Below are 257,383 nucleotides of genomic sequence, written 5' to 3'. Positions count from 1 at the left end.
GTTTAAAAGAAAGCATAGGAATTAGCCGTTAGGCTGATCTCCTTGTTTTGGTACCCCTTTTATCAAAGGAACAGGCTACAGACTGAGAAGTTTAAAATATATAGTTTACTCACAGTCAAGCATTCCTCCTGAGCAGCAACAGCAGTAACAACTATTGCTGGTAAAATACTTGCATCTACAGCAAAAACAGCTGCAGGCAAGCAGACAGATGTCCACTGCCATGGCTAGTTGAAGAGAGAGAGAGAGATACAGACAGACAGACAGACAGACAGACAGAGGGAACAGGAAATACTTAATTGCTTCTTTCCTCCCAGGAGAGGAGGGGAAATGACATCACACAAAGCTTTCTCTACCAATTACATTTCTATGGTCTGAGTCTGCCTATCAGCAATACAGTTGTATGGTCTTAACCCCTTTACGTGCTAACTAGCAAGAATATACATTGTTAGATTTGACTGCATATCTCCCATGGTTCCACACAGGGGCCTGGAAATTACAGTTCTCAGATTGCACTGGTTCTTTTTAAATACAGGGTTCACAACATGGGCTAAAATCTACAGGTCCCATGGGTGCTGGTGGAAGAAACAGTGATAGCTTAAGTTTAAGACTGTAAGGTTCATAATGTAGCCTTGCCCAGCCTTTTTATTATTTATAAAGATGCATTCCTAGTGTAACAATCAGGGAGAAAAGCCAACAAACTGGAAAAACTGCAATTGGAGAAGAAATCTATATTAACCATGCACACCAGTGGCCATAGTTCTAAGATGTACACTATGACACAATCAATGGGAGAAGTCCTGTCATTTTAGGAGTATTGCCACCTTTGTTGCAGTTCAAATACCAAAATTTCAGATATTCCGTTGAAAATCCCATTACACAGACATTTTAACTGAGGATTGCTAAGGTGTAGAAAGTTAATTAAGTGTGACCCTGATTCTCTTGACATAGTATTAATTTATTCCAAGAAGCACAGTAAAAGGTAAAGGTAAAGGGACCCCTGACCATTAGGTCCAGTCATAGCTGACTTGGGGGTTGCGGCGCTTATCTCGCTTTATTGGCCAAGGGAGCCGGCGTACAGCTTCCGGGTCATGTGGCCAGCATGACTAAGCCGCTTCTGGCGAACCAGAGCAGCACACGGAAACGCCGTTCACCTTCCCGCCAGAGCGGTACCTATTTATCTACTTGCACTTTGACATGCTTTTGAACTGCTAGGTTGGCAGGAGCAGGGACTGAGCAATGGGAGCTCACCCCGTCACAGGGATTCGAACCACTGACTTTCTGATCGCCAAGTCCTAGGCTCTGTGGTTTAACCCACAGCGCCACCTGCGTCCCTTCAAGAAGCACAGTAGGTCACTTTTAAAAGATGTTGCCTTCCATTTGCATCTTATTTTATTCTGAGCCACATAAAACTGACTAGAATACTATTTTTCTGTTTTTATTTTATAACTATGGCTATACCCCAGACAACAGATGGAGCTCAGAAGGCTCTTGATTGTCCCCTGGGATGCAGGATAATTTCTCCCAGCAAACAATCTGCTAAGCTTTTCCTGTGCACCTCTTTCAAAAAGTACAGAGAGTAGCAGCTTTCTCCAAGTTGTTTAAAGAGCTGCATCAGGAGCCCCTGAAATGTTCGCAACCCATATGGTTGCAACCTGACTGCAGTGCTTCAGTTTTGCACATTTCTGCATTTGTGATGCACATAAATTTGCCCATAAATAGCTCAGTACAAAATTAAGCCCCAAGTGCAGAGCAGCTTAAATAAAAGCATGGCCTGACATATACAGAGATTATGTTGAGCCTGCCAGGTTTCATTCTGGCTCAGTTGACAACTCAGGAATTAATCCAAGAAGTTTCAGTTTCAAAACGAATCCCCTCTTGAGCAACTTCAAATATTTTGAACCTACATAAGCAGCGAGAAGAGCTGTTTGATCTAAAAAACCTTTTCTACCCGTTAACTTCTGTAATAAGCAAGAGCAGGCTGCCTGAATTCATAAGTCACAACATCTATCTTGGCTGCGCCAGAGGTCCCAGAAGCATAATTTAGCATTTAGATATATTCCTGGTTATGTAACACTTGGTGGATGAAACCAGTAAGGATACTTCCTCAGTGAGTACCATCTTCCATCTGTGCAAAGTAAAACAACATATGAAATCATAAAATATCTCAAAATGTCTGCTGATGGGAAATATATAAAGAACTTCCTCAATACTTTTTTGAAAGATGCCAAGATAGTCCAGAGAAGGCCTGGGCATCTTTGGCAGATGAGCCCCAATTAAGAAAGCTCTGCTAGCCTCCAGACTTGGTGAATGGACAATAAAACACCAAAAGGAATTTGATATAAACAAGTGTAAAGTGATCCACATTGGGGCAACAAAATCTTGGTTTCACATATGTGCTAATAGAGTCTGAACTGGCAGTGACTGAATGCGAATGAGAACTTGAGGCCATAGTGCACAATGATGGACCAGTGTCCAGCAGCTGTTCTTGTTTTGTTTTTTAAGACAAATTCCATGCTAGGAATCATTAGGAAAGGGTTTGAAAATGTATGGTGTGGCCATGCTTGGAATACCATGTATGCTTCTGGTTGCCTCACCTCAAAATGAATGTCGTAGAGCTGGAAAAGTTTTAGAACAGGGCAACTGAAATTATCATAGTGCTGGAACAACTCTCTTATAAGGCAATATTACAATATTTGGGGCTTTTGTGAGTAAAAGGGGACGTGATAGAAGCGTATAAAATTATGCATGGGGTGAAGAAAGCTTTTCTCCCTCTCTTAATGCTAGAACTTGAAGCCATCCAGTTAAACTTTTTGGATGGAATTTCTTCAAGAGAGTTAAGATAGGCACATTCAAGAGAGAGAGCACTTTTCCAAGATGGCATGTAATTATCCTTTCTCCATGTCTCATGTTGGAATAGGCTATATTTACACTTTTTCATGTCTGTGTTGAATTTTTAAAGTCTTCCCATTCTGGTGCATTTCCATGGAATAAAAAGTTAAAAGAGAAAGAAAACAATACAAATTAAAAAAAAGCCTTCTGTTGTCCCTGAGGACATTCCGGGGAATTGGATGTGTTGGACCTCCCATTCTGAGGGTGGAGAGAGAGGTCTGACCTCAGAGGACCTCTCTATGCCACTGAGCAGTGTCAGTAGGGGCTGACATGGAGCATGACAGGGGCCGATCGGGGCATGATAGAGCTGGTTGTGGGGAAGGCATGCTTCTGAAAGATCTATAGTCTACCTATTCCCCTGACATGCCTTTGAAATGACGGAAAACATACACCAGCCCCAGACGTTTACCTACCTGCTTAAAGAAATGTTGAATGTTTTGATTTTAAAATGAAGTGCTTCTGAAATTCTACAGTTATTCTAGGGTTAAAAAAACAGGGAAGATATCCTGAAAAAGCAAAGGCCAAGAATAAAACCCTTCAGCTTGCCATCTTTGATGTGACCTGAATGTGTTCTAACAAGTAAATTCTAAAAAATTGCCTGTCTAAAGAGATGCGATGGCACAGCACATGTAGGAACCTTATTGCGGCGCTGAATAATAGCTAGAAAGGAAGCTGCAATCGCAACCAAGGACTACTGGCAAGCACAAAGGTTACAATTCAGCATGCATTTAAACACTGCATTGAATTGCAAGCACGGCTCCTTTCAGAGTGAGATCAGATGTTAACTGGAAATTACATATATAAATTATGCATGGTGTGAAGAAAGCTAGCAGAGCAATTTTTTTCCCTCCCTCCTAACACCAGGACTTAGGGGCATCTGACACACAGTCAAAGGATGGACCTCGCTCCCGCAAAAGGCAGTGACGGCTTCCAACCAGGATGGCTTTAAAAGAGGATTAGACCAATCTGTGGCTGAGAGGGCTATTGATGGCTACTAGCCATGATGGTGAGGGTCTGCCGCCACAAGGAAGCGGCAGTCTTGCTTCTGAATCCCAGTTGCTAGAGGGGAGGGGGCTCTTGGGCTTGACTGCTGCTTGTGGGTTCCCCACAGACATCAGCTTGGCCACTGTTGAGAACAGAATGACAGACTAGATGAATCAGGATGGCCTGATCTAGCAGGTTTTCCTTACGTTGTTATGTTCTGATTATTTCCAGTACAGTGGTACCTCGGGTTACATACGCTTCAGGTTACATACACTTCAGGTTACACACTCTGCTAACCCAGAAATAGTGCTTCAGGTTAAGAACTTTGCTTCAGGATAAGAACAGAAATAGGGCTCCGGTGGTGCGGCGGCAGCAGGAGGCCCCGTTAGCTAAAGTGGTGCTTCAGGTTAAGAACAGTTTCAGGTTAAGAAGGGACCTCCGGAACGAATAATGTACTTAACCCGAGGTACCACTGTAAATTCTCCAAAGTCCTGCTGGGAAGGGCAAGCTGTATCTTAGAAGAGCAATTTGCAACACACGTTGCAAGAATTAGGATTAAAATGCTGGTAGAAATCAGCCACGATTTTGCTCGGGTCTTTGCTGCCCAGTAAAAGCAAAATGGTAACTGTTTGGGAAAAATTAGTATGGTACTTCAATACAGTGGTTCCTCGGGTTACAGACACTTCAGGTTACAGACGCTTCAGGTTACAGACTCCGCTAACCCAGAAATAGTACCTTGGGTTAAGAACTTTGCTTCAGGATAAGAAGAGAAATCACGCGGCGGCGGCGTGGCGGCAGCAGGAGGCCCCATTAGCTAAAGTGCTGCTTCAGGTTAAGAACAGTTTCAGGTTAAGAACAGACCTCCGGAAGAAATAAAGTTCTTAACCTGAGGTACCACTGTAGTACAAGGCTCCTCCGACTACCAACAAGGACTTTTTATTTCACGGGAGCAGGGAGCTCCGCACACACATCCTTTATCCTCCTGCTGAATAAAATGGGAAACTGCAGGCACAAGAGAGCTATATGAACATCAGAGCACAAACATGGTGCTGGAATGGAGCAGCTCTGAACGCTGCTGTCCTCGTCTCTCTCCTGAGTTCAATGGGGGCCTGCATTATTACAAATATGTTCAGGATTGCAGACTAGGCCAATATTTGATGCACTAGGTTGTATCCAACCAAGTCAGGATTCACCAGAATTCTTGGACCAGTGGGCACGCTTTGAATTTTGAGAGAGTGCTGTGAGTGTCGGTCACAAAATGGCTGCCATGGGAGTGTGGCCTAACACAAAATGGCCACCATGGGGGACCGTGCCATAATACAACATGGCTGTCATGGTGGAACATGACATAACACAAAGTTAGGTAAAGGTAAAGGGACCACTGACCGTTAGGTCCAGTCGCGGACAACTCTGGGGTTGCAGCACTCATCTCGCTTTACTGGCCGAGGGAGCCAGCATTTGTCCGCAGACAGCTTCCGGGTCATGTGGCCAACATGACTAAGCCACTTCTAGCGAACCAGAGCAGCACATGGAAACGCCGTTTACCTTCCCACCGGAGTGGTACCTATTTATCTACTTGCACTTTGACATGCTTTCGAACTGCTAGGTTGTCAGGAGCAGGGACAGAGCAACAGGAGCTCACCCCATCATGGGGATTCGAACTGCCGACCTTCAAAAACAAAGTTAACAAAGTTAGAGGGAGTATAATCATTCCTGCTTTTCTCTCCTCTGCCCCTGCCTCAGTCCGGACAACCACATGCTTACACAGTGCAACCATCTTTTCATCTCCAAAGCACTTGGGTGCTGCCCAAGTTGTTGCTATGCTACCTGCCAGTTGCTATTCCATATTAGGGTTGTGCCAAACAGCTGGCTCTGTTTTGGCAAAAAATTGCAAGGATAATTTACAGCTCCGCCATCAGCATAAACCCTTTCTAAGCAACCAATCCATGGACATTAAAAATAAGAGAATCAATAAGAGCAAAATAGGATCTATTGAAATAACAGAAACGCCTAACACATTAAAAGTTATGCTTTGGGTGTGGGAGACTTGGGTCATCTCCTGCAAGAGGTACTCTGACAACCAAAAACTATCTTGGGATTTGTCTACATTTGTTTATAGAAGTTTTGGGTTTTTTTAAGGCAGAGCAAGTTTGTAAGGATCAAAACCTGGTTTTCTGAACTCATTACTAGATTAACATATGATCTATTTTATTCTGTCCATGGCCTACATTTCAGAATTAAGGCTTGCTTTCTTTTTTACAGCTCTATCTATGAACAGGCTAATATGACCTATTTAGACTTTACCTCATAGGTTGACTGAGGTGAGTGGGACAGCCATTCTGATCTCCAGACACTTTCTCTGTTCCCTCCAGTGTTTGTGGTAGAAATTCTATATTTTAATGTTCAAACAATAAAGAATAAAATGTCTTAAGTAAAGGGGTACATGGATTACAGATGTATATAGGGTTGCCATATTTCAGAAAATAAATTTCCTGATACCAGCAAAGTTGTTGAGGTTTTTGAGGAAACCTCCCCCCCAAAATAGTGATTTTTAAGCTTTTGGAGCTATTTCTGCAGCTTTCTCCATTGTGTACATCTGGGTTTTCCATGATGTTTTGCCACTTCGGCAAAATTCACCCCGACGCCATTTTTATACCCGAAAACCAGGACATGTCAGGAATTTTCCTGATGTATAGCAAGCCTAGCTATATATAGACTCATTATAGGTAGGAGAAGCCATTCATGCATATTTTCTAGGCATTTTTCTGAACAGAGGGAAAGTTGCATCAAAAAATGTCACAATACAGCAAATCATGGGAGCCACCTACTGTTCAAAGAAAACATAGCACCTCAAAATTAACCACCTGTGGCTATCAGTGTTCAGATGTCAGTGTTCAGTGTCTAGAACATCTAGAAGCCCAAATAAAGGTTATATTTTATTTGTGGCTGTTGAAGTGGCTCTGTGGAATTTCAAAATGGAGAGGGCAGATTTTAAACTAGTTTTCTTTTCATATTAAGAAGTATGAGGTCTTATTTATGACACATTGCCTTTTTTTCATAATCCCTCAACTCTTTTAACAGAAGCAAGAATTAAATTCTAAAACGAAAGGTGTCATGATGCTCCAGATCTTCTTGAAATCTTGCATCCAGACTGTTATGTACTGAAGTTCTCACCCTGGGCCAGGAGGGGGACACTGTAGATAGTTTTCACTCAGGTCCACGTCAGTTATTTTAGGCGGGAAACCCTGGGTTGTTGTTGCTACAATGTTGACAGCCGGCTGCCTATAAAAGCAGGCCGGCTGAGCTGTTTGCTGCTTAGTTCTGTTCCAGCTTACAAAATAAAGAGCTGCTTTGGAGAAATCGCTGTGTCGTCTGCCATGTCTACCCACTATTCAACACAGACCATCTTCCTAGATGGGTGGAAAAGGAAGAGCTGTGCTTACTCAGTGAAGTAAATGTTCTCTGAACATGCCCAACTATACCCTTTTTTAAATAGTTGGATATTTCAGGGCTAAGCCCTGGGACTGAAAAGAGATTCTGAAATAAATGGCTTGAATGGTGTTAACTGCTGAAGCACAGTAAGTGAAACTATATATCTATATTTATATCCATACCTATATTTATTTACATGGGCTTTATACTGTGACTTTAGGACAAGGTTTTTCTGTGACAAGGTGTTTGTGTGAACACGCAACACTTGAGAAAATCAACAGTTACTAAAACATTTGCTCTGGCATGCTGAGTGTTGATTGTTCCAGGTGGGGGATATTTCGCACTTAACACCTCACCACATGAAGGCAGTGTGGTAAAGTTACCACATGAGATTTTTACTGCATCATAAAACAAGAAATTCAGTCCTTAGATCTCAGCTAAAAAAACACCTTCTTTCAAACACCATACGGAGCCCCACTTTGGTTCCCCCTTGAAATGGCACAAATGACATTGCAGAATGCAGGTCACACACACACACACACACATACACACACCGTGTCACAACCACCGAGTTAAAGGGCATTTCAGTGAATATAAAACTTAACTCATACTACTCAGTTCTGCTTTCAGACCTGAGCCTCTGTGCTGACAGACTGTCAATGCAAACACATTTGATTACGCTTTCATCTGAAGCAAATAGCACTGCCAAATCTTGCCGGTAGATGTCCTCTTCTATAAATTTGGAATTAAATAGCCATGATTAAGATGAAGCAAAACAAGATCTACAATTAACTTCAGTGGGAACTCTTGCTAAGTAAGTTCTAGTGCAGATGTTGCTGCACTGCATCTTTCCTGGCCATTGTTCCACAACATCTGGAGGGCCAGAGGTTCTCTGCTCCTGTGACACTAATCATAGTTCCACCCTTATGTAGCCAAAACAGCACTAACCATGCACAAAAGGGTGGTGTCCACAAATTTGGAGGATCACTTTGTATGCAGGTGTGCAATAAAATATTAGGGGGGACCCTCAGTGTGGAAGGCCAGCCCCTGCAAACAAAAACACACAGCTCAGTGGGAATGAAATGCACAGAATGCTGACTGGCTTCTAGAGGTGGTGCTGGAGGAATGGGGGGAGAATACAAAACTGGAGGGGGAATGGAATGGAATGTCCAGCAAAAGGGCAAAGTCCCAGCCAGCCAAGATGCCAGTCAGCCATCGATACTCCACAGCTGCAACTTTTTCTTACAGTCCCCATTTATTTTATTTCATGAACGTTGTGAATCACCCAACTCTTGCTGCCCTACAGTAGATATATTCTCAGGGAAGGTCACGTCAACGAAACAAAACTGAAACTGAAACACATTGTGCCCTCATCTACACCAGATCACAAGGCTTGGTGTGAAGACACATGATGCTGTGACCTTGAGGGAACTGGGCAGGCACGGGTCTTGCCAGTTTGTGCTCGATGGGAGGTCACATCTGAACTCTGTGTGCTGTCTTCATACACAGGCAGAATGGGAGTGTGGTTCAATCAATAAAATAGCATTTAAAGTCTGTGCTGAGTCTATAGAGAATGGCTAACCTGTTTGTTTCTGGTACCATTCTGTCCAACGTTGCTTTCGTCCAAGGAAGGCTACATCCAAGTTACCATTTACTCTGACTCCAATGCATTCCCATCAATGGTGCTTGAAGGCGTTTGCAGACGGCGTTAGCCACAATCCATATCTATCCTGCATTTTTTTCAAGAAATCTTCACGTTTGATGCATTTCCCCTCAAACCGGCTTTCATCCCATTTGAAGACACAAGATGCACTTAAGCTGATTTGTGTACAGTTCAGACAGCTGTTGCATCAGTGCAGAAGACACCTTCCTTGAATTGGTGTTTGGAGAGTTACAGGTGCACTCTCTGTTTCCTCTGCGGTATGTACAGCAAGTGCAAATGAGACTTGGAAGTCAGTGGGGTGAAATGACCTTGCTGTGTTTTATGTAGCTAATGTGTACATACCCCTGAGTTAAGCAAGGGAGTGCTAGAAGTTAAAATACCATTACATTCCACCCCTCCAAAAGGTTGGGTTCAAGCACTTACCCAAAGTTCAATTTTTTGGAATGAAGGTCAGCTGAGATTGCAGTGTCTTTAAGATATGTGGTTTTATTTACTCATATGTACAACCTGAGCCTAGGATGGAGAGGCTCACAGCATGAACATCCCCAAAGAACTCGCTCCTCCACTAGTCACAGTTTTAGGTTCAGCACAGAGCATAGAAGCATAGAATCAGTGGCGTAGCGTTGGGGGTGCAGGGGGGGGCCGGCCGCACCGGGCGCAACATCTGGGGGTTAGGGTTAGGGGGCACAAATCCACGGGTTAGGGGGCGCAAATCCACGGGCTAGGGGGCACAAATTACTTGCCTTGCTGGCAACCCACGCTACGCCACTGCATAGAATCATAAGATGTATCTCTCCACCTGCAGCTTCTCATGTTCAGCTTTTCAGCTCACATGCACAACAACTGTTTAGTCCAGCCCTCCCCTCACTCCCTGTCCTTTGGGCTATTGTTTTCCATCACTTTGCTGTAGCTGTGGCAACCTAGCTCATTATTGCTGATGAGGGCACTGAAGTGGCCAGCTAATTGTTTCACAAAGAAACTTGTCTGAGCAGTTCAGCAACCTTCTCTACTAGATTCTAACCCGCCACTGGATATACGATCCCAATAATTGGAAGGGACTTGGGGCATCATCCAAACTACCCCCCCCAAAAAAAAAAGTACCACTGTTGATCAGAAAGAGGAAGGGTTGCTAAACTTGTTGAGTGATATGTCAAGGAGAAATGTGAACTGCGGTTTCCAATACTTGAAATAGGTACAAATGCTACCATATAGGAATAGAAAAGAACAGAAGTACATACCAAATTTGATTTTGAATAGTACTCTGAGGGGGAGGTTGTACCCAAGGATATTCTCCAGCTCCCATATATTTGCACAAATATGAGTGATGTTCTTATTCCAGAGCAGATAACCTGACATATGAACAGTCTTGTGTTAATGCTAGAAAAGTTTTTAAACCATGATTTTTAAAAATATATTTTTTCCTGTGTTCTTTTACACTGGCCATGTTATTTTGAAATGTTAGCATCTATTGCCACGACGTTTTCAAGATTATGTGTACTTTGTGAGAGCTACAAACATAATTGTGACAGCAACAAGCATTAACTCCATAAAAGGCTGCACAAAATCTCTTTCAGCCTAGGGAAAATCTGCTGCTTGTCTGTTTTCTAAGCTACTTTTATAGAGAAAAAGGGGGAGAAAAGCACAAACATTAAATTTAATTTCATATTCATTTTGATAAAAACATGTTCTGTAATGTAATGGTTATTTCTAAGTTCTAAACCTATATGAGTTGCCCGGTATTTCCCCCCCCCCCCCACACACACATTTGCAGTGCTTTTCTTTGTTTTAGAATTTGCAAGCATGCTCTTTGGCAGCTAAATAATATGTCTCGCTGTAAAGTTAATACTACTTATTAAAAACCACCGACATGGTGGTTTCAGATTTCGAACTCCAGACTTTTTTCTTTTACTGTGTGAGAAATTCCTACACTGTGCAATGGGCACGTATCAGGCACTGAGAAAGCCCAGCTGGAGATTTACTCACAGATTTTCTTGTTCTCCATGGTTAGTGTAAATGACTCCATAGGTACGGCATTCTTTTTCCACTCGCTTGCAATATTTAATCATGTTGTATTCATTTTTCATTGAAGAGTCCCTTCTATAGACTTGATTGCCATTTCACAATGACCCGGCATTAATAGTACAGTACCTATTTTTTGGCACCTGCTAAAAACAGTTTTGTTTAGGCAAGCCTGTCTGGACATGTAGAATGCTGACATGTGTTTTAATATAGTTTTTAACTTATTGTTGATTTTAATTATTTTCTGAATGTTTTAAATAGTGTTTTTAACTTTTTCTTTTCTTATAGTTTTACTGTTTTATCCTTTTATGTACACACACAGAGAGAGAAAGAGCTTTATTGCAGTCCATAGAACCAAAATACACGGTATAGCAATGGTATATGTATCAACAGTTACTGAGGTGTAAGAGCGGCCTTGCTAGTCAACAAAGGAGTTTTAGCCCATACATATTGGTTTTAAGTAAGGTTTTATTACAATGCAACAGTATATAACCTCGCAAAATAAACAAATAAAATTATTTCCCCAGGTAGAACCACTACTCGGGTTTTAAAAAGGAGGCCGTATCGCCAGTTTTAGTTTTAGAATTTCTACAGAACATTGCTTGCCAGGTTCAGACCTTGAGATGAGTTCCTTTATTTTTAAGGCTGCAATCCTACACACTTATACTGTGGAGCAGAGCCAACTCACCAATGAAGTGGGGCAATGCCCCCAGCTCAGGCAGCAGAAGCAGAAAATACGGCACCTCATCCACCCCACTGCCACCAGAACACGACCCTCTCACCCTTGAGAAGCAGGCGTTCCAGCACACAGCATTGCCGCTCATCTTCTGGGGTGGAGAAGATGTGAAGCAATGCCTTGACTCTCTGCAAGTTTGATGAGAGGTGGGGGCATCCTGCTGGTGGCTGAAGTGGAATGGATAGGGCACAGCAGGGCAGGGAGCTGCACATTCCTGTTGCGCCTCAGGTGGCAAAATAGGATAGACCACCCCTTCTTGGGAGTAAGAGCCATTTAACTCAGTGGGACTTTCTTCTTAGGCAGATGGGCATAAGTTTAGGTTGTAAGAACTGTAGGCATTTCATGGGTCAAGACACAGCTGATGAAATTCTGCCTTCTGTGCAAGTCCTAAAGAAGGCTAATGGAATTCTTTCTCCTGTGAATCTTAAAATCTGCTACAAAAGCAGACAGGTGAATCTAAGAGCCCATCTGCACAGCAATTTATTTTCAGCAAATGGATAGATGCCAAAGTAGTGCAACAATTCCCCAGAGTCCAAACAGACATGCTGGAGGTCAGAGCCTTGGGTAGTCCCTGTCAGCTGTGTAGCTGATAGAAGCAGAGGGCTATTGGTCTATTTAGTGCAGTATTGCTGATACTGATTGGCCCACTGACGGGCACCCTAGAGTTTCAGGCAAGGATCTTGCCCAACCCTGCCTGGAGCAAATACTGTACCACTGAGCTACGATGGACCTTCCCTTATGGACCAGCGCAATGCATATTACAGCACAATTTATATTATTGTGTTCTGGGTGTCCACATAAGGTGTGCTCAAGGGAAGTTACATAACTCACTTCTCTCATTGTGCTTTGATTTGGCACTTAAAGCCCTGTAGATACAGCTCAGATGTGTCCTCCTGAGTACACTCCCCCAGATAGAAAAGTTCCCACAATAAAGGCTTTTGAAGTCATGGATAGTTTTACAACATATGCAAAAATCCAACATCCCGGTTCCTTCTGCTGTTGGAAATGCTCTTCAGCTTGATATTCAAGCTTGGTATACAGCTGTTTCGGGATAGTAAGTCATGAACGGCAGGACTCTCTGTTTGAAAACATTTGCCAGCCAAAAAGAGAGCCATTGACCTTGCTTGCGACTCTTGAAAATGCCAGCTAGCCAGAAAGAGGCGTATATTATATTACGGGCATGTGATTTGTCAGGGTTACACTGCATGCCTTGCAGAAGGTCATTTGCAAGGTCATTATGGCACAAACTGAAACGGAGGATTCCATACAGCTTCTCTGGTGTGTAGTGGGCCACCATTCATTGGAGCCGAAGATACTTTCCATAGTTGCTATGTTTTATTACAGTGGATTTTTGCACTTTGCTTGTGGCGCTGATGATATAAAATAACCTACATGGAACACACCAAAAGAACAGCACATGCACATACACACCAGTTATACTGTGGTCTGTGCTGAATAGTATGGAAAACACCACCAGTATAACCCTAAAGAAGCAAATCCCGTTGAGTTCAATTCTACCGACTACTGGGTAGACCTGGGTAGGGTTGTGTTGTAAAGGTGGGTAATTACTGTCGCAGACGGTTTACAAAATTTACAGTTTATAGAGGCAGTAGAAGCATTGAAAAGGATCAGATTGGAACTTCTATGCTGGCCTCACCATATTATCCCCTGCCCACCCCGATGTCCAAGGCAGGGGGGAAATAACAGGGTTACATTACATATAAATTGAGAAGTTTTCCATTGTGATATTTTGCACACTACAAACTATCTAGCTTTTAGTACTGGCTAGCTCAGCTGGTCTCTGAAGAATTGCTAACCACCATAAACCTTAATGTGCTTTGCCCTTTGCAGAACTCTTTCCTTTCATAAAACTGCATGATTGAGTTCCATGGAGATCAAAAGTGCTTTTAAATGTTACGCTTGAGCCTTTCTGCTTTTTTTTTTTAAGTACATCATATTGAAGAGCTGCTCCATAATCCAAAACTGTACCAAGACTCACTTTTACATACAATGAACTGCAACAGGGATTTCTTCCCTAACCCCCCCCCCACCCAAAAAAAAAAAAAATAATCCCACAAGGCTTTTTTATTACCATTGAAAGCATGGCTATATAAAAATAAAACCAGAATTGGATTTGCATTCCAGTTTTTCAAGCACCGATTTAGTTTGAAGAAAGCCCACCAAAACATTTAAGTGCTCCTCTCCATTGGAGGGGCCTCTTGAATGGAAATAGTAAAATAGAGCATCAAACACTGTTTTGGGGGTGCTATTTGATTTCTAAAGGCTTCTGTGTAAAATGATACCGCCATGGCAGTAAAGACAGAGGCAGTGCAAAACCCTAGAGGCAGGAACATCAGTGTCCAGTAGCTCCCCTAGTGGCCAAAATATAATGACAATTTGCTCCTTTCAGAGGCAAACAGCCTCACCCTACCTGGTTAAGGCTGTTTACTTGCTATAAAAAGCAGGGGTGTGTGAAAATTGCCTCTCAAAATTCTCCACTTTATTTGTGGACAGAAAAACGGGAGTGCTGTTTCAGCAAAATTTCTGTGAGGGAGGACAAATTATCCAAAATTTTCTTAGGAATAGAGCTGAGCATTAGCCATGGAAATATCTTCATTCCTTTTCTCTAAAGTTTCTCTCCATCCTCTCCCCCTGCTACAAATGAAAGCAGTCGGCAATTCATTGAAAGCCTGGCCACCATTCTAAATCCATCCTCCACACAGACCTGAAGTTGTTCCAGGTCATCGAAGAGGGGGAAATGATGGCTGCCACACACAAAAATGGTAGAACATATTCAAATAAAATGCTGCAAAGTGGCCATCTTTCTCTCATCCCACAAGAAAAGGATAACCTCAGAACCTGCCTCAGAAAAATGTCTTCTAAGAATTTTCAGCTCATCTCATAAAAACAGCATGTCGGTGTTGTTTTTCCCCTCAGTTGGGAAAAATACACGTATGAAAATATAACTTAAATTCTATCTGTCATTTTGGGCATCTCAAAACATGAAATGTTTTTATGCGTGAGCTAGCTCTGCCTGCATGTCCACTCTTGACAATAACTAGGGTTTTAACGTGGCACAGTTTAAAAACCCAACATAGAATTATATAATATTAAAATATAGATGTCTTGGTTAAATACAATGTCATTCCCCTTGTAGAAAGGGAGACGGGGCAAATATATTCACAAATGTACACATTTTAAAGTGACGTCTCCTCTATATACATATTTTTGGTCCAGTGGAATTCCAAGGGCCTCGAATTTCAATGGAGAGCCTCCTTCTCGTTGCTATTGGGAGTTCTCAGCAATGTCCGAACGTGGCCGGAGCTGGTTTCAAATCTCAGGCAGCTCATAGTACATGATAGATGAGCTTGGGATGAGGGGTCTCTGGAGTGCCTGGCTGTGACTCAGGGCTGGCACCGGGAGAATCCTGCAGCAAAGTGGAGTCCTGCAGAGAGAGGCCCGCCTGGTCGGAGGAAGATATTCTATCCACTATGCTGGATAAACAATCCAGACTGGAGAGGGCTGTGCTCACTTCAGACGGATAGACTGGGGCGGGGGAAGAAACAAAGGACATTCAATGGAAAGTAAGACATTAGACTTGGCATTAGATGTGCAGACTTAAGGCCTGTGGGATCTCTCTCTCTTTTTAGGTAAAACCAGTGCTTTTTCCCCAGGGGTACTCAATGGTACACAGTACCAGCACCTCTTTTTGTTGTTGTTTAAGAGTGTGGCACTTACTGTAACAACTTCACGGTGAGTACCGATATCTCTTTTTCTAGAAAAAAAGCACTGGGTAAAAATACCACCGAGATCCACTAATCAGAGCTAGATCCAAAATAGAAAATGGTGTTGGGGTAGAGTCAGAGGCAAAATGGCGGTTCAGGGACAGAGCCAATTACCTCCTGCTTTGAGATGATTTGCCTCTACAAATCTACATCTGAGGCTGCAAACATAACACACATTCACAGGGGATTTCCCCCCTCAAAGAATTCTGGGCACTGTAGTTTATTAAGGGATGCTGGGGACTGTAATTCTGTGAGGTGTAAACTGCATTGGCCAAAATTATTTGAGGGGGGAAATGGGCTTTAGATGGGCTTTAAAAGTATAGTCTGTAGGAAGCTTGAGTTCCTTTATTCAGCATAATCTTCACATGGGGCAAAAGCCTCCTTTGCTGTTGCTATTATTAAACAACTGAGAACCAAACACCCTTGCTGATCTACTGAAAAGCACCCAGAAATCTACCAGAAGACCTCAATCTACCTCCTGCCAACTCCTGATCACTATGGTTTATTGCTTTGTATATTAATTTTTTTTATCCCAGCTTGAGCATTTTTAATGAATAGGCAGTTGGCAGAGAATATTATTATTATTATTTTAATTTTTTTTGGAAGCCGCCCAGAGTGGCTGGGGAAGCCCAGCCAGATGGGCGGGGTATAAATTATTATTATTATTATTATTATTATTATTATTATTATTATTATATAATTGAAATGCAACTAAAGCTGCCCTCTCCAAAGCCTTTTGCTGATCTTCCATCAGAGAGAGCACCTCTCTGGTCTTGATTTTATCAGCACTTCCTTGGAGTGGGAAAAGGACGCTGAGCCTTACCATTTTGGAGATCAGAGCAATAGACGTTGTCATGAGCGACGTTTCTTCTGGACCACATCGGGATGTTGCATTCAGCCTGAAAGAGGAGAGAAGAAATGAGTCTCGTAGCAATTTCTGCAATGGCTACTACTTCTGCTGCACTGGTGTTGGGCATCAAAGAAGGAGCACCCCAGAATAAGATAGGAAGCTATGGCAATATGGAGGTTAGGTTCCACCTCCACTGACAGGCAGTAGGCCTTTGAATACCAGTTGCTGGAAACTGCAGGTCGGTAGAATGCTGTTGTGCTCAGGACATGCCTGGGGGCTTCCCAAGGGTGTCTGGTTGGCCACTGTGAGAATAGGATGTTGGACTAGATGGGTCACTGGCCTGATCTAGCAGGCTCTTCTTATGTTCAACATGGGAAGCTGCTTTGGTCTATCTAGCTCAGCATTGTGAGTTGCCAGGGACTGAACCTGAGGCTGTTTTCATGCAAAAGCATGCAAAAAGCATGAGAGCCAGTGTGGTGTAGTGGTTAAGAGCAGTAGTCTCGTAATCTGGGGAACCGGGTTCGCGTCTCCGCTCCTCCACATGCAGCTGCTGGGTGACCTTGGGCCAGTCACACTTCTCTGAAGTCTCTCAGCCCCACTCACCTCACAGCGTGTTTGTTGTGGGGGAGGAAGGGAAAGGAGATTGTTAGCCGCTTTGAGACTCCTTAGGGTAGTGATAAAGCAGGATATCAAATCCAAACTCTTCTTCTTCTCTCCTGCTAAGCTACAACCATTCCCATAAGTGAACCCCCTCAATAAAGGTTTTCTTTCACAAAGAAACTTTATGGATGGACTTTACTCATAGTCTGACGAACAGATTTTCTCCCAGGTTAGGGTGGCTAGCAATGACCCTGTGACTGTGGATGTGTGGGTGCTTGGTTTTGTGTTATCTCAAACCAGGTGCCTTGTTTGAAACGGGTTCTGCCTATTTGCTTTGCTGCTGTCCTTTTCCGCCGAAGCAGCTTCCTTCTTCCGTAGTCCAAAAGATTCTGGGTCCTGCATGGTAGTGTTTGCAGAATGCTGCCCATGGAAGCTCCTCATGCTTAGCTTCCAAAACAAGAGATTTGGGCCTGTGCGGTTTATGGAGCCACCTGCCTTGAAAGCCCTGCTCCCAACAAACCCTGGTGTATGGTTACTCAGTGGAATGTTTACGTACTCAGAGACTTTCTATACCATGCCACATGTTCAAGGTCTGAGACCTGGCATTAAAAGAAGGAGCCCTGGTGAGCTGTGCTTCACTTTGAAGTCTTGATCTTGCCTACCTTTCAAGAGGAAGTTGGTTGGAAGACCTTCCCAACTACCGGTATGTGACATAGAATACCGGTATGTGATTATAGAATCATATAGTATTGCTGCTGCTGCAGAAAAGCAACAGAGTAGCAGCTTAAAATCTATGCGGTGCAAAAAAGAATTGGCTGCATGAGTTTTTGTTCTCCGCAACAACTCTGTAATCACCGTTTCATTTCTGAAATGTGCTTCATTTCTATCCAACCCCACTTCTCTCCATCCCTGCTCCCCCACCTCCCAGCGAACTACATATGTAAATATATATATCCTTGCCTATTCAGATTACACTTCATGGATCTGATGGACTCCAGCCTACAAAAGTTTACTAATGAACCAAAGGAGGAGGCCTCTCAATAAAACATGCAGAACAGCAAAACCACAAAGAAGAGAAGAAGAGTTTGGATTTGATATCCCGCCTTTCACTCCCCTTCAGGAGTCTCAAAGCGACTAACATTCTCCTTTCCCTTCCTCCCCCACAACAAACACTCTGTGAGGTGAGTGGGGCTGAGAGACTTCAAAGAAGTGTGACTGGCCCAAGGTCACCCAGTAGCTGCATGTGGAGGAGCGGAGACGCGAACCCGGTTCCCCAGATTATGAGACTACCACTCTTAACTACTACACCACACTGGCTCACCCATGCGTGATAAGACTCTTTGTTACAATATTGCTACAAATAGAAGTAATCACATGGGCAGATCAGCTACTGAGATTGCTTCCAGACGGGAGATTTTTGCTGTGCGTCCACATGCAAGTTTTGGTTTTTGCAGCATCCACACCCCCATAACATCATCGGGCTGCAAGCCCATATTTGGGGGGGATTATATTTAATCTAGATTTAATTTGACAGCTGAACATCCCAAAAGTTTTTTTTTTTTTAAAAAAAATATCTGTTAGACATCTGCACTCGATGCTAGAGTGGAAGCTCATTAGTGTCATTTGCGGGGGGTGGGATTGTCACATGTGTGGTGGTGACCTTTTCGTGGGTGGTCTCTATCACTCCCTCTGCTACTTCTGTTTGCTGCTTACCCAAGCACAACTAGCCATTTTGTTCTGGGTGCCCAAGCAATGCAAGCATACATATTCCCACCAATTGTAGCCTACTGAAAACATGGCCAGATTTCAACAGCCCAGTTAGAAGGAGCTGTTTTCTCAGGGACTCTGCTGGGTGGGAGCACCTTGCAGACTAATACGTGCATTGCAGGGGGTTGGACTAGATGACCCTTGGGTCCCTACCAATTCTAGAATCATAGAATCATAGAGTTGATAATGTGCTGTGCACTTTTAAAAACACATCATTGCAGAGGTCTTGTGCAACACCTCTATATCTCCCGTGCAAGCCTTAATCCAGTAAATATCAGCTCTTGCACAAGACCTTGATTTAAAAATTTAAAAAATTGTGGAAATTTATTTTGTTTAGTGCAAGCTTCCATTTTCTGATTGTGAAACAAAATAATTGATGCTTTTGCACATTTCCTGGTTTGTTTATTTTTCAAGAAGATGTGCACACACACACACACACAAATAGCTGTGCACATGCCCAGAACAGAAAATGGCACTGGAGAGGAGGGATGGTTGAGAGGAGGGACTATACTATCTCTCAATACACTCCATCAACTTCCACCCTCTGGTGTGGATGGGAAGCAATGGAATAGCAACGAAAATCCATGACTGGGAGAGGGGGAGAGGACAGGAATGTGTGTAAGCTGATGTTCCAGACAGATGGTGCCAGACAAATAATGTACACAGAAAAATAGGATCTGAGTGGCCCATTTGCGATTTAAGCACTTCCCCACAGTGGTGTAGCGTGGGTTGTCAGCACCCGGGGCAAAGCAAGTAATTTGCGCCCCCTAACCCGTGGATTTGCTCCCCCTAACCTGTGGATTTGCGCTCCCTAACCCTAACCCCCAGATGTTGCGCCCGGTGCGGCCGGCCCCCCCTGCACCCCCCCCCACGCTACGCCACTGCTTCCCCACAATCTGGCAGGAGCACCCTGAATTGCCACAGCTGGTAGTAGTAACGGTAGCATTTCTTATGCATTTGGTTAAATCGGATGGGAGCCTGGCCCTTGCCTGAACAGAGTGTACTTTTCTGCTTTCTGGAGGAGGGAAGAAACCATTGAGAAGGCAGCCAGCCAGCCCAGGCGCAGTTTTAGGAGTTCCCTTTGACTTCCTATATTTCCTCAACGCTGTGCTCCGAGGAAGAAGGGGAACGAAGGCCAAGCAACCTGGGGCAACTCCAATCTGTGTGAGCTGCACTGACCATGGAGAATGGATTGGAGCAAGGGAAAACCGCAGCCAGCCAGGACAGGACCCTTTCCCAAGCGCATCAAAGCTTGGCACATCCGGAGCCAAATGCCTGGTGAAAAGAATGTGGTTTCAACAACAACAACAACAACAACAACAACAACAACAACAGTCCCATAACACAATGTGGGAGGGAGGCCGTTCTCTCCATCAGCAGGGAAGAAAAACTGGAAGAAAACAAGCGTCATCTCAGAGGGAACTGCTGTTTCCATCATTATCTTGTCCATCGTTAAATCTTTTGATCAAATAAACATACAGTGGTACCTCGGGTTACATACGCTTCAGGTTACAGACTCTGCTAACCCAGAAATAGTGCTTCAGGTTAACAACTTTGCTTCAGGATAAGAACAGAAATCGTGCTCCGGCGGCGCAGCGGCAGCAGCGGGAGGCCCCATTAGCTAAAGTGGTGCTTCAGGTTAAGAACAGTTTCAGATTAAGTACGGAGCTCCGGAACGTAAACAACCTGAGGTACCACTGTACAGTGGAAAACTCTGACAGTGCAATACTTGATCAGAAGTAAGTTAGTTCAATAGGGCTAAATCCAAGGTAATTTACACACCGATTTCCCAGGATCTTCCTCCTAAAGAAACGTGCTTAATAGGACCCCAGTCGACGGCTCCTTCAGCACGCCCAGAGAACTGGATTACGGTAGTTAGAATTTAAGGACTTTTCACTTGCCTGTCGATTTCAAACGGCTTTTCAAGATCTGGGCGTCTGGCTAATTGCTTTCATTAAGAGTGATCTACGACTAACACCACAAATCACAAACATGTTTACATTACTTCCATAATAGGGAACACGCTGAGTTTAACGGTAGCTTGCTTCCAAGAAAACACGCACCGGGTCACAGCCGGAAGCTCATTGCCTCGCTTGGAATTTCCTGGCCACGCGCGTTACAAAGAACCGTGCGCAAGATCGCAGCGCAAAGTGAGCGCAAGTTTTGCCTTTACTCCTTTGCTGACCCTGCCGCGGCGGCAAAACGCGCGACTTTCTCACGCAACTGTGCTGTCCCATGCGAGGCATAGTTAGTAAAACGGACGTGCCTCCTAGCAAAAAATCGGCTTATTATGCTCCCAAATTATTTGGCCTAAAACTGCAGCCTTCCAGTTATTTAAGTATTTTGCATTATGTCACCTTACTTTGAAGGATATGCTCCTACCTTAGATCGACTTGGTAAAAGTTGCTAGCTTCTGAACAACGCAAGGCACTTCCTCAGAAGCAAACAATTTGGCCAATGACGCAACAAGTTTACGAAATCACCCAAAATACATTTTGTTCTGACGTAAGCCAATTCGTTTCAGTGTTCAGCATTAAAATATATCATACGCTCACATTTCTCACTCTCTGCAGACACGCGCGCGCGCGCAGGGACACGCAAATGGCTCCCGTATTATTGCATTTGACCATCTCCCCCAGCAGAGAGGTCTTTCGAAATGGGAGGACTGGGTTCAAGCGCGTGCTCAGCGAGGAGAATTTGCACTGCAATACTTCACCAACTTACTTGGGAGTATTGAACTCAATACTTTGTTTTCCATCTGTCAGATGAGATGGATAACGACCGACCTCGCAGGATTGTTGGGGATGAGGAAAGCCTTTCCAAAGCACATAGCAAATTCTCTAAAGACGACTAGCAGTCTATCACAATTCCTTGCTCTGGGTGTGCGCGCACGCGCAACTAGCGAGATGCTCCATCCTCGCATCAGCTTAGTGTGCGCACGTACCTTGCTCACTGAGGTTCAAAAGATTCTCCACTCTTGCCGTTTCCCCTCTGTTAGCCTTTACCTTCCCATAGGCTGCTTTGTGTTTGTTTTTCTAATCTGTCTTTTTATATATATATAGGGGTGCGCGATCGGTATTTATTGGGATCGCGCATAGGCAAGCCGCCTCGACTGAGGCGTTAAGCGTCAGAAAGCGGGAGCGGAAACCATATCAGGACAAACCTAGACATAAAATGAACGTCCGAGGCAGCGTCTTCCAAGATCGCTATGCCCTTCTGCTCCGCAGGAAGCCCGGGCGCAATGCGTAACCTTGAAGCGCCTTTTGTTTCCAGGCGGCTTAAGGAAGCGCCTGCCTTTCCCCTCGCGGCGCTCCGAAGCTCCCCGCGCGCTTCACCCCCGCCACGACCCCCGACGTGGCCCCCGCGCAGCCGCTTCCTCTGGGAGAGCGCGAAGAGGTCCCCTTTCCCTCCCTGGCCCGGTCCACTAGCCTCGGGTGAGGTCCCTCCAAAGTCCTTACCAGGCCGTCGGAGCAGCTGGAAGTGGGGCTGTTGGGCTCGGAGCAACTTTGTCCGCCGGGCAAGCGGTAGTAGTGGTGCACTTGCTCCCTCAGCAGCTCCTGGAGGCTCTCGATGTAACGGATGGCGTTCCTCAGGATCTCCACCTTGGGCAGCCGCTGGCTGGGGTTGGCCGTGGTGCACCTCTTGAGAGCCTCGAAGGCTTGGTTGACTTTCTTCAGCCTCCGCCTCTCCCGCAGGGTGGCCGCCTTCCTCCGGTCCACCGTGCTCGACTTCTTCTTGCAGGCTTTGCAAGCCCACAGCAGGCAGTGGCCGGCTTGGTGGTGGCCCGTGGGCGCCCGGACGTGCTCCTCGCCGTCGGATCCCCCGGGCAGATCTGCCGGGTGCGCTCCGAAGGAAGAAGACGAGGACGACGAGGAGGAGGAAGCTGCCATCCGCTGCGCGAAGTCCTCTTCCACCAGTTCCTCCTCGGGGGAAGGGATGCAGGAAGAGCTGTCGTAGAAGAAGACGGCTGAGGATGGAGAGAACTGGCAGCCGTCCATCAACTCGTCCATCCTTGGAGCTGAGGGCGCGCCAGGCGCCTGGGATCTGGGAGCCGGGCAGGCCAGGCCGGGGCTCTTTATACCCGCAGGACAGGCTAGGCTGCCCACCCAGGGGCTGCCTACTTGCTCAGAGCATCATCGCCACGACCCCTACTTGGGGATGGGATTGGACGGGGGGACGTCTGTGTAGAGCTTCCCCCTCCTCTCTCCCAAGGGGACAACAGTCTCTTTCCCAGCTCCTTTTGGCTGCTGCCTTTTAAAGGCGCGGATCCGGGAGGCTCAATTAGTAACACTTTGGAGATCAGAGCAGAAGGAAGAGAGACAAGCAGGAGCAACCAGGAAGGGGGGGGGGAGAGGCAGGCCGCCTTTCAAAAACGCGACGGCTCAGTTAAGTGTCAGGTCAGTTCCCGCCTTCAGGAAGCCGATGGCTCCATCCTAGGCCTTCTGTTTAGAAGGAAATCCCACAGGGAAAGTCCTCTTTCCAAGGAAGGGTGCATTCCTAACTCCACTTTCCTGGGAGTTTAGGACTTCCTTCTGAGTAGACGTGGCTAGGAATGCAGCTTTCGAACGGGCTGACCTTTGTTCTTAAGAAGAGAACAAAGTTGGACAATCGTCGAAGATTTCAGGTAGCCGCGCTTGTCCATGGAAGCAGAGGTGCCAAACGGAACACGAAGGGCAATTGAAAGAACCAGCTTAAAAGCCGTTAGGCAATGCGGCAGGCACATTCGGAAAAGACCTTCCTGCTGTTCCTATGAGTTAAAATTACTATGTGTGTCCGTCCGCTCCCCCCACCCCGGTTTCATAGGGACGATCGCAGCCCTAGAGTCTCTATCCTAGAATCATCGAATTGTAGAGTTGGAAGAGACGCTAGGGTCATCTAGTCCAACTGCCTGCAATGCAATCTTTCACCCAACGTGGGGCTCGAACCCACAACCCTGAGATTAAGAGTCTCTTGAGCTACCTATGGACAGTACAGTGGTACCTCGGGTTACATAAGCTTCAGGTTACAGACTCCACTAACCCAGAAATAGTACCTCGGGTTAAGAACTTTGCTTCAGGGTGAAAACAGAAATCGTGCTCTGGCGGCGAGGCAGCAGCAGGAGGCCCCATTGGCTAAAGTGGTGCTTCAGGTTAAGAACAGTTTCAGGTTAAGAACAGACCTCCGGAACGAATTAAGTACTTAACCTGGGGTACCACTGTATTGTAATAGTAATAATACCAGAACACACACACGCTCCTTTCTAATGACTGGTCAAAGTTTTCAGAACTCCTGGCTTCCCAGTGCGGCGGGTTTGGAGAATGCTACCCAATGTTCTACCAGAAATTGGGAATTTTCTGATGGGCAGGAGGAGGAAAATTTTCACATAATTCTCCTTCCACCCCACCCTCTCAAAGGCTGACACTTTCTTAAACCGAACGGTTAAGATCACTGGGCAAGCAAGGAGCCAACATTTAAAGCCCCGTTGACTGTTAGACCTGTGGAATGCCCTCCCATCAGATGTTAAGGAAATAAACAACTATCTGACTTTTAGAAGACATCTGAAAGCAGCCCTGCTTAGGGAAGTTTTTAATGTTTGATCTTTTATCGTGTTTTTAATATTCTATTGGGAACCGCCCAGATGGGCAGGGTATAAAATTATTATTATTATTATTATTATTATTATTATTATTATTATTATTATTATTATTATTACTACTACTACTACTACTACTACTACAGCAGGGAGAGATAAGGATTTGTGGAGTGGGGCGCATGGGGTGTTAAAATCTTGACTTGGTTCCCCCCCCCCAGCCCCTGCTTCTGCAGAGTCACCGGAAGCCACTGCTCTTTCTGATTTCCCAGCCCAAAGACAGGCTGCTTTAGCCCAAGCAACTCTTGCCCTGCCGCCTTTTCTCCTCGCTCTCTTATTTTCCCCCTTGCTGCGGTTTCATTTTGACAGAGGCTGCGCCGGCGGGAGGCGGCTCCAATCCTGTCTCTGCACCGTTACAGATGCGTTCCAGCTGCCACCGCCCGCCCCGCCCCTCCTCTCAGGGTAAAGTTTCGAGTCTCACAGATCCTGAGTAGCTTGACGCGAGGCGGTGGGAACAGCCTCCCCGAGGTCCCAGCAATTAAGAAGTGCAGCAGGGCAGGCGGAGGGAGGGGGAGCCTCAAGGTGGGCTAGGAAAAGGCCTTCGCCAAGGCCCCAGCATGCTTTCCCCAGTTCGCAACCTGCACTTTTTAAGCGCTACTTTTCCTATGGAAAGAGGTCGGTATTAAACGTGCGCATAGGAAGGGAGAGGGCAGTTTCGATCCGTGTTCCTGAGTCCAGATGCAGAGAAAGCTCTTGCCTTCTGGCAAGGCTTCTTGCTGGCCTGGATGCGAGAAAGCGGGGTGGAAGAAGTTCGTCTAGGAAGGCAAATTTCGTTGCTCCGCCCACATTTGCTTCTGGACCCGCCCGCCACTGGAATGTGGCCCCGGGAACATTGTCTAGAAAGGAATGCGGCCCTCCACCTGTTGAAAAAGGTTTCCTATCTATGATGTAGTGTAGGCGAACGAATCCGAAAAGGAAGTTAAATCATTGGCTTCAGTGGACTAATACTGATTTTGTGCGGGTCTTGGGTTCATTTTGTAACTTATTTGTTACTTTTTTAAAATAAAAAAAAAAACACTTTATTTTCAGCGTTGAAACGCATCGAAAGAGAAGTAGTAATAAGTAAGTCAAAAGGTATTTGAAGGGACGTACACAAATACAGACCCAAAGTAAATGTCTTGTATGAACAATTAACAGATGAATTGCTGAGTCCCTTCTTCGCTGCTCGAAGGAGAGCCGTGATCAGGGCTATGTCTACACTTCACCCCCCCCCCCCAAAAAAAAAAGAAACCTGGAAATTTTACTGAGAATTGGCGATCACGTCCATCTTCACTGGGGTGGATCGATCATCAATAATAATTGATGATGGACTACTTTACAATAAATAAAAGCGAAAGGTAACAGAGGTGCCTTCAATTAATATTTTAAGGAAAGGTGAATGCTGCATATATATATATATATATATATATATATATATATATATATATATATATTATTCACATTTCCTTAATATATCTATATATCTATATATAATTTTTAATAAGTTAATACATAATATAAAGCTTTCATTTTAGCGAAGGCGATTTCTGCCTATTATAAAGCACAGGCGTGTCTGTCTCTCACACACGCTTTGAATATATTCCCCACTTGATACAGGTAAATGGAGTCATCTCTCTCCCCTAATAACTTCCCAGCCACCATAACGTTGGCTAGGGCTGATGGGGGTTGTCGCGAGCACCAGGTTGGCGAACGCTGCTCTAAAGCAGTTTGCAAAGGGAGAGACGCTGGTAGAAAATAAACTTCTGGACAACCGACGGAACCGTTCCTCTGGTTTCGGGGAGGAATCGCCCACCAAGCAAAGAAAGAGGTATCTGGTGAGCTGTAACTCGAGGACGGGCTCCGATGGAGGTTTTGAGCTCGCGGATTCCCCAGGGGCGAAAATTAACCCGTTTACCGATTTATCCTCCGAAGAACACAAATAAACTTGATCTTTTGCAAGCGCCAGCCGCCTTTTCCAGGGCGCTTGCTCTGCAAATCAGCTCGGTGGCTGAGAGGGCCTCGCAGCGGGGCTAATAATACAGTTTGATTCCTATCAGGAGGACCAGAAGCGCTGCGCGTCGCTCGCCTTGTTGCTTCGTGACCTCAGGGGGCATCAAATACTCGAGCAGATGCGCAAAGGGATGGGAAGCATGGCTGGTGCAGTCGAAAAGAAATCGTTAAGAAGGCGAGAACTAGCTTGGATGAAGGGTACACCACTAGCTCATAGAGAGCTGATTCTTGTCGGCTGAAAGGAGAATGTGCAGAGACGCCAGTTATTGTGCACATTCGCCAGGCGTTGCTCAGAAAGCGCTTAGTAGCTTTTGCATATTCCGCGCCAATGTGCTGTTTAAAAAGCTCGCTTATGGCGAATGTGCACATTTTCAAGTCAACAGCCTCGAAGCTCCAATCATTACTTGACAGCTAATCATGCTTCTATCAGGGAGTTTCTGAACGTCTGAAAGTACAGAGGGGAAAGTGTCTTTGCAGGAATGCTGTCAAAATACATGGGAATAAAAGATTTCTTCAGATTTTGGAAGAACTCGGGTTTTTCCCCCGGAGAAGGAGAGAGATTGAGTCTTTTTCGTAGTTTATTTGGAGTTTAGATGCACCCTCACAGAGAAACAAAAAATGAGCCATTGAATCAACAATACTATCAATTTTTGATGAGCACGTTTGAAGCACACCGCCCCCAAAACCATGGAAACTGTAGTTTACCCCTCACAGAGCTTAACAACAGACTGAACAAACTACAGTTTCCCATGATTCTTTCCTGGAAGCTATGTGCTTTAAATTTATGGTGTGTACGCAGCCCAGTCCTTCTTCCTTTCTCTTGAGTAAGAAGCGATCCCTCCAGCCTTCGTTGTGATGATTATTGAAGGGATATTTGCGCTTACAGCACGTCAGCTCTCGTCTCCTTTGTCCAGAGCTTTTGGGAAAGTCCTCGGCTGCTTTCTCCTGCTAAAAGGAGCGCTGGTCTGTGTGTGTCGTCACTCCAGCAAAAGTGCATTTGGTATCTCTCCGAGGAGCCGGCTCCCTTTTTGTAAGCCGATCTCAAAACAAATTTGCAAACGTCCAGCCGGAGAGAGGAACCAGAGAAGCAGGGAGTGGGGGAGCAAAGGAGCCCCCACCCCCGGAGGAGGCACTTGTGGGAACCGGGCACCGACTGAGTGAGTGAGAGGCTGCACGTGGAGGGGAGAGAGCCGGCAAGAAGTTGACCCGTTCCCTCTCCGACATTTTCAGAGGCCTCTACAGAGCTGTGAAAATTTTTACGCAGGGCTTAAGAGAGGCTGGCTAGAGATTGAACCTGCTTTCAATTCCAGGTCCAGCCAGGATTCGAGTCAATGGGAAGTCAAGGGAGAACTAAACTCTCATTGCCAGAATAAGTTGCCAAAACTACCGAAGGACAGGGAGTCTGGCCTGCTCCCATACTTTTGCGTATGTTTCTGCTGCACAGGATCTATTCCCCATCCCATGGAGATTCCAATCCAGAATACAGTGGTACCTCGGGTTACATACGCTTCAGGTTACATACGCTTCAGGTTACAGACTCCGCTAACCCAGAAATAGTACCTCGGGTTAAGAACTTTGCTTCAGGATGAGAACAGAAATCGTGCAGCAGCGGCGCAACGGCAGCAGGTGGCCCCATTAGCTAAAGTGGTGCTTCAGGTTAAGAACAGTTTCAGGTTAAGAACGGACCTCCGGAACGAATTAAGTACTTAACCCGAGGTACCACTGTACTTACTTTTTTGCTACAGTGTGGGGAAGGAGTCTGCAAAATCTTTGCATTTATCAAACGCAATGTTGTTTGATGTATATAGCAAAGTTTCGCACGATGTAAATAAGTAACGGAAGAAAGATAGGCGGTCTTAAGATTGATAACATGGCAACCGTTTTAACTGAGTTTAATACGGGGGGCGGGGAATTCACATTGTTGTAACTGGCCCTGGGATCTCATGGTGAAAGGCGGGTAGCAAATGTTGCCGTCGCTTCCTCCTTTGTCAGGAATGCCGGTGGCTCTGTAGCCATGCGCCTTCAGCCAAAGTGTTCTGGGGACAGAGAAACTTCTTAGGACGGCGTGACAGCCGCGATTGATTTGGAAGAGAAGGCTGGGGGGGGGGACCACGGGGCAACATTCAGGTAAAAGAAAGAGAGAGATTTTATGCAAAGACCAGCTCAGATGGAGATGGCTGAGTTGGCAACGCGGGACAAGGAAAAACCTCGAGCTCCAGACGCTGGTCCTCAAGGAAATGATTTCCTCCTTAGAAAGCTCAGTTTTTCACCATTCAACATATGCGGGGTGGGGTGGGGGGCTGGTACCTTCAAGGGGTCCCCAAAGACTCCCCTGCCGCTGGCAGATCCCCCCCCCCCAACCTCTACTGGGCTGCGGGGCCCGTCTGCGCCCGAGAGCGCACCTATGTCAACACAGCCGTACCTGGCCCAGCCGCGGGAAGGCTCCGGCCCAGCTGCAGAAGCCATTGGCCTGGCCTGGCCGAGATCAAAAGCGACCTGCGGGAGGCAACGTGAGCATCAGGCCAGGGGCAAGAGGCCCGGGACTCCTTTGGGCCCTCGGGTGCGCTGTCCCGGGTTCCCTGTTCCAGAGGCGCTGGCTGCGTTTCTCTCCAGACAGCTGATTCTCAGATTGGCAAACTGATGACTATGTACGTATGTATTAAATTTGTATACCGCAGTTCACCCGTAGATCTCACAACACGGCATTCTGAAACAATCTGGCGACTTCAGCTCCTTCCACCACCAGCAGCCAGCCCGCCCCATCTAAACAAGGCAGCAGTTTCAACAGCTAGAAATGATTCAACAGATGCTCATTAAAGCAAGCAATTCGAGCATGGGACCTAGTTGAGGGTCGGGCGGCGGGGTGAGGTGGGGAAGCTTGTTGGTTCTCACTGGAAGGATGAATGACCAAGTGGGATCCGGGTTCAGATGATACACTGCTGGGTTTCAAGCCACTAGAGTTCCCCCGAAACTGCGTGCAGTTGAGGGTGGAGGAGATGGAACGCTGTTCAGATTCACGATGCATTCTAGTTATTTTGTATGAGTCTATGCAGGGGGGGGGGGAAGCATCGGATTGGCTCCATGCTCAGGATTCTGTTACTAGAACCACAAGTGTTCAGCAAACAGATGAAGTGGATTTATTTTTTCAGCAAAGGGCCATGACCATCTTGTTGACATGACAAAGGGTGCTTTGGGGCGGGGTGTGTGCGTGGAATACTTCAAACAGGTCATTGATATATTGCAAAGGGGTCAATGACAACGTTTTTTTAAAAAAATGTATCAGATATCACCTACAGAGGGTAAATTGGATTATTATTATTATTATCATTATTGGGTGCAGTATGGACTGGCAATTTGACAGAGCCAGGTAAATATATTTTGGCACCTCATGTGCCCCCCCGCCACACCTGGCCTCATGGGGGGGGGGGGCTGACCCCGCATTTTCATGACAACGGCATCACATGGACACTGAAAACAAGCAAACTAGTGGAACTAGCATGTGGAACTCCAATTTTCATTTTTATAAATACCGTACTAGGTTAAGGTCTAGTTAACAACAATAACCATTTTTTTAATGTATACAATTTTTCTCCCCCTCCTCGTTCTCTTTTGTTTTCTGCATGGGTTCTATTTCTTTCCCTCCCCCCCCCCCTTCTTTTCCCCATCTTATCTTACTCTGTGCACTTGTAATTTTTTTATCTTTAATTAGAGAAGACACCCACCCACCCACCCACCCACACACACACACAGAGAGTGGTACCTCGGGTTAAGAACTTAATTCGTTCTGGAGGTCTGTTCTTAACCTGAAACTGTTCTTAACCTGAAGCACCACTTTAGCTAATGGGGCCTCCTGCTGCTGCACGATTTCTGTTCTCATCCTGAAGCAAAGTTCTTAACCCGAGGTAATATTTCTGGGTTAACAGAGTCTGTAACCTGAAGCGTATGTAATCCGAGGTACCACTGTATATTTATTCCAACCCCAACATTAACGCCCACCTGAAAGCTCTCAAAATTCTAGTGGATCAAAACCATCAGAATCCAGCAGGTTAAACCATGTGCCCTAGCTTAGAGGCTTGTCCTGAAGACTGCCGTGAAGCGCTTTGAGCTCTCAGAAGCTCCATATTGGTTACGGCAGGCTTCCTCAACCTCGACCCTCCATTTGTTTTGAGACTACAATTCCCATCATCCCTGACCACTGGTCCTGTTAGCTAGGGATCATGGGAGTTGTAGGCCAAAAAAACATCTGGAGGGCCGAGGTTGAGGAAGCCTGGGTTATGGTATGGTGAGAGAGGGTGCATGAGGCCATCTGCTTGCTGAAACTCTGCAAGTCTGGGACTGGACAGTGCCTGAATGGGAGACTGAGAACCATGTTGGGAGAAATGGCAGGAAATATACAACAACAACAACAACAACACGACAAAGCAATCTATTACAGTGGTACCTCGGGTTACATACGCTTCAGGTTACATACGCTTCAGGTTACACACTCCGCTAACCCAGAAATAGTGCTTCAGGTTAAGAACTTTGCTTCAGGATGAGAGCAGAAATCGTGCTCCGGCGGCAGCGGGAGGCCCCATTAGCTAAAGTGGTGCTTCAGGTTAAGAACAGTTTCAGGTTAAGAACAGACCTCCGGAACGAATTAAGTACTTAACCTGAGGTACCACTGTATTGGCTTGTTGCCTATAGACGCTCTGCAGTAACAGACACATTGCCTCTGCGACCACCCCATTGTCTTCTCCCTGCAAAGATCTGCCAAGCACAGTCCTCCCCCTTAGTTTGTTAAGCGTGCTGGGAATTGTGGTTCCATGTGGGTTAAAGTATTGTCCCCAAGATTTTTTTGAGAAAACCGGGCGCTTTAACTGTCTGGTGCGGATGTGAGGCTAGGGGCAGCAGCGGGATGGTCTCCTATTCTCTGAGGTCCATCAGATGAATCAAGGATGTAGGAAGTCCAACCTGCAGGTAAAGCTGACCTTGTTTCAATCAGCCCCAAGACGAATAAATCTCTTTCCTTCGTTCTCCAGCTGCTCCTTTTGCAGACCACCTTCTCCCTAGTGGGTGGGCTTGGGGGAGCAAATAAAGGGGGTGGGTGGAGAGACCTCTCACTAGATCCAGACACAAAACCTGCTTATCTTTCTCCAGAGTTGTGCTTCCAACGGCCGCGTTTGCTTTGGCTTTAGAGTTAGGTAAAGATTATCATTCTTAATATCAAATCCAAACAGTGTAATTGCAAACACACCCGGGGTCTCTTTGGCTGCAGCCACCGAGGTCGCATTGGGCTGGGGGGGGGGCAGGTCCGGGGAGAGAGACTATTTTCTTTCTTTAATGAGAAACCTTCTTGGAAGTCCCGTTTACTCCAAACAATTTCTCACGTTACTGCGCTTTGCAGGGAGAAGACAAGGACGGAAGGGGAACCCAACACCGTTTGGTAAGGCTAAAATATCACAAGGAGGAGCTGGGACTAGGCGGGGACGCACAGACATTGGCGGGCGGGGGGGATAGTTTTCGTTCCTGGCTGCTGTTTCCTTCGGATGGTTTGGGGCTCCTAAAAACTTTCCCGCTTTCGAGATCAACAGAGTCGCGCCAGGGACAGTTTGGTCTCTCAAGGCAGAGGGACTCTTCCCTGCAGACCCTTTCAACTTAAAAGCACGGACAGCTTTTAAGTTTCTAGGCCTTAAGACACAAAGACTCTACAGGTAATAAAAGAGAAGCGTCGGTCAGCATCTAGGTTCGCGAAGGGCTGCTCTTCATACACACAGATTTGCTAAATCCAATTGCTCTAAGGATAATAAACCAGGGTTTTCTCTATATAATGTAGTAGAACGCTTTTGGACTCAGTGGGACTTTGATGTAAAGTCGCTAAGAAGACTGTGACGTGACCCTGCATTGATGACAGTCGCAATATATATGAAATCGTGCAGATAACATTACAGGTTTGGAGTGGCTGAGTGTGTAAAAAGGACTATTCTCTGAACATAATCGTCTTCCAGAGTTTGGAATGGTAGGCGACCTTCAAAATATCGGAGTAAAATTCTCCTCTTGTAACTAAGATGCCAGACTGGAGTCCTCTGCGCACTTACTCGGGAATAAATCCTACTGAAAAGAATAGGACAAAATGTTGAGGTCAGGCGAAATTATATAACACGTGGAACTGAATCGACACCGTGAATCTATCCCTCTTTACTCGGAAGTAAGTCCTAGGGCCTTACTTCCGCGTAAGCAGGCCCAGATACTGCCCTTCTAGAAGGCGACACGATGCAAGATTGCTTTAAAAATCATGATTATTCTAACAGCTCAGGACTGAGCTATTCTCTGTTGAGGATGGAGCGTGATAAAAAAATAATAATCGGGCAGGCGCAATTTTGCCTGTGAATCACACACGCACACAGAGTCCATGTTTACTCAGAAGAAAGTCGCACGGATTTCCATGTGCCTTACTCCCAAGTAAGTGAACGCAGGATCGAGACTTTAGGAAGATGCAAAGAATGATGTTCACAGCCACAGCCCGTTAAGATAGGAAGGCAAGGGAAAATCTCCAGATCAGCAGTCTCTGAATGAGAGGCTGAGAGATCTGCCACCCTCGAGATTATTATTATTATTATTATTATTATTATTAACAACAACAATAATAATAATTACCCGCCCTTTACCTTAAGGTCCCAGGGCGACTTGCAGCATTAAACCACAATATTAAAAACAATTTAAACAAGTTGCAACCATAAATATCATGAGAGTCTCAGAACATAATTAAGTAGCAGCACCAAACCACCAAATACGCAGAACCGGGACAAACCCATAAAGCGCCTTGCAGAGAATTGGACATGTTTCCTCTCGCTCTGCATGGTGAGGCTGGCGGGGACGCAGGAGGAGGGCAGGGAAGAGAGACGTGGGGGGAGGGTTGTGGATTCTTGGTGGTCGTCCCTTCTTGGGATGATAAACAACTCTGGTTACAACTAAGGGCTGTTCTCCCTGGGAGGAAGAGGCTCGCCTTGCCAGCCTCAGAAGCGGATTGTTTTCCTCCAGAGGTGCGCGCTTGGCCCCTTCCTCTCAGCCACTTAACCCCTTCATCACGTGAGACGCCCCTTCTCCACATCTCAAGGGACTGGGCAGCCTCCTGTCGGAGCCTCTGGATCTCACGCCCATCCATTCTGCTTTAAACAAGGCTGGAGTGCAACCCAGGCGCACAACCCGCCAATGGGGGGAGGGGAGGGGGAATAGATCCTGGCAATATGCGGAGATCGGATGCAAAAGGCACACCCGGAGGAGTGATCTCTGGAAAGCCGGCAAAAGAACAAGAAAAGCGTGGATTCGCGGCAGTAGATGCTCTTTGAATGCATGAGGCCTAGCGACTTGAGAATACAGAATGGGAGGTTGTTGGGTAAAAGCGACAAGCGAAGAAGGCAAGCCACAAATAATGAAAGTGCTCTCTCTCGCTCTTTCTGTTCCTAAGCCATTTACTCTGCTGTTGTCCCATTCATTTTATGACTTCACAGGAGGCACTCGTACTATTTCAGTAGAACAAATGGCCAGAGCTCATCTTAAAATAATCCCACGCACGAGGAAATGCCATCCGTTTCAATAACCGCTAGTACGTTTCTGAAAAAGCGGTCCCGATTGTTCCTTTTTGGGGGTCGGGGTTAGAGAAAGAGAAGAACCCATATCATTTATCTCTCCCCCGCCAGCTTAGAGTCTTCAGTTGAATCACACAAACGCCAAAAGGCTAAAAATATTCAAGCACAGCTTCTTCTTTTTTACACAAAGAGATTTATTTTACAACCTTGGAAACTTTATCTAGCTTTTCTTATATACAGGATCACTTTCCACATTTTAAATAGATAATCATTTTTTTGTCTTTGTTAAAAAAGGGAATAAGAGATAAAGAAAAGTACTAACATTATATACAAAAACAAAACCCACGCAAACACAAACCCTAAATCTCAGGAACTTTAAAAAAAAGAGAGAGAAGAGAATACAAGGCAACCAGGGACTTCCTTCAAACAGGAATGAACTGTGTTACCCAAAGAAAAGACCCTCAGTAAACCACAAGGCAATATATTAATTATAAAAGGAGAGGGTTGGGGTGGTCGAGGCAACGTTCGGTAAAATAAAAATACCTCTGAAAATTGGTTTTGCGGGGAGGGGGGCGCACTTTTGTCGGAGGGCAAAACTTCCTTTTAAGAAGATGCGTTTATTATTTGTTCAGCTGTGTGTTCTTTTCCACAACGCCGCCCTCCACCCCATCTAGGATTTCCAGAAGATTAAATTAATTGTGATTTAGTCCAAAGGGCGAAGTGGAGGGGGAGGGGCGGGGAGGGAGGGAGGGAGAGAGACCGTCCCTTGCGGGGCTGCTGCATGTTTCCAAAAATACTACCAGGCCGGCTACTTCTCCACGACTTCCTCCCCGCTGGGTACTTTGCGGTCTTCCGACGAGATGCTGTCCACGATAGAGGAGAGGCAACGGAGGCTGCTCGACGCGGACGAGTCGCCAAGGGGATTCCCTGGGTTTGGAAGGGGGGAAAGGCAGTTTAGCGCACGCGGGATCGGGGCCCCATCCTCCTCACGAGCCACTTGTGTTTCTGAACCGAAAAGCACCCACAGAATACCACGGCAGGAGCCCCTGAAAGACCCACACACTGATCACGGAAGGGGCGGACAGGCGCGTCAGATCTGTTTTGTTGCAAAAAAGGTGGAATCCCAAGATCTACCAACCCCAAGTCAGGTGCAAAAGGCAGGCAGTTTAGAATAAAATCGTGGTGGTGGAGATTCTGAATCCGGCCATTTATTGTCAGCACGGGGCTGACACTTCTGGTTACCACCCATATATATTCGTTTCTTCCGCCGAATTCAAGGAGTTGGGGTCTCATCGTTAAAAGAATTGGCAGCCGGAATCCCTTGCAGATCTATTCCAAATGACGAAGAGATCGATCACCCAGGGGACCCCTCCGTGTGTTATCACCTTTCTGGGACACACGCCACTTAGACAGATGCAACAGACTGACATTGTTAGCCCCCCCCCCCCGGGAGTTATTTAGAAACGTGAATCCCATTCATTTCCAGCGAGAATTTTACTCACAAGCCCAAAACATCCAAAGTAAACAAGCACAATTTTCTAGTTGTGGGGGGATTTGTGCCTCTCAGAGGACGTGTTTTTAGGATCACAGGCTGAGGAGGACCCTATTGCGAAATCGCCGCTGAAAGAATCGGGTCCGCTTCCAAGTCAGTGAGCTCAGGACGGAATGGGGGTGCAGTGTAGTGCGATCCTGCAGGCAACTCTCGAGGCAATTCACCCTCCTGAGCCATCCAACGGGAGCTCTCCAGAAAGCAAACGCATTGGGAAGATTACCCAGGTTTGGCCTGATAAAGGAGCGGAACAGGTGCAACTCGCAGCTGGTGTTGAAAGGAAACGTCGGGATTCCTTCTGTGCGCTTCTCCTTAGGACAGAGACCGCGCTTGCAAACTTAAGTACCCGCGCTGTAGAGAGGAGGTGCTGCTTAGCTCAGTGCTTAGGATCGCGCTGCGCCTGATTTATTAGGGCAGAAACTTTCAAAGGCGTCTGTGAGCCGCCCCCTCCCCTCCCCTTCCAAACCAGCCGCCATCTCTCGGGGAAAGAGTCCCTTGGGAAGCAGGGCTGCTCCAGGGGACCCGTCGGCGCCAGAAATGTGGGACTTCGCGTGTGCGCGCGCGCGCGCAAATGTGAGTAGGCGAACCAGGCGAATCCTGCGAAGTGAAAGCATTTGGGCTGCGCGTGGGGGAAGAGAGGGCGTAGTAGGGGGCACAACAATCCCGAGTCTCCCAGCCAGATGAAACACCCCACCCCACCCCCCAGTCTCCTTGTCAGTGTGGAGCTTTACCTTCCTTGGCACCGATGGGCAGCGCCCTGGAATGCTCCGAGCCGCTGGGCCAGTCGGCGCTGCAGGGGCTCAAGAAGTCGGGCGGGGGCACCTGAGGAAGGAAGGAAGGAGAGAAAGAGAGAGAGTTGGGGGCGGGAGTGGGGCAGGGGGAGAGGGAGAGGGAGGGGGCTGGCACGAAAGGGGAGTGCCGATCGGCGGCAGCAACAGCAGCAGCAGCAGATCCGCCGCTGGCCCGGCTGCGCCCCCCTCGCCAACTCGGAGCGGGGCTAGGGGAGGCGACCGCGCCTTTTGCGCGCGGCAGTGGCGCTTACATGGCCCTGCTTGGCGCTGCCGGCGAAGGCGTCTCCGACGGCGCCCCCGTTGGCGGGCAGCAGGAGCTGCTGGTGGCTCTTGTCCTGCTGGTCGAGGCGGTGAAGGAGATCCTGGAGCCTCTCGATGTAGCTGATGGCGCTGCGCAGGATCTCCACCTTGGGCAGGCGCTGGTTGGGGTTGGCCACCGTGCGCCTCTTGAGCGCCTCGAAGGCCTCGTTGATCTTCTTCAGGCGCCTCCTCTCGCGCAGCGTGGCCGCCTTGCGCCGGTCGGTGGGCGCCGATTTCCGCTTGCACGTCTTGCAAGCCCACATGAGGCACTGGCCCGGGCAGTGGGGCGCCTGCAGGCCCGGCGGCGCCAGCACGTGCTGCTCCTCGTCGGCCCCGATGCTGCTGCTGCCGCTGCTGCTGTCGCCCCCGCCGCCCCCTCCGGCCTCCGGGGCCAGCTGATCGGGGCACGAGCTGGGCGACAAGGGGCCCTCGCTGCCCGGGTACAGCGGCGACCCCTCGTCGGCCATGTCCAGGGCCTGCAGGCCTCCATGGTCGACGGCGTCCAAGTAGAAGAAATAGGAGCCGGGCTCGAAAAGGTCCATCATCATGGCTCTCCCGCCGCCTCTGCGCGCCTCTCTCGGAGGGGCTCCCGACCGAGAAGCCCCCGCAGAGAAGCCGCCCGGCCCGGCGGAATTTAATTAGCGCGCTGACATCAGGGCCCCCGGCTGCTTTATATATAGAGTCGCCGCTGAAACCCTATCCCCGGTTTAGCTGTCGCGGCGCATCACCCTCGGCGAGCCCGGCCAACACGACGCTCCTTCTGGGTGCTGCTGCTCCTGGCCGGACAGAGCGACAGCCAGAGACCATCGTAGCCTAGTAGAGGAAGAAGAGGCCTTGGGGAGAGATTCCCCTTCTCCCCAAAGCCCGCTCCCAGCTTTCTGAACCTGAGACCCGTCCAGCATAGCCAGAGTGACAAAGTTGGACACATGGGAATCGCTTGCTGGCATGGGCGTGAGTGAAATGCGGCAGGTTGGTTTCAGGCCAAAGAGCTTCAAACGAAAATCCCCTCTCCCTTCCCAGCCTTGGTCTAAATATAGAACTCTGGCTAGGCGCTAATGATTATACTTGCAAATAGGCCAGCTAATAACTTTGTGGGGTTGTGCTTTAAAAACAGCAACAATAGAATAATGAATCAATCAATTAATTAATTAATTAGTACCCCGCCCATCTGGGCAACAACATGTCACTCCTAAGGCCTAAATGCCTTAGGACCAGCTCAAGGTCACAAAGCAAGGATGGGGATCTTGTGGTCCTCTGGATGTTGCTGGAGCACATCTCCCATCAACCTTGACAGCTGGTTGTGCTAGCAGCAGGGGCTGGTGGAAGTTGGAGTCCACAAGTTTTCAATCCCTATGATAAAGTGAAAGTAGCCTGGGACTTGCTACTGGTAGTGCTTGGGCTTCTTGAAGAGGAATTGGGAAACTTCTAGCATCCTCCAGGTGTTGTAGGACAACTCTTGTCACCATTGACCACACTGCCTGGGACTGATGGAGGTTGGAGCCTGACAATGCCAGGAGGGTGACACAAGTTCCCGATCCCTGCTCCAAGGGGATGCTGCCAGGAAGAAGAGCCCCAGCCTCTGATGCTACTGGTGGTGATGGTGGAGTGTCTCTGGGCTCTGTCCCTGGAATCTCCCAAACCACGTTCTGTCTAATGAGACTTCAAGTTAAATTGCTGGATTAAGGGCAAGATAGAAATAATTTAACCAATCACAAAACCAGGCTGGTTCTTGCCGCTGTGCACTGAGTGGGCCTGTCCCATGTCCAGCCCACCTCAAATTGTTCAGTTTGCAATTCAGCCAATATTCAAAACGAAAGTCTTACAGATGTTAATGGTAAGCCCAGAACAAGCCATGGTGGAAACTTGTAGTTTGTTTTGGAACAGACCATGAGCTTTGGTTCAGATGTAACGCTAAGCCAAACCACGGCTTCACCTTGGGTAGTGCAGTGGCAGCAGAACCAGGGGTGTAGCGCAGTGGCCCCAGTTTCTAGCATGCTTGCACATTTATGCTTAGCCACAATTTAGTGTTATGCACAGACTGAACCACTGTGATGCTGCAGATACAAAGTGATGAATGGAGGTGAGCCAGCCATTCCTCTGGGTGTGCATGAAAAAACAACTAATCTGTGGTGAGACAATTGGATAGCTAGGTCAAACCTACTTGGCAAAACAATTTTTATTATGTCACCACTTCTCTGGATATACAATCTGGATACAGTAGATGCTCTGCTTGTATCTATGGCCGTAGGCTTTCAGTTAGTTTAGGGATTAAATTGCGGAGAAAGATACATTTTTATGAATGCCAAGAAGATGTCTTTCAATGTGTCAGAGGTGACTAATCTGTGACCCTCCAGCCCTAGCCTGCATGACCAATGGTTAGGTCAGCAACATGAGGAAAGACACAGGTTAGCCACCCTCACTATATGTGACTAGGAACACAGCACAGCTGAGTTTAAGAGGCAGGCCTGTTTTTCTGCCAGTTCTCCCATTCCTGTGTTGCAATTTATTCCTGGGCCTTTTTTGTTTTTGTAAAAATCTGATACCAATTAAACTATTTTGATTTTTCCACTGATATCAGAATCAGCGGGCTTTAGTTTTTAATGAGTAGATACTGGGGGATTAGACACCAGACCTCTCTAACTCTGACATGAGATTGGCTCATCCATAATGAAAAGGAGGGGAAGGAAGGGTTAAACTTAATATGTCCACTTTTCCTTTTCCTTTTTCTTCTAGGAGCACCATAGTTACCCTGCAAATGTCCTTCTCCATTTGCAATGACTAATATGCCATTACCTCACCCTTTTCCACCCTTCTGTAAGATTTTTACTGTTTTAATTATCTTTTTTATTATTTTATAGTCAAAAATCAGAAACTTAACCAGAAGTGGTGCAAATTTCATATTTCAGACATGAAAAAAGTTCTAATCTGTCCTTTTCAGAAAGCTGCTTTGCAGCTGAAAAAAGCATAATAGTGTGGTCAATATTTCATTTTTTTGTAAAATCCCTAATTTTGAAAAAATCGCGCTGAGTCATGATTTTTCAATATGAAGCCACACGTTTATCTCATTAAGTGACAAACTTTTTCTGTGATAGCTGATTTCCTACTTGTGCAAAACAGCTTCTACTTGGAGAAGTGGGTGGGGCAACACAAAAATGTGACCACATCAGGGAAAATGCGTGAAAATTACGATTTTCTGTACATGACCACTTTTCAGTTTTTCGCATGGGGCTGTTTCACGCATATGGATTCCCACATGAAAATAAAGCTATTGGGAGAACTTCACACTTCAGAAATAGACTTGTTAATTGGCCTTGGGACCGAAATTCCAAATTCTTGTTATAATGCAAAGAATGTGCTGCACGGAGTACAATTTTATGATGAAATTACGGGCAAAGAACTCCATCTTTAGCTGGGATCCAAAATGCAAAAGATACTGATAGATACAGATGCACAGACAATGGTTTGTACTAAAAAAACCCGATTGTGGCAATTTATACAAGACAAATGAGATAAGTCTGTGAATCTCTGGTATTGATAATAACCTCACTTTCTGCGCCCTCCCCACTTCATAACCCTTCACCAACCCCTTTGAAGGGATTGAGGACTGCTGCTGTCCAGGTGCTGGGAGTATGTCCAGCTCCAAGTGATGGATTGAGGATATAAGCTGACTTCCTGCAGTGCTGATGCTGGGACCCTAATGTTCAGTCCTTAAGACCCTAGACTGCATCACTAACTCCCCAGCCATTGTGGACCATAGGAAAGAGCTGTAAATCTTCAATAAGAGTGCTTGCTCTCATTTTGAAATTTCTTCATTCTGAAACAAATACCGTAATTCCTTAAATGTGAAGCCAGTTCACACATGCATATATTGTGCATTGCTCAATCTTTTAAAATGTCATTACTTCGGACTTCAACACTTGCAGATGAGTATGTAAGTAGACTGTACAGTATTTAAAGTGTTGTGGGAATGCACATGACTCACACTGCACATTTAATGAAGATGTATACGGGAGACAGTCATATACATCTCTGATCTTCTGTTTGAGGGGAAAGGATGCGTGTGTAACAGTTGATCTGCTATTTCACACATTCAGTGTGCTATTTGATGGTGCAGTTATTTATATATGGCACTTATCAGCATATATAAATGACAAAATGTCACATTTATCAAGTGAAATAACTCTGGATAAGATATGTTTGGATCTAGGGCACCTCTGACTATGAATTTGTGGGATCTAGTTGAAGACGAATCATGTAGAATTGCCTTCCTTGACTGGCACAATCATTATTATTAGGTGCTGGTTGGAAGCCTCATCATTCAAGCCATTGGAGGAAGCAGTTAGGAGGACAAATTTTCCCTCCTTAGGCCGCAGCCCGACTTGAGCCTGCAGCTGCAAGGTGGCAATGGGCAGGGATTTCTGCATATGCTCTCCTGCTTGTTACAAGCTAGTTCAGAGACAGCAGCAAGAGGGCTAAGTAGTTAGTGTTTGGTGTGCAGAGTTTGCCTCCTGAGGCTTTTTAAACACACTTGCTACAATAAAGCAGTACTTAACTTCGGGATAGCTCAGTGCATGGTGCTGATAGCACCAAGGTTACAGTTTCAATGCCCATTTGGGACAGCTACTTATTCCTGCATTTCAGGGGCTTGGACTAGATCAGGGGTCTGCAACCTTTAAGACAAAAAGAGCCACTTGGACCCGTTTCTGAAGAAAAAACAACAACTGGGAGCCGCAAAACCATTGCGACATTTAAAACAAATATATCTCCAGAGCCACGATCTGACAGCGGGCGGGAAGGTGATGTCGGGATGGTGCGTGACTAACGCACGCACTGCCCCCATGCGACGTCACAGCCAGTACAGCGCCCGCCACAGTGAGGAGTGTCAGGGCGCACAATGCGCCTCCTCCCCTCGCTAGTATCCACCCCGGAGCCGCAGCAAAGATGTAAAAGAGCCACATGCGGCTCCGGAGCCGCGGGTTGCAGACCCCTGGACTAGATGATTCTCAGGGTCCCTTCCAACTCTATGATTCTGTGATTATTAATAACATCACCATCCATCTTTCACACCATTTATGTATGAAAATAAAATTATTTACTCACACCCCACCATCAATATTTGACCTGTATTGTAGTCAAAGGGCAAATATTTGTTTGATGTGTGTTTATTGTCGGAATTCACATCCCATGCTCCTGATAGACCGTTAGGGTAGTTTATAATGTAAATAATAAAAAATACACTCAAATGCATTTAAAAGCACCAAGGCGCAATGGATGAAAAGTGGCAGGATCTGAAATCTAAACACGACCATGTAAGAACCTCACAGTGACAAAACAGTTTTTGTGCAAAGGTTAGCAGAGTGGGGGCAGAGGCACCGCAAAAAGGTGGCATCAGTGTAGATGTCAGGCAAGCATCCTTGGGGAAGGCATTCCACAACCGGTGTGATGTTACGGACAAGACCCTCTCCCTCTTACCTGACACACACTAGATGGGGAGAGGATAGGAATAAGCAAAGGTTGAGACAGGCTTCAGATGCTGTGATCCCAAGCCATGAAGGTTTATAAAGGTCAAAATCAGCACTTTAATTTGGACCCATTCCACTGTAAAGTACAGTGTAATACGATCATATCTAATCCTGATTTGTAATCTTGCAGCTGTATTTTGAACAAACTGCAGTTTCTAAGCATGTGGAGAAATTCATATTTCAAAGCAACTGAAAGAATAATCATGTACCTAGGTATGTTTTAATAATTTAAGCACACACAATCCTATTGAAACATACTATATGTTAAACGTTAGCTCTTGTACACATATCTTTGAAATGTAGACAGTTATTTTTTCCAATTAATACTTGCTAATATCGCTTAGCTCTAGAATAATAAAATGTTTGTGGACATATATGAATAAAGGTGAGACTCAATCAGAAAATCTATTTGGATGGCCGATTTTCTGTTTGATCTTTTTGTTTCTGTTCTTGGTAGAGGCGTCTTACTTTGCTGAGATCTTGGCTGGGCAAGTGTTACTAATTATTATTGTTGCCCTTTGAACAGAAATGGACTTTTGTGTTCAGATCAGTTACAAGTCCTTCTCGTCGTCTCGAGGTGCAACCTTGCTAACTAAACAGACGCTTCTACTTTAAAATAGGAAGGCAGTGTTTTATTACCATTCTCACATTGGGTGGTTATGATGCATAGTTCTAAGTGGCAGATGCCTTCATGCCTGTGTCATGGTCTGCAGTGACAAATCACCACCACTGCATAAACACATTTATTCTATAGCAAGATATCCCCATTCGTAATGGTGGCAGCAGGGATTTCACAGTCCAAGGATGGTCACTGAGCGCTGTTCAAGAGCCAACTTGCACAATTATTAAAGGTCAATTTATTTGAAATGTTGTGATAACAGAGACACAGGGGACTTAATGATGCTTTTATTCCTGAAATTACATGCAGCACTCACTACATTTTCATGAAAAAATGTAGCACTTAGCCTATAATTGGGATAATCAATGCAATCAAATTTTAAAACCAATAGATCTTGTCATTGCACATTTTCTCCGTGTATTTGTGGTTTGGAAAGTGCCTAACAACCCTCTTGATCACCTTCTCAGACAGATACCGAAAACAAGATTTAAATCACCCCGATTGTGACTATAATATGCCAGTTAAAATGGGTTAAGACTTAGTTATTCCACCTTAAGAGGAAATTTTGGAGAACAGTTGCAGCATACAACAGTGAATGGTATTCATACAAGGAACTTTCTGTAGTATAGAAGGCACCATAGAGATACTGAGCAAGGAAGTTTCTTGTTCAACCTGTTCCTGTCATTTCCTGGCACCCATTCCGTTTGGAATGGGCACCAGAGGCCATTTATTGTGGCTCAAACAGCTGGATCTGAACTAGGGGCATTGGAGCATCTACTTTTGATAACTAACAAAGCGTCCCAATTTGGCCACTCATCTCTGGCCTTTATAAAAAAGGAACCCATTGGAAATTTGCAATATTGCCATGCCTCAGTACTTTGTGACCCTTGTCACCTACAGCTTTGGCTGTATTTCTGTTCGGAATGAATATTGGTAGTTACAATCATATGAAGTTACCTAGAGCATTACAGCATTCTGTGTTGTGTGAGAGGGATGAAGAATAAGTAGCTTATAGGCAAGTAGGCTGAAGGCTCTAATATGATTATTCCTATGTTTAGGTTTTCGTGGACTTGCAGGCATGATCACAACAGCCAGGACTTCCTCCTGTTTTGCACAAAAGACCTTGGTAAATATCCCTTCAAAAATCCAAAAGACACAAGGGACTGTTTGGTCTTCCAGCTCACTTCCTATTTGCATTAGCTCGGCTTCTCCTGCAAAGAAATTATACCACATGCCCACAGCAGCCATTTTGTGGCTGGTGCCCACGGTACTTTCTCAATGTACCAGATATGTCCACTGCCCTGAGCCATGTGGACCCCTTCTATGGATCTTCTCCATCTAGAAAGAGAGAAAGGAGCAGTACAGAGAAAGAGTGTATAAAGGTCAACATAATAAATAGGTCCCAAAGTTGGGGTTTGGTTTGGCTTGGACTGTTCACATTTGCAAATATTTTTAAAGGATTTTACCACATGATCCTCAGTCCAGTCCAATATGTTTGGGTATGCATGTAAAAGTTGTAAAAATCCTCATCTTGAGATAATGGCACAGATTTGAGATCCTTGGATCTATGCAAGTCTCACATGACTATAAACAGATTCTGCTTTGAGCCCCTACCAAGAATGGAACAGAAAGTAAGTGCACCTTCCTAATCTTCTCTACTTAAATTGGTTTTCACACCTCATACTTTGCAGAAGACTCCTTTCAAGCCTGTTGTTAGCACAGAAAGACATAGGAAAGCTTTCTACAAATGGCTTCTGAGGGGAAATTGGTTCTTTATGGAGAAGCAGAGACAACCTTGGGTGTGACCTCTATTATCACACATAGTGTCAGAACTCCTTGCACAGCTGCAAAGCTGGCAGAGTATCCATAATACTGTACTCCCAACTGTACTCTCTGTAACTATGGATACAAGCTAAGGCAACTAGAGTCAAATCGTTCTAAGAAATGCTATGGCCTCTCTCAGCACGGGGTCTCCCTTTCGGCTGCACACAAGGCCTTTGCAGTAACGTTTGGACTTCTTGGTCACCCTGAAACATTCTAGGTCACAAATCTTGCTTCTGATGCCTTCTCATCTTACCTAGCTTCAAATTGGTTGCAGCTAGTCTCCATGCTACAGGCTATCTTAAGGACTGCCTTCACCCCTCTGAACCTGCCCTGTCTTTAAGTTCAGCACTGAAAGGTCCAGGTCTTCACCCCATCATTAGCAAACATTTCATGGGTGGGGAATGGGACCACTTTTCAGGGGTGATATTGTAGCTATGACTGCCAACATTCTATGGCTACTTCTTCCTCAACAGCACTTAGAACAACTGTGAATACAAACATCATTGGAGACAATGAGGTGATGGCATGGAGATTGTTGACAGTGAAAAGGCAGGCACATAATTTTTATTCGCTTATATTGTTTGATTTGATATCAAACAGTGAAGTTAGTAGCTACATGTTATCTCATATATAGAGAGAGATAAAGAGAGCAACTATTATCCAAGCAAATAGATGAAGCTTTGATTGTATTTCCCATGCTTTGCAAAATGCAAAGGAACTGTCTTTCATTTGCTGGAAGGCCTATGCAATGTGTCTAGAGATCTGCCGGTCATGGCCACATATGCCTGAAGTTAAAGGCAAGAGCAACATTAGCTGTAAATGATTCCCAAAGCCACAGGGGTTGCCTGGTTGGCTGTTGAAGATGCAAAGGCTTCAGTGTTCCAGGGTTCTTCTTACCAGCTATGGTGATCTTCCAAGAAAAGCACATTCCTAGAAGGGTTGACACAGCTCCCACAGTCATTGGGTGAAATAGCAAGGGATTGCAATGCCACTCCTTCCTTCTTATTGGAACAGAAAGAGGAGAACATGTCAAACAACTGCTACACAGGAAAGTAGTAGAAAAGGATGGATGGAGGGAGGGAGAAGAGGCACACCAGCCTAGGCACCAGCCTAGGCAGAGGAGCACTCTGGAAATCTAAAGGTTTTACAAATGGAATGAAGGAACACAGGAAGCAGCCATGTATTAAATCAAACCATAGGTCCATTTTACTCAGTATTTTCTACACGTTCTGGCAGCAGCTTTCCAGGGTTCCAGACTCTATGTGCATTTCCAGCCCTGCCTGGGAATTGAACCTGGCATCTTCTGCATGCAAAGCACTGAGCTACGGCCTCCCAAATCACCAGACAAGACCCAGAATTAGCATTTTGGGATACCACACGTGGCACTCAAATAGGCACCCCCATGACTAGCTAGAATTTCTTATCAAACTTTCTGTATAGTGTAGTAGGCCAACAGCCCTTCTGGGTTGCTGAATTAAAAAAAGAACCAACAGCTGCTCATGTAGTTGAAGCAATAAAGGTCTAAAATAAGAGCAACAGATTCTTAATCATTGTTACATGCCCCTGTCAATTCGAAGTTCCTCTTGTAAAAATAAGTATTTCCCTCCTTCTTTCTGGAAAAGAATATACCACCAGGCTGAACAAGGCAATTGTAGTGAACAGAGTAGATGCTAACAGTTTTAGTTTAGTATTTTAGGTGATTAGAATTTCACGTTACTACATCCTACCCACCTTCTGTACGTTCAAATTTCTGCCTATCTATCATCTATCTATCTATCTATCTATCTATCATCTATCTATCTATCTATCATCTATCTATCTATCTATCATCTATCTATCTATCTATCTTTCTATCTATCTATCTATCTATCTATCTATCTATCTATCTATCATCTATCTATCATCTATTTTGCTAAGTAGCTATTTGCTGAGGATATTGATAACATAGCTGCCTATGTTAACTGGCAAATAGAGTTCAGAAGACTAAAAATTATTGATGGATTCATGGTCTTTGCAGTTCTACAGTCCCTGGGAGGGTGTTGTATGGGCGATAGGAAGCATCGAATGTTTGTCTCTAAAAACAGGAACACCAACCATCAGAAAGAGAGATCCAGTGTTGAATATTTCCTTCCTCTCATGACAGAAACATCAGTTGACCTTGCTCTGCTGATACTGAAAGCAGGTTGGTTGGTTGGTTGGTTGGTTGGCATCCGTCTTTCTTGGGAGACAATGGAGAATTGTTGGAAGATTACAGTACCTACTGTGGCTGTAGAGACCAATATGGGAGAGAGATGTTTTCTTGCAGCTGGGGCAGACCAGGGGAAGGCACCCCAAACTAGGGGGGAAACTAGGAACATAGGAAGCTGCCTTATACCAAGTCTGATCATTGGGTCCATTTAGCTCAATCTTGTCTACACAGACTGTCCATGGCAAGATTTTAGGCATGAGACATTCACAGTCCTTGGAGAAACCAGAATTTTCTGCAGACAAGATGCTCTGCCACAGAGCTGAAGCATTTCTCTAAACTGCTGCTGGAACTGGCATAGTAAATTTGTCTTCCATTGTTCTCAATGGGAGGAGCAAACCAAAAACCTGGAAAAGAACAGAGAAGTGCAAGATGGTGTCATCCCCCTTACTTACTTCCATCCCACCAATGAGAGCTCAGCGAAACATTAAACAAGTGGTTCAATTGCCTTTTCCAATTGCCACTCCACTACAAGCCCCAAATCTCCAAATTTTCAGGTTCTTCCAGGGGAGTGTAAAATGAGGGGCAGGGGAGAAATTCCATTCAGTTCACATTTACAGGTGAACCTACCTAACTCCAGTGCCAGATTTATGTATAGGCTAAGTAGGCTGAAGCCTAGGGCCTCTAAATCTAGGGGGCCTCGCCAGCCCTCCCATTCCCCAGTGGGCAGTCTCCCCTCTCCCAAAATTGCAAACCCAAGACTTCATGCAAGGGCAGGGCAACTCAGGCCCAGCAACTATGAGACTCAGGGCTAGCCAGTGGGGCCCAATTTGAAGCAGTGGGGCGCAACTTGACTTTTTCCCCCCTTGCAGGGCCCCAGTTCACAGCCAAAGCCTGCAAAATCTTATAGATATAAAATCCATCTAGATTGCCCTGGTGCAGGGGCCCCCTTAGGAGCAGCCCGTGGGGCCCGATTTGGCCCAATTGCTCCAGTTGCCTTAAGGTCAGCCCTGATGAGACTGTGCAGGAGTTGGACTGACAAGCCCTGTGCCTTCTAGGTCCCTGGTGTCACCATTCAGAGTACAGACTCAAGGACTTGTTATGGAAATAAGGGGATGCACTTATTGGAAATCAGTTTTGTCACCTCTTCACCCCCAAAACCCCAAGACAATGAGCCCAGCCACCTTTTATTCACAGTCACATAAGCACTACACTACAGCATGGCCATAAACTTGTACATTCAACCGCTGAAGTATAAACCCAATATGTAGCAATGGAGATTTATGTTACTGCTGTACTTTGTGAATTATCTAAGAGCCACCAATAGGGAGCTCTAGAATCTGACAGCTAGCCAATTGGGTACTACCAAACAGCGACCCCTATTGCTGAAAGCAGGTAACCAGCAGGGAATGCTTCAGCTCAGCCTTTGCACTGTTGACCGAACACCCCTTGCTGTGCAGATAATGGAGAAAGCTCGTAAATTGTATCTCTTTTGGCATTCTGGCTAACTCTATTACGCTGGGGTAAACCCTGGTGCACCAGAAGCCCAGAACAGCAGCAAAAAAAATCTGCTCATATGTCAGCAACTGCTAAGACTTGTCAACCAGTTCTTCCAATTTATTGGAATTAAATTACAAAGCTCCAAAATACAGGCCAAAAGAGATTAGGTCTGGGAAGAGTGAGGCATACAATGGGCACCACCACAAATGAAAAGGCCCTGCTCCATGTAACTCCTGCCCTGTCATTTGATAGAGTTCCCACTTAGAATCATAGAATCATAGAATCATAGAGTTGGAATAGACCACAAGGGCCATCGAGTCCAACCCCCTGCCAAGCAGGAAACACCATCAGAGCACTCCTGACATATGGTTGTCAAGCCTCTGCTTAAAGACCTCCAAAGTAGGAGACTCCACCACACTCCTTGGCAGCAAATTCCACTGTCGAACAGCTCTTACTATCAGGAAGTTCTTCCTAATGTTTAGGTGTAATCTTCTTTCTTGTAGTTTGGATCCATTGCTCCGTGTCCGCTTCTTTGGAGCAGCAGAAAACAACCTTTCTCCCTCCTCTATATGACATCCTTTTATATATTTGAACATGGCTATCATATCACCCCTTAACCTCCTCTTCTCCAGGCTAAACATGCCCAGCTCCCTTAGCCGTTCCTCATAAGGCATCGTTTCCAGGCCTTTGACCATTTTGGTTGCCCTCCTCTGGACACGTTCCAGTTTGTCAGTGTCCTTCTTGAACTGTGGTGCCCAGAACTGGACACAGTACTCCAGGTGAGGTCTGACCAGAGCAGAATACAGTGGCACTATTACTTCCCTTGATCTAGATGCTATACTCCTATTGATGCAGCCCAGAATTGCATTGGCTTTTTTAGCTGCCGCATCACACTGTTGGCTCCTGTCAAGTTTGTGGTCAACCAAGACTCTTAGATCCTTTTCACATGTACTGCTCTCAAGCCAGGTGTCCCCCATCTTGTATTTGTGCCTCTCATTTTTTTTGCCCATGTGCAATACTTTACATTTCTCCCTGTTAAAGTTCATCTTGTTTGTTTTGGCCCAGTTCTCTAATCTGTCAAGGTCGTTTTGACCTCCTTCTTGACATGGAATGCTCTCTATTGGAGTCTCCAGGTCCAGTACAAAGACCACAAGAAGGGAGAGCAGGGATCTTGAAGTTCCCAACAGCTGTTAAGCAAGCAAGCACACATGTCATCTTTGTCACAGCCAGGTTGCCTATGTCCTGGCCAGCCCTGCACCCATTCTTGTTTTTGTACAATCTTTTTTGTCCTCAGTAACAAAAAATATATTCTCAGCAGAAAAGTTGTTTTCCTTCATTTGCAAGGAATCGTACAAAACAAAGTGGCACTAATAAAGAAAAGTTCCAGGGTGGCAACAGAAAGCAAGCTAAAAATGCTTTTGCAGTTCATCAAAACTATACAGCAATATCAAGTTATAGGAAAACTGGTGCTTCTAGTTGGTTAATTGGTTCGGCAACTTCAGCTAATTATTTCCCCCAAGAGTTAAATGATAACTATTCAGAGGCAGCTACAGGAGAGCTATGAGATTCAGGTGAGGGTCAGATGCCTTGTCAATCCCAGCAGGTATATAAGAGGACAACCCGGCCTGCCCTTCTTCTAGTTTTGAGGGTGGGGGATGGGGAGGGGCCTCACAAATGGAGTAGCCTAGGGCTTCTCTTCATCTAAATCCGGCCCTGCCTAACGCTTACTTTCTGAAAAAATATGTGAACTGAAACATAGCCATCTAAAATTGGCAACTCTGCTGCCACAAGGTCAGGTAAGTGCCCTTGGCTCACCCTGCCATCTTCTACTGCCTCTGGGTAGCAGAAGTGGGAGAGTGCTGCTCCATTTATACCCTGTTCACAGGATTTCATCTGTACTGGGTTGGCCACTGAGGGAACAGGATGCTAGACTAGAGAGACCTTTGGCCTGACCCAACAGGGGTCTTCTTCTGTAATTGATATATGTCAATTTCTCACCAGGGGGCAGAGGTAACTATGCCAGACTTCCAGCCAGAGGGTTAGAAGCCATGTGACTCAAGAAGGAGCCAATCAGCCGTTCATACTGCTTTATCATTTTTAAGGGATATACATGCGCGCGCGCACACACACACACACACACACACAGAGTATATATATGTGTGTGTGCGCGCGCGTTCCAATGAGCTCCATTTTGAAGTGGTATTTTGAAAAGGACCCCCCCCCCCATATATAAGGTTGTTCTCTGATCAGAAGTAATCTGAGGAGGGCTATTAGACAGGTTTATATTTTCATCACTACTGAGTGGTGACATTTCTGGCATGGGGCAGTAGATTACCTTTCAGCAAGTTGACCTTCACTGGCATAGATCCTAAAAATTAAATTTCATGATGAAGCATCCAACGCATTGTGTTAACACGTTTGATAACGCCCCAGCTGACCCTCCCAGGGCACAAACATTCTGGGGGATTTTCAGCACCAAAATGGGATGGAATTGCATTGCAAAAGGACACTGGGTTTGTTTAGTTAGGTATAAGGAGACAAGAAAGCAACAGCAACAATTGGGCTGTTAATACACCCCAGACTAGTGGCACTTTTCCCGGGGTTCTCCTGACCACCACCCCCTGCCCCAAGCCAATTTAAGGGGGCGCAGAGCAGCAGAAATGGGAAAGCCCTGCTGCACCAGCAGAACCTCTTCACAGGGCTTCTGCTGATGGGACTCCTTGGTTGAATCCCACCCAGTGATTGGATTGTGAGAGGGAAGATTGACACAGTTACCAAAACAATGGGGGCATGTTGCTCCTTCTCCCTGATATTCACCCTATTCCAAACATCTTTTCAAAAGGGGTGGGGTGGAAATAATGAAAGAAGATGGGGGCACCCAAGAATGCTCATCAGAGGTTCTGTTGAATCCATTGCTGTCACTCAAGACATAGGTAGCCCTGGAGGCGCAGAGTGCCTTCCATCAACTCTTACCTTACAATTAGCTGCCAATCAATCAGTGGACCACCACAGCCACTTCCCTCATTGCTGCACCCTTTCCAGTAACTTAGTGAGGTTACCCAGCAGTGGCCCACAAAATGGCAGTAAAAACTTTTCCGTACAGATTGGTAAGAGCTGTATGGAAAACACAGCATCCCAATAGGTAAACTGTTTGGGTCCTAATTAAGGTTCTCTCTGGGGGAAATTTACAGTTTCCAGGCAGAACTGAGCAGATTTCAAACAAATTTTGAAGGGGCCAACTTTCAGATTTCAAGTGATGAACATGTGCTCAAACAGGATTCCTTCCTCCAAGTCTTCAGACTGTAATGTAGATGGTTCTACAACAGATGGAGTGGAAGAAGGGTAGAGATGCTGTGTTGTTTTAACAGGAAAAGACCAAAAACAAAGCAATAGAGGAGATAAGGATTGTTGCATGACATTTATAGGGTTGTTGAGGTGTTTTTTTTGAGACAAACCCCAATGTTGTTGATTTTTCTATTGACTTGCCTAAGATCCAAAACAAAGCGCCACCTTTCAGAAATTCCTCCTGGGTGTCAATTCAGCCTTTGAGATCCCAGTAATGGCTGGAAAAGTCCGGATGTATGGCAGCCCTATTTCAGCATAAATATGGGGCATGTTTATGCTTATTAAAGACTGCAGGAGTGGGGTGCTAATCAGGACAGGCTGTGTAGTGACATGTGAGCTATGCAAGCCATTTGCGCCATTTCCAGGTCCCAATAATATAAATAAGCCTTTCTGGAACGTCCAGCATCTATCAGGGAGAGGAGAGGGGCAGAATAGATTAATTTAGTAGCAGCACTAAGAATAAAAACCTTGCCCCACTCCCCAACTCATGGAAGGCAGCCTGCTATAAATAGCCCCCTAAGTAACTGAGAGTGATGTAATCCCTTAACATATAGAAGATGAGGTACCCCTAAATAAGTTGACAGAAGAAAGTGTTTCACTCAAAGGAGACAAAATTACTCTTACCCAAAAGCTTGAGGGAAAGATGAAATAATCTTTATAATCAAGGGGGGAGGTCTTACCTGTAGCCCTCCAGAGGTTTTTGGACTTCAGCTCCCATCAGCCCAATGACTATGGATGATGGAAGCTGTAGTCTAACAACACTGGAAGAACCCTAGAATAAGCACAACCTGCTTTATATTAAATAGATTTTGAAGTTGCCCAAGTTAACATGTTTCAAACATTTTTAAACAAATTGGCGTGGCTTGGCAGTTCCTCTAAGAATAACACAGATACTCATATTCAAGAACTTGAGAGTATGAAACTAACGATACCTGATCAGGAAAGCTGTGCATACGGCTACCAAGTGCAAATAAAACCATGCTCCACATGTGCAGAGCCCCCCCTAAGCAATTTGTCAAATATGTGAAAGTAGATTTATAATAAATGGAGAACATGTGTCTTGAATGAGTCAAATGAAACGGGAGCTGCACAAAAATGGCTTGCCAAGGATATGAACAGCTGTGAGTATCACCTCTTCCTTTTCTTCTGCATTAAAAAGTGCCGTTATTTCTTTAGCCTGGCAGGTGAATTTACTACAGAGTTTGTCCTTGCAAAAAGAAATGTTCTCAGCACATCCTCCTTGCCTGGTGCATCGTCCTGTTAAACCCTTTCCTATACCGAGACTCTGATTTTGGTTTTTATTTCTGAAGCATTTTAAATTGGGCATATGTACTTAGTGGGATTTCAAAATTGCCACTTTCATCAGATCGAAGATCCGTATGTCCTACCAGAAACTGCTTTTCAGGGTCCTTACAGCTTCAAAAGTGTTTTTCCATGGAACATTGATTAGATTGATTGTATTTCTTTCTATTCACATGAAATGCAAAACTGTTTATGAACAGTAGGTAAGAACAAAAAATAAGAACAGCAATAAACATAACAAAGGAACATCAAGCTTCAAAAAGCACAATTCCAAATTCTCATTTGTTAAAATATTGGCAATTTGTTAAAATATTCCTAAGAAAGTCCTGTAAGGCTTTATGCAGAAGTGTGTTTAACTTGCAATTGGATTCAGACTGGTAGAGGAATAAACAACTATTCCATACAATCCATACAATCGGGGGGGGGGGTTAAAAAAGAACCCAAGCAATGTTGCATGAATTGGACCTTGTACCCTTCCTCTCCCAAAATAAGGTCTGAACTGCCTAGTTGTTTGATCTCAACTTCAGGCAAAACTCCCTTAAGCTGGTACCTTCCAGATGTGTCGGACTACAGCATCATCGCTGACCATTGACTATGCTGGTTGCAGGTAATGGAATTTGCAGTCCAAATCATCTGGAAAGGAGCAGGGTGGGAAAGAATTTGACTCCATGCAAACTTTTCAAACGTAACTGGAAGAATTGTATATAGGAGACAACACGGTATTGAGAATTATATTGTATAATAAAATGTAAAACTTTATTTATTTATTTTACAGCATTAGAAAAGTATTAGGAATGTGAGACAGTGTTTGTTTTTTTAATCGCCAAGCATGTACAATTACCAAATGCATTGCAAAACAGAACAAGAAAACCAATAATCTCTGGTCGTCATTCCACGATGGGTTAAATAGCCCCGAGTGTCCCTGAAAAGCTACTGTGTGCCGAATAAAAGCTGAAAAATCTCCACAGTGTCAGAGGGGTGAGTTTTCAGCTGTTCAGGATCATAAGATAATATTTCAACTCCCATAAAACAAAGAGTCAAAACAGAAGAGCATACATTTAAGGAAATGTTATGATAATCCTGGAAGTCATCTTACTTCAATCAACCCCATCCTCTTAAGTCAACTGAGTTTATGGGATGGTAGCTTTCCCTCACAATCAACCACAAATAGGAGAGCAGATCTGCACACTGAATTATATACACCTGAGGAATACGAATGCTCAGCATCACATTTGGCTCATTTAGACATGTATTATCCTATAGTAATTTAGAGGTATGCGGAGTCCAGAGCATTTCCTCAAAGGAAGGTTATAGGCCCTGATCCAAAGATGTGATCCATGCACAAAAGCAGGTTTCTTTAAACTTACCAGTTAACAAGAGAGCAAAGAAATATTAGACACACTTTCAAAATAAGTTGTCTGTTGCTTTCAATAGTGTATCATTTGAATGTATGTTAATCCACATCGGGACGAAAATAAGCCTACCAATGAAAGGCATAGATTGGATTCATGCCCCATTTGCATACAAGGATCCTGCTACATATGTGGAAGCCTGCTTTGGTGGATAGGTTGCCATTTTTGGATTTGGACTCCTGGCTTCAATTCTGAAATAATCTGCTCATGTGTACACTCATGGGACTGTATGTAGGTACATGGTGTAGATCAGTGATGGCCAAACTTGACCCTCCAGCTGTTTTGGGACTACAATTCCCATCATCCCTGACTACTGGTCCTGTTAGCTAGGGATGATGGGTGTTGTAGTCCCAAAACAGCTGGAGGGCCAAGTTTGGCCATCACTGGTGTAGATGCTTCAGAACTGTGCCCAAAAGTGGGCAGAGTGATGCACATTAAAGCCAGCTGAAATTAATGGGCATAAACCCACAAGTATCCGTATTGAAGGATTGTGGTCATTATGTTTTTTAAGGTGAGCATGGTAAAATATTTTATCTGTACACTTCTAGTGGCAATATAGTGCAACTTCAGCATTCTTTTCCATATTATTTGCAAATGGATTCCCCTCCCCCCAGAAGCAAATAACTTGGAAATGCACTATATCCCACTACGGTTCAAGAAGTGGCTTTTACACTGGGTGAAAGCTCAAATATAATGTTGTGGCTGCTGAGACTAATATGGGAGAGAAATGTTTTGTTGCAGCTGGGGCAGAGGAAGGTGTCTGGTTGTGCTGTTGTATAACACATAAAAGCAGCAATGCAAGGTGATCAGGAAAGGTGGAAGGCCTGTCTTAGCTACCATATTGTTTCAACCAGATTCCCCTGAGAATCCCACACGAAGAGCACAAGGCCTTTGCTTGCTGTTGCTCACTAGCAAGTACAGATGGCATATACCCACCCTAATTTCTACCCACTGGTAGAGTTATCACCTAAGAATTTGTCTACCCTCCTTTTAAAGCCATCTGAGCGAGTAGCCACCGCCACATTTTGTGGCAGCAAAAATCAGTTTAACTATGATCTGTGTGAAGAAGTGCTTATTTTAATCTATTCTGCATCTCCTGCCAGTCAGATTCACTGGATGACCCCCAGGTTACAATGCATTATCACTGCACTTCACCCACATAACTGAGTGTTGGAAGCATGGAAATGTACAGCAGTGATGATGTTATATTATGAGTTATATTATTCTAGATGTTACTGAGAAGAGGAGAGAAAGGGACATGAAGCAGCAGCCACTCAGATGTCTCCTGTAATGCCTAGTTAGTCCCTAAATCACAAGGAAATTAGTGAGAGAAAGGGTTGTATTCAATGTAACACTAAGGCTAGGGTTCTGTAAGCAGAAGGATTTTTCTTGTGCGACATAACCTTCTTCTCCCCCTTTCTTCTTCCACCGTGTGTCCCCTAAATCTGTTCTGGGACTTCCCCCAACCCTCCAGAACAGATTTGGGGATGCCATTGGGCACACATGGGAACGGGGGCTTCCATTGTGTTGATGGGAAGCTATGTGCTGGCTTCTGCAAGCATCATGATTTAGCTGGATACGGATCACAGTATACAGTTAAATGCTATCAATGGGACTTATTTGTGATTAGCCATTGCTGGATTGCACCCAATACATATAACAATTTTGCTATAACAACAGGACTAAACTCTGTACAAAAGTATCATTTAATAATTTAGAGTATTTATGAAGGCACATAAATAGAGTATAAACTATAACATTATTATTCTTACAAAAATTAATATTTGCTGTTAGTTCACTGTAAGAGGGGGGTTTGTTTTGGCCCCTGAATTATTGATTTTTTTATTTTTTTCAAAACCCAACACAGTTGTTTCTCAAAACGTAAGGTTTTTATCTGTTTTTTTACATGGTGGTTTCTTCCCACTCTAATTCCACATCACCTAGAAAAGAAACAGACGCAATAGTTGAAAGTTTTTGAAATTAATCTCAACCGGTCACACAAAATGGTTTAGAACAAATTAAGAATTAAATTATAAAAATATGTAGCTTCGACTGCTCCTGGTGCCACAAGCAAAGGGAAGGTAATGGAAATTTTCTGCTCTGCAATTTTCTGTTCTGCAATCACCATAGTGAAGCACAACTTGCTTATTGCTACTTTCCGTTTGTGTCACAGAGCCATCCTACTTTACAGTGATGGGAGCTGGGGAAGATCCACTGGTGTAGCAAACATCAAATCCTATGCAGGCAAGATGGTGTAAGTGGTGGTGAGCTTTTTCTTTTACCCTTTCGCTGACTGCAGGCCTAGGGCAGATGTAGTCCATTCCTGGGGTGTGCCCCATGTCAGGGAAATGAAGGGGCTTAAGAGGCAGTGTCTCTGCATCCCCCAACCACTGAAAAGCTGAGGATGATAGAGCTGGAAGTGAAGGCAGGAATGTATCAGAAAACAAGAGCAGAGTGATCAGGAGGGGCAAAGCCATGGAGCACTTTGAAGGCATAGATGAGGAGTTTCTGCTGAAGCCAGTATGGGGGGAAAAGAAGAGGGCTGGGTGTTCATCAGTATGCAGATGATACCCAGCTCTACCTCTCTTTTAAATCAGAACTAGTGAAGGCAATTGTTTCCTGCTTGGCAGGGGGTTGGACTCGATGGCCCTTGTGGTCTCTTCCAACTCTATGATTCTATGATTCTATGTACTGTGTGAGTGTCTGGAGGTGGTTGGAGGATGGATGGCGGCTAACGGATTGAGGTTGAATCATGACAAGACAGAATTACTGTTTTGGGGGGACAGGGTGGGCAGGTGTGGGGGACTTCTGGTCCTGAATGGGATAACCATGCCCCTGAAGGACCAGGTGTGCAGCCTGGGAGTCATTTTGGGCTCACAGCTGTCCATGGAGGCGTAGGTCAATACTTGGCACGGTACAGTGGATGCTTGGGGTGCGAACGTCTGCGCATGCGTGGGTTGTGATTCAGCGCTTCTGTGTATGCACAAAGTGTGATTTAGCACTTCTGTGTATGCACGACTGCCAATACCCGGAAGTAACCCATTCTGGAACTTCTGGGTTTCGGCGGTCCATAACCCAAAAAAAGGCAATCTGAAGCATCTGTATCCCGAGGTATGACTGTACTGAATATGAAGAGCAAAGAGAAGTCAAAGGTAAAGCAAAGATTTCATGCATATTCATTAAGGTAGACAGTGACATTGTTGATGGGTGTGGAAGGTACCGTATGTGAGAAGAGGAGGGCTTAGTAGGAAAGATGAGAAGTGCAGTCTTTTGTTTTCATTTTTTCGAGATGACAAACATCCAAGTGGAAACACCAGACAGACAAATTGAAATGCAGAATTGTGTGGAGGGTGGAAGTTCTGCAGTAAAGAGACAGAGCTGGATGTCACTGGCATACTGATCATAATGAAATCCACGGGATTTAATGAGTTCATCCAGTGACAGCTTGTAGGCAGAGAAAACTAATTGGGTTTCCCCCCCAAAAGGGCAGAAAACCATAAAAACAAATAAACCCCTGAAATCAAATAATGTTTCTCCATGCATGCTACTTCAATATGGCCAAACGCACATGGCAACCTAAAATAGCCCCCTCTTTTGGTACAGTGTATATTTGTTTACCTTCCATGGCATCAAAAGAGTCCATCTTTTGCAGTACTGAATAATTAACAAAACACACAGGCTGACTGCTCCTCTTGATTGTCAATAAATCCAAAACGCACTGGTGCAAAAATATGTACTGTGCCTGCAAGGTTTGAAAATTAAAGGTTTCTCAGTTTAGCTTATTTATGCATGAAGAACTTGCTTCTAATGGGAAAATGTTTTGAAGTTATTTTGCAATTTATACAAAGAGCACTTCTAGAACAAAGAACATTGTTACAGTGAATTCATGTTTTCTCAGACTCCAAGAGGTTATCTGAATAATATTTGGGAAAGTGGGCTTCCAGGAAAATCAGAAAATTTATAGGTAAGCATCATTTGTAGGGTTGTCCTCCCAAAGGTTACAACTGTGGAAGAAAACATCTCAAAATTATAATCCCAAGAAAAAGGTCAAGGTAAGACCTGCTTTGCTGCCACCAGGTAGAATCGGTTTGGGGACATCCTTTGCTTGCAGGAGATGCTGCAAGGAGCTTGGCCCTGACTCCTGACCTAAGGAGAAGATGATATTCCACAGGCTATTATAATGCTCTCTGGGAGCCCAGGGAGAATTGACACATATTTTGATGCATCGTTGTATATGCCAGGGATGCAGAACCTGTAGCCATCAAGATGTTGTTGGACTACAGCTCCCATCATCCCTGACCATTGGGCAATTGACTTCTGACAAGCACACAGAGTGCAAACACAACTGAGTGTATGGGGGGGGCTCGTTTGATTTCACTGCACGCAGGTGGTATAGTGACAATAAAGGTTTGTTTATTTATTTATTTTTATTTATGGTGGTTGGAGATGATGTGGGCCAGAGTCCAACAACATCTGTTGGACTCCAGGGCTCTCCATTCCTGGTGCATGTACTCAGCTAAGTTCCAGCTGGCTCTCTGTTGCAACATTGTAGATGAAATCCAACTCATCACTATACAGTATATTTTAGCTTGCCTTTTTTTACATTTCTCTTGGTGGGTGACAAAATGTTTCTCTGTCTCTGTCTCATTCTCTCTCTCTCTCTCTCTCTCTCTCACACACACACACACTCAAAGCATCATTCTACCAGCTTAACAGTTTATAAGTATCCAAAGATTCACTTAGAAGCCATTTACAGGATGAGAAGGAAAGCAATGCTGATTTTAAATTATTATAATTATAATTATTGTTGTTGTTATTGTTATTATTGGTGCTTTTTCTGGGGGTACACAGGGGTATTCATACCCCTAAACATTTTGTGAATCTAAGTTTGGCCTCATTGAGGGGCAGTATTTCAATATGAGTAGGAAAATGAGAGCACCCCTAAACATTTTTTTAGAACAAAAACACTGGTTATTACCATTAATATTTTGGAAACTGCACACTCACCCTTTTCTGTACTGCATCTGACTTTTAGGAACGGATATGAGAAGAAGCACAAAGGAGGATTGCATCTGTTTCTTGCTATGTGCATCAACAGAACTGTGCATGATACTGCAGACTCTAAACCCAACCACCCCAATAAAGCCTTCTCCCCAGAATGCTGCTTTCTATGTGTTGGAGTTTTTATTTTTTCACGCAGCAGCAATTTATCATTTGAGCCATCATCTGCAGTCTAAAGAGCTACAGTCCAAGGGAGCAGGCTTGCGATCTCAGCTGCTATTTGTGACAAGTAGGCCATAGCATAGATTTTGAGCATCTTACCAGATTTTGTACCATACACATCCTTTCACTTCTCAGCTCAGCTACAAGACCATAGATATCCACAAAATCATGGTCATTTATATGCTGTGTTAAATGGTCCAGGGCGATATAAACTCCCGTTCTTCCAACTCCAGCACTATAAGGAACAAGTCAAGACTGAAGTATTTTCACATGAATTTTCACATTTTCACATGTCTAAAATCTCTAATGGAAAATCACAGTTGCAATAAAAAGTAGATTACAGTTTTGACTAAATATAGACAATGATTCTTTATTTTTAGGTGTACTTATGTCGGTGAAACTGAACAAGGTGCCCCAGAATCTTTTATTGACTAAGCGTTAATGCATTCCCAGATTGGTACTATGGTATCCAATCAAAACAGAAGGAAGTTGCTGGCCTGGATTTACTCCTAATAGGGGTAAGAGGGTAAGTGCCCCAGCTTACGTTAATGAAGGCTTTTTACTGCAATTGTCATTGGTCTCACAGTCATTCCTAGCTCCATGCTGTTCTCCAACTGATGGCTCTCATTCATAGATATCTGCTGTGCTGTAGGTTTCTCCAGACACTTCATTGGTGTTGAGCTATGGATTGCATGTTGCCTGTTTTTCTTTTCTCTCCCCCACCCTCCCGTTCTAGCCTTAAAAGCAACATGCTTAGTGTCTGCCATATCTAGAAAGAATACGCAATGCCCCTAACTTAGCTTCATAGTCTAACTATCAAAAGTGTTCACTAGGCCGCACCTTTTTTATTATTGGCTTATCACTTGCTTTGTTTACAGGCATGACACAGGTTTTCATTTTATGTACTGAATATTTTGTTTCCTGCTTATTTTTATGTATATGCCATTAAGAATGCTATTTGTTACTGTACACATGTATGCTATATTATGTGGGGGTTGGGGTTAGGAGGAATTAGATGAAAAATATATAAAATCCCTTACATTTTTTTACAAAGGAAAATAATTTATTACCTGCAGTGAACAACTATGGGTGTGCTATCATGTGCTCGGCTAGCACGGATCAGCTTTACAAAATGGACTAATGATGCAGTCGTTTCAGGTACTCCATGTTCAGGCCAGGCTGTGAAGTTACACTGACGTACCATCATACAATCCCCATGCTTCCAGATACAAACAGAAAGAAGCAAGGTTTTATTTCAGAGTGGCAAACACTTTCAACTGCAGCTTGAGAGGCCACACATAACTGGGCTAAATTCAAGTAAGATTTTGTTTATGAGACCCTACTAACTAAGCCCTCCCGCCTACGAACCCTGATCTTGACTGGATTATCTTATCTGACAAACACAATTAAGCATTGATAATGCAAAGAACAAAAATCAACCATCCTAAGAAGTAATAGACTCGGTTGGAAGACCAACATTGTAGGTGATTGTTCTGCCTCTGACAGAAGGTAAAAGTAAAGGGACCCCTGACCATTAGGTCCAGTCATGGACGACTCTGGGGTTGCGATGCTCATCTTGCTTTACTGGCCGAGCTTCCGGGTCATGTGGCCAGCAGGACTAAGCCGCTTCTGGCGAACCAGAGCAGCGCACAGAAATGCTGTTTACCTTCCCATCGGAGCCAAGCTGTTCGAGTACCAAGGTACCACTGTACAGTGGTACCTCGGGTTACATACGCTTCAGGTTACATACGCTTCAGGTTACAGACTCCGTTAACCCAGAAATAGTGCTTCAGGTTAAGAACTTTGCTTCAGGATGAGAACAGAAATCGTGCTCTGGCGGCGCGGTAACAGCAAGAGGCCCCATTAGCTAAAGTGGTGCTTCAGGTTAAGAACAGTTTCAGGTTAAGAACGGACCTCCGGAATGAATTAAGTACTTAACCCGAGGTACCACTGTATTTGGAAGCATAACATTTAATATAGTGTATTCATAATGGAATAATAAATATTATGGATAGCTTGATATGTTTTGAATTAAAATCAGAAGTGTAAGCAGCATGGTTTTCACAGAAACGGTAACTTTTTAAAAAAATCACCAGACCTTACCCTTTCAATCTTTAAATCCCTGATGGTCCAGTCTATTTGAACGTCTTCTACTAATTTGGTAATCACTATATCTCCAAACACAGTCACTGGTATGTTGTCTTCAGGCCAGTATTGATGACATCTTATCTGCAATCAGTATGGAATAAAGTGGCTTATTTTGGGGAGGGGGGAAATAACAACATGAAGGCTTTTTGAAAGGGTAACTGGCAGTTACCAAATGTATTTCTTAAGTTCATATATTGGTAACTTACCCGTCCTTTTTCAAAACACTGAGTAAGCATAACAAGGGTTTTTGCTCTTGTTTCCCATACCATTCTCCAGAAATCCCCCACTGTGCCTGGTAATGGTCCTTGAGTAGCAATGAATTCATTTGGACATAAATAGCCCTAAAGAAAAGATGAACCATAGCAAATGCTTATAAAGAAAAAGAGTGAAATAGATGCATTCAGCAAGCCATCTCATTTGCAGCCTATGACTACATTAAGAGAAATGCACCTATTATTGCAGGAGGTCCTTCAGCAACTCAGTGCATTCCCATGGGTGTTCAGAAGGAACCAGCCTCTACATTTTGGAACTAGAGAGAAAGATGTAGGAATCTTTTACTGAGCCTATGAACTCTTAAAAACATTGTATGTTCGGCTATTTATTTATTACAATTCTAAACATCTCACCCTCTCAAAAGAGCCCAGCACAGTTTACATCATGGTCAACTGAACTACAATAATTAAAATATTTAAAACAGAGTATCAAAAAAATCCCACATCACAAAACAGATGGCACCATCCGAGGCACCATCCTCCAAAGGCCTGAATGAACAAATTGTCTTTTGTTGACACCAAAATGTTAGCAGCAAGGACACTCATAGTTCCGTGAGAGAGAATTCCACAACTGGGGAGCTAGGCCTTGTCTTGCATCACCACCCAACAGATGACACACACCTTTGAGGCCACAAGCAAAGCCTCCCTGTCACATCAAGCTGGCAGGTATTGGAACATAGGATGCTGCCTTATATCGAGTCAGATGATTGGTCCATCTAGCTCAGTTATTGTCTTCACTGACTGGCTGCAGCTCACCAGTCTTTCAGCCAGGGTTCTTGCCCAGTTCTACCTAGAGATGCCAGGGACTTAGGAATTTTGCATCTTTATCACTGCAGAGATCCTCCTTTAAGTACTTGGGCCCCAAGGTATTCAGGGCTTGATGCACTAGGAGCCAGTACAAAGCTGTAAGTATTGGTGATATATTATTCCATTTTGCTACCCTGCTTAACAGCCAGGCAGCTGCATTCTGCACTAGCTGCAGCTTCCAAGCCATCTTCAGGTGTTGCCCAACATAGAGCGCATTGTAATAGTCCAATTGTCAGGTTACTAGAGCATGGTTTCCAGAAGCCAATCTATTCCAGTCCAGCAACAGCCGCAGTTGGCCAATGACTCAGCACTGGGGACAGGCTTTCCTCACTACTGAGGAAATCTATTCCTCCTGAGACAGGATGAGACTGAGGAGTATACCCAAGCTAGAGACCTTTTGCTGTAGAGGGAGTCCACAGGCTGTCTCCCTAATGGGAACCACCTACAAATAGCATCTCAACATTAATGGGATTCAATTCCCATTAATTCAAAGTGTTGGTGCTGACCTTTAAGGCCCTAAATGGCCTTGGTGGTCCTGTATACCTGAAGGAGCGTCTCCACCCCCAGCATTCTGCCCAGACACTCAGGTCCAGCACCGAGGGCCTTCTGGCGGTTCCCTCACTGCGAAAAGTGAGGTTGCAGGGAACCAGGCAGAGGGTCTTCTCGGTAGTGGAGCCCACCCTGTGGAACACCCTCCCAGCAGATGTCAAGGAAATAAGCAACTATCTGACTTTTAAAAGACATCTGAAGGCAGCCCTGTTTAGGGAAGTTTTTAATGTTTAATGCTGTATTGTGTTTTTAACATTCGGTTGGGAGCTGCCCAGAGTGGCTGGGGAAACCCAGCCAGATGAGCAGGGTATAAATAATAAATTATTATTATTATTATTCAGTATCAGTTTATTAGCCTTCCTGCATCCCATCATTGCTTTCAGACACTGGTCACAGTACATGTGCAGCCCCTCCTGATTCATATGAAGCAATAGCACTGGATGGCATCAGCGCTCTCATGTGCAGAAACATACACACAGAGAGAGAGATGACAGAGTGGTAGAGAAAGTCCTCACTCTGCAGAAATCTTTATATCGATCTTCCTCATGGATTTGATATATAATCAGAGATACGTTTGGTATATACTGCATTACAAATGGAGGCTGGTCGTTTTGCTAATGCCTTAGTTTTGCTGCTGCTTTTCTGTAAACCTGTAAGAAATCATCTCTCTTGGATCTGGCTGAGGGTTCATTTAGCCCAGAGCCTGCTTCCAACAGCAGCTTTACCAGTTGAGAGAGCACATAACAAATGTAACATTTTGCACCCCTAAGTTACAGAATCTCACCTCATTCTTGCAGGAGAGAGGATTAACATAGCTTTTCCTTGCCACCTGTTCTGTGTATAATGTATCAGGTGACTAATAAACAGCTGTGAATTATTTGACCTGTAAGTATTTAGATTTTTATTTGACTTCTGAGCATAATTCCATAAAGAACTAATCATTTTCTGCATAAAATATATTTGTTTCAAACCACACACACACACACACACACACACACTAAAAATAGGAAGAATGTGATAACAATTACAAATGATCCCAAACTTACAGACACATAACTAGCATTGATGTAATCCGATCCAGGTATGCTAGCATCAGGCATCAGCTTCACTCTGTTGTTGTTATCTGTACAACGAAAATAAAGTCAATGAAACGAAATATGCTTGTTTCTTCTATTAGTTTCAAACCACTTGACCTATATGTCTATACTCGTATTTACATATGTTATAGTGTTGATTTTTAATGGGGTACAGAAATACCGTAAGGGTCCTAATATGACACTAAAAAGAGTATAAACCTGGAGTAAAATAATTCTGCACTTCTTTGTTATAATTGCCGCCTTTGTGTCCAGAAAGTTCTTGGAGTTTACGTACCTATTGACAGATAATACTGTTAGCGGGATGCCTATATTCACTTACCGTATCTTCTGCCTTTGTGAAAATGTAGTAAGGGGGGGGGAATTAAAGTTTTGAGCAGTTCTTGACAGTATTTGTCATTTCTGCATAGCCATGATGTAATAAGAACTCCAAATATGGTTCTTCCTCACTCCTGAATGTGTAAACATAATGCCCATTTCTAGTTTTATGTAGTACAAATAAAAGTATGCTAGAATATATTTCAGAATTTAGGGTTCACTCTGACTTCTGCTTGTCTGGTCGCTTTACCCAATCTTTACCACTGAATTGGAGCAAATGTCTACCGGGTTTTCTGCAGACTGACATTCTGTGAACTGACATCTGATTCAGCACTAAAGCGCAGGTTTCCCCAGGGAAAGCAGTGGGGCAAACAGAAGTAAATCCAACTGAATTCAGTGGTGCTTGCTCTAAGGTAAGTGTGGTTAGCACAGGGCCGGATTTAGGTCTGATGAACCCCTAAGCTGCTGAAGGTAATGGGGCCCTTTATATGTCCAGCTGCCCTTTGTCAACAACAAAATGTTGCTGTTTTTTGTGTTGAATATATGCTATATGGTAATTTATGGACCTAATAGGTATCTAAAGAGGCTAGCCAAAGAAGCACAGATAAAATCCACAGGTAACAGAGGAATTCACTTCTTTCTGTGTAAGATGAACAGTAATGAAGGATGTGTTCTATTGCTTTTAAAATTCAGAATAGGAAACAGTTTAAGGCTGAAATGCTAACCCAGTGCCGGATTTAAGTATAAGCTAAGCAAGCTATAGCTTAGGGCCCCTCTTTTGGGGACCCCCCAAAAAATTAAAGGAAAAAAACTGGATGTACATTTCCAAAATATAAGATAAAAACGAATAAAAAAACCCTACATACAGCAACAGTGTTTTCTGTTGTGTAGGCTCCCATGATGTAAATAATTTGTTATGTGCAAATGGCTTTGTCAAAATGGGGGGAAATGACTGCCCATTTCTTACCACCCAAAATCTTTATTTCAAAAGTAAAAGTAAATTTAAAACTCCTTTCCTACTGCCTCCCCCCTGGAGGTTTCCTTGATTTATTGCAAAACTGTCCCTCCCTGATGCCTGAAACGAGATAGGATGACTACGGTAGTTTATACTGAACTGTGAAATCAAGGTGGTGAAAGTGGCTGCAATCCTAACCCCATTTACTTGAGAGTAAGCCCCACTAAATTCAATAGGATTTACTTTGGAGTAGACATGGTTAGGTTTGCAGCCATGGATGCCTTTGTGATGGGTAATTAATCAGTTCATTAATTTTTTTGTCTTTAAGCTGTCACAAGGCTCTTTGTTGTTTTTGCTGCATAAAAGACTAATACTACCCTTCTGGAAATTCATTAACTTTGAAAGGAAACATGCAGGGGATATAGATATCTTGTAAATATCTGTTGATGGCTGAGATGCACGTTAAAAATATGCATATATTTGCCTTGCTGGACAATGATATAAACACAAACACATGTGAAAATGAACATTGGAATGGACTGAGGCATGTTTGTACGTGCCCAGCCCTAAACCATTTTGACTGCAGTTTTTATTTCTATGAACCACTTTAGTATTCTCTAAATGAAAAGTGGATTTAAAATGATTTTAATAAAATAATTAAAATAAGGTAAAAAAATAAAACTTCTGAAACAGATAACAGGAACAGCTGTTCTAAAAAGTTAATAGCACAGAATGTGGTTACATTAACAGAGGAATGCCTTGCCCCCGTCTCACATCACAGCTAATGCTTAAAATAATAGTGGCATTTCTGTCTTATTAACTGAAAAATGAAGCAGTGTTGACTACAGAGAGACAGACCCCTGTCTCCTATGATAAAAATCTATCCTCAACTTATAAGTTACCATATATTCACTCTGATCTTTCGGAAAACTCTTACACAGCACATTTACAAGTATCTTAAGAAAGCATCACCATATTTAAAGGGAAACTGCCAACAGGTGGATTTTACCTTTTTATTTACAAAAAAAAATTTTTCACTAAGCATAAAATAAAGATGTTGATACCATTTTGATTATGTTACAAAGCTAAGAAACTATTTGAGACTATAAAGATACCAGCACCTCCAGTTTAATGGCTGTGAGTGAAAGCAAAAACTTAATTATAAATAATCTTTACTTTGGAAAAACCCCACAAAACTCTCAAGTCTGTAATAAGAAATTATCATGTGGTAAACACACTTCTTCCCAAACATCACAGTGAAAAATAATAATAATAATAATAAAAGTTTAAGACGCATTTTAGCTAGTGGAGAGAAAGAATGATTTGTAAAACACAACATACATGGCTTGATGTTGGGAAAACGGTTTTTAGACCTGTTCCAAGGAAGATCAGCATCACCTGAGGCAAGATCTGGAAGAAACTTGGGAAGTTCCTATAAAGCAACATATAATGTTAGAATGTCTTTGGGGTTGCTTTGCAGATCAGCAATGTAAATATAATATGAAATTTGTTCACTGAGTGGCATATACAAGATTATGTTTATAGATGCATAATACAATCTTAAAATGAAGTTCCTAAACTCTAACAAGTCTATTTGTCCTTGCCCACCAAAATAAGTTAATATACCCAAAGAAATGTTTTTTTGTTTTTGCAAGGTACAAAAGGGAGAAAATAGATCCACTATTTATTTATTTATTTATTAGAAAGTATCAGATAGAAAAATTGAACTTATTAAAGTTACGTCATCCAAAGTGAAAATTACCTTTTTTTAAAAAAATATTTAAAATATTTTGATGCATTTTAGCATTTGTATATATAAAATAAATGTGGCAATGATACCAAAATAGAATTCAGGTGAACCATTCCAGTATGAGGAAAGATTTGGAGGGGTTGAGGTATACTGGATTTCTAAGGACAGCTGGTAACATTACAGAAGCCTTTCACCTCACTGTCAACCCTTGTTACAACAGCAGTTTCAGATGCTAAACTACAGAACAGACTGTCAGTTCATATAATCTAAGCTTATATGAACTTTCACCTTGGAAGTCAAGATGAAGTCGGAGTGCCACTTTCTGTGTTTTTTGTGTGGCTTTTAATGGAGGGAACCAAATAAGGAGAAAGCCTTTTCCTGAGTTGCTTCCCTTGTAGTTATGATTGGCCTAGTGCTTTGCTACAGTATGAGAACAAGAAAGTATTTAATCAAACATGGGCGATTGGCAATTTGTTATTCCTCACTGACCTCTGCCTCAGTTCAGGAAGGACAGGAAGATGTATATTGGGCATAACGAATAGGGATAAGGAAATACATGAATGAATCACAGCCCAGTTCAAAGTATTAAATGTAATCTACAATGCAAGGGAATAGAAGTGGCATGGCCAGGTCACATAAAAAGTAGGGTACCTCAATGACTACCTTTTAAAACTTATTTAAAAATAAGTTTTAAAAAATAAAACAAATAAAACAAATAAAAGCAAATTGTTATGAAGATTTGTTGCTTTCACCACCCACCTATCCTCAGCGATTTTCATTTATTTCGACTTGCTGCCAACACTGCCATTTGTTTTCTTGAGGTAAAATACTCACATTCAAACATATTTCCATAACCAACTCAACGCTCATCTAGCACCAATTGAACATGGACTGAAGTTATGGGGAAAGTTCAAAACTTTGCAAAGCAAAACGATACCATTGATAATTATTTCCTCCTACCAGCTAATGTAAAGTCTATGATACAGAGATGCCCCTTTTGATTTTACCATTTTAAATGCACATGCACATGGAAAGTAGCATGGTATACTCCTAAAGGCTTTGTATAGATATTAAAAAGCACTACAAATAAGATGCTACCCTGAATTACTCCACAGCATAACTGCCAAGGAGAATGAAAGACCATCATCCAATGTTATTCTCTGAAATGGACCCTGGAGACAGGATTGGAACCACTATAAAACAGTGCTTCCGATACCCATCCCACTAACTTGGCTCAAATGGATACTAAGGTCAATAATATCAAAAGCTATGGAGAGCTCAAGGAAGAATAACAGAGTCACACTCCCAGTAAAGGTCATCCAACAGGGTGACCAAAGTTGATTCAGTTCCCATAGCCAGGCCTGAACCCAAATTGAAATGGGCTGAGATAATGTTTCATCTGCACTGGAAACTTCACTGCAGATTGCAACAGGTGTGGATGTGGCATCAAGATTGCTACAAAGGCAAACAACTTTGCCCTCAAAGTGCCTAGGGCTCCCAAAGGGCATAAAACTCCATCCCCTAGAGCAGATGCTGGACATTACAAAAAGGCTTCATGTAAGAAAAAGCTCCATACACATATAGATTCATATGGGAGTAGGCTATTCTTGAATGACCTGACAGTACTTTCAGGGATGGCTAAACTCTGGCCTTCTAGAAGCTGTTGGACTACAGCTCATATCATCCCTGATCATTGGCCATATTGACCAATGGGAGTTCAAGTCCAACAACATCTGGTGGGCTGCAGGTTTCCCTTCCCTGCCTTACCACTTGTTTTTATGTTTTATTATTAGTGCTAGTTTACTACTATTTTAACAGAGTAAGCTAAAGGTTAAGGGACCCCTGACCATTAGGTCCAGTCGTGACCGACTCTGGGGTTGCGGTGCTCATCTCGCTTTATAGGCCGAGGGAGCCGGCGTACAGCTTCCGGGTCATGTGGCCAGCATGACTAAGCCGCTTCTGGTGAACCAGAGCAGCGCACCGGAAACACCGTTGACCTTCCCGCCGGAGCGGTATCTATTTATCTACTTGCACTTTGACGTGCTTTCAAACTGCTAGGTTGGCAGGAACAGGGACCGAGCAATGGGAGCTCAGCCCGTCGCAGGGATTCGAACCACCGACCTTCTGATCGGCAAGCCCTAGGCTCTGTAGTTTAACCCACAGCGCCACCCGCGTCCCAATAACAGAGTAGTGTGCTACAAATGCAACTCTCAGTTTCCCTGTCCTAGTAAGATGGAATTTCTGCTCTTGTTAGGAAAAAGAGCTCTCTGTGCACTGTTCTGAAGTATCTTATGGCGAGTTCGTTATTACATGCAGACCAAGACTGCTTAAGAACCATGACCAAGAATCTGTAGGAAACACTATTCATCTTATCACTCTTTTGTTATTATTTCCTAAGTGAGTGAAACATTATAATCCAATAGTATAACTGTCAATCGATTTTTTTCTTCTTCATTATTCACAGATCCAGACAATGAACACTTCATGGCAAATCTATAAATCCAAAATAATAGAGTCACTGGAGAATGACAAATGATTTTTAGGATAGTAAATGACTCCATGTGCTGGTAATGATGAACACAATATTACTGAGATAACAAAAATGATCTATTTCTGAATTAAAAAAAAACACACGATAGCCATAGAAAATAAGTTACTTACAAAAACAAGGAAAAGTCCAAGACTTAAGCATAGTTTTGGCATGACATAGCTATTATATAAATTTCACACACTCTTTGGAAGACCTATCTGTTTTCAACAGGAACAAAGGCTTTCAATGCTACGAGATGAGACATTGCTGGTTGTGATCATACATAGCGTAATCCATTGCAGACTGCTCCTATGACACCTTACAGAGATGAGCGGGTGCTAAACAAGAGTAACTCTCATTTATCTCGTAGGGACTTATAAAAGAAAAGTGTCTGGAAGGTTGGTGAAAGGCTATAGGTCAGTGGTGGAGCACCTACTTTGCATCCAGGTTCAATTCCTGAGAGAGACTCTCTGAGAGAGACTCCTGCCTAAAACCATACAGAGCTGCTTCTAGCCAGTGTGGACAATACTGAGTTTGATGGAACAGTGTTCTGATGGTATAATGCAGCTCCCATTGATCTCTGTGTTCCCAGGTCTGAGATAGGACTCCAATGTGAATTATTATTCTTTCCTAGAGGGCATTCAACCCACCCATGTTTGGGCTGCTGGGAGGAGGAAATTGCACCTGCTTCAAGATTCTATACCATTCTGAAACTTTGTGCCCATTTTACAGATACTTCCTGTCTCGTGCTGGGGACCCTGTCCCAGTTTGAGAATGACTCGTTTAAAACTTCTTTTAAATTACAGTGGTACCTCGGTTTACGAACCTAATCCGTTCCAGAAGTCCATTCTTAAACTGAAACCGTTCTTAAACCAAGGCGCACTTTCCCTAATGAGGCCTCCCACCGCCTGTGCCCTTCCACCGTTTGGCTTTCATTCGTAGACCAGGGTAAGGTTCTCAAACAGGGACACTACTTCTGGTTTTGCGGAGTTCGTAAACTGAATCATTCGTAAACAGGACTGTTCTTAAACCGAGGTACCACTGCACAGTTATATTGCTGAAATTGCCATTTTAAAAATATATGGGTTTCTCTAAGATTAGAGTCAAAGGGATAATGAATACTTGGTGCCATTGCACAGGAGGCAGAAGGAAGATCACGGTGTGGATAATTCTGATCGCACTGCAACAAGGAGACTGTAGTACCTAAATGGATAAACTGGTAATTGGGTACTGATGATCAAGGCAAGAGTCATCCATGGCCTTGCTTGCTTAAAATGGACATGAAATGTGACACATGAAACAAGTGTAGGTCTTGCAATGTTGTGACAACTGCTGGTAACATACCAAAAATTCTTCCTGAAACTTTAGGTTGTTGTTTGTACAAAGCTCTTCAACGTGTTGTAGAAAACATTTCTTGCCTATGGGCCTAGAAAACATTTTTAGAGAGAGTTAGTGGTTGCCTAGGATATAATAATCTGAATCGAAATATATTGTTATCCAGATGTATAACAAAGATTAAGAAAAAACATAGTAATATGAATATTTTACAAAAGGGAATAATTGGCTTTACGTTAGGAATTTGTTTTGAAATAATAGCCTCTTGCCACTTCAAACCTCCCCTGATTTAGTTGATATAACACAACTGTTATCTACAAACTGTGTGTTACAAATGTGATTGCTCCAAAGTTCAGTTGTTGGATATTTATGTGTGTCTGCAAAGTCACCTCTCAGTTCTATTCAAGCACATAATGCTTCTTTTGTCACACAGAAACCATTCTATACAATGCAGGGCTTTAGATATATAAAATATAGCAGTGACTTCATTCCCATAATTACATGGTTTTTAAACCCCAAGGAGTTAAATATCCCTATATTACTTGCCAAGCTAAAACACAGACATGCAGGCTTCACCCCAGAGAGAGAGAAAGCAGTTCTCCAGTTTCCATGCAATTAGTCATGCTTTTATGATTTATACACAGTTTGGAGCTTTTTCTAATAAATATACAAAAAGAAACCACACATTGTGATTCACCAAGCTAGCAAATCTATAGCCACAATGTAAAAATTAGCAGTCAACTTACTTGATGGATTTTCTATAACTAAGTAACCTGTAATAGAGATTATGTTAAATGATGTAAGTTGCGAGTCAAAGAACACTTTGCATTCTGGTTACGTTGTGGACACAACAGAGAGGTCAAAACTAAGAAGTAAAAAAATTAATTCAATATTCCAAATGAATCAATTTTAAAACTTATTTGTGCTCCTTGTTATGGGATACCAAAGCAGTTGCACCAATTCTAAAACACTCTTAATTTTTTTACTAGCATGGAAATGAGATCTTGGTGCTATGGAATATCTAACTTGATTTGTATAGTGCAAAGATAATTAAGCACAAGGGTTTGGTGGATTAAAAGTCTTATTTGGAAAATATTTCTGTTTAGAGAAAAGTTCACACTGCTTCTCTCTTCATATCTTTCTTCAAACTCCTTTCTTCTCAAAAGCAGTAGAAAAACCCAATGTTTCAAAGCACATCCTGTTATGACATTATACACCTTGGTGTTGCTGTCTGTCTCCCATAGAAAGCTTTTAAAAGCACACACTGAGCTCAGAAGAACTAGTCACACATTTAATAGCAATCTGCTTCATGTATGCATGCAATGTAAACTTTTCTAAATCGCTCAACACCTATAGTCAGCAGTGGCTAATATCTTGAGCTTGGCTGAGGGTTGGTCAGTGGGCTGCAGCCCGGACTCCTCCTAGTTGTAGATGTTTGGCAAAGGACGCATGGTTTCAAGAAGGATCAAGGAGTTGACAGGTGCTGCTAAATTCGGAGATGCCTCCAGGATGACCTCTCATTTCCTGAAAGGAGGGTGCTGTGTCGAAAGTGGCACATAATATTCTCCTGTACTGCATTTGGCACAGGGTGATATCAAAACAAGTCATACTCATGGATTGATGTCCATTGATTTCAGTGGGTCTGCTCTGAGTATGGCTAACTGGATATCGTTTCATAGAATCACAGAATTGCAGAGTTGGGAGGGAGGCCAAGGGTCATCTAGTCGAACCCCTTGCAACGCAGGAATCGCAACTAAATCACAACTAAAGTGTCCCTGAAAGATGACCACCCAACCTCTGCTTAGAAACCTCCATCGCCTTCTGAGGGAGTCTGTCTGTTGATGGTACCCAGGCCCTCCAAATGGGAGTGGCAAATACAAGGTAAGAAGCAGCCTAAAGTCTGAGTAATAAAATCTATCCTGTAAAACGAGAATGGAAAGGAGGCACCACAAGATAGGAGAAAATTATTCCTATATGCAATCGCAGAAGCAAGAATACGCCTTGTGAAGAACTGGAAAGGAAATCACATACCTACGAAAGAGGATTGGTTAATTAAATTAACAGAGTTTATAGAATTGGCAAAATTAACTGGGGTAATAAGATACCAAACACACCAGAAATTAAGGGCAGAATGGTTATGGTTCGAACATTACATGAACAAACACTGCTCTAAAGATAACATGCTGATATGTTTAGACTAAGGTTGTAAGGATGACCTGATGTTATATTATAATAGTACCATAAAAGAAGTAATTACAGTGATAAATGATATGCAATGTAAATAAGAATTTAAATGATTTAAAGATGACGAGAGCTGGTGGAGGGAAGTCACATGGGTGTGGTATTTTATGTTCCTTTTGTCCTTACTTTTTCTTCTTACTTTTTTAGTTTATTTTGTGGTTAAGTGTGTGTATCTTATTGTTTTGTTTGTTTGTAAGTACGCCTAAATAAAACATTTAATAAGAATAAAAATGTAATATAAATTGTATTCATTTATCGGGTGGGGGGCAGATTCAGAAACTGGCTTCCTAAGTTATGAAATTTAGAGAAGGATGTGAGGAACAGAGAAGCATTCTATATAATGACCTTGTTCCTATAAACGTTTCTAAATAGCAGCATACTTCTCAAATTGTTTTACCCTGGTATATCAATGAAGAAACCTGAACTCCAATGACCAACTTTTTTCTATCTGCTTTTTAGCATTTTATTAAAAAAACTATGTGTAGTAGGGTTCAGTATAAAAATGGCTGGAGAATTTCCCAGCTTCCATCTCTTGCTTCCAATGGAAGATTTTAGGAAATTCATTTATTAAAATCAATTTTGGAATTCTGTTGCTGAAGTTCTGGTTCTGCAGAACAGATTGATGATGGATGTGGCTTGTGCATAGGATTCTTCACACACACAAATACAAGAAAGTCACATTAAAATTAACCTAATATGTAAAAGGAGAACATTGCATGGGAAAGGAAGTGATACTCTCAGGGAAGCCATTGCTGAACAGAAGTCCTGAGGTGCTTCTATAAAGGCGAGGAAAGAAGGACAAATTATTACAATGCCAATGTAGAAATTCACTAGCTCAGGGGCAACTTGCTGTAATAAATTCGCCCAACTATGTAGATAGATCCTATTTTAAAAAATATGTTTTACATGGACAAAAAAATGAAATCATGTGCTAGACAACAGGTATTCATAAACTTATCTAAATCGGTAAGTTGGTAAACCAAAACCAGGATTGTTCTGCTAAAAAACATAAGGTTCCCACTGAAAAAGCTGAAGATTTTTTAATAAAGCATTTCTCAGTGGAGATATTTGTGCTTTCTTGGTGATTTATTTTTAAACTTTCAGTTAAAAGGGCAAACCAGGTGTCGTCAATAGAACTAGATACAATTGGAGCTTAATTGAATTAGGGATCACGTTTGATATATGCCATGTTTAGATGTCTACCGTACAAAACTTGGTTTTGAGGAGTTTAGTGTTTCAGAAAGAGTGGACACCAAAATGCCCTTTCTGCTCATTTAGTCACTTTGAACTCAATGGGGCTTCCTTCTCAGTTGACATGTACAGGCTTGTGCTGTTAGTTCTCTATTCAGGCAACTATCTTTGCAGTTTTGTAGGAAATCAAGGACACCATTTTATTTCCCACTGGAAAATTCAATATTGCAATGAGACTTGCCTATGAATGTTTACTTGGGTCTAAGTTCCACTGCATAGGCATATTCCCAGATAGGTGTGCACAGGATTTCAGTCTGAATTGCTTTAAGGTTCTTAGAATAAGCTTTTTTAAATAAATCAGACATTGCTCTGTTAGCAGTTTGGCTTTATTCATATAACACCCAGCTTTACTTGACAGTCTGATCCTGTGGATGTTTGGAAATACATGCCGCTGGGTTAAGTAGGGTTTAATCCCATGAAAGGTAGTGTAGGATTGCAGCCTACAATGCCATAATTAAATATCAAATAATAAAATCTGTGTTAAGGCAGCCTCCTCTGCCAAGGACAGTTTGCGGGGGTTGCCATACTTGCTGTTGGACCTTGTGTGAAATATATTTTGGAGCCCCCTCTCAATTTTAGGGGGCTATACACCAGTGTCTAATTACATACCTTCTGGTTGGAGATAAAACATAATAGAGGAAGAAATGTAATTAAATATGAAGAACACATCTTCAGAATCTATAGGAAGAATAGATGCATTTTATGCCTAATAGTAATCAACATGGCAAAGTTATTATTAGAGAGAGAAATGAAAACAAACCCAAATTATTGTATAAACACAGCATATGACTAAATTATAATTTATGATAATTTAAACATATCTATGCATTTGGTGGGCCCCTGGAAGCTTTGGGCTTTTGTGTTCTACATACCCTGCATAATATGCATAAGAACATAATATGAACTTGCTGGATCAGGCCATTGTTGCATCCAGTCCAGCATCCTGTTCTCACAGTGGCTGACCATATGCCCACCAGAAGACCACATTATATGTCTGCCACTGACACTGCATGTGGGAATGGGATTCTTCATACATCTGGATCAGATCGCATGTGGGTAATATCAATGCACCATAGTTCGAGAGGCTACATGTGGAGAATCCTTTGCTGAATCGGTAGCAGTGGTATACCTAGTGATTGGCTAGGTTGGTCCCTGCCAAGGGCCCAGGCAGCGCCAGAGGAAGCCGCTCGGGCACCTGGGGTGGCACGCCCAGGGGAGGGGCAAGGGCGGGGCGAGCCACCCATGGGGCGGGCACACTGCGGGGCCACTGGGGTCTGCCTGCCTCCTCCCACACAACCACCCTACGGCTGGGGGGAGGCAGTGGGTGGACCATTTGGGCAGCACGGAGCTTGCGCGCGCCCAAGCCACTGCGTCTCTTCCAGGACAGACTCATGGCTTGGGCACACTGCAGGCCCTGTGGTGAGTGCTGCCTGGCATTTTGTCACCCCCCTCTGTGGTGACACCCGGGGTGGACCACACCCACCGCACCTCCCTTCCTCCACCCCTGGGCCCAGGCCCAGGTTGATTGTAGAGAAATCTAACCTCTCCACTCTGACTAGGAGCCTGTCTGCCCTGTCTGATCCTAGGCTCTTCCTTCTGCTCTCAGCACTGGCCTCCTCTGGGATGGGAAGCTTATTGCACATAGCACCATAGGATATATGCAGGTGAATTAGGGCCAAGAGTTAAGTGCATTATATAATTCCTAATACAAAAGAAAAATCCAAGCATACTCTGCACAAGGAATGTAAACTTGTCAAATACACAGGAATAGGGACCTTTCAAGAGACAGGAAGGTTATTATGCCATTGCGTAAGTTTTCTTCAAGTTACAGACCACTAATAATGCAATATACCTATGTACAAGAAACCTATGCAAGAGATCCATGCCTCAGTACTTTATTATGCAGCAATTCAAAATAGATAAATGGCAAAATAATTGTGTTGGTCTTTAAGATGCCACAAGAATATGTTGTATTTGGTGCAGCAGAATAACATAGCTAATTGGCTACCGCTTTGTGAGACGTATTTGAGCCTAGCTGAAGTTCCATTCCAGCATGACATTCTCCCCTTTCCCCTCACTCAAGCTTTTTTTTGGTCTAAATTTTATAAGAAGCCATTTATTTATGTTGGCAATGGTGACTGGAGTTCATGTTGTCATACAGCATCAGCTTACTCTCTGGGTCAATCTGTTGAAAATCTATGGGGAATTACAGCTTGTTCAATAGAAAACCACAGAAATGAATGAGCAGACTAAAGGCTTAACTCATAAGCACCACAAGCACTTGCTAGGAATAACCAAGGAAGTAATTTTCAATGAGTTAAATGAGATTTTCATAGGTCTAACCCTTCAGGGACAGTACAGATCAATAATTCCTTATGAGAGGCCCTTAAAATAGTCCCCCAAGCAACCAATGTAGTGGAGCTCAATATCAGGGCCTAAGACTACCTTCATAACAGTCTAAGACATTCATACACAAAGACAGTTAGCACATTTTGAGCTGGCAGCCCTCTTGGCAATTTCTGAGCTTCATCTTTCCCACATTCAGAGGAGTGGTTTAAAAAGGGGGGGACACAGCAGCAACTGGCAATAATGTCAAATGCTGTTATTAAGACAGCACTGAGATTTTGACGTGATCCAGGGCATATGACTTTTAGTCTTCAGTGCTGATGAGAGAAGGCACTGCTATCGGGAATTCGTAGAAAATGTTTTTCATGCATTAAATATGCAGTTGCTATCTTGGCTACTGGTACTGATCCAGTCTAGACAACTCTGGTCAAAAAAACAACACCTCATCACCAGCAGCCAATGATGTGGACCAGATAGGGAAGCAGCACGATGCTGTCATGCCATGAGTAAGTTTTGCCACATGTTATGGAGGAGGGAAGCTAGGAATAGAGCTGTCATTGTGAGTGGCAGCCTTGTTTTATCATATCGCGTAGTTCTCTAATTTTTATGAATTTATTCTAAATTAACTGGATGCTTTATAGGAAAGTCAGTTGTGTTGTAGTGCTCAGCATGTTGGACTAGCACCTGGAAACTGGGGTTAGTATCTCCACTGGTGACCTTAGACCAGTCACGACCTCACAGGGTTGTTGTGGAGATTAAATGAGGGAAGGACCATCTACAGCACCTTGAATTCCTTGGAGCAAAAGGTGGGTTATGAGTGGGGGGAAATAAACAAACTGATAATAGTCAATCACCAATTGTTGTCCAAGAGAACTTCAGTTTGAAGCTCTGACTATCCAAACAAATACTATTCTTGATATACAAAAGTCAGAATGTCTAATTTCATCGGGGGGGGGGAGTACTTTTTTTTTCATTAGTACCAGCAATAATCATTCTCGTTTTATCTACCTGAAGGTGGCTTTCTGCAGCTGCCTCACATGAAATGAGTTATTGGAAGATTACATATTGTTTGATAATGCAGATCAGCACAGGTTTGGCAAACCTCAAAAATAAAGTATGCCCAGCTTTAAATGGATGTTTTCAAAATGAACTTCTGTAATTTCAGTTTGGATCCACTCTGAGGGGTTATGCAGGTGACCTTTTTACACTGTAAACATGTATTATTTTTACTTGGGATCTACACATCTGTACAAGGAATGCTTTTTATTGCAGCCATTTAAAATAGAGAAGTTGCAATGCCAACAATACTTCCTTTTCTCCCATCAATGTCCCACAATTGTGCAAACCTTCGTCTTTCAAAAAATTATCTTTTTGAGTCCTGTGTACACCACTTTACTTCTTTGATTTGTGTTTTAAAGCAGCAAATAGGTTTCTAACCACAGCAAGGCTATCTCTTGCTCATCCCTGTAAGGGAATAGAATATTACATTGATATGGAGCAGTACTAGTATATAGCACTACTGAGAACATCTCAATTTTTTAGCCATCTGGGAAGACCCTGTATTGCCTATTGAGGATCATTTTACAGTACTAGAAGTTTCAAAATGTGCCTAAGGCACTGAGAGAGCGAGCAGTTTTATCAGATGAAAGCCAATAAAGCATAGTAACACACAAATGAGCACAGCACACTAGAAACCACACAGGGGTTCTTCAGCCATGCAGTAACTTACTGGATGACAAATATCTCCTTGCGTCTAAAGAAAAAGGAGGAATATCTGGAAGCAAAACCCATTCAGAATTAAGTTTTCAAACAGGGACAAGAGTTCTTATTCAGGTAAAAGGTTGCATATATTAATTGATGTGGAGACTTTGAGCAAAGTGCAAAGCTTTAAATACAAAACCTATGAAACTTTCATGCTTTTCTCCTGAAGTAAACTACTAAACACAGAAAAAATAAATGCCCAGAAGCAGACAGTATAAGTCAACAGCTGTAACTCTGCCAGCCACCTTCAGTTTGCAGCAGTGAAATTTTTGAGCAAAGTAATGCAAGCCACCCATCTTCAGGCTACATTATATGTTATATTAGGTGTCTGCTAACCCAGAGAGTTGAATTTGCATGAGAAATACAGATGAATGTACAACTTGTCTTCATAATATGTAATTCCAGCCTTTCTATGGACCACCATTTGGGAGGCTACAAGTTTTCAAACTGACATCTTTCATTTAATCTTCTGTGACTTTAATCGGACATAGTAATTCTTGACAGAATTCATCAGTCATTAAATTAAAACTCATTTCCTACAATATATTTACATTTTTTCAAAACCTAAAATAACTAGGCTCTGTACACAAATTAAAATACAGGGGTTTTGATGGCAAACAATACCGGTATTTGTGGTTTTTGAGTTGTTGGGTTTTTTAAAAAAAAAACTTGGAAAACCACTTCAGGTTTGGGGGTGGGGCATTGAAAGTGGATACTCAGAAAGCACAAATATGGTTTGAGGCAACAAAGAGGAAGTATTGCACACCACTAGTACCAGCTGTAAAAATCAGCCAATTTATGTGCAATAATCACACAGAAGACTAGTTCACATCATAAGGTGTTCAGGTGAACTGTGAATGCACAAGAGTTGAGGACGGGGTAGACTTCCTTGTATCCTGTAGACATGATTGCTGCCACCAACGTGAGCAAATACTTTGCCAAGTTAGGTGAGCTCCAGAACTTGGGACACTAGGGACTTTTTACAAGTGTGAGTTGAAGTACATTTCATTCACTGTTCTATCCGTAAACTTGCACAAGTCAAAATAGGTGGAAGTACACTGTGCTACCTTTCATGCGAGTTTGGCTCACAAAGACTCTGGACTAGTCTCTCCTGAAGACAGGATAATAAGGGCTGAACTATATGGGACTTTAACTGTGCAGTTCTGGCCTTGAGTGCAGGTCACCCTCCACCTCCACACTCAAAAACTGCCAGTGTGTGAGAGACGAGAACTGGGACCTTAGAATGGGGGTAGAGGAGCTTTACTTGCCATCCCGGCTGAGGTCCAACCTGGATAGTCCCCTTTCTCTCCTGCAATTTGCATTGAAAAAACATCTGACTGAAATCAGAGGGACTTTTTTTTGCAATGCAGATTGTTGGAATGAGCCCTCAGATCCAAATCGAGAGTGGGCAAATCGTTAAAACACCCCCTCCACTGCACCTCTCATGCTACGATTCCAGTGCAGATTAGAAATCCAACGCTGGCAATTTGTTGGGGGAAATCCCTGCAAAGAAATGCAAAAGTACCCACATACGATCACGTGTAATTTGGCCCAAAATTATTTTGCAATTTGATCCAAAACCAATTCATGCTGAAGCATTTCTATTTAACTTGTTTAGTGTCACTAAACCCAGTGGAACTAATTCAGCATACATTCAGATTCTCAGGCAAAGATTCCTCTTTAGGTGGCACATTTCGATGTGTTACCTTAAGAACCCACACTCGTGTTTTCCAATACACATTTCCTTGCATTGTATCAAGGACCATGCACAAGCAAATGTAAAAAGAAAAAAGAAGAAGCCTTTTGGATATGGCATCTATAATGGCCGTGAGCTGTAGACTGGGATGTAATACCTTAATATGAACAATGTTTATGTTGTGTGTTGTATCTTTGAACTGCAGTCTGCTCTTCTTCCAGGGAGCTCAGAGGGCTATACATTTTCACCTTCCCTATTTTATTCTAAAACAATCCTGTGAGGTATAGTAGACTGGCCCAAAGTCATTCAGTGAACTTTGTAGCTGAGCAGGGATTTTAACCCAGGATTGAATGATCAGTCCAGCACAACAAACTGGCTTTAGTGCTGACAGATTTTTGAAAGCTGGTCACGTAGCGTAGGGTGACATGTTATCAAATGACTCTGAGTCAAAGTGAACAATCAGCAATATGCTCCCACCGTATTAAGAGTGACTGAATATTAAGTCTTCAATAAAACACTTAATGTCAAAACTACTCAGAGAGATTACATTTGTAATGATAAAAATAAACAAACAAGGAGCAAATGTTCTTGGCAGAATTATATAACGGTTTGCATTTTGGTCTTGTTCCAAAGTGGGGAAGAAAAAGTGATTTTCTGAATTCCTGAGAGAAGTGTCTGGAGGTCACCCTTTGAAAATGGATCTTTGTGACCTGTGTAAATAAGAACACCACAAAACACTTCCAAACAAGTAAAAGGTCACAATGGGGTCATGACTGCAGACCCCCAGAACTACTGTTTTGCCTACGGAGTACACCTACCGTGTTAATCTCTCATCCTTCATTTCCAGGTCTGCCACTGTGATAAACTGATCTAGTTTGAATTTGGTGTCAATAATTTCTGCATCCCGTGGAGAGTATGTGCCTCCTTCTTTTTGCTTTTGTCGAATTCTAAGACAAAAACCATAGGAAAATGAATGAGAAAGAACATTCAGTATTATTCCCAATTCACTAGACCTTTACTAAAGTATGTATTCAGTGCTTTCAAAGTGCTAGTAGTATGAAGACGAGAAGAAAGTTAAAAAGTCACAATCTGCAAATGCCAGTAATTGTTATCTATTTCTTAGCATTGCTGTTGTGATTTATTACAGCATATTTCCTAGCATTTTTGCATATCAAATTAAAATAGAAAAACTGAGATTTCTATTTTTCTGTGTAACACAGGAAATTGGACTTTTAATCAAATTTAGCAGCATGATGACAAATTAAATATATTACCCACACACCCCAAAATATTACTTTACAAAAATTAAAAACACATATCTTATATAAGATATTATATAATTATAAAAAAACACCCATCTTACAATTCTTGGTTGCTGCTGCTACACAATCAGCTTCCTTGCTTGTAACAGTTCTATTGATTTCTTCTAATATTGACTCTCCTGTGTCACAGACCAGAATTGAGTAGAGGTCAACAGTAGTGACCACAATTCTGTTCAAGCTGATTTGTACAGATTGAATTCAGTAAATAATGAGGAAGGACCCTTTATTTTTCCAGTTCCTAACACAATTTCTACACTTCATAGAATCATAGAACTGTAGTGTTAGAAGGGACCCTGAGGATCATCTGGTCCGATTTCCTGCAATGGAGGAATATGCAACTGATCCATATGGGGATCAAACCTGTTTGTTTATAAACAAACAAACGAAAAGAATAAGACTTGAGTAAATCCATCTCCAAAGACACAGCAATACATTGCTATAGTTCTCTGATGTGTCTTACGCCTGCTTTCCAACATGGGACCCAGTGGGGGGCGGAATTAATTAATTTCAATGAATGAGCAATTTAAATTCAAGGATAATTCAGTAGAAGCAAATGAAGATGCACATACCTTGCAAAAGCATAAATTGCACCCACAAGGAGAATTACGGATAGTATGCACAATGTAACTGCAAGTATTATTTCTACAGCTCTTTCGGAAAGCCCATCACCTGTAACATAAAGGAAGCCCAGTGGGAATTGAAACATTAAAGACAGACTATGATGACAATACATGGTTTAGTTTTGTAAAGATGTTTTATGCAAAGTGCTTCTGCTAAATTTGCCTAAGCGCACACCATCACAGATTTTAGCAGAGTCCAAAATGTTTTTATTTTAAGGATGGTCTACTGTCAATGTGATCACCACAGTTTTCCTAATGCAGTTATAATGATCTCAGTAGGCTTGTGCTGTGCAGAAGTCTCAGGGTAGCTTATGGACAAACAAAAAATGGAAACGCCCAAATGCCCATGTATTCATACCTTTCAAATTAATATCATGAGTTGCTGCATGCTCGTAGCTCCTCATAGGAAGCTGAGACAGGACACTAGTATGACCATATAACTGGGGAGGTTGCATAGTCCCAGCAGAGAATTTATTTCCTCAGACTTTTAAAGAAGAACAATCTGAGTGAGAGACTGCTGGTGTCCTTCTACCGAGGCTCCATAGAGAGCATTCTTACATACTGTATTTGTGCTTGGTTCTCCAGTTGTACAGCTAGGGAGAGGAAGGGGCTCCAGAAGGTCATAACCACAGCCCAAAAGATTATTGGTCATCCTCTCCCATCTTTGGAAGAACTGTACGGTTCCCGTTGTCTTAGGAAAGCAAATAACATCCTGCAGGATTCATCTCACCCGGGACACTGTCTGTTTGCACTACTGCCTTCTGGCAGAAGATATAGAAACATCAAGTCAAAGACAAATAGACTAAAAAACAGTTTCTATCCAAGAGCTGTGGCCCTTTTGAATGCTGTAACTCGTTAGTATGACCTGGGAGTTTGATGGGTGTGGTGTGGGTGTGGCTGGAATGTGGTTTGTTTGGTTGTTGTTGTTGTCTTGCTTTTGTTGTTTTAAGGGATGGCATCCAATTTCGTTGCACTTTGTGCAATGTTGCACTTGTGTAATGACAATAAAGAATCTATCTATCTATCTATCTATCTAAGCAAGACAGCAGTTAGTGGTGCTGCCGCAGATGCACAAGGACTTTTTGCCTTTGCTGTTATGAGCCATAGTTTCATCCTAGAAAAGGTTTCTACAGCTCTGGTGGCAGACAGATGGGCAAAGACCATTCTGAGACACCCTAGGGGCTGTTTGCGCAGTTCTGAACATAACAAAACGGCGGCATTACCTGCAAGTGACCCTGGGTGGGACCTTGCATGTTCAGCTGTCAAGCACCCCTTGCAACATCTGAAGAAGCTGTGAAAATCAATACAATCCTGCACCTTGATTTTTGTGTAGTGTGCATGCAAATGACATTCCCATAGCAACTGGGACATGGCCACAGGTTTAGCATGGCTGTTGTTTTTGCACAAGTCGTACAGAAAACTTGGTGATGCTACAGTAAGAAAGTATAGTGACTTCCCTTTACCTAAAGTTTTGATGGGATCAGAGTAGTCTGAATCTGTAAATTGTCCTTTTATATTTGTAGCTCTGAACTTAAATCTGCAAGAGAAATATAAATAAGTTAGAGAACAGGAACTACCATGGCCAAACCAGTGATTCATCTCACACAAAATTTATACTGTATCTAGAAGCACCCAGAACAAATTCCAAGGCAAAATGAATTAAAGTCATTTATGACTTACAAGTTGCAAGTTTGGGGATATTTATTTATAGGTGTATGCTGCTTTTCCCAAACTGGTCTGCAATTAATATCCTTAATATTATGTGTTCCTTGAATGAATGGAGGAAGCCAGCAGAGGGGCATACATAGGGCTCCCATTCCCCATAATAGCTGATTTGTTATGTAGGTCTCAATCATACCAGTCTAAAAAGATATGGAATGCAGGTCACACATACTTGCAAGAGGGGTCTAAGATCCATTTGTGTTATCTTCTTAAAGGAGGAGGTCAGTTAATACTTGGATTAGGAGAAATTTTGCTCTGAGATAAGATCTCTGTTGTCTGCCTGTCTCTGTTTCAGCACAAAAATGTCTCCAATAACTTACAGAAAGTGTTCCATGTCTGGATGCTTGAGGTACATTTTACACATAACGCTAAGTCAAATGATAGTTAACCAAGAGTTTGTTTTGCTTAGAATTTCATCCGAACCTAGGCAAACCTACTAGCTTGCTACCTGCCCATCCCATGTAAAGGTAAAGGTACCCCTGCCCGAACGGGCCAGTCTTGACAGACTGTGGGGTTTGTGCGCCCATCTCACATCTATTGGCCGGGGGCCAGCGCTGTCCGGGGACACTTCCGGGTCACGTGGCCAGCGTGACATCGCTGCTCTGGCGAGCCAGAGCTACACACGGAACGCCGTTTACCTTCCCGCTGGTAAGCGGTACCTATTTATCTACTTGCCCCCGGGGGTGCTTTCGAACTGCTAGGTGGGCAGGCGCTGGGACCGAGCAGCGGGAGCGCACCCTGCCGCGGGGATTCGAACCGCCGACCTTTCGATCGGCAAGCCCTAGGCGTTGAGGCTTTAGCCCACAGCGCCACCCGCGTCCCACAGCCCATCCCATGTACTAGTAAACAAATAAAAAGCACTGCAAGGCCCCCATGCTCTAGACATTTTCATAGTTCACAGAAAAGGGATGGCAGGTTTCAAAAACAGATAACTTTCTAATTTTGTTGCAGCTAATATTTGTTGCAGCTAATTTTGTTGCAGCTAATATTGCCACTTTTTAAATGGGCCTTAAAAGAGTGCCCCATGTCTTTGTCCTAATATTCTGCTATTTGCTTATTATCCATTATGCAGATAGAAAAATTGAGTAATATACTTACAAGTACTGTCTCCTGGGCTTCAGTGGGCCATTACAGATTTTTTCTTCACTGCCTGGTATCATACATGTACTATCAGCCCCAATTACATATACATCATCTTTGCTGCTCAGCCCTTCATTTCCTTCTGTACATGGTGGGTTTGGAAAGCCCTCATTTACAAAATACGGTCTTGGTTTTCTGAAGTAGGCATCATACCACTTGGTTACATTGCCATCATGCTGAGCTAAAGTCAGAAAAAATAATGATATTTTATATTCTGAATACATCACAAAATAAAATTGGTATCTGAAGAAGTGTGCATGCACACAAAAGCTCATACCAATAACAAACTTAGTTGGTCTCTAAGGTGCTACTGGAAGGATTTTTTAAATTTTGTTTTGACTACAGAAGACCAACACGGCTACCTACCTGTAACTATAATAAAATTAGATAGTCAAATAATTCTGTGAACGTATTCTATGGAATAGAAAAAGATACAGAACTGTGTAACGGCACTTATCTTCCTATGGTAGAAAGTACAACTTCTGTCTATAAAATCTGTAGGATAGGGTGAATGAATACAATTCATTTTAAAATGTAAAGTACAAAGTAATGTTGAAACATGGCTTCAACAATGTAAAGAAACTGACAGAATTCTATCAAGTTCTATCCTGGGCAGCAATGGAGAGGCCCAGAACCCATGAAGACTAGGAAGACTGCTCTTTCCCCTGGCACCCCCTGTCCCTGGGCCCTGGCTCCCTCCTCCCATTCCTGTATTCAGAGCTCCTGCTTCAAGAATAGGAAGGGGAGATATAAGGAGCAAGTAATCACATAGGAAATCAGATGGCACCATGATCTGCTGACCTGAGGCATCTTTCTTTCCTTTACATTGAAAGGGCCTCAGCAGTGTCCTCCAGCCTACGAAGCTCCCTCTCTAGGGATGCATAATTGGCCTCATAAGCACCAGCCTTCAAAAAAAGCCCCAGGCGGCCAATTTTTCCCAGTTGGCTTTTAGTTAGGATGATTTTAAGGTGCCTGCTGTTTTAGAATAGGGTTTCAGTCAATTAGTTTAAAATTGTTTGACTGTTTTATGCTGGGCTGTAAACTGTTTTAATTTGTTGTTATTGTTCCTTGTTTGTGAAACCTGTGTTTCTGTTTTGTTTTATTTAGCAAGCTGCCTAGAAAGGACCTTGCCCAATAGCAGGGATGTGCAAACTCAGCCCCAGGGGCCAAATGCACCCCCCAGGCCTATCTCTGGGCCCCTTGGGACTCTCCCCAGACCCAGCTGCACCCTTCTCTGGTTGTGTATCATTAACAGCTTGAGTGCTTTTGCCTGGCTGGCATGTGTCCTTGAACTGTGATATTGCCTCTTGCTTGCCTGGATGGAGGATAGAGAGAGAGGCACAAAGTTAACATTCACTGCTTTGCTGACTTCTATCCTGCTCCCAGGCATGTAGCTTCTGGTTGACTGCCCAGAGGCAAATGTGGCCCTCAGTTCTATATAGTGGGCTAGAAATCTTGTAATTTTGTGTGTGTGTGTGTGTGTGTGTGTGTGTGTGTGTACACACACACACTTACCAGATTTTGGCACATGAAAAGTCCATAAAACATAGATTAACATAGATTAACATTTGTCCTGTGCCCAGAAAGCACAGGTCGGAGTGGTTTTTCTTTCCTTGTCCCGCTGCTTTCCCCCAGAATGCACTAAATTGGAGCAAATGTTAATTTGGAGAAAAACCAATTGATGATTGCTCTGATTAAGCAGTAAAGATCAGGTTTCACTGGGAGACAGAGGTGGGGTAAATGCAAATCTGGATGAGCCCTAAGCCTGCACATTCAAATAAAGCAAAAGGACAGAACCAAGTAGAAAAAAATGAACATCCCTATCTTTACATATAAGGGGAAAATATTTCTATACCTCCAGCTTCTGCAACAAGAATTTGTATTTTCTTGATGGGCCCATGGTCATCATTATAATAGCAAACCGGCATACGAATAGTAATTGTTGTAGCAGTGACAAGCATTCCACTGGTATCATAAACAGGCACTGGCTTCTTACTAGGCCTTGGTGGTTCTGTTTTGAGACAAATATATGTTGTGATACTGTTCTGTTCAACAGTCTTTTTATATCTACTACTGAGTCAAGTAGTTTTCTACTTAATTAAAATCCCCTTGATGAGGGCTTCCAGATGGGAGCTGAATATTGCAAAGAAGTCATTAAGATATTGCGAACAGGTTGTTAGCAACATTTATTTTTAACTTACTGGGTTTCCTCCAGAATGGGTAAATCTGGATTAAATGGGGGACGATGACACATGCTGGCATTTTAATACTAATAACATTGTGTGAACCATGCAAAAACTCACATGCATGAGGAGCACTGATCCCATTACAAACATCCAATATTGTTTGAATAGTGCAGTTATACAAACCCATGAACCAAGGCAGCAGACCATTTAGCACTTCACCACAGCAGCCACCAGAATTGCTATTCAAATGGTTCCTCCTTCCATCCATTTTTTTAGGATGGCAAGGTAAGGGCAATTGCCCCTTGCAGGATTCAAAAAGCGGTTGGAGCTATAGGATGATTATGCGATAAAATCAGAGGTGGACAATTCCTCTCCCCCCCCCCCATCAGTTGAAGACGATCTCTTGGGGGCCACAGGACAGCTTGGTGTAGGCTGGGGAGGTGGTATTAAGCATGGCCAGAGATATCCCACACTCTATAGAATCTCAAGAGATAAAAAAATTGGTGTGTCTTATATACATTTCTGAAGGCCTGGGCCACTCCCACTCCCAACATGATTGGCTGTCTAAACTTCCAAGCTGCGAATCATGACACTGAGTTTAAGAGCCAATGGCAGAGGCCCAAATCCTGAAATGTTCTGTGATTGGATATCGTGTATCGAATCCAAACACAGGGGCTCAGAATCGTTAGTCCAGACTTAAGCTCAGGCAAAAACAGACCACAGAATAATAATAGTGTGGAGTATTGATATGAGAGAGAGAGAGGGAGAGAGAGAGAGAGCGTGCATATGGGGCTGCAGTAGTGACCGGTGGGGCTGAACATGTGGGGCTCTCCTGTCTTCTGAAAGCAGTACTGCTGCTTACCTCAAATATTTCAGGTCAAATACTGATGGTTTATTTGGACAAAAAATGTGGTACTTTTTTTTAGCTTTGGTACTTAAATACAAATAAACATATTAAATCCTCCTAGAGCAAACTGAAAAAACCTCTAATGCAAATTGCCCCATTCGAAATCAAAATTTCCCAGAAAACTCACAGCACAATGTTATAGCTAGAAAAGATTAAAATAATGTACATTCCTATACCATCATAATTACTTGGACATGCATCTTGCTGGTTTCAATGGGACATAATTCTTAGTAAAGCTGCTTATGATTGCAGTCTTAATGTAAATGATAAATATGTTGATTTAGCATCATTGCTTCTTTTCCAGAACCTAATATTAATTTACCTTGGCTACATCACAGGTACTGCTCAAAATTAGCGCAAATAATTAATATAACTCAAGTTAGCATGAGGATGGGAATAGGAAACAGTTGATAACACCACCTAGTACTGTGGCTCCCAACATGCCCCACAAGGGGGCAATTTGAGAATGAGTTATTAACAGTTAATAGCCTTTTAGGCTTCCTCCATGGGAATAGGAGTTAACTTTTTGAATAATAAGAATTATATGTTACAGGGGGAAGGCATCAGGATTTTAGAGATACTTAGGTGGGGCATGGCAAAAAAAAAAGGTTGGGAACCACTGACCTAGGATGTGCATAAGAGAATGGTTTTGTTTTTTAAAAAACAAGCTGACTTCACATTTCTTTTGCATTATCTTTATTTTAAAACTATGAAATCATTACATGAACCTACCTTTAATGTCTGTTGTGATTTTAAGTTGGATCTTTGGCCCTGCACCAGCACCATTGATTGCATAAACCTAAATATAAATGTTTAAATTATATATATTTTCCTATATCTCAGTCTGTTTACCTTAATCATAATAGACCTACATTAACTTGGACTTATTTCATGCATGTACACAGCATGTACACACACGGGGGGGGAGGGTGTGGAGTATTTAAATTCTACTTGAGTAAAGTAAGACTTTGACACTTCACTGAAATCAGTGGGGCTTACTTCTATGGGTACAAGTCAAGATTGGCCCTATATTATTTTGCTGACTACTATGCATTAATTGCATGTAGTGTGATAGATAGATAGATACACACACACACACACACACACACACACACAATAAACATAATAATTGGAAATCAAGTCATACATTAATTAATAGCTTTTAAACCACTCCACAGTAAAGTGCTCTGGCTTAGCTTTACTACTGATTGTGTTAAAGAAAGAGACACAAAGTTCAACTTACACTGATATTATATGTATGTCCCCCTTTTAGTCCCTCTATCAAAGCAGTGACTGACTTGTTTGTCCTGTCAATAACACTTAAATTATAGATCTGGAAGACAGTTGGGTCATCTTCTTTGTATACCATTGCCTGATATACTTGAATATTTCCACTGTGTTCAGATGGTGATATAAACGTCACTTGAAATTTTGTTACTTCATCAGGTATCTTCTGAAAAGTTATGTTGTTTAGTGGGTCTCTGGGCACTGAAAGAATGTTCAACAATTTATTTTTAAAATTACAATTATATTTATTTATTTGCTATATTTATGTTTGGATCTCAGTTTACCTGTACATCTAAACTCACATGTGATTTTGGACACTTTGGTCTTGCAATTGCTCTTTTTAGATTTCAGTTAAAAACAAACCACAAGCCTCAGGAGTCTTTGCAAAAAATGCAAATATTAGTATACATCCAGCTTCTAAAACATTGCAGAGGAAAAGATTTAAGCTGCATTCAGATGTGGGGTTTATTGCATTAGTTTTACTGATCATAATGGCAGCTTCTGCCCTGATTTCAAATGTTCCTTTTATACCTTTGGTTTTTTCACGGCAGAGTGGCATTCACAAATCTGAGACCAGTAAAGAATTTCAAGCATCCTTTTCAACTTCAGTGCCCATTAAAGACTATGTGCAGAAACCCAACTCATCATTCCTTTCCCCTGAAATTGCATCCCAAGTGCCTCGCTTACCACTGCTTAGGGCTGTCACTTTTATGAGCAGTGGCTAGATGCCTTTAGCAAGGGCACAACAGGAAGAAATTAAGAAGTGAAGCTGTTTCATAGTAGTGATGGCTGTTCTAGAGTTACTATGGCCGAAAGGAATGGTGGTATTTCCTGATATCATAAACTTCATTTACAACATAGAAAAATTAATTGCTTCACATTTTCTTTTTCCGAAGAGATACTAAAAGCAACAACAAAGCGGAAACAGCTCACCTGCTTCAAAAGTGGAAACAATGACTGCAGGGCTAGATTTGCCTTCAATATGTGCAGCATGGATATCGCCAGTAAAAGCAGTGACCACTACAGAATACCTTGTAAATGCCCTTAAACCTGAAACATCAAGGTTTTTGTCCTCATCATTTGTTTTGACGAATGAAGCTTTATAGTCATCAGTATCTACCTATACAAAGCAAAAACAAACAAACCAAAATTAGGGCAATTTTTAACAGAACTGAAATATACTTGGAGTTGAGAGTGGATTTCATGCTCTTTATTCAGCTCATAGTGGTGAGGAATGGAAGTTCCCCCAGAATGTCTGCTTTATATACATTGTTTACACAATGGCCCCCATGTGATTGGCTAATCCCGGATTCACCTGTAGGCCAATCAGGTTGCGGATTCACTTCCACCTGGAGCTGGATTGGGTGGCTCCTGTGGACCAATCAGACTGCTGCATTCTGAATCCTATTGTTCTAGGACCAATCAGACTGCTGCCTTTTGGGTCCTATTCAACTCAGTACATAACAAGAACGGTATCGCAATATATAGCAATATATCATGAAATGGAAAGCCGAGTTACCATCTACCTGCTGTTTCTCACTTAAAACTGCAATGAATATATAGCTAGCCTGCATTTGTGGTGTTCTGAACTGGAGAGTCTTGCTTTTCCTTACTCGGTAATCTGTAAGAACACCCTCATGCTGCCCTTTGACGTGGGGTGTATGAAAAGGAACTCTACCAAGATTCATAGAGTGTCACCAGTAACTGCAGGTGTTGTTGAAAGAGGAAAACTAGATTGCATGCAGAAAATTCAGAAAGCTGTTGTTGTCACTGATTGTTCCTGAACTGCATAGGATAAACCACCATGTGACCCTACCTTGTGCTTCTGGTGTCAAAACAACAGCACCAGAAGACACAAGCAAATCCCAAGAACTAAGCAGCAGTAGAAAATAGCTCAGCCAACAAATGAGTAAATATAATCTGATATAAAATCCTTTCTTTCTGACTATCCTTCCTCATGCACCAATTTTGTTTATCTGTGATGCAACAGAAAATAAAACGTATGAATCTCTACACTCGCAGTCCCCAGTGGGTCAAGTGTGCAGTAGATGCAGCTGCCAACACATTAAGGTAGGTCAAACATATATTTTCTTTGACAGATGTGCCTTAGTATCCCCACTGAGAGTTAACCTTAACTAAAGATTCTGATCTACTAAACAGACACTCATTTCCTGGGATGACCATCAAGAAACAGTACTGAACTCTTTTGACCCCTCCCAAGTGGCGCTTTTATTCGCAATGGCCTGGTTAAAAACCATAGTTTATTGGCTCAATGAGAATGAGCAGTATGCTCATGGTGCAGGCTGCTCAAGCCAGAGTTGTAGCATGGGCAGGACTGGGGGCGGGGAGGCGCAATTTTTTTTGGAGACGCACCCTGTCAGGACGTCATGAGCTGTTGCGTACATCTCATGCCACCCTCCAGCTGCAGGGCAGGTGAGAAGGACGCAACAGGCATGTTCCCTGCCAGCCCTGCACCACTTACAAGTCTCATAAAGTGCCACTGGTCCCACAGGACACCGTGAATGTGGCCTTCAAACAGCCAGGCTCACCATTGCATGGCTGGGCAGGCAGCACAGGGCAGCCCCACTTTGCTCAAGTGGGTGGGGGTCATTCTGGCAGTGCTCCCACCCCGGCAGCTAGCAAGAAATATTTCACTGCTGGCACAAGCATTCCGGTGCCATTCCTTCCTTGCTGCACTGTGAATGAAACAAGCCAAAGTCTAGCTTGCATCATCCAAACCCAGACTTGTGGTTTGTTTCCCCCCCCCCCAAAAAAAAAACATGGAGCCCGGGTTTGCACAACACAAAAAAATCGGATTCCTGTTTCATTCACTGTGCTGCATTGGCAGCAGGAGTTGTAGAAAAGAATTGAGTGTACACAACAAGCAACGGCTGTAAACTGGTAGCTCATTTCCCCTGGAGCAGATTAAGGCTGTTGCATTTTCATCCATCCCTTCCACTGGAGAAATAAATACTGATTTGAACAAGTATATTCAGGTTAAGAAGATATTGCTGGGGGAGGAGGGGCAGTGCAGGGAACAGAGAGTTGAGACCAGATGAACAAGTTATAAATTCCTGCTCAGTAAGGAAACATAGCGGGTGGCCTCAGTCTTGCAGCCCCCCCCCCCTAAAAAAAAGCAAAGAGAGGGAGAAGTGGCTGAAAAAAGCAGATAAATTCCAAAAGAATGATAAATAATAATAATGAATTGCTTTCACCAGAACTAAATAAGGTTCTGCACAATGCAGATAAAATTGGCTGAATCAGGTTATTTAGCAATAATTTACTTGCAAGCTCAAAAAAAGGCTAAAACAACTGTAACTTCCGTATATCAACATAGTAAAAATTATTTTAAAATATACAGAATAGGGAAGATTTGGCTTTTGTTTTAAAAACAGTCTTAAAGTTTTTACATCTACAATGAAAGTCTCACTAACTAAAATGTTAACATAGGAATTTTGCTAAATACAGCTTGTTTTTGGACCCTGAAACAGTAACTCTGTTTCCCTAAAGAGTAACAAAATTTTATTCCAGGATTTTCACTACAGACAGATGGATAGTTTTATTGAAGCAGCGGTGGACCTGTCTATATAGACTTCACACCTGTAGCTACTGATCACATAGAAGACAGTGCTTAACAAGAAACCATTCTTTAAAAATAAAGCTATATACTCAGTGCTTTTTTCCCTGAGGGTTCTCAAGGGTACGCAGTACCAGCACCTTTTTTGCTAGAAGAAAAGCACTGGTTAAAAGTGTGGCACTTACCGTTAACAACTTCATGGTGAGTACCGGCACTTTTTTTCTAGCACCCCATATATCCCTCCACAATGGTACCTTGGTTCTCAAACTTAATTCATTCCACGAGTCCGTTCGACTCCCAAAAACCATTAAAAAACCAAGGCGTGGCTTCCAATTGGCTGCAGCAGCTTCCTGCACTCAATAAGAAGCTGCGGAAGTTGCATCAGATATTCAGCTTCAGAAAAATGTTTGCAAACTGGAACACTCACTTCCGGGTTTGTGGCGTTCCAGAGCCAATTTGTTTGGGAGCCAAGCCATTCGAGGATCAAGGTACCACTGTACTGGTGTATATGACTTGCTTTTTCTGCATTGTCCTATCTGTGACTTCACATCTTCTCCTGTCATAGATGATCACTAGCTTAGATTGCTGGGACTTCTGTCTAACTGTACCACCTTGTAATGTTTCCCTCACCACAAGTTTACCTCATAATGTTTCCTTCAGCATTCAGGAGAAGAGCTTTCAAGATAAGAATTGTTGTTTCTAGATAAGCCCTCTGCTTCAGGATCTTTCTTTAGAAAATAAGCACTAAATTTATGTAAGGTATCAGGTTGTACCATTAATAGTCATAGAGGAAAAAAGCAGTGGCTTACTGAGGTAATGTCGATGAGGTAAAATGTTGGTCCCGTAATGATGACAGGCTCACTCCAGCTAATATTAATACTGTAAGGAGATGTAACTACCACAGTTACATTTTCAGGAGGAGCATCTGGAACTGGAGAAAAAGTAGAAAACATATCAGGAAATACAGTTAGCTCTCAAAAATATTTCATTCGGTACAATTTTAGTAAGAACAATAAATGGCATTCACACTTTTTTTTTTTGGCCCTGTCACAGCATTATGCCCCTGTCATAGAAAAAGTCTCCAGTGTTGCATATATTGATTTTAATTGCAGCCAAATTAGAAATCTAGGAACTGTACGTGTGATCACCCAAAATCTAGCAATATAGTTTTGCGGCAGTCAACAAAGGCCCAGTAAAATTGGGCTCTAATCAACATTTTAACAAAATATTATAAAATACATTGTGTTTTATGGCAGTCACATTACTTGTGTGGTATCCAACTAAGTCATACTCACAGGAGTCCCACTGGAAACAATGGGGATGGCTGTTGATTTCAATGAGTCTACTCTGAGTGTAATTAACATTCGCTATCACGTGTAAAGGGAACACATGCCGTATATAAATATGGACATTCATATTTAAAATAATAAACTGCTTTAATTTAGGAATAGCCAACTTAGTACCCTCCAGATGTTGGGAACTACAATCCTCCTCAACCCCAGCCAGACTGGTTAATGGTCAAGGATGGTGGGAGTTGAAGTCTACAACATCTGAAGGTCACCATGTTGGCCACCTCTGATGAATTTCCTCTGATGAAAAAATGAATTTCCTGCCAATACAGCAATGCTTCCTTTATTGTAAATGCAGGGATATTTACATAGTAGTATTGACTGCCTCTCTGTAAAAAATCCACACCATGAGGCAAGTTTAACATAAATGGTGATAAGGATGGTAAAACAAGTAGTGTAATAGCATCTGGTAGGTAACTTGTGGGGCAATAGTATATTGTTGTCCTTGGTAGGTCAACCAAATTTACATCATTCTCCACAGGTAGCAGAAGTTCCATTATTTCTCTCCTAGTGATCAGTGCTTCATATTATTGAGAGTAGAACAATGATCAGTCAGCCTATTTACAACATTAATGGGGAAGGTGAAGAATAATGTAGAAAAAGTTTGTTTCTTTAAGAGTTAGCTACTAAAAATCAATTAATTCTTTAAGATAGAATGATGGCAACAAATGACTTGACCACTTTATAAAGTAGTGTAATGTGTAAAATTGTTCATTTAAAGATACTTATTGCTATGTTATCATGGCGGAAAAATGCTATATTTTAGACTTTTAAAAATTAATTCCTTTCTGTAAGCAGCATAGGCTTTGTTAGAAGCAAGCTCCGTTGATATTTCTTTCCTTATCTTATTTCTTTGCACAGAACACCCGGAATGAATTCTTTCCAAACGGAAATCTGAAATACAATATTGCATGTCCATAGCCTCTCCTAATGGCCTCTGCTAATGTCTGTTAGGATAGTCTCGATACTGTCCATGCCTTTGAAGTTCCATTGATATTAATGAGATTAGGGGTTGTTCATGGGACCTTTTGGGCCAGCCTATGCAATCTTACTGGCCGAGCTGGCTTTGTGTAAGCAGACTGGCCATGCTCTAAGCTCAACCTGAACCAGTTTTGGGGAACCTGATTGCAACTGTAGCTTTTGGTGAATTGTAGTTAAGAATCAAAGCTGACTGGAGTGGAGTTTGTCCAGTGGCAGTAAGCTTGTGGCAGTCAGTGTGTATATGGCCAGCTCTGACTGTGGCAGCATATCTGGAAATCAACACAGGCTGAGTGAAAACCACAGCTGCCACAGATTCAAAAGGATGCACATCTAGACACTTCCATATAAATGCATTTAGGATCAGGATGTGAACGCATTTAAAACTCTTCATCTAAAGTGCCAAGACATCCCTTCACTGACTTTCATCATAGCTGAAGAATGTTCAAATACACTAAATTTCTGATATCTATATATATAGATCTATATAAATATATATAACTAAAACATGACTAGAAATTGGAAATCTGTTGGCTTCAGTCTAGCAGCCTTACAACAAACACATTACACAAACAATTTTTGTGCCAATGGTAGCTGTCACATACTGATTTAAGATTGTTTGTGAAATGAGTCTAGTCGGTAATGGGGCAAGATATCACCATACCCTTTCTCTTATAAATCACAGCAATTTACTCAGTAGGAATGACCTAGTCTTATTCACTCGTTCCCCTATAATCCAATCACTTCCTCTCATGAGCACTTTTCTCCTGGTTTTCACAATAATGCATTTTCTGTAACTAATAACCATCATTTCCTGATTATCATGCTTCTATGCTTGCACAGGAATGTGGGTCTTATGGAGGTCAGGGTCATTTTTTCCCATCCATCTGTGTCCTGATGGTGAGGCAGAAGTTAAGTTTGTTAGCTGGAAGGTACGTCTGGATAGCTTATCATTTTACAGAGCCACTCATCAAAAAGCAAAACTGATCCTCTGATGCTCAAATGCATCCTCTGACTCCAGCACTTTAGTAGGGCTTATGTTGGCACAGGATCTTTTTAAAAAAGAAACCAAGGCTATGAGTTATCATGTGCCTTTAAACGTAAATACGTGCCTGAATTTTTACAACACTAACATTTTACATAAAATAAGATTATTTGAACAAATATTTTAAAATAAATATTAGATTAGATTGTAGTATTTTTCAAAGGCAAAATGCTGAAATGGAAAGGTATCTTCTATTCTATTATTACAAGATCTGTGGTGAATTAGAGGCAATTCAGGATTATTCCCTATGCCCTTCAATCCAGCATTTATCTGGTGATTTTAATAAGGCATGTAAAGGCAGTGAGGGATGGCACTGTGGGTTAAATCACAGAGCCTAGGACTTGCCGATCAGAAGGTTGGTAGTTCGAATCCCAGCAGCAGGGTGAGCTCCCGTTGCTCGGTCCCTGCTCCTGCCAACCTAGCAGTTTGAAAACGCGTCAAAGTGCAAGTAGATAAATAGGTACCGCTCCAGCAGGAAGGTAAACGCCATTTCCGTGCACTGCTCTGGTTCGCCAGAAGCGGCTTAGTCATGCTGGCCACATGACCCGGAAGCTGTACGCCGGCTCCCTCGGCCAATAAAGCGAGATGAGTGCCGCAACCCCAGAGTCAGCCACGACTGGACCTAATGGTCAGGGGTCCTTTACCTTTACTAAAGGCAGTGAAAGTGGAGGAAAGCAATTTCTCATAATATAACTTCAGTGGAAATTTATTGGTCATACCAATGTCCTTGTTCTGGGCAATTTTGATGAGCAAAGTTGTTATACGAACTCCTAGACCTTGCAAAGCATTCTGGGGGCAATATAGGTAGAAGAAAGTGACCAAACATATGACTGCAGCTGAGGAGGTCTGGCTTATGCACCTCTGCTGTAGTCCTGGCTTGTTTTATTTTTGCATCCTGTGTACAATTATTCTTGTTAGCCTTTGCATCCTCAGGAAGAATAAGGAAAGAATGATGAACAGACTCAACTGACTGCAATCTTTAAATTTGCTTATCAGTAAGCTCAACAATGTGTATCTAGAAACAGGGCAACGGAGTCCTGAATTGCTCAAATGAAACATTAAAGATGGAGAAACAATAACCTTTGTACAGGGATGATGAAGGCAGAATGAGTGTATGGAAGGGAGTAATGATTGCACCCTACCCAAACCTCTACATCCCACTTTCTGAACAGCATCCACATATGTATAAACTGTAGCTACAAAGCCTTTATCTACCCAGTCTATAGTCTGTCCCATGCAGAAATCCTCAAGAGTTTAAAGCTATGAATTTATGTATAGCTCAAGCACTGTGCAGAGCTAGCTGGACATATGGAGATCATGGGCAAAACCAGCTGGAGCAATCCTGAGACTCTCATCCTATGTTCATTCTGTTTACATTGTCATCTACACTGGACCAATGGTTCTTTCAATGCATTGGAAGAAACTATATAAGCAGATTTAGGTTCAAGCTGGGTTGAATGTTATTTTAAGAATCAGAGCAAGACACAGCCACTGTTCCTAGGGTTACTAACTTGGAATGGAGGTAGAGTTCATGTGCCCTTAGCATTATGTGAAAAGCAGGCAAAGCTCACTGACTACGTAACAGAGAAAGCTTTGCTATACATAAACCGACTTCAAAGCAACCAGTGCCTAAAGAGGACAGAGCCACAATCTTTAATAGCTATTAAAAAGAGGGAATTTCAGCATGGTCAGGTTTTCTCACAAGTCTACGACAAGCTGCAGCTGTCAAAAATTCTCCTTTTCTGAACCAAAGTTATGGTTTAATATCATGGTAACGGCAAAGTTTGATTCTTTAGAAAACAGATCCCATTGCAAAGTAGACTTGTATAATTTATCAGCAATGCAATAACACTGCCATCAAACTATTTTATGAGACAGAAAGACAGTTCCTAAGAGGACAATCTATAAAACAGAAGGCTGAGTACTCTATCTAACTATGGGAGCAAAACTAGCATTGGTGACTATTTAATAGTGAGTATCATTATCCTTACCTCTGTGTAAACATGTATTGAATCTTTCCAAAATTGCTAATGTTTTTAAAATGTAAGAAAATCAATGTTAACTTTACCATGCAATTGTCACAGACATAGCATGCATGAGCTGAACCCTGCACTTTCTACTTTGTAATTGCACCATGGCCACAATCCTGAATATCCAACTGATTTAGCCTATTGAATGATAGAACCACCCAAAAGCCTTTTAAAATTCACTCTATCCAAAAAGCAATTTCAACGTTTGGTATGAGCTTTTAAAAGGGAGATACTGTTAGTGCTTGTGAAATTTTAAAGCTTAGTATACAAAACCCCCAAATTAAACAAGTGCTAAAATAGTAGATTATTGGAGCAAATAGTGACTTGATTGTTTTGGATTTTTCTAGCTAACATTTCCTTGAAAAACTCCTAAGAGAGGATTGCTGAGCACACACACACACACACACAAAACACCTTGCCATTTTCTATGGGGGAGGGGGGGAAATGTGAAATATGTTTTCTCTCTTATTTTAAACAATTTATACAGTCTGGAAATATCTAGATTAAGCAGCTGCTTTGGATAATGACCACAACAAGCAGCTGTTAAGATCTACAAGTGAGACTTTTTTCTCAAAATTGCTGACTATGAATACATTCTCCTATATATTTCTTCAGAGAATTGGGAATGGTAAGGTTAATTAAAAAAATTTAATCTTCCCATTACACCAAGCTTGTATGTAATAAATGTTCACTAATATCAACTGTACAATATGTTTATGCTTTGACTATGGACTCCATGATTTTGCTCATGTTTTTACGTGGAAAATGAAGTAGTCATGGAAAACAGAAAAAAATTGCTAACTTCAATGCAATATGATTGCTGTCAGACCTTCTTCCTCTTTCATGACTATTGTATACAGTATACTGTATGCTTAATTCCTGACATATGCAGCACTTATGAATTCCTGAGGATGTAACTGGATATAATTGACTAATACAAGTTCTTACAGGCAATGGATTTTTAACAATGCTTATATACTTGATTGCATTTTACATTTGAATATCCAGAGAGAGACATCGGGGTACCATTGATAAATTCAAGGTAGCTGTATCATCAACTGTGCATGGTTTGAATTATTCCAGACCTTTATAGATTTGATGTCCATGTAAAACTAAGAGGTATGATAGTCATTCTTACTTACAGCCAGGAAGAGTTTGTGTAGAAATCCATGGTGAAGAGGTGCCAAAACCAGCATTCGTACTAGCAGAAACTCTAAATCTATACCATCTAAATTTTTTCAGGTCATAGACTGTTTCCTCTGACAAAGTGCCAACAGTATATGAATATTGCTCCTGCTCATATTCAATACATTCAGCAGCTTCCCAGTTGTTGCAATGGATAGATCGTAACTGCGCAGTAATCTTGTAGTTTTGAAAGTAGCCAAAGATAGTAACTGGCATTCTCCATCTCAAGGTCACACTTGTTGATTGTATGCTTGAAAACGAAATATCTCTGGGAGCGCTGGGAGCTAAAAATAATTTTTGAAATGTTATGTACCACACGTTACAGTAAGCAATCAATAGCCTGTGCTTATTGTTGAATACAGGGTTATGCTAAACACAACTGCAGTTAAAGATGATTTAATTGTTTCTCCCTATAAATTGGTAATGATTTGTGTGTTTTGAGAATGATATACATTGGCACACATAAGGGATATTTCACCTTAAAATCTTTCTGAAAACATTCAATACCGTTAAGACAAACTAGAGCCAAGTTGTTGGTTTTTTCATTCTTTAAAGGGTCCTTGACATTTCTAGAGGTCATTGGAGATTTATGGTCTTAGTTACATTTGTGTTACAAAAGAATACTTGATGAATAGATGTTGGGACCTTTAGGTGGACTGATGAAAAATGTTTGTCCATACCAGATGATTCATGAATGTGAACTTTGCTGGCATAAGAATATTTAGTAAAGTGGTCATCACCAAATCACAATGGCTGAGTCATGTTTATAAATTTTGAGTAAGCTGCAGGATTACACTGGGAAGCATTCAAACTAGGAACATCTGTACATTTAAAAAAACGTTGCTTCTTTGGGTTGGGGTTGATAAGTGTGGAAGAACAAGTATCTGCTTCCTTGAACAAAAGATATTTCAATCCTGTTCGTATCTGTAACCTTGGAGCATAATTGTTTTGAAGTTGTCTAATCTGTTGCATATAACACTTTATCAAAGATGTTACATCACTGAAGGTCAGTATTAGGCCATTTCAGTTGTCTGGTGCATCTATCTCAAGTAGTTACAGACACATTTTGTATAAACTGTATGTGTTATTTATATAGAGAAAAGCTAATTTTGGAATACAATTCACATGCAAGTTAATTTAAGTCCAAGAACCTCTGTGGACTTCAAAGAACACAAATGGCCAGCCATAGCAGGAACTTTGCCACACTTTGGGCATCTACAACAAGAGCCTCCATAATTACAGAGTCAGATGTCCAGGGAACCATCAAATGAACCCCACAGCAGCAACATATATTGCAGTTCAGAACTGAACTGTTGCTAGGAAATAAGACCCATTGAATACAATGGTACTTATTCTGTAAAAGCCCTAATAGCAAACATCTAGGGAATTCATAAAACAGTATGTAAGTACAGATGTACACAAAGACTTTTACCACATGAGGGCAGATCAACATTCACAGAGGAATATGTGAACAAATGTACTTCCTTCCCTGGAACGAAAGGGGGGAAATAGACTGGGTTGTATATATCTCTTACATAGTGAACCAGACCTCAGGAGGACTAGATACATTTTTAAAGACTGTATTATCAATATGGTAGTTTAAAGGAGTCACAAAAGAACCCCAGTTAAAAGATAGCCAGGAAAAAAATAAGTTTGCGAAATACTCCTTTTTCCTACCAAAGTCTTCCTTAAATATAATATTCAAACGATGCCTCTCCTCAAAGCAGAAAGAAAACTTTGTATAATTGGAAGATTTGTCTTAAATCCTTCTTTGCTCAATTGCCTTAATATGATTGCCTGTTTGCTGTTTTTATACATATTATGAATGTTAAGTTTATCACAACTTAATTCAGTTTATGATGGATTGTGGAGAAAATGATTTATTAGGATATTTGGGTGCGGTATCTAGATTAACTGAAATATGTACTTTACCAAAGCATGAATTTGAGGGCCGTTTGCTTCCTTTTATTGAAAGGGAGTGTACAAAGACTATATGCAAAAATGTTTTTATTATTTAGAACTGAATAGAACTGCAACCTTCAATGGAAGTGCACAGTTTATCAGGCCATGACTTGGGAATCTGGAAAGAATGGAAAGGGCATGGGTATGTTGGCTGCATTCAGACCATGTTTTTAAATATAACCTTTTCAAATTGGTGTAAAAAAATAAAATGCAATGGATGCAGCAAGAAAACAACAGCAATGTTGCAAATGCAACCAACATACCCAGCAGACAAAGGCTGCCATTAAAGCAGTAAGGCATCCAATGGATCCAATGGTGCCTTTCTGTTCATGGAAGGGTTGAAGCAATTTCCACAAATTCCCCAACTGCTCTGCAGTCCCTTGCACAATTTCCCACACTTTTCCAGAGAGCTTCCCTCACAAACTTTGGACTGAGTATGTATGCGAGTACTGAAATCATTAAAGGCTAATACAAAAGAGATTTACCTAGCACCTAAATCTCACTACATGCCATTACTGACATGTGATCAACATGTGTAAGGGCTATATGGGGTCTCAAACTGTGAACTCCACCTGAACCCCTGTGACCAGGCCTTCAGCACCTGACCTCATAAGCATTTCACTCCAATGAGAGTTGAACTCTCCACCTTTCATGAGAAATACTCATGCACTGCAACACCCAGGGGCTATACTGAGGGATGCCAGTATAGAGATCAGTTGGGCTCTGCCCATTGCTTAAAACAATCAAACAGTACTTCCAGAGCTGTTGTTCAGAGATTTTCCAATGAGGCAGTGAACCTAATTTGATTTCACTTGGTGTCAAAAATAAATGCTTTGGCAGTGACTCAGTGTTGGCTGTGTGTCTGTGACTAACATAGACCACCATAAATAAGAAGCTGAGAACAACTATAAAACTGTTTCCATTCCTAATCACAAGTCTCCAGTTTCAAGTGGTAGCAACTCAACGGAAAACAATTCATGTGAACATATATTTAAGAATATGTTGACCTAATAATGACCATTTTCTTCTTGTTGTTACTCCTGGCATTTAGGCCAGAATCTGCTTATTTGAAAATAAGTGCCACTGCTTTCAATAAAATACTGACTTTCCAGTAAATTCGTTAAAATAGAAAATCATAACTAACACATGAAAAATCTAAATTACTTTCATAATGTGGCTTTGCTCCTTTTACCACACTTCTAGCAATATCCTAGTTCTTAGTCCATGAATTTATAAGAACATCCTCTTGAGATATGAGAAACAAATTCATGGATTGGGATAGCCTAGTAAATGTGAGTAGAGAAAATATTATTTACATCAGGTGCAATTTTAACCACAAGAATTGTTACCTGTTTCTGGAAATGTGCTGGCATTGCATAGCTGGTCCTTTCCACCCCCGGCAGCTGTCACAGCCTGTATTTTAAACTGGTAAGAGGTATTTGATAACAAGTCTCTGAAAGTATGCACTGTTTCATTATCAGAAGACAAGATTGTTGAATTCTTTCCAAATGTTATGATGTAATGGGTAATAATCCCATTTGTCTTCAAAGGAGGGTCCCACTGGACTATGACTGACTGCCAACTGGTTGCAGTACATTGGATATTCTGGACAATATCTGGAGCTTCAAAGAGAAACATGCACCATAGGTTAACATTCCTACAAAACTGAAAGGGCAGTTGCATTAGAGTATACTTCAGTACGAGCATGGTAATGTTACAAGCAAGGGGCAAGCATTCCAGCTATTTGAGATGACAGCATAACTAGAGCTCTTGACGAGAGAGCTATCGAGGGAAGGCCTTGGTTTAGCACTGTGCCGCAATGCAAAGAGAAAGAGGGACAATAGACTTACACAAATGGGGTTCAACAAGCAACAGTGGGTTAGTGACAGCTTTCATGAATTTTGTTGCACAAGAGACAAGGACCTCAACTAAGATGATAGCCTTTCTGCTTACAGAGGAGTCCTCCCAGTCCATCTGATGTAGGAAACTGAAGGAAGCCAAGGTTGACAAATTGAGAGACAGTATGCTCCTATAACAGACAACCTGCCTAGTAGGAGAGGTAAAAGTCCTAAACCAACTTCTGAAAGCGAACGTGCCCTGGATTGCCCCATAACTTAAGGTTTCTTAAGTGTGCAGGGGGGAAAACTCCAAATAGTATTACATTTCAAGCAAGCTAACCTGATTCCATTGTGGTCAGCTGAACAAGATTGCTGAATTGATTGCCGTTTCCAACTTTTGTGAATGCAGAAACACTGATGAAGTAAGTGTTGAATGGTTCTAGTCCAAGAATATTAGCTTCATTGTGTGAACCTGAAATGTTCTTAGATGAAGAAAGCAATTACTATAAAATTGCTATTTTTGAAAGATTTTCCACAGAATTGAAAACAGAGACTTGTTGCACCTTAAAGACTAACAAATTAAATACAGTGGTACCTCAGGTTAAGTACTTAATTCGTTCCGGAGGTCCGTACTTAACCTGAAACTGTTCTTAACCTGAAGCACCACTTTAGCTAATGGGGCCTCCTGCTGCTGCTGCACCGCCGGAGCCCGATTTCTGTTCTCATCCTGAAGCAAAGTTCTTAACCTGAAGCACTATTTCTGCGTTAGCGGAGTCTGTAACCTGAAGCATATGTAACCTGAAGCGTATGTAACCTGAGGTACCACTGTATGGCATTAGCTTTCATGAATTAGAGTCCATTTTGTTAGATAAATGACACGTTAGGCTCAGTTGGCTGGGTATATATGGAATTGTAGAGGGGGGAATGGAAACAATGGCATCAAATCACAATTAAATGCCATAAGTACAGCCCGTGACAATTCAATTTAAGGACCATTCACAACAGCAATAACTGGCATCATCCTAGTTATGCTAAGTTCATTCACATCAAGGGGATGGACAGGGCCTTGTGGACTGTATTCACAGGTCAGGTGGGTGTAATCAGTCCCATGGCCCAAAGCTTCCCCACTGCTTGTTTATTTAGTCTACCCCCCCCCCCAATTCTTAAGGTGTGACTCCTGTCCAATAAGCTGGATGAAATGTTATTGTAAAATATAAACTAACCCAATTCACCACTGGTCATACATATATAGGCAAGTCTGTAAAGGCATGAATTATGGAAATGAGAAGTGTCCAGGTTAAAAAATAGCCTTCTTTGATTTACTTTGTACAACTGCCTTAAATTCACAAAGGGCATGTGAACGATTTAAAGCAAATCCAAGAAATTGGGAGCACTTTCCTTTCAAAAATTTCTTGTATGAAATCTAAAAGCTCCTTTTTATAGTGAGCATAGTTCAGAATAGTTTTGAGGTCTTATTTCCTAGTAACAATTCAGTCCTGAACTGCAATATATGTATCTTAATTAATAATATTAATTATATGTATGAATATAGCATTAGAGTTACAAACCTGATAAAATGTAGTTTGACTGCAGTTATCCAAAATGTTAAAAACGTATCTTTGAATAACACCATTTGGTTGAGGGCTTGGATTCCATTTCAGCCATACGGAATTAGATGTGTAATTGGCAATTGTCAGGTTCTCAGGAGGAGCCAGTGGAACTATGAAAAGAAACATCATTTAACTGTAACACTGTATATCCTACTTGTACATACAGATATTTTGTAAAAGCAATTCACTCTTAGAGATTTGACATGCATTCATTTAACATCTTTCAGACCAATATAGCAATGCTATTAGTTCTATTAGGATAATTGTTCTTTCAATCTGTTTGATATGTTTTTCAGAGATGTATGTTTCTGTAAAGAGTAATTGTAAGAAACTGGGAGATCTATTTATTTTCACTGCTAAACAAATAATAACAATCAAATTTCAGGCAAAGAGAAAATTAGTCAGCTGAACCGCTAAGTCAAATCAATTAAAATAAACTTCTAGTCTTGTTCCTAAGACTTGCCATGCCACCTTGCAAGTGATTTGCTTGGGGAATACCAACTATGTTGGTACCTCACACATCATAGCACAAATATATCATTGGAGAGGCTTCACCTTGCTAAAAACAAAAACTGCTCAAGAGTCTAAAAGAAAAGTTACATTGAGTGATTTTGCAGTACTTGACTTTCATCTAGAGGAAGGACTAAAAGATCTCCCTATATTAAAATAGATCTCCCTATATTCTCAATCTGTGTAACATGTAGAATATTTTACCTTCTTTTTCAGTAAAGCATAATCTTGATAGGTGCAGGTCACAATGATTAAAACAATTCAATTTAAAACAGTTCAATTTAGAAACCACCAGAGAATGGTTCAAGAGGCAGTGTAATCCTCATTTCCTTGCTATCACATCACCTAATTTGATATTTCAGCTAACAGGTATATTTCCCATCACAGAAAAATAAGAACATAGAATGCTGCCCCTCATACAAAGTATTAGCACAAGTATTAGCTCAATATTGTTCACACAGGTTGGCAGCAGATCTCTGGGGTTTCAGACTGGTGTCCCTACTTGGAGATCCCATGGATTGAAAGCCTCAAGAGTTTAAAGCTGGGGATTTTCCTGTTGTTATTCTGTCTCTCACAGCTACAATAAACCTACCATTAAAATTATGGACTGGTCATTTCTTCGTCAGAGGGAAAACGGGCAAATTTAACAGGGGATCAAATACTTTCTCCCCTCAATGTATGTTCAGAAGAAGATCCTACTTCAATAAGTGTTATACACTGCACGGACGACAAATATTAAGATAACAAAACCTTGTCTAAAGTAAAAAAATATTAACATTCAGCTCAGTTTGTATCTAATGATCTTGCTGGCAGCTAAACTAATTACTCACCAGACTCATCTGTGAAGAACATCAAAACAGTGAATGGGCCGAGCCCTTTTCCAGTTCTTGCAGATACATAAAAACTATAGAGTACAAATGGTGAAAGATCTTCTAAGACAACTGAGTTATTGGAAGTAGTGAAAGAATCATTTCGATCTAGTCCATGCAGCTTTAAGACATAGCTTATTATGATGCCATTTGCCCGGGCTGGGGGATCCCAGGATAACATCACTGAGGTAGACGAAAGGTTTTTATAAGATGTCATAATTGGTGCAGATTCTGGAACTGCATCAATAGATAAAGGGGGAAAATATTAAACTGCTGAAAAAACTTTATTGTGAAATCTCTAATAAGCATCTACACACACACACACACACTTTTTCTTTCATTATCTAAATGCAGAATTGCAGCACACATTAGATAACAGTAATGACATGCCCATTCTTTTCTTAACCACCTACAATTAATTCAGTTTAAAGTGATTAAAATAATTTCATGAGACAATATTACAGTGATTTTTTAAAAAAAAAAACCTAAGATTTTGCTAAACAGAGGCTGGACATCTTGGCAAACACCACAGGGCAACATCACAGGATACAGCACCATAAGCTAACTTGCAAATTAGCATGCAGACCAATCTGTTCTGAAGTAAGCCCATGCCACTTACTTCCACACAGAAATCCAAGCTTAATTTACACACTTTTACAAAAATTAGGTGTGCAGTGCTTTGTTTTTCCTATAACCTTACACTGAATGGATATTTTAGACATGCAAAATTGTACCCATGCCTTGAAAAATCCTGGTTATGAGACTTTAACATCACAGCAGCTTTGAAGTTGGCTTATCTTTTTACCTCTTTCCTTGGTTTTGATTCTGCAGAAATTGTTTTCCATCACATTTTAAGCTTCTTTACATTGTGTTGTACAGAATGGCCATAGTCCTCACAGAAGTACTCCAAGTCACACATTGCCCATGCCTGGACAAACCCAATATTTAAGGAACAAGAACAAAACAAAGTATGGAACATACCATCTTCTTCAGTTCGGATGTGCAGACTAGCAGTGTGCATTTCAGATACTCCGTTTTCTGTTGCTGGAGTGATTTTTAGAAGATAACTGGTATATTTTTCCAGTTTACGAAGAACCACATTTGTATCATTCAAAATGAGTGACAGAATCTCATGGTCCGTTTGAGCATCCTGCATTGTCAGTGAAACCTTGTAGAAGACCATTCCATTAGGTTGGGCTGGGGGCATCCAGCTTATATTTACAGCAGTGGAAGAAATGTTTTGATAGGCCAGCTGTTCCACAGGTCCATCTGGAACTATAGCACAAATAAGCAAAAGTTAAAGGGTCTGTATGCACTCTGTTCTCTTATACTTACATGTGGCTATACATAAGCACTAAGGATGGAAGTAATTCACATTGGTTTCAACCTGAAATGTTCTGGATTAATGATACTTAACTCATTTTTTGAAAAGACAATTGCTTGTATAAACATAAAAAACTCTAGTTTTCTGTTCTAAAAGTAAGCACATGCTATATATTCAGTGTATGTGGATGAGTTCCTTAGCCAAAGCATGATAAAGGCAGAGGAAAACATTATTCAAAACTGCCTCATATTCAAAACAAAACAATTAAAATGCAAAACCATGGTTGGTGAGGCATGTGCCATTGTATCCTCTGATTCTTATGTGTTTTTAGATGGAAGTAAGTCCACTGATTTCGGTAAGACTTGCTTCCAGGATAGAGATCACACCTTATACTGAAAATTGAATTCTAGCATTCCACTAATAATTATAATTATTAGAATGTCAAATAGAATTTCAGGGATAAATCCCAAAGGTTAAAAGCCTGTATATGGGATTATGAATAAATAAAAGCAATCTGCCTACACCTGCTTTATTAGAAACTGAAAATGGAACGAAGCTACACTCCTAGGAGTGTATGAGAAAACTTTGCAACCCCTTAAGTCTAAACAGAGCCATAGAGACTGTATGTCTGAGGAGGACAAGGAAGAAACAAATGTAATTGTGAAAAATCTGCAGAGCAGATGGGTAGAGACTAGTATTAGCTAAAACAGGTGCACTGTAGAATACAGTGGTTAGGTCCAAATCAAAGGGACTCTGATAACAAGGTGGTCTGTTAAAAATAGTGAATTGAGATACACCTTAAATCTGATTATAGTACATCTAGTTGAATCTCTGGTGGGAGGAATGTCATAAATTCTGGGACAGAGAAATAACTATACTGTGGTACCTCGGGTTAAGAACTTAATTCACTCTAGAGGTTTGTTCTTAACCTGAAACTGTTCTTAACCTGAGGTACCACTTTAGCTAATGGGGCCTCCCGCTGCTGCTGCACTGCCGCCGCGCAATTTCTGTTCTCATCCTGAAGCAAAATTCTTAACCCAAGGTACTATTTCTGGGTTAGCGGAGTCTGTAACCTGATGCATTTGTATCCTGAGGTACCACTGTATGAGTACCATAGATGCCTTTAAAAGGGGCACATAATGTGATACCATCACTACCATATTGCAATCCTGCCAAATCCTTCCTTAGCAGAATAATTTTTTTACAATATATTTCGATATATTTTTTAAAAAATGCATACCGTCTTGATCTGTGTACAAATGTATGATTTCACTAGTTTGGTTTCCATTTCCAAAGGCTGTGCTAGCACTTAACCAAAGTGTGTAGTGGCTCCATTTCGCCAAGTTGCTTAATACCGTAGACAAAGTTGCATTGTCGACACCACTGTCAATAGCGTAACTGGTAAAATTCTGAGCAGAGGTGGGGGAAAATATTTGCACAAAAAGCACAATTAAAACCAAACTAGTAACCATCTCTGTAAACGGTGACCCAGTTGCCATGTAACCCTAAGTGAAATCATGGTTAAGTGCAAATGTGCAAACTCACTGTAAAAATCACGATAGTTTTGCTTTTTCCCTGGTCCTCCTGCAATACTACTTGGAGCAAATTACTGCCTGGTTTGCCTGGAATAAGACAAACTACAAGCCTCAGTTCTGATATAATGCTAAGCAAAACCACAATTTAGCTTCAGGTACCACGATAGCAGGATGATGTGAGGAGCAGCATAGCAGCCATGATTTTTTATTGTGAGTACACATACACATATGTGTATTGGTGTATTGTGTGCATTGGTTTAGTTTTAGTGTGTATTTGTTTAGTTTTAGTTGCAAACAGGGCCAAGATAAGGATTTTTAAAATTTAAAATGTATTTATTTATTTGATATTAAACAAGAAACTACTGTCTTAGCTAAGCAAGAAACTAAGATATTTAAAACTATATAAAATTACCTATATTTGTAAACCTTTAGATAACAAAATGCATCCAGTGGCTATATTTATTGAGCAAATGAAACTATATCAAGCACTACAGCAGTAATGACACTAAAGCTTTTAAGGATATAATTTCTATTTCTAAGCACACAAAAGGTTAGGTTTTGGCTATGTTCTTCATACAGCCACCAGAGGGGGCTTTGCTTATACTAAAACGGTGAAAGTGAACCTTAAATTCCATAGTTTAAGGGGTGTTGTAATGGCATGGAAACAAGGAGTCAAACTTCAGCAGTTTTCAGTGAAACTGTGGGTAGGTAGATGTGTAATGATGTGTGTATCCATAAGCCTGTTTATGTTTCATACTGTGATATGGGCTCTTTCTGAGGGCTGTTTAAAATTAATATGAAGCTACTCCTCATGCATATGGTGATCACGAACAAATTTACAAAACAATTAATTCAATCTTTACCATGGAAATTCAATGAAAAGGAAAAAAACCTGAAATTTACCTGCATGTAAGTGTCTGAATCATTTTTGTAGTAAATCGAATAAAACTGTATAACTCCATTGGGCTTTTGAGGAGGATCCCAGAAGATTCGTACTGATGAAGAGGTAAGGTTTTTATACCACACATTTTTAGGAGGGTCACTTGGAGCTGAAAAACATGTTTACGTTTACCTTTTGTACGAGCCATTTTGGCATGTAACTGCTACACAAAAGAATCAATAATACAACACAGTTGATTTTCCTGCCCTGCAAAATTGGGGAGACTTCACACTATGCAAAATTTATTCATAATTTTTAAATTCAGTCTCATCCTCCAGATAAGACATATAATATGGGCAAACGGTGGTAGACAAGAACCAACAGGACACATGCTATCTGGAAACACATCTGAAAGACCGACAGATATTTGGTAAAAATTGGGTTCATATTAAAGGCTTAGGTTCAAAGAGAACACATCAGAAAAAGTATTTTTAAACATTGTTGAAAAAAATATGAATTATAGTTTCCTAGCCATATCATTTTAGTCAACATGTATTTCCCACCCCCCACCCCCGTCTCATTTTATGAAGGGAAAGCAAACTCAGAGGAGGAAAGACTGATCACCCCCCAAGTGAAGAGAAACAATATGATGAAAATGTCCCTTTATTTGAATGCACATGACTTGAACAGAACTGAAATGCTATGAATGAGTGGAAAGAATCGTGTTCTTTTTAGAAGGTACTTTATGCAGCATCTATTACCAAGTTATTTTACTTGTCATAGGTGATTTGGATGCATAAGATTTTATTTACTGCATACTGGTGGGATCATTCTCAGTAGTAAATCAAATACTTCCTTTCATTGTTTACTTACAATAATGTTTATTTTTTAACATTTTTGTCTGTATACTGAACAATGAATGATGTCTTCCCGGTGATCAATAATAAAAGCTTAAAAAGTCATTAAGAACAATCAACAAGAAAGTCAAAGGAAAAGCAGCAACAACCAGATTACAAAATTAAGTTATGGCAACAACGTACTCTTACCTCCTTCAGAGGTAATGAAGCTGATCAAGTCACTCTTTATATTTCCGTCTCCAAATCTGGTACTTGCTGTTACATAAACACTATATTCCATCTTATTTTCAAGATCCGTGATGTCTAATGAGGTTTCTGTTACATTAATGCTTCTTCTTGAAATTATATTCCTAAATGCATTAAATGAAATGCATAAATCACTGATGTTGTCCACAAACACATCTGAAGTTTGAACAGGAAGTGATGTTCACCATTTGATTTTTTTCTGGTAGATAGAGGGCAGGTGATGATCCAGACTGGAACCGTTGTCATGAAGGGAGAGGGAATTTAACCGTTTGCCCCCACCAGTCAATAGCTGTTGTAGGGCTGAGCGACCACCCTAAAAGTGCCATTGCTGCAGCTTTCCTGGTCAAGGCTGAGGAAGGTCAAGGTTGAAGTCAGGATTGTGTGGAATGCTCTGCAGTGGAGCCAATCCAGAACTCCTGCAACAATATCCATTTAACCCCAACCTTGCCGTCACCCCAAACACCTGAAGGAGCTGAACCCCATCGTTCACTGAGGTCCAGCGTCGAGGGCCTTCTGGTGGTTCCCTCACTGAAAGAAGAGAAGTTACAGGGAACCAAGCAAAGGGCCTTCTCGGCAGTTGTGTGCTCCTTGTGGAATGCCCTCCCATAAGATATCAAGGAGATAAATAACTATACATACCTCATAGGGAGGTTTTTAATGTTTGATGTTTTATTAAGTTTTGATATGTGTTAGAGGCCACACATAGTGGCTGGGGCAACCCAGCCAGATGGGCAGGGTATAAATAATAAAATTATTATTATCATTATCCAGATAAACTACAGAAGCAGCAGGGTCAGCAGGGTGACTGCCTCATCCCTCTGGCCACTGCTGATCACACATATGGTGTGGATCATCCTTCTTTTGTGGCTGCTATTTGACACTGGCAATTCTCCATTTAGGGCAGCTAGCAAATGTGTGTTGCACGGGGACAGAGAAGGGTCGGAATTATGACCACTGTGAGGGGAAATGGTTTAATCTCCCTATGCCAGGCTTCCTCAACCTTGGCCCTCCAGATGTTTTTGGCCTACAACTCCCATGATCCCTAGCTAGCAGGACCAGTGGTCAGGGATGATGGGAACTGTAGTCTCAAAACATCTGGAGGGCCAAGGTTGAGGAAGCCTGCCCTATGCCATGGTCCCAATCTGGAATACATTCAAATAAACAAGGGCCATCTATTTATGAGATTATATGGCAATGCATATAGATATTTGTTTCTCCAACACACACACCCTTTCCCCCCATCATTGCCAATCAACGCAGATGTTATTAGGCTATATGGACTATTGGTCTGACTCAGTGTAACGCTGCTTTTGATGTCAACGTATGACCATCACTTGCACTATTGTTGCACAGAGTATAGCAGCTTGGATGGCAAAAACGTCTTGTTTTTGAAAACTGGCATCCAAAATTACTTCAAGAATCTAGCGAGGACTGGCCTGCAAAATGTGTAAAAAGCTGCAGAAACCTCAGCTTTAATTCATAAAGGTCTAGTTGTTTAAAGTGATGAGCCAGAACTCATGCATAACAAATGTATAATAATCAACAAGTGTAAAGAGTTTTAAAAAACAGCTTAAAATTTCTGGTAGGTGACAGATTCTTATTTATCTCTAGAAAAATCTTACCAGACATAAACTGTGTAATAGAGGATAATTCCATTTGGCTCCAGTGGTGGTTGCCATGACAACTTCACAATGACACCAGACAACTGTTTTACTGTGAGCAATCGCGGAGGAGAGCTAGGAGCTTAAAGAGAGGACACAATATCATGTTAAATACAATTTCAGTGATAAATAAATAAAAAATCTTAAAATGGCATTTTATCCATATAAATTAGCGTTTAAAGGAGGGTATTTGGTTTGAGGTGTTTTGTCTTTGTTTTGCAGTGAGATAATAAGGGACAATTTTGCATGGTGCTGTTAAGACATCTGTTTCTGCAATTCAATAGAAAACAGTATTTCATGAGAAAACAAAGCAATGGGTGTGTCACTGTGATTCACCTATGTTCCAAGTGCATTGTTGCAATTATTTCCTTGTAATAGAAATATTAACTTTATAGCTGTGAACGCATGTAAACTACAGTAAAATAGTTCCTTTGAACTAGAAATAATTATATTATCTCCAAAGGGTGGGGAAATTGCTGAGCATTTTACTGATGGATGGTTAACAGCACGAAGCATGTTTATTTATTAACCCCAATAAGTTTCAAAAGAGTCAAAGGTTTATATCTTATGTAGACTCAAGATAATTAAAACTCTGCCTGATCAAGACAGTGGTAAAACTATACAGTAAGACGATATAACAATGGGGGGGGATAGGTGTAGCTCAGTGGCAGAGCATGTCACACACACACACACACACACACACACACACATTTAGTCCTGGTCTTGTAAGCCCTATTCATGTGTTATGCATGGATGGGGACATGTTGCTGGTTCCAGTCTCAACATCACATTAGCATCGCTCCAACATCTGCCTAAGAGTTCCTTTAGAGCAGGAACTCTAGCTAACAGGACCAGTGGTCAGGGATAATAAGAATTGTAGTCCCAAAACAGCTGGAGGGCCAAATTTGGCCATGCCTGCTTTAGAGATAGCCAAGTTCAGCACGTAGATGTTTGAGAGGACAGGCAGGGTTAGCCCAGATAACAGAAGGGTGATCCTGTTCCTACTCCAACAAATGAGTGCCCTATTTGTGTTTAACTTACAAACAAAACTTTTTGTAAAAAGAGGAGTTTTATAGAACTGGAAAAGATTTCTATCTCAGATTTAGAAGACCAACACCTAGTCAATTCATGACCCATTGGTCTGATTCAGTATAAAGTAACAACAACTAAGGTTGATCTGATTTGAACTATTTCAACTCATCCAGTGGTCTTTAACTATTCTATCTTAAGTTTTAGTACGTGTTAAGAAACAGCAACAGCAACAACAACAGATGATGGAACACTTCATCAGAAACAGAAATATTAACATTTAATTGTGTTTGTTTTAACTCACACAAAACAGCATAGTGTATCAAAATTTCAGGTCATAGTGTAATCATGCATGCAAATTGGAAACATGATCACAACTATGAGAAATATGTGGTGCATGTGATCTGATGTTCAGAACAGTCTGTACTTGCAAGAAAGAACGCCCTAAACATTTTTTGTTTGTTTGTCATAGTACAGTACTGTTTTCTTTACTATGTGACTGAATTTTGGCTATATGAGATTTTTTTTGAAATTAGCAAATGCCAACATAAAACTGCCTGTTTTTCCATACCACACAGAAGTTTGTCTACAAACATTCTGACAGTCCCCTCGCCCCCAGCAATTGGATTTTTTTATACAACATTCTGTGCCTTCAGTCCTGCTTAGCCAATTGATGTTAAAGATGTCAACTGCATAAAACACTGTAATTAGACAATGACCGAAAGCTTACCATCTTCATCAGTCAACATGTGCAAAGGAGCACTGCGAGGACCTTCACCCTTTACAGTGCTTGAAGAGACCTCGACAATATATCTTGTATATATTTTTAAGCCTAAATAAATAATAAATTGTTAATAATATGTATATGTTTGAAATTTTAGATACACATTTATACATATATATCCGTGTGTTATATGTAGCTTTTTCTGTTACTTTCACATATTTTAGAGAAGTCCCTCAAAGTTCAGTTTGCAATCAGAAAAAAACTTAAATAAATAAAGGTTTAACCATTTCTATTTTGTTATTTTACAACAAATAAAAGTCACAAAATTCAAAGAACATTTTGCAGTGGCACACAAACAGTACTGAATTGTTTTTTTGACAAGCCTTTTACAGGCTACTAATTAACTTGCCTTTGCCTGTTCAAATTTTATTGTTGTATTTAAAATTTATATTTATGTGATTCTATCCCACCCCAATATTAGGGCAAAACAAAATAAATAGTAAACACAGATAAATTTATTCCAACACAATATTCTCCCCATCTATCATTTTTATTGTTAATCTAATTCTAAAGCAATATTATTAAATATATACTATACAGTATGAACTAAGCAAAATAAACCAGCGAAGACACTATCATTTTAAAGTCACAAGCTGCTATATTACAGTCACCTGTAATAGTTAGTGATAGATGTGTGGTGTTGATGGTTCTTTCATCAGTTCCATCAGTCTCTCTGAGATATACGGTATATGTCTCTATAATCCCATTCGGGACAGATGGTGGAAGAAATGATAGCTCTATCTCTGAAGAAGAGATATTCTTATAAGTTACGTTTTGTGGTGGGAATTCGGGAACTGAAAAGGAAGAATTCAGAGAAAAGTTATTAAAATTTCAGATAATCATTAAGTGTATAATGACTGAGGAAGTAACAACTGAAACTCAAGCATGAACGATCCCAGTCATCAAGTACCACCATCACTCTTTTATCCAACCAATTGGTAATCCTTGCAGACCTATCAGTACAGATTTAGTTTAGTTTAGTTTTTAAACAAAACAAAACAAAAGCAAGGAGAATTTTACAAAGGAGACTTAGCAACTTCAAATCTAGTATAAAAACACCGCAATGGGGTCTCTTATCATCTAGTTAGATTCCTAGTTCACTAGTAGGGAAATGATTTTTTTCAGACAGAGTATATTATTTCAAACCAAATTATACCAGATAGGAGTGTGAAGGTCTTTATTAATAATCAGCACTTGTTAGCAGTGGCGTAGTGTAGGTTGTCACCACCTGGGGGCAAGGCAAGTAATTTGCGCCCCCTAACCCTAACCCCCAGATGTTGCACCCGGTGCGGCCGGGCCCCCCTGCACCCCCCACGCTACGCCACTGCTTGTTAGTCTAATTTGCCTTGTAATGAATGTATTTGCTTAGTTCTTTTCAACGGGGCAGAAGCTGTCTCCAACTGATTTTCTCCACTTCCCTTGTACTATGGCAGTCCAGCTTGGTATATCCCAAGCTTTTCTTGAGTATCCCAACTCTCAAAAAAGCCTATTGGGAGACAGCTAGGGTATGTAGTGAGGGCAGGGTGCTAGAAAACCCCACTGCATAAAAGCAAAGGAGTTTGCCCCCAGTTTTGACTGACCCTCCTCTCTTCCTGGGCTAACTTTCAGGGAAGACATGCTGGCTGCAGGCAGAAGATGAATTGTTGGTATCTCCTTAACTGTTATCAATACTCTTTAACATGCTTAGCAGCGTAATTCCAGTAAAGATTCAAGGAATTGTCATTTCCTATGACTTCCGCTCATCTATCTGGCTTGTTACTCTGGGCTGGTGGGATGGAGAAAAGCATATTTTCTTCCTGTCCCCTGTCCCATCTGATACTTAGCACACGGATAGCAGTATGATCCCCTACATTAGAATATACCAGATGCGAAACCAAATACATGTGCTACCATGATATATCAGGTTCATGCCCAAATCCCTAAGATGCTTATCTGCAAGAAAATCCACTGGAGTTTAATGATGCTTAAAATGGAAGCCACAGAGATAAAAAAAAAAGTATTCCAAAATCCTGCACTTACCGGTATCAGCCGTTCTGACAGATAACAGGGGAGATGACAGATTCCCATGCCCAAGGCGGGTGAATGCCCTTACAGAAATATTGTATAGAGTATATGGTTTCAAGCCATTTAAAAGAAGATTTGTTGCTGTTGTGTTTCTCAGAATTAAAGCACTAGCATCATCATACATGACTTCATAATGAGTTATAATCCCATTAGGCTTCTCAGGTGGTGACCATCTTAAACTTATTTCTGTGGCGGTCACTTCTAATATCTCGACATCTTGTGGTGGTGAATCTGGTTCTTTAGTTTAGAAAACATAAAAGAAAGTCACTTGGAGTCGTCGTCCCCCCACACACATATTAAACATCTGTATACATCAATTCAGTTTCTTTAAGAACAACTAGAAGCTACAGTAAGACCAGGAACTGATCGATGCAACATTTTTCTTCTCCCCATAGTTATGCTGTCACTGTAACATCAATTATAGGTAAGATAGCTAGGCACCTTCTCATCAGTCATGGAATTATGAGTCAAAAGGTAACTTAAAGGTATTGTGAAGGGTAATCTTTTCAAAGAATGACTCATTTCCAGGTTTTGAATATCCAAAGAACTATGCAATTTCTGCCAACATTAACAGTTAATTTTAATGCAAAATAAAAACACTATATTTGTTTTAAATATGTAACTGTTTGGGCATATTGGCACTGAAATATAGAACTAGAGATGTGAAGGTCGGGGGGGGGGGGACACAGAAAAATGAAGTGGTGGTTTCCCTCTCCTCAATTTTCCTAGGTTTTTTTGGGGGGGAGCCTTCACATTTCCATACAAAACCTAGTCAGCTTGTGCTTCTCTAATTTAGAAGTAGATTTCTATCATGTAAAACCAAAGCAGGAAATACTGCTGTCCTGTTTTAGTTAGGGGAAAAAACGAATTTAGCGAAGGACACAAGGAAGTCCAGAGGGATCCTCAGAAACACAGATTTATTAACTTCCACTAGGTAGACGGCACAAGATGGATTAATCAGCAACGACATAAAAAATTATATAATCAGCATGACCAATATGCTTACCATCCTCAGGTGTTCTCACAAAAATATCATTGTCTTCAGACAGAGCACTTTCCCCTATAGTTGTGGAAGCCGCTACTCTCATTTTATAATTTGTATACTTTCTCAAACCTAGAAGAAATAAGAAGAAAAAACATTGCAAGCACAAGACACTGGTATATTGGGTGTGCACTATTGAAATTAACCAATTCATACAGTTCTGATTCACTATAGAACGGGGTGGGGACCTGGCATTGGATTCTGCCACATTATCTTTATGATTTTATTTTTCTAAATTCTGTTTTCCACTAGTTGTTGATAATATTGTGTGTGTGTGTGTGTGTGAGAGAGAGAGAGAGAGAGAGAGAGAGAGAGAGAGAGAAGGAGAGAACCACTAGAATGAAAATACAATCTAAGACCATTTGTATTACTAAATACCACAAAAGTAGAAGAATCTAAAGTTAGATTAAAGTATCCTTTATTCAGCATTCCTTCAAGGTGAAGATGTGCAAAGCAGTACCTGCAAATATTGTCAGTTCTTTAAAAGTATTTTGGTTCATTAAAGCCTGTTGAATATACGTAGAGATGCAGAAATACAGTGGTACCTCTGGTTACGTACTTAATTCGTTGCGGAGGTCCGTTCTTAACCGGAAACTGTTCTTAACCTGAAGCACCACTTTAGCTAATGGGGCCTCCAGCTGCCGCTGCACCGCCAGATCACGATTTTTATTCTCATCCTTAAGCAAAGTTATTAACCCGAGGTACTATTTCTGGGTTAGCGGAGTCTGTAACCTGAAGCGTATGTAACCTGAAGCGTATGTAACCCGAGGTACCACTGTATAGAAAAATTAAATCTATATTCTATTCCAACATAGCTTTGATAGCTACTACAGCAATTATTTAAAAGCTACTCTTACCTGTAATCAAGATGCTGTTATTTGACGTAGTCATGTGAAAAGCTCTGTGTGTATCCAGCTCCATTGCATAGACTGTGTAATGTGTGATCTTTCCATTGGGGTTCATTGGTATATCCCAATAAAGCAAAACTGAGGACGAACTAATATTTTTATAATTGATATTTTCGACTGAGCTTGGAACTGCAGAACAAAAACAATCCATTTAGTATGAGTTAGAAGTGTGGAGAAAATTAAGCACTGCCAGCATGAAATTATGTTAGCAGTAAATTTTTACCTTGTTCACTTGTCCTAGCAATGAGAAGAGCTGGTGGTCCTTCTCCAATAATGGTAAAAGCAGACACCTCAATTGCATATTTAGTGAAAGGCTGGAGTCCATTTACAAGATAGGACAGCTGCTCAGCTGAAAGGTTGATGGTATCAGGAAATGTTTTCAATGCATTTTATATATACATAAAGGAAAAGAAAACTATTGTTACCATTGTATTAAATCTTAAACACCAACACAAATTAAGTAAATTTACCCCATTAAGCAAAAACCAATGTTGGAATAGAGATGGAATAGAGTACAGTCATAGACAGAGGTTAGAAATTAATCCTGAATTGAACTAGACTGAAAAATGGGAGTCACATAGCACAATGCTATGTATATTTACTCTGAAGTAAGTCTTACTGAAGTCGAGGAGATTTACTCCCAGGTAAATATGTATAGGATTGTGGCCTTGGAATGTCTCCATTCTTGTAGTATACCCATTGGTTAAAAAACGGAGAGAGTTAGTTATTCCTATTATTGTATAATGAAAATGGAAAGTGTATTTTTGAACAGTGCAAATCAGTAATGATAATATAAAGACTGAATGACTGTTTCTAAAAATGAACTTTCCAGCCCCAGCTTCATTCACACTTTACTTTCAAAGGGATGTAAAGAAAATCAGAATGCGGCCTTCTGTCTTGTTGAATGCCTTCACTTGAAAAATTCAGAGAGGTATTTTAAGCCTGTATCCGCCAGCCAACCCTTGTTAAATGGGTCATAAATATCCATACTTAGTCAAGAAAAATACCCCATTGATAATGCTGTGCAAGAGAGTGTGCTAATGACACCACTGTGTCACAGGGTCATCTCCACCTGTTTGTTGCTCCCATGTAGCCGAGTTGTAACTTTTTGACCTATTTACCCTCAGTGGCATTTGAAAACCTATCAGTCAAAAGCTCCTGGAAAAATTAACGTCCACATGGGACATGGAGATATGTTAATCTCCTCCAATCACACCTGCCTTGGCAACTGAAATAACTGATTGTCTATGCAGCTTGTTCAACGACTCTGGCATCTTCTTTCTCTCAGTGGAAGGTCAACTGGGTGACAAGATGCTAGTACTCTCTGCTTGTGTGGCATTCTGCATTTGCTCCAGGAGGGGGCTGGAATTTGACTTCAGTAAATGACCCATTAATAATTTGGTTGGTCTCTGTGCTGAGGATCATATATGTGACAGCAGCCTTTTGAACAATGAGGGAGGTATATGGGGGGGGGGACTTAGAAACTTACCAGAATCTGGATGTAGTTCTGCAGCTCTATTCAAAATAGGCAAATTATCCTCAGACATGCTCGTAAATATTACTGGAGAAAAGTTGTGCACTGTTGGAAACATCTCAGCTGACCCTTCATATGAACCAGTGACTGTTTCCACTTCACTCCACGTGAAAGACGGTGCTGTGTTCTCATTTAAAATGTCTGGATCCAAAGCTTCAATAAAATCCTAAAAATGAAAAACAAGGAAGTTAGAAAAATAGCAGCTCACTGCACCACCATTTGCGGGACCGGGCGTTGGGCTCCCCATACCCCAACCCATATAAATAAGAGACCAACAAGACTGGTTTGGGGTCAAAACAGGCCACAACTTTATTGAATACAGATGAAAGAAGTTTGGCTTGGGCAATCTAAATACTTCTGGTCCGCCAGCTGGAAGTGACATGTGGTCAATCCAGGCGGGAGTTCCTAAGACTTACATCAAATAAGGTGACCCCCCACAGAGATCACCATCTGGGGGAGTGCCTTCGGCCCTGGCCCCGCCTGGGCACACAGAAATGGCCACTCCCCCCACATCCATTTAACAGGATACCCCAGCGTTTGGAGGGAGAAGCGGAGAATACATCCAGTGAGGGAACAAACAGGTAGTGCCCCAGGTGCGGGCTGCTTAAATGGACAAGGGACGGAAGCCTACCCACTCTGTCAGCTTCGCCCCCTGGCACAGCCCACATCCCCATTTGCCAAAACAAGATGCAGGCTAGAATCTGGTTCCTGATAGGCAGTGGGGGCTTCTGCCAGGAAGGGCAGCTCCAGTTCCCATGTCAGGGCCCCAGTGAAGCCTCTGCCATCCTGCAATGCCGCCACACCAAGAGGGGTGAGTGGACTTGCTGCCCAGGCAAGCTAGCAGTATGGGGACAGAGAGAGGCACAGCTGGAGAGGGGCATGAGACCTCCTCTTCCAGCCAATCAGGTGAACGCCAGGGGGGCAGGTGGAAGCTTGGTGGTAGCTGGGATCACCTTCCCCCATTGAAAGGGGGCAGCGGCTGGTGCCCAGCCTCTTGCCCACGTGGAGCCGATCACCACTGAATCACCCACTGTTGCGCCTTCTTCATTTTGCATGTGTGTGGTTCAAACCAAAGGTGAGAGGACTGGACAGATTAAGACATTGCTATAGAATACCCAGTAGCTGTATTTGGGGCCAGTGTGAGGAATTTGTCTGTAGGTTTTTGCCTGCCTCATAGCAAACATCACAACTTTGGCGGATAAGGCATTGGGTGGTATCTTTTAACATCAGGGTACCCTATTAAAAGGGTCCTGGAAGGGATATTGCTGAATGGGATCCCTCACAGAAGCCGATGGGCCATAGCACCCCTTTTGAGAGGCGGCACTGGCAGGAAGGTCACTCTTGAACCATGTCAAGGGGGCCAACCCATCCCAGGTTCAACCAGCAGGCAAGCTGGTTGAGGACGAAGATTTACCCAGTGCCTTTGCCAAACCATTTTACATCTGTAATCAATAAAGTTGTGGCCTGATTTATCCCATCGTGTGTCTTATTTATCACTGGCAATCTCCACCGCTATGCAGTGTGCCTTATGCGCCCGGGACAAGTGATTGTTTCTGGATAAAACTCTAATTTCCAAGTCTTACATAAGAATTGGGAATAATTATACATAATAAAGTGAATGCACAGAAAATCAGTAAGTAGCAAATCAGTAAGCACCTTAATTTTTTCTGTTAGAATTGTGTCTTCAAGAGTTTTCCCCGTGTCCTCAAGTGAAACTTTTACTCTGTACTGAGTGATGATTCCATTTGGTTGCTGTGGTTTCTTCCAACCAATTCGAACAAAGGTTGCAGATACCTCTGCCATATGCAAATCAAATACAGGTCCTGGAACTGGAAAATAAGGAGTATAATGAAAATGAAACACTTTAATTATTCTGTTTGTATCAAAACATTAATTGGTTATATCAGATAAACTTTTAAGTATCATAAAATATCATTTGTGCAAGGATTTGGAGCCTAATATTAAAATGTAATGCATTGTGTGACTAATAAAATATGAACTCTGCCTAATAATATTTTCAGAGTTTAAATCTGGACCATGGCACCCTGAATGTGTGTGCCTGCAATGGTGCACAGAGTTGTGTAGACAAAAGCTACAGTTACACAAGTACCCTGCAACTTACCTAGAGTGCACTGAGATATGGTGCATATTAGTTATATTAGAGTCTGGTCAGTAATTTCCTAAAACTTCTGGATCCATGAAGGACCTCTTCAAGAGGGGCAACATCACTGCTTCTTTCAAGGCAAGGGCATAACACCCTGCTGAATTGAGATAAGTGCACTACCGTCTAAGAACTGGCTACCAAATATTTGGTTTGGACCCTCCAGTCAACAGTGGCTTCATTGCCACTGCCACAAGTGTTCTGTCCACATCCTTGGCTGCAACAATTGAAACTGTCAGGGACCGCTAACAGACCTAATGGAAATTATGCCTATGAAAGCAGAGCTTGATTGTAAATGTTGTATAAAATGATGCTACCTTAAATAAGCTGCCGGTCTCTTCACTGTGCAAAACTATGAAACTCCAATTTACTATTTACTGTAACCACTTACTGCCATCTAATGGTCAAACAGCTGCTATGAATGAAAGACGATTTTCATTCGTAAGATGTAAACATGGGTGCCTACAAGGGATAATACAGGTGGGGGAGTTTCGGGCAGCAATTTTTAAAGTCTAGCCTGACTTCAAAAGCAGTAATTAAGTGAAAGAGCAGGGGTGTTGCTGTTGAAGGATTGGTGGGAAGGCAGAGAATATACCATTTATGTACTGGTGTCAGTTTCCATTTAATTTACTCCTGTACATAATCCTCAAACTGCTTTATGTTTTGTATTTTTCAAGATTCCTAGTAGAACAAACGCACATAGCTGCTTCAAGTATAACAACGTGTACCAAAGAGTCAGTACATATTGACCAACATTCAAAATGGCAATTAAAAGAATTAAAAAATGAGGTTTGGGTCAGGAGATCAGGAAAATGCTTGTTTAAATTGGTGTGTTTTCAAGATCCGACAGAATGCCAAAACTGATCAGCCTCTTGTATTTCAGCAGAACTACTCTGCGCATATGTGTGATGGATCCCTCTTTTATCCTACTTATTGGAGTGTGGGGGAGATGGGTGTTTATTCCTTTAACAGCTGCACGAGAGGCAGAAATGCAGCCGGTATCTTTCCTCCTTCTCTCCCCATAGAGGGAAAGGCAGAGTTTCTGCCAGTCACAAAGCTGCTAAAGAGACTCGCACCCTGCCAGAAAATATTGTGGTAGCCATACTTATTTATGCTAAAATATTGTAGAAAGTATGTAACAGTTACTGAGGCACTAGTAAACATTTCATACATGTTTTTCACAGACCACATTTAAAAACACTGGCTTTCCAAAGAATGAGACAGAATAAAATATATTGATAATATGATGTCGTTTTTTATCAAGCATACAACTTACCTCCTGCAGGAGTGAAAACAGTTAGGTTTGACTTTGGCCCCACCCCGGCACTTGTCTCAGCTGCGACAAAAGCATCATAGGTTGTGAATGGTATTAGATTAGTAAAAGTGAACTTGAGGTCTTTTGTACTATTATCCAAAATATGGCCTGAAATGAAGAAGCAAGTTTAAAACAAATAAAGATAAAAGAACTGATGTTTTCAACTGACCTGGTCACTGTTGTTACATTGAATAACAACTGCAACAGGCAATTAATGTTTAGTAGCTAGTTTATGTCAAATATGGGCTGAGTTTTAATGAGCACTGTTTTAATAAGCTCTGGTGAGATTGGGTTGAAAGCTAACTGCAGTGCAAATAAACCCTGTTCATTAAGCCAAAATAAAAAAGCTGCTTTCTGCTCACTATTTCCTGCAGCAAATTTTCTAGTCACAATTTTTCATTAACTTGTTGGGATTGGAGTAGGTAATTTGGTGTCCACCAGATGTTATAATACAACTTCCATCAACTTCTGCCTATTTTGTCAATGGTCAGGGATGATGGGAGCTGTAGTCCAATATCTGGAGGGCCATGTTGTCTACCCCTACCTTGAGGCATGTTTGCTGACCCATTTGTGGTTTTGTCCCATAGGACTTAGCTGATGGCGTAGCATGGAATTTCTTTTTAAGCAGGCATAGGGTTACTTTTATGGGCAGAAGACCTGGGCTTTTACACTGCAACAGGCAGAAATCAAACAGCAATATTTTGTCTCCATTATTAGGGGAAATCGTCATGTTATTTTTTGTATCCTAGACACACAGGTGCTTTCTCATGAAAAGAGGGCAACACTAAATATAAATATCATTGGACCACACAACTAGATTATCATACCAAAACCATACCTGCATCTGTCTTCAGTGTGGACGGATATTAAATTGGCACAATACTCAGTGCAGTTCAATTTTTAAAAATAAAAGTATTTTAGTCCTTCAAAAAGACTTAGCAAAAACTTAAAATCAAAATCAAATAAAAGGTAGTTTTGCATGAATTCAAATTTCTTTTTTGAAAGATAGATCAATTAACCCATGCTTGTAGTAATGCAACCGTAAGCCTTACAATGGAACAATGGAAAATCACAAAGATATTGAGACATATCTTTGATTTTATTAGTCAGGTAGGGATTTGAAGAAAGGTACACTATGCAAAAGTTCAGGGAAGCAGGTCCACACATATTTTCAGAGACAAAGGACACACTGCTTTTTATTTCAATATTATCACACAATCCACTGTTCCAGGGAGTGGGGAGGGGAGAAAGGACCTAAGCGAGGACATTAAATAAATGTTTTCACCAACAGACCTTGGAAATGGAAAACAGTCATATTTCCAATCAAAAATTTAATTAAGCATTATTATTATAGCCATAATTTCTGTTTGTTTTGTTTTCAGAATTTTCAAAAGAAAGCATGAAAGACAAACAAAATTACATTTCATGCAAACTTACCCAGTGGTCCATATAATTCAACTCTGTAGCTAAACTTTCCAGTAACAATGGCTGGTGGCTCCCAAGAAACTGAAAAAGACTTTCCTGTAATGTTGACTTTAACAAAGTTTTGAGGTGGATCTTCTGGAACTTAAATGAAAAGAAAAGGTGTATAAATCCCTTCTCTTGTGGCTGAACTAGAAGGATGCTGCCTCAGCTACAAGATCTTGGAGAAGGAGTCTGGGAGGGCAAGAATTAGCATCCTCCTGCCCTTAAGGGGAGTCCATATGTACATGTTAAACAGTTTAATAAATTGTTCTGTGCACACCATAAAAATCCATCCGGACAGAAATTTTAATTCTGAAAAAGAGAATGTGTCTGGGGAAAAGAGGACATATGGCAACCCTATACATGAGTAGCCGGTGACGGCTAGTGGCACTCTCCCAGTGGTGGCAGTGATTCACTCCTTGGGCAGGGATGGTGCAGGGCAAGGCTGTGAGGTCTGGTAGCAACAGACTTGCAAGTATACATCTGCCACTGCTCCAGAGTTTCCCCAAGCTCACCTCCACTCCCCACCCATCCCTAAAAGTACACTTCTGCAAATTAATTGAACCAAGGCATGTTTTCTATCTTGCAATCCTGTACTCAAAACAAACATGAAAAGTCAGTTGATCATTATGGTGCTGGAAGCCTGCAGCCAATAGAAGGAATGATGCGCTCGCCACAATATACTGAGGTTCCACGAAAGAGTTATTCCAGAGCTGGAAAAGAGGTATCCTGACAGTACTGGGATATTCCAGCAGGACCTAGCCACCTGTCACACACTGAAAGTGGTGAAGAAATTCATGACAGAGCAGCAAAAAAAGGTACTTTATTGGCCAGGGAATTCCCCGGATGTAAATCCCACTGAGAATTTGTGGGCTATATGCAAAAGTAGCCTCTGTGCTGTAGACTATGGAGAAGCTCATTCAGGCACTGATTCAAGTGTGGTACAGGGATCCGAAAATCAACAGTGACTGTTCAAAACTAGTAGACTCCATGCCATGTTCAAATGCTGCTTAAAAATAGCAGAGGTCATATCTGTTACTAATGTACGTATATGTGAATTTTGTACATGTATATGTGAGTTTTGTACAATAAACGACCAAATTCATTGTTTGCATTTTTTCTTCACCCCCTAGAAAAAGGTCACTTTGCATAATGTCCTCCAAATTTCTCCACCATTTCCCATGCTGCCTGCTAGAACATTGCTTGCTCCAGAACAAAATGGAGGTTGCAAAAGGGTGACCAGACTGCAAACACAATTGCAGTTGCTGTCACTTGCGGAGGCAACAAACAACAACCACCAAGCAATAAAAAAGAGATGGTCATTGTGCTACTGCCATGGCTGATGGTGAGCTCTGCTCCTGAGAAATTCCTGAAGGATTTTGGTGAAATGGTCTACTGTGCCCTGTGCCCCGCGCTGCCAATTCGGTCCTTCCTGAATATCACCATATTGGATAATTATCAACCAGTCTCTGATATCCCATTTTTGGGCAAGACACTGGAGTGTGTGGCGACATCTCAGTTACCACAGCTAGGGGGAAAGGTTGGTATAACACCAACACCAACAATTTCTCTGCCCACAAATATTGGGGGAAATTTCAAGAGGCTATTTGTGTACAGTTCAGGTGGTATATTACTAAGAATACACTATTTCTGGAGTGTGGCAGTTGGCATACAGTGGTGCCCCGCAAGACGAACGCCTCGCAAGACGGAAAACCCGCTAGACGAAAGGGTTTTCCGTTTTGGAGGCGCTTCGCAAAACGAATTTCCCTATGGGCTTCCTTCACAAGACGAAAGCCCATAGGGAAATCTCCGGTACAGCGGGGAAGCGCAGCGCGTCTTCCCCACTGTCCTCGGACCTCCTCCGAAGGCTGGCGGTGGGGCGGAAAGCCCTTCTCCCCGTGCCAGCCTTCGGAAGGCTCCTCCGAAGGCTGGCGGTGGGGAGAAAAGCCCTTCTCCCCGCACCAGCCTTCGGAAGGCTCCTCTGAAGGCTGGCGGTGGGGCGGAAAGCCCTTCTCCCCGCACCAGCCTTCAGAAGGCTCCTCCGAAGGCTGGCGATGGGGCGGAAAGCCCTTCTCCCCGCACCAGCCTTCGGAAGGCTCCTCCGAAGGCTGGTGGTGGGGAGAAAAGCCCTTCTCCCCGAGCCAGCCTTCGGAAGGCTGTCCTGAAGACTTGCGGTGGGAGGAGGGTTTTCCTTCCCACCGCCAACATTCAGAATGCTGTTCTGAATGTTGGCGGTGGGGAGGAAAAACCCTCCTCCCACCACAAGCCCCGGGAACAGAGGAGAAGCGCTGCGCCCCTTCCCCTCTGTTCCCGTACCTGTCCTGAAGGCTTGCGGTGGGGAGAAAAGCCCTTCTCCGCACCGCCAGCCTGGCAAGCGGTTTCCATAGGAACGCATTAATTGATTTTCAATGCATTCCTATGGGAAACCGTGCTTCGCAAGACGAAAAACTCGCAAGAAGAAAAAACTTGCGGAACGAATTAATTTCGTCTTGCGAGGCACCACTGTATTTTAGACTAGGGGTGGGGAACCTCATGCTCAAGGGTTGAACACAGCCCTCTCGGGTTCTCTCAAGATTTTTCCAGGCCACCCACTTCACTGGTTCTGCTCTGCATCTTCCTTGAGTGGTTTTGTTTGGCTGGAATGTGTCCTTGAACTGTGACAGTGAAGAGATTTGGCAATGGAGTGTGTGTGTATTTAGAAACCTTTGACTTCTGCACACTTGGAATGCAGCTTCCTGCACAAAGGTAAAAGTCACACACCTGTTGCTCTGCCCACTTTTGGCCTCTCACCCCACTCACCACTGCTATGTGCCCTCTGGAAGGTTGCCCATAGCATGTAGCCCTTGGGTTCAAAAAATCTAGGCATTCAGGCACAAAAGACTAATTAATATATATATGTATTTGTAGAAAAGCAAGAGAGATATACTAAGAGATATTGTTAGAGGCCTTAAAAAAAAGTTGAAAGCCAAAAAACGTTGCAGACCATTTGCTAAAAATAATCTTGGGAATGAATTCAAACTGTCTCAAATATTCGCTTGAACACTTTGTTAGTGATACCCCTGACATATTGCTATTTCTGCACAGCTGACAAAATGTTTCAGCTGCTTGAAGTGTGACAACGATTAGGTCAAACACGACATTATTCAAAGGCACTGCTGGACATGAAAAAAGGACAAATATTTTATATTACACTCGCTGTCAAAATGAGAACAGCTGCTAATGAAAGGAAATAAATCTCTCATCAATTCAAAGGATTTTTAGGTGCTTATTGAAGATGATGCATCCTGATGCCAACTGTAAGGGCATTCCCCACAATTAATGGATTATTCTAAAATGTTAATCTTGAAGTTGGTTAAGCAGGACTATAGTTCTAGTTGGGAGACATGTCTTACTCAGTTTCAGGGTTTATATTGTGGTTAATAATTTCTCATCCTTGTTTATTCATAGTAACTCACTGCATTCTAAGGAGTTAACATGCTGTGCTACCAAAACATGAAGATATTTGTAGCGCAGAAAAGTAGAAGTAGTACCCATATGCTACCCCTAAGAAGGCAAATAGCAGCCGAGGGGTGGAAGTTCAAAAAAATAACACTGGGTGAAAGCGTTAAACCCACTCCTAGTACAAAGGCTGCTTTTCAGAAGCATTAAAAGAATTACAGATCTCCAGCTTCTTATCTACTTTGACTGTTAAATGGACTCCATTGTGGGTTCTTTATTGCCATGTTTGTTGTGCCTGCAGAAATTAACCCTTTTATATTTCTTTATAGGAAACGGCAGGCTTTCCACAGGCAGGTGGGCCACTGCTCTGATTCATCAGGCTCTTATTTCCTAATTCATACATGTTCTCTTAAGAATTCTGAAACGAAGACATTTTTTGTGGAATTCTTATGGATGGAGTGGAGGGTTGTTGTTGTTGTTTTATCCCTTCCTAACTTTAGAGGGGTTTCATGAGTGTTGTTGTTTTTTTTAGTTCTAGAAATTCTCTCTCCCGTGGTCTGCATTCTGCAGCCTTCCCAGGAACCCACACTTCCTGAGAATCCCAAGACACTCCCAAGTTGGGCTTTTGTGTAAGCATGTGAAGCCAGGAAGACTGCCTGCACTATAGTTGACATCTCCCTCCTAAAAAATACATACCTGATTCTGGTGTCCTGACAATTGCACTGTCAATATAACCTGCTTCGGTGGTAACTGCAGAAACTTCAAAAAGGTAAGTTGTGTATGGCCTGAGATTAGTCACAACAAAACTGATAGGTTCATTCCAGACAGAGATCATTTTGCTGGGAGCAACTGTACTTGGTGTCAACATAGTAGTTTTACTAGAAGTAGTTGAGGGAGTCGTAGTGCTCCACAAAAACGATTCACTGTTATCCTGTAAAGACAAAATAACTTAAGAATAACACTTAGCTTCATGCTACCTACAACATGATAAATACAGAGTCAATAGGAATGTTAATTATGCGTCCAAAAGAAGAATATAACAAAAACTTTTCTTAAGAACTCTCTAGGCAGCACTATAAATAAGGGAAAAGAATAAAAACCTTAGCTGCATATTGCCATTTTTTGGTGTAATTTTCATTTATTTTTTTGCCAACTCCAATACAGGCTATTTCCTAGGCAAGTACAAAATGATGCAGCTCAAATTACTGAGTTCTGCATCAACACTTGCAATTTACTATTAATGGACCTGCATACACCTTTGGTTTCTGTCCTGGTGTTCTGTTGCACCAGAAGTGGTTTAGTCATGCTGGCCACATGACCCGGAAAGCTGTCTGTGGACAAATGCCAGCTCCCTTGGCCTGAAAGCGAGATGAGCACCGCAACCCCATAGTTGCCTTTGACTGGATTTAACCGTTCACCTTTTTTACCTTTACACCTGAGAGAACCAAACTTCTATTTCTAGTGAAGCATTTCCAAATTATATTTCTAGCACTCTCCATCTCGGTTATAAAAAATATTAAATTAGGTTGCACACTGATAAATGTTGTTGATCTATGTGGCCTGCAACTGCACAACAATATGTAACATAACTGGGGCAACGTTACCGATTGAATAAACAGCACTCTTGATGTAGAACTTATTTGTCATGAAGTTTGGAAACTCTGTTGCCGCAAATCCATTTGCTTGAATGAAATGTAAACCCAAGGTCTTAACCTGCTGGAGCCGTTAACGTTATATATTTTACAAGAGTAGGATTCTACCTTTTAATTAGCTAGAAGTAATCTTATCATGTTGATTAATGTAACTGGGGCTCTAGTTATGAAAAGTCAGGCATATAGATGTCTGATTCTTGCTACTACAGACTTTAACTTTCAACCATGATTGAGCAATGAGTTGGGTTATGTGACCTGAATTGATACAAAATTCAAAAGCAGGTCAAGGATGGTGTGAGACATAAAGAGAAACATAATGTAATTGCCCCAGGTAGCAATTTCCTTTTAAATGGTTCTCATGCTAGCAACACAATCCTATACATGTTTCTTCATTGAACCCAATGGGTTTATTTCCAAGTAAGTAGATAAATGATTGCAGCACAATCCCATGTATGTTTACTCAGAAGTAATTGCCATAAAGTGCAATGGTGGTTATATCTATGTAAACCTATTTAGCCTTAATCTCCAAATTCTGTTATAAACTTGGGACAGTTTAAGCAGCAGCTTGGGGATACTGTGAGGGCAGCTGCTAAATTGAATTTTTGAGGTGGAACCTGCATAGATGGTCCACATGCTTTCGATCACAATCTGCAGCATTCACTCAGTCTGGGGGGAGGGGAGATCCTTGTTTCCAAGAGATTAATACAAATCAAGCTGCAAACGATAGCACTGTATAAACTTCTGAATGAGTAAAGACCTTTGGATTATTTTTTTTACATGAAATACATCTTTCTAAATAAAAATGCAGATAGATCAAATTCTTGTCTACCCATAACCAAAACATTTTACATTACTTACATTGCATTCTGGTAGCCTTCCAGACAGAAGGTCCTCTACTTTAACAGAGACATCTTTCACAACTATCCCACTTCTTGCATGCTTTACGCTAATTTTGAAACTGGTTATTTTTCCATTTGGCTGCCGAGGTAGAAACCAAATCAGGTTTACAGCAGAATAGTTGAAAGCCTCAACTGTGAGATTCACCACTTTACCTGGAGCTTTAAAAATAATGTAACATTAAACAAACTTCAGAACTAAAACATTTAATTATCATTTTTAGCTTGGTGAGTATTCTAGCCAGATAGCCTATACTTGGCGGATGAAAAGGATCCCCTTTGAAGGGGTATCCTGAAGTCCATTACCCCCCCCCCGTTATCCCTTGGGATCCCTCTAGTGGGGGGGGGGCAAAGGCCCCAGGCTTACCTTTTGGAGCGAGGAAGTCCAGTGACTTCCTTCCTGGAGAAGCTCTGGGGCCAAGTGAGGATTCCTAGGTAAGATCCTCCCTCTATTGTGTGGGCAGGTAATCCCTCCCCTACCTGGCCTGGTCTCCTTGGCAACGCTTCCCCCAGGTGGGATTGGACAACTGACTGAGGTAGGCGGAGACCTCTAGGTATCCCACCTGAGGGAAGGCAAAGCCAAGTCTATGCTGTTGGGGCCACTCCAGATCTAGGGGCTGCACGCGTCCACGCAAAGGCCGCCCCCCGTTTTAAGCGGGGAGCGGTCATTATAGTGCCCAAACCAAATTTCTCTGTTCCAGTTTGATCCAGAGACTGACTCATCAATGTATTTCTAATGCACAGCTGCAGTCTCTCTCAAGCCCTCACCTTCTCACTCGCAGAACAATCCACCCACCCACATGCACAAAAATGCCCCCAAAATCCTCTTGCTTAATTATGCTAGTAGCCTAGTAAAAATATCCAGAATTTTCAGCTGCATAAGGGCAATATTCTTGGTAAACTGCAAAATCAGTAACAGGAGAAGCAGGACTAACTTGTCAGCATCCCAAATTTTCTCCCAACTTTCACCTACTCATCTGCACTTACAGGGCCTGAAGCTCAACACAGTGACATAATAACCTAATAAGCTAGATAAAAATCATAACATAAATCAAGTTACCACTTTCTGCAGTTTGAAAGAGAAATGGGTCACTAAATACTCCAATGCCAGCACTGTTTTCAGCAGCAACCTGCAATAAACCCAAATTAGTCCCGTTAGGATAATTATTTTAAAGCAAGAAATAACAGTATTAATAATAAATTATATGTTTATTATGATAATAAATTGCAAGACAGCATACATTCCCGTAAGCTAAAAACATATCATAAAAATGGGAAGTTCACCTGCACAAGCATATTTGAAATAAGAAAGAGCTGTGTAAGAGCATGTGAAGGATGCTACATAGCTCCTATTTATTTCAATGGAGATGTGGATGGCGACAGTATGTTTTAAAATTTCACTGTCAACAGCTTAATCCTGATTGACCAGGCAGGCACATTATGTGACCCAGGAGAGCAGCAAATAAGCTGTCTGCAAAGCAAATAATGTCTCACTGGGTGACCAGGGTACAGATTCCAACCAGGCAGATACCCCAACCTGAGCTTGGAGGTGCCATAGTCAATCTTCCCCTTAGGCCCTTATGGGGACCTCCTATACTATGTTGGTCCTGCCCAATGGTATTTCCAGCATCATTCAAACAACACTCTTCCACTTAACAAAGGAAGACCATAATTTCACTGAAGGAGAGGTAGAGAAAACTCCAACCAGGTGCAAATCAGGTTGAGAGAGAAAAAAATCTATCTGGCCCTGTCAATGAGCGACCCAAAAATGTTCAGTGAAAACTCAAACATGAGGGTGTGTGAGCAGGAAGCTCTCAAGGCGAAATGGCTCTGAGCTCCAGAGGAAGCAGCCTTATATAGGCTTCACCTCCCCCTTGAAAGGGCTCATGGGACAACTTTTTCCCCATGAGCACATCGCACAGACAAGATAACGGGCAAGACCTTGCCCAGTATTTTGCTGCAATCTATGGGCCCCAGTGTCACCGGGCAAAGATGTCTTATGCTTATTGGCATGGAACGAGGCTCATCAAAATCCAGTTCAAACTAAATATTCCAACATTTACTGCCAATTCACAGTAACAAACTGTATGAAGAATAGAGTAAAGGTAAAGGTAAAAAGACCCCTGACCATTAGGTCTAGTCATGGCCGACTCTGGGGTTGCAGCGCTCATCTCACTTTATTGGCCGAGGGAGCCGGCATACAGCTTCCAGGTCATGTGGCCAGCATGACTAAGCCGCTTCTGGCGAACCAGAGCAGCACACGGAAACACCGTTTACCTTCCGCCACAGCGGTACCTATTTATCTACTTGCACCTTGAGGTGCTTTCGAACTGCTAGGTTGGCAGGAGCAGGGACCGAGCAACGGGAGCTCACCCCGCCATGGGGATTTGAACCATCGACCTTCTGATCGGCAAACCCAAGGCTCAGTGGTTTACACCACGGCGCCACCCACATCCCATTAAAGAATAGAGTAATGCCTGGTAAATTAGCACAGAGTGGGAGCAAATGCAAACCCCAATCACTCACAATGTCAATTCCATAGAGACATAGACATATGAACATAAGGAGAGTCCGCTGGATTAGACCAGTGGCCCATCTAGTCTGACATCCTGATCTGGAGCCTGATTGGTCTTCTCCTGCAACCCAATCAGTTGTTGCATTCTAGTATCCTACTCGCCTATTGTTCTAGGATCCAAGCTCAGTACATAACAGGAACACTATCCTCTCCTGTGGTTTCCAGCATCTGGTATTCAGAAGCATTACTTCCAACGCTGGCATAGCTATCATGGCTAGTTGATAGCTAGCATCTGTATCTGCCTCTCCTCCCTGAATTTCTCTGATCCTCTTTTAAAGCCATCTAAGTTAGTGGCCATCACTGCATCCTGTGGGAGTGAGATCCATTGTTTAACCACATGCTTCATGAAGAAGAACTCTCTTTTATCTCTCCTGAATTTTCCAACATTCAGCTTCATTGAATATCCACGAGTTCTAGTGTTAGAGAATTGCTCCATGCCATGCATAATTTTATAAACTGCCATAATTTAAGAAACAAAACAAAAAAACAATGCTATGCACCAACCTTGAACTGGCATTGGTTTTCAGTTTGGGCCACCTCATCTCAAAAAGTGAACAGCAGAGACAGAAAATATCCAAAAGCAACAAGACAAAGATCAGAGGCAGAACAGGCTTCCATATGAACAGACAACAGAAATCGGGACTGGTTAAGACGCAAAATGACATAAAATTGGGTGGGAAAGAAGGGCAAATTTCTGTTTGCATCCTCAAAGCGACATCATAAAAATAGAACATATACAGAAAGAGACCAAAGATGCTTTAATCCAGTATATAGTTCTATGTGATGGCCAATGGTGCATCACATAGGCTGTGCAAACACATCCATGTTCAAAGCCAGATGTTTGAGGTGACCATCCAAGCTCTCATTTCTACACCACTGCCAAGTCCATATTTCTGTGCAATTACAGGACTGCAGTAGAGCTACAGATAACTGGTTCACTATGTGGAAATGAACTCAAAGTGGCTCTGTGTCATCTGAATCTACTCAAAGCCTAAACATACATGTGGAAACTCATATTAACCAATTCTTAGGTGCATTGTTATCTTAAGCGCCTGACTGGGCATTGGGAGTGGGTCACGAGTATGGCATGATTAAACATCAGTCTTGGCCTTCCAAAAACCTCATCTGTAATTGCAGCCTCTGCAAACACAGTTTCCGTGGTACAAGTGTCTCTGACCCCTTGAGCCAAGCCAGGCTCAACAGGCCAGCTCCAGCTCCATAGACACATGAATTTTCTAGACTCAAACACAAAAAAATAATCTCTTCCAGTGTATAAATGAGAGCTGCCATAGAACAGAATGGAGAAATCCAAGTGCAGTTGTGATGAACTCGAGCTTTCATAGCACCAACACCCTGAAATAATGAAAGAATAAATTCAGCAATGTGCGCTGAAATGATGGGTACTAGGAGACTTATTTTTCATGGAATAAGAGATTTACTTTAAAGAAGAGAGACAGCAAAAGCTCTCAGATGAGCGATAAAAGGAAATGGGCTTAACCTTTGATCTTTACAGTGCCTATAATATAGCCATATTCGCGTTTTGCAAGGAGAATGGTTAATGGTACAATTTAAGGCTCTTCAGAGGAAGGAAATTTCATTTGCCCTATTCATAAAGTGTGAAATATTGTTATAGGATGCTGATTGTTAGATTACAACAGGAGATGTGATCATGTGGGGTGGGATCCATGAATGGAAACAGTGCAAGGATTTTGTCGGCTACAACAAATACATTAACCAACACTAAAAAGTTAAATCTGTTGTCAAAATCCAGTTGGAATAAAATTGATAAGGGAGAAGAAGGAAGGAAGGAAGGAAGGAAGGAAGGAAGGAAGGAAGGAAGGAAGGAAGGATATGGCATTTGGTTTGTTAAAACATAAATGATATCATTCTGTTTAAAAAGCAAAAGTATTCACTAATCTCCCCTATGGCTCAGACACAAACCTCGTGAAAGAAGAGAGTTCTGCTCAAGCAGGGGTGGGGTGTCATTTTTTTCTGCCAATTTCCACCTCCCAAAGCGTTCTACAGAATGTTTAGGAAAGCTTTTAATATTTGATGAATTATTGTATTTTAATATTTTGCTTGAAGCCACCCAGAGTGGCTGGGGAAACCCAGCCAGATGGATGGGGTATAAATAATATATTTATTATTATTATTATTATTATTATTATTATTATTATTATTATTATTAGCTTGGCTTTTGGTGGGTTGCAAGGGGTGGCAATGAGGAAGATGAGTGCATTTCTTTGGATTCAAACCCGTATATGCTATGTTGTTGTTTTTTATCAATGTACAATTCAAAGAACTACCATTCAATAATTGACATAAATATTTTTCCCCAAACCTCTTAAAATTGAAAGTGATTGTTTTAAAGCAATCTCTGCTTTGCAGTAGTTCAAGTTAGCTAGGCTTTTTAATCATAAAATGTTAAAAAAAACAAAATTCTCTGAACAAAATGAATTAACCACTGTGGTATAACATGAACTAAAAGGGAATTGCAAAATAGTAAATTGCTTCCATTGTCTTAAGATTAAACCCCCTGTAACCTGATTTTTATTAATGTTGCAGTGATCATGTGCTATGTATATAATAGAACTAGGCTTTGTATTTTGAAGTAAAGAACTTCATATCTATCAATTAATTAGCCATGAATAATGAATGAACAGAGATGAAGCAACGAGAAGGCAAAATGCAACAGTCATGCTTTCCTTTGTGCATATCAAGTGTGCAATGAGAAGGTAAAACAGTGAATTAATAGGGTATCTTTTTTATCCTACTGTTACACGCAATAAAAACTATATTTTAATTTACACTTTGCAAGTAACAAGCAAGCAGGCAGAAAACAACCAAACACGTACCTGAATCTCATAAGTTGTTCCAGGGTTAAGATTGGTGAGAAGGACTTCCAAACTGTCTGGCTTTGTTGTAACCTGAGTATAAGTATTTTGAATCCAAGGACAGACCTCCTTATATTTAACAATGTAGGATATAATCCTCCCATTTGGATGTGGTGGTGTGTTCCAAGAGAGAAGAATTCCTGCAGATCCAACTCTTTCCCCCGCAAGGAAAACAGGAGGTCCTGGATCTGTATGAAGGACAGGCTTTTAATTAAGTTGTGCGTGTATACCTCTGCTGCTAGTGCATAATAACGAAAGAATTCGCCAGCAAAGATGTCTTTGAGTTCTTCAAGTGCAGATAGTATGAAGTTGGCTTTCTTTAGAAGTATTATGAAAGATGATAAAATGCCTTTTGGAACACCAAGTACATTCTTTCCATAAGAATTCAAAAAATGGAATGCTGCAATCGTCATAGACAAAATAGATCTTGATGCCAGTTTAGTTTTTCGCACACATTATTAAAGCTTCCTTAGCACCAGGCTTCTGCACTTTAAACACTACAGATTTTTTGGAAGTGGATTTCCCCAAGAAATCATACGAAAGGAAGCTGCTTATCTGATCCAGGAGTACTTGTATTTTGGCAACTCTGTTACAAATAATGCCAAATTACTATTGATTTTTCAGACATGCATCTCTTTCAAACACATGAACCATTTGCTTAAGAAACGGTATCTTTCTCAAACAATTTAACACAGAAATGAACAGACACTAATTGAAAGAATGTACTGTAATCTTCAAAATAGCACGTTATATATATATTTTAAAAGGTAAGTGAGACCTTTAAAGGAAATAGTCACGCGCAATATATGACAATAAACTCACTAGTTACATTAGTTGTCACTGTTTTGCTGACAGGTGAGCTGTACACCGAAGAGGTAACTGAAGAAACAGTCACATTGTACACTGTTCCAGGAGTAGTGCTAGAAATATCAGCCTAAAATAATAAATTAACCCAGTTAGAACTACAGCTTACAATTTAAACAAAAGCAAACATTAAATAAGCGGCATTCATATTACAAAGATTCACAACACACATCATATTTAAATACTTTTCTTTATATACTTTTCACATTCTTGCAATATGAAAGTTGCCTATTAAAAGGTGTGAAAAGGTAACACTCAAAGAGCACAAGATTCTTCTGCCAAAGAACAACTCATCGCAGAGGCTCTGTTTACTACATTCTAGGATTCTGCAAAATTCCCAGGTTAGTCTCTTGCAGCTAAAGACACTAGAATATTCCGTTCATCTTTGCTGAGGCATCCTAGGGAAAAAATCTTGTTGAGCTGTCAGTTTAAAACATAACCCACCAAAACCATTAGTTAGCATTCTTATGAAGTACCTGTGCCTTTGAAGCTCCAATAAAAAACAGAAGCAAAATAACATGAAAAACCATGGTAATGATATATATATATTTCAAATACAGGAATCAAACAATGCTCCTATAACTTTGTGATAGCTTAAGAGGGAAATGTTGCCTGGCATTAATGATTTAAGTCTAGATCTTCCTGGCAAGTACACAATTAATGAGCCTGTATTACTCAATAGCTCTGCCCTGCCTTTGTTAAACTATTCATGAACCCTTAAATGACTGGCTGGATGTCTGTGGCGGACTTCGTAAAAGTATTATAACTGTTGTTAAGGCAACAAACCATAGATGTTGAAATTTGCTCTCACAAATTTGGCATGTGTATTTTTGAATTCTCATCTAAGGTTTAAAAGCTTAAATAGAGAGAACGTCATGCTTGGCCAATTTTTCCTATCAGCAGAGCATATGAACAATTGCTGACTATCCAAGCACTACAAAACAAAAGCCCCCACATACCTGATACTCCCCACCTCCCACATCTCGGATAGAAACAAAGCCATGAGGAGGTGTGAGAACCACATGAAACCTTTCCACATATCCATGCGGCAGCCTCCAATGTAGAGAAAAGGAATGTGCCGACACGTTGAAGACTGTTAGTTTCTGTGGTTTTTCCGGCTCTTGAAGAAAATTCATTTATTCATTATTTTTTTCCATTGAAATGTATGTATTATGTACACACACACACACACACACACACACAAAAGCAACCCTTAAGCAGACACCACAGCCCCAGTTATTCACAAGTCACCTGTCTTTGTGTGGTGAACAGAGGAACAAAATCTGGAAATTTGCAAATCTCAAAATTCCCCATAATTTGTTCACAAACTGAACAAATGTGCTATATGTTCAAATGATTATTATATTATTACTAAACACAAATACCTGTGATGCCTTACTTTCCTTCTTAAACTGAATAAAACAAAGGAAATGATTACTGTCATTTTTTCATTTGAGCATAAAAATAGCAGGTACTGCAGAAGGCGTTTACAGCACTCATACTTAAATCAGGCATGAAACCTGACCAGTGGAAAACAAATCAGGTATGGGCTTGAACTGGAGTTTCTCTTCTAAAATACTCTGCCTGGATTACAGCTACAAAGAAAGCACTTATGATCTGAACCTTAAAAAGTATTCAACTTCAGGCTGTGTAAAAATTCTGAAGACTTTTCCTACCCTGAGTTCACATAGACTCAAACGCACAGATCATTTTTGCAACTGAAATCAATGGATCAGTCCTGAGAGTAGGCAAGTTTTATATGTCCTGCTGAGTTCCTACGCTCTTCAACAAATTTCATCTTTTTTCCATCTTACATCAGGGATATTTTTGCAGCACCATCTCACTCTGCATGTGCAACATTTTCTGATATGAGTAAATGCCCAAATTCAGCAATCTCACACGTCTACACAGTTCAGTGGGACTTATTCCCAGGTAAGTGTATGATTGCAGCTTTAAAAAGTGAAGCAGCCCATGTTTTCACAAAGCCATAGAGGGTTAAAACCTTAAAAATGGGCGGCAGTGTGCGTAAATATTTATTGGACCCTTAATAAATAAATAGCAGCAGAAAAAACTACAAACCTGCAGTGATTTCAGTAAAGGCAACTGGACTTTCAACACTCCCTTTTACTCTTTGCAGTGTGAAATTATAAATCCCACCAGGAGTCAGATCTGTAATGGTGTAATGTATCCGAGTTCCTAAAATAGTATATTCCTTTGTGAATGTACTGTTTGATACAGACGCTTTATAATGGGTAAAGTTGGTCTTCTTGGGATTCCATGTTAATGTAGCAGACGAAGTATTTACCAGTGTTAAGGCTAGACCACATATCTTCATTGGTTCTGATTAAAAAGAAAGAAAATAGATTATACGTATAAGGCAAAAAAGATTAAATAAGCACATTTCACTTGACAAAAGCACTCAACACCTTTGCAGTTGGTGCTATTAAGAAATCCCTTTTAAGTGACACAGGCTGGCAGCTGATGACCAGTTAAGTTTGATAGACACCTATTTAGTTTATCAGTCAACCGAACAATATTTTAAAACTTGTACCTAATGAAACCAAGTTCACTTCCTAAATCAGATATACATTGGCTATATTCAGTTGTGATGCCAATGGCCTAATGTGCACCAGCTTCCCTTCTCATCCAGCTTCTTCCACCTCCCCCTTGACATGAGAATACCCTCCTAAAAGGTAAAGGTAACGGGACCCATGACCATTAGGTCCAGTCGTGGCCAACTCTGGGGTTGCGGCGCTCATCTCGCTTTATTGGCTGAGGGAGACGGCATACAGCTTCCGGGTCATGTGGCCAGCATGACTAAGCCGCTTCTGGTGAACCAGAGCAGCGCACGGAAACGCCGCTTACCTTCCCGCCGGAGCGGTACCTATTTATCTACTTGCACTTTAGCGTGCTTTCGAACTCCTAGGTTGGCAGGAGCTGGGACTGAGAAACGGGAGCTCACCCCGTCGTGGGGATTAGAACGGCTGACCTTCTGATTGGAAAGCCCAAGGCTCTGTGGTTTATACCACCCTTATATCACCCATGTCCCTTATATCCCCTCCTAGTTTGAGGCAAATTAGTTTCCTGGTCTGGAGCTGCAAGATTCCACAATTTGTAGTGTGAGCAGCTACTGAAGCAAACTAGGGTCGTATCATGAAACTGCCACATGCAACAGAGGGGAGTAAGTAAAGGCAGAACTCAAAGCATAGCACCAAACCATGGTTTGCTATTACATCTGAGCATTGTCATGGTGTGACCTTGGGTAAGTCGCTATCCTTCAATGATACTTATCAACCATCTGGTGGTTATCTGGTTAGCATATCTGTCAAAAAGCCATAGTTTCATAACACAACAAGTATCACAGTGTGGAAGGAACATTAGAAAATTGGGACAGAAGTGCTAGCTTTATAATCAGGAAAACATACACAATATTCCAATGTATAATGGGGAAATAACCATAACCAATGAAACATAATGAAACATTGGTGGACATAATTCAATTTACCACAATGAACACACAAGCTAATACTACCAGCCAATTTTGCTCATGTATATGGTGGTAGGTCTTGCTCAGTAATGGTTGTAGTGTTATTTGCAACAAATTTGCTTCAGGGTTGTGGCCTGCAATAAATGAATTGAATACAAAATGGCTAAACTACTGGAAGTTTATCATGAAAACTGAAGCACACAATTGGCTTTTTGTCTATTTCACACAGGGCAGAATTATAAACAAATGGCATTTGTACCCTTAGAGGTGGTTAATAGAGAATACTGAAATTATACCAGCGGTTGTCACACTGTTTTGTTTAATGACTATTTGTTTTAAACCAGGCTTCCTGGTTCTTACATACAACTAAGTTGAAATTAACTGAAACCGGAAGTAGTAGAAGTCCACTCCTGGGCTTTGCAGGAAGAGGTGAGGAGGAGGAAGCACATGACCCCAATGCTTTGTTTGGGTTTGCTGAGTGCTAAACCATGGCATCTGAACCAGCCCAGTGTCTCACATCATATTTCAATATTCTCTGTACTGCTGTTCAAATATATTTACACTGTATTTGGGGAGGGGAGAATATAAATTATTTCTCAGGAAATTACTTGTAGTGACTTTTCTCTCCACAGCCACACTAGAGTCTTTTCCTTTAATGGTCTTTACTTGAAAAACGTATTCCACGCCAGGCGTCAGATTTTCCACTACAGCTCTGCCAACAGCAACTGCAGTCGTATGAAGAAAACCAACGCTTGTTGCAAAACCATAGGAAAGCTAGAGAAGAAAAGCACATGTAGAGATTATATCCCAAGTAATTTAATATAATTTAGGGAGTCAGTCAAGGCAGCATCAGCACCCACCAATAGTATTTAAAACACAGTGAAAGATGTACACATTCCTGCCATTGTGCTAGTCATTAAGTAACATTTTAGTAATTTAGTAACATTGTGGTAATTTAGTGATGATGAATCCCTGCATTATCTGAGTCTGCATATGTGGAAAACCAGAATTGTTCACGCAATGCTCTAAAAACTATAGCAGTTTTCTTGCCAAGGAAAGGACATTCAGTTCCACTTTTCTTGTTGACAGAAGTGATGGAGTCCCATTATGGCAATATTTCAACAACACTCCAGGCCTAAGAGAAAAGGAGAAATGAATTCCTGTGGCCTGTCTCTAGGACTGCTTCTACTGCTGATGAGTTTTTCTCAGGTGAGCTGATCAGGGCGTTTGTGTATGCCCAGCCAGTGGCAGTGCAAGCCGATCGGGCACCTGGGGCGGCACATGTGCCCTGCGCCCAGGGGCGGGACCAACCGCTCACGGGGGCGGGGCCAGCTGCCCACGGGGCCCACGGAGTCTGCCTGCCTCCTCCCACTCAGCCACCCTACAGCTCGGGGGGAGGCAGTGGAGTCCCGAGCTGTCAAAACAAAGGGGGAAGGCCACCGGCAAAGCAACACAGCTCCTCCCTTCCCCCGACAGCTCGGGGTAGGCAGCAGGCTTGGGAGGCGGGTGGTGCGCCGAATATCACCCCCCCACACACACACACAGGGATGACACCCAGGGTGGACCACCTCTACCGCACCCCCTTCTTCCGCCACTGTGCCCAGCCCATTCTTGCTTTGAACTATGGCTTTCACCATTGTGCAACATGCTCTCAATAAGTCATCTTCTCGCATCTCCCTAGGTGTGCTGTGTGTTCTTAGGGAGCGGGGGGGGGGGTTGCAACAGCCTGTATATGTGATTGCAATTTTTATGATCTTTGTGTGCATTTGTTTACTTGTGACGCACTGTTGTTGCATGTGGCTGTTTGACTGGGGTGGATGTAGCTGGGGTGCACCCCCCATGTGTTTCCATTCCTGTGCTGGTGTTTTCCCAAGGCCTTACAGTGCGCATACACCCAATTAGGGGTTGACTCTCTGCATTTTGGGTTATTGTGTGCTTAATTCCTGCTCTGCTGGTCTTGGGCCAGCACAGCAGGCATCCCCCCCCTCCCCCCTGGCTTCTGAACTGACTCAGGATCTGACATAGTTTTATACCAGTCTCATTTGCACCTCTGTGCCAGGAACTAGTGTGCAGGATTGCCCTGCTCATCAGTCACAGGGCTGTGAAATGCCCAGGCTGACTGCTTCAGGTCAGTCAAGAAAGTGAGTAAGAAACAAAAATCACAGTAATAGAGATAAAGGATTTCTGGGCAGAAGGAGGATCTGTCCCAAATAGATACGTGTGCACCCAAAATGAGGGTTCAAACTTAAAGTCAGGCAAGTACGCTTGCAAATTATAACTGAATACAAAATACTAATGCAAAGTAATGAACTAAAAATAGGGATATAAAAGGAAACAAATGACTAAAGCTGCTTTTTTTGTATTGTTTTCATGTCATTAATTCCTAAGTGTGTAATGAAAATTGGATGAGCTGGGCTGATTAATTTTAAATGACTAGTAAAATGATCCCACTTGTGCTGGGCACTTTGCTAGGCAACCGCTCTTCCAAAGCCTCCCTTATTAATATTTCACACTTAATCTCATTTATTCAGAAGGACTGCTCTGACATGGCTGGTTGCTCTGCGGTATGTCAGACAATAATGTGATGTCATTATGATCCATATTAAATGACATTTTCTTTCCACAAGAACATCTATACAAAAGCACAAACAATCTGGAGTTTGTAATTTCCACACATGTACATATTAAAAAAAAAACACACATTAAAATTCATAAAATAATCTAGGATGAATAACAAAATAGATTTGTGGTTGGTGTTTTTTTCTTGCTTTGCCATGTCAAAGGAGGCATAAGGAGATATTTGTGTTTGTTTTATACAATACAGCCACTGAGGCTACAGTGGATGGTAAGAGTAGGGGAAAATAAACTACTTCTCTCTTTCTCTTGGGACATTCCCCCCCCCCTATATATATCATCACCTCAAGATGCCTTTTTCCATGCTGGGGAAGAATACATGGATTAGGGCAAGTACGTGTATTTTGTTTTGTGTGTGTTGCCTATGTATTTTGCTTTGTTTTCTGCACATAGGCAGAACCACCTCTGTGACTGTCAACCTATGTGAATGTGGGGGGAGAGAGAGAAAGTCAATAAAAATAATAATTACACACTATTTTTCTTACCTCAAAATGATCAAAGCTTCCGTTGGGCAATTCCCATGACAAATAAACTGTGTTCTCTTCTATTCCAAATGCCTGTAAATCTAAGGGTGGATCGGGACCTGGGTTAAAGAGATAACATGAAAGAGATAAAATTAAAGAAATTATAATAGTCTCCTTTAAATTTGCAGTTCTGAACGTGCAAGGAAGTAAGGACAGTTGCTAGGGAATGTGACCTCTTCTCCAATTCAGTTTTGGTATGAATCATGGCTGTGCCAGAATATAAAGATGTGTTGATTTATGGTTCTGAGGGCCAAGAGGTCAATTCAATCTTTCATGGATTTTTTTTCTTTCTTTCCTGGGTTCCTCTCTCACGGTCTTTAGAGAGTACAGCCGGATTATCTGTTCTCAGATCTTGGATAAGAATTATGAGGTGCATGCCTCTCTGTAACTCAGGCAAGCGGAGAGTTGCCCTCTAGATGTTGCCGGACTGCAAATCCCATCAGCCCCTGCCAAGTGCGGTCAATGGTCAGGGATGATGGGAGCTGGAGCTGAGTAATCCTTGGGAGTGTCAAAGGATCCTTACCTCTGTTTTAGCTAGCTTATCCTTGGGATTCAAGGTGTGATCCCAGTCTACTGCTGGTGAAGAACCTGCACATGGAGAACCCCTGTAGGTTAATTGAGTGCATTCCACTCTTTCCTCCCACTGTAAATAGCAGGCACAAAGTTGGGGCTGGTTTTAATTAGGGCCATGGCAGGAGCAAATAAACATCTACACAAGAGTGAGCTCTGTGACACACCTCTACACACAGGCAGTGCAAATAATTGTCAAGGTGAATGGGAGACCTGTCGGAACACGCCTGGGGGGCACACACAGCCCCCGGAATGAGATAGACCTCTCCGGGCGTCTTCCTGATGAAGCGCAGCCTGAGACATTCGCAAATCAGTTCCAGTGCGCACCAGTGACACATATCAAAAGACATGTGCACGCTCTATCAGCAGAGTATAGCAGAAACAATCATGCAATATATACAGGACAAAGCAATCATGGTGTCCTCTCACGTCTTCTCCAAGAGACAGAGAGAAAGAAAAGTACAAAAGTACAGTACAGCAGAGGAGAGATAAGACTGACTTCCGTTCTCACACTTTCCAAGCCTAGAAAGTAAACACTGACATGGATGTAACAATCACACATCCAGCAACGGAGGAGTGAAATGCTAACAAGATCTGCATGGATCTCTAGCTAGGCCTCCCCTTTCACTTAATGCTCATTCTCTGGAGAATGGCTAACTTACATTGAGACTCGATGGGGATATGAATCTCCCACTCAACCCATTGTGTCTCCACCCACAGCATTCAGCCCGGACATTGAGATCCAGCTCTGAGGGCGGTTCCCTCATTGAGAGAAATGAGGTTACATGGAACTAGGAAGAAGGCCTTTTTGGTAGTAGTGCTTGGACTGTGAAACGCCCTCTCTACTATCTGACTTTTAGAAGACATGTGAGAGCAGCCCTGTACAGGGAGGTTTTTAATGTTTGAGGTTTTTTGTCTTTCAATACTTTGTTGGAAGCCGCCCAGAGTGGCTGGGATAATCCAGAGAGATGGGTGGCATATTATTATTATTATTATTATTATTATTATTATTATTATTAGTCTATTGTGCTGCCTGCGTATGTGCAGATTAGGAGGGGGAGAAAACAGGGCTGTCTTGATTCCTTGGTGCTTTATTTATTTACTAAGGGATTTTAATGTCACCATTCAATTAATCATTTAATCACCATTTTGCGGGATAGCTTTGCATCATGTATCAAAAACTGCAAACAATTAGATACATCCCTCACATGTAGATACTGCATCTGTAGTGAAATGCCCTCAATTTTATGCTCTTAAATTACAAATGACTGCATGAACAGAGTTTGAAAATCCAGAATACAAAGCATAAAATAAACTTACAAGTGCTGATTTTTAAAGTGGTGGGGAAGCTTCTCTTTAATCTGTTCTTAGTAACTATTTTAATAAAGTAGTCAGTGCCTGAGGAAAGGCCATCAAATTTGTACTTCCTGCATAATTAAGAAAATATAATTAAGAAAAACATTGTCTAATCATACTGTAGCTAGAAAGTAATGTGTTATCTTTATACAATACCTTATATCTGAAGAAAGCTTTTCTTCTTTGCTGTAGTTTTTGCAAGCCAATGTAATGATGTATCCATCAAATATACCCAGTGCTGGTGGCCAGGTAAGAGTTACTGACTCAGAGTCTTTACTGAAATTCATGTACTTAACTGAGCTTGGCACTATCAACAAAGGTTATTATGTTGAAAATTAGCAATTCAAGCATATATTGGTAAGCCAACAATTATTATCCTCATCTATGGAGGTTCTTAAGAGGAAGTAAATACGAAATTATTAACAATGCTTAATAGATAGGATTTTTTGTCTGGAAGCCGGAAGTTGGAACAGATGGCCAAGTCTAATTTTCCATAAATAACTCCTTATATAAAATAATAGGATTTGATTCTCCGCCTTCTGAGAACAGATAAGGTACATCAAAGGTAGGAAACAATATCAGTCTTGATGTTTCTGCAAGAGATTACCACTTTTTTACAGTTGTACAAAAGGCAGAAATAAACAATTAACTTTTTCCATCTCTAATAATTATACATGTTCTTGTAATTTTGTATATTTGTATATCTTAAGACTCTTATACAAGGTGCAAACAGAGACGGCTTCAACGCTATATTTATATACACATATCCCAGTAAGCCCTGTTAAAAATATATAAACGAGAAAGCATTTATCATTTTCAATTTACCCATTACACAGAAATCTTCTTTTTTTATGGATTAGCCCTTTAGTGTATCAGGATAACAAAAGTGATGTTTGCAGAATTTTGCCGTTCTTACCTGTCTCTATTTGTATGCTCACTGGAAGGCTGTCTTTATATCCTTCTTTTTCAGTTTTAACTGTGAAGTTATATAGTGAACCAGGGATCAGACAGGAAAATTCTGCCAATTCTTTTGTGACTTTTTGGACCTACAAATCAAACAGAGGTAGTGTCTTCTTTGCAGTTTTGAAGGTGGGTGGGTGGGTGTGTATCAGCACATTCGATGCACATGTAATTCTTGCAATCAACATGTGCTGTGACCTCATCCTGCACCTATTAATCATTGCCCCTATTCACACTGCAGGACCTGTGCAAGCGGAATGGCAGGGACTGGAGACTACAAAGTAGGAGTTCTTTTTCTTTCGTCTTTCCCTGTGGACTTCTGGCTTTGCAAGCACACAAGTGCCAAGGGTTTGAGAACCTAGGCACATACATAATATCAGCTGGGAAAATGCATTCAAAACAGCAATACAATAGTAAAATGTCTGTGTGGGTTCATCCCTTTTTAAAATGACTATAATTTACTTGACAGCAGTGATTTCATTGGTGATATAAAACAGATGGTTTTTTAAAAAAACATACCATGAAAATACCTGCATAGTTTATGCATGTGACTTCATACTGCTGAAAGTTTCCATCTGCTCTATCCCAAATAATCTGTATTGAAATATCTGTAACTCTGCCTTCACGTACATTTAGTGGAACTGCAAGGCCTGCAAAATATGTGAAACATGTACATCATACATTTCATTTCTCATGTCATAATAAAGAGCCAGCGTGGATGAATGTCTGAGCCTTTTGGATTTCTGCCATATCCAAATGTACCAGCAGAGACCTTTCATCAACTATGTTCTACCCCAGCACTCAATTTACTTCAGCTTATGAGTTATCTTTTATTTTCAAAAGTAGTTCTGCAATAAAGAAGCTTATAAATGCTTTGAATGTCAGAAAGACACACACACACATATTATCTTTATACACTAGAGCAGGTACGTATGGCCAAATTCTGTTTTCCCAAATACTTGTTTAGGGCCAAGAACAACTCAATTTTTACCGCAGTGTCAGTAAATTTGGGTAGAGACATGAAGGACCTTCTAGAGCTTTAGAGGTAAACACACAGGTAGCCATTCCTGCTTTAGAGACTATGGATTGTATCCAATAATTAGTCAGCAGTTTGTGCAATGGGACTTCTTCTTGCCCTGTGCACACCAATGCCCCCCCCCAATCTTTTCTGGAGCAGAATTGGAAGGGGCACAGGGAGAGAAGGAAGAGAAACATTTTGCAGACAGAAGTCCTTACACTAATAGGATGACTCCACTGGATACAACCCTATTTGCTTTCCTATCTGTGTTGTTCTGTAGGCCCTAGCCTATTTGCTCAGATCAAATACTGTATTTCCATCCATTCTCATCTTGGGGTTTTTCCCCCCCACTGGATAATTCAGTCCTCAATAATTTGTGGAATTCCATATAACAAATCCTGAAGACTCTCGTCTACATTTCCCTACCTCTATAACCCATTCCTTCTGAATCTGCGTTCTTCCCATTCTCTTTGAAAAGTTAATTCTTGTTACACAAAGTCCTACTGCAGCTCCAAACTCCTACTATTTTAGAAAAAGATGAGATGCAGTGAAGGCATAGCAAATGCCAAAACATAGAATCAGATGGTGATAAACCTCTCCATTTCCTCAAAGAGGTTTTCCCTTCTTGTTAGAAAATGCAGTAATAGATTGTAATATTGCACATCTAAATACCAGAAAGATACTGTGTTTAAAATGTCATGTTTCCGGCTACACTTTTACTATTTGCTTAAAGTGCAACCCACTTCCATTTATTTCAGTGCCAAAAATATGCATACAAGGAGGTGGGCAAATATGCATCTAAAAAGGAGACTGATGAACAGCCATGAAATCGGCAGGTTACTCTTTCCCCCTATTCCCTGTATTGTAGCAGGACTACATGAACATACAAAAAAAATATTAAGGTTCATATACTTTGACTCAGCATCTAACCATTCCCCTATAAACATTGATTGCAGTTATTGGTAGAACCATCTGAGCCCTCAATATTACTGTACACAGAGAAATGCTAATGTACATTACAATCTGTGGTCTCAAATACTGCACACCATCACAAACGCTGACACTGTTTATATCACCCAAGACTGCAATCCTATGCAGGGAGTGAATTCCACTGCAATTTACATCCAAGAAAACATGCACAGCCTTAGACTGAATATTTTGAACTACTAAGTTACAGAGAAGTTAAAAAAATATTATATAATATAGTAAGTAAGTCAAGTAGATTTCCATGCATGCAATGGGACTCCCCCTTCCTTTTCTCTCCTGGTGTAAACCCAATAGATGCTTTTGAGATACAGGTCTGTAGCGCAGAGAAGTAAGGGAAATTCCATTGTGCACCATGATGTCTGCTGCATGAACAGAACTGCAGTGTTGGATACAACCTATAATTTTATAGACAATATATTATGTCATCAATAAAAAACTTTAGATGCTAATAAATCAGCAATGCTAAATGAGTCCACAACTATCAGCATAAATTAATCAGAAACGGCACGGCCCTGACAAATACTTCCACATATAGTTATGAAAACAATATATGGACTAGACAAATTACAGCAAGATTTCATATTGAAGGAAGAGGATGTAATCACATAACCTTAAATAACTTACATGTTCTTATAGCTGGCAGGTGGTATACAGAACTTAACATAGATCCACTTGTAGTGGAAACAAAAAAATTATATTCCGTGCCCGGGATTAAATTCTCTATAGTTACTTTCCCATCAGTTGACAAAGTTGTAGTTGCATTAGGGCCTCTTTTACTCACGACGTGTAAGCCATCAAAGACTCCAACAACAGGCATTTGAACAAATAAAACCACAGAATTACTTTGAACTTCATAGGGGATGACAATCTGTACTGGTTTGGGTTCTAGAGTGACAACAGAAGGAGGGATCAGATCAAACATGTTTTATAAACAGCTGTAAATTAGAACAGTAAATGTAGACCACATGTTTTTAATGCAGGGGGATATAAAGTAAGGATTGTCAGATACAATATTGTTGGCAAACAATGGATTTTATAGTCTGCTAGGTGGTCAACACAAATACAATTCATTTCAATGTCAGCATCAAGAGGGTTTAATGCTTTGAAAATCCAAGCTGTTCAGATGAGTAATCAACTCCTGATTGACTGGCCTAAGGCCTGATTTAATGTTCCAGCTGAACTTTCTCACATCTATGCCATCTCATCAAAATATGGGTATCAACTACTAAACAAAAGAAATAAAATTTATGGAACAATGGAAATGGTCATGCCACTTTGACAAACTAAGTAGTGTTCATATTTTGTGTGTTGCCTACTGTTTTAGAATACTATCTTTTCTGCACAACCTTATACGTATTTGAAGTGAATTATAGGTATTCATTCTAAAATGACTTTTGAAAAACATTACCATACACATTCTCTTGCTCTCAGGCCACGTGTCATTATTTTGAGGGGGTGGGAACCACTGTGCTCTTATTCTCAATCAAGCCAGTTGGTGGTTGGCAATGAAAGTAATTTCTCATTTCCAAAAGGCAACAATTCCAAAATATTGTGTTAGCATGCTTTGAAATAAATTCTGCTTCTATCATCTACTTCATATTATAGCAACCTACTTGTGCAATCGATTTCAATTCACACAAATAAGACTTTCCCTTCCTCTCTTCCACTCCCATAATCTATCTGCTTTGGAAGGTTGGGGTGCTGGGACTGCAGGGCGAAGGAAGGAAGGAGAAGTCCTGTTAGCATAATGTTAGCTCTCACCATAAGACTTTCCTTCACAGGCTTTAATCCTGATCCAACTGATAAACTTCCATACTGGATTACAGCAACTACTACTAATAAGTATACTTCTTTTAGGCTGCATTCCTATACCCACTATGAATGAGGCCCATTTAACTCAACAGGACTTACTTTTGAGTTGACATGTGTCTGCAATGGCACAACTGATAAAGAAGCATTTAAGGTGTAGGGGTGTGTGTGTGTGTGTGTCCCCGTCCTAATAACAATGTTTCTTCCCCTCCCCAAAAAAAGTCTTAAAACATCTTACTAAGAGTGCATTGAATGGTAATTAGATCACTCTTGTTTCCATTTGTTACTGTAGCCACTCCTATTTCATAAGTCATTCCAGGTATTAGGAGTTCAATTTTAAAACTCTCTGTATTGTTTACTAAGAACACCAAGTTTTTATCCTCAACTGCAGATGGTCTTGCTTGGATATAGGATTCCTGGCCCTCTTGTGGCAGTTTCCAGTAGATAATTACATGGTCCTCTCCTATATCTTCTGGATGGATGAATACATTCGTAGGTGGGCTGACACCTAAACAAAGTAAATGATATCTACAGTGCATATCAGATTGACAAAATTATTCCTAGTTGATTAGCTCTCCTTTTAAAACTCGGTTCTCAGTTGAGAAGGATGCATGCAGTCACTGTTTCATTGTTTCAGTCATAGCTTCACAATAAATAATTATTTTATAATATTGACATTCCTTCATGGTTACTAAAATGGGAGAATTGCATAAATTGTAACACATGTTCTCTAACAACTCGGATAAACATTTTAAATTTTAGCAGAAAAGGAGGAGACGTTCTTACTAATTTCCCCTTCCCCTACAGTTCCATCTCCTTCACAACCCAGGAGCAAACATCTGGCACCATAAGGGACTGCAGGGAGAGGGGGGGCTGAATAAAAATAAAATTGCTTAAGAATGAGGATTTGAGGTTGTTGTTTTTCTTACAATCAAGTGGTGTATAAATTTTGTGAAATAAATAATTAACTGCATGCTGAACTTATCTGTAGATGCTATCATCTTCCATATGTCTTCCTTTTGTTTAGGAGTCTTAGGACATATATCCTAAATTACTACCAGTTAAAAGTAATTATGTACATTGTTTATAAAACAGAAATTATGTACCTGTTACTATTAACATAGGATCGTAGCAGCTTAGAGTTCCCTTTTCAGCTACACTTTGAATCCGTAGCTGATACTGATGGTATGGCTTGAGATTTCCAATTACAGCAGAAGTGTTACTTTTTCCAAATGCGATGGCTTCCCACTTTGTTGTTTCACTCTCTAAGATGCTAATTAGGTATTGATGAAAGGATGCATTACATGGGCTCATTGGAGAATCCCATTGCAAAACTATTTCTGATGATGTCACCCGTGTTGCCTTTACATTGAGTAAATGTAATGGCCCTAATGATCAAAAGATGGGAAAACAGAATTCTGATATAAAAGTAGCTGTTGGTACAAATACTTTTAGACAAAGGTGCAATAAATAAAATATTTACAGTCTATGGGCTGGACTCAACTACGTCGTTGTTGTTGTTTATTAAATATTTTTTAGATTTAAAGTCTTCAAATCTCTCTCCCTATATTATTGTTTAACTTATGATATTTTCTCACACATACATTTTTGGCCTAGTTTTCATCAGTTTAGTGGTGCACAGTGTTGGAGGAAATCACATACATTTCCTTCTCTGTGAATAGGAGAAATTGCTTGCAAAAATGTGTACATTTGTTAAAGCTGAATAGAAAAATTGGGGGTTTGGGGGGGAAGTCACACAAAAATTCTGGCAGGTCTTTGCATCCCTACTCATAGCTAACTCTTAAGACCCATTGATTTAAGTGGGTTTGTTCCAACCAACATTTGATTCTGATTATTTTATGTAGAGATTTAAAGATCATGATAAAACACAATATATTATTTTTCCATGGGTGACATATATTAAAAATGTGCTACATTAATATCATATTTTATTGTAATGCAACTTACTTGTCTCTAGCATCCTCACTGGGTATAAGCTAATATGTGCCCCTTCAGGGCTTCTCGCTGATAATAAAAAAATATACAAATGACCAGGGCACAACTTCAAAATTTTTGTTTGTGTTGAATTTAGAGTAAAAGTTTCAGAATGTTGTTCTGAAAGTTCAAAGTAGTATTTAATACTGAGATGAAAGTCTGAAGGAAACCAGCCAATCAAACTGCTCCAAAAAAGTGCTGCTTCATCTGTGCCAACATCCTGCACCTTAAATGTGAAGTTTTCAGGAACAGAGGACACTGAAAAGAACAATTTTAAAAACTTGAAATCCAAATGTCAATTCTGAACATAAAGTTTAAATTATTCTTCATTAAAAGTAACTTTTAATAAAATGTTTTAAATTGGTAGCAGTAATAAAATAATTACATTCATATTTGCAAATATATGGCAATGGGATATAGCAGAAGAAAGGCATGAAAAAGTAATTTGGACCACTAGAATTTTGCTGAAATGCATAACAATCAGTTTCATTTTCTGGGATCATTGGCAGAGAAGAGAACTCAGATTGTCCAAAATATGGGGAGTCATCTGTCCATGAGAGATGTCCTTCTTCCTGCAAGAATCAAAATTACTGTAATAAATTCCTTCTTGTTTTAGATAACTGCATTCCACAATACACCTGATATACTTCAAACAAGTGTCATGCCTTGTTCCTTTTGAGCAAGTTCATTAGGCAGGGTGTCAAAACATGTTTCTTTTTAGGCAGGCATTTGACCTTCTAGTATACTGGGAACTGTTGGGTTTTTTCCTCCTACTATATGAGATCAGTTGTTGAATTCATGCTATTTTTTATTCTTGTCCTCCACTTAAGAGATTCAAGTAAATTAAAAGTGCATTGTAACTTAATTAATTAAAATAAAGCTGCCATTTCATCCTTGGAAGCAGTGCTTGATTGTATAATTCTCCCCTCAAAAACCACAGATACTTTCCTTGCTATGTCAGGGCAATTTGAGTCAAGGTGGCGCTGTGGTCTAAACCACTGAGCCTCTTGGGCTTGCCGATCAGAAGGTCGGTGGTTTGAATCCCCGCGATGGGGTAAGCTCCCATTGTTTCCAACCTAGCAGTTCAAAAGCACTTCAAAGTGCAAGTAGATAGATAGGCACCGCTCTGGCGGGAAGGTAAACGGCATTTCCGTGTGCTGCTCTGGTTCGCCAGAAGTGATTTAGTCATGCTGGCCACATGACCTGGAAGCTGTCTGTGGACAAACACCAGCTCCCTCGGCCAGTAAAATGAGATGGGCGCCGCAACCCCAGAGTCATCAGCGACTTGACTTCATGGTCAGGGGTCCCTTTACCTTTTTAAGTTCTACCAACTGCAAGGGCTCCAATTAGGAATGCATGTAAAAAGTACAAATGACTGAGCAGGGCTGAATCTAACATACTAACCTCAAATATAGCATACTGACCTTAATGTCATTGAGACCTGTCCATAGCATGATTACGTGACTGAATGACCGCAGATAAGAAGTAAGAAATGCATGTTCTTCTTTATTCTTTATATCAACAAGACGTGCCCCACTTGAAAATAATTCACAGCTCTGTTGTGCCACACTCCAAGGCTTGCTTTCTTTACTTACTTTATAGCAGCCATGCTTGAAAGCTGTCCAACCATCTGAACACAAACCTAAAATGGACATATAATTCCAGTATTCCAAAATCATTTCTCAACACACATGCACACATGACTAAATAAATCTATTTTCCTATATGATGATGGTTAAATTTAGCATACCTACCACACCCACTATTTTTTCTAAAACAAATTAAATCATCATAGTTTTATACAAGTCTCATAAAGGATGCTCTTAAAAGTCTACTTGAGCTGTACTGGAATAACAATGCCTATATTCACACCACAGTTTGTAGACTGACACCATGAATAGCACCATGTCTGTTAATGGGCATATTTATACTGTATTGTATTAGTAAAACATTAGGTTAACTTAAGGAAGTTCAGGGGGAAAAGTTTCCCATTACCTCCTTCCACTTTCAGCCAACTAAGGCCTCTCTGGAGCAACGTGGGATAGGCTGTGGTGGGAGGGTGGGGAAGATGTCAAGGACCAGAACCAGGTGATGGAAGTGTGGATTGTCACTAGATGAACATATGGGGCACTGCCATCTTCTAACTCCAGTGATTCATGGGTTCATAAACATGCAGTGACATCAACCTGGTTTCACTCATACTTTAATTGGTTAGATCCAGTGATATTTTTCTATAAAAAGAGGTGCCAGAACTCACAATGAACACCACCCTTATTCCCTTAGAATGACAATGGCACCCACCTGAAAGGTGCCAGAACTGAGTTCCGGCAAGTTCCGGCTGGAAAAAAGCCCTGGTTATACCTGTATTCTACTCCTTTGTAGAAATTACAAATGGCCTACATGGAGCTACCAGACACTCTCACATCCAGGCATTGGTCCTTTCTAAATTCAGTATACTAGATGCTTTTAGACCAGGAATAGCAAAATACAAAATTTGAAGTACACACCTGTTTCAATGTGAACATCCAGCATCTGAGACACATTAACAAAATCCAAGTGAAGCTGTTTAAATTTAAAACTAAAAGTGTACAAAGTTGCAGGTCTCAGATCTGTCCATTCATAGAAGACCTCATTATGCTCAAACATCCGAGAAATGTTATTACATGAAATTTCAACAGAAAAATCGTTAGCTAGAATATTCCAGCTAAACAATGCACTAGTACTTGTCACGTGTGTTTTGACAATGTCTGAAATTCCACCTGCAAACCAAATTAGAAAATCTCATCAGATTAATAGGGGGGAAATATTCACACAATTAAAAAAAATAAAATTTCCAAAGTAATAGATTGGGGTGTGTGAGAGACTGTTTCTGTTCAATATCAACTTGGCTATTATAAAATATTAAATGTAATCATAAACCTTTTCCATCTTAGTCTGTGATTATGTTAAAAGTAAGTCCTACATTGTTGTACAGGCCCCCTCCCAGTTTCAATTATATGCGATTTCACCAAAATGTGTGGTGTCTCGGAATGTAATCCCCGCACAAACGGGGGGCTGCCTGTACTTACGTGTCTTGAATGATTTTGCATGTAGAATTTTCCCATTCTTCAGTGACTGCACCATCACATCATATTTCTTCCCTTCCTCAAGCAGAATTGTAACATTTTGTGCTTTTAGTTGAGTTGTGGAAACACTTTTCACATTCTGCAATTTAAAAGAGTGCTATTTTATTTTAAGAATTAATATTGCACTGTATCTGAGGCAGCAGTTCTAAAAACAGTATTAATTAAAGAGTATATCATCCTCCCCTCCCTCAAGTTCCATCTTCCATGAGAAAAAGGTCGTTTTCTATTGCAGCTCTCAAATTCTGGCATGCCTTTCCATGCATATATGCCTCCCACCCTGGAATCTTTCTGCAACCATGTTTCCTCCCTCTTGCCTGTATTATTACAGTGGTACCTCGGGTTAAGAACTTAATTTGTTCTGGAGGTCCATTCTTAACCTGAAACTATTCTCAACCTGAAGTACCACTTTAGCTAATGGGACCTTCCACTGCCAGCATGCGATTTCTGTTCTCATCCTGAGGTAAAGTTCTTAACCTGAGGTACTATTTCTGGGTTAGCGGAGTCTGTAACCTGAAGCGTCTGTAACCTGAAGCATCTGTAACCCGAGGTACCACTGTACAGGCTTTCTGTTTTGCTGACTGGTTTTTGTTTTTATTGTAGTTTCAATTTCTTTTATGGTTTTGTTGTTATCACAAGCACCCAAGTTATAATCATTCAAATGGCATTTCTATTGGAATGGTCTATAACTAAAAGAGCTATAGAGAGTCCAGCAAGTGCAGCAACAGACTCATTTACTATTATATTCAGGAGAAATAAAGGTCAGACTGCCTAATACCATGTGGATTGGAAGGGTCCTTATAACATCTTCCCTTTTTAGACTTCCTTTTTTCCAACCCATAGGATTACATAAATTTTATTTTCAAAGTTTAACCATTTTCTCTTAAACTTTCTGTAGGCAACCAAAACACCCTTGCCAACATTATGTTTTAAGCAAACATGTTCAACCAAATCCTGCGATCAAATCAAATTAGTGTAACTGCTGAAAGTATGTGATGCTAAGCATACGACCTACTTTTTGAGCCAAGTCATCAGTGAGGTGATATGTTACAACATAAAAATCTGGATTCCTCCCTTTAGGAAACTCTGACCACTCCAAGAAAACAGCTCTAGATGGCTTCTTTACTTGACCACACTTCAGGCAACCAGATATCTGCAATGCAAAGATGCAGTATATGTCAAACGATAATCAACTGCATATTTGGGGGGAAACAATATATTGTTGTTACATATCACTTAGCAGTCATCAAAGCTCATATTTACCTAACTTCATATTATGAAATTATCTAGAGTGCAATGCTCAGCTGCTTTAAACCGCCATCTTACCAAGAGGTTCTTCTTTGACTAGGAAAGTAAACTAAATTTCTGGGCATGTGCAAATCTGCAAGGATCTTTGGGGATACACAACCTTCGAGCATTCATGAGTATTTAGTATAGACACTGGACACCCTGAAAATGGCACATTGCAGGACTTAGATCTGCATGCTCACGACATCATCCCAAAAGCAAGGAGATCTTACGTGAGGGCACTTGATGACCTTTTTGAGTTGCTTTAAAAGGGTAAAGGTAAAGGGACCCCTGGCCATTAGGTCCAGTCGTGACCAACTCTGGGGTTACGGCACTCATCTCGCTTTATTGGCCGAGGGAGCCGGTGTACAGCTTCTGGGTCATGTGGCCAGCATGACTAAGCCGCTTCTGGTGAACCAGAGCAGTGCACGAAAACACCTTTTACTTTCCCGCCGGAGCGGTACCTATTTATCTACTTGCACTTTGTGCTTTCGAACTGCTAGGTTTGCCAAATGGTTTGCTGTGAAGCTTAGATGGGGATAATGCAGACAATGTCTGCATTCAGAAAATCTTTAAATTCTCCTTAGCTTTCCCTTTATGTGTGCAGTTTAACAAATCAAACCATAGTTTGTTGTAATTCACAAAGCAATTTGTTATTGTAATTGAAACATCAAAGAATAGCTCACTTTATGCAAACATGACAAATATAGCTAGATAAAACAGAGCTCACGATGTCTTACCTGAAATGCGCACTGTATAACAATCAGTAACCAAACCGCGTTGTCCATAGAGCACGATTGCTTTGGCTCTCAGATTTTGGTTTGGGTCAGAATCCCAATAGCTAAATTATGGTTGCATAAACGTAGAAAAATAAGATAATTAATATAGCAGCACCCACTTGCTTTCATTTCTGTTGCATTGCTTTTTTTTATCTACTGCATTGTTATTAGCTAAGCATAGGCGTAGCCAGGATTTGGGGGGAAGGCTTCTGTTAGGAGGGGCAGAACCTCAGATTTGTACTGATTTTGAGAGGAAGTTGCCTCTCCGCCCGCCCCTTGACTAAGCCCATGATGCTAAGCTTTCAGTTATACACACTTGCCAGCAAAAAGAAGCAATCTTTCTGCCTTACCGCGAGAAGTGGGATGTGTGTGTGTTTATAATAGTTTGTTGTCCAGTCCATTTAGTTCTCACATGCGCTTTTACGCACTAAGAGGAGAGTGGGGAAGGAAGCCCCCCAAACGCACGTGCGAAAGAAACCTCCCTCCCTTTCCTCCCCGACGCCCTTTTCAAATCTTCGCGCTCCTTCTCCCCAGCTGCGCAGAACCCACCTGCTGGCAAAGGGAAGGGAAGGCCGCCTTCGGCGAGCAGCCGCCGTCTTCTCCTGCGCGGCCAGCTCTTCCTTGGCGAGCGCGCTTTCAGGTCCCCTTGTCCAATTACTTCTGGCGACTCTCGCCTTTTTCCCTTCTTTAGGCTGCTGCGGGGGCTGCGTGGGAGGGGAGGTCTCCATGGAAACTTGAGGAGGGGAGGAAAGGAAGGCGAGGCAGCAGCGGGGGCTTTGACACCTTCGTTCTCAAGTCCATAGGGAACGTGCGCTCTCATCCGCCCCCCCTTTAAAAAACTTTGCCTTAAGAATCCAATTTGAATCCTGAGCTCCAAACTGCATTTGGAAATAGACAGAACCTGGATAGCTATAAACGCTCAGCTTATTTTTAAAGAAGGGGGGAATTCTGTTTGGGGGAGATTGGGGGGGGGTTAGGATTCGGTTGTGGGTTTTTTTAAAAAAATTCAGGAGATTTGCATTAATAACAATGCAGACGACCCAGCAAAGCCTTAAGACTGGAGGACCCACAAGGTGCACAATGGCTCAAGGGTCACGGAGAAAACGAAATGGAAGCTTGAAATCCATTTCTCTTCAGATGAGGAATACCTGAAGGGAAGGGAGAGGAGGGTTGGATTTGCATGACTTCTGTAAAAAAAAAAAAAATACCCCCCAATTTAATCAAACTGACCAATTATAGAGTTTCATTCACCAGATGCCTGAAGCTCCAGATCACCCCATAAGAAAATTGTTTCCATTTTTGTGGACAGGTGTTCATGGACATTATGGCCTCACACTGAAAAGGACAGTGAAAATGGCATGCTATCATCACTCAAGGATTCAAACTGAGTTGACCAAAGGTTTATCCAATTTCCATGAAAAGCCCAACCCTAGAGCATCTGAACTAGCCAAAAGTCGTTTCGGGGGAAAGGTGGGGTATTAGAAAAATAGAATTGTAGACTTGGGAGGGACCACAAGGTTCATTCTAGTCCAACTCCCTGCAGTGCAGGATTTATTTTAATTTTTAATTTTTTGCTGTAAATGGAGGTCAAACCTATGACCCTGAGATTAAGGGTCACATGCTCTACAGACCGAGATATTTTATTATTTATTACATTTCTATACTGCCCTTCATACCCAGATGGATGTGTTCTGCCACCTCTGTCATGTGCTTTGAACTAGCAGTTACTGGGAATTGCAGTGCTGTTTCACTCGTGCTGCTTGTGGACTCCCCATAGAGATCTAGTTGATCTCTATGAGAATAGAGTGTTGGGCTAGATAGGCCTTTGACCTGATCTGGCAGGGTTTTTGTTTGGTTTCCAAATCTAGTCTAAGCCCAACATCCCAAAGGAAAGGGGGAAACCTTGCCAACAAAGGTCCGTATAGTTAAAGCTATGGTTTTCCCAGTAGTGATGGATGGAAGTGAGAGCTGGACCATAAAGAAGGCTGATTGCCGAAGAATTGATGCTTTTGAATTATGGTGCTGGAGGAGACTCTTGAGAGTCCCATGGACTGCAAGAAGATCAAACCTATCCATTCTGAAGGAAATCAGCCCTGAGTGCTCACTGCAAGGACAGATCCTGAAGCTGAGACTCCAATACTTTGGCCACCTCATGAGAAGAGAAGACTCCCTAGAAAAGACCCTGATGTTGGGAAAGACTGAGAGCACAAGGAGAAGGGGACAACAGAGGACGAGATGGTTGGACAGTGTTCTCGAAGCTACAAACATGAGTCTGACCAAATTGTGGGAGGCAGTGGAAGACAGGAGTGCCTGGCGTGCTCTGGTCCATGGGGTCACGAAGAGTCTGACACGACTAAACAACTAAACAGCAACAACAAACTTTAAGGGGGGATATTTACACATTAAAAACTACATTTATAAACCTCTTTATAGCCTCCTGCAATGTTTTGAAATTACCTGTATAGATCATTCCAAAATCTGATAACTTCTGTTTTAAAATATTGAGATAACGCAAATCATAATGATGAGAGTTGAAATTTTAGACCCAGTTGACAAATTAACTACAGGTCTGGATAGAGCATCCACCTGAGCGTTCTTAAATAACTCAGATGTGAAATTGCCGGTCTTATGACAAAAATATGCAACTCGACCTTAAGATCAGTTGCCACATTTAACACAATTTTCTAAAGAGAGAGCTAGTGGGGATCCATGAAATAACAAGTCAGTTTGTCCCTGGAAAACTGGCGGAAATCATGTTAGACTTGCTGAAGCAGAACTAGCATAATTTCTGCAGTTAAGGCCTCTCGCTAACCTTTCAGATTTCTTTGAATGTGACAAGAAGCATAGAAAGAGATTTTCCAGTTGTCATGGTGCTCTTGGGCTTTTAAAAAAACTTCTGATAAAGTCTCAGCAAAGACTCCTAAAGCTTAGCATAAGAGGCAGGTCAGTAACTGGTTAAGGAACAGGAAGCAGATAGGAATGAACTGAAAGGTCTCTGAATGCAGAGCATAGAGAGCCAGTGTGGTGTAGTGGTTAAGAGCCGTGGACTCGTAATCTGGTGAACCGGGTTCACGTCTCCGCTCCTCCACATGCAGCTGCTGGATGACCTTGGGCTAGTCACACTTCTCTGAAGTCTCTCAGCCTCACACACCTCACAGAGTGTTTGTTATGGGGGAGGAAGGGAAAGGAGAATGTTAGCTGCTTTGAGACACCTTCAGGTAGTGATAAAGCGGGATATCAAATCCAAACTCTTCTTCTTCTTCTTAGCTTAAGAGGACAGGTCAGTAACTGGTTAAGGAACAGGAAGCAGACAGGAATGAATTGAAAGGTCTCTGAATGGAGATGTAGAAAGTGGAGTCCCTGTCCCTTTTAACTTGTTCATAATTCATCTAGAGTTGAACTAAATGGGCTTCCGGTATTATCTGGCTGGGATCTTCTTATGTTCCTAAGTTTTAAGAACAATGACAAAGTAACTGTGATACAATGTCTTAATATCAAACAGCTCCCTGCAGCTGAAACAAACTCTGCTTTACTGTAGAAATAAAAAACTATGTTGCTGTTTGAATACATTTCAGTGCAATTATTTAACATTTGGTCTCAATTTGTTGCATACAATTCAGATATATCCAAAACTGTGTTTATGTTGCAGGAAGTAATATTGTATCTGCGTATATTTGTAGGATTTCCTGCATTGGGGCCATGGCCGTATTAGATGATTGGTATAACACTGATGACACAGCGTAGAAATAAGTTTTTAAAGGAAGATAAGCATAGATACGGCTTTCTTGTGCAACAGTACTTTTCCTCCATATAATGAGAGTCACCTTCACTGATCATCTAGAGCGTGAAACAGATACATTATAACTTTTGCCAAGTGTCAGCTTTAAGTGAGGGCCAGTCTTCAATAATCAGCATAAATACTCCTTTAAAAACAAAGCAACTTATTTATGCTTGGGTGGTGCATTTTTTTATCTTAATTAAGGAGATACTCCTTAAATAAAAATATTTTTGTTTTCCACTGCTTCTAGTGAACATTGTGAGTTAATTAAAAATATTCACAAAGTAAAACCAGGGGGCAAGCTACAGGTTACACCAGGAATGGGGAACATTTTTGTTGTTGTTGTTGTTGGGAGCTTTGAGGAGAGCCAGAGCCAAAAGTCAGAGTTTGCATACTGCAGGACTGCAAAGCACCTCCTTCTTCCCTCTCTAGCTCTGTCTCTCAGTCTCTCTCTCTCTCTCTCAAACACACAAACACAGTGGAATAATTCATAGTAATGTAAGTGTCTTTTAAAATATATTTATTTACTTAATAGGATATGTAACAAAAGCACGGTATTCAGATGTTGCAGGTAGGTTAACAATTCAATAATGCCCCATGGTTCTCAAGATGTGCTTAGATCAGCAGATTTGTATCTGTAAATAGAATCATAGAATCATAGAATCATAGAGTTGGAAGAGACCACAAGGGCCATCGAGTCCAACCCCCTATAGTTTTGCACAGTCCAGAGTTTCACATATGTTTATCTCAATTTGCTCTAACCCAAATCTAATATGCATCATTGGACGTGGAACACCTCTTTCTCATGACTGCACTAAGATTTAATATGATGAGGTGCTTGTTTGAAATTCTCAGATTGGTTTTAATACAGAGTGAGGAGCTTTCAGATTCTACATAAGACACTAACTCCAGAAGTAACTATGCTCTTTGACTTTCATTATAATGCACATTTTTAAATTCTCCTGATACTATTTGTCAAAGTATCAGGCAATATACAGGTTATTCCAAAGCTGTAGTCTTTATTGCAGAACAATCACATATATTTTTAACAAAAAGTTATCAAATATTTTCATCAAAATAGTAATATAATATCTTTAAATTGTTTAAATAATAATAGCAGTCCTCCCAAAGTAAAGGTGCATTTTCTTCTTTAACAGAAGTATACATATATTTTGTATCACCTTTTAATCCAAGGGACATATCACAAACACCTGTAGCTCTTTTTTAAACCCTGTAAATATCAAATCATGTCAGCAGTTAGTAGTTTTCAGATACACTTTAACAGTAGCCACAAGCTTCTGGGGATGTTCAAAAGGAACACACAAAATGTAAAGTGTGCTGGAAGATAGAAAACAAACAGAAAGACACAACTGAAACAAGGAATACCAGTTTGCCAGTAATTTATTGCAAACATTTTACTGGAGTGTAACGTTTACAATAATTGTAAGTATAAATGAGTGATAGCAATAGACATGCTAATAAGCTACAAAATGTTTCCAGTTATCATTAGGGACGTGTATTTGATTAACATTGTTTATCATGAACTGATTAATTCACACATCTAAATGAAGTTAAGTCGATGACTAAAATGAACTAATTCTTTCATATATGTTAACATGTACAATTTTGCTGTAGCGTTAAAACACTGAATACTATCAATTTTAAAATATTTATGAAAGATGGAAAATATGTATATATATTAATAAGATATTTATTAAATCTGAATACAATAATAAACATACAATAGCCTGTTTGGTTATGGTCTTCCGTAAGATTCCAGACAATCTTAATTCCACTGGCATGAACAGTCTGTGGGCTCCTGGATGACATACAAGATTTCAGTGCCATTTCCTGAGCAGTAGAGTGGCACGGTGAGATTCTGCACTCCGTTTTCACGACAGCATTTACAGAATCTTAAATGGCTATTAATGTTGATATTAAAAATTGTGGCAGACGGACATTTTCCTTCACAAGAAGCCACATTAATCTGTTAAGAGAGACAGAAAGAAGCAAGAAACCATCCGTTACTTGATGCTTTGGGGGTGAGGAGGAAGGAAGCAATTTATTTTTATTTTATTTTATTTTTTGTGAATGTCCACTTTGTGCACACCTCATCTAATGACTTCACAGGGCTGCTTCCCAAAAAGAGAACATTATCTATAGGTAACTTGTTACCCCTGGTTGCTACAGGCTGTTTTCAGAGCTGAATGGGGAAGTTACACTCCCCACTTCTCACTTCACGGGAAAGATAGAATCACAGAATTGTAGAGTTGGAATAGCTCCCTCAACTAAAGCATAAGAGGCTCAGAGTCCAACTCCTTACAAGTACACATGTGCCCTCAAGCAAACATCTGTTGTGCCTCCAATCTAAGGTAAACACAAATGAGAGAGAAAGAGAAGGTGATTTGTGCCCAGCAGGTCTCTGCTCAGCAACCTGACAGGGTATTGTCTCCATTCACCTCCCAGAACATTTATCTAAAGCATTTGTTCAAGCCAAACATGGAGATGCATCCATTCCCAGGAGATGCGGGAGAAAGAAGAGCTTAAAGAACTCGCCTCACATGCCAAATATGCCATATAAATATGCACCCTGCTCCGATAGTTTCATTTATCTGTACAAATTAACTCATGTAACTTGAAAAACGAATTCAGCCCAACCCTAACCTTTGTATTGGTTAAGCTGCAACTGCAAATGTACCTCTATAACCTTGATATATCAACTATACTTCAAAAACATTGTAATTAATATATACATATAGAAATGAAATCCCTCCCTTAAGGGTGGGAAGATGTAATACCTCTGTTTTGTGAGACATTATAGTAAATGATTTATTGTATATACTTACATGGAAATATATTATCTTTTATCTGGTAGCTCACAAAACAGAGGTATTATATCTTGATGTCTTAAAGAGATTTTATTCTGTATGACATCAAAGGCATACACGTTGTGAGAAGACAAAGGGGGGGTGTTTGTTTTTAAACCACATTATGTGCATCTGTTATATATTGGCACACTTCATTTAGAATAGGAGGACATTTAATGATAGACGTCAGTGCTTTTGCCTGGTGTCAGCAATTACGTTGTGTACAGTTTATCTGAACAGAAGAGCTCAGCATTTCTCTCTGGGAAGAGGCAATTAAACTGCAAATACATGTATGAGTAGGAGGACATTGCCAGGGTGAGATATTTCCCAGATGTTAGGGCAGTTGTGGGTCCTATTTAGGTCTGTAGGTGTGGGTGTGTCTTTATTTTGCACACTACCCTTGAGTGTTTTAATGGTTGGCTTGTTTTATTACCCACACTGACTGGAAGGAAGTACCCTTTATTTTATATTATTATTATTATTATTATTATTATTATTATTATTATTATACCACCCTATACCTGGAGGTCTCAGGGCAGTTCACAGAATAAAATCAAAATATAAAACCACAAAATACATATTCAAAATTAAAACAACAACCCAATACCCCCTTTAAGGCACATGTACTTACAGGGCTCCGACTTATGCAGTCATGTTTCCTTATAGTTGTTCTGACGGTCACTTTTTGGCAAATCTTTTCATCCCGTTTGCCTAATGGAAAATAAAATAACCTGCCATTTACTCATATATACTTGCTAAACCTGGAATATAATTTTCAAAATAACATTCATTAGGCCATGATTCAAAGAGGCCTTTAGGTTTGTGTTGGTGCTTTTGGACGTGCTCCAGAGCAGTTCATCCTTCCCACCAACCTGCCATCCTTAGGCTTAGATATCAGTCCAGAAGTTCTGGGAGCCTCTCATTAGGTGATTCTAGGACTGGTTTCAAAAGTGAGAACTCGGGAGCCATATTGCATTTCTAAAATCTATCTCATGGTTCTATGGACAATGGCCTTTTAATGAGCATTTGTTAAGGGTTAACTTAAGAGTAAGTTCTTCAGTATTAGTTTGTGATGCAGGAACATTCCTGATAGAATCCGTTTTGTGTGGAAGAGATGAAGCATGATATATGTCACAAATTGTTCCAAATAGGTTTTGAATCCATTGTTAACACCCCCATGTTCACTGCATATGTTGAGAGGATTCAAGGATAAAAATGTGGCTGCCATTTAGTATTTGATGCTCAAGCTAATGAAAATTGAAAATTGAATGCGCATTACAAAAATCAAGAAGGAAAGCCAGACTGCACCAGATGCAGTAAATCTAACTTACTGAAGGTCTGGTTCACAGAAATCTTCTCAGCTAAATCTACACAGGAGTGCCAATACTATCATGGAGCTTCCATCAGCCATGGGAATTGAAGCATTATTTCAATGTTAAAAGACAGTTCTATGATATTCCTCCTTTTGTGAACACAGCTAGGCCAATAGATGCATGTGTCTATATCACAATTGCTCCCGCATCCACCACCTCACAACACAAACTCACAATACAAATAAGAGCAACATCTTTCCCTCAGTCACCACTTAATTGCTTCCTAGCACAGCACTGTGACAGCCATTACTGCAAGGTGGCTCTTTAGTTAGGAAAGAAAAAGCCTCAGCAATTTTCTTTTTAAAAAATAATAATGGCCCAAATATTCTGATTCTGCAAAGCGATAAGCAATGAACTAAGTAAGGTGTGTAATGTCATCTAATAAATACTGGAAACACTGAGTCACAGAAGCATATCAACAACATCTCTATAAAGAATATTAACATTTTAACAATTTTTAAAGGAAAGAAAATACATTATTAAAAATAGTAATACCTGGTTCACAATTAATACTATCAGTAGAGACTACGGGGCTAATGGCAAAGGGTAATACACCCCGTCCAGAACCTGGCAGAATTATTGGGAACATAAGGTTTTTTGTAATATAAAAACATATTTTTACAAGAATAACATTGTATTAATTCTTACACTGCCAACTGTAATTTCTTTTTTTTTTCTTTTTGAAAAATAGGAAAAAAGTCTTCCTATTTTTCTCAATTATTGACAACCTGTGCTTGCCTGGGTAACAAAACTACAATGTTCACACAAGAGATTTAAAAATAATTAATCTAGGGGGCATCTTATGACTCTGGCAAGGTAAGAATTAAATATATGAACTCACTTAGCATGCATTTAATCATTCTCCTGTTAAAATGAAGATTATTGGTTCCCGTTAAAACCCAAGGAGCCGCAAGCTATACTTGGAGCTGACTTTTAAACTGCTTTACCAAAGAAAGCACATGCTTTTAGTTTTTTATATATATATATAAACATTCTCTATTAGCATGTAAAATAGCATTTAATTTTGTTGCATTTTTTTGTTCTTAGAAGCCATTTCAGCCAATGGTTCTGAAGTATAACAATGCCTTTCCTAAGACTATGGAATTCTGCAAAAGCTACGGAGTTTTCATAATACCCTGAAGATACATTGAGTCATGTACACTGAACTCGTCTGCTACATATAGTGAATGGAGAAAGAGAAAGATGTGGCTTCATCAAGAGCTTAATCAGCGTTGGTTATCTACATAGCAGAACAATTCTCCTTAATATTTTTCCTAATGTCTGTCACTCAAAATATTCGCTCACCTGGAACTCCAGGTGGGCGGCCATTAGGAAGCCACTATCTTCCGACACGGCTAGGGGAGGTGATGGTCACCTGGCACTGCCCACCTCCAACCATGTCGGGCTCCTAGGTAAAGGTGGCCAATGCCCACTTAGCCAATCATAGGGGCTGCGATCAGTCCATGCCTAGCTTATTTAAGGGCGTGGCCAGGTGCAGACTCACTCAAAACAGTGATCTCTTTAGCCAAAGCCATATCTAGGGCTTTAGTCATTATATATGCAGGGCCCATACCAGATGCCCTGAACACGTGTATGCAGATACATGCCTTCAGGCACTATTATGTTTTCAAATGAAAAGAGGTGTGAGTGTGGCCTATATGCAAAGGAATTTTTTTTGGGGGGGGCCTCCAGGCACAAGCAAGAAGTGCTTTCCACATCCTAAAGAAACCGAAAGGCAGCTGCACGGAACAGAAGTTCCCAAGACATTTGGCAAATTGTTAGAGGCTGGTTTTCTAGGAGATCATGAAATGCATCTCCTGTTGGTCTGACTACATTTCAGTCTGCTTGAGTGAACTGCAGCATGAAAGACTTCCCAAGGAATATAAAAAACAAACATCTTTCCCTTTGTAAAGATGTTAGGAACCACCAATCTGTGTAGCTTGCTTTGTATTTCTTTAGTGCTTCACTTAGAGTTGTTTGTGATGCCCCCAATTCTGTTCTTACTAGAGCCCATGCAGGTGTTGAAAGTTTGTTCTTCCTTCTCAGTTAAAATGTCTACAATTCCTCATATTGGTACAGTTCATATTCTTCATATTCACATTAAACATTGTTTGCTTTTGAACTATGGTTTAATGTGGTATGTGAATGAGGCCTGTGAAAAGTCATATTGCACTGCTAAGTTCCCATTGGCTATCAAAGTTTTGAAATGTTTAGGTCACTGCAAAATAAGCCTAGGGGGAACTGTCAAAAGAGAACCCACTTGTACAATGTCCTTCACTATCCGGATGTGCTAATTCATGTCACAGAGACCTTTTTGATCCTGAAATTGGAATATGCCATACAATATTTTGTGCAAATGTGCATTTGCACATTACAATTTGATACATAACTTTTTACAAGGGAAATTGCCTCTTTTTAAAAAGTCTTTATGCATAATTTTGCTCACTTAAATATCTTGTTATATATGGACTTGGACTGAAGACGAAAAACATTTATTCCTATAGAACACATAACAGGAGAACCTAAAACCACCATCACGCTAAGTTACAAATCAATTCTCTATTTTTAAAAAACTTTTATTTCAAACATGTGTGCATGAATTGTTCTGGAACAATCTAGGCAAATATCTATATCTATATCTATCTATCTATCTATCTATCTATCTATGTATATATAACCTCATTTATTAAAAATATAAAGTAGCTTTTAGTTTCACCCATTGCTATATTTGGTGAGATTTGGTTATACTCCAGAAGAAAAAAAGTTTAACCAAAAAAAACACAACCAAAATCACCATGTGAGCAGCCATATAAAGCAAGGCTTGTCAATGACATTTGTTAAGACTACACATACATTACATGATTTGGGATGGCATGCTTTTTTATTTCCACATGTCCCACTTAAAAGGAGTGAAAAACACACACAGCTATCCAAAACCAAAGCCAAACTAGCATACAACTAGCACTGAATGCAGCTTTTGTTCCACTTACACGTCCTGCAGCAGCCATCATTATATGTCTCTATAGTGCCTCCATTCTGGGAAAATAAAAAAAGAATATTTCAAAACAGACTGTGCCCAAAGGAACATCTTGATAAGTCTGAATGACTCTTGTAAACCAGGGATAACTAATCTTTGATAGGGTTGTCATATTTCAAAAAGTTTTTGAGCTATTTTTTTTAATATGAAATTTGCCACAAAATCTATACTTCCGACATGGGTTGCCATACAGCTGGGTTTCCCCGGACATTTTTTCCAATTTTTGGAAATTCCGCCTGGACGCAATTTTTGGTGGGCAAATCCCAGCTATGTCTGGGAAATTCTGGCAGTATGGCAGCTCTGGACGCAATTTTTGGTGGGCAAATCCCAGCTATGTCTGGGAAATTCTGGCAGTATGGCAGCTCTACCTTTGGCACTCCAGTATAACTTTCATGTTAAGAATCCTTAACATGCAATCCTTATCACATTCATCTTGGAGTAAGTCCCAATTAACGCAATTGGGTTTTCTTCTGAGCAGACACAGTGCAAGTCACAAAATCTGAAGACCGTGAACCTTTGCATTAGCCACGTTTATTCTAATCCACTGATTAGAATCAGTTCTGATGTATTCATTTCAATGAAAGAAGCAGATCCACAAGCATTCATGCAGAACCGCCCACATTTGCACCAGAAAGTTCATGGACTCCAGATGATGACATTTCCATTTATGTAAATAAGACTTTATGTAAGTAAGATATTATTTGCCGTCTGGCATGATTCAGAAAAAAAAGATGAATGAAAACACTGAAATGTAGACATTTTCTCTATATTAAACAATTACAAGTGGATTGCATGCTTGAGAAAAATGTTATTTCATATATTTCCTCATTTGTATACAATATGTATAGGATTACAAACCTTTGTGCACTCAGTCTCATTAAAGGGTGGGCAAACCACACTGGAGCCAAGCACTATTGCACCACCACCAGTCTTTGTGCATTCATATTTAGTGCAGTTTGAGTCCCATGTGCTTCCTTCCTATAAAGTAAGAGATCAAAGGTTATTCTTCTGGAGAAAAGAACTGATTAAAAGACCACAGGAACATTTACTTGACATTAGGGTTTAATGGCTACGGAACTGACCACAATCAATGTTTTCTGAGAAAAACCATATTAACCATCTTCACTGCAATAACAACACTTTCCTGTTTCTCAAAGGCCACAGTTTCCAAGAGGGGTAGCTCCTGTTAGCCCTCACCATTGTTTGTTGCCTTCACACCACTTGGGGATTCCCAGGCTTAGAATAGAGCAGGCATAGGCAAACACTGGCCCTCCAGATGTTTGGGACTACAATTCTCATCATCCCTAACCACTGGTCCTGGTAGCTAGGGATGATGGGAACTGTAGTCTCAAACAGTGTAGCCAGAGTTTGCCTATGCCTGGAATAGAGCCATAACTAAGCTTATAAAGCCCTGCCTTGAGAGTGCACATATAACAACTTACCAGAACTCTTGCTTCTTACCTTGCTATGAGGCAGGCATAGAGGCTGCTTTAACCGTGATTTGCTCAGTTCCAGTGCAATACAGTGGTACCTTGGTTCTCGAACAGAATGTGTTCTGGGAGTCCATTCGACTCCCGGAACTATTCGAAAACCAAGGCACAGCTTCCGATTGGCTGCAAGAGAGTCCTGCAGCCAATTGGAAGCTGCAGAAGCTGTGCTGGATGTTCGGCTTCCAAAAATCGTTCGAAAACTGGAACACTCACTTCTGGGTTTAGATCGTTCCGGAGTTGATTTGTTTGGGAGCTAAGGCATTTGAGATCCAAGGTATGACCGTACTCAATCACAGTTAAGATGCAACATAGTTTGCACATCCACTTCAAACTAAGACATCATGCTGTAGTTTGCGTCCAATATTTTTTATTGTTGGCTCAGTTAAGATGTAACAGGGTTGATCCACTCCCTCCTTGCCCTGCCCCTGTGTTTGTATACATGGCATGTTAATTTCCTGTGACATCTAAATGGGGAAACTCAGGTTTAAACTGACTTACAAAGCAGAATGTGCAACTGAGAGGAGATAGCTTCTTTCTGGCCTCTTACAGGTTTGTTTGGATTTTTTGGTCAGATGTTTTAATTGTTTGTAGCTATGGCCATTACAATGTAACTCACACAAACAACCAAGGCAAATGCAGTAAGTTAAAAGTCCATTTTTTGTTGAAAATACAGGTTGCCTGAAAGCATCCAGGGTTTATGCTGTTTTTTACCTCATGTGAAGTAAGAAGGGAGGCGGTGTTGTTGGATGAAAAACCCCATAAAGATCTGGACCATAATTTTAGAACAACAATTTGGTACCAAGAGGTCTGAAAGAGCTGCTGCTGTTGAATTGTTGTGTTCAGGTCCTACACATTAGATTTTCAATTATTTACAGTATAGTGTTTTGGGTCAAATGTGCCTAGACATCACCTGACTTACTCAAGAGTTTGTGCGAGTGGCAGCCCTAACTATTTTCTGGCTTGTGATGATGCCCACATGGACACAATGTACCAAATATTCAAGGTGGCTTCCAACCAAAGAAAGTTTGAATCAAGAGTAGGAATATGTGGAACAACTTCTATAGAATTTAATAATTTTTATAAATTAAAGACAACATAGTCTGAATTCTGATAATATAGTCTATTTTTTCAGCTTTTCCAGAGGACTTACTTCATAAATGACTGAGGTTCCGTTGCCAGAATAGAAAATACAGGACACATTTATGCAGGAACCACAACAAGCGTGTTGACTAGGAGATGGGACATATACCTGGTGCTGTTAAAAAGATATATATTTTCTGTTTAAAAAGGATAATATTAAAAGCATTATTTTCAAATACATACTAATAACTACAACCATGTCATGGATTTAATGTGTTATGATAGCAAAATATTGATATTATGGTTTTCTGTGTGTTTCTTTGTTCCCATGTCATTGCTGTGAACAGGTTGCCACCTTGTAACTACTGCCACCAGCCCTTAGACCAAATGAGAGGAAAAGCTTTCTCATACAATTTACACACTAAATCTGATTTTGCTCTCCTACCCACAGTCCAGGAGGCCTCTGCCTAAGATAAGTAAATAAGGAGAGAGGTGCAGAAAGGATGCCACTGTTCCAAGAAAAAGGATTTATTCCAGTGGTCTCATCGTGCAGGCCTAAAACTATCCTGCTCAATGGCAAGTGAAAAAGGACGGTTAAGTCCAGTCAAGGGCAACTACGGGGTGCAGCACTCATCTTGCTTTCAGACTGAGAGAGCAGGCATTTGTCCACAGACAGCTTTCCAGGTCATGTGGCCAGCATGACTAAACCGCTTCTGGCACAACAGAACACCATGGCGGAAATCAGAGCGCACAGAAATGCTGTTTACCTTCCCACCACAACTTGCACTGATGTGCTTTCAAACTGCTAGATTGGCAGGAGCTGGGAGAGAGCAACGGGAGCTCACACCATTATGAGGATTCAAACCGCCAACCTTCTGATCGGCAAGCCCAAGAGGCTCAGTGGTTCAGACTACAGCACCTGACAAAAAGGCAAAGTTGACCTGTGCAATATCCAGGGACATAGGAAGAGGGGTACAGGGGGTGCGGTCCACCCCAGGTGTCATCCTTGGGGGGGGGGATGACAAAATGGCACACCATGGGGGTCAGCACTTACTACGGGGCCTGGCCTGCAGTGCACCCAAGCCATGAGTTGTTCCTGGGAGTGATGCGGTGGCTTGGGGCCCCTTGCTGCCTGAAACGACACCGTGGGGCTTGCATCCACCAGGTGGACTCCATGAGCAGCTTGCCTTGCTGCGCCGCCCCCCCCCCCCGGGAGGATTGCCGCAGCGCCTCCATGCGCAGATCATCGCAGTAGCCTGTGGGCAGATCGCCCCACTCCCGCTGCTCTGGGTGCCAGAGCAGCTAACTACGCCCCTGGCAATATCTCACCAAAGGAACAAAGGAAGCTGTGCTGAATGCAGTCAGAGCATTGGTCCATCTAGCAGTGGCTCTCTTCAGACAAGTCTTTCCCAGTCACTGTACTGGACCCAAATATTTCATTTCACTAAGTGGAGGAGTTTCCATCAGAGGAATGGAAGCATTGAATCCAACTCATTAGTTTAGGCTTCCTCAAACTCGGCCCTCCAGATGTTTTGAGACTACAATTCCCATCATCCCTGACCACTGGTCCTGCTAGTTAGCGATCATGGGAGTTGTAGGCCAAAAACATTTGGAGGGCTGAGTTTGAGGAAGCCTGCATTAGTTCAAAGTTTTTCAAGCAATAACGAATATATTGTTGAAGCAAAACTTAGAACATCTGTACATGACTCTGACTACAATTTTTTGGAGTAAATTTAAAGAACACCCACATCCTTATAGATTATATTCACAAATGACTTCACCCTCACATTTTAGCAATACTTACAGCTTCACATTTTTGGGAACAGTTAACTACGATCAGATCCATGGCATGAAATCCTGTGCTAGGGTCTTTTTCCTGTGAACATCTTGCTATGTAACAATGATCTTCATCCAAATATTGAATCATGGACTGACCAGGGCTCAATATGGTGACTTCTTGGAATACACAGACACTATCCTTTTCTAATATAAAAAATGAAATAGTTGTGTTAAAAATGTTGAATGTACAAGAAGTGATAAACCTGTAGAAATCCACTACCTTTAAAAAGCATTGGAGTCTCTATCTGACACAGAAAATTTATGTATTTCTATATGTGCACACACAACAAAAAAAACCCCACATAATCCTGGTATTCTATCAAGTCTATCATTGCTAAATCCCCTGGAATGTTTGTAGTTATGAGGGAAATAAATTCAGACCACGATTTTACTTAAAAATTCAGAATGTCTCTGCTTTCAGTAAAAGATAGGCCTTCAATGATTATGCTTTTCACACTATACAGAAGTAGCTTTGTATCTAATTTTAATTAAGTTTATATCAATTAATTAAATTTATATTTTATTTTTTGGTTCAAAGTCAGATATAAAAAGAACAGGATTTATCTTGCCATATCAACAATGTATGATGTAATAGCCTTGAGAAACATGGCTGATATAAAGCTAGAGAGTATGAAATATTTCTATTCCATCAGGTAGCCCCTTTCTCGATTTAACTGCATTTGAATGCAATTCTTTAATTGCATGCCAAGAATTCAGTGAGAATTTTAAGATTAGAAGATTTATGGGGTTTGCTGCCAAACATATGTATGTATCTATTAAAAACAGATATTGACAATATTGGATCTTGATAATATTGTGTATACACACACACACAACATACCACAGGTGTACTGCGAGCAGCCACACGTGCTGGAAACGTTGCCATCTATTCTCTGAACTTCTCCCTGTGATATGAAAAATGATGTTGCTGTGTCATGTGTGTCCAAATATATGCACATGCATTTTCATCTATGAGACCGAGAAAACTAGCTTCTGATAAACAAACTTGCACAGTTACATGCGCAAGTTAACAAAAGCAAGAGGATTTCTTTATTCCTCAGGAAAAAAACCAAGCAGAAGAGGGCAAAGTACTTGCAGGCTGCTGCTCTTTCCTGTCACTGCTTATATACTCAGAGAAGGCAGGTGAAAAGTGACTTTTTTAGAATGTTGCAGGTTTCCCTGAGATGGAGCAGGCCTTGGCAAATGCTCAGCAATGCCCTCCCTGATCCCTCATAACAGCCCCATAGACCCCTTTTAAAAAACACTACAGAATATACAGTGGTACCTCAGGTTACGAACTGTCCTGCTTACGAACACTTCAGGTTACGAACTCCACAAACCTGGAAGTAGGAGTTCCGGGTTGTGAACTTGGCCCCAGGATATGAACACAATCCGCTTCCGAGGCTGCGGAAGTCCTATGTAGGGAATCTGCACCTCGGGTTAAGAACGTTTCGGGTTAAGAATGGACTTCCAGAAGCAATTAAGCTGGTAACCTGAGGTACCACTCTATATTTTTAATCAGGTCACTTCTTTGCTTTCCTCATACCGTCATGGTTTTAGAATTAATGGCAATATTAGGCACACAATAAAGCATCTACCACATTGAACTATGCACCACACTCTTTATATTATTTAGGAAGGGTATAACAGACAAATCAACGTTTTATCACACTGTGATAGATAGGAATTTTCAATTAGACATTTTCCAGGTCACGGGAAATATTTGTTTAAGCAAAGCTAGAAAAATGGAAGGAAAGCGGTTTGTTTGAAAGCTCACATATTACAAAAGTCGACATAATTTAAAGTGTATATACGTTTCAGAACAAGTCTACATTCTTGCAGATAATAAAGAAGCTCGTACATTTCAGTGTGTGTTGGCAAACTGAAACAGGATAATATTTAAAATCATAGGGCGATATCCAATTAAGTCATACACAGACTTAGGTACAATCTTATCCTTCACATATCTTATATAGTTTCTGCATACCTATGACTGATGATGGCAGAACAGATATAGAACATGTGTTAGAACAGAATATGATAGTAGAACAGACTAAAAAAAATGCCTCAAAGTAAGAATCTTCAAATTTTTAATTTTATTTATTTAATTTTTCCCATCCCATCTATTTCTCCAAAGAGACTCAAGGTGGCTAACAAACCAGAATAAAAACAGCAAAACAAACATACCCCTTCCCCAAATACCAACTATGTATTCATAATAATACATTAATATCCATCGACCTTTGCTTATTTATAAAGGCAGTGACTCGGAACAAATAATTAACACTTTGTGGCTTAAGTGTTGTTGTTTTTTAAAAAAATATTAGTCAGATTAATGAGAAATAGCAGTGCTTGAAATATGTGTGACCAAGTTTAGCTTTATGGAGGAAGCTAAAGAGTTGATATCATCCTTGAGATATTGCTGTTCTCCACTAAAAAGCTGAAACGTTATATATGTTACTAAACTGCCTCCAAGACAAACATGCCTTACCACTTTACAAGATGGGATAGTAGCACTTTCACAGTCACATTCTGAGGAGAGAAGGACAGAGAGAGAAGGATCAGTCAGTGGGAAAAGTGGCCCTACGTTGCTTACTCAAATAATTATTGATAAAAATAAAACGCAGATACCACAATTCCAGTCTGGACAGCACTGCCCAGTTATTCTCTTCTTCGCCAGCTTCATTTCAGCAGAACAGTTCAGAAGAGGTAAGTGACAGTGATTCTCATCACAGACTGCAGGAAGAGAAGTGACGTAATTAAAAAGAAAAAGAAAAAAGATTAGCATTAGTAAAACATCAACAAATAAAGAGTTGCCAGGTCCCACACTGATACCACTGCCTGGTAACTGCAGTAGTAATTGAATGGTAATAGAAGCGATCATATTAACCCAAGATATATTAACAAAGCAGACCTTACCACAGTGGTAACGAGGGCAACAATAATGTGTGGAGCTAAGATCTACAGTGAGAATTTCCCCTTCATTGCATAACGGAATAGGTTCAATGCAGGATTCACAAACTGCAGGAGTAAATAAATCAAACATCCAGTTAAAACATATATATAGGTTAAAACTTATACAGCTGTGGTATTGTAGAGATCTAATGTTAACTTGATACTGAGGCGAACCATAGCATTGGGTCACTCTTCATTTTGTTAGATTTCACCAAATCTACACTTAATTCCTAGATACAGTCAATGTACAGCTGAGAGAAATCAGATGAATTTTGCAGGTACCTCAAATCTACACTGACATACAAATGTATAAAACAACTTTTATAAATTTATTTTATTTAGATTTGTGTTCCTCTTTGTCAGGGAACTGACATCAGAGGAAAGGGAGTTGGTAGGGCTCCCAGAGACTGGGAGAGAGTCAGCAGCCAAAGCAGGGACCAGCAGGGGGAGCGAGGGGTCTCTGGAGGAGGATCTCAGTAATGCTGAGAGAGACGCAGCAGCCCAGGCAGGAAACAGCAGGGGAGAGAAAGGGGTGAGAGACACGTCCAGCGAAAATAGCGGGGAGGTGTCAGAAGCAACTGTAGGGAGACCCATTCTTCGCCGGAAGCTGCCACGTCGTGAGTCCAGGAGACGCGTTTCCGTTAAGGAGCTTCTTTGCTGGAAACGTTTCCGCAGGCAGCCACTGTCAGACTCTACTAGTGACTAGAGCAGACATGTCTGAGGAGCTCTGTCACACACAGAGGTTTGTGGAGCCGCACAAACTCTGAGGGGGCACAATTTTAAGCACAAGCAGCTAATCATCACCTGACAGCAGTCTGACAGTCTCTGTACGCTGCCTGTGCAGGAGAAAGCATCATGAGCAACCCAGCCGGAACCGGAGAGGCAGGGGTTGGAGCTGGTCCAAGCTTGGAAGAAAGGTATCAAGCTCTGGAGGTCCAACTTGCGCTGCAGACGGCGAGGCTCGAGGAGAGAAGGGCTCAGGATGCAGACAAAAAGGGGAGAACCACTCAGTTCCCCAGAAAGGTACCAGGATTGGTGCAGAAGTTTGGGGGGGACCCCAAGGATTACCATGCCTTTAGGACAGAGATGCAATATGCCCTTAATGTGCAGTTTGATGAGTTCCCTGATGAGGAATCGCGAGTTGCTTTCGTAATTGGGCATCTTGAGAAGGGGGCGCGAGACTGGGTTCGACCCCTGATGGCAACGCACAATGATATCCTAAAGGACACTATGAAGTTCTTTCATGCAATGGATATCATGTTTTCCAGCGATATTGAGGAAGGGGTGGTGCGCAGACAGCTAATGGCTTGCAAGCAGGGAAGCAGATCTGTCCGTGAGTACTGGACTGAATTTACCATGCTGATTCACAGATTGGGGTGGGATTTATTGGCGGCACCCATTCAGATGCTATTTGAAGAAGGTCTTTCTTCGGCTGTGAAAGACGAGCTGTCCCGGAGCCCCAGGGCGGTGTCTATGGATCAGCTGACCAAATCTGCGCTGACCATTGGAGCGCGCCAGGAGGCAAGAGCCTTGGAGAGGCGGGAAGGGAGAGGGGAACGTTGGAAGGAGTTCCGCATTCCAGACATTCCTGAGCCAGCTTTCCCGCCGGCAGAGCCGATGGAAATCGGAACAGCCCGCGCGCGCGCAGTTTCAAAGCCCAGTGAGGGGGCTAAGAAGGAGGGAAAAGGAGCCCGGAAATGCTATCTCTGCCAACAGCCAGGCCACTTTGCCAGAGTCTGCCCCCAGAGGAAGGAATGGCAAGGGATGGTGGGAGCTGTTGAGGGGGGAGAGCAGGGAGAAACGGAGCATGTAAAAGCCAACGCCTGGTTGCCACCGTCAGGGCACTGCAGCCAGGCCAAAGAGCAGTGAAAGTGCCCATGCCAGAAGCTCCTCGACCTGCTCTAGTGATTGAACTGTCGCTAGAGCTGCAAAATGGACACCCCCTAAAAATAAAGGCGCTGTTGGACTCAGGCAGCTCCTGCAATTTTATGAGCAAGGAGTTTGCTGCTGAACACCAGATACAGACTATCCCTTTAAGCAACCCCCTGCAGGTGACCACGATCGATGGCAGGGAACTGTTGGGAGGAGGAGTCAGCTTGCAGACCGTCCCAATGATAATGAGGGTGGCAAGGCACACAGAACTGATAGCGTTTAATGTGGCCACCTTGGGAGGCGCTCCCATTATTTTGGGAATGAGCTGGCTAGCCCTACATGATCCGCTGGTGGGCTGGCATCAAAGAGTGGTTTCCTTCGGTTCAGCACATTGCTTAGAACACTGCAGGGGGGAAAAGGGGTCAGCAGGGGCCCAAGCCACCCTGGCAGGGACTGAAGTAATGGAGAAGGGGAAGGTGCCACCACAGTATGCTGATCTCAGCGACGTGTTCAGCGAGAAGGAAGCTGACCAACTACCCCCGCATAGGCCCTTTGATTGCCAGATCAATTTACTCCCTGGAGCACAGCTTCCTGTAGGCAAGTTGTATGCCATGTCAGACAGGGAAATGCAGCAGTTGCGAGAGTTCATTGACAAGAACCTGAAGAGAGGCTTCATCAGAGAGTCCAAGGCAGCGGGGGGTAGCCCAGTGTTTTTTGTGGATAAAAAGCACACGGACAAGCCGAGACTTGTATGTGATTTCCGGCAGTTAAATGCAGTGACAGAGCCGGCGGCTTTTCCTATGCCCAGGATTGATGATATTTTGACCAGGGTGCGGAAAGGAAAGATTTTTACAAAGCTGGACCTAAGGGGGGCGTACAACCTGATACGTATAAGGAAAGGGGATGAATGGAAGACCACCATGTTCACCCCTTTGGGGGCATTTGAATACCTCGTTATGCCTTTTGGATTACAAACAGGCTCCGCGTGTTTTCAAGCCTTCATGAACCACGTACTGGGGCCTTTGCTCTACAAGAATTGCGTGGCCTTCTTAGATGACGTGTTGGTGTATTCGGAGAATGAGGAGCAACATGTGAGAGACGTCAGAGAAGTGTTGAGCAGGCTGCAAGCCAACAGGCTGTGGGTGAAACTGGAGAAGTGTCAGTTTCATACCAAGGAGGTGGAATTCCTGGGGTACCGCTTGTCAGACAAGGGGTTGGCCATGGACCCCGGCAAGGTTCAAGCAGTGCTGGAATGGAAAACACCCAAAACCAAGAAGGATGTGCAGAGGTTCCTAGGGTTTGGAAACTTTTATCGTAAGTTCATCCGAAACTTCGCCCACCTGACGGCGCCCATCACGGACTGTCTCAGCAGTAAAAAGAAGTTTGTTTGGACGGGGGAGGCGGAGCGAGCGTTTGAGGAACTGAAAAGGGCCTTCGCCTCTGATGAACAACTTCTGCATGTGGATTTACAAAAAAAGCTGAGGGTCGAAACAGACGCTTCTGACAGAGCCATAGGGGCGGTGCTTCTTCTGCAGCCGGGGAAGGAGGAGTCAGAGTGGCGACCGTGTGCCTTCTTTTCGCGAAAGCTGAACAAATCCGAGAGGAACTACATGGTGTACGACCGGGAACTTCTTGCGATTCATGAGGCTTTCCGGAGATGGAGGCACCTGCTAATTGGTGCACAACATAAGGTGCAAGTGTGCACGGACCATAAGAATCTAGAGTATTGGAGAACTGCGCGAGTGCTCAACCAACGGCAGTTGAGATGGGCCCAGGAGTTCTCCAAATTTAACTTTGAGATTTGTTACGTGCCAGGCCCAGAGAACGTTAGGGCGGACGCTCTCTCACGCAAACCTGAATATTTGGAGGGGGAGGGTGCACCCGAAGAGACCCATGTCATTCCCGAGGACCGCTGGGTGTGTGGGGCGGCATTGGTGGGGCAAAGGGAACTGGTAGAGGGAACGGTGCAGGATGAATACGCCCAGGACAAACTCAGGGGTCTCAGGAGGGAGGGAGACAAACCCGGGGGTTTTGAGGAGAGAAACGGGGCGTTGTACTACAAGGGAGCGTTATATATACCTGAAGGGGAATTGAGGGAAAAGGTACTCAAGCAACTGCACGATAGCCCCACAGCAGGGCATTTTGGGCAACACAAAACCATGTGGCTGGTTACCAGGGAATTCTGGTGGCCCAAGGTCAGGGAAGATGTGCGGGAGTATGTGAGAGGGTGTGACCAATGCCAACGAGCCAAGGGGGAGAGGCGGGCACCGGCAGGTTTATTAGAACCACTACCCACGCCGGAAAGGCCATGGGAGGCAGTGGCAATAGATTTCATGACTGATCTGCCAAGGTCCAGAGGGAAAACAGCCATCATGGTTGTGGTAGACCTGTTAACCAAGATGGCCCACTTTATAGCCTGCTCACATGCGGTCACAGCGGAAGAAACCGCTAAATTGTTTGTGGAAAATGTGTTTAGGCTGCATGGCGCCCCCTTGAGGGTGGTTTCTGACCGAGGGAAACAATTTACTTCCAGGTTCTGGAGGAAGCTCATGAGCTTATTGCATGTAGAGGTGAATTTCTCAACTGCCCGTCATCCAGAAACCAACGGGCAGGCGGAAAGAGCTAATGGTGTCCTCCAGCAATATTTGAGGTGTTATGTGAATGACAGAGAGAATGATTGGGTGTAGAAGCTGGCGTTGGCAGAATTTGCCTACAACAATGCAGAGAACGTGTCCACGGGGATGAGCCCCTTTTTGGCTAATCACGGGTGTCATCCCCGAGCCTTCCCAGGGGGGGAAGGGGAGAACTGGAGCGTTCCAGCTGCAGAACAGTTCGTTGAAGAAATGGAAGCGATCCATCGCCAGCTCCAACTTAATTTAAACAGGGCGAAGGAGGAATATAAGAGGCAGGCAGACAAAACCAGAAGGGAAGGGGAAAGCATTAGGGTGGGGGACCAGGTGTGGCTGTCCACCCAAGGGTTACCATTCAAAGGGGGTTGTAAGAAGTTAAGACCCAAAAGGCTGGGCCCATTTGAAGTCACGCAGCAGGTCAACCCAGTGGCTTTCAGACTCCGGTTACCGAACCACATGAAGCTGCACCCAGTGTTCCACAGGTCGTTGCTGTCACCGTATAAAGGGGACAGAGAAGGGAGGGTCAATAGGGGACCAGCTATGGAGGAAAAAGAACACAGCTACCATGTAGCGGAGATTCTCGATTCCAGGTGGAAGGGAGATCAAGTAGAGTATTTGGTAATGTGGGAAGGGGAGCCGGAGTCGGAAAACACCTGGGTCATGGCAGAGGATGTAGATGACGAGGTTTTGATAGAAACTTTTCATCAGAGATTCCCTCGTAAACCTCAGCCAGTGGCGAGGTTCCGGAGGGAATACTTCGCCACCACCGACGAAGAAGAGTTGGAGGGGTTCTCTGATTCCGAGGCGGAGGAGGATTCAGTGAGCCGGAACGAAAACCGATGGAGGGAAATGTTCGAGACGTCTGAAGATGAAGAGGATTCTTTTCGGGGTTTCAGCTCCTCACCGCCCAGAGGAGAGAGTAGGGGCGGGGGGGGAGGGGGCCCTGGAGGGGAGGTGGATGTCAGGGAACTGACATCAGAGGAAAGGGAGTTGGTAGGGCTCCCAGAGACTGGGAGAGAGTCAGCAGCCAAAGCAGGGACCAGCAGGGGGAGCGAGGGGTCTCTGGAGGAGGATCTCAGTAATGCTGAGAGAGACGCAGCAGCCCAGGCAGGAAACAGCAGGGGAGAGAAAGGGGTGAGAGACACGTCCAGCGAAAATAGCGGGGAGGTGTCAGAAGCAACTGTAGGGAGACCCATTCTTCGCCGGAAGCTGCCACGTCGTGAGTCCAGGAGACGCGTTTCCGTTAAGGAGCTTCTTTGCTGGAAACGTTTCCGCAGGCAGCCACTGTCAGACTCTACTAGTGACTAGAGCAGACATGTCTGAGGAGCTCTGTCACACACAGAGGTTTGTGGAGCCGCACAAACTCTGAGGGGGCACAATTTTAAGCACAAGCAGCTAATCATCACCTGACACTCTTTTTCCTGAAGTTTCTTTTTCAGCTGAAACACTTTGGAATACATAACTATCTCAAAAATGGCATAGCCTTGAAAAGTCTCAGCTGAAGCCTAGATGCCTTCAGCTAAGTTCTCATCTCCCGCTATCTGAAGTGCTATATTAGAGCAAATTCAGTTACTCCATATATAAATAAAATTACTCTGAGTATCAAATCCAAATAATTCTATGCAGTTATGCAGTTGTACAAAGTTGCTCCAAATTAGCTTCTTTTCAGAGCTAATTCATACAATGCTTTTTTAAAAATTTGAGGGCAATAGTACTGTGAATGGTGCATGCACATTTAAATAGGCTTCCCTAAATTAAACTTAGGATCCAATCACTCTCTAATAATGCATTTTTTTGTGCCTTGAGGAGAAAATCAGCCATTAAAATTGACTGCACTTACATCTTACTTTTAAAAACAGGCAACTTATATAACTAAATTGAAAAACCAAACTCTATATTTGCAGGAAAGAACACCTAAAATAATAAAGGAGCTGCCAAAACCATTTAAGTAAGTAACAGTTGCTGTGTTTGGGGCTCTTTAGCTTAAGAAAAAGGCGAATAAGGGAGGACATGATACAGACACACAAATTCTGCATTGTAACACTGTGGAGAAGTTGATAGGGTGACATCTTCCTCCCTCTCTCATAATATCCTGAATCTTCTGATAACACAAAATGGTGGGAAGACAATGCTGGATTAGATAAGCCATTGACCTGATCTAGCAGGGCTCTTACATTTTCAGTTGTAGATATTCTGGAATCCCCTGCTTACTCATGGATTTACCAGCATGGGAAAGCTTCCTTACCACACAAATAAGAAAAACAGCAAGGATCCTCCTGTTTTGCCTCAACAAGAAATTGGTCTTCTCTGCATTCTGGACGGGAAGCATTGGGGCATGCTGATGGATCACATTCTGAATTAAAAAACAACACAAAACAGTTTCTCTAGTAAAAACTTGTTATTTTTAAATCCTCAGAAGAGCTACACATACATACTGTAGATGACCAATCTCTTGACATAATTTTTCAGTCTGACCACATGTATGCCAACTTGTGTTCCAAGATGAAAGAAAAGCAGGATATACATACAATAAAACTAATAACAAATGAACATTAATTATCACTTACCACATCGGTACTGAGGACAGCATGACAAAGGATCGTATACCACTACCAATTTCTCAACACTTCTGCAAGTTGGAGTAAGAGGATCACATAGAGTCATGTTGCATTCTGAATATAAAAATAAAAAGACTGGCCCATTCAGTATAGTGCTATCAAACGTTAACATGTCTCATGAAGATGACATCTATTCATAACTTCAAGGCTATTTATTAAATCTACTATTTACCAGAAGATGCAAATACTGAAGCAACTTTTCACTTCCTACAAGGAAGTATGTTCCAAATAAAAAAAATGATCCTACAATTAGTCATGCTTAATATTATAATACCTTGGTTTATTATTTACTAGGATATGGGTCAATTGTTTTAAATACAGAAGAGTTTTTTCTCAAAGGCAGGATAGAAAAAAATAATGATGTCTTATTTGCACAAAATCAAAGGTGAACAAAGTATGTCAATGTCCAAATCTGTTTTTCTTCATTTGTTGAGGAAGACTTAAGTGTCAGCAGCCAGAGATGAGTGTAGGTCGGCAATTAAAAAACAAGGTGTTAGTGAAGTTAACACTTTCTTCAAAGAAGCTAAAACAGCGCAGACCTAGTGATCCCAGTAGGTCTTGCCCTGAAGAGGCAGCTGCAAGGACTGAAGGTTCCACTGTTCTCCAAGACTCCTCCTCTCCAGTGTGTTTCCTAAGCTGTCGCAGACTGTGTCTGCACACAACCAATCTCTGCTCTGCTCTTTTCATTTCTCTCTGTGTTCTAGGAGACCAGGAAGAAGGGGAGCTGGTCACAGCAGGAGGAGGAGACCCCCTGGATTCTTCAGCAGACTATCTCATCTCTACCTCTTGCCTACCATTTTTTCCAGCCTCCACTTCAGCATCGGATTCTGCACTGCTCTCTGCCCCAGCCTCTCCCTGCTCGCTAAACCCTGTTGCCTCTTCAGCTTCCAACACCTCCCCCTCCCAGTCTTCTCCCTCTAACTGCTCGTCATTGTCCTGTCACCAGTCCTCTGGCTCTGAGCCCTCTTCCCCTGGGGGTTCCTCAGTTAGTGCATCCCACCACCCTTCTGCATGCAGCCATGATAGTGCAGCTATATGATCATTCATAATTAAATGGAAACAGAGAAGTCAGAGTTTGAAGTGGAGAATCACAAAGATGCTAAGAAGAGTGCTATAATTTTTTTGCACTTCTGTACACATCCTGGCAAGCTTTTTAGATGGCCTAATTATGCTCCTTAATTGTGGAGAAGCATGTAAACCACAGTCCCATCTCCCACATTCCTATGACGATGTGTAACCATATAGGTGTTTGATTCTAGACACCCATCGCCGCCAGTTCCTCAGCTGAATTGTGATGGGACATTTCCATCACAACTCAGAGGGGAGCCTTTTTATAGCTTATAGCAGGGATCAGAACCATAATAGATATATGTTCATTTGTTTTTCTCTCCAGAACTTCAGCACTGGCTTTATCTATGAGGAATTATTAATTTTCTCTAACTGTAAGCAATTTGACAAATTTTATTAGCACGCAGAACAATGCCTTTCAAAATAATAATGCAGCACCTCATAAACATTACCTACCACAGACTTTCTTTGGACAGCAAGCCCCTTCCTCGATCACATTAATAATCACTTCACCCTCTCGTTGGCATATCGGAGGCACCTCTTTATTGCATTCAGGCTCTACGCCAATAATGCTCCCATTCTCCAAACACATATACATGCAGCACCCTTTCTTGGAGCTATTCCAAACCTCTCCAGCTGAACGGGGATGCCCTGCATTGTCAGTACATGCTATAAATGAAAAGAGAGCATAACATCCTTCAGAAAGACAGAAAATATGAACCATATCCAATTAGAAATCAGGAAATTAGTACAAATAAAACTTCTAATTAAGGGGCTTACATTTCTTCCTGGAACATATTTGTAGACTATCATTTGAAAAACTGTGCAACTTAAAAGAGTTTTTAGTTACTCAATATCTATGACCAAAATAGAATTATCTGCTTTCCTGACTAGCAACTTATGCACATCAGAGTTCATGGTTCTGCACAAATTACCCATTTACTTCACCATGGTCCAGTTAAAGGAGCTGATGTGATTTTATGAACCATTGTGAAAATGAAGACTTGCCTTACTGGGTGAATTTGAGTTCCATCTAACCCACCATACTATTTCCAGCAGCTGACAGCTAAATGACTCTTCAAGCTTACAAAACAGGCCATGAAAATTTTAAAACAAACACAGACTGCAATCCTATGGACTGTTACTCAGAAATTCACTTCTGAATCAACATGCATAGGATAAACAGTGGCAGTGATTTTGCAGCCTGTAGATGGAACACAGTTTTTCAAGCTGCACTCATTTGGGAATAGAAAAAGCTGGAGGTATTCTGGGCTGTCTATTAATTTCAAGCTCTTTGAATAAATAAACGACAAAGATAAAAACCATGTCTCTGCCCCACCAGAAACCAAGCACGCTTGGGCCTAGTGTGGGTAAATGTGCTTACATAGCTATAGGTTTACTCACCACATTTTTCTTCTGGAATGCAGAGATCAGAGTCTGTTCTGTGAAGAATAGTTCCATTTTTACAAACACAGTCTTCTCTTAAGTAGGAACAGGGTGATTCTTCATAGAACCATTTATTTAGGCATGTTTTAGCAGCACATGGTTGCACACAAGGCTGGTATTCTTTCCCATCAGGACAACGGAGAGCTACATGTCAGACACACAGAGGGAAATCAACACTGCTGACATTTTCTTCTCCTAATTGAAGCAGCTGAGGTAGCAGGGAGAGAGAAGCAGAAGTACTATACTTACAACAGTAATCTGGTGTTCTCCATTTAATGCAGATATTATGTTTGTTGCACAGCGCTACATATGCAGAAAGAGCATCACATTCATAATTCCAAAAATATGTATTGTTGATCCACATTTTTTCGCAAAAGTCTTGGGGTGAAACCTACATTAAAATACATTATATAGTGACTGATCAATTAACACTCATTAATTGATGAGTAAATTTCTTTTATCTTCACTAGGAACAAAAAACAAGAGAGAGAGAGAAAGAGAATAATGTCATTTTAAATAGTAAAGACAAAAAAAGAACTCTCAAATTCACAGTTGTTCAATACCTTAATGGAGATGCACCAGAATATCAGAGATGTGTGGCAATTATTTGAGTTCTCAGATTCCTAGATGTTCAACTTGATACCTGCAGCAACTGTGAGACACTTATTCAGCCTGCAATCTCCATCTTGGAACTGTCCACTCACAATACATTAGATGAGCACTTCTCTTAGTAAGCACTGGTAAGCAATTATCTTACAAAGAAAGTTAATCCTCTTCCTCCCCTCACAATTTCTAGAACAGTGCCCATTTCATAGGTATTCAAATTTAATTTATATGCTTTATATTAGCGTGCCCTGAATTGCTAGATATGATCATCTAGAGACAGTGCTCGCTCCTTTGTATATACTTACTTTTTTGTGGCATGGGGCAAAAGCCCATCTATGTAAGAGTTCCATGCAGTATGTACAGTTATCTTCTGTACAGTTTCTTACAGGTCTCCTTGTTGTTAGATCAACGGATTTCTCAATTTCCCAACTCTTAATAAAAGCCTCAATTTCATCCACATTTGTAATTATGGTTCTATTTTGCATTTTCAGGTCATCCCCTGGATCACCATTGCAGACACCTTAACAAATGAGCATAGAACATTTAATATGTTAGACAGTAAATTAAAAGGTTTGATTTATTCTGCAATAGGGAAAGAGCAATAGGGAAAGAGCTCAGAGCAGGCAGAAAAGCTAATCTCGATGTGTGGAATGATACAATCTAGTATAAATTTCCTTCACCATTAATGTAAATAGGCCCTGTTATGATCCAGTCATCTTCCGGTAGAGAGATACAAATAAGTCCTTTACTAACTGCAGGCGATGACTATGTTGTGCAGGGGTTCTGTTCCCAACCCCAATGGGCCCCGCTCCACCCTCATACCACCCCCGTTCTTCCCTCTTCCGGGTCCAAAAGGAGCCATATGTTGGCGATTGTGCATCATTTGGACCTGCCTAAAATGGTCGCCACCTGTACTCTTCTTCTATGTTAACACAATCATTGGAAGTTGCTGCTGAACAAGACACAAGCTTTACCAGCAATACCAGTATCTGGGGTGGTGGGGCAAGTGAGAGAGACAGAGAGGCAGACATCAGATCATGGATAAGACTTTTGGTTTTGGTTGGAAGGACACTGGATAGCAAGCATACTCAGTTAATTTTTTTTAAGAAATAAAACAGCTGTGGATCAAAATGAAGATATTGATTAGAAACCATGTTCTCACCACAAAGGCCTTCAGTCTTGGTAGATGTATTAGAATGAAAACCATACTGGATATCTATAATGCCTGTGACATGAGCCCACTTAATGTTGATGCCAGCTGGCGTGTTGACTACATACATAGCACCAGTATCTTGAATACATAAACCATGTTTTGAGAAAGGCAAAGGCTGAATCATAGAATCCACGACCACCTAAAAATAAAGAAATTGAAAAAATTGCAGGATAACTGTATCTAGGTGAAATACCTCCATCTGCCTCAGCCTCATTGCTGCTTCTTTGTAAATAAATAGACATGGCCAATCAAAGCACATTTTTAATCACTTGCTTTCTACCATTTAGTTTGCCCCCTTGAGGCCGGGCTAGGAAAATAAATTATTTGTCAAGGAGATCTGGTCTCAAATCTCCCACATGAGATCTAATTTGACCCTCCGAAGGCCAACCAATGGGGCAGTCTTAGGAAATATGACTTGCTTGTCATAATCCCAAATATCTAAATGCATGCTTGCAATTCTGGAAAAGGTTTTCCTATTTTTTTTACTTATCCACAATAGATTTCTAATAGTATTAGTCTTCACTGACTATTCCTCTTAACTCACCTTTCTTTCTAAACGATTGATAAGTACAATATGTGAAGGTGTTGTTACGTTAAGTTTCTTAAAACAAAGACCCGAAGCACTTCCAGGTGGAACCTTGAAAGAAGACAAACACAGAGAACGGTATGGCACCATCAGCACTAATTGTAGTGTTCGCTTACAGATATATTAAAATCATATTTAGAAAAATACTCACTAGTCTTCTTATTGAATTGGCACTCTGAAAAATAGGTATAAACATGGGTTAGAATCACAGTTACATAAAGCAGTACAATTACAGCATTACGTAAGATCCATATTTCTAATACTACTGGAGAGCCAGTGTGGTGTAGTGGTTAAGAGCGGTAGTCACGTAATCTGGGGAACCGGGTTCGCGTCTCCGCTCCTCCACATGCAGCTGCTGGGTGACCTTGGGCCAGTCACACTTCTGTGAAGTCTCTCAGCCCCACTCACCTCACAGAGTGTTTGTTGTGGGGGAGGAAGGGAAAGGAGATTGTTAGCCGCTTTGAGACTCCTGAAGGGGAGTGAAAGGCGGGATATCAAATCCAAACTCTTCTTCTCTTCTTCTCTTCTTCTACAGTTCTGCTAATTGGTCATTGAATAATCCATCCAGAATCCCTCACACAAGGATTGCACATTATCAGATTATAATACATAATAGAAAGAATGATCTCATTTATTTCTTACTAGAGATAATATTGATTTGCAAATTTCCTTTTAAAAGCACTATAAACAATTTTTTGTTGGTGGTGGAGGGGGAGTAACCCTTTTAATATTGCATAGTAGTACACAAGGTTCCTACCTGATTTGTAGGGCACCTTTCAATATGAGCAACAATAATTTCTGTGGGTAGCTTGACTAAAATATAGGATGCTACTTTATACAATGCCATGTTATTTCCATCAAATGTAATAATGCTCAGTTCAGACAGGACAGAACATTGACCTAGGAAAAAAGTGACATCTAATAACCAGCAATTCAGAGATTAATAATAATAATAACAACAACAACAACAACAACAACAACAACAACAACAACAACAACAACAACAAAGGACTTATTTTGCTAGGTTACTTCATATACTGAAATGCACAGAAAGTTCACTGAATAGAAAAATACTATTAAAAAATGACAACTGTTCAGCAGTACAATCCTTATTACTCTGAAGTTAAACTGTGATGGTTACATTCAAGGAAGCTTGGATAGGATTTCCTGACATCATTACATCATTTCCTAGGACTGCTTCATATATTATTAAGTCAATAGGCACATTCCTATGCAGCAATAGAGTATTTTCTAAGAAGCGTGTTACTTTTTCTTCACTGTATGTCAGGGATTTAGAACTTACAAGGACATTCCCATTCTGGACAGCAGCTGTCACTGTTTAATTGGACTGGCATCCCACGAAAACCACAGTCAGGCTTCTCCACAGTCTTATGGCAGTTCTTTGAGAGGTTGTACAGCATCCATCCCATATTAATGCACACGTACTGACTACATCTGTCTACTGGATCAAGATACCTTGGCTGTTTTATAATGGGGGGAGAATTGGGAGACATTAGCACCAGTCTTGAATTTATTCCATGAACCAAGATGCCCCTTCACCATACAAAAAAGGAAAGATAAACTCTAGAGAGTATGTCTGCATATTATGACGATAAAGATATTGTCTCTGAAGCAGCTTTGAAGAACAAAAAGAAATAATGTACAAAATAAATGGTCTAATAAAATTTTAGAATGTTAAGTAAATTAAATAAGTAGGTAAAAATGTCCTCACCGTGCATTCTGCGGATGTCGCAGATATTAATGTATGTATCATTGTGCCAAAGGAAGCATATTCTGCACCATCTGTAGTCACCATCTCCATTTCAGCCTTTAAAGTGTGGGCCCCTAATTGCTCTGCAGTTAAGTGAGTTGAATCTGCTATTGTGACATTCTGCATGCTGGTTGTTCTCATTTCCTCGGGTTCAGCCACACTATAGTAAGGCCTAATTGATTTTGGTGGTGGAGCTCTAGACCAATCGGATAATGTTACATCTATCAGATCGTCTGAAAGAGAGACTGGTTTCACCGAAGCCCTTCTGCTTTCACTGATAGCCAGAGTCATCTGAGTGGGAAGCAGCGAAGATTCCTCAGTGCTTGTGTACTTAGTGACTTTTTCTTGTATTTCTGAGGTCTGGTTACTTTCTGAGGCATAAGCGGTCACATTTTGAAGTTCTGTAGCATGTGTCGCTCCCAGCTCTATCCAACCTGAGGTAGTCCCTTCATCCATTTTAATGGGTATAGTTCTGAAGGCTTCTGTGGAAGGTTTGGGTGTAAACAAAGTAAAGTTTGGAGTATGTGTAAGTGTTTGGGAGGTAGTAGGAATTGGGAATGACGTAGTAGCAGTGTGGTGTTCAAAACCAGTGGGATAGAGTTCAGTGACTAGAGCAGTTTTGCTAGGAACTATTGTGCCTGTAGAGGAAGGTAGTAAACTTACTGGTGGGCTAAGGGTATACTTTTCAGTGACATTTGTTGGGGTTGATGTCATATTCCCAAGAGCACCCATGGTAAATGCTGGCTCTGAAGACTGAGTACTGATTGCACTGGGTAATGAAGATAACGTTCTACCATCCACTGAAGAGGAACTCCTTGTTCCTAAAAATAGCATGGGCATATCAGAGGCCTCCAGAGGAGGCAAAGATGAAGCATTTATTGTGGAAATAGTTGGACTTAAAGTTGACAAAGCTGAAGGAGAAGCTGCAGGGTAAGAACCTGGGCTTGTTGAGGTAGGATGTTCACCAACTGGCATTTGTATGAGAGTGCGAGCTGGCATCACAGCAGACGTTATGCCAGTTGTGGGAATCACCGATGAGCTTTCAGAATAAGAGGCTGAGACAGAAGAAGTTTTTGGTAACACTGTAAGTAATGTGGACGAACTTGTGAAAGCAGATAGATGTCCTGGAAGCACTGCAGAAGTGGTGAAACTACTCACACTTCTAAGAGTAGAATCAGTTTTTAATCCCGTGTGTGGTCCAACTGAATGCATACTTGTTTTCGGAGTCATTTGTGTTGTATCATATAAAATACTCGTAGGTAACAAAGGGGTTCTACTTGGCAAAGCTCTGGTGCCAGCAAACTCTAATGAACTTACAGAAACAGTTGGCACTGGAGAAGAACCAATGTGCAATGCATGCTTGCTTTCTGTCGAAACTGTTTTTGTTTCAAGGGACTGGGAGGTCTGAGGAACGTCTGGAAGCGAAGCAGTGGAATGTCCTATATGAAAGCTCTTTGAGATAATTGTAACTTCCCCAGTTGCTTTGTACATTTGAGACGTAACTGGAGGAGACATCAGCGTAGACATTGCCTGTGTCACTTGGGGACTCAATGAAGACCGCATGGTTGTAGGGCTTGGTGAAGCAGCTGGGGATGGTGTTGTAGTAGAAAAATGCTTTGTGGTTAAGGGAACAGTGTGTTCAGAAGGTGTTATAAGTGCTTCTGGTGATGATGGAGATGTAGGCAGCAGCACTCCTGAGTCAGGTCGAGTTGTCATTGAGCCTGAAAGTGGTATGTTATAAGGAGGACTTGAAGAAAAGGCAGCTAATCTAGATGCCGATAAGGGAATTTGAGTTGTTGTAAGCACAGGCAAATGAGTCAAACGAATAGTTGGCTCGGACATAGTAGACCTGGTTCTTGAAGTCACAGTAAGCGTTTCTGTTAATGGTGAACCTGAAAACAGACTTGAACGAGATGTTCTTTCAGTTGATAAAGATGGCTGTGGTGTTCCTGCTACGAAAACCTCAGACTTGATTGTGGAAGGACCTCCACTCATTAAGATGCTTGTAGGTGTTTTAGCAGAGGCAAATTCTTGTCCAGCAGCTGATGCAGCAGATTTCAATGGTATAGGTGATGTGGATATTAAAGGAAAGGCAGACAGTGCTGGTTCAGCTGTTGCTGCAGTGAGCGATGATATAAAAAAGATAGGATTTGTGGTGTAGGATGTCACCTTTGCTGTAACTGTTGTGGCTTCCTTAGTGGTTGGGAGAGCTGTTGAGGATATAGGTGCAAGTAGCACAGAGGGGGTTGTAGTGATGTAGCTACCTTCAGAAGAGTGCTCTGGAACTGGTAACAGTGTTGCTGAATGAAGATCCGTAACTATTTTCTCTGTAGTTTGTCCTCCAAATGTCCCCACTCTCTCAGTTGCCATTTGGGTAGTTAGATTAATATATGTTATCTTAACCGCTTCAGTGACAAGCACAGGGGGCATATGAGGAAATGTTTGTGCCGTGTCCACTGTATGGGGGCTTAATACGGTGGGCCTTGTTCTCAGTGGCTTTGCTGTCATTGAAGCTTCTGTGGCTTTCACAGGTATGCCTGTAAAAAGAGTATGCTTCAGTATTATTCCATAGTAATGAAAGGGAAGGGAAGCAGGAAGCAATCTAGATTCAGGCTCTCCAGCTTCTTAATAAGGTGGAAGATAGAAAGTCAGACTCTTCCTAGGCCTGAACGAGCAGCAATAGTAGATTTTGCTGCTTTGCTTAATAAAATTATTGTACAAGAAGCAATGAGGTCTATTTAAAGAGTTGCATCCCACAGTTTTGTTCGAGAACAAAGCTTTTCATATTTTTTTTTTAGAAAATATGCAGCCAATACACACACACAATCAGCTTTTCTTTTACTTATTCACATATAAGAGATGATCTTTCACTTCTACAATTAATAGTCCAATCTTATATGTTTGCCAAGAAATCCCAGTCAGTTTAGTGGGTCCTGCTCCTGAGGCAATGCTGCATAGGATTGCTTCTCCAGAAATATATTAATAAAAACAAGTGGGGCCTGCAATAAAATGTAACCAGGATGGTGCCGTGCTCATGTTCATTATTCCAGCCAAACATCCATGCCTATTCCATCCCCCACCTTCCAAAAGACAGTCAGCAGTCCATGTCTACTCAGCACACTTAGTCTGCATTGAGCTGTTTGAGGATTTTTGCCTCCATAGGGTTCCCCCATCACCACAAAGATGTTTGTGGGGCTTATGCAAAATTTTCCCAAGTTTCCCCTAGTGGACTGAACCCTCCCTATTGTTCATGGACAAGCCATTTTGGCTACATGAGAAGCAACACTCAGAAAACTGAGTTTGCTATTGGTATATTTGCTTATTTTAAACTTTCAGATATATATCAGTAAAAATGTATTTTTCATAGGCTGCACTTATTTTTCATAGACTTATACCTTTAAATTTACTGTAGTATAATATAACACCTTTAAAGTTATTGATGCAAAGACTAACTTTATATCAAAATAGCTTGTATGTTGGATTATATTGGTGATAAACATTACATACTACAGTATTCTAACAATCTACTCAAAAGATATAGGAGACACTTACAGTCTTCTGGATAAACACATTTAAGTGTGACTTCATCAAGAATCATATCTTTGGGACAGTATGGTAAGCATCCTTCAACCCTAAAAGGTTCAAGGAAGACAACAACAACACAATAATTCTTTTGTAGTCATTTCAAAAAGGCAAGAAGCTTAAAGTTTGCACGGGTGCTCCATATAATACAAAATGCATGACTCAAAATGAAAATGGTTGAAAACTAGTCTCCGTTTCAATACTTGAATTCTATACTTCAGCTCTGAACAAGGCATCCTTTGCTGATGACAATGGAAGATATTGTCTGAAAATTTCTAGGAACTTCAAAAAACACACTGGTGGAAAACATAAGCAAGTTTCTAATGTAAGCAGAACTCAAGTCCTCTTCAAATGTTACTTAATTCCTGTAGTGGTTGGAAGTTACTCGTGCGTAATCCTGCTCTGTTTGAGCCTCGGATTGCCTGGTTAAACCCTCTGGACTACGCAGCCCATCTCAGCATGGCTTCCCTTAGTCACTCGTAGAATCTGTCTGTGGGTGTTTCTTAAAGCGTTGCCAACATAAGAGTTGTTTGACGCCCAATCGTTTCCACCTCTCACTGCGCGGGAGTCTCCTGCGCAGGGTGGGCGTGGGCAGCGGGGTGCTTGAGCTCTCCTCGCTAACTTCCAACGAAGAGTCCTGGAGCCCCTGCACCTCCCTGTCCTGTTGTTCTCCTGGATCCCTGGTGTTACACTCATTCTCTTCCCCTTCTTCCCAGCTGAGTCTCCCTCTGGTGCTTGGACCCTCCCCTGCAGAATCAGAGACCCTCTCCTTCTCCCGTGCCTCTGATGGCAGTTCCCTGACAATTCCCAAGGATGCTACTCAGAAAGATATATTTTTCTGAATACGGAACTTAATGAACCGTAATTGGTCAAATAGGCAAATGTGGCAACACGGTGGAAAATAATATCCCAAGATTAGTATGTTAATTATTACATGAAATATTAATTATACTCACGGTGGAAGAAATTTACATGCTATTCCTTCAGGGTCACTGCATGTTTTAACACAAGGACTTGTACAAGGTTCATATCTCCATTCACACATCCTCCTATAAGGTACTGCTGTATGGAGTTCTGAGAAACAACAAAAGCATCAGATTGGGCACATGGGTGTAAACATTAACTATATCTGAACACCCACAAGGAAACTGAAGGTGGAGTCCACTCTATGGAGGACAAGGGAGTACATATTCCCAGTGCCACCACCCTCTTTGTACGTGTTGGTTTTCTTCTTCTTCTGGAGACAGATTGTGTCTACACTGAGTGATACAACAGAAACAGATGACTGTTATAATATTAATATCTGCCTGTTTCTATTGCATATCATTTGAGATAGTCTTTTCTTCTCCTTCACCATTTGAACACTGAAGAAACATGTGTCACAGGAAAGTTGGGTCAAGGGAGTAAGACAGAGGAAGGGAGGCAAAGGCTGGGCATTCAACAACAAATTGCCCTGTGAGACGGATCCCAATGAATTGTTAAATTTTTAATACAGTGATGCTAGTTATGTATTTTTGTCACCTTGGAAGGATTTGTGACTTGAAAGGTGGGATACAAATAAGAGGAAAAATTAGGATCACTGCTGAGTATTTCCATACGATAGGTGCAGTAGAATATCTATCTAATCTATAAATTGTCTTTCCAGCTTAATAACCCTTAAGATAATATATGTGAAAATCATGACAACACTAATTAAAAGTAGAACATAAAACAACAGCATGAAAGCAGAGGTCGTAGCACAAAAGAGGCAGCATAAAATCAATGCAGACACAAAGACCAGCAAATGCCTGGGGGAAAATCTGAAATCTTGACACCAGTTGTGTATAAATGAAGGCTGTCTGGAGATCTCCTTGCATGGAACAGGTTCATCCTAATTCTTAAGCTGGTAACAGCAAAATGAGGATACTTTAGGGTTTCTTTCAGGGTGACCTGATTCGTGGACCCCTCTGTAGAGTTATGGTTCAGTTTTCACACATGTCTGAATTTTGCAATACAATTACAATTCTCAGCTCAATACAATTCTCAGCTCAGCAAAATCTACCAAAAGGTGTTTAAAAAATAAAGTGGTTGTCGTGCTTTCTTAACAAGTTAAAATCACACATATGGAAGCACAATGAAATGGGTTTGCAAATGAACACATAAAAACTGAGGCTGGCTGCAGATTGACTGGTTTGTCCATTCTGAAGTTACAATGTAACTGCTGCTATTATAAATCTTGAAAATGATATATCTGCAGCAGTCCACACTGTCAGGGACTGGACAGAGGAGGAATGGTGGAGACTGCCTCCCCAGCCTGAACTTTCCGGAGAAGAGGAAGACAGTATAGATTTACAACAGTAGTTTGATGAGGTCATAGCTCAGAGGTAGATGAGGGGCAAAGTTGGGAAATAATGGGAGAAGAGGAGGGGGAGGCAGAGCCCGAGCAGCTGGCTGACACGTTATCACTAGAAAGCATTCCAGATCCCCATTCTCCCAGAACCCGGCAAGCATTGAAAGTAGGAGAGCAAAGGGCTCAGAGACAAATGGCCCTAAGCAGCCACCATAAGGAGGGTGGTGCTGTTGACGATTGAGGAGAGAAGAGAGGTGGAGATTACTCAGAGCAACATCATTACTCCAAAAGGCAGCATTCCTAAGCCTCTCTCTGTGAATATTCAATAAAATACACTGGGAAGAGCCTTCCTTGTCTATCTATTCCTAGCAGCCTACCATGGGGGGATCGGTTTCCCTGACGCCTGACACACACACATTGCTCCCAGAAACATGTACCACTCACCCTCTATGTTGAAACTGCTTGAACGTTTGAATTCTTCAGAATCATCAAACTTTGATACTTTCACAGAAGATGCTCTGAGTATGATAAAGAAACCTTTCTTGCTATGTAGTTCGAATGCACTGTAGCCTGGGATCCAAAGGCCTTGATGATGGAAAAAAGTTGCTCTTCTACGAAACAAGGAACTTGCCTCCCACTGTTCTAAGGATATGCTTTCATCATCATGGACATATAGAAAGTAGTTTGGCCTTTCAGCAGACTCAAGAGAAACCAGAGATGGAGCTGCCACAAATTAAATCCACAGCAATATATTAATAAGATTTCACCACCAAAATCAAATGGTTCATATGGTGATACTTCCGTTAAAAATCTGTTCAGTGGCAAACTAGTCCTGACAAGGTTACATTAAAATTCTGCTAACAGTATTTTAAAATGGCTTCTTTTCATAGTGATTATTCCTGTTCTTGGCCTACATTAACTATGGCCGAACATCAAGTGAAATCTTATACATGTCTACTTAAAAGATAGGCTTATTGAACTCCATGGTATTCACTGGTGCCTATTCCCAGGAAAATGTGCATAGGTTTGTAGCCTGATACTTTGAATCTGATTAATATAAAATAAGAGTCCGTTGTTGACTCTGGGTGTTTATCCTACAGAACTACAGCAAGGAACCTATAAGAAGTAATATTTTCTGAAATGTATGGCTGCATCTGAATGTTTCAGGGCAACTCAGTCTAGAAATTCAAGGATGAAAGTAAAATGATAATTGTAGGCATTTATTTTAGACGCAGGTGGCGCTCTGGGTTAAACTACAGAGCTTAGGACTTGCTGATCAGAAGGTTGGCGGTTCGAATCCCTGCAACGGGGTGAGCTCCCATTACCCGGTCCCTACTCCTGCCAACCTAGCAGTTTGAAAGCACGTCAAAGTGCAAGTACCGCTCCAGTGGGAATAGGTACTGCTCCAGTGGGAAGGTAAACAGCATTTCCGTGCTCTACTCTGGTTCGCCAGAAGCAGCTTAGTCATGCTGGGTACATGACCCATAAGCTGTACGCTGGCTCCCTCGACCAATAAAGCGAGATGAGCGCCGCAACCCCAGAGTCGGTCACGACTAGACCTATTGGTCAGGGGTCCCTTTACCATTACTATTTTAGACTACTTTTTTTAAAAAAAAGAACTAAGCTGAGATATTTCCAGTTAACTTTAAGATGCTATCAAGCATTTCTTCTAAATCAAGGGAGAAAGCACTTGTACACTGATAAAGTAAAAATAAATAAAACAAAAATATTAATGATTAAAAATACTAAAGCCTTTGTTTCTCTTACAACTCTTGTCTTCATGTCTATCACAAATAGATTTTGTAAAAGATAATGAAAAAGTATTCTCTGATACATAAAGATTAACATTTTTTCAACTCTGAAAACTTGAGATTTAATTACATGAAATACTGAAGATAGGACTCACATAGTATTTTATCTTTGAAAAGTCCTGGAGTTAGCATAAAATTAAAATACACATTCCCACTGACACTGCTTCTTGGCAAAGGAAAGATATTTTTGCTGGTGACATTGACTCCTATAACAGTGTCATTCTGACCATAGCTGGCTAAAATAAATGGTCCTTCCCCAAGTCCTGGAGGAAGAAAAATGACAGTCAGATGTTAAATGATAGCAAAAGAAACAAGCAACTCAAAACACTGATGGATTTCTTTTTATTGATGGTTGTGTAAACCTTCTTGTGACCATGTATGGTGAAAACTAGTCTATAAATACTTGGAACTACCATCACTACTACAGCAGTGTTTTGGGAGAATCTATATATCCAATATATTACTATTATTTATTTTTAAAGCTCACAGAAATGCTACGTACCTTGGTTGTAATAATCACAGTCATAAGCTGAAAGAAGGAACAGGCATACCATTTAATGACAAGCACAACAACTCAGAGAATAATTAGAGAATTTGTGATTGTCAGTAACAACAAGACAAGGTCACATAGCCAAGCATTAAATTCTGATTCACAAAACTCACTCTTCTGTTCTTTTACTTATAACCTGCATTTTCCTTGGATTCTGTTATTAGTAAAGAAATTAGTGTCACTCTTTTGAAGACCTAACCTTAACTGCAGTTTCTGAGATATGTTTTTTCTGCACTGCAGAACAACAAAAAAAACCCTTTAAAATGTGTTTGTACATTCACTGATTATTGATTTTTTTGCAGCAGCAGTCAACAGTGCTAATAAATTGCTAGCTTAAGAAGAGTAGAATACAAAAGTAACATAATGTATACACAGGCGGATAATATATACAAATAGTTACTCAGGTAGGATTTCATCTGGTATTATAATTGAAATCAATGGTCTACTCCAAGTATGCCCAACACTGAATATTGCTTATAGTTGTAAAAAGGTACAACTTTTAACATAAGGTCCATCTGTAAAAATTCAGACCAGAATTACTACTTCTTTTTAAGAATGGCAAACTGCCACATGGTGCATCTTACTTGGACGTGCTTGGAGTCTTGGAAGCTTAACTACTCTACATTCTCCTACTAATGGACCTTAAGCTTGTTTGGTGTAGAACAGCACAGGGGAGCATAGCTACTGTTTACCCTTGAATTACTTCTGTGCAACCATATCTGGTATCAACCCACTAGTTACCAGCATTTGCACAGGAAACATTGCTGTACTAGAAATCAGTTAAAGAAAGTATGGAATAATCTGCTTTCCAGAGATTATGCTTGATGGCATAATGAATAGCAAAACATACGTACGACAAAGAGATGGAGATCGCCAGTGAATTACTGCACCCTGCTGGCAGCATTTGTGAGCATAAGCTGCAATACTTGTGCACAGACATTCACAGTCTCCGCCAAGATTACAATTGCAAGTATCTGTATGGCAGTTTTTGACGAATGATGTCACATCAATCTGAAAAATATGGAGAAAGTCAGATTCAGAGTAGCAGAGGAGGGAAATGAGGGGATCTGTTGAAATTAAATTGTTGTGAGAGGTTACTGAAAACAATTATGGAAAGAGGTCCAGGTAAATTGTACACCAAAGAGTGGTGGTCATTCTAAAAGGAGTCAACTTTCACAAACCTAAGGATAAAACAAATAAAGAAGTCATTTAATGGGCATATTGATGAAAGTGTAGAAACAAGCAGCAAACATTGATTTAAGGACACCGGGAGCACGAAACCAGCCAGAGAGAGTAAGATGTTAGATGACAAAGATGCAAAGGACTCCTCGATGAGAACAAGAAAACTGATTGACCCTTTGCTTCAGCCTTCACAGCACAATATGTTAAACAAATAGTCACAGGTGAACTATTATTTTCAAGGAGGAGATGTCTCACAAAGAAGCGACAAAGAGTACAGCTTTAAACTGACAAATTCAGAATAATCATTTATCTAGGGTTGGAAAGCAGGAGTTCTTTTAAAAACTCAAATACAAAATTCCTGCTTGTTTAATGAAAACGTGCACCTTATTATTAAAATTGGCGTCCTTACTAGAAGATGGGTAGTCAGGAAACCTAACTCCAGTTTTTGTTTTTGTTTTAAGGACCTGGGAAATTATAGACCTGTCAACCTAACATTTGTCCTCAAAAATGGGTAGAAAACATGAAAATTAGAAGTCTGAAAAACTATGAGAAAACTAGCTTAGCTGACGATGCACTTTTGAGAAACAAAGCATGCATGTGGAAGTTTGACATTTGCTTTGAGATTAAATGGAAACCAGAAGTGGATAAAATAAATCTGACTACCAAAAGTGGTTCAAACACTGTTGTAGCAGCAGCAGCAGCAGTGCAATTAAGAACAGCAATAATAATGGCATAAACTCATACTGAATTAAAGTAACTTTTGGGGGCTAGATTGTCTGTAAAGAGAAATGTTATAACCAAGCAAAGAATGACCATGCTCTTCAGTTATAAAGCAAATGCTGCCATCTACTGTATTGATTGGCTATGCAGCTGAAACTAACATGCCTGTCAAATCCAGCCAGCAGCTCATCCCATCTGCTTATTGTCATCTTAGCATGATATCACCATCACCTTTGAGTTGTGCTTTCCCAATTTCCAGGGTCATCTTTTCAGTTAGTCCAGAACACTATTTACAGTGGTGCCTCGCAAGACAAAAAGAATCCGTTCTGTGATTCTCTTCATCTAGCGGTTTTTTCGTCTTGCGAAGCAAGCCCATTGACGGATTAGCAGATTAGCGCTATTAGCGGCTTTTAGCGGTTTATCGGCTTATCGGATCAGCTGATAAGCGGCTTAGCGGCTTAGGTAAAGGGGGAAGGGGAAAAAACCCGCAGGAACTCGCAAGACATTTTTGTCTTGCGAAGCAAGCCCATAGGAGATTCGTTTTGCGAAGCACCTCCAAAATGGAAAACTCTTTCGTCTAGCGAGTTTTCCGTCTTGCGAGGCATTCGTCTTGCGGGGCACCACTGTATTTATTTTGTACATTTGTATATCCCCCCTCCCTTAAAAGCAGCCTACAATAATGCTCCAGAAACATAATGGTAATCCTGATGTGAACTTGGGAAGTAAACAGTAGGAAAATGGAACTGGTGGTTAGTGATGGGCTTCTGGTAACTTCCCCAGGTATGCTTCCTGGATAATACAGGCCTCCTTGTTCCATGCTCTATGGTGCAGTTTGGTATCTCCCTGTGTCAGTTTCTTCATTCAATCCTAGACACAGAAACCAGAACCTACTAACAGATTACAAGAGCCAATAGCAGCCTGCTAATAATACATTGTATGTACAATTCAGTAGTGATAAGACAAGGAGTGTGAGATGGCAGCTTGCTGGCCAGAAAGGAAAAGGAAAGGAACATTTCAAACCCAAACAACAAATATCTTGGAACTGTACATCTTTTCAATAAAATGTTTTGGAGCTACCCTGCTTTTGATATGCTGCTCTTGAAAGGAGAAGGCCACAAGTTTCAAAGTCTTCAGGTGGGGACTACTAAGCCCAAACTGGAAGGATATGGCTTGTTCCCCTGTAGCATCTGCTAAGTAGATTCCTAGAACAGAGCCCGGGGACATTATGTGGTGTGGTGGCTCCCTTGCCCTTCAAATGAGCAGCTGCTCATCTTGTGGACCAGGACTGAGCCAACAAACTTTGCTGCCTGAGACAGTCTCCCCATACAGAAGCAAATCAGATTGGAAGCAGAATCTTACTTCAACCTCTGGCAGTGTCTTCTGCTTAACCTGAGGGCAGCAACTGCAGGATGCATGGTACACACAGCTCTGTAGCATGATTGCTTGACACTGATCATCACCCTCCGCACCTCGCCATCTGGTGCCTGAAGCAGGTGCCTAACAGCAGGGCTAACTAAGCCTGTTATGAGCCAGGTGTTAGTGCCACAGCAACTCTTACATTTGGCAAGCAGAGATCCAGAGCAAAGATGTGCTTTCTAGATAGCTTAGGAAATATATACTTACCACATTGCGACAGGGGGCAAAAATATCACTGTACAAAACTGAACATTCCTTTTTGGCATAAGGGAACTTGCTCTGATGTACTTCACATGGTTTTATGGTCTCATTTGGGCTAGCACACTGAAATCACAAGCACTTGTTAATAACTTTGGGTACATTACACATTTGTTGCACTGCAAACCCCTTTAGAAACGCCCACCAATCTGCCCCCAGTCTCTGAAATAAGACCCTGGCATTCCATGTTTTTGTTCTCTTTTCTCCTAAACCTCACACTTTCCTTACAGCTGAAAACATTAAGCTAGAATGGATCCTTCTTTATTGTTTGGTTTTTTTAAAAAAACCTCATGTTCCCCCCCCCAATCCTTTTTGGCAAACAACATGTTTTCTTTATCGCACATCATCACTGTTTCCACAGCAGCCATCTGTAAATCATAAACAGAGCATTGTTTATCCAATGTACCATTTAGTTTAAACTTTAGTGCTCTGGCAATAAGGACAAAGAGTCCATAACTTTAAATGAATAAGTTTAAATTCTGCAGGTGACAAAAGGATTTAATTGCAACTGCCAGTTTAGCATTTTGGAATATGATTTTTTTGGGTTAATATGGATGGTTTTAACAACAACTGTAATTAATTTAAAAAGTTTATATGAAGAAGCAACAGTAGAAATAAATTAATTCAGGGACAGTAGAGGGACACAAACCACAAAAACCATCAACATTAGTGGAAAACAACAACTCTCCTAAGCTTTTTAAGGAAAGGCGGGGAGCAGAGTGGGAGAGATGTTATCTGTAACATATACAAAGAGCCACATGCAAAACAATTTTGTACACAAATATTGGGTGCCATTCACTCAGAGTAGACCCACTGAAATTAACAGAACTACTTTAGACATGTTGATCAATTTCAGTGGGTCTAATCTGAGTAAAACTACCACCTATTATGTATATACCATATAAACACCATGATGTATGGCAGGTGCCTGTGTTTTATTTCCCTGGGTATACAGAAGGCAACTCCTTCCCTGGAGATTGCTGCTTCTAGTCATGTATTAAGACAGACGTGTGCATATTTGTCAGATGTTGCCGAAGTACATGCATTATACACAGGGGTTTGTTTTTTAAATCTATTAGTGGTATTCATGTAGGGAATAATCTTATATGAAGCAGCCCTCAGATGGAGCAGTAAAGATGGTGAGAAAAAGCAGAGGATGGAAAATTAGTCAGAGCATTTGTAATCTGATGTGGCAGCAGAGGAGCAGGGGGGGCCAAGGTCATTGCACTTTTGAATTGCAACAGCAAAGGCGGGAAGTCATGGGGAAGAAATGCCTGCATGCTCTCAAGCAGCTGTGCTTCAGCAAAATAGGAGATGTTACATTGAGCTACGTGACTACAGTCTGGTGGGGGGGGGGACAAAGCAGGAAATAAATTTTAAACATTGTCATACAAGCTATTTGGCCTATAGCACAGTAAATGTAAGCACTTTTGTGTATCATATACACAAACAGAAACTCTTAACGGGTTTCACTGTGATGCTCTTGTCATCCTCTTTGTCTTGTGCCAATGAAACAAAAGCCTTTCTAGGTACTAGAGTAGGGGTGGTTAGCCTGGGGCCCTCCTGATGTGGCTGGAATATACAAATTCCTTCCTCGGTGGAAGCTCCAGTCCCATCAGCTTCCATGGGGCCAAGATGCATTGCATCTCCTTTCGTATTTGCTCGCTCCACATGGCAACCATGTGGAACAGTGGAAATAAGGTGAATGTGCAGAAGTATGAGAAATGGTTGGCGATAGGACAGGGAACTACCACACCCAGAACCTGTCAAATTGATGGCCTACTGGTTTAACTAGTTGCTGGTTTAATGGTAATGCTGCTCCTACATTTCTTACACCCTCACCATCAGTTGCCTGTTTATTTTCAAAATGAATGGATATATCATGCTTACCTGTCCTATTTCCCAGCTCTCTCCAAAGACTTGAGCATTTCTTACTTCCATGTTGCTGGATGTAGTCAGGTCATTTGAAGTGAATTTATCAAAATTGCCACATAAACCAGCCAGTTTACCCTAGAATTAAAACAGGATGATATATTTATTGATTATTTTCAATCAGTCAGAATGGAGGAGACGCTTTAGTTCTCTCTCTCTCTCTCTCTCTCTCTCTCTCTCACACACACACACACACACCTGGAGCTGTCCTTTTCCCCAATTTGCAATGAGACAGCATAGCCCATATCCTCCCACAACCTTTTCTGACAAATAGAACCACATTTGAGTCTATAGAAACCAGAGCACTGGACCTCTAGAGGATCCCCTTCTTATGGAACCCTTGTTAATGTAGAACACTCTGAAAATGTTGACAAAAGTCAGTAGCAATCACTATATTGTGAGGAAATATAGCTGGCAACTTGAAATAGACCTGCCACAGGGCAGGGAATCTCAGGCTTTGTGGCCAAACAAGTCCCTCCAACCTCTCTATGTGACCCATGAGATTCTCCACAGGCCACACCCTCACATTAGCCACCTCCCTCTCCCCAGACCACATCCCTCACCAGTCCTGCTTCACCCCACTTTTGTCTGGATGGAATGTGTCCCTGAACTCAGACAGTGCCTCTTGTTTGCCTGGTGAGACGGCAGAGAGGGGTCTGTAAGTGTGCTAGCTTGTTGTGCAAAGATAAATGTTATACTTGTTGCTCTGCTCCCTATTGGCATGTGGTACCTGAAAGGTTTGCCCCAGTGGGAATACACCCGTGGTCTGAAAAGGATGCCCTATCTCTGACTTACTGTGCAATTTATATCAATCAAGAATCTATTTGTTGAATTAACAAATTGTTTCCTATAAAAACTCTGATGCTGCAAAATATAAGCCACCCAATCTCATATCCATTCACCTTCCATCGAACCCCCACTTTGATGTGCATTGTTGTCTTCCTATCCCATAGTATTGTGATCTCTTGGTCTGGAAAGTGCACTGCTGTATAATATCCAGCCTTCCAAAGCTGATACTTGGTTGTGACTTCATGTCTCCTCCGCATCCTCTGTGAAAAATATTATATTTGTAAAAAGGCCAATAAGATCAGCTTTCCACAGATATCCAAGCCAGAGTACTAAAATGAATTCATTAAAATGTCTGAATATCATTATTCAGAACCCAGGAGACATTGTTCCTTGAAGCCAAATTGAGGCATATTTTCTGGAAATAGTTTTGATAGCTTCTATCTCCAAACAGAAATCTCCAAACTATTTCCAGAAATATCTTCGATTCTTCATTAGGCCAAACCCTTGCAAAGGTACTTTACCATATAATTGTCATGAGGTGCATGGTTACTTTCAATGCAGCCTAACATAATAAAACTTTGTACTAACCACAACCATGATCTAGATAACAAGTTGATCAGTTTTGCTTCCCTAGAGGGCTTTGGTCTTGTGTTGCTTTAAAAGCAATTGCCACAATCCAGTTCTCTACTACACAACAAGGAACTAAAAGTTTCAAAAGCTTTCTATGATACCGCACACAGGTATCCTCTTAAATTCAGGATATGTGCACAAGCCTTTGGCTCTACCTGAAGCAGCCATCTGGATTGTAGCCAACATAAGGGAGATCCACTGTAAACTAAAGTTGTGCTAGATGTGGTGAACGAATGAAGTTCCAGTGCATAGGGGCACAATCAAGTGAAATGTTCAGCACATGGAGGTGATGAGTAAATTACTTTGCCATATGAAAAGTTGATGTGAAAACTGGGCCATTAGACTGTCAGTTTTTTAGCCTAAATAGGTTGCTTTAAACAGAGGCTTTTCAAGAATAATTATAGTAGGTTTGGCTCTCTCATATCCCTGGAGAAGGAGAAGCCACATTTGCTAGACATTTTCCTACCACAGATATATTCCTTTGGTCATCTGTTGACATCTCTTTGGGCATGACTACATTGACATTTCTCCTAGGCTTATGACCAGTGTGGTTTTATTTTTAAGCTTTCTTCTTTCAATTGAAAGTTATATTGTGTTGTATGATGGAGGTCTTCCCTCAGAAACCCCATGGGATGGGAACTAAAAAGCTGAACAATACCATGGTTTCAAAAAAGTTCAGTGATGTCCAGCAGGATGCTAATTGAACAGAGGTCCATGTGGGGGTGGGGGGACAAGGAAAATGACGTTTTAGTTGCTGTTATGTGGGTTGGGCTTTTCCCCCCTTACATTACTATTTGTTTAGACAAGTTGCATTTTAGTTAGCAAGTTGTACTGTGCTTCAGTGAGTAAAGGGCGTGTCAGAAAAGGGAAAAGAGAACTTACCTGTATGGCTAGGGGGTCATTGAAAAAAAGCTCAGCGTCTCCAACAGAGATAAAGACACTTTTTGAACACACAATGTCGTTATCAAAGCACTTTTTGTTCTGAATGATTATAGATAAGTTTGAACTATCTACACCCTGTAAAAGAGAAAGGATTATTGTGAACAAACATGGTTATACATCACTGCGGCAGGCGCATGACAAAACTACAGGCTATGTGTCAGATACTGCATGTGATTCGCTTAACTGGACTCCAGCTGCCTTGGGCTGTTTCTGGTTCAGCCTGAGTTAACACTGTTTTAAATCAAGTTATGTCAGGTCGACCTAGATATAAACTGAGATAAACCAGAATGCAGCCCAAGGAACAGATGTTACCCATTCGGCTGCATAATGTATAAGTGGTCCATGTCACAGTACAACTCGAGTTGGCTGGAATGAAGTGACTTGGGATGACTGAAGACACCATTCCCATCTTGAAGACTGAATTTGTCAGCCAACACTCTATGTCTATGGAATCTTCCCAGAAGAAGACTTGCAAACTCATCCACAGATTGAAAAGGAATGTGGTTCCTCCTTTCAGCTTACTTGTATAACCTATTCAATCCTAACCAAATAGCTTCTTCTCATCCTCCATCATCCCCATTTAAAACTGAGGGTTAACAACTCATTCCAAGGCACTTCCTAAGGTGGGAAACCCTTGTTTCTACAAATCAAAACTACCTTAGAAATATTGAATGTATAAAACCAGCAGAAGTGCACTTGTGCAATTGTATCACTTAATCTGTAGTTGCAGAATGTTGACACATTCCTGCTTGCAACCTGAAATAGCATAGCCTAGAAAAAGCTCAAATTAGCTTGTTTCAATAGGCCTTCAATTATAAAATACAGTGGTACCTCGGTTTATGAACTTAATCTGTTCCAGAAGTCCGTTCTTAAACCGAAACCTTTCTTAATCTGATGCGTGCTTGCCCTAATGAGGCCTCCGTGCACTGGTGCCCTTCCACCGTTCAGTTTCTGTTCTTAGACTGAGGTAAAGTTCCAATCCGGGACACTACTTCCAGTTTTGTGGAGTTCGTAAACCAAATAGTTCTTAAACAGGGCTGTTCTTAAACCGAGGTGCCATTGTACTGCATTTCATTATATGACAGTACCCCAGAAGCAGGCTGGGATGTGGGCAGGAGGGAGAGGGGAGAGAGATTACCTTACTGTCAAGTATTTCACCAGTCAATTGTAAAACTAAGTTGTGTAAAAAATAAGAAAAGTTGGGGAGGTGTAAAACAGCAGGTCTGAAGTGGCACACACACAACTTTTTACCTGTGGCACGCTTGAATGACTACAGGTGATGACACTGACCACATAATTTTAATTACTAATTAACTAATTTTATTACTAATTTAATTAAGTAATTTTATTACTAATTAATTAAATTAAAGCCTCTAGGGAAAATGGGAAAATGGGAAATACAATTACATAAGAATGTCAGTATTTAATCCCAACATGTGTGCCGAGATGACAGATCAACCAAAATATAACTCTTGTCAATCATATGAGTAGACAAATTGCCTTATGCTGCCATTTGCTCCATCTAGCTTAATTTCTGTCTATCCCAGCTGGCACCAGCTTTCCAAATTCACAAGCAGTGGCCTTTCCTGGCCCTGCTACTTGAGACACTTGAGTTGTTGGAGAGAGAAGGTGGGCCTTTCTGTTTGCAAAGCATGTGCCTCTCCACCTTTTTGTATGCTGGCTCAATGATGCTATGGCAAAGAGTGAAAAGACACATTACTATAATGGGTAATTACACCTGGCCCCAGCCTCACTGCATACAGTGCTACATAGAGGTAAAGGTAAAGGGACCCCTGACCATTAGGTCCAGTCGTGGCCGACTCTGGGGCTGCGGTGCTCATCTCGCTTTATTGGCCGAGGGAACCGGCATACAGCTTCCGGGTCATGTGGCCAGTATGACTAAGCCACTTCTGGTGAACCAGAGCAACACATGGAAACGCCATTTACCTTCCCGCTGGAGCAGTACCTAGTTATCTACTTGTACTTTGATGTGCTTTCGAACTGCTAGGTTGGCAGGAGCAGGGACCGAGCAACGGGAGCTCACCCCATCGCGGGGATTCGAACCGCCGACCTTCTGATTGGCAAGTCCTAGGCTCTGTGGTTTAACCCACAGCGCCACCCGCGTCCCGCTACATAGAGAGGAATAAGCATATTCCCATCAGGCTGCAGAAGAGGGAAATCAGAGCTATTCCATCAGCTCTTTGGAGAGAACTGCCTTTATCTCTTTTCCTTCTGTCATCTAGCATTGGTTATTCCATCATCCCATTTCCATCCTGGCTATTTACTATAAGAAGTGTAATTTTCAGAACTGGTGGCTGAGTTTACTTTGTTCCTCCTCCCTCCTCCCTCCCCATCCCTTTTTACTTTTTATCCTATCTTTTAGACTGAAAGCCAATAGGCAGAGCCTCTCTCTCTCTCTCTCTCTCTCTCTCTCTCTCTCTCTCTCTCTCTGTGTGTGTGTGTGTGTGTGTGTGTTTGGCTGAACAGCACAGTAAAAATGCTTTAAGTAAATGAAATTCAATTTTAAAAACCCATCTTTGCATAACCACTTTCAGGAGCAGAGCTACATTTACCTTTTAAGGTAATACACAAAGACGGGAAGTACATTGGTCTGCCATGTGAAGTCAACTTACACTGATAGAAAACAAAAACAAAATGCTCCCCCACCCCACCCCCCTAAGCCTTGCTTCTGTCTTCCCATTAAATTACCAAAACAAGCCTGTTCTTACTTGGTATCAACTTCTTTGGGATAGTGGGGTGTTGCTAAGCAATGGAGAAACAGGGACAGAAATCTGGGCAAGCAACCAAAAACTCAGCAAAGGGCCTGCATTTGCAGAAAACAGTATATCATACGTTGACTAAATAATGAACTTTATAGCCTTCGGATGGAAAAAAAGTAGACTGTCAGAAGAACTAAGTGTCACTATTTTGAATTTGAAGGTAAACTAAAATGTCTTTTCTGTTACATCAGCCAATAAACTATTACAAGTATACCCCAAATCTTAGCTTAATAATGAGTGATATCCAGCTAAGGCATGCTCAGAGTAGACCCACTGAAATCAATGGGGCTACTTTGAATATGACTAACGCTGGAAATCACCCAAGGGCTTTCACAATCTAATGAGTCATATTTTAATCATAATCTCTCTCTCTCTTTCTCTCTCTCTCTATATATATATCACACACACCCCAACACCCAAGCTGGCTATAACATTCAGAATTAGAATATGAAACAAACAGTGGTAAGCTAGACCTGCAATTGCAGCCATTGAAAAAAACGGAGGAAAAAACTGCCAATAGTACAAAAGGGATCCATCAAATATCTCATTTCTTCTACAACCAAAAATGAATTGTTTTCATTTCGTGCATACTAATTCTGACTAAGCACTATGTCCCCTTTTGTCTCTTGAATGATGGAAGAGAGCGTAGAGAGAAATAAATTCCATCCACCCCCATCTCCTTCATCATACTGAACCCTTTGGAATGACTGGCAGTAGAGTCAGAACAGACACCTACTCTCCAACACATTGAAGGCAAAAACTAGCATGCTATCTTTCTGTTTTTTCTCACAAGAGGACAACAGCCATTTTGGGCACTGTGATCTTGTGTGTTTCCATGCCATGATTTCACCCTGAAAAAGTGCTTTTGGGGGGCACAGTGCCCCTAAGTGTGTGGTTTGGGGTGCCACACAAGATTGTGCCCCTCCAAAACATTTTTTTGGGTGGAAATTGTGGTGCAAAATTATGCAAGTTCATGGCTCCCCAAATGGCCGCTGCCTTCTCACGAGAAAAAAATGAGATGTCTCAGTTTTTCTGGGACAGTTGCAGAGGGTATGCAGGATGAAGTACTTCATATAAAATAATTATGTGACCTGGGAGCTGGAAGGATGTTGGGGAAGAGAGTACTGTGCCAATATCACTGTGGTGCCGCTACTGATACAATTTAGGGCAGCGGAAGATACCGTGGTGCCAGATAAGGCAAAGAGATATTAAATAAGTTACCAGATCTGCTTACACATGCATCTTACAGAAATATAGTTCACAGAAAGATATTTACTGGAGACAATTGCATGCCACAAAGGTTACTGGTTAACCAACCAATATGAGAAAAGGCAATGCATAAAAAAATGACAAGCTGCACACCAAAAATCTTCTTTGCACACTTCAGGTCTATGATAAAATTCAGGTATTTTGCCACCTGCTTCATAATAAACTTATTGGTTCCCTTGATGAAGAGACTCAGAAGGGTCTCTGGATACTGTCCAGAGAAGGTCTCTGGATACTGTCCAGAGAAACAGCTCATAGCTGTGTTGTACTATGCTTCTGTTGCAATTTCACACATTTTATTGTGATGTTTTTAATTATTATTTTAAAGTCTGCTGCAATTTATCAATTTATTACTCGTCACCTGCTGGGTATGATTACAGCAAATAACAAGATTTTGACTATGTGGTTGTTTATTTGGCCACTTTCCTCAAAATGAAAGAAAGGCAAGTAAAAAAACAACCCATAATTATTTAGTTATTTTCCTTGCCATTGCAGATGAAAAGCTGTGCAAAGAGCTCCTAAAACAATTATGGTATACAAAGAGGACTTTCTATAAACAACCATGGTATGAGCAGAGTTCTTAGCAGTGTATTCAAGCTGTTTTGTCTTTCTTCTTCTCTACAAAAGATTTCTGCAGCATTCTCATTCAATAAATAGGATAAAATGGACATTCAATGACTCCTATAAAAGTGTTTTTAAAAAGGATGTGTGTGTTGAATGAGGCAACTAATAAGAGGCCTAAAGCTGCTCTTTGATTTCAATAAAAACTCTTACTAATGATGTAATGTGGAAAGTCAATTAATGTAGTTTTTGAAGAATACAACTACTGCTATGAACAGTTCTCTTTTGTGTCATTTATTCGGTTTTGCGCCACTGAGTATCAGATTTGGCATTTTATTGGGTTACATTGCAGCAATCCTTTCCTAATTAAAAACATGATAGTCCCAAGATTAAGGTTTGAGAAGGCTCGAGTATCCATTACCAAGTGATATAATCCCTAGCAATGTCCTACTGTTGGTATCCATGTAGCACAACAGGTGAAGATCTTGGCATTTTTCATGCCTTTGCAAAGACACCTATACGAGATCGTCTTACATTAAGAAGCATACCCTGTGCTCTATTTCTGTTTCATGTCTATACACACATTCATGAAGCGTTGCTTTTTTCTGTTTTCATGATTCCCCCCCCCCCTTTTTGGTCTCATGTAGAATGGAATGAGGAAAAGAAATGGAGCAGGGAAAAGAAAAGAGGAATTATTACTGTACTTGCAAATGACCTGAAATCTGTTATATACTTTTTTTAATTAGGATGGTACAGCTCTATTTCTTTTTATCTCTGTACAAACAAGTTCCATTCTCGTAAAGTCAGACAGGAGCCTATCAATCTAAATGCATTTGCTTGGGGAAAAGTTCCACTGAAATCTGTGTGGATTCCTGAGTTAGCTAACAGACAATTAAATCCAAGACTCAAATGTGGAACTTAAAAGCCACAGTGAATATGACAAAAGAAAGCCCCATATGTAGGTATACATCCCCATTTGGGCTGCATGCTCTGGATTCATTTTTAGTGCTCTGAAAATATCTCTTCTTCCGCATGTGACTAGCAGAACAGGCAACACCAGCACATGCTTTTCTTGTATTACATTTTTCTCAAGCTGAAGACAAAACAGAATTCCTTTAATTATAACTATGTGCTGCGAATAGGGCAAGGTCAAAGTCTTCAGAAACTGGACAGGGTTTAAGCTGCTGCCGAAGAGAAACCAAAGCCAAATTAAATGTGGCGAAAGCTTAAAATGCCAAGAAGCTCCAAGTGAAATACTCATTGAACATTAACACAGAGATACACCGGGTGCGAGATGCACAGAGTGTAACCATAGCTAAACATCCAAGCAGTAAAGTAGCACAGATGTTTCTCGTCCTTCCATAAAAGAATATAGCAATTTACTGGACAATTGGATGGCCCGTAGTGCAAAGCAAAACATGTACAGTTTTACCTTGGAAGCCAAATGGAATCCGTTTCAGAAGTCAATTTGACTTCCAAAATGTTCAGAAACCAAGGTGCAGCTTCTGATTGACTGCAGGAAGCTGCTGCAGCCAATCAGAAGCCGTGGAAGCTGCAGCAGATGTTCAGGTTCCAAAAGAACGTTCTCAAACCAGAACACTCACTTCTGGGTTTGTGGCATTCAGGAGCCAAAACGTTCAAGTGCCAAGGCATTTGGCTTCCAAGGTACAACTGTATATGATTACACATTAAGGTTGTTGCAGCAGCAAAACACTGTTACTTGTAGCATGGTTCCCGTGCAAGATGCTTCCTAGGCTCCACTGCAAAACTTCAGAAGAGTGGATACTGATTATGATAAGGGGTGGAACAGAGTGGCTATACATGCACTATTGACCAGCTAACCAACTGGTGAAGTTTAGTAGATGATTAGGAATTATTTCTCAATATCTATTCATAATAAAAGTGTCAAAAAGCTTGGGCAGAAGCCAGTCTAGCTTCTCTAGGGAGGGAGTTCCAGAGTCTGGGAGCAGCCACCAAGAAAGCCATCTTCCAGGTCCCTACAAAGCATCCCTGGGTAGAAATAGTCTATCCTGAGACAAGAGTAACTGATGCAACAAAAAATCCAAATGGTAAATTGGTCCATTGGAGAGGGATTGCCTTTTACTTAGTTCGGGGCCTGGTGAGAAAGGGGCCTGCTCTGAAAGAGTTTATGGGTTAGTTAGGCAGAGCAACCTGATTTGATTTCCTGAGGCGAAAGTAAAAATCCGAGAAGGGACTGGGAGATTGTTGCTGTTGTAGTACTACTAAAAGACATTCTAGGGCAAAATAGTATATACCGAGGCTAGGTTTAAATAAGACTACTGTATTGAATAGGGACGTGGGTGGCGCTTTGGGTTAAACCACAGAGCCTAGGACTTGCCGATCAGAAGGTCGGCGGTTTGAATCCCCGCGACGGGGTGAGCTCCCGTTGCTCAGTCCCTGCTCCTGCCAACCTAGCAGTTCAAAAGTATGTCAAAGTGCAAGTAGATAAATAGGTACCACTCCAGCGGGAAGATAAACGGCGTTTCTGTGCGCTGCTCTGGTTCGCCAGAAGCGGCTTAGTCATGCTAGCCACATGACCCGGAAGCTGTACGCCGGCTCCCTCGGCCAATAAAGCAAGATGAGCGCCGCAACCCCAGAGTTGGTCACGACTGGACCTAATGGTCAGGGGTCCCTTTACCTTTACTACTGTATTGAATAAGGTTTTCAGGTTCTCTGTAAAGTGTGTTTGCCTGAGTAACCATAAAACTTAAAAAATCTCAAGAAGTGTAATTAAATAAAAAAGTCTAGATTTGTTCCAGAAGTGCCTCTTTGTAGGGGAATAAGTGGACATAGAGCATCCTTCAGACAAATATAACACCTGGTTACTGTATAATAAAGAAACGATACGACAAACAGTTAACACAGACCTCTCTAGTGTTGTTAAAAGGAAGAGCTGAAACTTTTAAACACCCAGAAAATTGGTCACATTACTCAGCTCTCCTCCTTAGTGAAGGAGTCTGTTACAAACAAGCTTCTTTATCCAGGCTCTGTTGTCACTGCTGAATGACTGGACCCCTTTCAAAAGAAGCTACAATGATTGTATTGCATCATCATAGATCTCCCTTCTTCTCCTGCCATTTCTGAGGATAGCTCTTCCTGCTAATCTGCACAATTTAAAAGAAGCACTGAAGAACAAAACTTGAGAGCATTTACTGGTCTGAAGGAGCCAGGTATATAAAAGGTAAATGAAGCTGAAATTGCTTATCTGGAGTAGATTCAGTCAGAAGAACGTAAATTCAGTGCCAATTGTAATTGGATCTTCTGCCTACTGAAGAAAAGTTGAAGAAGTGGAAAAACTGGAAAGAGCAGACCAATGGGAAGAAGAGAGCACACCTACGATAAATGCAATCACCAAATGAATGGGCCGTCAAATCAACCCGGCCATTTTAGGAGGTCTGCATGCAAAATATATTACGTACTTATTACAAGTTCTTATATATTTTGAGGATAGCTGTGTTAGTCTGTTGCAGCAAAAACAAGTCTTTTCTACTTTAAGGACCTTATGACCTTAGCTTTCATGGACACATCATCAGGTGCTTGCTATCTTCAACTGGTAAGTCTTCCTTTGTCACCAGCTTCCAGTGTTCTCTTCACTCCTGCTATATACCACACTAAACTAGCCTGAAATTGATCTATGTCCCAATTAGAGGTAAGCCCTTAGCACTGAAACAGAGCTAGCAATCCAGGACACTGTGGCCACCTGCCTTTAAGGAGCTGCACCAGCTACCAATATGTTTCTGGACCCAGGGAGAAAGAGAGGGAGAAGGGAGGAGAGTCCTCCACCATCAGGCAGGTTGTGGCAGCACCTCACATTCCTGTTGTGCTCTTTTTCGAGGAGGCTCATGCAGGCTCTGAGGTAGATACCTGCAAGGGCCAACTTCCAAGTATCAGCTCAGTCTACGTGCCTCATTTGCCCTCCTGGCAGCTCAGGCTGTCATCACAGTCTGATAAGAGACCAGCATACCCACACCCACATATATATGTATGTATATGTGTATGTATGTATATGTGTGTGTGTGTGTGTAGTGTTCACTTATTGGGCTATTTTTCCTGTGCCTACAGAGCATTTGGTGCAAAGGAAATGCACAGCATGAGAGGAACTTAAATTCTCTTATTTGGCTACAAAAAGTTGGTTGGCATGAAGGCACATCAATCTGAAGATCTGCCAAAGGGACAATTGTACTGAAAAAGCCAATATCCTGTGAAAACAGCCTTTCTTCTCTGAAAAGATTACTTAATAAAGGCAAAATTTTAAAATAGCCAGATAAAGAGAGATACGTAGAGGCGGAACCAATATGTGTTTCAGAATCTTTTGTCACAATAACCTTTACTCTGAAGTAATAATGATTGAAGCCATAAGGTCTTTGACGACGGGAAACTATACAGAGCTTGTCAGAGACACCATCTAACCCTGCATGCTAAATTATGTTGCAGATCTCAAACCTAACATCTGCCATGCCCAGCCCTGACCCAGAGCCAGATACTGACTGATAGAATAAGTTGGAGGGGGCATGACAGTTTTCACAGTTTGCAGAATGTGCAAACACACATTCACTTTGCTGTCAACCTCCCAATCTTCTTAATGCACACTGGTGGGACTTATTGAACTTTAATACAAATGCAAAGCCTCTTTTGTACAGCTGGATGTCCTGGTCCATAAAAAGGGAACAGATTAAACCAAGTGCATCAGATACCAAAAGGCTCGTGGCCAAGTCAAGCTACAACTGCCAGGTAAATGGACTGGCCCCAGCTACAAAGCGGAGAAATGAAGACAGAAATGCAGGTCCAAATTGCCATTAAGGAAATCATCCTTCTACTGTTAAGCAATGAGTGAAGCAATAATACTCAGTGGAAAGTCTCAAATATTGCATTTTGATACTTAAACCCTCTCCAGTTCATACCAGAAACCTAAGTTATTCATTCCCACAGCAGAAACAGTTTGGCAGGGGAGAAAGAACTGCAACTAAAACAATGCCTGCATTCTCAAGAGCAAGCAGGCCCTTGCAATTTCCACCCAAAGTGTAAATCTTTATTCTCTTGCAATCTGTGCCCCACAAGGCTGTATAGTCTTCATCTACTGTTGATTAATTGTTACACTTTATTTTACCCATTTCCCTAGTTTTGCATACAGAACCCCAATCTGTCCTCTCAGAAACTCTTTCACTTAGGTTTATCTACATGAGAAATCATAATCAGGTAAAATTGATGGGAATCTACCCAGGGATCTCTAGGAATCATTGGGCAAAGTACCTTCATTAGGGAATTTTTAGTATTCCTTAAGCAGTAGAAATGTGGAAGCTGCAATTCCTTGGAAGCCATGCTGCTTCATATTTGCAGTGTTGACAGAAAGTCTGAAGAAGGTTGTCTCCGAAAAATTGTACACATCACTTGGGAAGACAGGCGAACTAATGCCAGTGTACTGGACGAAGCAAAGATCACCAGTGTTGAAGCAACGATTCTTCAACATCAACTTTGTTGGACTGGTCATGTTGTGTAGATGCCTGATTATCATCTTCCAAACCAACTACATGGAACCTTGTGTTGCGAACGTGATCCGTGAGGGAGGCACATCCGCAACCCACAGCACCACATCTGCGAACACGTGGGTCACGATTCGGTGCCTCTTCACATGCGCAAAACACAATTTAGCACTTCTGCGCAGGCATGAGCGCCAAATCCCGGAAGTAACCAGTTCTGGTACTTCTGGGTTTGGCGCAGTGTGCAACCCGAAAATGCATAACCTAAAGCATCTGTAACCTGAGGTACCACTGTACTCTATTCCAAACTTAAAAATGGAAAGCGTAATGCTGGTGGTCAACAAACGAGGTTTAAAGACTTTCTCAAGGCAAATATTTTAAAATGTAGTATAAACACCGACAACTGGGAAACACTGGCCTGCAAGTGCTCCAATTGGAGAACAGCCTTTACCAAAGGTGTTATGGGCTTTGAAGACATTCAAACTCAGAACACAAGGGAGAAATGTGCTAAGAGGAAGGCACACTCGGCAAACCCTCACCATGATCAACTCCCACCCAGAAACCTATGTCCCCACTGTGGAAGGACATGTGGATCCAGAACTGGCCTCCACAGTCACTTATGGACCCACTGTTAAAACTGTGTTTATGGAAGACAATCTTAACTCAGCTATGAGTGATTGCCAAAGAAGAAGAAGAAGAAGAACACTTAGATATGGTGAGTGCCTCAGGTTCACCCAAAAAGTCTCATGGCTCAATAGAGATTTCAGTCCAGGTCTTCTTGGTCCGAGACACCATCCACTGGAGCCTACAACTTCTGGCAGGTCTCATTGGCAATGCAAAAAACTGTCAAGTTCCTGCTGCTTTTCCTGAGGAACGGCACACCTTTGTTAAGCAGCATCCAATATTCCACTGGGCACTGCTTCCCAAAGGAGAACAGAATGACGGAGTTTGTGCTATTGGGGGACATTCAGGTAACAGTATCCAATGCTTTTCTCCACTTAACTTTCCTGATCTAAGCAGGGAAGACCAGCAAGTGGGTATGGTAGCCCCTGTGTGGGGTTTGTTGAAGGTTGACTATCTATCTGGTCTTCCACACTGGCTCTCCTTGACTAATCATGTAGTAGGCCAATGGAATAATCACTAGTTTATGTAGGAGTTTTGCTTAATTTCTGGCCTTATATGATGGGTATATGATACATGGTCCTGCCACCTCCATTTGTGCGGAGAATTTGCCTCCCCATATCATCAAGGAACTCCTAGATCAACTAGAAAGGTCCCTTACGACATAGTCTGAGAATACCTAGTCTAGACTACAGTTAGCAAACTTCCAGTAAGGCCAGAGAAATCCTTCAACAGTCTCGTGCAGTCCAAATCCTAAGAACAAATTAGCTATTATGAAACAGCAGATCGTCCTTTTTTTTGAAAAAAGCCGAAGTCTGAAAAGGAGTCCAGGTAGGGCTAGCATTGCACCTGTCTAAAAAATAACAAGGCTACTTCTAATATCACGAATCTACACAGGCAGCGTTTTCATCACCCGTGTCATCTTGCTTGTTGGATGAAAAGGCTGCAGGCAATGTGCCACGAATCTTGTTTTTGTGAATGCCAACTTCTCTCCTGAACTTTAGAACTCCTAATGTCCCAGGTAGAATAAGTGGCTTAATATGAAACACTTGTGGCACAGGACAAGGGAATTGCCAAAATTCAGTGAACCCATATGCCTAGTAAAGGATGGAAAAACATTTTTAAAAATGTTTTCTCAGCATTCATGTTGACATCTCAGAAAAAGAGACACACATAAGGGTCATGTCTCTACAAATCTGTGTCTGCTAAATTGCTAGGGCATCTAGCCATGGATCTTTAGGAATTATGAGTGTGTGAGGGTGTTAAGGATCTCTGTTGGAGAATTCTAATGTAGTAATCTGGAGCTGGAATTCCCAGAAGTGCTAACAAACCAATTCTAAACTAGTTTATAATTGATGTATAGGCTTAGCCGAAGGCATAAGATATTTCTAGGCTATATAAATATATTGCTGCACATACAATATCTCTAACTTTTGTAATTGAACAGACCCTGTATTCTATTACTACTATTATGATTATTAATTACTTATCATTCAGCCTAAGGTCCCAGGGTGGGTTACAACAATTAAAACACAATGTTAAAAACAACTTACTATCACAGAAATAAGGTGGGTCTTCGAAATATACCGTACATCTCAGATGTTAAAAGCCAGGGCAAAGGGGTGTATCTTCAGCATTTACCAAATGCCTCCTTACCTTTACCAAATAAGCTTGGCAGTCACTGACATAATCATACTCTAGTCCATCAAAGGTGTAATAATGCCGGTCCCCATAGACTGTGCAAACAGCAGGACAAGGATAATATGTGCAATTAAATATCCCACGTCGACAAATACTGTGGAGGAGGAAAAATGAAGATGTTCTGATTGGAGAGCTTTTACGAGTGGAAGATGAAAGTGTGGCACTCTTGTCATGAAACAAAAAACATTAGAGAGAATTTATAGCAGAGAATGTATAGCTTCTTGTATCATTTACATGGGGCCACAAAAGGACAAGTCTCTGCTCCAAAGAAAATGAAATTTGTTCTGCAGGCTTCTTCTGCAAATCAGCACATGAAAACATGGCAGATTTTCATAGCTCAGTAACAAGTCTGTGTCAGGAGCATAAATGGAAATGTGTGCCCTTAATGGCACTGTAGAATATGCAGTTGCTCTATTTGCTATATTATAGTATGAAGAGAACAAGCACTCCTCATCTCCTCTAGCATGATCACATGGAGGAATTTAGAAGCATTTGACAATTTTAATGTATATCTTATATTTACTTATAGTTGGGTAGTATATAAATGGCATTAAATAAATAATCTATTTATTGAAATACTATATGATCTTTCAACTGCATTTCTTTTTTAAAAAAATTAAAAGTTCTTTTTAAACATACATGAATTAGGGAGCATATCTATGGTCAGATAATATTATCTGTAACACTAAAAATAATTATAACATTAAAAACCGCAGTGAAATAAAAACTGCTTACCATCTGTAACAAGGGGTAGCTATCACTTCACCTGACAAATATTCCCAGTCTTTCCAGGTACATGGGCAACTGTCAGGCACGTAGCATTTTCCTTTATGCTCTGCCATCCTTCAAAGAAACAAAACCATGAATTCAAAAGAGAAATCTACCTATATGCAGTCACAATGATGCTTTCGCATGAGTCAGAAGAGGTCAGTTCCATACCAGACAGTGGTTGTTTGAATGGCATGCCATTCAGTAGTATGGTAAACTTGGTCTGCCAGTCATTTCAGCATTTGCAATAATTTACCAGGTGTGATATTTAATAACTGGTCTATACAATTTACCAAGCAAGACTACATGGACATTCATGAATTTTGCACACTTACTTAAATGGGGCTTCCTTCTCAGCAAACATGCACAGGGCATTGTGCTGCCATATATATTTCAGCTCACTTCCATCACAGTTTTCACACATATTATAATAACTACATATTCATACTGCTGCTGGCAGCTGAGAGTTTGTACCTGCATGCTGTTTTCTTCACTGTCCACTTTTTCTGGGAGTATGAGGGCTGTGCTGGTGTTAGAGATGGGAGTAATTCTATTTCCAAAATAATCTAATTTATGTCTACTACTGCATTATTACAAAAGACAGAAGCATTCTCTGATGCTCCTAAGTGTGTATATGCTCAACACCCACCTTATTGCCATAGATACAGATGAGGGTCAAACTAAATGAGACACCAGAAAAAATGTAACTGGGTCTCTCATCTTTTTAAATTCCTCTTTATGCTGTAAATCAACCTGTGATCTTCAGGTAAAGGGTGTTATATAAATTTAATCAATCAAGAAATAATTCATTTGTATCAATCATCACCGCTGATTATTATTATCATTACCCAATAAGCAGCCTTTATCCGTGCACAATCACATACCACACAGCATTTAATTCTGTCACTAAAAGCTTGGAAGTTGGAAGGAAAGCTGTACAGTGGTACCTCAGGTTAAGTACTTAATTCATTCTGGAGGTCTGTTCTTAACCTGAAACTGTTCTTAACCTGAAGCACCACTTTAGCTAATGGGGCCTCCCGCTGCCATCGCACCACCGGAGCACGATTTCTGTTCTCATCCTGAAGCAAAGTTCTTAACCTGAGGTACTATTTCTGGGTTAGCGGAGTCTGTAACCTGAAGCGTATGTAACCCGAGGTACCACTGTATTTCAAAATACTGATGGGAGTGAATTCTTTCTGCAGCTAAAGAGAAAAAAAATGTTTCCCAGTGGCAAAGCGCTCTCTCTCAAACAGGAGCACAACAGCACTGGAAGATGGGCCCGAGGTGTCAACATTATGCAAATGCCCAGATGTGTGTCTCCCTTTCACCTGCTCCTGGGAAGGCAGCAGATGTTCTGAATCAGTGCCTAAGTGCAGTAATGAACTGGATGAGGGCCAATACACTGAAATGCAATCCAGATAGATGGAAGAGCTGTTAGTAGGTGCTTCATCTGCCCAGTTGAGTGGTTTTCTACTTACACTCACCATAACGGAGCAGTCTTTCAGTTTGGGATGCCCTAGATTCGTCATTGTCGCTGGAGGCACAAGCGGCCTCAATAGTGCAGAGTGCCTTTTATCAGCGTAAGCTGATATACCAACTGTGCCCTGATCTGGACAGAGATAGCGTTGCTGCCATTAGCCATGCTTTTGTTAACACCTGCTTGGATTACTGTAATGTGCTATATGTGGGAATGCTTTTGAGAATTGCCTGGAAACTTCAGCTGTTCCAAATTAAAGCAAGATGGGGCTGCTCATTCTGACCAGATCAGATCAATATTTTACCAGTATTTACCAGGTCCGATACAAAGTGCTTGCTTTAACCATTAATGCACTGGGTGGCTTCAGGCCAGGTTACGACCTTCTCTAACAATTATCTACTTGGACCCAAAGATCCTCAGATGCACACTGCTAAGCAGAGAAGGGGCATTTTTGGCAGTGGCACTATGATTTGTACTGTATGGTTGGTTTTGATCTGTCACTCCTTGATTGTCTTTTATATGGTTTTTAACTACCCAGAAGACATTGTTAATTGGGTAGTGTGTAAATAAATAAATAAAGTTCCAGTACTCTCTGATCTAAAGGAAACAAAAACCTATATGCTCTAGTCCTTGAAACCTCTTACCATTTGAGAAGTTAAGAAATGTGCAACAGTATTATAGCCAAAGAAGGAAAAATCAAATCCATAGGTACAATTTCCTTCTCCAGTACTCTGGATCTCAGAAGCACTTACCCAGGGGGACAAATGCAACCACTCACACATGGTGGAGATGGTGCACAGGTGAAGTTCATGGCAAGGTTTGCACAGGAAAGCTCACAGTTTACTCCAGCAGATGGCAAGCCAGGCACATGAGACCGGCAGTCATAGTAGATCTTTTCTTCAGGGCACATGGGAGCTTCAAATTGAAAATGCAAACTACATGAGATCAGCATATGCTTAACTCTCCCTTGAAATCAAATACACTTTAAAGTACTTAATTTTTGCCGGTTCGTGCCCTAATCTTTCAACACAATTCATCAACAGCATATTCTGCTAACCACAAATGTAACACTTTCTTTACCCTTCAAGTGGTTAAAATTCTTTGGTCGTTTTGGCACACATTTTCTGAATGGATACAATCTGAAAGCATTCGGGATTGCCAGAATTTTGCAAATCAGTCATGAATACAGACACTTGATACCGGTATCTTAAGCTTTAAAGCAGCGCTCATTTCAAGTGCTGATCAAAAACTCTCTTATGTGTCAAACTATGTTTTTCATGTGAATGTTGCAGTATCAGTTTCTTAAAAACATGTTAAATTGTTGATGGATCTCTCTCAGCCAAGTTGGGTTATGTGAAACCATACAATATTGTTATAGTAGGTTTAAACGTTGGAGTAATATGAATTATACTTTGCTTTTTATTTGATGAAGTCAGTAAAATGTTTTTTATATTTCCTTGACAACCACTTGCAATTAATTCTTACAAGTGTTAAGAGTTTTCAGAAATGTTACATCCATACAGAGAGTACCAAAGTAATTAACATATGCTGTACTTGTTCTCACTGAACATAACTGTGCAAATCTACCCTCACTGGATTAAGCTTAACTTTGCAGCAAAACCCAACTGGCCAAAACTTCAAAAGTGCTGGTCAAAAGCTAATATTTCAAGTGATTCTATTCAGATATCCAACAACTTGCTCCTTTGAAAACACAGGGTAGAATTCAACAACATGTTAATGTGATTGTTCTGCCAGTGCAAGCATTTCCTCTTGCCAGATGGAACAATCTTCCCTCTTCTCCTCCACACCCTGTGCTGGGGGTTCCCCCAACCCTCCAGAGTAGATTTGGGGGAGCTTCAGGGAATGCATGTGGGGAGAAAATGGGGGAAGCAAGTCTTTGTGTTGGCTTCCTCTAGCACACCAGGTTAGTTGATTCCGGCCCCCTTTTTTCTGGTCCAAAACTCTGAATTTTATTGATGTTCTTTGATATAGGACAGGCTTCCTCAACCTCAGCCCTCCAGATGTTTTTGGCCTACAACTCCCATGATCCCTAGCTAGCAGAACCAGTGGTCAGGGATGCTGGGAATTGTAGTCTCAAAACATCTGGAGGGCCGAGGTTGAGGAAGCCTGATCTAGGACAAAATGGGGATGAAAAAGAATGGCTATGCAGAACACTTTCAGGTGAGCAGGGATTCAAACCAGACTCAGATTAAACTCCCTTCCTTAGAACATGCAGTCCATGCATCTACAGCAGGAAAAGTGACCAAAAAGCATTTGAGAACTCTTCTGCTCAAGAAACTAAGGGAATTACCTGCAGGAACTTCAGCAGCTTCTGTGCATCTCATTGTTCCATTTAGACACTGGCTAGTCAGTGCACATAAAAAACACATCATAATAATTTAATACAAAAATACAGTTTTATATAGCAGAATAACATTGTTAGTCATATAATGCAACTAAATGCAGTATAACTTACAGATGCAATAAGCATGACATTCTAAACATCAAAAATGTCTGACAGCTGAGGATAACATAGATGGGTTAGATGGACGATCAACTTGTACTTATTGCTTCTTATACTAAGCATGCAAGGCTGCATTCACACAGCAGTTTATATCATTTTCATGACTTTCCCCCCAACTGTTAAGTTCTGCATTATAGTTGAGCTTTCACATGACATAAAAGCTGCTTCTGGAATTATAGTGGAATAAGAGCTGGACCATAAAGAAGGCTGATCGTCGAAGAATAGATGCTTTTGAATTATGGTGCTGGAGGAGACTCTTGAGAGTCCCATGGAGGGCAAGAAGATCAAACCTATCCATTCTTAAGGAAATCAGCCCTGAGTGCTCACTGGAAGGACAGATCCTGAAGCTGAGGCTCTAATACTTTGGCCACCTCATGAGAAGAGAAGACTCCCTGGAAAATACCCTGATGTTGGGAAAGATGGAGGGCACAAGGAGAAGGGGGCGACAGAGGACGAGATGGTTGGACTGTGTTCTCGAAGCTACTAACATGAGTTTGACCAAACTGTGGAAGGCAGTGGAAGACAGGAGTGCCTGGTGTGCTCTGGTCCATGGGGTCACGAAGAGTCTGAAGAAGTGTGCATGCACACAAAAGCTCATACCAATAACATACTTAGTTGGTATCTAAGGTGCTACTGGAAGGATTTTTTTTTTTGTTACAACAGCAATAGCAACAACAACAATACTGCAAGCTGAGTGCTCTTTTCCATGTTATTTGCATCCAGAAAAATCCATTTGCAAAGTATTAAAAAATGAGTGCTAAACCTGCACTGTAGTCCATTATAGTTGAAAAATGGAATAAACTTCAATGTGAATGCAGCCTAAGTCTGATCAGCCTATCCTCTCCCTTAAGACAATGATCTCCAAGATCTGGGAGAATTTCTCCAAAACCCCACTATTAATTGTGTTCATACTGCAGTCTCACAAGGCCAAATTGGCATGTACGCAAACTGGTAGAGCGTGAAGTCTACACTTCCACAAGAAACGTAAGCTAAATTCCTACTTCTGCACTTCATACAATCACCTCCATATAGTGACAGCCATCATACATAAAAGAGGTAATGTGAATTGGTCCTCAATGCATCAAACAAATAAAGCAGTTCAGAGTTTATAGAATAGTATGTATTGTTCCTTAATATATCATAGGTTTACTACACAGAAAGTTATGAAAACTCGAGCATGCAAGACTAATTTGGGAAAAGGCTATTAAAATTTAAATATAAGTAAAGCAGCTCCAGAAACAACTGGTCATGCACTGAGAACTGCACATCCAAAACAATATGTACAAGTGTCAGCTTGCAAATCTAGCCCCTCTGTAAATTTGAATGATATTTTTTTAATAAAAAATAAAAACCTCTTAGAGTTGGTTCTTACCATGAACCTGATGGTGTGGGTAGAATTTCCCCAGGCTGAAAATTTCTGCCTTTATAGTGGCATCGGCAACTAACCCTAATAAAAGAAAGCTTATGAATTCAGTTATAATATAGTATTACAGAACAAAAGGTGATATATAATTCATACATCATATCCTAATTGTTACAATAAGAAGATGAGGAAGTCCGTCCATTTCAAGTCTACAATTTGCACAATAATGAGGGAAAATATTCTGAAAGCTAGAACTAGGATGTGTTTGCTTTTTTAAACAATACAATTAAATAAATTTAAAACGGCTTACATTGGCACACAAAAGTTGATAGATTCTTCAAAGTATTTTCCATCAGGGCAATTACATCCTTCAGCACAATCATGATTGCAGGCATCCAAAAATGAGAGGGAGGAACAGGAATGCTCACAGAAAGAGGAGCACTGGTGGTACAGCATACCACTTCTGCACATTAATGCTGCAGATAAACAATGTATTGTTCAAATGTCAGAATGTCAGGCCCAGACATCAAGATGCACTGCTACACTTTAACAAAACCCACTTTCTCTTTAGCATTATTTATTAGATTTTTATCTGACCTTTCCTTCCAAAAAACAGAAACGAAACAATAAAAGCAATAAAATTTAAACCTTAAACACACAAACACCAAATGAATATCCACAAAACTAATAATGTCAAAGCTGCTGATAATGTACTGTATTTCTGTTCTCAAATGCCTAGGTGAACAGGACTGTTTTTTAATTCCTCTAAACATTAATATGGAGTGGCTGTCTCAGTTGGCACTGCTCTGTGGTGGTTCCAGTCCTACTTGGATGCTTGTATTCAGAAGGTGGTGCCTGGCGAGTGGAACCTTCAGTTGGGGGTTCTGCAAGGTTTGATTTTATTCCTCATATTGTTTAACATCTACACAAGGCATAGGCAAACTCAGCCCTCCAGATGTTTTGGAACTACAACTCCCATCATCCCTGACCACTGGTCCTGTTAGCTAGAGATTATGTGAGTTGTGGTCCCAAAACATCTGGAGGGCCAAGTTTGCCTATGCCTGATCTACATGAAACCACTGAATGTGGTTATCCAGAATTTTGGAGTATGTTTGTCAGCAATGTGCTGATGACATACTGCTCCGATACTCCTTTAAACCTGCAGGTGTGGCAGTGGACTGATGCTAGATTGATGTATTGTCTTAGTACTGCACTGGATGAGAGCCAATAACCTGAAGCTTAATTCAGACAACAGGTGCAATTAGTGGGTTGTTCTCTAGACTGGATGGATGGGATGTGGCCTGTTCTGGATGAGGTCACATTCCCTCTGAAGGAGCAGGTACATAGCTTGGAGTACTTCCGGGGCCATCACTGTCATTTGAGCCTCGGGAGGCCTCAGTGGTGTAGACTGCCTTCATCTGGTTGCTACACCTCTATCTGGACAGCAGTAGCCTTACATCTATTGTCTATGCAATAATAATAATAATAATAATTTATATCCCGCCCTCCCCAGCTGAAGCCGGGCTCAGAGCGACAAACAATTTTAGTGCAGAATTTAGCAACCAGGTTGCTCACCAGGACAAGATGGTCTGAGCACACAACACCAATCCTTGCCTGACAGCCCTGTCTACCAATTAGTTTCTGGCCTCAATACAGTGGTGCCCCGCAAGACAAAATTAATTCGTTCTGCAATTTTTGTCGTCTAGCGAATTTTTCGTCTTGCGAAGCACGAAATCCCATAGGAATGCATTGAAAATCAATTAATGCGTTCCTATGGTCAAAAAAAGTCCAAACAAAGCCAAATTTGGTACAACAACAGTTTATTAACTGCTCTTTAAAGTCACACATACTGTAAAGAGCAGTTCAAAAATTTAAGGGAAAGTAAATTAACTTTATAAACAAAACATGTCTTTGTTTTTAGTCAAAGAAAAAAAGTCGCGAGACGTTATCGTCTTGCGAAGCAAGCCCATAGGGGAAATTCGTCTTGCGAGGCAAATCGCGAACGGAAAAAACTTTCGTCTAGCGAGTTTTTTGTATTGCGAGGCATTCGTCTTGCGGGGCACCACTGTATGTCAAAGTGCTGGGTTTGACATATAAAGCCTTATGTGGCTCAGGACCCTAATACATCAGTGACTACCTCCCCCTACCTTAACTGGCCCAAACACTGCAGTTGTCATCTGTTGCCAATGCTGCCAATTCCAGCTATATATTATGGTCAGGGTTAATTGCCCAATAGTAAGATTCTAAATTTCAGGTGAAGATTGTAGAAGAGCATTTCAAACTTGCATGTAGTCCCCCCCCCCTTCGAAGCATATAGATGCATCTGGCTAGTTTTGTGATGCGTTAAATCACTTGCTTCTTAGCAAACCGAGAAAGGCTGGTAAATTCTCAATGACACCCCCCCCCCCCAGGACCAGGCTAGTACCTGTTCCATCTTACCAGCTTAATCAAGGAGCAGAGGAATTCAGACATTAAAGAACAGGCCAGATCTGCTTAATGTTCAGTATGGGGTTACTAATCCAGGTAGATTTGGAAAAAAGCAGTCTGAGGGTTTGGGGTTGCTTTTTTTGTTTTTGTTTTTTTGAAGACTGTAAGTATCCTAGTAATGCTTCAATTTTAAAAATAATAATAATTCACAGTTCAGTGACTCACCACAGTATGAGACATGAGATCTGAAGTCAACAGTAACTCCATGCTTGCTGCATAGGTAAGTATAGTGTGCAAGAGCACTGCACAAACAGCTGCTCCCACATTTGCAAGCATCAAAGAGGCACCGCTGGTAGTATAATCCTGGGCTGATGTAGACATGACATGGAGCAAAGAGTTCTTGATTGAGGAGATCACACTGGGATGCATACCCAACTATGGGAAAGCAACATTTGGCTTATAGCAGTACTCATACTATTTAAAGCACTTGGTGAAAAGTAAGTAGCCAAGACTGATAACACTACACCAAAACGACAGGCTAGCCAAAACATAATGCATGCAAATATACATGCACAGTCCTCATCCTACTGACCTTAATGAGCACTATCCCAGGAAGCTAGGTGTATATGCTAGCCATTGAAATCAATGGGGTTTAAACAAACAGGAGAGAGATTTGCCTTTACCAGAAAGATTGCTCTGAATCTAAATGGCAGATTAAAGAAACAGCCCAAGATCATCTGTAGGAGACAATAAAGTTCAGACACAGGAAAAGAACTGGGATCTAAGAACGCTATTATGATAAATCTACATCAAAACCCCCCAAGTAAAAGTGCACCATTTTGTTGGTTAATGTTACAAGGATCAACCACGGGGATGTTGACGGGCACATGGCACGCTGATGAAACCTTCCATGCGTTGGCATGGAGCTGCGGGGTGCCTTCAATCATTCCTGCTGGAGATCTGAGGAGGAAAATGAGAGTGATTAAACAGAAGAACCAGACAGGACAAGAGAAAATGCCTGTCACTGGAAATAAACTCAATGTGGTGCCTTCCATGGTTCCAGTTACAGATGGGTAGCCGTGTTGGTCTGCCATAGTCAAAATATCTGAAGAAGTGTATCTGAAGAAGTGTGCATGCACACGAAAGCTTATACCAAGAACTAACTTAGTTGGTCTTTAAGGTGCTACAGGAAGAATTTTTTTTATTTTGGAAATAAACTATTTGCCCTGACATCACCTAGGGTAGGCAAATGGACTCCCTCCAGATGTGGAACTCCAATTCCCATCAGCTCTAGCCAGCATGTCTGCAGGGCAGGAATGATGGGAGACATGCACAAGTGGAAGACTGTGAGCATAGAAGATGCTCACATGTCTGAAAACTTAATTTGGGGCTCTTTTTTCCTCACTAAAGTAACATTTGACCATTGGCTACCTGTAGTCTTCTGAGAACAGTTCAAGCTGCTAGGTTTGCCTTTTAAACTACAGTGGTACCTCTGGTTACGTACTTAATTCGTTCCGGGGGTCCGTTCTTAACCTGAAGCACTTTAGCTAATGGGGCCTCCCGCTGCTGCTGTGCCACCGCCGCGTGATTTCTGTTCTCATCCTGAAGCAAAGTTCTTAACCCGAGGTACTATTTCTGGGTTAGCGGAATCTGTAACCTGAAGCGTATGTAACCTGAAGTGTATGTAACCCGAGGTACCACTGTATTTGAGAGCTACTTAAATAGGCTTATACATCTTGCCTTTTGATCTGCTGTACTTTCAGGATCACCTGAGAGCATTTCCTTGATGCTTGCTGGTCACCACGTGGCAAGAACTTACAACAAGGGTATACAGAATCATGTTAGGTTGCTTTTATACAGTTACATAATTCAGTAGATTAGCCAAGCATAAACAATATCCAGAAAAGCTCTAGTGACTGATCATTTGGCTTGACTGAGTAGCTAAGCTTTATCTAATAAAGTGTAGTGCTACATATTCTATATGTTGGTTAATATTTTGTATATCTGGATTTAATACACATCATTACTCAGGTTTTACATATGGGTTGAGTTTTGCTTATGAGCTAACTAAATGAATAATGAAGTAACAGTAGAAATCAAACTTACAGAAAATCATCTCTCAAGTTTCCATTATATGTTCCACATAGACCCAAGGTTCTCCTTTTCCAAGCAGCACTGAGTTGAATATACACTCTCTCGCCATCTTTAGCAAACTGAATTCTTAAACCAAATTTAGTTTTCAGCTGCACAAACAATGAAGACAGATTCCGTACTTCAGCATACCCTACACATAACAGAAGGTGGGGTAATTCCCCAAACAACGTTAAATAATTGTCCAGAGGTACGAGACTGCATTCTTTTGTTAACACAAGCTAACATAGTATCAAAACAGAGAGATGTTATTTTTAACCTATATGGAAGAAACTGTAATTCCATCTTCATAATGTCAACTCTTAAAAAAATGATTTTTTAAAAGAGCATTTTTTAATATAGAGAACTCTGCCACTATTATTCCGTTTAACTAAAAGCAAACAAGCAAACAAAAAGAACTGAAAAGATGACGACCTTCTCCAAACCCCTTTGGAGCCTTCTCAAGGTGGGAAATTGAGAGGGATTGGGTGACAAGTTATCCAGGAGGGCTTTGTGGTTTATTCAGCCTCAAGTGACAGACACTTCAGATAGAATAGTCCCTTGCAGCTTTTTTGTATATACCATATACAAGAGTGAAAGAAGTTTAAAATACTTCCAGAGAAGAGCCTCCGGACAAGGTGCCCAAAGCATGAGATATCAATTAACCGTGACAAGAGAAGCCTATAAAACGTGCTTCGTTTCGTATGTATTCTGTTTCACATACAGAACCTGAGGGATGTGGGCCAACTACCTAATTCGGTTCACATGATGAGTGAAATGTGTATGCTAATCATTCAAGGCCGAAAGCATAATATATCAATTAACTGTAACAAGATCAGGCTCAGGGCTATAAAACTTGCTTCGTTTCATGCGTTTTTGCTTTCACATATAGAATTCCAGAGATGTGGGCCAACTAGCTAATGCAAGTCACATGATGAATGAAGTTCTGTATACTAATCTATCAATGCCTTCAGTTATTTAATTTGGACGATTCCTCAGTTCCCAAACTGAAAAAGAGTTTTCTGGAGTTGGAAACCCTGATTCATATCAACTGATAACAGTTCATTTTTTAAAAAAAAAAAAGCCGCACAATTATTTAACTCATCTTCTGTGCCAGGCATGAGAAAACACACACAGAGAGACATTAATGTAAAAAATTGTATATTTTCATTGAAACAGACCGGCTAGAAAAGGAACAATAAGAACCTTAATAGAAGGGTATTGTAATAAATGTCTTACCATTTAGGTTCAAACCTTGACTGGAAGAGCTATACTGAACTTCACCACCTCGGTTCAAAGTCACTTGCTTGTTCAAGTCATCTTCAAGAACTAGTGTTATAGACTGAATGCAGACATGATCAAGATTCTGAATGGGCCCAGGAAGGCAGGGCAACAGGGAACGCAAGGAAAGGAAAAATATAGATAAGTATTTCCTAAACTGCATTCCATTCATTCCATTCCATTTTGAGAAACATTCCATTTTTATTAGGCCGTCCTCCAAGGAAGAGGGCAATGTTCTTTTTCCTACCTCTGCCCATTTAATCCTCCCAACAACCCTGAAAGTAACTTAAACTGAGAGGTAGTGACCGACCCAAGGTCACCTAGTGAGCTACATGGCTGAGTGGGAATTTGAACCCTCGTCTCCCCAATATAGCATTCTATCCACTACACCAGGCCTAGAGGAAAGAGCTGCAATATACCATTAAAAAATAACTTTAGAGATAATAAATGAATTAATTATACTCATGGAATGCAGCAGCACCCTCTAGAGTTTCGTTGTACTACAACTTCCATCAATGACCATTGGCCATACTAGCTGGGGCTGATGGGAGTTATTAGCCTGCAACATCTGGACGATGTCATGTTGGCTAACCTTGAGCTACACATATTGAACTCAAAGAATGGTTTCATACATAAGAGGAAGAGATTGATGCTGCAGCATTCTGGATTTAACTAGCCAGCAGTTGAAATGCCCTATCGTTAATATTTTAATATTCTGTGAGCTCTCAGATTTATTGTTTCCCCCCCCAAAAAAAAAAAAAAACACGAGAGAGCTTATAAAATATCAAATAAATATCTCAGTCAGTTTCAAAATGCCTCTTATCTGGCTGGCAGTATATCAAACCTGTTCAGCCCTGTCACCAAGAGCATTTATCTGCCTAGGACACCTGCTCAGACTGTAACCAAATATGTAGATGCTTGTGTAATCATGCGTGAATGAAAAGCTCTGTAGACTTAATCTCAGTAAAAGGCGCAATTGGCTTTACAAAAAGGCAATACTTACGACTGAAATGGAATCCAGGTTATGATCAGGTAGACCCTCAATATTAAGAAAAAAAGAATGATTTATTGTTGCTAATCCTCTTAATTAATTAATTGGCTCCAATGGTGTAGGTATTTATATATCAGCATAGAATTTTATTTTAAGCATGCCCTTACCTGACCGCATGGAGTTTTCTGTACAGTAATTGTGAATTTGTCTTTCCCGGTGCCCTTCACCAGAATGTACTGACAGATCCCAAGGAAGGTATAATGGCGACCATCAAAAGTTGTGAAATGGGAATCACCAACGATTGAACATTCAGCTTAAGGCAAGAACAGTTAAATATTTAGTTGGATATTGCCCACTGAATTCAATGGAATTGAGTTCTGAGTAGATGTATAAGATTTCACTGCTAGTGGTTCAGAGGTTTACAATATCTTTTGTATTAGATTTCAACTGATGTGTCACTTTTAGTATTTTTACTTATTAACGTACCAACTTTTAAATATATTAATACAAAGTAAACAAAAAATTATCTTACAAAAAAAGAGGAAAAATAAATTACCTGGGCAATCATGTTCAGTGCAGTTCCAAATTCCACCAATACAAATACTAAAACAAAGTAGACAATGTGTTAACAGAATAGAATGCTGGGAGAAAACATCGTAACCCTTTTGATATTTACTATATAAATGCAACTATTAAAACTCCCACAATAATAGCACAACAAGGCAAATGCTTTAAAGCAAGGTAATTAAAGGTATTCAGACACAAGACAGAGATAATAGAAGTAATGTCTACATACCAGTCACTACATTCTTGCTCAATTTTTGAGCCAACAGGAAATGCTGTCCCATGATAAACACATGGGCAATCAGAGAGGGAAATACAAGTTCCATTGTCCATTATGAGACCTAAGGTTATAAAAAAATACCATTTATGTTAGCACAATAAACACACACACACACACACACACACACACATATATATCCTGTCATTCATTATGTAGCAAAGATGTTCATCAGGTGAAGTTTAGGGAGGGATGTTGATAAGGCCTTCTCTGGACTTGACGGTTTAAAACCATGTTTTCTCAACCATGGTTAGGATGCAAGAGAGTTTGATACTAAATGAAGCATTAATACCCAACTGTGGTTAAGGATTATATCAGCACTGCCATTTAATCCCTAACCACTGTTGAGGCTGATGACAGCATGAATACTCCGAGTATGGTTTAGGGGATTTTGTTGCTGTTGTTGATATTAATTTTTTGTATCCCTATTTTTAGATTTTACGATTTATGTGGAAATAGTTCAATTTGGTTATATGCTTTTTGGTTTTATTGTTTATGACTACTTTGGTTATGCTTGTGATTATGTAACTATGGAAAGGCGGCATACAAATGAAATGATGATTGTGATGATAAGTAGCAATGGTAGTAAATAGAGAACGAAGTCCACAACCTGTCAGTTTATTCGCTATCAATTAACCAGGATTAAGAGACTGCCATGATACATCTGCACCAATTCACAGCGTGTATGTACATGTCTAGACTAACCTATGGTCTAAAATTGGGAAATTCTGTACAGACAAAAAAACCATCCTATTAAGAGACAACAAATACTGCTGTGACCAATACTGACAACTCTCAAATAGCATTATTTACTTGTACTGTATATCTATATTTGCCATTCACATGTTTGGTGAGCTTTCATACTGACCCAGAGTTGTAAAGAATTCAGTACCTTTTTAAAGCAATACACAAAACAGTATATAGCCAGAGTTGGGAAGAAAAAAAGATGTATAAAAATGAAATAGAAACACACATATGCTTTTCTGAGGTTCTACAGGTTCTTCTGTACATACAACCTAGAAATCAACAGGAACTTCAGAAGATGCAGGTCAAAAGGAGTGTCCCCATTAAAACACGCTTCTGTTGTGAGCAGAGTGGTTCTAACATTCAGATAAGGTAATTGAAAAAGCAGCTTACTTACCATCGGGACAGTAGCATCCATCTAAGCAATGAAGATTACTGCCAAGACAATCTTTCTCAAAAGTGCAGGTTGGAGGACAACAGCTAATACAATCTCGATGGATAAAACTATCTTCACATTTATCATCTAAAATACAAGAAGTTCAAAACATTGCTATGATCCTGGACATTGCATTTAGATAAGGAGACATATTGCACAAACCCAATAAATTAATGGTCCTAAGTTAGTTGTGTTCATCAACTTCAATGGGTCTACCTTGAGACTAGCATTGAATACCACCCACAAAGTATTGTTCTACAGTGTATTAATAGTACTGTAACTAATTACTAGTATCCTAAATTTAGCATATGTTTCACGTCCAAACATCTTCAGGTAGGACCTTCATAGGCACATTCATAGTAAGAGGAATCTGGAGTGTAGACATGTACATTTATAGGAACCAGGAGTGTGCATGTGTGAGAGAGAGGGGGGGAGAGAGAGAATGTAAATAATCCTGAAATCTAGTATGAAAAATGGTGGTACATAAATATTTTACATAAATATTTATATGAAGGTAATGTAGAATACACATCTGCTTTGACAGGATATTGAAACATCTCTATTACCCTGGCCAAGTAGTCAAAATCCTAAAATTTGAAAGCAATTGGTACTTAGAATTGTTCTTGTTTCCACTCTGAATGGCTGCAATGTGCCAACTATACCATTGGGTTGCTGCAGTGGAAATTTCTCAGTGGTATTAGGTTGGTCCAACAAACACCTTTAACACTGATTGATACACTGAAGCTATTGTTTGGCTGACCTAATATTAAAAATAAATGTAAAGGGACCGCTGACCATTAAGTCCAGTCATGGACGACTCTGGGGTTGCGGCGCTCATCTCGCTTTACTGGCCAAGGGAGCCAGCGTTTGTCTGCAGACAGCTTCCAGGTCATGTGGCCAGCATGACTAAGCCACTTCTGGTGAAACCAGAGCAGTGCAGGGAAACCTTGCACTTTGTGCTTTCGAACTACTAGGTTGGCAGGAGCAGGGACCGAGCAATGGGAGATCACCCCGTTGCGGGGATTCGAACTGCCGACCTGATCAGCAAGCCCTAGGCTCTGTAGTTTAGACCCACCAGACTTACTACATGCTGGAAAATCATCCCTCCAGTCTCGCACTGGGTAGCCTGCATGTGAACATGATCGAGCATACTCTGTCACTGCTCGGCAGTAAGTTTCATCATCGTCCTCTCTGAAAAGACAAAAACGAACCCTTACTGATTAAATCTGTAATCTTTAAACTATATGTGTAGGATTATTTTAACTTCATAAGAAAATTGATATAATACAAGCTAGGATTCAGTTTTCAGCAATAACCCCTTTCCTGCTACAGCCACAAAGGAGAGGGGTGTCCCTCAATCCTCAGGAGTACATTTTCAGGACACATGGGGGCGTATAGGTAGCAAAGCCCTGCTCTGTGAACACAGGTCCATTATGTTCACAAAACAGAAAACAGAAGTTGGAATCCGTGCCAAAGACACCGAAATGAAAATGAAATCTACCTTTCAGCAGATGTTCCAGCTTCTAGTAGTTTTATGTTTAATATAATGATCTATCACATGGTATGCGTGCTGGTGGTTTGAAATCCCTTATTATAAAGTCACCATGTCAAACTCCATTATGCTTGTTTCCTTACCCTCACTCTCCTCACCTTACCACAGATAATTCAATTAAATGAATCTCACCAACTACATGCCTTGGCATAGATAAACTGTCATTCTACAAGCTGCTCCCTGCAGTCTGCCACAGAGCAAGAATTCACTTTCACAAATAGCCCAAGCCTGGTTAATGAACCCCCCCACACACACACACACCTGCAAAAAAATAAAATAAAATAATCTGAAAGTTTTCTGTACTTGTACCATCCTTAGTTTTCACAAATGTTCATTAGGAAAAATAAGTAATGATACCGGTGAAGAGATGTCAAAAAGGTTTACTGGGCCTGGGCATAGAAACAAGCTTTATCGCCTAGATAGTGTTCGTCTCAAACAAGAGTTGAGCATTAGAAGTGCCCAAGCTAAAGTCTTTTGTCAAGCTGGGAAAATGGGTCACCAGTTAAACACTGCATTGTTTTGTGTTTATGGAGCTGTTTATGGAGTTGTTGTTTTTTACAGTTTCTGCAGTCCCCTAGCAAATCAGCAGAGATGTTTCTCTGCAGCACTGCAAGAGGCTACTGTGAAGAACTGTCCCTGTGAAAATTAAGTGTATCTGGCTTGGCTTCCAATGGAGCTACAGACAGTTTCTAGGTAAGTACGTTGGCTTATTTCCTGGCTAAACTAATGGGAGATAATGGGGCAGGAAGTTTGCCTACCTCTATTGTAGCTGACTTTGACATTTTGAACTGCTCCAGGTTCTTAAGAATAGAGAAAATCACTTACAAGGCAAAGAAACAATAATGGTGAAAACGCAACACACCACCCAATTGGGGACAATACAAAAAAGAAATGGCGGGGGGGGGACTTTGCTTACCTACAAAGGTCATTCATACAGCTGGAAATATAGGGGTAAGGATCAATGCTTTGGTGGCAGCTGAGAAAAGGGAACTGCAAGAGTATTTGGCACTTGAAGTATATGTTCTGTGCAAAAAAAAGAATATAGCTGATTATTAATTCATGTATGTTTCATAAAATAAGCATGAACTACCCCCCATCCCAAGGTCACTTTTTAACTCTCCCTGAGACCCGTACAATTTCTGCTATAACCCCTCTGTTGTCCTACATTGTGTTTCTAATGCTTCTCCCTTCCCAACTGTGTTGTATTGGCAAAATATCTCCCAGGTTCAGTGATAAAGAAAGAGAGAGCATTCCCCCGAGGAACTCTTCATTCTTTAAGTAACAATGAAAATTAAATCATTGTTTAATTTGGCAATAAAATGAACTCTAGTCTATTCAGGAGAGCATGCTGAAAGTACAGCTCTTCTAACTTCCTCACATTTTTTTTAAAATCAAAAAAGAATTCAGGATTGTCCCACACTGAACTGCTGATAATCAGATTAAACTTCTTGACCCAACCTATTTACCAGTGTCCATGGGCTGTATCCAGTGATTTCATCCCACTAGCATAAGGACTTCCACTACGCAACTGGATTTCTCTCTTGTGACCCCCTCCACAAATCAGTATTGGAGTTTCCCCTACCCCTAAGTATACATGAAGGTACATGCTGCTAGCCTCCACATCCCACTCACACTGTCTCCTAACCCCTTGAGAAGCTTTCAAGAGGCTGCAGGAGCATCAGAGAACGGCAAATTTCTCTTCTATGAGATTTCTGCTATTCAGTGCTCTCACTGGCCAAAGGCCAGAAAAACAAATATCCTAGAGGCCACTCTATAAAAACAGCAATCTAGTCAGCTTACCTCATAAGATTCTGTGTCAATGTAACATGGACTAGGAAAATCAGAGGCAATAGCTACACAAGCTGCATCATCTGGAGTTTGCACAGACCAACTGTTAGCAAATTTAGCAATATCCTCCTTATAGTCACCTATTAAACAACACAATTTCCCACAAGAGTAAATGACATATGGCTAGCAACGTGCGAATGCATATACTATAGATCAGGCTTCCTCAAACTCGGCCCTCCAGATGTTTTGAGACTATAATTCCCATCATCCCTGACCACTTGTCCTGCTTGCTAGGGATCATGGGAGTTGTAGGCCAAAAACATCTGGAAGGCCGAGTTTGAGGAAGCCTGCTGTAGATAGTATTAAAATAGTAGTCCATTTATGCATATAATTATTTCCTACATTTATCGGTCATGGAAATGATTGCAATTTCCAGACACCATGTGCTTGTCTGGAAGCACCCTTGACCTGAGCCCATTAAACCTTAAACCTTTGTAACATATCTCACACAACAAGGCATTTACGGCATACTGGTGGCCATGATTAAAAAAAAAAATATTAACCACATGAGGTTGTATCCACAGAGTAGACTCATTGAAATGATTGGAGATGACTAACTTAGGTCCATTATTTTCACTTAGTCTACTCATAAGAAGAACCTACTGGATCTGGCAAATGGTTCCTCTCGCTTAGTATCCTGTTCTGATAGTGGCCAACCAGATGCGTGTAGGAAACCTGCAAGCAAGTTCCAGGCACAAGACCATGGCTAACAGTAACTGGGATCAGAAGCATTCACTGCCCCCAACTGTGGAGGCAGAACATAGCCCATATGGCCAGTAGCCATAGGTAGCCTTATCCTTCAGGAATTTGTCTAATTCTCTTTAAAAGTCATCCAAGTTGGTAATCATCACTGCCTCCACTACTCGGAGTATAACTCAGTTAGCTTCTGTCATCATATCTACTTTGCTCTGAATTATGGGTACACCATAGAGCTGATATGAAAGCATCTTGTTATCACTCGGCAAAGCATCAATAGCTCCGAACTAAGAGACAACCAGCATGAATCTCATGACTGCAATAAATTTACCAGATGACCTTATGCAAGTCAGTCTCTCAACTTCGGCCCCCTATGTTGTAATACAAGGCTAACACCACTGGCCTTTCTTCCAAGGTTACTGTAAGGATTGCAACAAGAAGGAATGATATTGTGTACTTTGAACATGCATACCATAAGCATTATATAAATCTACTGACATTTTGTCCCAAACAAAACTTGAAGAAAAAAAGATAACTACAGTTCACAATACAGTGGTACCTCCGGTTGCGCACGGGATCCATTCCGGAGCTCCGGTCGGATCCTGATGTGTTCGTATCTGGAGGTGCTGCTTCTGTGCGTGCATAGAGTGCTTCTGCACATGAGCACACGTGGCAAAATCCAGAAAAATATTTCCGGGTTTGCCACGTACCTATCCCAAAGAATACGTAACCGGAGGTGAACGTAAGTAGAGGTACCATGGTACAATATCCTTGCAGTGTTCCCTTACACTTGTAAGAGGCTAGGATCCATGAGGGTTGCATTCACAAATTATCTGACTCGGCTATCTGCTTACTATTTTGTATTACAAGATCATCCGATGAGTTGCTGTTATAGTTTCCACACAAGCCACATGTTTTCCCCTGGTGTTCTTCAGTCAGTTTGATGTAAATCCCGGAGCTTCCATCCCAAGCTAGGGAAAAGCCAAAGGTCGTTTTCACCAGAATATAATCTGCTAATCTTTCAATGAAAACGTTTCCAATTGTTTGGGGCAATCTCAATCTGGGGAAGCAGAAGAAGTTTCACTTCAAAAAGTGCAAGTCAAATGCATTTCATGTTGTCTTTTTACTCATTTGATACATAAAACCATATAATAAAAACTATATAAAAAATTAAAATCAGAAATCCACTATTATAGGATATTTCCTTAATTGTCAACATATACCTGGCAGCACTGAAGGTTTTCAACAGACCTTGGTTTACTGTGCTGTGAGGCCTTGCTCACAGCACAGTAAACCATAGTTTACAATAAATGTGCTGATCTCAACCACTTTACTCATCCACATTCTCACTCTCACATAGGAGTAACAAACTATGGTACTTGGCTTAGTGTTACACCCAAACCAGTGATTTCACTCCCAACAAACCATGATTTAAAGCCAAGATTTGTTCTTGGCTTACTGATTGCAGTTTGAGTAAAACAAAGCACAATTTTCAGTTCAGACCTAATGTTAAGGCAGCAATCATGGTTTTTTTTCTCCTGCATGTGACTGAAGAGGAGCAAAGGGAATGAGACTGGTGCATTCACAGTAAACCATTAACCCTAGCTTTCTGTAGTTCACAAACTGGGCCACTGTACAATCAAAATGTACAGTTGAAATTCTTGATTTTAATTATACTTTTTCCTTTTTCCATCATTCAAACATAAATTGTCACTTTAGATAAATTAATGTGAGCTCCTATTATTCCCCATATTCATTTAATGACATTACAGTGGGGCAGGGGGGAAGCCAATGCTTTTATACTCCAAATCAATCTTTATTTCCTACTTCAAAGTTTTTTCACACTGGACCTGTAATAGAGCTGTATTAGAGTACATTATTTCCCTAAGCATTATCGCAATACTTTATCTCTGATTTTAAAACATCTTTAGATAAAAACCTCTGGACTGTTTACCTGATCTTGCCCTTTCTTACTTCGTGCCGCAATATGATTATTTCCTCCTGATTTGCAAAGAACAAGCTGACTGACCGCCAACAAGAATACACTGAACCAACACAACGTGGGCTGTTGTTAATCTTAAAGGGAGAGAAATAGATTTACGTGAGTAACAAATACATTATTTTGCCCGGTATTTGCAAGCAGCTCACCTTGTTTTCCAAAAGAGACCAAGAACTGGGACCAATAATACTTTGGGCAATTTTAACTCATGTGCATCTAACTACTCGTTCTACGTGCCTATTTCATAGTTTGGTTTTTCATCTTTTAATATTTGTCTGTTGTTATGATTGTTCTCTCTGCTTTATATACATTATAAAATGAAATAAGAATAATAAACTTTACCCCAAATAATACTTTGGGCAGCTTTTTACCCCATTATTTTTTTTTTTTTTTTGGTACAAATATCCAAGTACAAAATACAAATGTATCATTTCAGCTGCATCACGATGTAGCTGAAGAATCGTCCCCCTCCTTCTATGGACTTTAGAGGAAAACGCAGGTCACAAGCATGTGATCTGTCTTCTGCCTCTTTCCCTTAATTGTGAGGAATCCTTCTGGGTCTCATGTCTAAACACAGGTACCATAAACATATGTGTCAGAACGAACGATGGGTGAATCTATCAGTTTTGGTTTCTCTCATTTTCCAATCTTAAATTCAGTTCCCCATTATTTCCACATCAGTTTGCCTTTTTTTCAAGTCTTCGTGAAAATTCATGAGCATTTGACTACATATTTCCTCTAATATAGGGTAAAAAGGTAAAGGAGCCCAGGGACGGTTAGGTCCCGTCAAAGGCGACTGTGAGGTGTGGCACTCATCTCAGTTCAGGCTGAGGGAGCCGGCGTTTGTCCACAGACAGCTTTCCGGATCATGTGGCCAGCATGACTAATTTGCTTCTGGTGCAACGGAACACCCGACTGAAGCCAGATCACGCAGAAATGCCATTTACCCTATTTTATTATATTATATTTTTAAATTTTCTTTCTTGCTTTATATTTTTAATAAAAATCTCAAAGCGGTTTACAGCATACTAAATCAACAAAGCAATAGCCGGGCGATGTTCCTCTGGCCTCATGAGGAGCCTCTGCCTCCTAGGCCAGGTGGAAAGGGCCTTCCCGCCGCAGCGGTACCTATTTATCTACTTGCACTGGTATGCTTTCAAACTGCTAGGTTGGCAGAAGCAGGGACAAAGCAACGGGAGCTCACCCCGTCAAGGGCTTCGAACCGCTGACCTGATTGGCAAGCCCTAGAGGCTCAGTCATTTAGACCACAGTGCCACCCTCATCCTCCTCTTAATATACACATGCCTATATGCAATTTTGCCTAATATACACACATTTGCATAATTTCCTGTAATATAACACATTTTCATGTTGTTTTCACTAATATATTCATTTCAATGCATGCTTTACTCTTGTATAAGCATTTTTATACCCAGGACTCAGCTGGGGAACTGCATTGCACAATTCAGCACACTGCAAACTTTTAAGGATGGTTGGTTTTTGCTTCATGTGTTGCTTTGGAAAGCGTAAATTAGGTAGCTTTGGTAATCAAATCAAATTTTTCCCGCATCCCTAGTCAGAACTCACAAGCACAAATACCATGCACAGGAGATCAGACACAGAAGCATACATGTTTCTCTCTTAAACCTGGGCATCAAAACCAGCTATGCATGTATGAGTTGTCTTGAAAAGCAGATACACATATTTCAATAAAAAAACATTACAATCTGTGCAGAGCAACTACAAAGGAGTTAAAGAAAGTGGAAAGAAATGTTGTACTAATTTTTTATTCTGTTTTTACTTCCCTCTCAAGCCAAATTCCCAATCTTACCCACACAGTGTATTGAGGCTCTGGATCACTGCAATCTTTCACAAAAATGTATGAACAATTTCCCGGGAAGTAATAATAGATGCCGTCAAATGTTTCAAAGTGATGCTGACCCCATGATTTGCAAATTCCATCTCTGTCTGTGCCAGCGTTTGGAACTAGAAAGAGCAAAGTGTTGGTTTGCAGGTGCAGCAAAAGAAGCCCCATGTCACCCATTTCAAATATATTCATCATATCATTTTATACACACACACACACACACACACAAAATTCAGATTATGAAGGGGGTGATCTAAGAGATGCCTGTCAGATATAGGCCAGATTATTTGGATCACAATCAAAAAAATCAATTCACATTCATGTTGGCATCACATAAACAGCTTGAGTATCCTCTGAATTTTTCCCCTTTAATAATCTGTGGCTCCTTCACTTGCATTCAAATTTGGTTTGCAACCAGAGAACATGAACTCAAGATGGAGCAAAAAATAAAACAGAGAAGAATATCACAGATGTAACATCTCTCATTGCAGTGTGGAAAAGAAGGAAATAGCACACAGGCTGAATGTTGCTCAGCTTCAGAGCTCTTAAAGAGAGGGGATAAAATTGGAAGTGCTTGCCTTGAAACCCCATTATTCTTGTTCAGTAGTTTAAAAGTACTATTAATTTCACTGAGATTCCTGGCAGACTCATGCGGGTAGACAGCTACTTTCCATGCAGTCATGTGGAGGCTGGCTCATGCAGCAATTTACTCAAATGTAGTGGCTCACCATGCAGATTCAGCCATCTTCAGCACAGGCTGTTTGTGATGGTACAGGATCAGTTCCTGTATCCATTCACCACTGACTCTGTACAGAAACTCCAAGTGGCTGAATATAACCCAATGTAAATTGGTCTTTTAGTGAAAGTTCCATGCAATTAAACTGGGATCTAGCATTTGATTAGGTTTATTTATTATTTTTCTAAAAAAATGTATACCCTGCTTTTCACCTCATCTAGGTCTCAAAGTAGCTTACAAAGAATAAAAATGTGCAATCCAAAAATAATAATAATGTTAAAATAGTGATATGCGTGACACTTTAACAATTCGCTTCCACAAACTGTTGGAAGCAAATTACAAAAGCATTGTATGCATTACTGTTTTAACAAACAAGGTTGTAACATCTCACCTTAATATGAAATTCAGCTTCTTAACATCTTCCTGGAACTTACCAATTTGGCACCGTTCACCCTGTGCCTGGAAAGTCTCACAGTCACATATTCCAGCCTCTGTACAAACTGCTCCATTAAGGCATTCTTGAGGGCAAGAACCTGGACAGCAGAAACAGACAGATGTCAGCAAGCGCACAAACTGCATGAACATCCTGCATAGTTTGGATAAAAGTCTACCCATATTAAAGAAAACTGCACCAGCTTTCTTATATAAGACATAAAGCCCAAATTATTTTTTCTTTGGTATATTATTTGTCACTTTATATGCTAATGGCAGCAACAACAAAAAACAGTGCTTCCTTCCACTTATTGAAAGGTTGTGTTGCCACATGCAGACCAGAAATCACCATTACCTTTACTGCTGCAAAAAGCTACCATATATAATTCCTCACCAAGCATATATTCAGTTCCTTCTTTTCATAACTGGAAGAGTTCTCCCAGAACTGAACTCTATTAAAAGTACATAATAAATTAAAAGGATCATCCAATATAGGCTTGCCATACATCAGGAAAATTCCTGACATGTCCTGATTTTTGGATGTAAAAATAGCCTTGGGGGAAAATGTGGCTGAATTGACAAAATGTCAGGGAAAACCTGGATGGTACAATGCAGCCCAGGTGTGAGAATTTCTTACAGACATTGCTAAACTACAACTTGGGAATAAGCACCACTGAAGCCAATAGGATGCACTTTTGAGTAAGCACATGCAGAATTGCAGTGTATGAGTGTGAAATGGGAAAACCTTTGTTCAAATCTTTCTCAAGCAGGGATTCACATGGTGGCCTTAAAGCATTCCACTTTTCTTTCAGCTTCAGTGCCAGTCTCCAAAACCCCCATCATAATGATGGGAATAGTACTAGCATAGATTACAGGGCAGTTGTAATCATCACTGGGATGCTAGTGACTGTTGATGTTTTTGGATGATGCCGTGGCCTTTTGGCTGGTGCAATAAAAGTTTTTGGTGATGATAGTGAGATACTTGAAATACACTACAAAATCTCGGGTTGTTACATATTAAATAAGGAATTTAGGAGTGCATTTAGCCATTTGATTCCATTTATGAACTACTTCCCATAAAAATATCTTGAAGCAATCATACAGTAAAAACATCAGTAATCAAAAACAATTTTAGAATTCTATGTATAACAACAGTTTTTATAAAAGAAAATCATATGTAAAAACAATTTCAAATTCAATATGGAACCATAGTAGGTTACCAACTGTTGATGCCCTCCACCCCTGAAATATTGGCTTGGTCAGGGAGCAGGAGAAACACAGTAAATACTTAAACAATGAAAAGTCTTTTTCAGTGCGAGGTTGCAGCAACTAATGTATAGAATTGTTGCTGTGTTTACTGGATCCATGATTTTGGCCAGTGGTTTCACAGGAGCACTTTCAATCCTCTATGTAATAATGTAATAAACTCTAGAAAATCAAATTGTATGTCAGCATTCCTGATTAGAATTACTGGCAATGATTATTTTATGGAACATTTCACAAATGTCTTTTCAAAGAGGAATCATAGTAATGATATGGTCCTGACCTCCTGATGAATTCTGAGCCTGAGAAAAGGCCTCATGTATGTGAGCCCCAGAAGAAACTGCAGCAGTCTAAGAGAGAAAGACAAAGATAAAAGCAAATCGTGCAATTGGAAGTACAAAACCAATGTTTCTGATAATGGTGCAAAAGAAAATTATTATAATTAAACTAAATTATCCTGAATTTGCACTCGAGCCAAAAAGCCTTGATAATTCAAACACTAGATATGTTGCACAAACAGCAAGCTAACAGACGTGGGCACAACTTAAAATTCATATAAGTGATACATTACAATTTTAACTGTATTCCATATCTGAAATGTACAGGTTAAATGTACTGCCATTTTGTGTGATTTGTTTCCACCACTGATGTTTCTTAAAAGCCACCAGACTCCAGTTCACACGTTCACCCAAGGTGGGAAAGTTGTATTTCTAGCGAAGCAGGAGGTATACACCAATACACACACCTTTGAGGCTACACATGTAAAGCAGGTGATAGGCACAAATAGATTATGGACAATGTGCAATTCTTCCCTTACTTTTTTGATCATATGGGTTAGTCCTTCGCACATAAAGCTGATACCATGATGGGACAACCTTCCTTTCTGAGAGAATTTGTTTATTAATAGTTGTAGGTGTTTCCTCACTGGGAGTTAATGTTAAAACTACAGTGGTACCTCGGGTTAAGTACTTAATTCGTTCCGGAGGCCTGTTCTTAACCTGAAACTGTTCTTAACCTGAAGCACCACTTTAGCTAATGGGGCCTCCTGCTGCTGCTGCGCCGCCGGAGCACAATTTCTGTTCTCATCCCGAAGCAAAGTTCTTAACCTGAAGCACTATTTCTGGATTAGCGGAGTCTGTAACCTGAAGCGTATGTAACCCGAGGTACCACTGTATAGATGTTTCTTTAGAGTCTTTTGAATGGGAGAGGCTCTTTCGGCAAATTTAGGTTAGTAGCACTGGTCCTGGGACATCCCACTGCTCAGGAAAATGGAAGCACATAAGAATGGCATTAGCGGTGAGATGACCTTTTATTTGAGAGAAAGTAACTTGATGTGACTGAACTAAAACAGAGGAAGCTGCAGAAACTTTCTTAACTCTAATAATAATAATAATAATAATAATAATAATGGTAAATGACCCCTGGATGGTTACACCCAGTCAAAGGGGACTATGGGGTTACGGCGCTCATCTCGCTTTTAGGCCGAGGGAGGCGGCATTCGTCCACAGACAGCTTTCCAGGTCATGTGGCCAGCATGACTAAACTGCTTCTGGCGCAACGGAATAGTGTGATGGAAACCAGAGCACATGGAAATGCCATTTACCTTCCCACCGCAGCAGTACCTATTCATCTACTTGGACTGGCGTGCTTTCGAACTGCTACATCAGAAGCAGCTGGGACAGAGCAAAGGGAGCTCACCCCGTTGTGGGGATCCAAAGCACCAACCTTCTGATTAGCAAGCCCAAGAGGCTCAGTGGTATGTATCGAAACAGCAAATGAAGGCATCCCAATAGTCAAAAGAGCAACTTGGAACAAGGACAGAGGCCTCGGAACAGCAAAGACATTTGGTTGAAATGAAAATGGAGCAGCGAACCCAGCAGAAAATTAAGACAACAAAGCAGCTTAATGAGTATCTTAAGGCAAGTGTGAAGGAGGATCTCAGAACCGGCATGAATGTCTTCTAAGTGTAGGGTCTGTGCTCTCAGTGCTGGGACCCCAAAGCCCTCCTTGATCAACAGGTATAGGTTCAGAGTTGACCCAAAAGCCCAGTTCTCTACTCCACTCTCATCTAAAAGAACTGTGCATTAGGGATGGGGAATATTTTCTGCCAGAGGAACATTTTCCCTTCTGGGCTACCTTCCCACTGCCACATTGCACTGGTGGACAGGGTTAGAGGCAAAAGTGGGTACAGCAATTAATATAAATTTTATCTTAGTGCAGTAGGCTGGTTTCAATGCACACAGACACACCTCTCTATCCTCCATCCAGAGTAGCTGGACAAAACAATTTGGGGTCCAATGCAGGGGCACCAAGAGGTGTGGCCTGGGAAGAGTACCGAAACCTGGAGGGCTGATTTGGTCCCAGGCCAGAGGCTCCCCAACCCTGCTGTACATTAAAACCGATATTGAAACTGTTATATTAGAAAACTAGTCTGCAGAGATCTCCAATGTAGTGAGGCACTGAAGCAGGGAGAGCACTTTTCACAAGTAAGCAACTCTGTCCTGGGAACCTATTGTAGAGCGGAGCAGAAGCTGTCACAATAACAGCACCGTCTGAAAAACAGCTCATCTACTGTTTCGTGATCTTGCCTTTTGCCAAGCACTAACAAAATTCCCAGTCTCTTTGTTTGCTCTCACAAAAGAGATAACAGTGAAATACACCCCCTACCCCGCTTGATGTGCGTCACTTGGTTTGTTGGGGTGGTTAATTCAAGAAGCGATTTGCAAAGAATGAATGAATGGCTGAATGTAGGGTTTGCATTTTGAGAATTGCAGGAAAACAGGTATGGAAAAGCAACTCCTCCTCATCCCTGCCTTGCTATTACCATTTCCATTCTGCTGCACAAAGGCTTCATTGTAGGGATAGCAAGCTCCCCTTGTAGGCTGATGGGTGAGAGTGTGTGGGTTTTTCTTTTCTCCCTTTGAGGTATAACCTACCTCAGCTGCTAAGAGATCTCTTTTCTGACGAATTGCATTAAATCCATTCCTGGAAGAAAACAAAAAGAATCTTGTATAATCAAAGGTCTCGAAGCAACCTGAATCGGTAGGCTCCCAGGAGAGAGGTGTTTCTCTTTGATTTCTCTCATTTTATCAAAGACACCTTTCTTGAGTTAATTCTTCTTTTATTTCCCCCTTTTTAAAGTTCATGTTCAACATTCGTCCCCTCTTTTTCGACAAAATACAAGAAGAAACCCCCCTTTTTTCATTTGCCTTTCGAAGTGAACAGTTAGTAAGAGAAATAACTCAGAACTAGATCTACTTTAGTTTGTAAAACAAGAGCTGCATTAAATTCCGCAATCCAAACTGCTGAGTATGCACAGATTTAGGTCAGTGGTCCTACAGGCAGTATTTAACAAAGAAATATGCTGCCAATTGAATAAGTCAGTGAGAGTTGAAGGGTGCTCCATAGGCCTTCCAGTCCAAACTCTTGCTTCATGCAGGAAGACTTCAGCAACGCTAATGCTTCTGCAAATGGTTATCTAGCCTCTGCTTGAGGTTGCAGTACGGTAGGGTACCCATCTAGTCAGCCAGGTAATTGATTCAGGTATCTCTTGAGGGTGCTCTGCCTTGAGCAAGGGGTGTTCCTCCCCACTTTGCTTTTTTATGAAACTGGTAATTGAAATGATGTGATACCAAGATCTCAGTCTTGTTTTACGGAATATTGTAGGGGAGCAAATGGTGACACACACAAGTGCTTTTCAAGGTCAGATTAATTTTTTTTTCTTTTCCCCCACCTTCATTCTGAATAGTGCATTATAATTACACCTCACTTGTTGATCTTCCCTGACTTGCAACTGAAATTGCCACCAAAGCAGTGGCAGTTCAATTGTTAAATATAATTTAGCTACTACTGTGTGGGCTATCACCTATGGGAACAGCAACACATAGAAATTAGAATTAATGGACTCTAAGGATAGTTTTAAGAACCAAAATAACTACCTCTGCTTTCAAGAACATAAGCAGTTATCATGTAAATTATTCTTTCTAGGTGCTTCATCTTCTGGATGGCCTTCCTTATTTAAGAGCATCCCATTTAATTGGGGGTAACGTGTCCTACACTGCTGCATGCAAATAATTTGACAAGAGATTAGGCGCTACATTTGGGAGGGGTATTGTGTTTAAGTCTACAAAATGGTGTATCTTTTTACTCAAAGAGAATCCTAACTAAACTGAAATAACAGATATATGTTGACTTTATACTTCCACCACACCCATCCAAGCAGCGTATTATAATTGGTAGTGCAGATAAACATTTTCAAATATTTCTTTTCAGTTCCAAGCACCATATAACACAATCAAAAGCACTTTTTTCCCACGCTTGCCTTACATTCAATTACTGCAGTTACAAAACAGGCATATTTCATTACCAACAAAATGCCTTTGGGTGACGTTTTGCCTGCTAATGCTCTGAAAATCAGTAATGTCACCATAGGGGGGGAGTTTAATACATACTTGCTTAATTATACTTTTTATTTCATATACTTTTGATGCATCAGAGTCATGCTATACACTCTGACTGAATGGGCTATTATATCCTGCAAATGATGAATGCAGACTCACCTTGGAGCTCTTTTCAGAAGAGACAATTCACAGAGGGATCCTGTTAGATAAAAAAGGCAGAAAGACTCTCACTCTTCCCCCTTGTATCTGCTCTAGACTGAGCTCAGAAAATTACGATGAATCTGAGTTCAGTTTTAAAAACAAGGATTTGTACTCTTTCAGAAATGATTAACAGGATTTTCCGTTAAGATGCATCCAGACAAAGGTAGAATATAGACTTCTTATGAGTGGCAGAAGCCTGTTATTTGAAAACACCGAAGCGTTTGAGAACTCAGAACTTGCTGCTTTCGAACACATGAAGAAAACTGCATGCACAGCACAATATAAACTGTGTTTACTGAGAGATAAGTCACAGCGTGAATTACATACAAGTAGGTATGCTTTGGATGACAGGCATATGAAATATAAGGCTTAAGTGGAAGTCCTGCAGTGATTCCTATGCAATCCTTCCAGGATCAGGTTCACTGTCATTAAATATGAGAGTCCTGACTTGGTAAAATTGACTCTTTAGCAGCCTTTTTAGATAACACACAGAGCCATCTGTTTCAATCCGTATCTATTGCATGACAAACTGTTATTTATGCATTTTAAGTTTTGCCATAAAGCCATAATGCCTAAAACAATTCCCCAGACTCTCCAGAACTTCTGTTATTAGCATGTGAGATAAAAAGCCAGCTAAGAAATATTTCATCAGTTAATATATTTTTTTACCACTTCAACACTCTGAAGGAACAGCAGAACTCCAGAAGAAAACTGTAAGTTACTTTGAAGGAAAATAAATTTGTCATCCAATTCTATGCACACTTTATTGGAAACAAACCCCGCTGAATACAGTTGGATTGGCTTCCAAGTTAACACGCACAGAATTGCATTGTTAGCTGTTTTAAACCAAAATTCCTCAATTTAGACCACAGCTTTTTTAACCGCATCAAAGTTGCTTTCGTTTTCCATATACCTGAGATAAAGAATACACCTTATTCAGTAACAGAAATAGGTTTTTATTCTTTTGCAAGAAAGGGGGGGGGGGAAGCAACCAACTCTATTTTATTTCTTAGAGCTTTTATCAGTTATTTGTAGTAAAAAAACACACCAAGCAAACGAACAAAACTTACCTTCCAAGGAAAACAGCAGAAAATGAACCCAAAATATGTCCCACGGTATCATGAAATTGACTTTTCTCACAATGTTCATTTCAAGGTAACTTCTTAAGATGGAAAGTGTCCAGACTGGTGCCCTTAACTATGATGGCATCTTAAAAGTTAACGTCCTTCGCAGATCTTTTGTAAATTTGGTAAACTGAAATAAAAAGGGGGGAGGGGGAAGCAAAACGGAGTTTTCTTGCCACATTCACTTTTTTAGAGCTTTGGAATCGCAGCATGCGCTTTGGCTGGGTCTCTCTCATTAGTAATGCATGGTAGTTCCTTACCTGAGTCAGTATTAGTTTCACGGGACCTGACGCTCCTACTCCTCTTTTGGACTGAATCAACCCTTTATAACGCTTGGGGACAGGGACACAGAAAGAAATCTTTCTGTGCCACATTACTTTGAGAGATCATTTTGCATCTGTCTGCTTTGAAGCCTGCACTGACCAAGAGTTCCTCCCCCTCTCCCATCTTACAACCACAACTTGAAGAGTTCAAACATTCAGAAGCGTTCGTCTTTGAAGCACATTTGTTTCAATAGCAATGATGTCAATTTGCATCAAGCAAGCATCCATTTGTAACGGGTTTCACCTGAATTTATGAAACGTGACCGTAATCCTCTCTCTTATATCGTGCATATTCTACACAAATAAGCGACGCCATTCTGATGTGTGTAGGGCTCTCAAAGACGTCAGATATGGAACCGTATCAAGTGACAGAACAACCGTCTCTCGATCAGAATAGTTCAACAACTCTCATAAGAGATGCAAAGGAATGTGTTCCATTCAAGTGATGGGGCTAGGGGAACACTAGTCCCTGGTGTTGGAATCTTGTCAGAATGTCATGCAACAGGAGCATATCCCCCCCCACACACACATCAACATGTTTGGATGTTAAGCTAAGGGAGGCACTGCTGGTAGGTCTGCCACCCTTCCTGGTTCAATGAAAACATAAAAGGACCTTGCTTGTGGTGGACCCCAGGCAGAGGCGCCATCTTCTCAAGATGATTGAGAGGGCCTGAGATGCTGTCCTGACATCACGTGTGTGATGTTGCGAGGAGCCAGGGGGCAGAGCTGAATGCCCCCTGAACATTGAGGGGGTCCGGCCCCCTCCAAAAAAACATTGTGAGGTACAAAAGTGCATTGGCCCCTCCAAGCTGACGTGTCGGACCCCAGGTTGTACAACTTGCACCATCACAGTATGCTTTTTGACAACTGATCAAGACACATTTCTTTGCCCAAGCCTTTGATGGAGTTTTCTCTTCCCTCCTCACTGCTGTGCTTTTATTCTAATAAGGATTGGTGTCGTGGTTTTATTTATTTTAATACACACTGTACTTGTTTTCATTGCGATATTTTTTGTAACACAACCGGGGGCCATTTTGGTAAAACGCAAGCTTTGCAAGTATAAATAAACAAGCAAAATGATCTGACAAGGACAAGGTTATATCACCAGACTTCCTGTATTTAGCAACTATTTCAGAAGAGAACATGGGCAAGTTCTTTACCTGAAGGGATGTGAAAACAGCAACCACAGCCTCAATAACGTTTAGTATTTCCAGCTGTAGTCCCCCTCCGGCTCTTCTTGATTGCATCATGCAAATCCTTCCACACGGTCAAAAAGTATGCTCAGTCATTAGAGGGGAGCTAAATGTAACCTGTTGACGCTAATATTATTTAAAAGCTTATAAGCTGATTGTTACTGTGGATTTACACAAAGCCATTGTAGCCCTCCACATTTTGCGTAGCAAGTAAGTGTTCAGTTGAGATAATGCTATGTAGTGCTTTTGCAGACAAGAAAGCCCAGTGCAAATACCAAGATACAGAGTATAACCACCACATCTTCTGCTTCATGCTTCTCCCCTATGTGTTCATCAACATTAATGCTCACAGAGAACAAGGAGTTAATTGTGTTCACAGTCCTAGTTACCAGGGCTGTGACACCCATCGGGACAAATCCTGAAATGAATTGGATTCAACTGGGATTCTTTCAGACTGGTGCAAGTCCACTCTGAGTGATCTGGACTTGTCAAAAGCAGGGGAGCAATCAGGTTATGAGGAAGAATGAGACTGATGCAAGAAATTTCACCCACATCATCTCTCCCCACCACTACCCCACTTGCTGCCTGCAAGGCCCACACTTCAGAGCGTAAGTCAGGCTGCGGCCACAGCAATCCTGCTTGAAATGGGTCCCAATCCAAATAAGGGGTACCTACTGGATACCATATGAGCTTAGTAACAAGGCAACAGAACGAAAGGGATGCTGCAGTCCTATGTTCATTCACCCAAGAGAAAGCCCCATCAACTCAATAGGATTTGCTTCTAATTAGATGCACAAGATTGCACGGTTTCCTTTTCAGAACTGAGGAAACAAGGTTATCAGTGACAGCCAGGAATGAATATAAGCCTGCAACATATAAGCTGGCTTTACTAGTCATTTTGAACAATTGAAAAACATTTTCTCCTTCCATCTCTCACATGTTACTGCTTGTTCTAGTAGCATACTGACTTATTGTTTCAGCCATCACCACCAATATTTGGAGGGTGCGCCATCTCAGATTTATTTATATTACGGTCAATACAAACCTTAATTTTTTTAAAAAAATAGGTTACCTATAAGAGAACAAAATCTGGTTGTCAATAATGAACAGCTCCCAGCAACTTGCAAGTCCTGTAACTTTCTAAAATATTCTATTAATGGAAAGCAGCACAGCTGTCTGTGTTAGATATTGACAAACAGAACATTCTCTACAAGAGAGAGGAACGAGAGATTTGAATTTCATTTTTTGTCTGCGAGTAGTGTGCTCAAAATCGGTTGTTGGGAATCACAAGTACAGAAAGTAGTGTTGCACTCAGGTCCTGCTTTCAGGCTTCTCATGGGCATCTGGTTGGCCACTGAGTGTTGGGCTAGAAGTGCCTTTGGCCTAATGCAGTTGGCTCTTGTGAGAACCTATTAACAGAATGGTAGTGTGCATGGAAGGGGACACGGGTGGCGCTGTGGGTTAAACCAGAGAGCCTAGGACTTGCTGATCAGAAGGTCAGTGGTTCGAATCCCCACGACGGGGTGAGCTCCCATTGCTCGGTCCCAGCTTCTGCCAACCTAGCAGTTCGAAAGCACCTCAAAGTGCAAGTAGATAAATAGGTACCACTCCAGCAGGTAAATGGCGTTTCCGTGCGCTGCTCTGGTTCGCCAGAAGCAGCTTAGTCATGCTGGCCACTGTACGCTGCCTTCCTTGGCCAGTAAAATGAGATGAGCGCTGCAACCCCAGTCAGCCATGACTGGACCTAGTGTGCATGGAAGGAAATTGGAGCAAAGGAAGTCAATGTGGTGCCCTCCAAACAAAACGGGGAATATTTGAAGAATCTAGGCCAGTTCTTTTTATATATATATATAAGATATTAAGATTTTCAAAAAAAAATTACAGAATAAAAAGAAAAATACAAAATAAAAATAGTTAAAAAAACAATACAATCTTTCTATCACATATTTTTCATTTGCTTATTTCCCGGACCTCCTCACGCCTTCCTTTTCTGTATTCCAGTTCCAATTGTTAATTCAGCAAATCCCTCCCCTCTTCATTCATCTAGGCCAGTTCTCTACCACTTAAATTTATGGAAGTCTCAGGGCACGGATTAAGAATCTTTTTTTCAGCACTGGTATTATCAAAACCAGCACCTTATTATGAAACTCACAGGCCTATGCCACACTGAGAAGGACCCTGATGAATTTCTAGGATAAATTTAGTAGTGTCTTACTAGCATGTTTATCTGGCCTTGGTCAAAATGGTAATGATGCATGTTTAAAAAATCTGCACTAGACATTTCTATTTGATGCAGTGTACATGAGCTGTTGGGATAACGTTTAGAAAATTATCACTACTTTATTGCCAAGCACAACCCAGCATTGTTTACTCCAATAACATTTCTAAGTAACTGCGTTATTCCTCAGAGATGTCCATTGTGATATATACGCTAGTGCTCCCACAAAAACTATTGGTGCACAACTGCATGGGGAAAAGCAAGTGTGCAGGTTTATCATGTGGGGCAACAGCAGCCATCTGTAATCAGAGCTCTAGGACTTCTACTAGTAAAACACAATTTGTAGAGGCTAGTTCCCAATAACTGTGCTCCATCAGTTACCTATATAAAGGGCGAGTCATTTAAAAGAGGCCCTGTGGAACGTGTGTACTCTGTATCCACGGGACCTATTTTAAAGGACTCACCCTGTATAATCACATGGTGGAATTAATTTGACATCTGCAGTCTTATATGCACTTTCCTGAGAGGAAATCTCTTAATTTATTGACTTTCATCCATACAATTGCACCTCAAGACAACTAGTAGCAGCAACAATGATAATAACTTCTGCATTTATCTTTTTGGTGCTTCTAAAATGTTCTACTTTGCTACTTAGACTCCTTACCAAATAATGAACAAGTGCCAGGAAAGAGGAGACAGCCAGAAGCAATCACATCCACTGCTTCTTTTGTGATCCCTTTAAGTCCCTTGACCCATTAAGATTCCCTGATCTCACAACAGGAAGGACTATGCAACTTAAAAATGTGTTCTACACATTGGAATTATATCCTGTAACTTCAACCAACTGATAAATTTTCTTCTTGAACACCCAAATATGCAGAGAATTGTGTAGTTTTCAGACAAACACAAGAATTCAGTTTTCTCCATCTTTATTTAAAAGACTGAACAAATGCATAGTTTTCTTTTAACGGTAAGACTTCTGGTAACGGGCACGAGCACCAGGTCCACCAAACTTCTTGGATTCACAACGACGAGGATCAGCAACCAAAAGGGTCCTATCGTACTGGATAAGGATATCCTTTATCTCCTTCTTGGAAGCTTCATCGACATCTTGGGGAAAAAAAATACTTGCATTAGTCCTCAAAACATTCACTTATGTGCAATGCTGGATCTGGCTCAGAACAGTACAATTAAGTACCAATAATACTCTACAAACTGTAGCCCTTCACAGCTGGTCTGAAGTTATGCATTTGTAAGAGACAAGAAAAAAGTTAAATGGAGAAACTTACATTTCTGGTAATAAGCCACCAGCGCTTTGGAAATAGACTGCCGAATTGCTGTAGAAGAAAGCAACAATTAGCACTAGATACAATCTGGTTAACAAAGTGAAATGCAGATCAGAGCACATAACTATGGGGTGACTGGGGATATTTAGGTAGTACCTCTGAGCTAATATGACTATGCACACATATTGCATATACTTGGACACATCTACAGCAAAACTATTCTGCACACTCCTGCTCTTTTGATCTGGGATCTCATGCAAAAATTTGAGAGAGGGGAAAAAACCTGGTACAAGAACTAACTGGAAAATTTAATAGATGGGACTCTAGACCTATCAATATTCTTATAACATCTATAATTGTACGAAGGTGGATTAGAAATACTTATGTGCATTTTAGGAAGCGGCTAATATATGGAAACAAATGTCTGTTCTTTTTCAGCCCAAACGAACAAATATTGCTTATAAGTCATACCGTATATTTGTGCTACGTGACCTCCACCCTTCACACGGACTCTGATGTCAACTCCTGCAAAGCGCTCCTTGCCCAAAAGGAGAACTGGTTCAAGCAGCTGGAGAAAGAACATTTAAGTTATAAAATTTATAAAAAGTTATAAAAAGAACATTTAAGCACTCATGATCTCAGCACACTTTAATTAGCACTGCAACTACAAGTTCTGATTCTGTAATGTAGCATTTACAAAAAAATTAGTAAGCCTGCTCTATGTCCATCCAATACATGTTTATCAGGCTGAACCTACTGTATGTAGGAAAGGAGAGTAGATCACTAACAGCACAATCCTATGCACGTCAACTCAAAAGTCCCACTGTGCTTGGTGTATCCCAGGGATACAGTAAGAATGATTGTGCTTTTAATTACTTCAGTGTATGACTGCATCACCACATAGAATGCAAATTATTTTTTCCTGTTCAATCTACCTGAAGCACCACTTCTCTACATACATTCATAGTCATTCTGTGAAATCTGCTGGAGAAAAATCGCTAACTGTCCCTTTATGACATGCCTGGAGGCCACAAGAGATGAGGTATTTAGCACCTATACTGTAGTATCTGTATATGTGACAAGTGTTTCCTGTGTTTAGTTTTAGACGTCAGCGTAAAACATTTTTATTTACACCAGCTTACCCTACCATGTGACCCAGTTATGTTGCTTTCATATTTGCCTATTTATATTTTCACTGTTATGTGCACTGTTTTCAGACCATTTTTTATCTTGATTTAGTGGTATAAAATGTATGTATAAATATTTGTACCCTGTCCATCTGATTGGGTTGCCCCAGCCACTCTGACCAGATTTGATTATTTACCCAGATACCCACTTCAGTTCTACTTCTCCACTGCACTGCAGAAATACAGTACTGGTGGTCTAAACCAGAGCGGCCAACATGTGGCCATCCAGATGCTGTGAGGCTACTGTTCCCATAATTCCCAACCACTGGCCATGATGGCTGGGGAAGATGCGAGTTGGAGTCCAACAACAACTAGAAAGCCTCATACTCCCCCATCTCAGCTTAAAAAAGAAGAGAGGCTTGTATTTTAATAGGCATAGCTAAGTAGTATTCAAGGGCACAGAAACACGCAACACTGCCCTATTCGCCTTCAGATTCTTGACACCCCCTTACCATAGTGATTTCCAAAGTATAACACTACCCCAAATGTTAAAGGGGCAGTCACACTGCAATGACTGTTAGGAAGCAGTGGTAGGTGCCTTATTCACGCAGTCTACCCTCACAATAGGTATTTGCATAGCATGACACTTTTATTTACTTGGGGGGGGGGTGGTTCAGTTAGTACTAGTATGCTAGGTGGTACCTCTACCACCTAGAGGGACGCGGGTGGCGCTGTGGGTAAAACCTCAGCGCCTAGGACTTGCCGATCGCATGGTCGGCGGTTCGATTCCCAGCGGCAGGGTGCGCTCCTGCTGCTCGGTCCCAGCGCCTGCCAACTTAGCAGTTCGAAAGCACCCCCGGGTGCAAGTAGATAAATAGGGACCGCTTACTAGCGGGAAGGTAAATGGTGTTTCCATGTGCGGCTCTGGCTCGCCAGAGTAGCTTCGTTACGCTGGCCACGTGACCCAGAAGTGTCTGCGGACAGCGCTGGCTCCCGGCCTCTAGAGTGAGATGAG

At 41.4% G+C, this 257,383-nt stretch overlaps 5 protein-coding genes and 1 long non-coding RNA gene across 8 annotated transcripts in view; 1 reads left to right on the top strand and 5 right to left on the bottom strand.

Moving 5' to 3' along the window:
• Positions 1-13,787: 13,787 nt before the first annotated feature.
• Positions 13,788-22,914, bottom strand: MYF5 (myogenic factor 5). The gene is made up of 3 exons (XM_082241043.1): positions 22,184-22,914; positions 16,332-16,407; positions 13,788-15,269 (listed from the first exon to the last, which is right to left on the bottom strand). The coding sequence occupies exons 1-3, from the start codon at positions 22,733-22,735 to the stop codon at positions 15,070-15,072; spliced, it is 828 nt and encodes a 275-aa protein (XP_082097169.1). The 5' UTR covers positions 22,736-22,914; the 3' UTR covers positions 13,788-15,069.
• Positions 22,915-34,355: 11,441 nt separating this feature from the next.
• Positions 34,356-37,450, bottom strand: MYF6 (myogenic factor 6). Its single transcript, XM_082241155.1, has 3 exons — positions 36,503-37,450; positions 36,192-36,282; positions 34,356-34,838 (listed from the first exon to the last, which is right to left on the bottom strand). The coding sequence occupies exons 1-3, from the start codon at positions 37,097-37,099 to the stop codon at positions 34,720-34,722; spliced, it is 807 nt and encodes a 268-aa protein (XP_082097281.1). The 5' UTR covers positions 37,100-37,450; the 3' UTR covers positions 34,356-34,719.
• Positions 37,451-53,570: 16,120 nt separating this feature from the next.
• PTPRQ (protein tyrosine phosphatase receptor type Q) lies at positions 53,571-158,899 on the bottom strand. Of its 3 annotated transcripts, XM_082240928.1 has the most exons (64): positions 158,874-158,897; positions 158,286-158,386; positions 157,274-157,411; positions 156,205-156,340; positions 155,644-155,895; positions 154,561-154,778; positions 153,522-153,708; positions 153,110-153,394; positions 152,248-152,529; positions 151,380-151,649; positions 149,957-150,217; positions 147,847-147,977; positions 147,284-147,413; positions 146,524-146,674; positions 146,332-146,438; positions 144,403-144,500; positions 141,892-142,057; positions 139,876-140,136; positions 138,756-138,916; positions 137,755-137,866; positions 136,894-137,120; positions 132,524-132,593; positions 131,426-131,625; positions 129,612-129,846; positions 125,451-125,579; positions 123,975-124,121; positions 122,194-122,366; positions 120,493-120,703; positions 119,227-119,352; positions 118,953-119,132; positions 118,060-118,167; positions 117,009-117,290; positions 115,601-115,783; positions 114,936-115,037; positions 113,138-113,258; positions 111,459-111,619; positions 110,436-110,581; positions 109,238-109,406; positions 107,655-107,948; positions 106,635-106,910; positions 105,253-105,404; positions 104,025-104,166; positions 103,196-103,468; positions 99,842-100,168; positions 94,107-94,228; positions 90,654-90,840; positions 89,677-89,921; positions 89,166-89,232; positions 87,196-87,351; positions 85,299-85,521; positions 83,942-84,015; positions 82,428-82,527; positions 81,355-81,483; positions 78,809-78,853; positions 71,988-72,014; positions 71,251-71,332; positions 66,968-67,058; positions 64,306-64,382; positions 61,838-61,972; positions 61,587-61,712; positions 60,554-60,702; positions 59,583-59,718; positions 57,879-58,002; positions 53,571-56,200 (listed from the first exon to the last, which is right to left on the bottom strand). In XM_082240928.1, exons 2-64 carry the CDS (start codon positions 158,331-158,333, stop codon positions 56,163-56,165), a joined length of 10,161 nt encoding a protein of 3,386 aa, XP_082097054.1. In that variant the 5' UTR covers positions 158,334-158,386; positions 158,874-158,897; the 3' UTR covers positions 53,571-56,162. The 3 variants fall into 3 exon arrangements, with proteins under 3 accessions (XP_082097054.1, XP_082097056.1, XP_082097055.1); XM_082240930.1 differs by lacking the exon at positions 78,809-78,853 and having other exon boundaries at positions 158,874-158,898; XM_082240929.1 differs by lacking the exons at positions 53,571-56,200; positions 78,809-78,853 and having other exon boundaries at positions 57,358-58,002; positions 158,874-158,899.
• LOC309542315 lies at positions 129,547-147,773 on the top strand. Its single transcript, XR_014224192.1, has 6 exons — positions 129,547-129,684; positions 139,616-139,728; positions 142,373-142,492; positions 146,560-146,616; positions 147,338-147,430; positions 147,569-147,773. It is a non-coding gene; the product is annotated as an uncharacterized lncRNA (long non-coding RNA).
• A 4,473-nt stretch (positions 158,900-163,372) lies between the features above and the next one.
• On the bottom strand, positions 163,373-250,252 carry OTOGL (otogelin like). Its single transcript, XM_082241158.1, has 57 exons — positions 250,168-250,252; positions 249,056-249,095; positions 247,321-247,481; positions 243,236-243,334; positions 242,030-242,184; positions 240,154-240,275; positions 239,054-239,259; positions 237,456-237,583; positions 236,572-236,678; positions 235,188-235,294; positions 234,065-234,190; positions 232,879-232,987; positions 232,639-232,685; positions 232,250-232,395; positions 231,050-231,176; positions 229,787-229,964; positions 228,516-228,640; positions 227,906-228,115; positions 225,564-225,729; positions 225,263-225,337; positions 223,678-223,730; positions 222,119-222,281; positions 219,857-219,964; positions 219,077-219,215; positions 206,635-206,769; positions 205,236-205,382; positions 204,292-204,411; positions 202,351-202,467; positions 199,680-199,836; positions 198,778-198,804; positions 198,371-198,538; positions 196,909-197,187; positions 195,092-195,209; positions 194,106-194,185; positions 190,515-193,090; positions 190,086-190,263; positions 189,540-189,682; positions 188,934-188,957; positions 188,741-188,833; positions 188,146-188,335; positions 187,289-187,503; positions 186,627-186,768; positions 186,336-186,521; positions 185,388-185,600; positions 183,813-183,917; positions 183,491-183,598; positions 176,708-176,809; positions 176,420-176,524; positions 176,280-176,320; positions 174,630-174,693; positions 173,754-173,932; positions 172,020-172,124; positions 170,238-170,357; positions 169,333-169,378; positions 166,838-166,909; positions 165,601-165,680; positions 163,373-164,089 (listed from the first exon to the last, which is right to left on the bottom strand). Exons 1-57 carry the CDS (start codon positions 250,244-250,246, stop codon positions 163,889-163,891), a joined length of 9,612 nt encoding a protein of 3,203 aa, XP_082097284.1. The 5' UTR covers positions 250,247-250,252; the 3' UTR covers positions 163,373-163,888.
• A 4,615-nt stretch (positions 250,253-254,867) lies between these two features.
• The window catches only part of RPS16 (ribosomal protein S16), a 4,096-nt gene continuing 1,580 nt past the window's right edge, over positions 254,868-257,383 (bottom strand). The window contains exons 4-6 of the mRNA XM_082241060.1: positions 255,713-255,809; positions 255,245-255,292; positions 254,868-255,065 (exon numbers count right to left, since the gene is read on the bottom strand). Coding sequence (XP_082097186.1) covers positions 254,920-255,065; positions 255,245-255,292; positions 255,713-255,809 — 291 coding nt within the window. The 3' untranslated portion in view covers positions 254,868-254,919. The remainder of the gene's footprint in view (positions 255,066-255,244; positions 255,293-255,712; positions 255,810-257,383) is intronic.

This window comes from Podarcis vaucheri, assembly GCF_965113315.1.
Source record: "Podarcis vaucheri genome assembly, chromosome: 10".
NCBI classification, from domain to species: domain Eukaryota; kingdom Metazoa; phylum Chordata; class Lepidosauria; order Squamata; family Lacertidae; genus Podarcis; species Podarcis vaucheri.
Note: the sequence above shows the minus strand (reverse complement) of the source record. Positions and strands in the feature narration are given on the sequence as shown.

Coding starts and splice junctions, on each gene's coding strand:
- PTPRQ (XM_082240928.1), bottom strand. CDS start 158,333: ATGGACAACGCGGTTTGGTTACTGATTGTTATACAGTGCGCATTTCAG. Junction 124,122..125,450: donor TGAATTATATGGACCACTGG/GTAAGTTTGCAT, acceptor TCTTCATTTCAG/GCCATATTTTGGATAATAGT. Junction 117,291..118,059: donor TGTGAGAACACCTGAGGATG/GTAAGCATATTG, acceptor TCTAAACTAAAG/AACCAGATTCACCACCACAA.
- OTOGL (XM_082241158.1), bottom strand. CDS start 250,246: ATGAACATTGTGAGAAAAGTCAATTTCATGATACCGTGGGACATATTT. Junction 232,396..232,638: donor CACTGAACATGATTGCCCAG/GTAATTTATTTT, acceptor TCTTGCCTTAAG/CTGAATGTTCAATCGTTGGT. Junction 195,210..196,908: donor AAGCAGTTTCAACATAGAGG/GTGAGTGGTACA, acceptor GTTGTTTCTCAG/AACTCCATACAGCAGTACCT.
- MYF6 (XM_082241155.1), bottom strand. CDS start 37,099: ATGATGATGGACCTTTTCGAGCCCGGCTCCTATTTCTTCTACTTGGAC. Junction 36,283..36,502: donor GCAGCGCCAAGCAGGGCCAT/GTAAGCGCCACT, acceptor TTCCTTCCTCAG/GTGCCCCCGCCCGACTTCTT. Junction 34,839..36,191: donor GCCCATCGGTGCCAAGGAAG/GTAAAGCTCCAC, acceptor TTCCAAACCCAG/GGAATCCCCTTGGCGACTCG.
- MYF5 (XM_082241043.1), bottom strand. CDS start 22,735: ATGGACGAGTTGATGGACGGCTGCCAGTTCTCTCCATCCTCAGCCGTC. Junction 16,408..22,183: donor CCAGCTGCTCCGACGGCCTG/GTAAGGACTTTG, acceptor CTCCTCTTTCAG/GCTGAATGCAACATCCCGAT. Junction 15,270..16,331: donor TTGCTCTGATCTCCAAAATG/GTAAGGCTCAGC, acceptor CCCCCGCCCCAG/TCTATCCGTCTGAAGTGAGC.